The sequence below is a fragment of the Gasterosteus aculeatus genome, chromosome 11, assembly GCF_964276395.1.
Source record: "Gasterosteus aculeatus chromosome 11, fGasAcu3.hap1.1, whole genome shotgun sequence".
NCBI classification, from domain to species: Eukaryota; Metazoa; Chordata; class Actinopteri; order Perciformes; family Gasterosteidae; genus Gasterosteus; species Gasterosteus aculeatus.
The window spans coordinates 11,586,109-11,862,500 of record NC_135699.1 but is presented as its reverse complement, the minus strand read 5'-3'; the positions used below and the strand labels follow the sequence as shown (position 1 = coordinate 11,862,500).

General features: G+C 45.6%; 13 protein-coding genes, 1 long non-coding RNA gene and 1 other non-coding gene across 37 annotated transcripts in view; 6 read left to right on the top strand and 9 right to left on the bottom strand.

The window, feature by feature from the left end:
• Nucleotides 1-10,320: 10,320 nt before the first annotated feature.
• Nucleotides 10,321-20,133, bottom strand: LOC120827248 (nuclear GTPase SLIP-GC). Of its 8 annotated transcripts, none has more exons than XM_078083796.1 (24): nucleotides 19,906-20,021; nucleotides 19,459-19,577; nucleotides 18,544-18,625; nucleotides 18,073-18,137; nucleotides 17,890-18,002; nucleotides 17,696-17,740; nucleotides 17,562-17,595; nucleotides 17,320-17,394; nucleotides 16,775-16,865; nucleotides 16,235-16,451; nucleotides 15,878-16,081; nucleotides 15,108-15,314; nucleotides 14,479-14,654; nucleotides 13,410-13,503; nucleotides 13,237-13,324; nucleotides 13,015-13,136; nucleotides 12,616-12,789; nucleotides 12,328-12,500; nucleotides 12,026-12,149; nucleotides 11,761-11,869; nucleotides 11,531-11,664; nucleotides 11,280-11,361; nucleotides 11,099-11,176; nucleotides 10,321-11,023 (listed from the first exon to the last, which is right to left on the bottom strand). In XM_078083796.1, the coding sequence occupies exons 9-23, from the start codon at nucleotides 16,831-16,833 to the stop codon at nucleotides 11,103-11,105; spliced, it is 2,037 nt and encodes a 678-aa protein (XP_077939922.1). In that variant the 5' UTR covers nucleotides 16,834-16,865; nucleotides 17,320-17,394; nucleotides 17,562-17,595; nucleotides 17,696-17,740; nucleotides 17,890-18,002; nucleotides 18,073-18,137; nucleotides 18,544-18,625; nucleotides 19,459-19,577; nucleotides 19,906-20,021; the 3' UTR covers nucleotides 10,321-11,023; nucleotides 11,099-11,102. The 8 variants fall into 8 exon arrangements, with proteins under 8 accessions (XP_077939922.1, XP_077939921.1, XP_077939923.1 ...); XM_078083795.1 differs by having other exon boundaries at nucleotides 19,459-19,658; nucleotides 19,906-20,013; XM_078083797.1 differs by having other exon boundaries at nucleotides 19,459-19,557; nucleotides 19,906-20,004.
• Nucleotides 20,134-20,146: 13 nt separating this feature from the next.
• LOC120827246 (nuclear GTPase SLIP-GC) lies at nucleotides 20,147-33,280 on the bottom strand. Its single transcript, XM_078083791.1, has 22 exons — nucleotides 32,572-33,280; nucleotides 30,547-30,628; nucleotides 29,820-29,931; nucleotides 29,631-29,679; nucleotides 29,503-29,536; nucleotides 29,250-29,342; nucleotides 28,808-28,898; nucleotides 28,348-28,564; nucleotides 27,994-28,200; nucleotides 25,272-25,478; nucleotides 24,980-25,155; nucleotides 24,390-24,483; nucleotides 24,205-24,304; nucleotides 23,989-24,110; nucleotides 23,592-23,765; nucleotides 23,318-23,490; nucleotides 23,006-23,129; nucleotides 22,735-22,843; nucleotides 22,516-22,649; nucleotides 22,155-22,236; nucleotides 21,977-22,051; nucleotides 20,147-21,897 (listed from the first exon to the last, which is right to left on the bottom strand). The coding sequence occupies exons 2-21, from the start codon at nucleotides 30,611-30,613 to the stop codon at nucleotides 21,981-21,983; spliced, it is 2,436 nt and encodes an 811-aa protein (XP_077939917.1). The 5' UTR covers nucleotides 30,614-30,628; nucleotides 32,572-33,280; the 3' UTR covers nucleotides 20,147-21,897; nucleotides 21,977-21,980.
• A 296-nt stretch (nucleotides 33,281-33,576) lies between these two features.
• On the top strand, nucleotides 33,577-37,937 carry LOC120828494 (uncharacterized). The gene is made up of 5 exons (XR_005713530.2): nucleotides 33,577-33,713; nucleotides 35,830-35,964; nucleotides 36,060-36,211; nucleotides 37,155-37,337; nucleotides 37,450-37,937. It is a non-coding gene; the product is annotated as an uncharacterized LOC120828494 (long non-coding RNA).
• Nucleotides 37,938-38,943: 1,006 nt separating this feature from the next.
• Nucleotides 38,944-39,015, top strand: trnae-cuc (transfer RNA glutamic acid (anticodon CUC)). The gene has a single exon. It is a non-coding gene; the product is annotated as a tRNA-Glu (tRNA).
• A 40,901-nt stretch (nucleotides 39,016-79,916) lies between these two features.
• On the bottom strand, nucleotides 79,917-98,244 carry pdgfab (platelet-derived growth factor alpha polypeptide b). 2 transcript variants are annotated; one of them, XR_005713487.2, is made up of 7 exons: nucleotides 97,545-98,244; nucleotides 96,441-96,537; nucleotides 92,207-92,341; nucleotides 90,858-91,048; nucleotides 83,204-83,330; nucleotides 82,456-82,583; nucleotides 79,917-81,873 (listed from the first exon to the last, which is right to left on the bottom strand). XR_005713487.2 is itself a non-coding variant. In XM_040191521.2 (6 exons), exons 1-6 carry the CDS (start codon nucleotides 97,605-97,607, stop codon nucleotides 81,860-81,862), a joined length of 627 nt encoding a protein of 208 aa, XP_040047455.1. In that variant the 5' UTR covers nucleotides 97,608-98,244; the 3' UTR covers nucleotides 79,917-81,859. The 2 variants fall into 2 exon arrangements, 1 of the variants encoding a protein (XP_040047455.1); XM_040191521.2 differs by lacking the exon at nucleotides 82,456-82,583.
• A 10,652-nt stretch (nucleotides 98,245-108,896) lies between these two features.
• On the bottom strand, nucleotides 108,897-157,879 carry prkar1b (protein kinase, cAMP-dependent, regulatory, type I, beta). Of its 6 annotated transcripts, XM_040190851.2 has the most exons (11): nucleotides 157,553-157,879; nucleotides 155,951-156,138; nucleotides 145,321-145,491; nucleotides 142,449-142,540; nucleotides 126,224-126,285; nucleotides 123,353-123,399; nucleotides 121,381-121,539; nucleotides 117,731-117,791; nucleotides 115,338-115,459; nucleotides 111,220-111,301; nucleotides 108,897-110,316 (listed from the first exon to the last, which is right to left on the bottom strand). In XM_040190851.2, the coding sequence occupies exons 2-11, from the start codon at nucleotides 156,122-156,124 to the stop codon at nucleotides 110,144-110,146; spliced, it is 1,143 nt and encodes a 380-aa protein (XP_040046785.1). In that variant the 5' UTR covers nucleotides 156,125-156,138; nucleotides 157,553-157,879; the 3' UTR covers nucleotides 108,897-110,143. The 6 variants fall into 6 exon arrangements, with proteins under 6 accessions (XP_040046785.1, XP_077939911.1, XP_040046787.1 ...); XM_078083785.1 differs by lacking the exons at nucleotides 155,951-156,138; nucleotides 157,553-157,879 and adding an exon at nucleotides 149,318-149,511; XM_040190853.2 differs by lacking the exons at nucleotides 155,951-156,138; nucleotides 157,553-157,879 and adding an exon at nucleotides 148,258-148,432.
• On the top strand, nucleotides 157,766-177,794 carry dnaaf5 (dynein axonemal assembly factor 5). Of its 2 annotated transcripts, none has more exons than XM_040190850.2 (13): nucleotides 157,766-159,380; nucleotides 159,646-159,830; nucleotides 159,936-160,060; nucleotides 160,182-160,300; nucleotides 161,819-162,051; nucleotides 162,369-162,593; nucleotides 165,962-166,105; nucleotides 167,451-167,619; nucleotides 169,792-169,939; nucleotides 172,241-172,391; nucleotides 173,796-173,952; nucleotides 174,136-174,327; nucleotides 177,099-177,794. In XM_040190850.2, exons 1-13 carry the CDS (start codon nucleotides 158,843-158,845, stop codon nucleotides 177,239-177,241), a joined length of 2,529 nt encoding a protein of 842 aa, XP_040046784.2. In that variant the 5' UTR covers nucleotides 157,766-158,842; the 3' UTR covers nucleotides 177,242-177,794. The 2 variants fall into 2 exon arrangements, 1 of the variants encoding a protein (XP_040046784.2); XR_013451321.1 differs by having other exon boundaries at nucleotides 158,797-159,380; nucleotides 172,241-173,703.
• Nucleotides 177,795-178,007: 213 nt separating this feature from the next.
• LOC120827744 (glycerophosphodiester phosphodiesterase 1) lies at nucleotides 178,008-182,894 on the top strand. The gene is made up of 6 exons (XM_040190848.2): nucleotides 178,008-178,551; nucleotides 179,578-179,753; nucleotides 180,595-180,700; nucleotides 180,956-181,048; nucleotides 181,229-181,440; nucleotides 181,547-182,894. Exons 1-6 carry the CDS (start codon nucleotides 178,273-178,275, stop codon nucleotides 181,692-181,694), a joined length of 1,014 nt encoding a protein of 337 aa, XP_040046782.2. The 5' UTR covers nucleotides 178,008-178,272; the 3' UTR covers nucleotides 181,695-182,894.
• A 94-nt stretch (nucleotides 182,895-182,988) lies between these two features.
• On the top strand, nucleotides 182,989-187,232 carry LOC120827745 (MAPK regulated corepressor interacting protein 2). Its single transcript, XM_040190849.2, has 5 exons — nucleotides 182,989-183,595; nucleotides 183,705-183,774; nucleotides 184,118-184,257; nucleotides 185,375-185,485; nucleotides 186,920-187,232. Exons 1-5 carry the CDS (start codon nucleotides 183,544-183,546, stop codon nucleotides 186,988-186,990), a joined length of 444 nt encoding a protein of 147 aa, XP_040046783.2. The 5' UTR covers nucleotides 182,989-183,543; the 3' UTR covers nucleotides 186,991-187,232.
• A 43-nt stretch (nucleotides 187,233-187,275) lies between these two features.
• trap1 (TNF receptor-associated protein 1) lies at nucleotides 187,276-193,560 on the bottom strand. Its single transcript, XM_040190847.2, has 18 exons — nucleotides 193,338-193,560; nucleotides 192,817-192,996; nucleotides 192,648-192,730; nucleotides 192,416-192,556; nucleotides 191,528-191,599; nucleotides 191,264-191,424; nucleotides 190,414-190,523; nucleotides 190,247-190,320; nucleotides 189,929-190,084; nucleotides 189,717-189,837; nucleotides 189,473-189,542; nucleotides 189,195-189,342; nucleotides 188,912-189,097; nucleotides 188,653-188,791; nucleotides 188,481-188,566; nucleotides 188,248-188,393; nucleotides 188,073-188,145; nucleotides 187,276-187,816 (listed from the first exon to the last, which is right to left on the bottom strand). The coding sequence occupies exons 1-18, from the start codon at nucleotides 193,456-193,458 to the stop codon at nucleotides 187,715-187,717; spliced, it is 2,169 nt and encodes a 722-aa protein (XP_040046781.2). The 5' UTR covers nucleotides 193,459-193,560; the 3' UTR covers nucleotides 187,276-187,714.
• A 306-nt stretch (nucleotides 193,561-193,866) lies between these two features.
• On the bottom strand, nucleotides 193,867-220,695 carry crebbpb (CREB binding lysine acetyltransferase b). Of its 3 annotated transcripts, XM_078083780.1 has the most exons (32): nucleotides 220,155-220,695; nucleotides 219,736-219,821; nucleotides 214,344-214,954; nucleotides 209,954-210,121; nucleotides 208,426-208,672; nucleotides 207,412-207,525; nucleotides 206,090-206,329; nucleotides 205,875-205,974; nucleotides 205,597-205,734; nucleotides 205,357-205,474; nucleotides 205,016-205,190; nucleotides 204,797-204,859; nucleotides 204,373-204,494; nucleotides 203,761-203,943; nucleotides 203,239-203,601; nucleotides 202,912-203,094; nucleotides 202,497-202,674; nucleotides 202,188-202,306; nucleotides 201,832-202,071; nucleotides 201,586-201,674; nucleotides 201,180-201,260; nucleotides 201,007-201,063; nucleotides 200,824-200,901; nucleotides 200,602-200,669; nucleotides 200,341-200,503; nucleotides 199,753-199,899; nucleotides 199,528-199,641; nucleotides 199,262-199,427; nucleotides 198,124-198,291; nucleotides 197,735-197,896; nucleotides 197,365-197,646; nucleotides 193,867-197,254 (listed from the first exon to the last, which is right to left on the bottom strand). In XM_078083780.1, exons 2-32 carry the CDS (start codon nucleotides 219,818-219,820, stop codon nucleotides 194,843-194,845), a joined length of 7,434 nt encoding a protein of 2,477 aa, XP_077939906.1. In that variant the 5' UTR covers nucleotide 219,821; nucleotides 220,155-220,695; the 3' UTR covers nucleotides 193,867-194,842. The 3 variants fall into 3 exon arrangements, with proteins under 3 accessions (XP_077939906.1, XP_077939905.1, XP_077939907.1); XM_078083779.1 differs by having other exon boundaries at nucleotides 219,736-220,695; XM_078083781.1 differs by having other exon boundaries at nucleotides 200,341-200,491; nucleotides 219,736-220,695.
• A 747-nt stretch (nucleotides 220,696-221,442) lies between these two features.
• Nucleotides 221,443-245,632, bottom strand: adcy9b (adenylate cyclase 9b). Its single transcript, XM_040190745.2, has 10 exons — nucleotides 242,148-245,632; nucleotides 230,119-230,291; nucleotides 228,475-228,624; nucleotides 227,839-228,095; nucleotides 227,515-227,617; nucleotides 226,546-226,754; nucleotides 226,074-226,233; nucleotides 225,807-225,949; nucleotides 225,674-225,697; nucleotides 221,443-225,475 (listed from the first exon to the last, which is right to left on the bottom strand). Exons 1-10 carry the CDS (start codon nucleotides 243,958-243,960, stop codon nucleotides 224,146-224,148), a joined length of 4,362 nt encoding a protein of 1,453 aa, XP_040046679.2. The 5' UTR covers nucleotides 243,961-245,632; the 3' UTR covers nucleotides 221,443-224,145.
• Nucleotides 245,633-248,732: 3,100 nt separating this feature from the next.
• Nucleotides 248,733-259,527, bottom strand: srlb (sarcalumenin b). 2 transcript variants are annotated; one of them, XM_040190588.2, is made up of 7 exons: nucleotides 259,368-259,527; nucleotides 253,186-253,287; nucleotides 252,632-252,727; nucleotides 251,895-251,930; nucleotides 250,558-250,674; nucleotides 250,062-250,295; nucleotides 248,733-249,990 (listed from the first exon to the last, which is right to left on the bottom strand). In XM_040190588.2, exons 1-7 carry the CDS (start codon nucleotides 259,426-259,428, stop codon nucleotides 249,179-249,181), a joined length of 1,458 nt encoding a protein of 485 aa, XP_040046522.1. In that variant the 5' UTR covers nucleotides 259,429-259,527; the 3' UTR covers nucleotides 248,733-249,178. The 2 variants fall into 2 exon arrangements, with proteins under 2 accessions (XP_040046522.1, XP_040046523.1); XM_040190589.2 differs by lacking the exon at nucleotides 251,895-251,930.
• Nucleotides 259,528-260,985: 1,458 nt separating this feature from the next.
• tfap4 (transcription factor AP-4 (activating enhancer binding protein 4)) lies at nucleotides 260,986-269,487 on the bottom strand. Of its 5 annotated transcripts, none has more exons than XM_040190594.2 (7): nucleotides 268,846-269,487; nucleotides 266,386-266,551; nucleotides 266,178-266,276; nucleotides 265,913-266,083; nucleotides 265,709-265,819; nucleotides 263,875-264,042; nucleotides 260,986-263,770 (listed from the first exon to the last, which is right to left on the bottom strand). In XM_040190594.2, the coding sequence occupies exons 1-7, from the start codon at nucleotides 268,956-268,958 to the stop codon at nucleotides 263,609-263,611; spliced, it is 990 nt and encodes a 329-aa protein (XP_040046528.2). In that variant the 5' UTR covers nucleotides 268,959-269,487; the 3' UTR covers nucleotides 260,986-263,608. The 5 variants fall into 5 exon arrangements, with proteins under 5 accessions (XP_040046528.2, XP_040046527.2, XP_077939902.1 ...); XM_040190593.2 differs by having other exon boundaries at nucleotides 266,377-266,551; nucleotides 268,846-269,393; XM_078083776.1 differs by lacking the exon at nucleotides 268,846-269,487 and adding an exon at nucleotides 266,944-268,548 and having other exon boundaries at nucleotides 266,386-266,881.
• A 1,882-nt stretch (nucleotides 269,488-271,369) lies between these two features.
• The window catches only part of glis2b (GLIS family zinc finger 2b), a 21,975-nt gene continuing 16,952 nt past the window's right edge, over nucleotides 271,370-276,392 (top strand). For both annotated transcript variants that reach the window (XM_040190585.2, XM_040190584.2), the window contains exon 1: nucleotides 271,370-272,413. The gene's annotated coding sequence lies outside the window, so the exon portion shown is untranslated. The remainder of the gene's footprint in view (nucleotides 272,414-276,392) is intronic.

Genomic DNA, 276,392 nt, shown 5'->3' with positions numbered 1-276,392 from the left:
GAGAACTAAATGGGGGGGTGGAACAGGCGGAGGAGGTTGAGATGGTGGAGGAGGAAGCAGGAGAACAAAAAGCTGCAACAAAAAGAAAAAAAAGAGGCAAGATACATGCAGCGAGGCAAAAGCCAGCAAGGTGGGGGAGGAAGAGGAGGCCGGTGGGGGTCAGGGGCAATCTGACGACAGTGAGAGTGAGGGCTGTGTGTCGGACAGCAGCGACACCCACAGCGCCTGTCTGACACACAGCCAACAGGAAAAACTCTACTCCGCAGAGCAAATAAAAATGTTTTTACAGAAAAAAGGAATCTGAAAATTGAGGAGTTTTTCCCAGACCTGGTGTGTTTTTATAACTCAGCCAGACTCTGCATGAGCCAGCGAGAGGAGTCTGGCTTCACAGATCAAGAGGATTTTAGACTGAAAAAACTTGTGCTAAAAGCAAAACAAGCAATCAACAATGATCACGAAAAAGCCCTAATGTGTGTTTTAATTGATTTATTGGTTTTCATTTGTGTTTTTTATTTTTTATTTATCATGGATACTTTAAAAGTGGGAAGCCTGAACGTGAATGGAGCCAGAGATGCCAAGAAGAGGGCATCTATTTATGAATTTAAAAAAATGAAACGTCTTGATGTTCTCTTCGTGCAAGAGACGCACAGCGACAGCACCAACGAGGCCGACTGGAGGAGGGAAGGGGAAGTCCTGCTGAGCCACAACACCAACCTCAGTGGAGGACTGGGCTTCCTCTTCTCCAGGTCTTTCAAGCCAATCTCCCTGGAGGTCAAACACATCATCGAGGGGAGGTTGTTTTTAGTCAAGGCACGGTTCAACCTTTTTACAGTTGTTTTTATCAATGTGTATGCTCCAACAATCGGTACAGAGAGGAAGCTTTTTTTACAAAGAGTTAATGATCTTTTAGATGATCTGTGCCCCGGAGGATTTTTTATTCTTGGGGGGAGATTTTAACTGCACAGAAGATGCGACTACAGACAGCAACCACGCAGAGCCACATCCAGCTTCCCAGCACGCTCTGAGGCAGCTGGTCCAGTCTCATGGCCGGGTGGATGTGTGGAGAAGGATGCATGCAGACTGCCGACAGTACACGTGGTCCCACCTCAGAGAAGGTAGAATCTCCTCAGCCAGGCTTGATCGGTTTTATGTTTTTAAGCACCATTTTAATATTTTTTAAATGTGTACCATTGTACCGGCTGTTTTCTCAGATCATTCCCTTCTGGTGTGTAAGGTTTTTATTAGGAACATTTTGCCAAAAAGCGCGTACTGGCATTTTAACTCCGGTTTAACATTTGATAAGAATTTTAGAGCGGTCCTTTCATATTTTTGGAGTGTTTTTAGGCTGAGGAAGAGTGATTTTAGTAGTCTTAGGCAGTGGTGGGACCGCTGTAAGATCAAGATTAGGCTTCTTTGTCAGCAGCACACTTTCAACGTCACCAGAGACATCACCAGATCTATGAAGGACCTGGAGACTGATATAGTGGAACTAGAGCGTTTAAACGAGTCCACAGGAGAGGACATTTTGAGGACTTTTGAAGTCTTCAAGATCAAAAAAATGGCTCTGGCCGACCTGTTAGACGTTAAAGTTCAGGGTGCACTGGTCAGGTCCTGATTCCAGACCATCACGGAGATGGACACTCCCTCTAGTTTTTTCTTCGGCCTGGAGAGGAAGAGTGGGCAGGGGAGATCCACGCACTGTTGGCAGACACAGGGTTGCCGGTGGTGGAACCATGCCAGATTAGGAGGCGAGCGGTCAGCTTTTACTCTTCCCTCTACACCAGTGAGTACAGGGAGGAGGAAGCACTGACAGAGGAGTTCTGGGGAAGACTACCTCAAGTCTCTGAGGAGACAAATGAAGTGCTCGACAGGCCCATAACGGTGCAGGAGCTGAAGGCCGCCTTGCAGGGCATGCAGGGACGACGTGCTCCTGGCATCGACGGCCTCCCCGCAGAATTTTTTTAAACATTCTGGGATATTTTCGCACCTGATATCCTGGAGGTTTTTAATGAGGGTCTGGCCTCTGGTTCCATGCCGATGTCCTGCCGCAGAGCGGTGATAACACTACTGCCGAAGAAGGGGAACCTGCAGGACATCGGCAACTGGCGCCCTGTGTCTCTACTGTGCGTGGATTACAAGCTTCTGTCCAGGGTCTTTGCCTCCAGGCTGAGGGAAGCTATGGAGCAGGTCATCCATCGGGAACAGACCTACTGTGTGCCCGGCAGGTCCATGGTAGACAATGTCTACCTCATTCGTGATGTTTTAGAGGTCGCCAGCTCGTTGGGTATTAATACTGGTCTGATTTCTCTAGACCAGGAAAAGGCTTTTGACCGCGTTGAGCACAACTTCCTCTGGAAGGCTGTGCAACATTAGAGCAAGGCTCTGGCTGGAGTTTAGGTTTTATAAACACATTGGGGACTTGGACGCTTTTAAACAGCGCTGGTGTTTTAATTACATTGTTTGTTCTGTGGTCAATGGCGAGCTGGTATTTGCACAAGTTTTTAGCAGGTGATTACATAGTTTTACTTTTTTTTTTATGTTTTATTTTTTCTTGGAAGGAAAAAAAACAACAACAAAAAGTGGCACGTGTGATCATATTGTTTAAAGGATAAAAGATACAAATGTGTAAATAAAGTGTTTTAAAAAAATCAAATCTCTCTCTCTCTCTCTCTCTCTCTCTCTCTCTCTCTCTCTCAATACACGACTAACAAATCAAATGAATTCAGTATGATTCTAAAACTGCTTTGACAATACTTATTGTCACGTAACAAAGAACTTAACATATATCTATGAATGCAAATATAAATAGTGTTCTCTCAATGAACTAAATAAAAGTAGGGCTGCATTTTTTTTTTAAAAGTAAAAATTTCTGCATGTTCAAAGTAAGTGCTTCAATTAGTAAAATAACAGGAAGATAAGCTTGAATTTCCTCTTTCCTGCTTCACAATTGGACTTACACAAACACATTTTAACAGTTTAATAGAATATATATATATATATATATGTGTCTTTTAGCGGTTGGTGCGTGACAGTAGACAGTGTAACAATAGACAACAAGACAGCAGTGCACAAGTAATAAAATAAAGTAAAATGAAATACTAATGTAATGGGTTAGTAGAATAAGGCTATGGGTTAGTATAAAACAAGAGAAGATCATGCAATTATTTTAAGTACATTTTTAAGTAAACTTCGCCTTGTTTGATCAAAGCTGGGTTCATCAAGAGAGGCGTTCGTTTGTAAAAACCCAGAAAAACCTGCTGTACCCGAGGAACAAATGCAAAGCCAATGTAAAACAAGGAAGTATGTGTAACCGTTGGACACCACTTGTTTTAATTATACAGTCATTTTGCATGCTTTTACTTGTCTCTGTGGCGCGCACACACCACCTCAATGAGGAACCATCCTGTCACACCTGTATGTCAAGTTGCGTTTTTGTCCTGTCTCCAGTTGTTTTTTGACTTCCTGTTTTATTTTGGAAACTAACTCCCTCTCGTTTCAGGTCCCTTGCCCTTCCTCATGTGTCACCAGTCTGATTGTCTCCCCTGATTCCTGATTGTGTCCACCTGTTCCCACAACTCCCTCATGGGTACTTATAGTCTGCGTCGCCCCTTGTCCTGTGCCAGTGTGTCTTGTTGTTTTGCCCTGCACACCAGCCCTCACGTCACGAGTTACGTCAAGTCCGATAACGTTTGTCACGTCCTTTTGATCCCTGTTACATTTCCTCGTTTAAGAGAGATTTTGAGTTTTTGCCTTTTGAATTTTGATCTCCACCTTTTTCCTCATTAAGAGAGATTTTGAGTTTTTTCCTTTTGAACTTTGATCGCGACCTTTGTTTCCTCGTTAAGAGAGATTTTCAGTTTTTTCTTGTTAGTAATAAAAAGCAATATCAGCTGAACCCTCTGCGTCCGAGTCCTCCTCCTTCCTGCCTGACAGTACACACTGGCCAGAATGGACTCGGCAGAGAAGGACCAGCTGACGGAGGCGCTGCGCGCTCAAGCATCAAGACTGGCGCAGCATGAAGACCTTGTTGCTGACCTCGATCGAGGGGTTCGGGGACTTGCTCAAAGCCAGGAGGGGTTTAAGACTGCCATGACCACGCAGGTGGGACTCCTAAACAGTCAGGTAGAACAAATTCTCACCTTGCTCTCCAGGAACCCCGCGGCTTCTCCCGAACAACCCCCCACGCCGTCTGAGCCCCCTCCCGTAGCCACACCAGCAGATGCGTGCACGAGGCTGGCACCTCCGGAACGATACTCCGGAACCATCGGACAAAGTAGGTCCTTCATCATTGAATGTGAAATGCACTTCGAGCACTCTCCGATGCACTTTCCCACAGAACGGTCCAAGGTTGCCTTCATGATGTCCCATCTCACGGGAAGGGCCAAGGCATGGGCCACCGCTGAGTGGGCTAGGAGTTCGGCAGTTTGCTCTTCACCAAAGAAGTTTGCCGACGCTCTCAGACTTGTTTTTGACCCTGTGGCAACAGACCGAGAAAGGGCTCGTAAGCTCAGTCAGATAAAGCAAGGTGGACAGTCCGTTTGTGAATACGCCATACGTTTTCGCACCCTGGCGATGGAGAGCGGGTGGAACACCACGTCCCTCTACGATGTTTTTCTGAGAGGGCTCTCCGACCAGATCCAGGACCTCTTGGTCCCATTGGACCTGCCTCTGGACCTCGATTCCCTCATCGCCCTCGCCATCCGCACCGACAACCGCCTACAGGAACGGAGGCGGCAGCGTGGGCCCAGAGGGACACCCGCCGCACCTGGCTCTTCCCCGACGCTCTGGGGCGCCGCATCGCGTCAAACCTCCCCGGAGCGACTCTCAAGAACCCGTGCCGGAGGCGAGGAGGAGCCCATGCAGATGGGGAGGGCCCGGCTCTCTCAAGAGGAACGACAGCGACGCTACCAGGAGGGCAGATGCTTTTACTGCGGCGAGCGTGGCCACCTCATCACCGCCTGTCCAGTAAAGGCCAACCAGTCGGTGAGTCAAGTCGCCGAAGTAACTCCTACTCCACGCCGATTGACCACAGTGAGGATTAAGCACCGGGATAAGAACCTAGAGCTGGGGGTATTGATTGACTCAGGGGCAGATGAGAGCCTAATCGACTGGGGGTTAGCACAAAGACTGGGGCTTCGGGTTGACCCATTGAGTAAACCGGTTAAAGCGAGCGCACTTAATGGAAGTGCATTGTTCACTATAACCCATGTTACAGAACCGGTGGAGCTTCGCATCACCAATCACTGGGAGCGCATACAGCTGTATTTAATACACTCACCTCTGCACCATCTCATCCTCGGGTTCCCATGGTTAATTCATCACAACCCACACATAAACTGGCGCACCGGGGACATTATGGTATGGGGGGAGGGTTGTAGGACCCAATGTCGGGAATCATGCCCCCAAGGGAAGAACCCCACGCTAAACCGTGTCGTCACTCACCCTGTCACAGACTCGGAGATCACCAATCTGACCCAAGTTCCAAGCTGCTACCACCACCTCGCTGAGGTTTTTAGTAAGAGCAAGGCCACAGCTCTACCACCTCATCGCCCGTTCGACTGCGCCATTGACCTTCTGCCCGGCTCCACCATCCCGAAGGGCCGTCTTTACTCTGTTTCCGGGCCCGAGAGGCAGGCCATGAAGGACTACATCGAATCCTCCCTGAGGGCGGGGTTGATCCGACCTTCCTCGTCCCCAGCAGGGGCAGGTTTTTTCTTTGTGGGAAAGAAGGATGGAACCCTTCGCCCCTGCATTGACTACAGCCCGCTTAACGACATAACCGTTAAGAACAGATACCCTCTACCTCTCATGACCTCAGTATTCGACCAGCTTCAACAGGCGCAGATTTTTACCAAACTGGACTTACGCAACGCCTATCACCTGGTTCGCATTAGGGAAGGGGATGAGTGGAAAACGGCATTCAACACGCCGTCTGGACATTATGAATACCTGGTCATGCCCTTTGGTCTCACAAACGCCCCAGCAGTTTTTCAAGCGATGATAAACGATGTGTTAAGAGACTTTTTAGACCAGTTTGTGTATGTGTATTTAGATGACATTCTGATTTATTCCCCCGACCTAAACACCCATAGGAACCATGTTGAACTCGTCCTGCAACGTCTCTTAGACAACGGGTTATATGTGAAGGCGGAAAAGAGTGAATTTCATGCCGATACTGTCTCCTTCCTGGGCTTTATCGTAGCCCCTGGGAGGGTTCAGATGGATCCGGCTAAAGTAAGCGCGGTAGTAGAGTGGCCAACTCCTGATAGCCGCAAGAAGGTACAGCAATTTCTCGGTTTTGCTAACTTTTACAGGCGGTTTATCAGAGGCTTCAGCGCGACAGCAGCCCCGCTCCATGCTCTTACCTCCCCGCAGGTGGCGTTTCACTGGTCCGCCGAGGCAGACGCAGCCTTCCAGGAGCTTAAGCGGCGCTTCACTACAGCACCCATCCTCACGCTCCCTGATCCGGCTCGCCAGTTTGTGGTGGAGGTGGACGCTTCCAATAATGGGATCGGGGCCATTCTCTCCCAGCGAGCAGAGTCTGACAACAAGCTTCATCCTTGTGCCTTCCTGTCGCGACGACTGACTGCAGCGGAGCGGAACTACGACGTGGGAGATCGTGAGCTGCTGGCAGTGAAGGCGGCGCTGGAGGAGTGGCGGCACTGGCTCGAGGGGGCACAGCACCCTTTTTTGGTTTGGACAGACCACAAGAACCTGCAGTACATCAAGAAGGCCAAGCGTTTGAATTCCCGTCAAGCCCGCTGGTCCTTATTTTTTAACCGTTTTGATTTTTCCCTTTCCTACAGACCGGGATCAAGAAATACCAAGCCTGACGCCTTATCCCGTCTTTTCAGCCCGGAGCCCGTGGCCAGGGAACCTGAGCCCATCCTCCCACTACACTGTGTGGTTGGAGCGGTTACCTGGCCTATAGAAACCAAGGTGAAGCAGGCCAACGGTGAGACCCCCCCACCTCGTGGGTGCCCAGATAATCGTCTGTTTGTCCCTATTAATCTGCGCCCACAGGTGATCCACTGGGCTCACTCGTCTTTGCTCACCTGCCATCCGGGCGTACGTCGGACCATGTTCGCCATCACGCAGAGGTTCTGGTGGCCGTCCATGGAGCCGGAGGTCAGGGAGTACGTTGAGGCATGCTCCGTCTGCGCCAGGAACAAGAACTCCTCCAGAGCCCGCGCAGGCTTGCTACAGCCGCTGCCCATCCCGTCCCGGCCGTGGGCAGAGATCTCGATGGATTTTGTCACGGGGCTACCGACCTCCAAGGGGAACACCACGGTGTTGACCGTGGTGGATAGATTTTCAAAGATGGCACACTTCCTAGCCCTACCCAAGCTGCCCACCGCTAAAGAGACCGCTATCTGCATGATGAACAACGTGTTTAGGATCCACGGGTTCCCCAGAGACATTGTGTCCGATAGGGGGCCCCAGTTTGTCTCGCGGTTCTGGCAGGAGTTCTGTAAGCTCATCGGAGCCACAGCTAGCCTCACATCGGGGTACCATCCCGAGGCCAACGGACAGACGGAGCGCCTCAATCAACAACTGGAAACCAGCCTCCGGTGCCTGGTGGCCCAGAGCCCTGCGTCATGGAGCGAACACCTGACGTGGGTAGAGTACGCCCATAACTCCCTTCCCACCTCCGCCACTGGCATGTCTCCCTTCCATTGCGTTTTTGGTTACCAACCCCCTGTGTTTTCCGAGTCCGAACCAGAGGTGTCTGTGCCCTCCGCCCAGGCCTTGGTCCGCCGCTGCCGCCGCATCTGGGCAGCGGCACGCCAGACGCTGATCAGACAAGGGGACAGAGTGAAGAAAGCAGCGGACCGCAGGAGGAGACCGGCCCCAGTGTACCAGCCCGGCCAGCGAGTATGGCTCTCAGCCAAGGACCTACCCTTGCAGGTCGAATCACGAAAGCTGGCCCCTCGCTTTGTCGGCCCGTTCCCCATCTCGAGGATTATCAATCCAGCAGCTGTGCGCCTCCGTCTGCCCCGGTCCCTGAGGGTACACCCAACTTTTCATGTCAGCAAAATCAAACCAGCGAAGGAGAGCGCAATGGTGCCAAACCCCAAGCCACCCCCACCCCCTCGAATGGTCGAGGGGGGGCCGGTCTACACGGTGAGGAAACTGCTGGCGGTACGTAAGCGGGGACGGGGCAGGCAGTTCCTCGTGGACTGGGAGGGCTACGGGCCAGAGGAACGACAATGGGTCTCGTCTAGCTTCATAGTGGACCCGGATCTCATTCGAGATTTTTATAGAGCACACCCGGACATTCCAAGGCCGCCTGGTATTCGGCCTTGAGGGGGGGGTAATGTCACACCTGTATGTCAAGTTGCGTTTTTGTCCTGTCTCCAGTTGTTTTTTGACTTCCTGTTTTATTTTGGAAACTAACTCCCTCTCGTTTCAGGTCCCTTGCCCTTCCTCATGTGTCACCAGTCTGATTGTCTCCCCTGATTCCTGATTGTGTCCACCTGTTCCCACAACTCCCTCATGGGTACTTATAGTCTGCGTCGCCCCTTGTCCTGTGCCAGTGTGTCTTGTTGTTTTGCCCTGCACACCAGCCCTCACGTCACGAGTTACGTCAAGTCCGATAACGTTTGTCACGTCCTTTTGATCCCTGTTACATTTCCTCGTTTAAGAGAGATTTTGAGTTTTTGCCTTTTGAATTTTGATCTCCACCTTTTTCCTCATTAAGAGAGATTTTGAGTTTTTTCCTTTTGAACTTTGATCGCGACCTTTGTTTCCTCGTTAAGAGAGATTTTCAGTTTTTTCTTGTTAGTAATAAAAAGCAATATCAGCTGAACCCTCTGCGTCCGAGTCCTCCTCCTTCCTGCCTGACACATCCTTTGGTTATATATGCAAAGCAACGGCAACTTTATATTCCAAATTTTGACTTCTCAGCGTGTTGTTTCTTGTGCACAACATTTCGTTTGACCTAGTTGCTTGTCTCTCTTCAAAAATGCTGTTTTGATTTTTGTTGAAATTAAAATTGTTATAACTTCATGGTTCATTGTGCAAACAGCAGCTTATTCATCAATGTTCAATGTACGAACACAAACCACACGTCAAAGCTTTATTCTTGGCAAAGAATGTTCAGTGGTCGTACAGACTGCAGGAACTCTGCACAAGAAAGAAATTACTAGAAAATAACAGTTGTGTTGTCTTTTTAACAGATACAGAAATAGGCGGTACCCCTCCTTCACAATTCACTTTCCATGGTCGACATGTAAGAATTGAAGAGTAAAATAGCAGAGGAAGAAACAAAGACATCCATTGAAAGGAATCCAATGCAGACAGGAGGCCTTTTGGCATCTCATATAGAAGGGAAAGTAAGAGTGGAACTCCACGTTCTATTCAGCATGGGGCTAATGTGTGAACACGTCTACTAACAGGTATAAACTACTATGTGAATTCATCACACCTTTCAAATATATATATATATAGCATTTGAGAACTGTATTGAATAAGGTTTAAGTATGGAACATTTGACAACCAACAGTGTTGGAAAATCATTTGTTGATCTCATAAGTGTGGTTAGAGGGAACATACAGAATATTTAAGATCCTTATACAACATGAATAACAAAGAAGCCCATGTGACACTTTAAAAGTGAACTTTACTGAGAGTGTGGTGGAAAATTGACTAAAGGGAGACCTACAAAGAGAAATTTGTCTTTGATTATTTTAATAGACTTCCGGAATTGATAACGAGAGCATCCTAGAGTTTGTATATGCTCACAGTAAACACTCAATGCAGAGGGAGAAAATTAAATGATTAAGAGATTTGGAGAGAGGGTTTTTTCAATCTTTGGGAGTTCCCAAGGCCAGATGGATCATTTATATGAGCTGATGCACTCAGTTCAAGTTTAGCTGGAAAAGAGTTCTGTGGGACCTTCCATAATACGAGTGATTTGGCGGAACTCATCACAACCAAATAACCGACAAGCCTTTTCATCAAAGGCAAACAGTGTGATAGAAGGGAAGGCTCAACAGTTTCAGTTCCATAGCTGGGCATCGTGTGCCCCAGATGACATGGGAACAGGTCCAATAGTGGTGCAGTTCACTTTTTTATACAGAGAGTATACCGTGCAAAATACTATCAATAAATCATATAATATATCTATACTATGAATTAATCCCACCTTTAAAATATATATAGTATTTGAGAACTGTATTGAATAAGGTTCAAATATGAAATATTTTACAAGAACAGTGTTGGAAAATCCTTTGTTGATGTCATAATGAGAGTGATTTAGAGAGAACATAAGAAGCTTTAAGATCCTTTTAAAACATGAATAACAAAGAAGCCCACGTGACACTTTGAAAATTAACTTTATTTGAGAGTTTACCGTGCAAAATACTATCAATGCACGTAGAATGTATATTAAGACAAAACAATTATTCACTAAATAATAAGAAACCAGATATGCTTGTTGGTTGATTACAATCATCTAGTTCCATCCAAATTTTTGATACATCAATTAACACATTTAAACATTATTTTGCAGTAAAAAAGTTTTATCTTTGAAAATGACAGAAAGAAATCTTAAAAAAGCCTAAAATCATTGCCAAGCTGAACATACAGTACACACTGAGACCAATACTAATCAACTGCTAAACTACAATTAAAATTGTATTATTATAGATATATAGTCAAGAAGAAAAATGTGAATCACTAAACTGGTAATCATAGGTGGCTGAGAGCTGTACTCTTAAACCACAATGTGACATCCTGCTCCCCCCTTCCCGCCCCCCACACACACACACAGCTTCTGTCTGCGTCTAAACTTTAATCATTTAAAAACTAAAATGTCCCACAAAACATGTAAAATCTCAAATCGCAATGCATGTCTATGACCACAAGCTAATTCAAAGTACACATCAAAGACAATTGTAATGAGATGAGTTGATAAAAATGGTTGAGACCAAATCCAGAGGCCTCACGTCTCAAAGGGTTCGGGCTCTTCAGCTGCTCATCAGCTGCTCATCAGCTGTTCAGCAGCTTGGCGGACGATCAACTAGTGATGAAAAGCAACGTCAGAGTTATACAGCTCAATACGGAGTCATTATGTAGATATTTTAACAGCTTTTACCAAACTACTGGTCTTCTTCTGCGCTTCCCTTCAGTTCTTCATGGTGGTTCTTCACCATATCAAGCTGCTCTGCAACATCTAAAAAAACATAATGTTAACATCAAGTTCACACAATTGGAAATTTGTTTACAAATATTTTGTATTTTTAGAGATTATTATGTTTTTATTTTGTTGCCTTTACCTGGAATTGAGTAACCGTCTGTCTTGAGCGACAGCTCGATTGATTCCTGCATCGTCTCTTTCAGGTCCTTCAGGATGTCGTCCTAAATTATTATAAATATCTTCATCACTCACATATTATATGTATTTCAGACACTAATGACTGAATGATGTAAAGGGTGAAGTGTGGCGTGCACAGTTTTAGTGCAAAAGAACTATCAAAAAAGATGCATATTCTTGATTTTTTTTGACGTATTATAAAATGTTACAAACCCTTAACTCTCTCAGCTGGTTCAACATGACCTTTCTAGCATTCTTAAACATGATGTTTTTTGAATCATGAACGTGCTTCCTCATCGTTTCTCTCATGTTATTCAGCGAGTCAGGTCCTCGAATTCCTTTTGCATCTACAATAAACCAGAAAACGTTTGTGAATTCAATTAAATTCGAATTACATTAGGCACAATCATAGTAAATAATGTGCATATTGACTTTTATCGTACCGTCATAGCATTTCTGCATTGATTCCTCAACTGTTGTCATCAGACTGCTGTAGATCTTTTTCTTGCGATCGCGGATGATTTTGATGAGTTTCTTCTTCATCTTAATTTCCTGAGAGAGAGAATATGAAAAGATCCACATATTTTAAATACAATCAAGATAATATGAAAATAAGGCTCCTCTTGTGTCTCCTCTCTTCTCACCCTTCTACTTTGGCCTTTCTGACCTACACTGACAGCTACACAGTGGACTAATAACTTCCTTTACCTCTGCATTGAGAAATTCCAGTTGAAGTTCCACATCTTCGTACTCTGGATCCATTTTCATCCTCTTTGTGTCAAGTGAAAACGAATTGAGTTTTCCGTTGAATGGTCCACAATTTATTTCATTTCTGAAACATGTTAACAAGTTGAAAAGTTTCATGAACAGCAATTTCAATAAAGTATTATAAATGTATGTATCATATCAAATAACAGTTTTTACTGCATAATGTATGAACTGTTAATTCCAGGGATAGTTTGTACAACCAGCCTGCACAAGGTTTATGTCTTTATTAAGTTATTTCTTACGGGAAGGTCTCCTTGAATTTCTCATCGATGCTCTCAGTCAGGTATGAAGATAACTTCACGTTGAGGTTATTTTGTTTTCTCTTTTTTTGATTTTTGTTTGTTTTTGCTTTGTAGATGCCGTTGTGCGTTACTAAAGACCTCAGTGTCATGTGGAAACCATTTCCTGACCCTCTCTGAAACAAAACAGAAAGAAAATAATATTTTAACAATGTAGTGTACATCAACCATTATAATGATGTATTAATAATGATGTAGTAATAATGATGTAGTTATAATTTATATACTTACAGGATTTATCACTAACTCCAAGGCTTTTTCACAGTAACTTTCAGATTTCTCAACTCCGTCACTGAGACACTTTTCAAAAGCCTGGTAAGTTTCTTCCATTTGTTTATGGACTTTTTCAAGTTCATCTGTCATCTTTTCTTCAAGGATTGTGCACACATCTTTCTTTATCTCAGACTGTAATAAACAACAACACATTCAGCATTCAAAGCAATGAAACCATAAAGTTACTTGATTTTGAGCGAGACCCCCCCTTAAATTACAGAAGCAAAACAATTTAGGAAAACAACTGACTGATTGGTAAATGTATGTATTTAGGATGTCTGTCTTTTACTTTTCTCATTATATTCTGTCAATTTGATGATTAAAGTCAAAGAAAGAGATGTGATCACTTGATCTTACCCCTCCTCTGCGGCTGGCCCCTTGAATCAGAGAGAGGATCCCGAGGGCTCCGGACACGTAGTTCAACGTCTCTTTGTGACAGTCATTGAGCTCCTGCAGGAACTCCTGAAGTTTGGGTATTTCTGTGAAAAAGTGTAATTCCAATATCCAATTATTCATTTAATTTGTTGTATTACAGGAAAGTAAATACAAAATGTGGTCATATATGGAGACTTCACTTACCAGTTTCTTCTTGATTTAGATATTCCTGATTCAGAAACTCTACGGAGCTCACTGTGAAGACTTTGAAACTTTCCTCACTGAAGTGTTTCTGAAAAGAAAACGTTCTGGTTTTAAGTTGAGCTTGCAGCTGTAGACAACGTGTGATAAACTTTTTGTTATACTACAATACTCACCTTAACCTCCTTTAGTTGGTTAAATTCTTTCATCACTTCTTTTTTGGCTTGCCGGTTTCTTTTCAAGATGAAATCATGAATACCAGTTCTTGAACTAAATGAAAACGGTCCCATTAAATTCCACCTCAAACTGTTTTTGGAGAACTAAAACCTTAAATTCACTTTATTTTCAGCATACAAAATTAAAGTCTAAAAGATCTCTATTCAATCTGTAGCTGCAACTATAAGATCCATCATTCAATTTCAGGTTTTTGGGTGAGTTGTTATTAATAAATACAAAGTTACAGAATATTATTTCCGATTGTTTAGTTGCGTCACGGTGTGGGTTTCTCTCCTGTCTTATTTTGTAGCTTCCTGTCGCTTGTGTCCCTGGTTTAGCTTCACTTCCTGCCCTGTCATGTCACTGATTGTCTCTACCTGTGTCCAATCACCTGCACCGTCCCAGTGTATTTAAGCAATGTGTGTCTCAAAGTCACTAGACCGCATCCTTGTAGCCTCCAGCCTTTAGCAGCCTTCGCGGCCCTCCAACAACCGCGTAGGCTGAAATGAGACAGTCCGCCCTACAGGGGGACGTCCTGCCTGCGTCATCAGCTTTACCTCTGCTGCTCCCGTTTGCCTAGCAACCTGCTGCGCTTGACGGTAAAAGCCCCAAAAAAATGACAAAGTACAGAAAAAGAAGGTAATCTTCTTATTGCGTTTAGGAAGATATGCTTCTCCTCCGGAGCATGATATATTTCAGGCTGAGAGAAGAACTTGTTTTGGTTATTTTAAATTCAGATTAAATCAGTTAGGCCATGTGCTTTCAGCTAAAAGTAATACTGGAATCTCAAGGCAGAGGAGGTTTCATCAATACCGTCAATTTCATTGGAAGAACTGACTAAAATCGATGACCATCATTAAAAATGAGAATGTAGAAAATAATTTTCATGCTGATGGTCTTGATTTATAATATTGGTAATTTAGAGGCACCAGAATTATTATTGAGACTGTTTCATAACCACCTACAAATTCCTCCTAATAACTTTAACATATATGTATATATGTACTTTTGACATCTTAAACCACTTACGTATCTTCTGCATCTTGATGAGGATCAGACTTGGTGCAGATGAAGTGAATCTGATTACACTGGCCACCATTTCCCACGTAGCTGCAGGCATCTTTCAGGATATCCCAGGCTTCTTTGTCTGATGCAGCTCGATTAATGTCAGTCACGATCCAGATAGTGGAACAACTTCCAACCACCTGAACGGATACGACAGTTCATTATGATGGTTATCAGCACTTTACAATAATACACAGTTTGCAGTATGAATTCGTGGATTAAACCCTTGTAAGAAATCCAAAGTATCATAAACTCGTTTGTGATTAAGTGTTTATTACTAACTCTCTCAGAGAAGAAGAAGAGGAGAAGAAGCTTCTGGGGGAGAACAGGAGGTTTTATACACTTCAGGAGAGCACTCCCCCCCCTCCGCTAAAGAAATGTATGGAAAAGTACCAGACAACGTAGTGGAGACACTCAATCAATAACATTTATGGATCAGTCAAGGCACCATCGTGAACTAGGTCAGATCACGAGTTACGTAAGAAAGATCACAGAGAGTTCTTGAGAGAATCACAATGTGCAGCTCAACAATCCTCCCCCGACACAGACAACACAGTAACACACAATAAAAAGCATTGCATGTGGTAAATTACCGTTTTCCACATCGTGTCTCTGCTCTTGTTACTGTCCCCGTTTCCAGGAAGATCCACGAGTGTGACATGCTTAAGAAGATCAGCGTTTGGCACCTTGATGGTCACACACTTCACTAGCGGCCAATACCACCTCTTTGTGCCTTTATCTTCTGTGTCATCTGGTTTGGTTCTTGTGTATCTGATTAATTTTTGAAATAGCTCTTCATCCTGCAATAAATAGTAAAATTAGATCAAGGCAACGCCAGGCGATTTCACTCAAAACCAGGGACTCAATAGTAATCGGTCATGGTAAGTATGTTAATCATTGTAGCACACTTTGATGTGTTCCATGTTGACCTTTGGTAGGATTATGGTAGACGTTTGACAGTCGGCAGCTTCCAGTTTGATGATTAACTTTACATGAGAAAGAGTTAAGGAGAGCAACGATTCCGAATAGAAATGGTTCATGTACCGATCCCTGGGGTACACAAAAGGTCATGCTAGTCAGGTAGCTGTCTAGAACAAATATTGTACTATTACTATTTTAGTCTTTATGATGAAAAGTACATTTTATGTGGATTTGCAGTACTGAAGGACAGGCAGATGGAGGCCACTCTTTTTTTAAGTAGAAAAGAATCACATTCTGATTTTACTTTTACATTTGTCAAACTAATGTTAAACTTGACCTACCTGTAACAGCCAGGCAGCATTTATATTACATGAAAGACATTTCAACCCCGCAGACAAAACAGAAGGCTTTTTATGAAGTGATACAGAATGTTTAGTCTTACTTTATCGGCAGTCAAAATCTTCTTCTTGGAACGGAGAAATTCTTGGATCTCTATGAAATATTTGCCATCCATGAGGTCATCAGGAGATTTTTCTTTCCAGTCTTCTCCATACAGCGCTGACAGCTTTTCAACAATCTCCCTGTGGTCATCTTCCTCATTTTCCAGACCGAAATTTTTTGAGAACCACAACTCGTCTTTCCACTCCTAAATGAAATAGACAAAAAATAGACAAAATGTAACTTTGTTAAATCAAATGGCATGCTGTGTAATCAACACCTGTATATATGAAGCCACATTATGCCTTTTAAAATAGGTAAAATAGCTTTAAGTAAACAAACATATTAAGCTGGTTTTTACCTCTTTCGTAATAAACTCAATGATTGCCTCGCCCTTTTGGTTCTGCATGTTAGCCTCCACTTTAATCAAGACTGATGTACATGCACTGACGCTTCCAGAGGGCAAGAACTTGTTCAATCCAATGACGGCATTTATCAAAGAGCTTTTTCCAGCTCCGGTTTTACCGAAGACACCGACCACCTTCCTCTCGTCCGTCTCCAAATCATGGATTTTTCTCCTGTTGTGCATGAGTGTGGGTTATTTTTGTTGGTTTAAAAAACACAAAAACACAATGTGTCAAGATCAGAAGTAGATCCATCTAGGAACAGGCCACCACAGCATATTGTACCTTCTGTCTATTTTTGGAAAATTAAGACTTTTTTCCATAGAATTTGAAAAGATTTCCTTCGAGACATTTGTGAAAATAGACATACTTAATGGACAGCGGGTCTAACCAATGATGGCCTGCAGGTCTTAAATCTCTTAGTGAAATCGGCCCCTGGAGTGGAACCAAGCCAAGATAACATATTGATATGAAAATTGAGTAAACTTAATCATTACCTCAGGAAGTCGTTCAGGTTGTTTTTTTCAGGAGGTATTGTCTTTAGGACACGTCGCATTATGTCTTTCACCTTAGTCAGTGTCTTTTTTTCTGTCAGAGTGAATATAAAGAACTATTCAGCAGGAACCATGAAGCAGAGAATAGAGTAAGCTGTAATGCACAATGAGGCAAGAAGCTAAAGCGTGAGATGAACTTTCTCTTCCAGGTCCATTTAGGATGCTCCAGAGTGGATCATCAGGATCCTACCTTGGTTTGGATTATCAAAGGATAAACCCTGGTCTTGCTCTTAAAACATCATACATTTAAAGGCCACAGTTAGGCTCTTTACTTTGAAGCATAGCATAGCGTTGCTATGGATACCTGCATGTGTGTGTTGACTGACTGGAGTTTTCTAGTAAGATTACATTGGGCAGCATAGTTAGTCACCAAGATGCAGAAACAGGCATTTGCTGTGTAAGTAAACTAGTAAAAATGTTATTACATAGAAATATTAACCCCTTTGGTAAGTTGGAGGTTGTCATTGTTTGGAAAGTATTATAAATACCTTTGGCAAGGCGTTGTTTTTTAGTCGGTGATTGCTGTTGATTGGACTCGCCCTGGAGATCAGACTTTCTCTTTCCTTATTGGGGATTTTTGGTGGGTGGAAAAAAAGAAAGAATTAAAAGTTTGTTACATCCGCCTCTCACAATATTAAGACATGGTCTTGATATATTTGTTGAGTCAAAGCAAGATGTTAAAAAATTCAATGAACACAACATGCAATCAATAAGATAAAGTGCATCTCACCGTCATTTCTTCTGCCACTGGTGGACGGAATGACCTGAGGGTGAACATGGACATTTGGGTTTTAAAATAAATACATAAATATCCATAATAAATGCTTAATGATACCTGAGTGCTTGAAACTTTATTCAACTTACTTGAGCAGACGCATGAGATGTATCCGGATTTGCTGTGTTTTGTTCCTTGTAAATCCATGATAGTAAATAAACGTTAAAATTCAAGAACATGCTATTATTGTCAAAGATATATTATTAATTATGTGTCATGAATTATGTGCTCCTAAATTATGTATAAAATATTGTGTAAATTGTACAGTACAGAACATTACTACCTTTAACAACTTCAGTTCCGTCTTGAAAACGGACCGTGGTCCCACTAACGGAATCAATTCAACAATATCTTGATCCTCCAGAAAGTACAAACTTTTCCTGTCAACCTTTTGTTCTGCAATTAAAAAATTCAAAGTTTAATCCTAGTCAAGAAAAAACATGAAAAGATACCAACAAGCGGTTACTTGGCTTAATTAATGTGTCCCCTTGAAATGTCCACGTCTTTTTCTCTTTGCTGCTTTTGTCTTCTCTGGGCAGAGAGACAAATTGCAAATGTTAAACACATTGCAGCATGTTTCATGTAATAGTAAAATATAATTATGCCATATGTTTTAAAGGGTTAACTGTCTAAAGCTGATCATGAGTTTAACAGTGACAAATTAAGAGAACTGTCTGAACAAAAGACACATAAACACCTTCCCTCTTTTATCTGATTTATTCATGAATGATTACAGCTGTTTGGAGGAAAGAGAGACCGCGTCTCTGGTAACTAACTAATAAGTTAATCTAGTGAGTAATATATTGTGACTACATTCCCCTGATGCCAGTGTTCTTATCCGTACCATAATAAATCCAAAGCGTCTTCCCTGTGTATGTAAAGTAAGACTGTGATGCTCTGATTTGTAGAACTTGCCATTGTGATCGTAATACTTTACCTTTAAATGTTTCTATCAACTCGCGTAGACCCCATTCAGTTAATTTATCACGAACAAAATCATCCATGACCACCAACGGAAACTGCAAGTTCAGCAAATAGTCAGGTTTTAAATCAACCACTGCAACCTCAGAGAATCACATTTCACTGAATTAAAATAATGAGTAATGAAACCGCTATTAGCAATCTCAAGGAATTTTCCATACAAAAGATTAAGACTCCAACAGTTCATATAAATACAATTCAAATAATCAATTGACAGAAAAATAACGTTGATTAAGTAAATTAACTTGTTAAAGGATTTCATGGCTCCAGCATAATGCTAATGTGTGCTTGACCGTCAAGCTTTTATAACCATTTAAACTTATCTCATTAAGGTCATAGATTGCGCCCAAACATGTACGGTAATATTAATGATAACATTAATCCAGTGTCGGCGGTAACTTCAATTTGGAGTGAAAGGGTTAGATTCGGAGGGGAAATGAAGACGGAGAGTCCTCCAGCACCGGGCGGTCAGCTCATTTCCTTTCTCTTCTCATCCGGGGCAAAAGGGCCGCTTTTATCCACTTGTTCCGTAGCGGAGACCGTGCGTGTAGACATATTCAATCATTCATATTTGGAAAATGTACACCCCGTGACTCACTCTCAACCAATCAGAATGCTGGATTTCATCTACTTGGGTTATACTACTCGGTAATATTCCATGAAAATAATAAAGATCTGTCGATGTTTCTCTGTCCTCAAGAGTTCAAACTTTTTATCGAGTCGGAACAACTCTTCCTCAAATTCTAGCGTGCAACGTTGCAGCCTTTAGTTTGTTATTCACGGTGAAGATCTTCCAGCTTTCAAACAGTCAATAAGAGTCACCCGCGGCGATTAACATCCTTAAAGACACGATATACATTCTATGGTTTACCTGCAGCCAGAAGGTCAAAGATGTGGATCAATGCCGCTCCTCCAGCGGGCGTAAAACTCCAGCGGGGTGAAACTCCTTTTGCTCTGAAAAATGCTGCGACTCCACCCAAGAAACGAAACCTAAGGGATTCTTGTTTGTGAAACTCCTCCCACGATGCATTTCCCGTTTGAGTGATTAATTTATTTTCAACAACCGACTCCCTAAAAGGGAACGACGGTTAGATAAAGTGGCCTTATGTTATAAGGAATTGACATGTCATGGCAATAAATGTTTCCTGATTTCTGATTTATCGTGTTGCAACAACTTCCTTCCTCAAATTCTAGCGTGCAACGTTGCAGCCTTTAGTTTGTTATTCACGGTGAAGATCTTCCAGCTTTCAAACGGTCAATAAGAGTCACCCGCGGCGATTAACATCCTTAAAGACACGATATACATTCTATGGTTTACCTGCAGCGAGAAGGTCAAAGATGTGGATCAATGCCGCTCCTCCAGCTTTGTCAAACTCCAGCGGGGGTGAAACTCCCTTTGCTCTAAAAAATGCTCCGACTCCACCCAAGAAACGAAACCTAACGGATTGTATGTGAAACTCCTCCCACGATGCATTTCCCGTTTGAATGATTCGTTTATTATGAACAACAGACTCGCTAAAAGGGAACGACGGTTAGATAAAGTGGCACAATACAAAAAGTCTGGAAACTACAGTCTTATTATAGAAAACCACTACAACATTTAAATATGAAATCTTGCTCCGAATAGTATTTAACTGCAGCTTTCAGATAAGTGTGCTAGTGTAAGAAGTAAAGCATTCCCTCGAGAACTGTAGTGGATTTACAAAGTAACTTAAAAAGGAAAGAATGTCTCCCAAAATACTACCAAAAGTAATACCTTGAATTAAATAGTTCTATAATTTTGAGGTTAATTAAAAACTACATTTTTACAGACACTCACATATAGTTACATATGAATATTGCTTTTACGCCAGACATCATGAAAGTCTCTAATAAAACCAGATACGGTCGCTGGCCGCTTATGACAAAAAGTCGCCAGGAGGGTTTGGAAAGTCAATTTACCAAAGAAGGAGCCTGCGCATACCTTAAGTCATAGTTTAGACTTTCTTACCCTTCTTTTTTTCTGTTGGCATGGTTACATTTTTTTCAGCCATGTTTATATTTGCTCTGCTGAAAAACCGGACGTATTGAATCCATTGTAACCGTCATGGATTAAAGGCTCACAGCAAGTGCTCCCTGTGTGACTAACCACCCTAAAGGCTTTTAAAACCACATTTCAGTCACACAAGAGTTTGATCCACGATGTTGCGTGCGCATCACAATACAGACTGCAATGACATAAATATCATACACGGTATGCACTCATATCATTCTGTTTTATCGCAAAGGAAGAGGACGGCCTCATCAGCACATCATGCACAACTAGTTCAACTTGTTTGACCTGACCTTCATCAAGAGGCATATTTAGTTTGGACACTCACCAATATAAAAATACCTTGTACAAACACAAACCACATGTCAAAAGCTTATTCTTTGCAAAGAATGTTCAGTGGTCGTACAGACTGCAGGCACTCGGCGCAATTAAGAAATAACAAGACAACAGTTGTGTTGTCTATTTAACATATGCAGAAATAGGAGGTTTACACTGCTGCTTCACAATTCACTTTCCAAGGTACACGTCTACTAACAGGTATAAAGTACTATGTTAGAATTTATCACACCTTTAAAATATAGATTTAGTATTTGGGAAGTGTAGATTTGTGTTAGAAAATAATTTGTTGATCTTATAAAAGTAATGTTAAGAACAACATAAAGAAGCTTTAAGATCCTTTTGGAACATGAATAACAAAGAAGCCCATGTGACACTTTGGAAGACAAAACAATTAATCACTAAATAATAAGAAACCAAAAAGGCGAGTTGGTTGATTACTGTCATCTAGTTCCATCCCATTTTTGATACATTACATCACAGGTCATTTAGCAGACGCTTTTATCCAAAGCGACTTACATTACACTTATAACCCACGGCTTTTCACATTTTGCCCGGGGAGCAATTAGGGGTTAGGTGTCTTGCTCAGGGACACTTCGACATGGAACATGGGGCAGCCTGGAATTGAACCAACAACCTTGTCCTTCCCAGCACACCTAACCCCTGCGCCACGACGACCCACATGATACATGAATTACCACATTTAGAAAACATTATTTTGCAGCAATCAAGTTTTATCTTTGAAAATGAAAGAAAACATTTAAAAAAAAAATCATTTAAAAACTAAAAGGCCACATGAACATATAATATCTCAAATCGCTATGAATATGTATGTATTGTATGTTTGATGAAAATGGTTGAGACCAAATCCAGAGGCCTCACGTCTCAAAGGGTTCGGGCTCTTCAGCTGCCCATCAGCTGTTCAGCAGCTTGGCGGACGAACTAGTGATTAAAGGAACATCAGAGTTATTCAGAACAGCTCAATGCGGAGTCATCATGTAGATATTTTAACAGCTTTTACCAAACTACTGGTCTTCTGCGCTTCCCTTCAGTCCTTTATAGTGGTTCTTCACCATATTAAGCTCCTCTGCAACATCTAAAAAAACATAATGTTAACATGAATTTCACTGAAAGTCACACGATTCGAAATTTGTTGACAGATATTTTGTATTTTTAGAGATTATCATGTTTTTATTTACCTGGGATTGAGTAACCGTCTGTCTTGAGCGACAGCTCGATTGATTCCTGCATCGTCTCTTTCAGGTCCTTCAGGATGTCGTCCTAAATTATTAGAAATATCTTCATCACTCACATATTATATGTATTTCAGACACTAATGACTGAATAATGTAAAGGGTGAAGTGTGGCGTGCACCGTTTTAGTGTAAAAGCTTTAGCAAAAAAGATATTCCAATTATTTACTGTATACTATGTTTATATACATACACACATATATACATACACACATCATATATACACATATAATTCTTTTTTTTTTTTAATATTGACCAAAAATAAGATTAAAATGTCCTCATTGTTTGATGTATAAAATACTACAAACCATCAAGCTTCTCAGCTGGTTCAACATGACCTTTTTAGCATGTTTAAACATGATGTTTTTTGAATCTTGAACGCGCTTCTTCATCATTTCCCTCATGTTTCTCAGGGAGTTAGCTCCTCTAATTTCTTTTGCATCTACAATAAAACAGAAAACATTTGTCAAAAAATAATGTGCACATTGAAAGTGTCAGGTTTTACATTTCCTGATCTTTTATCGTACCGTCATAGCATTTCTGCATTGATTCCTCAACTGTTGTCATCAGACTGCTGTAGATCGTTTTCTTACGTTCGCGGATGATTTTGACGAGTTTCTTCTTCATCTTAATTTCCTGAGAGAGAGAGAATATGAAAAGATCCACATGTTTTGAATACAATCAAGATAATATAAAAATCAGGCTCCTCTTGTGTCTCCTCTCACCCTTCTACTTTGGCCTTTCTGACCTGCACTAACAGCTACACAGTGGACTAATGGTACACTTCTCTTCCTTTACCTCTGCATTGAGAAACTCCAGTTGAAGTTCCACATCTTTGTACTCTGGATTCATTTTCATCGTCTTGGTGTCAAGTGAAAATGAATTGAGTTTTCCGTTGAATGGTCCACAATTTACTTCATTTCTGAAACATGTTAACAAGTTGAAATGTTTCATGAACAGCATTGACAAGTTTGTACTTCAATAAAGTAATATAAATGTATGTATTATATCACATAACTGTTATTACTGCATAATGTATGAACTGTTAATTCCAGGGATAGTTTGTACAACCAGCCTGCACAAGGTTTATGTCTTTAAGTTATTTCTTACGGGAAGGTCTCCTTGAATTTCTCATCGATGCTCTCAGTCAGGTATGAAGATAACGCCATGTTGAGATTTATTTGTTTCTTCTTTTTTTGATTTTTTTTTCTTCCTGCGTTGTGGATGCCATTGTGCTCGACTAAACACCGCAATGTCTTGTGGAAACCACCTCCTGGTTTTCTCTTTGAAACCAAACCGAAAAATAAACATTTCAACAATGTGAAGTGCAACAACCGTTACAATGATGTATTAATAATGTTGAAGTCTTATTTTGTATACTTACAGGATTTATCACCGACTCCAAGACTTTTTCACAGTAACTTTCAGATTTTTCAACTCCGTCACTGAGGCAGTTTTCAAAAGCCTGGTAAGTTTCTTCCATTTGTTCATGGACTTTTTCAAGTTCATCCGTCATCTTTTCTTCAAGGATTGTGCACACATCTTTCTTTATCTCAGACTGTAATAAACAACAACACATTCAACATTCAAAGCAATGAAACCATAAAGTTACTTGATTTTGAGTGAGACCCCCTTTAAATTACTTTGTTTATGCAGCCTCTCTGAAGGAAAACAATTCAGGGATACAACTGACTTGATTGGTAAAATGTGTCTCTCATTATATTCTGTGAATATGAATGATTATTAAAATCAAAGAAAGAGATGTGATCACTTGATCTTACCCCTCCTCTGTGGCTGGCCCCTTGAATCAGAGAAAGGATCCCGCGGGCTCCGGACACGTAGTTCAACGTCTCTTTGTGACAGTCATTGAGCTCCTGCAGGAACTCCTGAAGTTTGGGTATTTCTGTAAAAAAGTGTAATTCCAATATCCAATTATTCATTTAATTTGTTGTATTACAGGAAAGTAAAATGCGCTCATATATGGAGACTTCACTCACCAGTTTGTTCTTTATTTAGATGTTTCGGGTTCAGAAACTCTACGGAGCTCACTGTGAAGACCTTGAAACTGTGTTCGAAACTTTCATTACTGAAGTGTTTCTGAAAAGAAAACATTCTGGTTTTAAGTTGAGCTTGTAGCTATAGACAACGTGTGATAAACTTTCTGGCATACAGCAATACTCACTTTAACCTCATTTAGTTGGTTAAATTCTTTCATGACTTCTTTTTTGGCTTGCCGGTTTCTTTTCAAGATGAAATCATGAATACCAGTTCTTGAACTAAACAAAAACGTTCCCATTAGTTTCCACCTCAAACAGTTTTTGGAGAACTGAAACCTTAAATTTACCACATTTTCTTCATCAAAATAAAAGTCTTAAAAATTTCTATTCAACTTGTAGCTGTAACTATATAATCCACCATTCAATCATGCATTACTATTTTAAAGTTCTGGGATCTCAATGCTATCAATAGGTGAGTTGTTAATAACAAATACAATGTTACAGAATACTATTTCAGATTGGTTAGTTGTGTTAACTGGACGAAGTTATTGATTTCTAAAAGGAATTTCCTTGGAAGAACTGACCAAAAATTATGTGCAGCATTAAGAATGAATATGTAGAAAATCAACAATCTTCACGCTGATGGTCTATTTATAATATTGGTCAGATAGACGCATCAGAAGTATTATTGAGATTGTTTCATAACTACTTACAAATTCATCCTTATAACTTTAACATATATGTATATGTACTTTTGGAATCTTAAACCACTTACGTATCTTCTGAATCTTGATGAGGATCAGATTTGGTGCAGATGAAGTGAATCTGATTACACTGGCCACCATTTCCCATGTAGCTGCAGGCATCTTTCAGGATATCCCAGGCTTCTTTGTCTGATGCTGCTCGATTAATGTCAGCCACGATCCAGATAGTGGAACAACTTCCAACGACCTGAACGGATATGACAGTTCATTATGATGGTTATCAGCACTTTGTAATAATACAAAGTCACAGTTTGTAGACAACACAGTAACACACAATAAAAAGTATTGCATGTGATAAATTACCGTTTTCCAAATCTTGTCTCTGCTCTTGTTAGTGTCCCCACTTCCAGGAAGATCCACGAGTGTGACATGCTTAAGAAGATCAGCATTTGGCACCTTGATGGTCACACACTTCACTAGCGGCCAATACCACCTCGTTGTGCCTTCATCTTCTGCGTTCTCTTGTTTGGTTCTTGTGTATCTGATTAATTTTTCAGGTAAGTCTTTGGCCTGCAATAAATAGTAATGAGTTCAATGCAACATCAGGCAATTTCACTCAAGACTCAAACTTTAAACTGCTTTACTAATTGCAAAAAAAAAAAATCTAAAACTGGCCGCCTCCAGTTTGATGATTAACTTTACATGAGAAAGAGTTCAGAGAGCAATGATTATATATCTTTCATTAAGGGTACCTAAGTTGTGTCTTGATTTAGCAAGTTACTATATCAAAACCATTGATTTTTTTCAATGCAGAGAAAAAGTGAGGGATAAGTACTTGTTTGGGTTTGTTTCCTGTTTTATTTTGTAGTTTTTTGCCTCTTGTGTCCCTGAGTTAACTTCACTTCCTGACTTGTCCTGTCATCCCATGTTATTGTCTGGCACGTCCCGTGTATCATTTGTCCATTGTTGCGTCATTGAATGTTCTACCCTGTCACGAGAGCAGGACATGATGCAGAAGATGATGACATGAGAGGGGAGGCTCTGCCGTGAGGATAATTACTCATTTTATTAGGCTTATTTAAATGGGACCGGGAAGGCTGGTTTGTTACCTGCATCATCGTATTTGAAAGGCGTTTTTTGTGTCCTTTTACCGTGCACGACCAGCGAACACAGAGCGTGCGACTACTACCCCCCCCCCCCCCCCGTCGGACCTTCTCGACCGGACCGCGAAATATTGTCTGACATGAAACCGTGAGGTAAAAAAGGTTGGGAACCACTGGGCTGATCCACAACGTGTATGTCTTTACACACCTCCTGGATCCTGATTGGTGTCGCTGCTGCAGCCGCAAGGCACTGATTGGATGGTCACAGACCACAATACAGCGCAGATGAAAATGATTCAGACTACGGCGTTTATATGTTCAACAATAGGAAACATAGTCTTAGATGTTTTAAAATTACACAAAGTTTATTTCGGATTATTCAATACAAGGCGCAGGGAACTTTGAGGTGCGTAAACGCTCTTTCCAAAATTCCAGAGGTGCGTAAACGGCGTTTACCCTCCACTACAGCCCTGTCCGCGAGCAAATCTCCATCTCGCGCGAGCTATTTGCTCCCTCGCGAAACATGAACTTCCTAGCCAGCGACGTCAGTCTCTGCTCGCGCGGTTAGTCTCTGCTCGCGCTCGAAGGTGTTTTCTACGCGCTTGCTGTTTTTCTTTTTGACAGTAAGGGGGCGGAGCCAGTCACCATGGTCTCTACATCTGAGGATTGGCTGGAGTGATGCATTTACACAGCTATAGAAGCCCATTTCCGCACTAATGTAAGGGGATAGAAAGTCAAAATTATGAGATAAAACTTTAACAACAAACGCCCCCCTTCAGTAATCGTAGTGGACCGTAGATGACAACCAGCTATAATATAATTTACCATCATTACTGGCACATTAAGAGCAATGCGTCCACCATGCAGACGGTCCGTATTTGTAAAATACCGGGGAAAAAAAAAAAGTCATAATCTGTGAATACCTTGCCGACTTTCAATACGGATCGACTTTTTGAAAAAAAAAAATTATGAGGTTGTAGTTAATGTGATATACAAGATATGCGCAGGCTCCTTCATAGTTCGGTAAAGTTGGCAAGATTTTCAGACTGACAGGAGCAATGCATTCAGCTCGCAGACCGGTCTAATGTGCCGGTAAATTATGGTTGTCATCTACGGTCCACTGCGGTTACATAAAGGTGTCGTTTGTTTTTTGACAACGTTTTATCTCATAATTTAGACTTTCTTTCCCCTTTCTCCAGTGCGGAAATGAGCTTCTATAGTTGTGTGAATGCCGGGGTTTGTAACCAATCAGATGTAGAGTCCATGGTGACTGGCTCCGCCCCCTTACTGTCAAAAAGAAAAACAGCGAGCGCGTAGAAAACACCTTCGAGCGCGAGCAGAGACCAACCTTGCGAACGAGGAAGTTCACGTTTCACGAGGGGGCAAATATCTCGCGAGCGACGAACTTTTGCTCGCGCACATAAACCTGATTTGCGCTCTCAAATTTTGACAGTGATTTGCCGCCATATCTAAGGACTCAGCAGACTCGTTCCCAGAGTACAGACCATTTGGATTACTTGGATGTGAGGAGCCCGTTTTGGCAGAGGTTTTCGGTCCCAGGAGCTATCAAGAAGCTTGCCTCGAGCTCCGGGACTTCCTCAACCCCACGCGAAGGAGCCCTGGTTAGAAGAAACAGCGCATCCCCGTTCCCACTTAACCGCAGCGACCTCCCGTTCGACGAAGCCTGTCCCCGACTTCAACACCGGCTCCACGAAGCCCGACTCGAGTCCCTGCTCTAAGACTCTTGGCGCCGTCCCCAGACTCAGTCAGTACAGGCTTCACGACTTGTGCCCCTGACGCCAATCCCGGCTCTACGACTCAGCCGCCCCCCTATTGTATCCAGTTACTGGTACACAAATGTCTTCATGATTATGAAAGGTACATCTTCACATCACATTCTGATTTTATTTTTACTTTTGTCAAACTATTGTCAGTCACAACAGAAGGCTTTTTATGAAGTGATACAGAATGTTTAGTCTTACTTTATCAGTTGTCAAAATCTTCTCCTTGGAAAGGAGAAATTCGGGGATCTCTTTGAAATATTTTGCATCCATGAGGTCATCAGATTTTTCTTTCCAGTCTTCTCCATACAGCGCTGACAGCTTTTCATCAATGTCCCTATATTCTGAGTCATCTTCCTCATCTTCCAACCGAAAGTTTATTGAGAACCACAACTCATCTCTCCACTCCTAAATGAAATAGAAAAAAAACAAAAAAAACCCCTTCAAATTAAATGGCATGCTGTGTAATCTACACCTGCATTTATAAAGCCACATCATCCCTTTTAAAATAGGTAAAATAGCTTTACGTAAACAAACATACTAAGCTCATTTTACCTCTTTTGTAATAAACTCAATGATCGCCTCGTAGTTTGAGTTCTGCATGTTAGCCTCCACTTTAATCGAGACTGATGTACATGCACTGACGCTTCCAGAGGGCAAGAACTTCTTCAATCCAACGACGGCATTTATCAAAGAGCTCTTTCCAGCTCCGGTTTGGCCAAAGACACCAACCACCTCCCTCTTGTCCGTCTTCAAATCATGGATTTTTCTCCTGTTGTGCACAAGTGTGGGTTATTTTATTTGTTTAAAAAAAACAAAGACACTCACACAATGTGTCAAGATCAGAAGTAGATCCATCTAGGCACAGGCCTCCACAGCATATTTTACCAGTATAATTACTGAATTACTTTTCTCCTGATAGATACTTGTCTGAAATTGTCATAATATGGCCCCTGGAGTGGAACCAAGGCCAGATAATATATTGATATGAAAATGTAGTAAATTTATTTCTTACCTCAGGAAGTCGTTCAGGTTGTTTCCTTGGTCAGGTATTTTCTTTAGGACACATCTCATTATGTTTTCCACATCTGCCTGTATGATTTCTTCTGTCAGAGTAAATATAAAGAACTATTCAGCAGGAACCATGAACCAGTGAGTAGAGTAAGCTGTAATGCACAATGAGGGGAGAAGCTATAGCGTAAGATGAACTTTCTCTGCCAGGTCCATTTACCCTGGTCTTGCTCTTAAAACATCATACAGTTAAAGGCCACAGTTAGGGTCTTTACTTTGAAGCATAGCATAGTTGCTATGGATACCTGCATGAATGTGTTGACTGACCAAGATCTAGAAACAGACATTTGCTCGGTAAGTAAACTAAGTAAAAATGTTATTACATAGAAATATTAACCCCTTTGGTAAGTTGGAGGTTGTCATTGTTTGGAAAGTATTATAAATACCTGAGTAGGCTCCTGGTCCTTTGGCAAGGCGTTTTTTTTTAGTCTGCGATTGCTGTTGATTGGACTCGCCCTGGAGATCAGACTTTCTCTTTCCTTATTGGAGATTTTTGGTGGGTGGAAAAAAAAAAAAAGTTTGTTGCATCTGCCTCTCACAATATTAAGACACTGTCTTGATATAGTTGCTGAGTCAAAGCAAAATGGTAAAAACTTCCATGAACACAACATGCAATCAATAAGATAAAGTGCATCTCACCTTCATTACTTGTTCCACTGGGGGACGGAATGACCTGAGGGTGAACGTGGACATTTGGGTTTTAAAATAAATTAAAAAATTTTCATAATAAAATGATACCCGAGTGCTTGAAACTTTATTCAACTTACTTGAGCAGACGCATCAGCTGTATCTGGATTTGCTGTGTTTTGCTCCTTCCAAATCCAAAATAGTAAATAAATGTTAAAATTCAAGCACACGCCATTATTGTTTATGAGCTATGAATATCAATAATGCGTAATCAATTCTAAGCTCCTAAAGTATTTATGTAAATTCTGTTCACGGTACAGAACATTACCTTTAACAACTTCAGTCTCTTCTTGAATCTTGATCGTGGTCCGACTTTTGGGATCAATTCGGCAATTTCTTGATCCTCCAGAGAGTAAAAACTTTCTTCATCAACGCCTTCTTCTGCATTTAAAAAATTCAAAGTTTAATCTCAGTAAATCAAAAATAAAACTCCAAATTCTTCATAAATCTACTATAGAAAGAGTGAAATAGGTGTTAAGTAAATTGTTTACAAGCAGTTACTTGGCTTAGTTAATGTGTCTCTAAAATGTCCATGTTTCTTTTTGGTGCTTTTGTATTCTCTGAACAGAGAAATTAATTGTTTCCCTATAGTGGGCAAAGGGGTGTCGCAACACCTGGAGCGCCCCTCTTTGCGCCTCCCCCCTCCCCAAATAAAAAGAAAAGATAATATTAAATTGTAGAAAAAGTCAATTTGTTTTTTATAAATATGGAATGTACCCAGTAATATTTGTAAAATACTCCTATCTGTGCAAAATATAGGCTTGTATTGCACGTCCCTTCCGGTCATAGCTGGGGGCAATCGCAAGATTGTTAAAGTCATATTTACAACTATTTCTTCTGTTGCAATAAATGTTGAATATTGAACTACAAATCAGTATTGCAGTTTTTGATACAGTTATGGTTTTCTTTTAAGTCATTCTGGGCCCCACCTTGAACATTTCCCACCAGCCGCCACTGACATCTGTAGTCTAAAAAAGAGGCATGGTAATACTTTACCTTCAAATGTTTCTATCCACTCGAGGAGACCCCATTCAGTTAATTTATCCCGAACAAACTCATTCATGACGACGAACGGAAACTGAAAGTTAAGCAAATAATCACGCTACAAGTCAACCACTGCAACTTTAGAGAATCACATTTCACTAAATTAAAATAGTAATCTTGTCACCACCACCACCATACGTTACTTAAGCAATAAGGTACGAGAGGCTGTACTTAGTCAAGGATTCTGACTACTGTGACGTTCTCACACATGTTAAAAATTAATACTTTACACACCGGTGTAAAATCAACAAAAAAAACAGGCATTTAATGTTTACATGTTTGACACAGATAAGTCATGCGCACAATGATCTCATTGTACAAGGCCCATCATGTTCTTTATCCTGAGACATACATCTGATCATTATGGAGACACGGAGCAGCCTTCCGGACAACGGACATACACGTCACACAGGTTTCATATCCTGAGCAGTCGTCTTCTCGGCTGACATGTCATACACCCGACTTATTGTACACATGATGGCCTAAACCCCCCTTCTTGGCAACACACACACACACACACACACGCACACGCACACGCACACGCACACACGAGGGTAGTCATTATTACCCAAATTGTTTAAATTCAAGTAAATTAGTCAGCAGACAAATATATAACAATGGGTAAGTTACACCTTCTACTGTCACGCACCAACCGCCAAGACAAATTCCTTGTACGTTTGACATAATTTGGCAATAAATGTTTCCTGATTACACTACCTATGATTCAACAGTAAAAACTACAGCATAATAATTGTTTTAAGTAAAGCTTACCTTCTCCGATTCAGTAATGGTGAATAAATAAACCCATTTTTTGGAGTCTTTTCTTCGCATTATGCTACAAAACTAGGGAACTTGTCTAATTTGTAGAACAGTAAAACTGCCTTTAAATAGCCTGTCTCTCTCTCCTCTCTTCATTAATAATTGACAAATGTCAGTAAACAGCTCGACAAGGCTTTGAAATCGGAAGGTTTGTTTATTTTTTAGGAAACGTCGGACCAGTTGCAACGTAATGTTTTCAGCGGCGCGTGTTGTGGTTCATTTATCACTAAACAACGTCATTACCTGTGAGTGCGATGCTGCAGCCGTTTGGCGCTCAGCACTAAAGCATAGTTTATGCTTCTGCGTTTTCAGAGCGACGTGCCTTGCGTGCCTTTTCACACCTCGAAAGCGACGCAAGCCTCCCGCAGCGCACAAGGCTGCGATTGGTCCGCTAACTGCATCTTTTACGGAGTCTCACATTTCCGCTTTCATAGCCCGATACCGCCATTATTAAAACGAAGAATGTTTACGAGAGAACGGATCAGATTCAAGAACTTTTGTCGGAAGAAATGCGCAAATATGACCGCTTATACAAGCAGTCATTGGCAGGTTGTATAAGCGGGTTGGATTCATGGAGGGAGATCGCCGCAAACGCAGTTTTGCCGGTCGAGAGGTGCGCAAAGGTGTGGAGGAACATACGGGACAAATGTGTCGACGCACGGGGCAATAAAGTCTACGATAAATAAACGTGACTCTCTAGGTAGTCAACAAAAATACTCCGCCTGTTCTGGCGGTGAATTGCTCTGCAACACACGCAGAACCATGAATTGAAACGAGTGCGTTGACGCAACAACGCAGACGCAAACGCCAGCCTTTACACAAGCAGTCATTGCGCGGATGACCTTTGATTCATGGAGGGAGATCTCCGCAGTCGGTTTGCCGGTCGAGAAGTGTTGAGGAAAATCCCACCAGAACACAAATAAAAATCCTAAATACTCGCAGTAAGACACACATCACTTTATTCAAGACTCTGATCTGCTAGATAGTCAAAGACTGAACAAGGATCCTACTAGCGACTACCGGAAGAACCGACCGACCACCCTGCCGCTCTGGCAAAGCAACCTCCCACCGACCACTTTTCGCACTCGGCGTCCCTCCCAATAAGTCACCCGCGGCGATCAACATCCTTAAAGACACGATATACATTCTAAGGTTTACCTGCAGCGAGAAGGTCAAAGATGTGGATCAATGCCGCTCCTCCAGCGGGCGTAAAACTCCTTTTGCTCTGCAAAATGCTGCGACTCCACCCAAGAAACGAAACCTAACGGATTGTATGTGAAACTCCTCCCACGATGCATTTCCTGTTTGAGGGATTAATTTATTTTCAACAGACCCTCTGGAAAGAAAACAAAACGGACTTTGGTCTGCGTCGCGTTGGTTAACAGACTCCCTAAAAGGGAACGACGGTTTGATAAAGTGGCAAAGACAAACAGTCTGGAAACCACAGTCTTATTATAGGAAACCACTACAACATTTAAATATGAAATCTTGCGCCGCATAGTATTGAACTGCAGCTTTCAGATAAGTGTAAGAGAAAGTTTTATGACTATCCAGCATTCCTCTTGTGTGGCTCTCAAAGTGAAGACCGAAGCTCCCAGACAAACATGTTGCATGGCCCTCCTCCCTTGTAGTCTTGTTTAAGACACTGGTTCTGGAGATGTTTAAGTTTGTTTATCCACTCAGTGGTGTTTGACACACTGCCGATTTTGCAGGTTGCCCCCCCCCCCCCCCCACTTACAAAGCATTCAAGAGTCTGCAATTTGTTTAATTGGTACTCTGACTAAAACAAAATCCAGACAGGTCTATAGCAGCGGTCGGCAAACTTTGACTCGCGGGCCACAGTGGGTTGTAAAATGTGACGGAGGAGCCGGGCCAGGAACAAGTGTTTGTGTGAGCTGATATAAATGGCATGTGAAAAAATCATTGCATGAAAGGATTTGGATTTTAACAAATAGCAAAGCATTTATGTGCAAGGCAATTTAACAAATTGGCAAAGGTTTAACAACTTCATGAGGACCGGGGATCTAAACGCAACACTTTGTTGTCTTTGTCGGTTTACTTGGAATGCTTTGACACGGCCACCTGTCACGTGTGCGGCGCCTCTATGTTGCTTAGTAACCAACGTACGGTGGCCGAGACGGTTTAACAGAGTCTTCTCACGATGTGGCGCGTGAACTATAGTTGAAATACGTGAGGCTTCAGAACCTGCAATGAATTTATTACGTTAGACGCGTTTGTGACGGAGCGTCTCATCCACCGAGGAAACGCTGCCTGCCGTCGCCAGAGAACAGAGCAGAAAGGTCCGACAGTCTTTAAACGGGTCTTCATGTTTCTGTGAAGCAGCGCGGCTTCAGCCTGCTAACAGACAGCTAAACCGAGACCGCTGAGCTAAACTAACGAAGCCACATTCAAACTCGCCGAAGCGTAAAATAGTCGTCGCGGTCCGTAGTCGGTGCACAAGAACCACCGCTGCACCGATGGCGTTCTGGGTTCGTCGATGACGTCATCATGACGCGTTAATAACCGCCGTACTTTGCCGGTCTGTTGTCTGTCAGCTGCGTGCGAATTTAGGGGGGAAAAGTATCGTGACTTCGTCAACCACCAACATGTTCGTCTCGTCAACGAAAGTTAGAATAGATTTAGTCGTAGTTTTTATTTTTTTAGATAGTTTGTCACGTCTTAGTCATGGAAAAATTTGTCATAGTTTTCGTCGACGAAATTAACACTGCGGCGTAGTATGTTACTGATGATTTTAATTGAGACTGTGGTCCCAGCTCTCTTCAGGTCAATGAGCAGGTCCTGGCGTGTAGTTCTGGGCTGATTACTCACCTTCCTCATGATCGTTGATCACAAGGTGATCATCTTGAACTTCTCCCATTTTCTAATAATTGCGCCAACAGTTGTTTCCTTCTCACCAAGCGGCTTGTCTGTCGTCCTGTAGTCCATCCCAGCCTTGTGCAGGTCTACATTGTTATTCCTGATGTCCTTACACAGCTCTCTGGTCTTGGCCATTGTGGTGAGGTTGGAGTCTGTTTGATTGATTGAATGTGTGGACAGGTGTCTTTTATACAGGTAACAAGTTCAAACAGGTGCGGTTAATACAGGTAATGAGTGGAGGACAGGAGGGCTTCCTAAAGACAAACTAACAGGTCTGTGAGAGCCCCAATTCTTACTGGTTGGTAACAAATACTTATACTGCAAAATATATATTTTTAAATCATACAATGTGATTTCATGGATTTTGGGTTCACTCACAGTTGAAGAGTACCTATGATACAAATTACAGACTACTACTGATTTGTAAGGGGGAAAACCTGCAAATTCGGCAGTGTATCAAATACTTGTTCTTCCCACTGTATATACAATGCATTTGGGTACACATATTTATACAGACATTTATGTTGTAGTATGGCTCAAACTGAACAGCACAGTTCTGCATCTGGGATGCTGGGATACGGTCTCTTTCATGCTGTGAACACCAGAGGGCAGTAGAGGTCTTGATGTCGTGATCAGAAAGCTCACCATTACTACCAGTAATGTCCTCTTGAGGTTATTTGGCTTGCATCATTTGTATTCATCCCTATAAAAGTTTCTCAACATTTTGAACAATGCTGCATCTGAAATTGGGATTTTCTGTAGCACTTAATATGACTGCTTTGAAATAAGGTGATTTGGGGCCGATGTGTAATAATGACGTGGTCGTAGGTTAGTTACGTTATCTATTATTATTATTTAGTTATGCAAATATATATTGGCGACCAAGACCGCAAAACGAGATATTGGCCATTCATCAAGTCACAAGAAACGCAAATCCAAGTGAATTTCAACTTGCTACGAAACTGGTGGCCGTACAAAATAGCACTATGTGCTAACAAGTTTAGCATGTGGACATAAAAAGTGATAATTCATTGGCGTTAACAGCTTGTTTCTGCTATGTGGCCCAGAGTAGACCCTTATTGCAGGTTGAAGTATTACAGTCACACTTTATTATATCATTCAAGTCAAAAGATAGGATCAGTGTCAAGTTAACTGCTGCACGTCATACACAAAAACATTCAGCTCAGCGTTGTCCAAAGTTCCAGATCAAAGTGTTTCTACATTTTAGTTTGTTACCCCTTTCCATAGAGGAGAGTAACATATTATATATGTCTATTAGTATGCTGTAACACAGTTCAACAATGCCACAGATTAAAGCCCCATATGACCATAGAATCAAATGAACACCTGTCCGATATGCAAACAATGAGGCTCGAACACGTATTTAGCCAAACGCTGCGTATACTGTATCATTAAGTGGGCGTAGCTAATCGTACCAAATATACTTGTGCTCCGGGTGACTCTGCAAATCAGCGGACCTGATCGGGGCCTTTCGGGGGCCAGGCCAAGCTAACCAGACCTTTCCATGACCCTGTTCAGTGGTGACAGCTGCACCTGGACTCCGTGGAACAACACACTATCCCGGGACTGCCCAAACAACGGCTCCTTCAAGCCAGACAGGCAGGCAGTCAGACCGGGTCGAGAGCAGGACCTGACTCAGCCCCAGCCACCCAGGTGTGCTCTGCCCGCCCCAGCACAACGACTCTTCTATTTACCCCCATGTTTACCACACTTTACCTCATTTCCCTGACCATGGTCTATGTTTGCAGTCATTCCGGGCCGTAGGGGGATTTTCCTCCGGACGGATATATTCTCAAACATGAGAAAAAAAACAGACTTGTGGTCACCTCGATGTTGGATGTGAGATTTGATGGAAAAAAAACCTGACATCTCCCAAACCGAGGAACAGGGAGCAACACAGGTGAGAGGGGCAAATAAACATATGCACTTGGGAAACAGAAATAGAAAATTGGTTAACCTGCAGGACGTCTGTGTGTGCTCTTTCCTTGGTGAAGTGTGTGCGTGCACTTTGTGTACACCCACTTCCTCTGACCAGAATTGGTGTTTTCCAGGGCATGGTCTTTAAGAGGGCATTTAAGAGGTACAGAATAAAACCTGGCAGGCAACCTCCTAGTTTAAACCTTCTATTATTCTCAGCTTCTACACCCCAGACTAAGAATCACCATAACAATAACGCTAATGTGATTAATATCAGCTATAAAGTACACTAGACCCACAAGGTACAAATACACCACACTTGAAAACTAGGTTACCAAAGCATGTGCATTACATTTCAACTGTCTCTTAAAAAGTTCAACTAAAAAAAAAAATTTGAATGTGAAAAAAAAATGCCGTTGATGCCAAATAACCTTTGCCCTTCAGGTAAAATTTTCCTGCATTTCTTTGAATATAGGCACAAACCTATTTCCCATTGGCCCTCGCTTTCCGTTCATTGCTAATTAGAAATTGGTTGCATGCTGACGGGCTAAAGTATGACTATATATAATATGAGCATGTAAACAGCTTCATTCATGTGCATTACGCTACTTTTTGATTCAGAAAATAAACGCTGTGCTATTATCTTTGTCCTTCTGTCTCCATATTCTTGTGCTTGTTTATCACCACTTTCTTCTCCATGTAACACTAAGCCCTTCTCTACTATTTTTGCTGTCAATTATGAATCCCTGTTTCATGTGTCTGTGTCCGTGTGTTTATACAGGGGCATGGAGTTTGTCAGTATTGTAGCTAAACACTGTCTGCAGCCAAGAAAATCTGGTGTGCTAGTGATGTTATGCATGGCAATCGGGAGGAAAGACAGCGGTCTGCCCAATGTGAAGCGGCAGGATTACCTTTGTGTGTTTTAGATCCAAACAAGCCAAGTGGACTGGCAGTGTCTCAGAAACCCCGGGATCCCTCCTAAAGGAACACTGTGGAGGATGCCAGCGTGTGAGCGAGGCATGCATGGAACGACGTAGTATCACAAAGTGAGGCCAGCGGTCTGATTTAGGAGGCTCCGAACCTAAAACTTGATTGTTAGCCTGATCGAGGTAATGGCTGTTACTTTAGTAACCAAATACAATCAGCCACATTTGAGTAAGAGGAAAAACAGAAGTAAGATGAGTCTTCATTGGCTTTCTCTCTCACACACCCTCTATTCAGACCATCTAAGGCAGAGATGGTGCTTGATGGATGGCAGCAGAGCCTGTGACTGACCAGGGACCTGTGGTGCCACTCAACAGAGTCCCTGCAGTTTCTCCACTGAGTAAAAACACCACATCCTGTCTGCAAGCCCACCCCCATCGCTCCCCGTCCATTGTCATCATATGCAGACCTAGTAACACTGCTACATCTTTATGGCGTTCGACAAACTGCTCCTTAACAACTGGACCCTTTTACATTTCTATAATCTGCCTGGGCATGACTGTATTAGCCCGAGTGTTGCTCTGTTGACAGCCGGTGTTTCACTTTCCACCACCACTGGGTGCCTTTCCATCATCATGAATAGTTTTTTTTTCTCTTTTCCATATGTTGTATGTCGTTTCATATCCTTTCGGGTATTCATGTTGCGAGAATACTCCGTTGCCATGAATGAAAAGACCTACAGTATAGTGTGCGGAAAATAAACAACGTGCTGTCGGTTTAACGTGTACCAGTGCATATTTACACAGAAGGGGAAGACGTTCTCCTGACAAGTTAAGGAGCTCTTGATGGTGCTGCTACGGCATGAATCAGTCTGCAGCTGGGTCTCACCAGCGTGAGAGCTCATCTGCCGCCAGGCGTGGTGAGACAACTTCCATAATCCCGCTGATGCCTGTGAATTCCTCTCTCAGCCCACCAGCATGATTACACATGTGGCTTCAAATGGCCACAACACATAATTATGACCATCCCATTGAATGTTTGTAATGTCCTCTCACGCCGCTGCTTTCAGATTTTTTTTTCCATCTGTTGTCACGTTTGTAATGTAAGACCTCATTGCGTGGATCAACACAATTCCGCCAATTTTGAGGAGATAAACGGAGCGGATTAGCGCTTTGGGCTTTCGATAACAGGGTTTAGACACTGCATCCTGTCTTTGGCAGGACATCAGCTATTATCTCAGGTTGCATTACGTGGTTATGACTGACAGAAGAGAATTTGGCTTTTTATGTCATCCCTGGCAGTATTACAGCTTGGCCCAACGGTGCCAGCCTGCTATCCCCCTTGCCCATTATTGTCTTACAACTCCTTTTTTTAGGAGAGGGTATATAAACTTTTGGGCTAAGGTTTTTTTTTATTTCTCCAAATTTGTCGAGGAGGAATTTGAATGTGCAGCTAGGTACAAAAGAGTAAAGTTTACCCTGCACAGTTGTACTTCTTACATCTCACATCTGATAACCTCGCAGAGATACTTTAGCCAGCCTACACAGACAACACAAGCAGAAGGATGCATGGAAGTCAACCAAGCTGTAGATAATTCTTTACTAAAACAAAACTAAGAGTCTACAGACATGCTAGAAGATCTGTGAATGGTAACCTCAGCATGCTACATGCTCACAATGCTGGCCTACTGATGTTAAGCAGGGGAATAACTCATTGCTTGATTTTGGGCCTCCCCGATCAATGCCTGCGAAGAATGCAGAAAACCGTGTCTTAAATGTGTGACATCCGCCGTCCCTGGTGGTCTAGTGGTTAGGATTCGGCGCTCTCACCGCCGCGGCCCGGGTTCGATTCCCGGTCAGGGAACGCTCTTTTTACCAAAAGCCATGTCAAATTCCTTGTATGTTACGTTATAACTGTAACATATTAGGCAATAAATGTTCCGGATTCTTCATTCCTAAGGAGCCAATAAACAAATGTAACATTCCCCTTTGCCTTCATTTTTGGTTAAGGTGAAGAAATGCATGATTAAATACTAATACATTAGAGCTAACGTTAGTTTTTCTTTAGCTAGCATGCTAATGCGCGAATCGCAATTAGCATTACACAGCTCATATACTGCATGGAATATATTGGGACATTATGAAAAACACCTACAGTTCTTCCTCTGCAGTCTTTAGTTCGAGGTGCGGTAGCCGAAGCCATTGACATGTATCGGTATTCACACAGGACGGGGATCCTGACTAGCTGGTGGCTCGTCTCGTGGTGTTACCATGGCAATTGCGCTCTGAAAGTTCGCTGGGAAACGTTTCAACTTCCTCTTCTTCTTCTATGTGTTTTATTGGCTACAAATGGGCACGTTACCGCCACCTTCTGGTATGAACTACGTTACTTACATCGTTAGGAATAATAATACATTGAAAAAACATTTTTTATAAAATGTGTTATTCTTAGAGACTAAAATTGTATTCCATAAGCCTCTTAAATTGTCTCTTAACTTTTCAAATTGTTTTATTTTTTCTTCATATTTTTGTGAACCATAAAATGTTCTGTTTCCTCTTGCCCACAGTTGCATTTACATGTCTCATGTTTTCATACTTTCATACAAATTTTGTACTGTTTATTCTGGTGAGTCTTGATATTACGTTTCATCACTCCTTTCCTTTCTGCTAATCTCATTTATCCAACTTTTTCCAATTAATCCAAATTAATTTCCTGTTAGCTGATAATAGGTAATTTATGTGTAATGCAAAGAAGAATAAAAATACATTTGTATTTATATTCCTTGCAATACATCAGTAAATTACCTGGCGAGTTAAGAATTATCCATTGTGAAATGATCTATACAATAAAATTAATGTCAGGATAGACATTGTTATATTTTTCTTTTTAAGTGCATATCACAACTCAGACAGAGACCCAAACGCAGATATGGGGAATAAGGGTTTTAATGAAGAGGAATTCGGGCAGGCAGTGTCGTTGTCGGAGGCAGGCAGGAGTTCGGTGCACAGGAGATCAGGGGTTCAGAGGTGGCAGGCAGTGTCGTTGTCGGAGGCAGGCCGGAGTTCGGTACACAGGACGTCGGAGGTACAGAGGTGGCAGGCCGTGTCGTTGTCGGAGGCAGGCAGGGGTCAGTACACGGGGGATCTCAAGAATTGACTGGAAACTACTGGAAACTACTGGGATATAACGCTGGTAAGACCTGGTGAAACACACAAGACGAACTGGCAACAAGAACAGGGAGAAGACACAGGTTATATGCCCAAGGGATAATTAACAAACAGGGAACACCTGGTGTGGGAGGAGACAGGGGAAAAACAGGTGAAAACGGGTGAACACAATTAGGGCGTGACAGTACCCCCCCTCCTAGGGGCGCCACCTGGCGTCCTACCTGGTGCCGTACCTGATTGACTGGGGTGGCGACGGCGAAAGTCGGCGATGAGGGAGGGGTCCAAGATGTCCCTGGAAGGAACCCAGCAACGCTCCTCCGGTCCGTAGCCCTCCCAGTCAACCAGGTACTGGAAACCCCTGCCACGCGGTCGGACCCTCAGGAGACGCCGCACTGTATAGACTGGGCCCCCGTCAACCATCCGGGGAGGCGGCCGAGGAGGTGGGGGGGGAAGGAGGCGACAAAGAGACACAGGTTTAATACGGGAGACATGGAAGGTGGGGTGTACTCTAAGGGTACGAGGAAGAACCAAACGGACAGCAGAAGGACTGATGACCCTGGAGATGGTAAATGGGCCGATGAACCGGGAAGACAGTTTCCGGGATTCCACACGGAGAGGCAGATCCCGAGTGGACAACCACACTCTCTGCCCCTTACGGTAGCGAGGAGCAGGGGTCCGACGGCGGTCTGCCTGTCGGCGATACCTGGATGCCGTCCGGAGAAGAGCAATCCGGGCCCTCCTCCAAGTCCGACGACAGCGGCGAACGAACATTTGGGCTGAGGGCACCCCCACTTCCGCTTCCTGGACAGGAAAAAGGGGAGGTTGGTAGCCGAGGGAGCACTCGAAGGGGGAGAGGCCCGTAGCAGATGATGGAAGGGTGTTACGGGCATATTCCGCCCAGACCAGCTGTCGACTCCAAGTGGTGGGATTGGAAGATACAAGGCACCGCAGGGTAGTCTCCAGGTCCTGGTTGGCCCGCTCCGACTGACCATTAGACTCTGGGTGGAATCCGGAGGACAGGCTGGCTGACGACCCGATGAGGGCGCAGAACGCCTTCCAGAACTGGGATGCGAACTGGGGACCCCGATCCGACACCATGTCAGTGGGAAGTCCATGGATCCGGAAGACGTGTTGTATCATGAGTTGGGCCGTCTCCTTGGCAGAGGGGAGCTTGGGTAAGGGGATAAAGTGGGCTGCCTTGGAAAACCGGTCCACGACAGTGAGGATGACAGTGTTGCCATCGGAAGGAGGAAGACCGGTCACAAAGTCCAGTGACAGGTGGGACCACGGGCGGCGTGGCGTAGGCAACGGTTGAAGGAGGCCGGCCGGAGCTTGCCGCGAGGTCTTACTTTGTGCACACACCGTGCAGGCGGAGACATAAGAGGGCACGTCCACCCCCATGGTGGGCCACCAAAACCGCCTACGGATGAAAGCAAGGGTCCGGCGAGCCCCGGGATGACACGAGAGGTTGGATGAATGGCCCCACTTCAGAACTTGAGACCGCATGGGGTCCGGAACAAACAGGCAGCCTGTAGGAACATTCCTAGGGACCTGGCTTGACCGCTGTGCCTTGCGGACCTCCGCTTCTATTTCCCAGACCAGGGATGTAGCCAGGCAGGAAGTGGGAAGGATGGGCCCGGGATCCGGAGGGGTGGTAGCAGGGCTGAAGACTCGAGACAGGGCATCCGGCTTCACGTTCTTGGAGCCAGGGCGATACGAAAGAAGAAAATTAAAACGGCTGAATAGCAGAGCCCACCTGGCCTGCCTGGAGTTGAGTCTTTTAGCGTTGCGAAGGTACTCAAGGTTCTTATGGTCGGTCCAAACCAAAAACGGCAGCTCCGAGCCTTCTAACCAGTGCCTCCATTCCTCCAACGCCATTTTGACGGCCAACAACTCCCTGTTGCCGACGTCATAGTTCCTTTCCGCTGGACTGAGTCTGTGGGAGAGAAAGGCACAGGGATGCAGTTTCTGGTCGAGGGCTGAGCGCTGGGACAGAATGGCTCCCACGCCCACTTCCGAGGCGTCCGTTTCCACCACAAACTGGCGAGAGGGGTCGGGTTGGATGAGGATGGGGGCCGTGGTGAAGCGCTGCTTGAGATCTGCAAAAGCACGAGCCGCTTCAGGAGACCAGCGAAAGCGGACCTTGGTAGAGGTGAGAGCGGTGAGGGGAGCTGCCAAGGTGCTGTAGCCCCGGATGAAGCGACGATAAAAGTTTGCGAATCCCAGGAACCTCTGGAGCTGAACCCGGGAGTGCGGTTGTGGCCACTCCTCCACCGCCTTCACCTTGCAGGGATCCATCCGGATGCTCCCAGCTGCAATGATGTATCCCAGGAACGAGATAGTGGAGCGGTGGAATTCACACTTCTCCGCCTTGACGAACAGCTGGTTCTCTAGGAGGCGCTGGAGCACCTGGCGGACGTGAGCAACATGCTCCTGGGCCGAACGGGAGAATACCAGGATGTCATCCAGGTACACAAAGACGCACCGGTTCAGCATGTCCCGGAATACGTCATTGACCAGTGCCTGGAACACTGCAGGGGCGTTGGTCAGACCGAAGGGCATCACTAGATATTCATAGTGGCCGTTAGCGGTGTTGAAAGCCGTCTTCCACTCGTCCCCTTCCCGGATCCGAACCAGATGGTAGGCATTTCGCAGGTCCAGTTTGGAGAAGACCGTCGCCCCCTGAAGGAGCTCGAAGGCTGAGGAGATGAGGGGAAGCGGATAGCGGTTTTTGATGGTGATGTCATTAAGGCCCCTGTAATCAATGCAGGGGCGTAGGGATTTATCCTTCTTGTCCACAAAGAAGAATCCCGCCCCCGCAGAGGATGACGACGGGCGGATAATTCCTGCCGCTAGAGAGCTCTCCACATAGGCCTCCATGGCCTTGGTCTCCGGACCAGACAGGGAGTAGAGACGCCCTCTAGGGGGGGAAGTGCCAGGAAATAGGTCGATGGCGCAATCATAGGGGCGGTGCGGGGGCAAAGATGTCGCCCGGGACTTGCTGAAGACTTCCCACAGGTCCTGGTATTCGGCCGGAACGGAGGACAAGTCAGGGGGGTCCCCCGATGCCGGGTTGGGGGAAGGCGAGGAGTGTTGTGCAGCCCCCAAGCAGTGGGCGTGGCAGAATGGGCTCCAGCCCTTTATGGAGCCCGTTGTCCAATCAATGAGGGGGTTATGCTTTTGAAGCCAGGAATGGCCCAGAACCACAGGCACGTGAGGAGAACTTATAAGTAAAAACCTGACGGGCTCGCTATGATTGCCAGAGATGCGTAGAACCACTGGAACGGTACAGAGCGTCACCTTGCCAAGGGGCCGGCCGTCCAAGGCTCGAGCCTCTATAGGAGTGGAGAGGCGTTGGGTCGAGATGCCCAGTTGCTGGACCAGGGCGGAGTCAATGAAGCTCTCGTCAGCCCCCGAGTCAATGAGCACTCTGATGGTGTTGGATTGGGCCCCCCACAAAAGAATTGCATGCAGCGGGGCACGGGTAGTATGAGTCCAGGGAGTCTCTGTTTGGCCCACCAGCATACCCGCCCCTACTGATGAGCCTGCTCTTTTAGTGGGCAGGTGGAGATGTAATGGCCGGAAGTGCCACAGTACAAACAGCTGCGGCTGCTAAATCGCCTCTCCCGCTCAGCAGGGCTTATTCTCGCCCTTCCGAGGTCCATGGGCTCTGGTCTATCGACTTCGTGAGGCCTCGGATAATTACGGAAAGACTCTGCTGAGCCCCTAGTGTCTCTTTGGTTGGAGAGCCGGATACTTACAGTTTGTGGGGGGTTAGGGGGGGCTGATTGTCTCTCCCGGTTTCTATCCCGCAGCCGGCTATCTATCCGCATAGAAAGGTTCACGAGGGAGTCGAGATCAGGGGGCAGCTCTCGTGCTGCTAGCTCATCCTTGATAATGTCGGACAGCCCATTAAGAAAAGCGTCGAAGAGAGAGTCGGAATTCCATGAACTATCCGCAGCCAGAGTGCGGAAGTCCACCGCGTAGTCTGACACGCTGCGAGAGCCCTGTCGGAGTCGCAGGAGTTTACGCGCTGCTTCCCTCCCCGACACCGGTGACTCAAAAACCTTCTTAATTTCGGCCATAAAGGCAGCCAGACTGGAGCAGATGGGTGTTTGCTGTTCCCACACTGCCGTAGCCCAAGTTCCTGCCCTCCCGGACATAAGCGAAACGATGTACGCTACCTTGGAACGCTCCGATTGAAACGAGGATGGTTGTAGCTCGAAGATCAGGGAACACTTGGAGAGGAATGAACGACAGGTTCTCGGGTCTCCAGAATAGCGCTCAGGAGGTGGTAAGTTGGGTTCCCGAGGGGCCGTGTTGGTTACCGGCAAGGCCGCACTTGCTGCGAGGCCACCTTGGTCTGGGGCAGGTGTCAGCCCCGCTGTAGTTGACTGTCCCATAGACATCCCACGAAACTGCTCCATCAGGGATTGATATGTCCGATCGTGGTGGTCAGAGAGGCTTTGAAGTCCCTCCATGACCCGTTGTAGGATGTCTTCGTGCCTTCCTATAGCAACTCCCTGAAGAGCGACGGCATTCCGGAGGGAGTCAGGTTCTGCTGGGTCTGTCATGGCCAGTTCGTACTATCACAGCTCAGACAGAGACCCAAACGCAGATATGGGGAATAAGGGTTTTAATGAAGAGGAATTCGGGCAGGCAGTGTCGTTGTCGGAGGCAGGCAGGAGTTCGGTGCACAGGAGATCAGGGGTTCAGAGGTGGCAGGCAGTGTCGTTGTCGGAGGCAGGCCGGAGTTCGGTACACAGGACGTCGGAGGTACAGAGGTGGCAGGCCGTGTCGTTGTCGGAGGCAGGCAGGGGTCAGTACACGGGGGATCTCAAGAATTGACTGGAAACTACTGGAAACTACTGGGATATAACGCTGGTAAGACCTGGTGAAACACACAAGACGAACTGGCAACAAGAACAGGGAGAAGACACAGGTTATATGCCCAAGGGATAATTAACAAACAGGGAACACCTGGTGTGGGAGGAGACAGGGGAAAAACAGGTGAAAACGGGTGAACACAATTAGGGCGTGACAGTGCATGGATAGAGAAAAAAATCAATTAGCACCTATTCATCATTTGGCTATGTTTTTAACAGTTTTTGTTTTAAATTCAGTAAGAATCATTTATATATATTCTATTTAACTTTTTGTCAATACTTCTATATACTCAATGTATTCATGAAGGATGGTTTCATTAAGATTCTTCTTGACACATGAATGGAGGGAAGGAATTGCAAGAAGGAAAGAGAGCACTTATGATCGCTGACTGTGACACATTAAGGGCTATTAAAAGAGGTAACTCCGTCAAAGCGGAGAGAACAAGCAGTGCAGCTGAACAAGGTATTTAAGAAGCCCATTCATTCCCTGAACTTTTCTCCTTCTTGTCTCTTGTCATTCCCTCCCTCCTGTCGTTAACACAGAAAACAAATTATTCAGAGTTGGAAAACACAAGACGAGTCATATGGAACTTTACTGCGGAGCGCACAAAAAACAAAGTGCAGCTTCTGCACTCTCAGAGAAATCCTTGTTCCATAGGCAAGGATGTGTTTGTATTCATTTGGGTTCATTTAAAACTTTCCAATCGGCCCAGTAAATGTTTTAGGAAAAATTAAATCTAGCTGTGAAGCTGCTAACTATTGGGAGTGGTGCAATGAAGACCCAGTGTGAATGCTGCCTCTCTCTTCCACTCACAATATTGAAAGGAAAATGGAGAGAAAGACACACACGGTATTAACCTACTTGTACATTTACAAGTGACATCTTCCGTGCTACTCCACACATGCTGCAGAGGTGATGGAGGAATAATTGGGTAAATTCTGGTATTATGTCTTCACAACATTTAAGTCCCTTCAGCTTTCTAATGTATCGGTTATTTTAACATAAATAGGAATTTAGAATAATAAATGGACGTTATGTCTTCATAGAGACCCAAAGAAAGTGTCAGAATTTGAGAGAATATTCATCATCAAATCCTCTGTGACCTGCAGATGGCGCAAGGTGACCAGTCACAAAAGTGACGTGTTTATCTTTGAGATTCTGCGTCAATGGGTAACTGAGACACGGACTGAATGTGAGAATCATGAGTTGGTGTTTGCGTGTGCCTGCATGCGTGTGAGGAAATGAGTTGCTTCCATCACAGCGTCTGTGAAGGAAGTCGACACACGCGCAGGGATTTCTCCTGCCACAGAATAGCCTTTAAAATACTCTCAGGCACATAGGCGCGTTGATACCAAAGCTTCTGTATATTGTGTGTTAGAAGAATTCTAACTGAGTTTTAGAGGGTCAATGGGATGATTGTTACACAGAATTCTCCATGCTCTCTACATACATCCTTCGGTGACCGCCGAATGATTTTTTTTTATCTACCCTGTGTAAACATGTGAAAGCTATATCTGACTGTGGGAGCTTCTGTGTGACTCACTATACAGCAGCAGTGTTAGTGGAGGCCTGACTGGCTTCACTAGGATCCACCTCCCGGTTCCTACACAAACAGAATTAAGGAAACTTTGAGGAAGAGCAGTTGATTGATTCAGTTTCCACTGAAGTCCCGAGTCCGGGGAAGTCAGGATGAGCACGCGGAGCTGACTGGAAAACCAAACATCACACAGGAGAGGAAGGTACGCCACAATCAGAGGATGGAGGGTCGGGGGTTCAGGTGTTGGCAAGTATTTCGGACTTCTTAACAGTTACGCCCATGTAGGAATGATATGAGTATTTGCTTCCCCATTGTAGAGCTTCCTGCAGGGTTCCTGGCCTGCTCATCCTCGGCCCCGCTGTCTGAGAGACTTGATGGATATTTGCGTGCCAACATGACAGGATTGAGGCGACAGGTGATCGGGCCACACAGGAACACTGACCCGCGCAAAATTCAATCTTCCGGGAAGGAGATGCGCCAAGAAATATATATTTCTTGAATATCAAACTACTGCACACTCATTTTGAACTTGGCCATATACCCCTATTCGCCCTGAGGGCCTTTTCTTTCTAATATTGCCCAGATTGTAAGTCCAGGAAACTGGGAGCGCTGTAGAGGGTTTAACGTTATATAAAGGTCAACAGCCGCAGTCAAAGGAAAAACATCTAAGCACGCCTCCCATCCAGGTCAGCCAAGGCCCTCTTCAGGTGTGTTTGTGAGCGGGATGCACCTGAGTCATAAAGCTTTGCTCTGTAACTACTCGCCCTTCAGCCGATGGCCCATTAGATTGGCTAGCTGACCCAAGGGCTGAGAAATAAAAGGGCTGAACGAAGCAATTGAAGACGAAAGAGAGAGAGAGGGGGAGGGGACATATCAGTACCTGCATCAAAGCATTTATTCAGCATAGCCTAACCCCCAGTGCCATCCCTTCACAACCTCGGGGCGCTGCTCATGTCACATAATATCAGCAAGTTAAGTGAATTTTTGTATTCCGACAGTGCTGCAGCTCTGGTAACATCATGGACCTGTTGGACAAATAACATCCACTGAAGGTATTGAAAAATTCACTGTCTACTCCGCTGCAGAGGGGGTTGAATAAACCCAGAGTGGCAAGGGCATCCAAGTGCAGGAGAACTATGTACACAGACGCTCATTGCAGACAGCGAGAGCAGAGGCATGAAGAAGCCTCAATATTGGACGGTTACCAGGGGGGGAAATGCGCGCAGATCTGTTTCTTCTTGTAGTTTGTTACGCAAGTGCCTGAAGTTGTCTTAAGCTGCTCTTCCCTGCTTGGTAAAAATAATTGGTTAAGGTTCAAAGAGGTTAATTTTGTGAGGAACAAAACACGTCTACAGCATGAATTGACTGTGTAAGAGTCTTTACTCTGTTTTGCTATTTGGTCTTGCTTGTTTCTCGGGTTAAAAGTAACTTTACAGATGTAGTTTTGTAGGAAGCAGCGATTAGCTGGAGCTTTGTTTCCCCGCCGCCTGTTGATGATGTCCTCCTCTGCGTCTCATCTTTCATGTCAGACTGTCACTGGCGTCCCGCAGGGTCGAATTTTGGGTCACGTCAGTGTGGTGCCAAGTGTCCTGGTGTCTCCAGCGCTGTGAAGCCACACAAACACACACATAGGCGTACGAGGAATTTACACGCAGGCAGATTCACAAATACACACACACACACACACACACACACACACGTGTGTGACATGTATACTGCACATGTATGCACAAATATATGCATGCTCGCACAGACTGTAGACCTATAATGACTCTAGTCTCTTTACCACCTGATCAATCATCCCGACTGCCATTAGATCTACTGGAGAGGAATTCCTTCCTAACAACTGGAGAAGGGGATAGCGTGGAGTGGAAAAGTGTCGGGGGGGGGATTTATATATGAGGGATAATGTATATTTTGCAAATGTGCAAACTGACTTTGCACATTTGCAAAACTCTGCAAATGTGCAAAGTCAGTGTAACTGAAATCACTGTCAACACCATGAAAACATTTATCAATACCTGTTGATTTTCCTGAACAGTGGACAAGATTTCCTTTTTCTCCGAGATTTCTCACTGCTTGTTCCCTCGCACCTCTCTTAAGACTCTGTGAAAAATAGCTGGCAGATGTAAACAGTTGAAAACCTAAAAAGAGAGAGAACAAAAAAAAGCTGCCTCTAGCTCGAGTCGTGTTGATGCATGTTTTGTATCACACTGGTGCAAAAGTGGTAGAGGAGTAGTGAGGAGTAAAGCCTCTGTGGATAAAGTACTTTATCTCCCCTGCTGTCTATATCTTTCACCCTGTCCCTCCTCCTTGCTCCTTAGCTCTTTGATATTTCTCTTTCTTCTGTCTGCTGAAAGAGCTGACTGTGCTGTTCTGAGCGAGTGCTCCGAGCGAGTTTATGTGTGTGTGTGTGTGCTGTGTATTGTTCCCTTCCTCCTCAATATGATGAGAAAAGCTTGAAATAACAACGTCTGGGGGTGGAGGGTGACCCCCGTATGTTTCATCTGTTTTCCTTCTCTGTTCTCAGGTCTCCAGATGACAGAGATGCTCTCTGCAGATCCTCTGCAGGTGTAGGCCTTTTCACCCCCTCTGGGACGCCTGTATGCACACACACACACACACACACACACACACACACACACACACACACACACACACACACACACACACACACATCCACACTAAGCTGTGAGTGTAAATGCGTGCAGAGACAAGTACGTGCTCACACACGAAGGCTGCAGCACGCGTACGAGCTGCCCCACTGTGGCGATGAGATAGGAAACCGCCCGCCGAATCAAGCATGCATTGTGTTTGGGTTTTGATCCAGACCTAGAAAACCACCCGGTACAAACCCGAGTAACCATAGCAGCAGAAAACCGAGCATGACAGAGAGCGGGCAGGCAAACATGCATACAACTTTACCCACTGTGGTTTAAGGAGAGGACAAACTCATGCATGCCATGCTGCTACGCGAACCGGCTTATCAAAGGATCTGACCTGCTGACCTTGAGGGGGGGCGGGGGGGGGTCATGCGTGAGGCACAGGCTGCAGCCGCTGGCCCCACCAACACCAGAATGTCTGATGTCTCAGGAATCTGTGCAGCAGCGCCGCACTGCCTGACCACGCAGCCCCACACGGAGCTGCACACCACAGCTCAGCCTTCTGTGTGGCAAGCAGGAGACCGGGGGAGGAGTTGGGGGGCAGAAAAAAAAGAAGATGACCCACTAAAATCGGCTCATCAGCTGAGATAACAATTTGGTTCTCTATTACTGTGCTGGGTCCGCGTGTCCTCAGTTTAATTTGAAGTTTCCTGGCTGGCAGGAAGAGCAGAAGCTGTTTTTTTTAAGAATCTCCCACAAAAACCTAATTCACTATAAGTTGTCTTTCGTTCATCATGCGTAATCCGTCTGATCAGTTGTATTGATTTATGTCCCCCACTTTCCACACTTTGCGGTACTCGGTTTCCCAATAAGGTGCTTGCGCTCTCAAAAACTATCAAAAGACCAGGAGATTGAGTCGAGGTTCACTCTGCAGGCAGTGTTTATGTCGTCAGGTGACCTCAGCTGGCTGCAGATGAAAGCCTCTGCAGTGGTTACGCGTGTGTCCCCCAGGCTCCGCCGTCTGTCCTCCGGACAACATACTGCTCGTTATCCCCCCGCCGCCCCACCGCCAACACCACAAAGGTCTCTGCCCTGTGTGTTCCTGTGCATGTATGGTTATGTAGTTGGTATGTGCGCGAGAAAGTATGTGTTTGTGTGTACATGGACATAATTGTGTGTATATATCTGTGTTTTTGCAGGAGCTCGCACCAGCCGCAATCACTTTTGATGGATATCTACTCTGGCTTTGGAGAGCTGTATGTTTTCCAGTGTGACTCATGGGGCTTCTGACGGATGTCTGTACCAATTTACTGCTACTGCCACTGCTGCTGGTCTTGTGCACCACCCCAAGTGTGTGTGTGTGTGTGTGTGTGTGTGTGCGTCAGTCTATGAATAACTGTCCTGTGCATTGGCTGGTTGTGGTTGTAGTTTCCAACTTCTGCTAGTGGACTTTCCACTCTTTTCTTGGAGAGCAGAAGAGGGGAGTTGAGGGAGACCGGGGGGCTGCTAGACTTCCTCAATCGCACCGAATACGTCAAATCAACGTAAAAACTGTAAAAATGAGTCAGGCAGGTTCTACGGGTGACTCACTTCAATCTTCTCTCTTCCGTTGTCAGACTCACTTACATTATTAATCCAAGCAAAAGAGTATGTCTGCTCTGAGCAGCCTGTCGTCATGTTACACACCCTGAGGTACAGACAAAAGTGCATGCCATTCTCTTGTAAAGGTTACATAATGTCCTTGATGAACCGAACAGACTAATGTACGGCGATAACAAGACAATTTCTGTTGAATCACCAGACGAGGCAGTGGCCCAGTTCAGGCAACACGTGCGACTTGAACTTTTGAACTTTTCAGAACGCTGGAGTGATAGATTCTTTGAAAATGTGATGTCAATGAATCCCATACGGCTAAAGTTAACACAGGATGAAACAGATTTGTCTGTGGTCCACTGGTCTTCGTCTCCTCACCAGAAGAAGCTGGGCAGGTGTTTGTGATGACATTTCACTGTATGTCCTCTGAAGTAGTGATTAGGCCAATGTGAAAAGATTGACGAGCTCTCAAAGCAAAAAGAATGCTAAGATGAGCATATGTTCGCTTTAAGTAATAAATAGCTTAAAGCTAAAATGAATCAATAATATTTGATAACTAGAGTAGACAAAATGAATGGTTGAATGGATAAAGTGAATTAAACCTAGGAAACTAAGGGGAAATCCTGTCAGTGCAGGTATTTCTTACAGAAAGGCGTTACATACCTTTGAGCTGAGGTAGTTAATTGGCTAAAGGAATTTATTTCAGCCCAAATTGCTTTGGTAGATCCAAGTCTTATCCAATCCAAACCCACTTGGGGTGAGTAAGGAGTGAGTAACCTCATCTAGTCGAGAAAAAAAAAAAGGAAAATATTTTTTCAGATCCCCGAAGGCAACAAGCATTTTCAAGAACTGCGTGACTAATTGCAGACTGCTTCAAACAATCAGAGGCTCTTTGCAGGAGGATATCCCACATGGGAATCGTTCACAGATCATGTAAATACAGTTGCGTCTTTTAAACACAGCATATTTTCTTACATACCTCCTTTAGATCTGTCTGGTGCTATTAAATAATATGAAAAGCATGAGTCAAATCTTTTGGCTTTGCAGCGTGTGAGTGGCCTGACCACCCAGTTGGCCGCCATGTTTCTAATTCATTCTCTCCCGAATAGAGATCCCGAATGCCGGCTTCTGATCCAAACATGAAGCATTTTCTGTTGAGGATGATCCATGTGTGGAAGGACTTACCTCTACTCACTCTTTTTTTGTCCACATCTGTAAGCAAAGGAGCCTATACTGTGATTCCTGTCTTCATCGAAGGCTATTCTGGGCTGAGGTTACCCAGGACACCCTGTGGCTTCACCCGAGTTTTGCTTTCCACAGTATTCCTGAGTTAAATCATCCTTGCTTCTTATGCAAATAATAAATATTCATTAATGGCTCCTCCACATTTCCTCAGATTCCTCCTCATTATTTTGTGTCAGGACTGTAATCTCTAAAAGGATTTTACCCTTCTGGACTTCCAGAAATAATCCTTAGCTAATATTGACGCGTGCTAAAGAAGTGCGCCTGCGGTAGCAGAGCCGGACCAGAGGTCTGTGAAGAGGGTCGTGGAGCCGGGCCCAAAACCGAGAGGCTACACAGAGAGGAGAGGGTAGTCAGCGGAACAACGGTGCATCAAAGACACCGCAATGAACCACCGGCCTTGTCTCCGCTCGTCTCCGCCTCTCAGACTCGGACCCCTATTTTCAGAAAGAGCAACACGAGGGCAAACAGCAAAGCCTCCATTATTGTTGTTATCATTTCAGGTAAAAAAGACATTTTCCAGGCCAAAACTAATTTAGGGACGCTAGTGTTTAATGTGTATGCATGGCCATGCACGGGCGCTCGCGTGTGTGTTTTGTCGGGGCGGCACACACCTTTTCATTGATCTCCACGTGTTTACCCAATGTGAGAGACACACATTTGTCAGTTTCGCTGCATCCAGCGGGACCAGAGCCCCTCGGCTGCTCTGCCCAGTGCCGTGGCTCGGCTGCTCACGGACGGACCTGCCGGGGGGACGGCGATTCTGGGCATTGGTCCCATCCTCGCATTGACGTGATTAAGGAGGACTCTGTCCCCCCGCTCACCCCCACCCACCCACGGCTCCAGCGGTGAGGAGGCACCCGGGGGACATGCTGGCTGGCGTCTGAAGCCACGTTCACACAGCTGACAAGAACGAGCTGGGCTGCCAAAGGGGGGGGGGCGGTGCCGGAGTGTCTTGCCCGCTGCTGCCCACGGCTGTTCGGCTCAGCTGTGAAGTGCTTCACAGGCACTAAGGTTTAAACAGGCCAGCATGTCCCAATTCCTCTGTTCATGTTAGAACCCACTGCACGTAGTTCCTTACAAAGTTTCCATTTCTTTGGGACCACATCGTGATCTCAGCCCACACGCTGGAACCCGATAATGGTTTAAGGATTTAACGCTCCTGCACCCTGTACTTACCCTCATCCCGTCGAAAGAGACGACACATTCGGCTCACTTGACTGCTCCCTTAAACGCAGCCTCTCAATCTAAAATCCAATCCCCTGAACAGGGTCAGGCATTTGTTTTGATAACACAGCAGAAGGGTTTAACGGTGCCAACCTGCCCAGGTGCCGATGAATAGAGAGCCGCGACAAAGGACCATCAACTGAATGGAGCATCAAAGCCGCCACTGACGATTTGATGATGATTGAGGGTCCCTGCATGAGGGTAGGGCCTCCTTCTTCAGAGAGCGGTTTGCGAGCGAAAAGCACCATCATACAGGTTCAACCTGCCTTTGATTTGAGTCCATGGCGGCGCCGACGTCAGCTGAGTCTCACCGATCAGTGGGCAGCAGGAACAAAGGGTCCAGTTAACCAGGTGCATTGTCCTGGTTTTAATGGCAAACACAGGCAAGGGCTGGGTGGGGATTTTGGTTGATATGTTACCGGAGAACAGAAGAGCCATAGATAAAAGCAAAACGAAAATAAAGCTGCTTTCTTTCCCTTTTTTCATGGGGTGAACTAAACTCTCCATCCAGGCTCGACCCACATAATTACTTCAGCCGGCCACCTGTTTTTTGGGGCAAAGCAATGTTCAAGTTATCAAATCCGAGGGCGGATGAAGAGAGAAAAGAAATTAAAAAAAATAATAATAGAAAAGCATTTAGTTTGAGCACGCCGGGCGCATACCAAGGCTCAGCTCGCAGATTCCAGAGACAAGCTGATGGAAGAGAGCCAGGTCGCCTCACACGGGAGGGGAGGAGATACGAAAGAGAGGACAGAAGAAGATGGAGTAAGAAGGGAAGCGAGTACGAGAGGGGGGTTGTTAGTTAGGAGGCATTAAAGAGATATTCTCTTTAATCGGTGACCTGCAGGACGCTGATGGACAAGGGGCCGTGACTGATGGAGGGGGGGGTTGTGCGAGAGGTGGCAGGGGGTGACAAAGATGAAGAGGAGTAGCTTGAGCAACACTACAGCTGGAGTACCTCAAACGCCCCCCCGCCCCTCCTTCCGTCCCCCATCCCTTACCCCAATAACCCCTACCTGCCTTCTGTTTGCCCTCATGCCCCTCCTCCAGAAAAAAAAAAAAAATGGAAACGGAAAGAAAAAAGATGAATGCAGCCGGGATGCACCGTGAATTGTTGACCTTGGCGGCTCGCTGACAGAGAGGCTCGGACGGAGGAACGCAGCCAATCGGGGCCCTGCGAGGATTAATAGCCCAGCGAGATGGAACGAGACAACCCCTCCGCCGCAAGTGGTTTGTCATGTTCTCTCTACAGTTCCTCCGACCGTATATGTATCCCACACACACACAAACACACACGCACACACACACGTCACATCACAGACCCGAGTCGAGGATCCCAGACTCCGACCAGACTCATGTGTGCTTGTTTAGAGAACAAGTGAGCCTCTTTGTTAAATGACACCACTATCCTTCACTCCAGAGGTAACTCACTGACAGCCTGTTCAGTCGCTAGAAGAGAGATGGATGAAGACACTTTGTACCTTTAAAGAGAGAGGGAGGGGAAATGAACTGATTTGACCAAGAGATAGCAGATAGTAGTAGAGGATATGTTATTGTCAGTAAGGCCGTTAAAGAAGAAGTGATAAAGGACAACACCAGAGAGGCTAGAAGAATAATATTCAACATGCATTTGGATTCGCAAAGTTCTGGCCAGAGCAACAGGAGCTGCATCCTTCTGAGACGCAGAGGCATCCGAGGCCAGATTACTGTCTCCACTGTCTCTCAGCTGCCCTGACAACCAATCCCCATCCTGGACGCTTTGTAACCCAGGCCACGGGAAGGTGGGGCAGGGTCAGGGGTTGGGAGTTATGGGGCTGACAGACAAGAGAGATTGATGCCCGTTGACAAAACTTGAGCCCTACTCGGTCTCAGCGGCAGCACTGCCTGCTCCCCAGGGGCCAAGGGGTATGAGGGGGGGTCGAGGGAGTGGGGGGGCTGGGGGATCAGAGATACAGATACAATCCCCCATCCCCTTCTCCTCCCCAGGGACACGCAGTCTGACTGCCCCCAATTCACATACACTTAAACGCTCTGCCACTGTCCTGTTGGGTCTTGTTCGATCACGCCCCGAACTTTAAGGGGAAGCGGCGAAAGGCCTCAGTAAAATGAGAGCCCTCACATATATTTTGTTTCATCCCGTCGTGAATTCCTTGCAGGGGTGCATGCGGCGTTACTGTATTTATGTGTGTCCAGTGGCTCGAGGAGGGCAGGGTGTTGCTGGGAGAAGGTAAGATGGAGCGGGTGGGTGGAGTCACTGTAGAGGTAAAGTGCTCCCGCGTTAACTGTCACAGATAGAGTTACTTGCGGGGACCAAAACAGGGCGCTGATCCAAAGGAAAATAGAGGAGGCATACTTAGTCGTTTGTCATGACGTCAGATTGTTGTAGCACTTCCTCTCGTGGAAAAGAATCTGCGAGGCGAGAAGAACGTGCAACGTGGATCCGGCTGTGTGAGCGGTGAACATCCACTCTCTCCTTCTCTCGTTACATGAAGTCATTCATGCCGATCACGGGAGCGCTCTCTGCGGACAGAATGTCAGATGTTGGATGTATTCTATTTGAAGGTGTGCATAAAGTTGTGAATATTTCGCCTGCAGGGGCTGCAGGATAAATGGGGATCTGTGTGTATGTCTGTTTGTTTGTTTGTTTTTGTACCTTGACACATGACATGAATGGACTCCAGAAAAGACCCTTCAGGTCAACGAAGAGTAGGAAAGCAGTATTATGCACCTCTTTTGATTTCATTTGCATGAACTGACCATCCGTCTATGCAGGAATACTGATTGTCAGTCAGTTTTTTGCTTCCATCACTTCCCAAATTTGGCATCAAGTACATTGTGCCTTCAGGCGGCATTGTTGATGTCTCTCTTCGCTGGAATACTCTATTTCTTTTAACAAATCATTTACTCTCCGTTCAAAAGTGAAGTTTCCACAGAAGTTTAAGTTAAGTATTAGTATATTTACTATATGACTTATGTTATATAAAGCATATGGAAGGAGAAATAAGACTTTTGCATTCAATCTGCTTGAAAGTGACCGTAACAATATGAGACAAAACATTTATTATATTATTATTATTATTATAGTATTAATATAATAATGTATTTTCATACACCAACGACATAACAGGAACAATAATATCCTGTGCAGTAAAATAAAGAAAATGGACATTGTTAACAAAAATAACTGCTAATGATAATTCTAGACTAAAATACCGGACATTTCCAGATTTGAATTTTCAGGAAGTTGATGTTATCACAACATTAATAAAATCACTTGGTAATGAACATAATTGCTATTTGCAGTCTTAAAGGATGAAATAAAAGCAGCTCACATTCAGTAAGAGACCAACATGAATCTGCTTGTGTGCTTAGATGTTTGAACGGGTTAATGGCGCTATGGCGTTCCATGTTTTTATATACAGATTTCAATATTCACTGACAACAAAATAAATAGACAAATAAAAAAATTGAAAACCAAGTTAAATAAGCATATTTCTTTCATTTTATTAACAAAGATTTTTTTGGCAGTTTTGAGAGAACACTTTAATAAGAAGGATTAAGAAGGAGAAAGATGAAGGACTTTTTGGAGCGTTGTGACATGTCAACAAGCTGTCCTCCCCCCGTCTCTGACTGCGCTCTATCAAATGACCAAGGTGAGGATTAGGTGTAAACAGAGGATCACTGGATGTTTGAAGCCAACCATGAGGTCATGTTCACGGCCCCGTCCACTTCCAAACCTGTTTCCTTCATTGATTGGGAATGTTTATCACATTAGTGGGAGGTCAAGGAGGGGGTCAAGTCAGAGAGGGGCTAGCGAGTTTCCATCCAGCCGTCTAGCTTATGATACTGTCCAGAGCCTGTCCACAGACACGAAAACCTGTTGAGAGGGATTTAGTTCCTCCAAAGAGGAACAACGTGCTCGTGATTAATTGAGGGTTGAAAGAAACGTGAGGTTCTGAGGAACAAGCTGCAAAAGAAAACAACAAGGAGCTTCTTGAAGTTCTAGAATTTCCTCTTCTTCTATCCACTGGCTCACAAACACCTTTTCGATATCCACATGTCAACATTCTCAGTCTGCCATTGACCTGCCCGTGTTCAACTCCTCATCTGTAATTTGAATCGTCAGCACCGGACTCAGATCAGCAAAACACTCACATGTAGCTTTCATCTCCAGACTGAGGACTAGTTCAGGGTCTTTTCCTCGTGACCCGCGTCTTGCCTTGGTTTAGCCCGGGGCACAAAGGCATCCCTCTCATGAATGACAGCGCTGGGACCTCCCCTGCCTCCCCATTTGACCCCCTTGTTGGCCTAATTGTGTGTAATGCCAGGGCAATACCCCACCCAATCCCAGAAGGCCCACGGGCGAGAGAGGCCAATTATTTCCTTATTGTTGACACAGACAACCTGACAGTCTCCCTCCCACATAACTTCTGTTCTTGCTTGTACTCCTGTGTCTCTCTGCCTCCCCTCTATTCCCATCTCCCTCTTTTTTTTTGTAGGACCACCTTGGTGTTTGCGGGGCCTAATGCACACAAGGGGCCCAGGATTTTTTTTTAGTGAGATATGTTGGCAGGGTCCTCTCTGCTCGGCTCACCCTCCCTGCATACCGGCGGAGAGAGCCATTAACAATGCCGCCTGAAGGCACGACTGTGACGGGAGGGTGTGGAGGGGTTAAAGGTCCCCTGCTGTAGAGCTAAAGTCATTCGTTTACTTCTTGACACAGAGGAGTTAAATCGAAAATAATATGAATAATCTGTTTTTTTTACCACCATTTCAGAATGAATATACATTTAGGGAACGAACGTTTGGCATCACCGCTGAACAAAGTTAACGTTTACAGAGAAACTCTCAAAGCAGCCACCACAACTTCTCAGTGTTTTTCAATGTGTGTTTAGGCTATTTGAGTTAAAAACAGGAACTAGTCAAAAGATTCTTGAGACGAGAGAAGCGAAGAAAAACAACACGTCCTTCTGGGACAAAACATTGTTGCATGTTATTTGAACAGTGTGGAGTCAAGGACGGAAAGCTGGAAATTGTAGCCACTTTTCATCTTGAGCCCTGCATGGATGCCAACCAACGTGTATGTGTCTGTGTGTCTGTGTGTGTGAGTTATGATCTGCACCTTTCTGCAAGTTGTTAGGCCGTTCGCCGAGCGCCTAATACCCGAAAGGAAGTGTTCATCTGTGTCTGTTTGAGTGTGTGTCTACACACAGCCGTTAATTCTTATTGCACAGCACTTTCACTACACGTATATCTGCTAAAAGCAGCAACAAGGTCCCACCGATCCCAGCTGGGATCCTTCCCGTCCTCTGCCCTTGTTGCCTTGGTCTTTCTCTCCTGCAAGATTTTGTGGCCTACCTGGATGGTATTTGTAGCAAAGTGCGTCGTAACAAAACTGCCCTTATGTGTAGCCTTGCACCGTGTTTTTAACCCGTAACTACCTCAGCTGTCAGACCAAGATAGAGTATGTGTTTGTCTGTCTGTGGTGTGGTATATCTGAATTGATCTGTCTCTCTGTTCTATGGCCTGAAATGTTCAGCTCCCCTTCTCAGTGTTCACACAATACCGCGCCGTGTGACAGTAATTGTTCTACTGGGATACGAATCCCACCAGGTGTGTGTGATGTGTCTGACACGCTTATGATTTAGCACCACAGGTCTGTGCTTTTTTAACGAGTTGGAGGAGCCTGAGCAGACGGATGGATAAGTTGGACCCACGGGAGCCATACAGGCTCCCAGAGAGAGGCCCCGACTCCGCCCCTAGAGACGGCGCTGCGACCGGGGTGACGGCCCAGGCTGGTGTGAGCCGGTGCCGGCCTGTGGTGTGACGAATGGGACACATGAGCCAAAACTGTAACACCACCAGCGTGGTGGGTCCCTCTAATCACTCTGACCGCCCAACTTCCAGCATCAGGTTTCAGATTCCGGGGGCTGCGTTGGGAGCCCTGGTCCAGTAGGCCTGAGGTGTCTGGTTTGCTTTAACAACAAACATTTACTGACACTCTCGCAGATACCACTGCCCTTGCCCTGGCGTTGCTCCTACACAAAGTCCAAAACACAAATATGAACAAATTAACACATCCTTTAATTCATGCAAACGACACATGCACCTCCCACCCAAAGCCCCGGTGCCTCTTAACTGCAACGGTGGCGGAGTTGGAGTTGCAAGGACGATCACAGTCGACCTGGGTCTCAGAATGGATCGTCTTCACAGTTTACAAGACTAAGTCTCACCCAGCAGATGGTAGACAACTGGACTTTTGGGATATATGATCACTTGTATGCTAGATGTTGCCCCTCTAATAAACTGGGATATATGGAGAAAATACACCAGCTGTCGCGCTCCATTTAAACCTTTTCCCATAAAAAGCCCATGTAACTTCTAGGAAGTTGTGTTATTAGCCCCTTACAGACTCAGCATTCTCATAATCAAATTAACCTTGGCAGAAAATGAATGGGCCAGTGAACAAGCACTTCACTAAATTTGTCATTGAGAGACTGACTCCTGACTGGCTCTTTTGCGGTTCGAACAGAGGTTTTGGATGTAGGGGGGCATAATTTGATGCTGGGTAATACAGTGCTGTGTTGACAAGGCAAACTATCAGTTTACCGTGTTAATTGAACATCTAATAGCTTGCACAGAGCAGATGGCCTGAGGTGATACTTGTCCTCTTAACCCACGTCTTTGGGTTTTATTTCAGGATCAGCTGGAGAAGTTGGGGTTAGAAAGAGGCAGGGGACGGTCTCCGTGCCCTGGACTAAAGCCTCCCTGTTTTGGGCACAGACAACCGCTCCTCCCCTCATCTTTGCCGACATCCACCACGTCCAAAATTAGGTGAGGGGAAAACTATGCAGGGAGATATTTCAGTAAACTGTGTGTCAATAGTGATCTGTGCCAAACCAAACTTCATTTGCACTTGTTTCTCTCCTTAATCGCTCATCTAAACAAGCTTGAGGGTTGGTGGGAAAGAAGGAAGAAGGGCAAGGGGGCGGGAGGTGGAAAGGTGAGGAGGCAAAAAAATGGGGGAGTGGATGGGGGTTTGCCAAAATAAATGTATGAAAGCAGTCTTTGAATGACCGGCATCTTTGAAGTGAGCTATAATTGTAGGCCTCTTGTCCAGCAGTGGAGCCTGTGGCAAGCCATGTCCTCGCCAAGCTGAGATGTCTGGCTGCAGCACTGAGGAAACATCACTGCTTAACAATAAACAAAGTCAAGAGGCCTACGATCAGCGTGATACGTGCTTTTGTGGCAACGGCGTGGAACCACATAAAAGTCCCCAAATCACTATATCATTCATTGGTCGAAATGCGGCCGCTTCGTCCACGTTCACATTGGGTTCAACCGCTGAGAAATCCCCCCCCCGTCTAAGAGATGACGGCATGCATAACGAGGTAAGTACCAAAGCACTATGAGTGGCTGAGGAGGATCCTCACAAAGCTCCTTTCACAGCAGCACACATGCAGCCAATAGGTAACACTAAGTCCTCAAGCCTCTCCGAACGACGCTCCCTGTGTGTGCTGTACTCTGCTTCTCTGCAAGAACAAGCTAAACGCGTAGGAATAAGGTCATGTGTTCATGTACGCCCGTACATGAACACATGACAACAGGCGTGATTGTGTGTGTGTGTGTGTGTGTGTGAGGGGGGGGGGTTCTCGGACATGTCAGGAACATAAGAGTCAGATGTGGTTGAGTCAAGCTCTTACTGACCACAGAGATTTTTTTTCCACCCAAGACGGTGGGGGGGGGGGGGGGGGGGTGACAGGGTCACATGAGCTGTGATTAAATCGTGGCTCCCTGAAATCTTATTTAAAAAAAGAAACCTGTGCAACCAAAAGATTATTAGACTGCACTCCCAATGCACCTCTTTTTAAGCACATTGTTTTTGTTAGGGGAGTGATCCACCACAACAGCTTGGTGTGTGCACATGTGTGTCGGACGGATCAGTCAGGTGTTGCAGGGAGCACAACTGTACTTGTTGGGGCAGGGCTTTAAAATGACTCCAAGGTGTTTCTTGTCTTATGTTTCATTTTTCTTGTGATGAGGACACTCAACAACTAAGCTAGTGTGACAAGAAGCCGGAGAGGCTGATCGTCTTGAAGCGGCCATTTGATGTTTTCCTGAATTCAGGCACCGTGCCAATCACACATTCCAGGTCCTGAAGATGCAATCTGACTTTTTATTTTGTCAGATTTTCTTTACACACACCAAATGACTCGAAATTTCTGAAGCATATCTTCCGCCACAGGTTTTTAATTCCTTAACCCTCAGCTTAACGTTACAACTATCTTTGTTGGTTTTTAAATCAACACTGTATAAGTGGTCGTCTCCACTGGTCTGTTCTGCAACATTTATCCTCCCTCTGCAGATTCTCTCTTGACTGGAAGAATCCAGGCCCAGGAGGGGGCTTGGTGAGTGAACCTGACAACAACCCAAAGGAAAACAGCCTCCACCAACACCAACACCAAGACCACCACACGTCCTACACATTGCCTGTTTCCCCTGAGTCCACATATCTGTCCTTAGGTCCGGAGTTCTGGGCCTCTCTCGGCTGCTGGTCTGAACCCCAAAGTTGTTGTTAAGCTGCTGTTTGATCCCAGAGGTCTCCTCTCATATTCTAAAACACCCACGTGTATACTGATGGTTTAACATAAATACATTTGGGTTGGGAATTCACTCACGCCAGAGCGAATCTACAATCTGCACGCTGTGGGTCTTAATGAGGAATAGTCTTTCACTTGTTTTTGGTTGTCCAACTAGAGATTAATGTTTTGTTGTGTACATCAGATATGTATCGTCCAGATAGCTTGTTATTTCTGCTACTACTCATTGTTTTTTTTTGCGTTTGGCAAGATAGCCTACTTATGTTTCTAGAACTACGCGGTTTTTCGGTTGTGCTGACACTGGCCGACACCCATTTCATGCAGAATCAGAAGAATGCTGGAAAAATGGTTTATAAATTTCTCAAAAGTAATAACAAGGAGTTCTTATTAGACATTGTCTAGATGCATACTGAAGATGCATGGGGGCTCTGCAAGCATTGACACATACAGTACATAGACTCGCACATCCTGCAGATATAAATATACCTGCACACCATTTTTGACGGCTTCTTCTGGGCAATCCCGTTTCTGTAAGTGTCGTCAGTGTTGAGTGAAATTAAGGACTACTGAGGCCATCTGTAAGTATAGAGCAAAAAGTAGCGAATGCCCCTTCTCACCCGCATCCCTCCCCTTACCACAGAACCAGGCCGAGTGTCTATTCTCCTCTCACGTCGGACAGTGGGGGAGGCAAGAATAACAGGCTTCACTGCGTTACTCTCTGCCCAACCCACAGAAAATCATTACAGCTCCAAAAGACAAAAAGAGAGGCAAGTGTAGGAGGTGGGAGGTGGAGGGCGCGTGGGGGGGGGGGGCTGAAGTCAAACAAGTTGAAATGTTTTAAAGTCAATAGAGGGAAATAAAAAAAGAAAAAGAATGAAATTTGTGGTAAAAGTGTAGTTCATTAAAAAGATAGGAAGAATGCTGAGAAGATTGATTATGACCTGAAGGAAGGATGAAGAGAGACAGCTGCAGAGAAAGACCCAATAAAAGTATGAGAGACAGCAGAGGAGATATGGAATAGAAGTACAGACCAACTAATATATCAAACACAGCGGAATGACATAAGACAGACCTGGATTGTATCCAAGTCAAATGAAAAACACACACTTAAGCTGCTTGCTGATCCCACACACCTAGTGTGCGTCTCTCTGGGTCTCTTTCATTCAGCTCTGAAGCAACAGCCACAACACGTGAAAATTGTTCAGGTAATCAAAGTGCGGCGGGGTAGTTCCCCCAAGTTATCCTCGGCCCGCAGACAGCGTGCGGACAGATATAGAGCCCTGGATGTGCTGAGCGAAGATGTCATACCTCGACGGAAAGCGAGTCTCTGCGGGGTGAAAAGAACATTGGAAAAAAAGTGAGCAAAAGGACCCATGACAGCAGAACATATTGGGTTAGGAAAGCCCAGGGTTTATTCAAGAATAATGAGCACAGCAATGCGTCCCAATATAGATGAAAAAGACAAGAATGAATCTCACTGTACAGTAAATGAGAGTCTCTAACCTAAAAAATGCAACCCATAATGAAGTGTAAATGTTTAACCATGATCCCTCTTGACAACGACCCTGTTTCAAGTGCTTTTTCCCTTTTTGCAGATGTTATACACTTCACGTCATAGATGCGAGTCCAAGATGGTTCATGAGTAGTTGACACTGTTAAACTACTAAAGAAACATCAATGTGTTAAGAGAGGACTCAAGCTATTATGATGTGTAGGGATTCAGTGAGCTGCGTAGCCGCCTTGCGGGACGTCCCGGGCCGATGAATGAATAACCGTATCATCGGCACACATCTGGCAGGTAGGATGTTGATATAGATACAGCAATGGGCCTGGAGCTGACCTCCTGTTGCTCTCCCTATGTTCACAACACGGGAGGAGGACTTTTCCCACTAGACTGTGGCCCATGGAACCCTGAGGTACGAGTCATTAGTGATGCATCATTTATAAGTATCATTTTACAGCTGTGTTTGGTTGAGGTGGAACAAGTTCTAACTACTTCCTTTAGGGGTTTAATCTTTAACAGTCCATCATATTTTGTTAACCTATTATACGTTTTGTATGTAAAATTGTACAGTAGCTATAGTAACTGTTAAAATAATGTGTAGTAGAGTTACACATATCCTCATTTTACAATACTTTGCCTCTTAATTGCAGCGAAAGCATGACATTGAAATACTCAAGTAGTACTCCAGTGCCTAAAATTTGTACTTCAGCATAGTACTTTTAGTAACGGTCCTCGACTGGAAATCCTTGATAATCTTTTCAGAATATTTTCTTCTACTAGCAGTAGGTCACAAGACCTTTTGACCGACCATCGGTGCTGTCGTCACAAAACAACATCAATCTCATTTTTGAAGTATGATGTGCTACCTGCAGGCATCGCTAACAGGCTTATGTAATGTCTACAGCAACACTTTTGTACTTGTGTGATGGTGGAGACAGAGAGAGAGAGAGAGAGAGAGAGAGAGAGAGAGAGAGAGAGAGAGAGAGAGAGAGAGACAGCAACAACGAGTAGCGTGAGTCCACAGATGTGTTTTGCTGATGTTATCTCGACAGCAGTAAACAACTCTTAGTCGCAGAAGCCCGGCTGAGACAGCGTGACACGCTGAACCAAAACATAAAAACTGGCAGACTCACACTTTTTCTGCCTTTATTACTTTAAATTACTTGATTTTCTCACCATTTTGTGTCCTTTTTAAATTTTCTTCCTTTTCTCACTCGCTTTCCTTCACACCTTTTTCCCACTTTGTTACATACTCCTGGTATCTGCTGTGGATTTTATCGCACCTATCAAATTCCTTTGTCTTTTCGTCTTTCTTCTTCTTTTAGCTTGTCTTTCTCCGTTAGTCACAGCTCACTTCCACCCAATCACGAGCCCTCACATCATGCGTTTGTCCCTGCTGACGTTTTGGTGAAAAGAAACCAGCATGGTCTTGATTTTCTAAATGTGTCATTCAAAAACGGCAACAGTAACTGCAGCTTGATACACAACATGCACTCTGCTGCGAATAACATTTTTGGTTGTTGCTGAACGCAGGTCAATATTTCACTTTTTTACTTTTAAAGACAGTGAGGACTTTAGTGAGAATTAATAATTTAGACAAGTGGGAGGAAAACAGTTATTTGGGCATGTGAAAAACATTGACTACACAGTGTGGTGGATGTATTATTTTATAGTATAAGTCGAAAGTCGAACCAATACTGGATTTTGTTACAGTGGTTCCTGACTAGGAACCTTTTCAAATATCTCAACACATAATGTGTTGTAATGTTGTACTGAGGTAGTTTAAGGCAAAGCAACAACGTGTGGGAGACAGAGAGTATCAGGTGATGTGACTGGTAAACTGATAAAAGGAGGGAGTGTGGGAGGAAGCTGAGCATGAGAAGAGAGGAGGGTTTTCTCTGCTTGCGGATGTTGTAGATGGTAATGTTATACCTCCTCTGTGTTTTGACATTTGAAGACTAATGGAATAGTTTCATACCAACAAAAAGCCAGACGATTATTAGGCCTCCTTTTCCAGACATAAACAAAGGCACCGAGCCATCGTTTTCCCACGATGATTGTGGTGCGTTTGTACCTGATAACCATAGATATTTATTAATATTACAGCCACAACATATTTTAGCATTGGTTAATTATTTTCTTACTCCATTGCATTCTCATGTGGAACGAAAGGAAGAAAAACATTTGTGCAGAGTGTACAGAGAGATGTCTTCAGTCTTTAGTACAAATAAGAAAACAGACATAAAGTTGTTCCTCAGAGGAAACGCTGTCTGCAGACTTTGGAGGAGTCAACCGAGGGGGGGGTGGTTGGAGGAAGAGGGCTGGACGTTTGTGGGGACGGGAATGAGGAAAACATCCATCCACATCATCGAAAGCGTTTGATCTTGAGATGGATCGGGTCGTGACCCAACTGAGCGTTCGCTGAGTCTCGCCACTCAAACGTAGACTGGCCAATTGTAGTTTATCACCAGTCAGGTTCTCACCAAATGCGTCTCTGCTCGAAGGACTCTCATGAAATCGTTTCAGTTTTGTAACTCCTTTTTCAAATTTCAATTTAGATAATACTCATGCAGATTGTCACAGCGTGGGGTCCACTATGGTTTTGACAGCTTTTTAGGGGGCGGAGCCTGGCAAAGTGTCCATTGAGAGAATGGTAAATTTGGCAGAAAATCCTTTATGTAAAACAGCTTCCTTGTGCCACTAATGCATTTCACATGTATGTAACAGTATTGTGAGCACTTTCTAATCTGCCACCTCTTTGGTGACAGTTTTGTTGGCGTTGAGTTGAGGAAAAGCTGGGCAACGAAACTAATTGGTGCCAAAACACAAAAAGTAGAAAAGCCTTCCAGCCGCAGTAATAGGAAGCAAAGGAGATCAGTTGACATTATTATTAAGAGACAAAAGAAGCGTAGGGATAAAATCAGGTCATAAATATTAACAATAAAGTCTTAAATCTGAAATATCTGTCATTTTAACCCAAAGTATGTTTCCCTAAAACTAACCAAAAAACAGACTTTTCTTTCTAGCTTTTATTATGCACTGCTTAAAATGGACATGACAACATGTAATTGACAAAATGGCTAATGTCATGCTCCTTCCATTAATTCCCTCAGCAGACCTTTCATTGCCAAAATACAGCATTTTAAGAATTATTTTGTAAAATGTTCATTTCCTTTTGTGCTGTACATCTTTACATACGGCTTGTGGTTATGAAGGGTTCTTTGAGGCTGACGAAATGCCTCTCGCCCTTCAAGCCGTTGTTGTTGTTGTTGTTGCTGGACACCATCATCCTCCCAGTCCCCCCTTTTTGTAGCACACAAAGACGTCTTTTGTGCTTCTCCTTAAATGGAGGACACCTTAACACTATTCACGAGCCAGGTGGCTACAATCTGTTGAGTCCGATATCGTTGATCTAGTGCTGATAATGTCGCAGAGTCCAGTGCCATCTCTCAGATACGGTTGCTGTGGTCGTTGCCTGACGACGTCTCTGTTATGGCCATGTTTAGGAGATAAACCAGGTAGTATCTTGTTTGTGTAGTCTTTGGGAGAGGTGCTAGAGTGTGACTTCATGTTCGAGCTGTCTTGTTATTTGGGTTTTTTTGTTACATCGCACGCAAACATTACATTGCTACTTTCTCAACTCTCGCTGCTCCACAAAAAGGGTAATGGTCGAGAATGATTTAGCTTCATTAGATTTAATTCAACAGGTTGTTTATTTTACTCGGGTCCCAATCCTGTCGCCCATAGTAGTGTGGACTCTTCATGGGATCATGGGATGAACATGGGATTTACCTCTCAATTAACCTCCACACTTTCCAACCCCTTTTCCCTCATTCCGTGTGACCTTCTCACCCCTTTCTCTGTTTTTGTATCCCTGCCCCCCTTTTCCAAACACAGGAAACCTGTGCTGCAAAGCCCGGCTTGTGTGTCACTCCTCTTTAAAGTGAGAGTATCAAGCAGGAAAATAAATACGGGATGGAGAAAGTAGCGGGAGAACAAAGTAGAATAAAATTGGCGTGGCTGCATAGCCGGGTTCTGGCTGATGTCCATGTTGATAGAGAGGCTTAGGCCTAGACTGGCATTTGAAAAAAGCCGCCTCTGATGCTATCACATGCTATCGCCGCGCTATTAGACTGCCGAGGGTTGTGATTGTTGCTTTGATTACGCAGCAGAGGGTGTGTGGCAGCACTCTTCTATTCCTCACAGAGAGACCGCTTTGAAAGCCCCAGAAGATCAGCCCACCGAGGGGAAAACATGCATCCAACCCCGGCGTCCGAATGTGTGCGTCGCTCGCTAATCCCTCGCCTAACTAATCCTGCCAAACTGACAAAATAATTGGCCCGTCAGAGACACACTTAACCACGGAGCTCTGTAACTCTGTATCTCCATTTCCGCCAGTGATCAAAAAGCACAGGCTTTTTCAAACCTCCTTTCACAGGTGGCGCATTGTAGGATGCCGGCGATCATCAAATGTTGGAGCAGATTACATAAAGGTCTACATCACCGCTGTAATCACACATCAAAGGCCGATCGCTGACTCGGCGACAGGCCGGCCCGTCCCATCTTGTTCACTACAAAGAGGCGGAAAAACCTGTCACTTTGTCTCTGCGCATGAGCTGAGTGGCTCGTATCGACAGCGCAAATATCCTTCACGGGTAAACTGATATCAGCACAAATGACTCAAACTGCCAAACATCGATGGTGCAGGAGTCTGACACGTCCCAGCGGCTTTGTTCTTGAAAGATAAAGTGGAGATTTATTTGGAGGAATGTGGGGGGGAAATCACACGCTGCATATTAAGCAGTCTGGCAAGGGGAGAATGCGATTCAGAGGGCAGATATGTTTAGGTGGGGGTGGGGGGGGGGGCGTTAAACATTCCTATAAAGTTGCTGTGGGGACAGGCGAGGCTGTGTTCCTCGACCGTGTCCACATTTTGACAGCTTTACGCCTGTGGTCCTGTACTTTTAAACGGCTGCCCTGGATGAACCCCAAAAGCCGTCAACGCTCTCTCTCCGCTTGCTCTGCAAACCGAGAGAAAACGGGGGCCCGGGCCGAAGCTCCAATACGGACGCTTTCGGAGAATGAGGAATTACGAAGATGAGAAAAGGAAGATTAACTTTTGTTTGAATAATGTCAACAAATGTCTAGATGTCTGCGCCCTAAACAGGTGCTCGGTCTGCAATCCAAACAACAGCCTGGGAGAGAATACTTCAGATGGTCACGCTGGTGGAGTTCGTCGACCTATGACCCTCCCTCCTAACCCCTGTTAAAAATGCTCACAGCCTGTCTTTGCTCCGTCCAGCTCCAGCTCTTAATCACAGAGGAGGAAGCGCGTTGGTTTGGAGTTCACAGCAAAATGTCTCAGGGAGTTTATATGGTCAAAGGGTCAAGTCCCCCAAATTACATTGAAACACATTTTCTCCCAAACCCCAAGTGGTTTGAAGTCATGCAGGTAGTTTTGTGTTGTCTACTCCCTCGTGATGTCTACTGGATGTTAGAAACAATCCGTTCTGTTGATACCAGGGCTGTTGCTGGAGAGTACGTTCTGTTCTCCCCCCCACCCCCTGATACCAGCTTGGATCAATGGACCACGTTGAAACATCTCAACTATTGCAGAGACTTTTTCAACGTATATCCATTTTACGACACCAAATGATTGTTGATCCCCCGGTTTTCCCTTCAGTGCCACCTTTACGTGTTGACAATTATTGGGTGGATTTCTACAAACGTTTGCAGATAGATAGGCTCCACCAGAAGATGAATCCCGATGATTGCAATAAACTGAGCGGTATTTGAATGATGTGTTTGTCGCGTGCACAGGAAGATGACCATCATAACTCATGTTCACACACAAGAGCCTTTGGCACCCCACATGTACAAAAGACAAATACACAAATACAGTGAGTCTCTGGCAAACAGCTGACAAACTAGCATTGGTGTATGTGGAGACTACTTTTAGACTGAGAAGAAGACATTCTCGAGGCCCTTCTTTGTCCTAGGGCCCAACCATATTCAGTGGGCTACTAACACTGTTGCTTTCAATGAGGCAAAAGCTCACGCTTCACGTGAGATGTGAGTCTGATGGGGCTCCTCATATGAAAGGAAATGCTCCCGTGCTTTTTTCCCAGAGCTCTTCTCCGAACACCCTCTCTTGACTTCTTGATTTCATAATAATGCTACATTCTGTTCTTACCTCCCAGAAGGAGTTCATTAAGGTAAAATAGAATCCATAACAAATTAAGCCTTTGTCATTGTAATACATTTTTTTCCAAAAGGACGACAAAGAAAATTCTGAACAAAATCGTCATGTAAGAATATCAAACATTAACATTGTGCCACAAATGTGTTGTGAACTTGTGAAACAATATGCTTCTTGTCACATGCTACCATGAGAGAAGAATGTGTTTCATTTTATTTTGAGAACAATGCTCTGGTTGCATGATGTACTGGTATCAGTGCGGGACTCAGATATTTGAGTATAAATAGCGTGAAAAGAGGAGTTGTGCCAGACAGGAATGTCCTCCTCAAGGGCATCTGTTGGACGAAGCCCAGCGTCCTACGATGGGTGTTAAAATGGTCTGGAGAGCAGCCAAAAGCAGGAGGGGAAAAAGGGGGATTGAAAGAAAGAAAAAGAGTAAGAGAAATTCCTCTACGGAAACTCTGTTTATTCTCCCTACTAGCAAATAAGCAAATAGCAATTAAAGGAAGAAATGATCGACAAATCAATGACATTGTATGTTAAAAATACTGTAGCTCAAAAGAGAGGGAATACAAATTGAAAAATGGAGATTGGGATGACCTCAGAAGTTACGTGGGAGGCAACTAGAAGTGTGCATCTGTGATTGGCTGGATGCGGAGACGCAAAAGGGAACGGAGGAGGCGAGAGAAACAGAAGATGGAGAAGTTATTTCACACGTCTCGTTAGCATGAAACTCGTCCTTCACCGTGACCCATCAGTCCTCTGTGAGATACACAGCGTGACAGTATCCAGAAAGCTGCTCTCTCCTCATCCTCACCTTCATCCTGAATGTTGGAAACTGAGCAAATGACCTTTTGAAATAACATGCCAGACAGCTACTAAAGCTACTTTCCACAGCTACTTCTCACTTTTCTAAAAGAAAAAGCCTTCCATGCATCTGTGGAGTATAAAGCGATCATGCAGGTATGTTTGGTACTATGCCTCGTATGCGTGTCAGTGAGGCAACCCTGTGTCTGTGCACAGCTGTGCATCTATATTAATGTTAGGGAGTCGCAGTCGCCCCGTTGCCTTGTTTGTAACAACAGGAGCCGCTGTCAGTCGCACGGTGACCCCGCTATGGTGCCGAGGTCAGAGGTGAGAGGTCAATGATGTGACACCGGGGATTGTTGGGAGATGTGGCGTGGACCGGCCCGGCTCCCCCCGTCACAGCCCCCGACACAAAAAACAAAAGGCTGTGACCTCGTCCACTGGGAAGCGTTTAGATGCAAGTCAAGACGGTAATTCTTAAATCAATAGCGAGAAAACACTTAAGCTATAAGTCATTAAGCTCCTGGAGGGCTGAGAGAGACGCTGAAGAAATGTGGTCATGTTGCCACTTCGGTGGAAAGCCGACCTCAAAGCGGAGTCAACGGCGCCTTCCAGTGCAACAGGATGTGAATCACAACGCTGACACCGTGCAAACACTGCAACTCCAGGCTATACGATATTAAAATAAGGAACGAAACGGATCGAAATTCTGGAAATGTCCGATTTCCGTGACACCAGAGGGGTCACCGGCTGGCTGATGGGGATGGCGCTTGAGATTCCACAGCAGCAGGCAATTCCCGGGCACTGGCTTGTCACAGTGAGATGTGTTTCATATGGCAACACAAAGGCAGCGCCTGCTTGCACACGGGCCTCAGGCTCCCAAACAGCCGGTCTCGCTGGAAGGGCCGTGCACTCGCACAATGGCACCTCTGTAACTCCAGCGAGCCTGTGGAAGTTCGCTTTTCATCTCACAAGAGAAATAAGAAAAAAAATATGCCGTGGTGGAACTGACGTCTGCCTCCTCTGTTGTTGTTTTTTGGTCTCGTTGCCAAGAGCTTTCTTCACAGTGGGGAGCTTATATTTAAAATCCACACCCGTCCAATATATGTCTCCTCATCTGACAACTTCGAAGAACACCGGCAAAGCTGGACTGCTGGTGTAAGTATAGAAAAGACTGAATAATACTCTTTGTTTTCCTCCCATGCTATTAGTGACACAACAGGTCAGAGAGGCGGTCAATGTTGCTGCGACCTGCAACACAAACAGGTGTTCGACAGCATTACTCTCTGTCCGTCTCTGCCTCCAAAACGTTTGACCTTCTCTCCTTCAAGAGCCCCGTCTGTTACCCCCCTGAATCCTCCAGGCTCATTTCACCACGACGCACACGATTCTTCTTGGGACAACAGACCAGGAAGTTGATGTACAAAAAAGCCCTCATTGCAATACATTAAGAAAAGCATTCTGATGTTTTTGAGTGTGTTTCAGTCATGCAAATGCCCGTTGCATGAAGCAATCAGTGCCGCAAGCCCGTTGTGTAGAAGCTCTGAGGTTAACCATACTACTCTTTTTCACATCAAACCACGCCATGCCACCCCGGAGCACCAACCGCAGTGCAACAAAGTCGCTTCAGCCTGGCACCCATAAACAGTCGCTTGTGTCTCCCCAGAGTCTGATGAGACCATTTGTTCTCAGTCTGGGAACAAGAGATGAAAGGAGACAGAAGAAGAGAATGTCGCCACTGCTGCCAGTAATTCAGGGATTTGATTTCTCATCTTTGTGTGTTATCACAGAGTGTGGATCGACATGAAGGGAGAGAGAGAGAGCAGTGTGGACATGTTTGCTCGTCTATCTCACTTCTCCATCGACCCGGCAGCAACTCGCCCAACAACAGGAGCACAGCCATCAAGTGAACCAAGGCGAGAACATTTCCCTACACATACGTGCGCAACAATCAGGTTACTATATTTACTTTAAATACTGCAGAAGCTGATTCCTTAATGGATAGGTTGAATGGGGCAGTTGGTGTCCGTATCTCTACTCTGAATCTCCTTGTTCTCCTCCCTCTGCCCTCGTTTCTCTCTCAACCTGTTTCCCATCCTCCTCTCCTCTTACGTATTCTTACTTAGTGACAAGATGTGTGTCTTGTAATCGGACCACGCTCGTAATATCATTAAACTACCGAACACGTCAACATTTTTCGAGTTGAAGTTCTGCTGTTTGCTGGTTTGTTCCCCCGACTCTCCTGCACCCTGAAGCCCTTCAGCAGTCGACGGCTCGGATTAACGCAGAGCTGTAATGCACACTTGCACCAGCGGCATATGAGCAACAAAGGTCCACACAGGCCCTGTTGTCCCGGGACAGTAAGTAATCTGTGCCGCAGCGGGAACATTAAGCAAGTCAACAGATGAATGCTATCTTTATATCTACTGCACCAGAGGTGATTTGAAACACGGCCACTGGACGTCACAGTGCCTCGTCTCTGAAGCGCAGCCTTTGAAGCTCTGACAGCGCCGACAGAATCGGGCCGGCTCTTTGATTCGTTTTTATGGGAAAGGAAAACTTGAGCGCTAAAGGGGAGCATTATTTGGCTCCAGCTCCGTTAAAAATAATGAATTTGCAGGACGATTGGGTATAAAAAACACGAGTTGAGCAGAAAAGGGAGCAGGAAGCAATATGTTGTTGACCCAACTGAATGTGACGTTCATTTAAAGGGGACAGAGGAAAGGGGTTAAGCTCCTTTCAGGTATGTAAACATGTGCAGTATGTAGTTATTTGGATTCTGTTTCATATACCACATTTACATGCTGGCTGATGAGGTTAAATCTTTAAATAAACATAATTACTGTATACCACACAGGCACAGTGATCACTAAACTACTCCTTGTTTGGGAACTTGTGGTGTTATTCTTTGTTCAATGAAAAGGCCTCGGCTACAATAAAGTCCCTTGTTGGACCTGTGTGGGCCTGAGGGAATTTAGTTATCTACCCCAAATCCAGTTTATTTTACTTAACTTCCTGTTTTCCTATCACACTCCATCTTAATGCTCTTTCTCACTTCCTGCCCGCGGGACTGCTGGTAAAACCAAAACATTACGTCAGTGAGGGACTCTCGTCTCACCGCTTTGGGCCCCGCAGGGCCTTTTTCTCCGGAGAATGAGAAACACAATGACTGGCAGCGGGAGAGAGAGTTAATTACTAAAGCCGATCCAGTCGGCCTAATGACTGCTTTTACGTCAGTGGTGTGTTTCTGATGGGATTCAGGAGTCAGCATTCAGCAACGGCACAATCTGCTTTTAATGGGACTTTGAACGGGTTGTGGCCGCCGTGCTCAGAGACAAAAGCCACTGCTCTTACTTGTGGTGCGCGCAGTGATCTCATTAGAGGCTTGGTAATAAAAGAATATGGGGTGGTTATCACACTTAATCACTGCTGTTGTGCTATTCCAACATAAACTCTCACTGCATCTCTGGTTCAGTTTTATGGAATAGGGCTTCTTGTTTCATCTTCCTAACAGTATCACAGCACAACATTACGACAGGGTGGTTACTTACTGAGTTAGATACAGTGGTACTCACCAGAGAGGAAAAATACGTTATTTTGTTAATTATTAAGCAGCAAGTATTTGTTTCCATGACTCATTACTTCACCTGGACATACACTGCATCTTTTAACTCCTGTCATAGTTGAAGGAGTAGCCGGCGTGTGTTTTGAGTGTAGCTTAGCCGCAATAACATCTTTACAATAAAGCAACAGAATTTACTAATTCCAGTTACTGGGATATCTGGTATCACGTTGCAGTCCCTTTAAACAACTGATCGCTTTAACATACCAATAAAATGCACCATCCAATAGCAATTCATTCAACTTTTCTCACCTGGACCTCAAGGTTTGAGGGCCAATGATGACGAAGCATCTTCATCACGGTTTGAATGCCCGCATGCGAGGATGCCCTCGGCTCCCTGCCTCACACAGCTGAGGATTACTGAGCTCTTTATGGAGACCACTTCTCTCCAGCGGCCTGCAGAACCCCCGCAGCGCCGCACTTGTTCACAGCATAACTTACATGCTCTGGGAATACACACCGAGTCACATGCACGAACCTCCTCGAGCGCACACGCTCATTTACTATCCTGTTGTTTGCAAGACCTCCACAGAGAATGAGTGTGTCTGTGTGTGTGTATTTATAGTTAGTATCTCTTCCATCTATTTTTGTCAGTTTGTCGGTTTTTGTCAGTTTTTAAAAAGTTCACATACATCAGCATTCCGCTCAAAGCACCGAGTCAGTCTGTAAACTTACAGCAGGACACACACACACACACACACACACACTCCAACGCCATCGCTAAGACGATGTGCAGCAGCGACTGAACAATCTGGCTTTGGTAGCTGTGTGTCTGCTGTTGTGCAGAGCTTAAATAAAGAAGGGGGAGCGAAAGGTGAATTCCTGGACGCTGAGCGCATGTTCTGCTTTGCCCTCCTTTCTCCGTCGGCGGGTCGGAGGGCGTCAGTCATTTTGGGTTTCAGTGCACACGCACGGCGTTGCCCCTCAATGATTTACACCTCCGGCTCTGCACGACAATGAGTATGTCATTTTAAATAGCAGGTGTTCACATGCTGCTTAGCTCATGGAAAGCAAGTTAAAGAGGGAGAGGGAAGGACAGAGGGGGGGGGGTGAGGAGGGGGGGGGACCTGAATTAAACTCATAAATGTTACAGTTAAACTGGCACGCGGGTCACTGAGTTTCCCGACCACTGCTGGGCCTGTTTCTCATCCTGCGACAATAGCATTACCAGGCGTCTTCTGTAGCACTGGTAGCAGTTATCCTGTTGCTGTTATTAGCCACAGTCACGTTGGAGATATTCAGGTCGGCTGAAAACCGCTGAATATAAAGCATCGCAGCAAGTGGAGAACCGCGCTCTCTCTCCAGTGACATCGTGTTACAAACAGAAAAAAAGTGTCTGACAAACTGTGAAGATGTGAAAGTATAACTACTCAGGAGGAAAAACAGGAGTTTGAGGACAAATGTTTGAGGAACATAAAGTCAGAATGGAGAGAAACTTTTTGCGAGGAGCCACATGAAGAAGAAACAATTATTTTCTCTCCCTCTTTTCTCCGTCGTGACCTTTCCTCAGACTCCTACATCTCAGCTTCACCTCAAGTCAAAGGCAGTTGTGTGTGTGTGTGTGTGTGTTGGGGGGGAGAGGGGGGGGGGGGGGGGGGGGTTCTTCAGTAGATTTCCTCACAGAAAGACACACACACACTGTAAGTGGATGAAAGAGGAAATCTACAGCCAGAAGCCGGTCGTTAAAGAAGGAAAGTACAGCAGCTGCGGTTTAATCCCTGAGACAGTAGCTCCGTTCTCTCCCGTACCTTTTATCACTGTTATATACAATAATATGAGGTGAATTGTACTTTTTAAAAATAGTTTTTTCCCCCACAGAGGAATAGCTCAGCAAAGATGTCTTTTCAAAAGAATGTAGATTTACTGAGTAGCTCATCGCTCCGCCATGCAAACAGATAACAAACCACAATGTACGTTAGCGGCGCTTTCTCTCCACATTTAGACATGGTTTGGATTTAACAATGAATATTGTCATTGGAAAATATTAAAACTGACTTTTCAAGTTCTCTGGAGGCTAAACATAATAGATGTTTTCATTCAAACTTGTACACTGTGTGCGTGTCTGTGTGTGTGTGTGTGTGTGTGTGTGTGTGTGTGTGTGTGTGTTTGGATTTCCAGGTGCGTCTGCCACCTGCCAGGCGGTGTGAACAGTGGGATATCTGTTCTGTGATGCTCTCATCACACCCCCATTAGACAGATAAATGTTTGGCTCTTTCTTCAGTCATTCCACACGTTGAATGTAAACTACATGAAACACACACACACACACACACACTGAGGTCCACAGTCACATGTCCCAGGAGCTCACATCTTTTCTTTCTTTCTTTTGTTCTTCTTCTTCTTTCAACTGTTTATGACCTGTCTATTGACAACAGTGCTGCTTAGAGATAAAATAATTGTGAAACACTAGTGTTTCCCAGTATTAGTGAGTTTGTAAAAAAACAGTTGGTCTTATCTCTCTGTTGAATTATGGGATACAGAACAAAGTCCTCTGTGTAGGAGGTCCCACATCTTTCAGCCACATAAACAGTGTAAGGGTCTGTGTTGGATGTACACACACACACACACACACACACACACACACACACACACACACACAGCATCAGTCAGCGTGTTAGTGAAGCCTCCCTTTGGCTGCGCGGTCCGTCTCGTGTTGAAAATAATGAGGTAAAGAACATCTTCAACATCATGCACGATAAAGATGAGACTTGCTGAGAGTTCGGCTGAGTCCATTACTCCTCTGCTTGGATCAAAGTAAACACTGATAATGGTTCAACCAGCTGATAATATTGCTGCCCAAGAATGTTGACTGGGCCGGCTACTCCCGACCTCACACGTGTAAACGCACACGCGCACACTCACAGCTTTCTTCCTCCTCTCTTCGCGCACAACATGACTCACTCCTTCTTTCCAATTGGAGACTTTTGATTTATTTGATGCGCAAAGGGAAATTGGATTCCAAAGCTGCGGAAACATGCACGCTCACACACTCTACCTCCGCCCCCCCGCACACACACACACACACATACAGTGGGGCAATAATCCATGCATCTCCCTTTGTAATTACCACACAAACAGACTTCAGCCCCCATTAGATCTTGACTTATCTTCCTCCAGAGACCTCTATGCTCTCAGTGGTTCCTCTGCCGCGCCCTCCTTCACTCCCTCCATTTAACCCAATCTCCAAACAGAATACCCTCCATGAGATCAAGTAGTAGAATATCATTCCAGATGCAGACACGGAGGGCTGGTGCTGAAGCAGGGAGAGAAACGGGTAACGTCTCAGCTCGGGAACCCGCTGAGAGGCCGAGCAGGCTGCTGTCCATCTCTGGTTTATCAGATCTGTCAGACAGCGTCAGACCCCAGGGAGATCCAGCACCAAATGATCAGGTTTCAGAGCTGTTATTTTCGGGGGCGCTGCCCATCTTTCTTTGGGGTCCAGAGACAGGACGGTGATGAGACTGGGACATGGAATATTAACAAAGAGAAAGAAGAAATGAGGAAAAATGTAGTGGGTGAAAAGAGGGATTAAAATCAGACATTAATAGGGGGAAAACTACCAGCGTGTTCTGTGATCCGTTACCTTTAAATTCGTCTTGCAGGCAAGGAGGAAGTAAAGGTCTGAACACGGCCCTAGAAAGTATCTAGTATATGTGTGTTCCATCTCTCGGTTGTTGCTTATAAACCATTACCTGAGTGAGGCTATTGTGCGTGCACACGAGTAAAACCTTTCTGAAGGGCCGCCACCCAAGGGTGAAACCAGAAACCAGAACCCAGAAGGGACACGCTCACCTACTCCTGCGGCAAACCCCACCACCACCTCCTCCTATCCTCTCCTCAATCAACCCTCACTGCCCTAATCCAGTGTTTACATAAAACGCTGGGTAGTAATGATAGCCATGAGACCATGGACCACCCCACGTCCCTGCACACCCTCGTCACTCCAACCCCCCCCCTCCACCCCCCTACCGGCTTCCACCGCTAACCCAAAGCTGTTTTCACAGGAGCCAAATACCTTAAATACATAATTAGCGGGGTCATTTGTGCAATGGGGGCCCCGGCGAGGGCATGAGCGTGTCCGTGTAAGTTTGTGTGGGGGGGCACGGGGAGGATGAGGAGTGCAGCGAGTGGGGTGTGTGGGGGGGGGGCAGGATATGAAGACGTGAGAGAGTGGCGGACAAAGACGTGCATTCATGCCTGTGGCCCCGGACAAACTTTCGGCTGTCGGCATCTTCAAACGCGCTCTCTGCCTTTCCTCAGAAAGAACCCAGAGGCCACAGGTTGGGGGGGGGGGGGCGGAGGGGAGAAACATAACAGGACGACATGGAGGGAAGGAGGAAGGGGAGGGCGATGGAGGGAAGAGAGAGGGGGCGTGAGTAATGAAGCGAAGGTTACGCGATCGGTAATCTGGGAAGGAAGTAGCCGATGCTGCTTCTGAAGGGGGGGGGAGAGGGGGGACGGGGGGGTCCGGCTGCTGTCAATTAGATGGTTAGTTTTCTATCCGACGGTGTGAAAACCAAAAGTACAATTTATCTACAGCAAACGTGGAAATGTAAGGAGGTGCCTCAACGCCTCGCAACGCATCCGCCACTTTGCACTGCCACCTACATCCCCCCCATGCGACCCCCAGACCCTGAACTCTGACCCTGTGCATTGTGGGTAGTCAAATCACAAAATTCCAGTGGTCCATGTTTCACACTGGGAGACCTCTCCTTTTATTGTTCGGCTGCACACACACACAGAGCCCATTCAGCGGCCCTCTTCACACCTTGTCTGCCCCCTCGTCCCCCCTCTGGCATTGTTTATGAAAGCATGTCCACTTAGTGCTGCCCTGTCTGCCCCCTCTCGCTGTGGTGCCGATTACCCACATCCTGAGTCCACTTTTCTCTCTTTTCTTCATTTTCGTCCCTCTCCACACATCCCCTTCAGCACTCTCACTCCTCGCTGGTGTTCTCGGAACTCTCCTCTCTGCTCCGTCCTCCTCCTCCTTCTCCTCCTCCTCCTCCTCCCTCCTTCCCCACCGTGACATATTGGACTCTGTTTCCTGAATAGGCTGCACACACCACTGACTCCCCGGTCCTGCCCTCCCTTCCTCCTTATGAATGAAGCTGTTAATGTCTATATAAAAACAATAAAGTCAATCAAGCCTCTGCTATTCCTTTTATCTTTTCTTTATTCACTTTATCCCCTGTCCCACTGGCTTGCAGGGTTGCTGTCTCTCTGATCCTTTCTGTCTTTCATGTTCGGCCTTTCTTCTGAGGAGGGAGACTTTATGTCCCCTCGCCCTGGGATTAGGGTGAGCTGCTCAGGGAGAAGTAATAAAGCCCCCGGCACCTACCGTGTGCTGCTGGTGGATCCTGGAGTAAAGCTCAGCCTTCAAGCCTGGAAAAGCTCACATTTCCTGCGTACACCACCCTCACATCCAGCACCAACACATACGGACTCCGTTCTTGTAAGATAACAAAATCTTTCTCATTTTTGGATGTTATACACTTAGTTGGATAACGTTTACGAGAAGGTCTGTCAGTAATAATGGAGACAGTCACTAATAAAAAAACTAATAAAGAGCTTTTTCAAGTGGAGGCTGGTCCCTCAGACGTTTAGGTTTATTACCCTCCTTTCGTTCTGCCATGGTTTAATGTTCCCAATTCACTTCATTGCTACTTTCCATAACCTCAGACTGTCTCTGTATATAGTGCTGCATGATCGTATTATACCTATATTTAAAAAAAGAAAATACCATCCTTGAGACACAAAGCAAACATTCAATGAACAATTTGATAAGCAGAAATATATTTATTGTTGAAAACATAAATATATAAATTATGATTATTGCTGTCTTTATCCAATGGAAGGCCAAAAGAAAAGGAATAAAGGTTTAGTGTAATGGCATTTTATTTATTTAAATATCTCTAAGCATGGTCCCTGCATTACTGAGAACACTATCTTACATGGGTGTGAATGCAAGCGGTGATGGAACAGCAGCTTTATAAATATAGCACCAGTCAACTCATTGTTGCTCAATTCACAGATGGACGGTGTGTTATCTGCCGTGTTTCAATTCAACCTTTCTCGCTTGACTTTGAATTGACTCATTTCCCAGCATAGCTCACTCTTTTCGTCTTTGAATCCCTCATTTGCACACGGAAGACCACCGTTGTTTTTGACCGGTTCCACATGCATCATGTAATGATGTAACTGTTCCGTCAGTGGGTTCAGGGCAGCACTGTGCTGACGTTGGGCCACCCCCTTAGAATGAATCTATCTATCCTGATGGAATGAGTCTGCTTACGGTGCCAGTATCTTCACAGGGTGGAGTGGCCAGTGATTTGCTCTCCTGTCGTCAGAAGGGTAAAGCGTAACCAAACAAGGAGCCCATTCATGGGCTTGTCGATTGGCTTTGCGCGCTCATTCACTCTTTAAGGTGGACTTTGCTCATTGCGGGAACAATGAGCAAAGGCAAAGGCAGGTATCTTCATCAGCAATGTTAGGAGTGTGTGTGTGGCCTCATGTAGGGGATAAATTAGGGGTCATTCTGGCATACACGTACGCTAAAGTTGCTCGAACATCTTTTTTTGTGATTGGCATGAACATACTTTAATGTGCTGTATGCATAATTTTGTGAATATAAAAAACTGGGCAGTGGCAGATTTCTCTCCCTTGTCGAATTCCACCTCCTTCCCACAGTTTTGCATCTTATCCACTGGATTAAATACGGGGATCACAAAAACGAAATAAACATAATTCCTGCTTGGATATAAGTAAGCTTAATATATTTCATAACAAAAATAAAGCATCTTCCTGTACTGACTCTCATATCTCCTCGCACACATGTATCCAAACCATATACAAGACTTGACATCATTCAGATATACTGTAATATAATAAGAAACATGGATGAAAACAATAACATTGACTAAAAATAACGACGTTGAGATCGTGATACTGATGGTTACAAACAACTGAACCACACAGAACTCTTCGCATGTCTCCAAAATCATTAAAAACATCTTTTGTTCTTTCTTTTGTTCTGGAAGAGACAGAAAGCAAACGTCCACACATATAAATAGTTTTTAAGTAGCGGCACATCTTCCTTTTCAAATTGAACTGTACATAGCAACTGGGCAAAGTCACAGACCACCAAGAGTCTCAGAGAAGATCTTCTCAACATCCAACAACTAAAAATGTTTCATCCTCCACAGAGTTTTTGGAAGAAAAAAAAAAAACACTTCCGTTTGTCTCGCTCTTTTCTTACTTTGTGAGAAAGAGTCATTCTATCGGGGCAGGGAACTTTTATGTCGCCCGGCTGGAGGTCACCCGCCGCCGTTTTTTGGAGTCTGATCACAGGAACCCAACCAAAGTTTGATCCAACTGTTTTATAGCTGTTTTTGTTGTGCATCTTGTCCAACAAAGTCTCACAATGTCCAACGCGAATCCCTTTCATCGTCTCCCTTCAGCTTCTGTCTGCCCTGGCCGAGATACCACATCTTTCTCTTTTCCTTTCCTTTTTCAATCAGTGGCAGGGATCAGTTGTGACCGGGCAGGTGACGTTCCATTTGGCATTCTTTTAGGTGTTTGTTTTCAGTCTCAAGTTTGTCCTTTTTTTCAAATGAAGGTCGCATTGGCGGTGTGGAAGAGGACTGAGCGGGCCTCCTGTTGCTAAAAACATCCTTTTTTCTTAGTTCCCTCCCACGCTGAAGTCGTTTGCTCCGATTGCTCTCACCTCACGTCCACTGTGGGAAAAGAGAGAGCGCGCCGAATTAACGTCAACATTTCACAAACGCAACCTGACAGGAAAAATATGTGTTGCATTTTGTGCACGATTGCAAAACTCATGCATTTCAAACAAGCTGACACGACACACGCAAGACCCACAGCGCTCTGAATCATATTTCTCCAGATCTCAAAGACAGTGATTAGACCACACCTCATGTCCAGTCAAAATATGTGTGCGTCATTTTATGTGAAAAAAAATATGCTGTTCCTTTTTTTTTGTCTCTCTCTCTTTTGTTTTACGGAAAGAGAACAACATAATTGACGATGTGTAAGAAACGGTGACGTACAACGTGTTGTACTGCATAACACAACAAAAAAGTGCACACACGACAAGCACGAAAGTGTGAAACAAATCAGCTGCATTTGGTGTGCATGCTCAGCAGGCCTCAAATCAGCATGCAGCATTCAGCGCATGTTACGCCTCAGCCGCCCTCCCCCCCCCTCTCACGCTGATTGGCTGTGATGTGATTGGTGATGGTCCCTAATAGGGCGCTTGAAGTGCCGAAAGGCGAGAGGGCGCCGTGTTGCTAAAGTCGTACCTGTTCAACCTTCACAGCTCTTCAGTGGACTTTGGGTACTGAGTGCAACTTTTATTATGTCGCCAATAAATCCTTGCTGGGTCTTAGCTTTTTAGGTTTTCTTTTTTTACCTTTAGCCCTACGGTGGCCTGAAAGCACAAAGTTAGGGAGGGAGGATAGGGCGGAGAGTTAAACGCGGGAAGCAGGGTTTATGATACAGAGCGGGGCACAACAGCCCTGGGACAGAAGCAGCAAAGATATAACACACTATAAATACTTCAGATGCCTTATCAGCACAAATCAGCGCTTATCTACTCGCAGGGAGAGAAAGGCTTCAGATCAAGGCACTGGCGGATTTATTTGCTGTCATGCCAAGCAGCCTTTGGACACCCTCCCTCAGCACACAGACTCACATACATATTCACACACACACACACACACACACACACACACACACATACACACACACGCACACACACACCCTGGCCTCACAAGGCACCAACAAACAAGCTTTACAGTTTTGCAATAGCAAGCCACTTCACAGGTCATCCAGTGCAAAGCCAAAGGGCCAGACAGAGAGAGAGAGAGAGACAGGGAGAGAGAGACCATCAGACAGACATGAGGAACACAATGATGCACGATGACGGAGGGATGAGGGCGGGACTCAGCCAATCAACCTCAATCTCGGTGTCATTCTTCGGCCAAAGGGTAACTTGTGATTATGAAAGAACAATATGCGTTGCACAATATGTTTGACGGCCACATTTACCTATTTCTGCATCTGAGTGCTCCACCACATGATGTTGTGACGTGCACACACACTCCAGGTGGTCTTCTAACCGCACAAAGACCTCTTTCAGCTTGGGTCTCCTCTTCACGTACTCCACCTTTGCCACCTGAAGTGAGGAAGAGAGTAGAGGTTAGCTTACGCGGCCATCGCCACCGGCAACATTGCTCGTGTCGTCAATAGATGCACACACTCTGCCAACAATCAAGAGGCGCAGCGCTGTGACTGATGACTCTTTCATACACCGATTCATAAAAATAAAAAAAACGCCGGTCCAATCCTTCGCCTCCCCGTGTTTGAAGTGTGACGGCAGCATTCCTCAGAGGCTGATGCATTGGGTTCCGCTCGCTGTGTGCTCTATGGGCTGTTGATCAGGTGTGTAAATACTGAATGGAGTGTATGACCTTGTGTAAGCAAGCTCCAACAATGGGAGAGCAGAGATGCAGGGTAGGAGGGGGGGGGGTGGTTTACGCCCTAAAGCCCAGGGAAGCTTTACCCTGGCAGGAGAAGAGAGGCTGGGAAGCCCCCCCCCCCTCCAGGCCTCTCCCCCAACACGCCCCTCCGAGGCCTGTAGCATCCACATCCAGACAGACACACACCTAAACTCCCTCACCTTGTTCTGTTCTGACACGTAGGCTGCTTGTAAACCACGGTGATGCTTTTTCACAGTTAATGGAAAGTGCTGCTTAACATGTGCATGCAAGAAATACAGCTTAAGTGGTCTAATCTAGGAAGTGAAACCCCAGAAATCCGCCTTCCGATGAAGCAAACACAAAAGTAAATGGAGGAATTCCGATCCCTCAGTCCGGCTAACACCCTCTCAGTTTAACACAACATGTCTGACCTCCACTTTCCACCCAGCTAGAGATGAAAAAGGACCAATCCTCAGAGGGTTATGAGTGGGCTATGTTGATTAAAGCTTAGATGAAAGCTGAATAGAGAAGGTTGCTTGGAGGTTAGGATAATCTTGCTGTGCAACTCTGGGAGGTGGCTAGATGCTCCTCACTCTCTGATGTGAGTGCCAAGGGCAGGTAACCTTCCCATCCACCGCTGAGGGCCCGGGGGGCCACTAGGAAACAATATCCCCTGCTTCACCCATCTTCCTGGTCGCTGCACGAGAGAGGATATTGGCCGGCAATCTCCCAGCGCTCTCTGGTGTTATGAGCAACACTGTTTTGCAGTCAGCATGAGGCTCGCACATGCACAGGACGCAGGGCCCGAAACCGTCGAGAAGCCTTCTTCCTCCATCCTGTAATGGCATACGGCCAAGGCCGGCTTTCAGTGGTGAATTAGTCGAGCAGAAAAATGAACATACCAGTCGGACCAAACAAAGTAAAATGTTGACATTCGCACAACCTGCCTCATGACAGTCCTGTGACAATGACTGGAGGTTCATCTGGGGAGGCTAAAAAAGAAATTAAGAGGCCGGCGGTTTCACCACCTGCTCCTTTGCAACTGTTTCTTTCTCCATGGAAAGAAAATAAAGAGGAAGAAGAGAGGGAGTGAAAAGCGAGTAAGCTAGAAGGGAAGGTATGCAGTGAGCAAACAGAGGACAATAGTGTCTGGGTTGCTGTTATCAGGCTCTGACAGAGCGAGAATGGTCGGGTGAAAGGGCAAAAGCAGGGAGGAACAGAGTAGGAAGGTGGACCAAAGCTCTCGTTAGGGAACGATGGTGCGTGTGTGTGTGTGTGTGTGTGTGTGTTTCTGCAAATAGAGGGTGTAATTTAAGGAAGGGAAGGAGGAAGTGACCGTGATCATGACTAGAATTAGAGGGCATTCATGTGTTACCTATTAAATGTTCAGCTCCTGGGTTGCTCACCGGACCACCTTTTATACGGTTAAGCTCACAGATGAAGAATGTATTAAAGGTTTGTTGTATCAAACGCGGGGACGGGCAACACAGATACACTGACGGAGAGATGAAACGCGCAGCTGTCTCTGCGGTTCGGGGGCCCTGAAACTGAGGGGGGCTCGAAAGCAGCAAGCCGGATCCCAAAAGACTCAGCAATGGCCTGGCTCTTCTTATATGACTAACACACACGAACCGCAGCTTTTCTAGCCAAACAAACAGCTATTCACGGACGGATAAAGCAATGAAGAGAGGCCCAACTCATACTTGTCTGTGAATGTCAATAATTGCGCTTAAATTATATCGGCCCACTTTGTTAACACACTCTTTCCGCGTCGGTTCCCGTTTGTTGGTGTTGAGTCTTCGCTCCGACAATTTTCCACTTCACATACGTGTATTACTTTCCCATTTTAAGCCACTTTCTTCACCGCACAAAGGAAACCAGCTTCCTACCCAGACAGAGTCAATGACTTCCCACATAAAACACATCAGAGAGAGCCCCCCCATGCTACGACCAGAGGCCCCCGCACCCTCTTTGTATAAATCAAACCGATCAAAACTCCCTAGAAATGCTGGGCCTGGGGAAGCGGCTGTGGAATGATATCTGATCCATAGGCTCGGGGTTAAGCAGGGGGCTCTGGGAAGGGCACCCCGCCCCCCCCCCCCCCTTTTGGTTTGTCCTCAGTGTCTCCGCGGCCCCCTTTGTGGAGCCGATTGTCCCGGTCGGACTAATTGGGAATTCCCTGAGCACAGAGCGCTGATGAGAGGATGACGGAGGGGAAAGTTTTATCCCGGCTTTCCAAGGAAAACATAACAGGGTTGTGAACGTGCACCGCGGGCCATCGTAAACTGGAACAGTGACAGAATAGAGCGAAGAAAAAAAAAATTAAGAATGCGAGCGTGTGTTTGGAGAACGGTAGGGCGGAAAGAGGCGGTGTGGGGCGGCAGTTCATTTATCAGGAGGGAGACTCGCATAGCTTGAGCCGCGCAAACAAAGAGCTCTTGTTGAGATGCTGCAACTGTGAGCCAGTGGATGAAAGGTGGGGAAATTTGTAGGAAGGGAGGGGGGGGGGCCTTAAAAAAAAAAAAAAACTTTCTGTAACTCCATCTGTCTCCCTCTTGAAATCTGAAAAAGACACCCAGAGGAAAAGGCGAGAAAGCCAACTACAGAACAGAAAAAACCTTTTCTTCAATCGTCCAATTGAAGAGAATCACTCACAGGTCTGCAAGGCCCGAAAAAGGCACGTCACGGCACCCCCACTTTCTCCCCACCTCTCCATCCACACGCACAAACTAATGTAGCACCAGAGGTAAATATCAATCTGCCCCAGAGCTCACGATGGGCCCACCCCTCCCTTAAGAGACCAAAAGAATCATCGTTCAATATCAAATATCAAAGAATAAGAGTAAGATGTAATCTTTGGATTTACGTTCCCCCCCTCGCCGCCAATGTCTTTGAAGAACAATTGCGGATGAGGAAAACAAAAACTCACTTGAAAGAGTAAATATGGCTTTAATGAAAGACCGAAACAATATATATATATATATACGGTAAATGGCAAAGACTGGCACAGGGGTGAAATTAGAGAGTGAGATGGCTCTGTTGCAGGAGCGAGACAGAAAGACCGTAGAGGGAGTGAACAACTATTTCACATTACAGACAATCAGACTCCGGGACTGAGCGGGGAACAGAGTCGGAGGGGAGGATGAAGTCAGAGGGGAAGAGCGAGAGGGAGGACAGGAGAGGAGGAGTGAAGAAATGAAGTAAAATATGATTAAAACATGACTGCTACTTTTCCTGCTCGAGCTGATGCATTCCAGCCGGTGCAGCAGTAGCCAAACTGCTTCTGGCTTCTGGCTTCGTAGGGACGCTCCCATGGTCTCTGACCCGCCCCGCAACCCCCGCCGTGCACAACACACAACACACACACACACACACACACACACACACACATTTGTATACACACAGACAAACTCCCTCACCCTTCTTCATCTAGTAGAAGCGCTGAGTGAATCAAAGGGAAAATAATTCACAGCTTCAAGGAACTTCAAACGCGGGGGCCCCTCAGTCCCATCCAACCCCCCAACCCCGTCCCTCCCATCACGTAATACACAGGACCCCTCTGACGACCATAAATCATGCACACTGTAACGCCGTTGCACTGCCTTTTATTTATGAAACACCCCGTAAGTCAGGGTCCCACACAACCGCAGGGCTACAACTACAGCTTCCCCCAACAGGCACTGACCCACGGTTGCTGAGGTAACGTGTGTGTGTGTGTGTGTGTGTGTGTGTGTAGGATAAGGTAAGGGGGACGTGTGGACCCCCACACTCAGAACTGTGGGCTATATCCGCCTGTCAGCCTCCACTTTGATCCAGCAGCCATCAACACTTCATTACCCTGCGGCCCGTCTTCCTCATGCTGCCGCTTCACACCAATGGCCTTGTCCCTGCGCTGCAGTGGGCGGGTTCACGTAGCGTAGCATAAATCTCTCTCTCTCACACACACACACACACACACACACACACACAAATAATCTCCCTCTCGCTATGTTGTCTTATCTGTCTTGTTGTCCATTGTCTTACTGTCTGATGTTATGCACCAACCGGGAAGTCAAGGGAAGTCAAATTCCCTGTATGTCTTGACATATTTTGGTAATAAATGTTCCTGATTCCTGATTCTTAGGTTTACACAGATGTGCGCTTACAACCCTCTATGACCTCTGCAAAATACTTATAGGACCATCAAAAGTTTCCGGCTACTTAACCAAACTAAACAAGCGAAACAACAGGGCTCTGTTGTTGGCAAAGGATTCCATAATGATTAGATTAAGGCACCTCATGGAGACACTAAAAAAGGGACAGTTCTTCTATTTAGCTCCTATGGTTCGCAATTGTGTTCATTTTGAAAATAAGATACTTAAAATAAACAGTGCAAATATTGTTTTTTCCCTTGCTTTGTGGTATTACAGAGTATAATTAGCAGCTCATTTATGCTTTCTCCCAATTATTTTGTTTCCACGATTCAAGCACTCACCATGCCGTCCTTTTAATATGCAGACAAACTTTCGCATTTCCCTAGTACCCCTTGTCTGCCCATGGTCTTGTGTGGATGACGAAGGACAATGCAATGAACCCAGAGACCAAATCTACTGCAGAAGCCTTAAGAGTTAATGAGTGAGCGGATGGGTGACAGCTCCTTTCTTTGCCCGTTTCATGGGCTGTTTAATCAGCCCCATAGGAAGAACAAACAGAGAGGCTCACACACGTTCACAAGCAGACTAATGTGTAAAGTAATGCCCGTTCAAGTTGAGAAAGCTGACTCTTCATCTATGTCTCATTAAAAATTCTGTTTGCCTCTCCTGCTTCGTTCTGTCCATCTTTTCATCTCTGCCTCTCTCACTCAATCGCTTTTTTAATACTTAACCTATTCATTTCTATTATCGTTACACCGTTGTCATTTAAGTTGTGTTTGCTCAGGCATGCTAACAAAACTGTGAAGCAACCTACACATTTTAGGGACAAACCACAGCAAATGATTGACCAAAATGCAAGAAAAGGTTCTAGAAAATTGCAAAATGAGGGGAAACTGCAGAGTATTTAAAAGAGAGCGAATAACTTTAATGTCTTCCCCTTCTCCTCCTTCAGGCTGGTTCTATTTAAAATTGCATTTTTTATTACCCCACTACAGAACAGGACCGGCTTGTACAGTAAAGGGCATGCCCAGACCTGTTCTATTTTTTGGGGGATTTAGCATAAAAAAAAAGAAAAAGGTGTAGAAACAGAGTGGGAATAAATAACTGAAGGTGCATTTGGACAAATGCATAGTGGCAGGAGATGGAAAAAAACACAGCAGATGTGTTCTTTTCCCATCCTTGGCCAGACGGGCAACACTTTTAGCTTTCTAATAAACGGAGGGAGAAGCAGAAACTGAACCCCTATTCAGGCTAAATGCTGAGAGGAAAGACAGAAAAGAAAAAAAAAAAAACTTGGCTTGAGACAATGTCTCCCACACACAGTGGTGAATGTCTCCCGATCGAAGCGAGCCCTGACGAATGACCTTTCCAGGGGTACGACGCCTCTCGGCTCCCCTTGACTGCGACTGGAACCACATGGAAAAAACGTCCCCCGTGTAAACCCCTTCCCCACCACGCCCGGCGGTCCGTCCCCCGTCTGGCTGCTCATTTTGTCCTCAGTATCACGAGAGGACACGGCTAAAGCCGCAGGCATCTTGGCATTCCAGGAATAGAAAAATCTACGGCCTAATAGTTTCTTGTCCATCGTCGTTAGTCTTTTTTCCATCCAACCTTGTCACTGCCCGCATTGAAGCACCTACTGTTTTGGCCTACAGACGGACGGGTTGTGGTGGACGTCCAAGCTCTTACTGCACTGTGAGTCAGCGTGTCTGATCATTAACTGAAGGCAGCTCCCTGTGTCCTTCAACGGTCGTCTTTTCAGTGCAGCTTTCTGCTCTACACCTATGAGACTAAGTGAGGTAAATTTCCTCTTGAAAACTGAAATCTTCTAGAACTGATCGTGTGCCAAGGGGGAAGGAGGTGGGCAGGCCTGCTATTTGTTTCAATGCTCTGCAAGTATATTGAGGCGGCATGTTTAAAAACCCTTCTTGATGTCCCAGTGCCCGGTGCCGGGCAGACTCACGATGATTAAAGAGACAACAGAGTCCAGAGATAGACTCAAAGAGGAACAAAAACACAGAGTGTTCCAGGCTATCCTGTTTATGCCCTGGTTGCCTCTTACTCCTGCAGAACAGAGCACATAACTCCCATACCTCCAAACAGAGCCATGCAGCGGCTAACAGTCCGTAGTGTAAATACAGCGGGGAAACAACTCAGCTCCAGCGCCGGTGTCTCCTCTGATCCTGAGCAGAAGGACATGTGTTTTCAAGCTAGCGATGCCAAAGAGCTTCTGAGAACAGTGCAACCCCCTTTTTTTTGTCGTCCCCATCCAGACTCCCTGTTTCCAGAAAATACAAAGGGCCAAACAGAGAGCAGGGGAATGGCTGCGCAGTAATCGACGATACTTTCTTAAGGTACAGGAAATTGTTTCTTCCCAACCCAGAGGTAGGACCGGAAGTACGTCACTTACCCTCCTTGTCTTCTTCGTCTTTCTTTCTCCAACAAAAACGTAACGAAAGACGGCAAAGATGTCGATTAGAAAATGTTTTTTTGTAATTGGGAATACGTTTTTGTTCTGGGGGGGGAATGTAATTTCTCTCCCTCGCTCTCTTTGTCTGTCTGTCTTATGTCTGGCAGGATCATCCCTCTCTGGTCAACCCTTCAACAGATGTCCTTGCTTGAAAGTGCCAACAACCCTCCCTCGCTGTCCTTTCTCCCCTTCCCTTCCTGGCACAGCCGCCCTGGACTCTCGCTAAACATGGGATGGTTATGAGAGGAGATGGTGGGGATCGGCTGCAGTGGGCAGAGAGAGAGGGGCAACGGGGGTAACGTGGCCACTATTTTGGGTCCCCGCCAAGGAGGCTCAGAGGAGACTGGTAGAGTAGCGTTGGAGTAAAAAGGGTGGAAAGGACCGTGAAGTTAGGCAGGTCAACCCAACCGTAGCGCTCACATGATTTACTTACCCGGTGGGAGGAAAAGTGGCGTAAATGTATCAGTGGAAACGAGTGTGTTTGTGGAAGGAATGAGGTGAGTGCGATGTTGCGCGTTTAACCCCTCCCTAATGATTTGGATTGATTGCAAAGACGTGACTTCTCAGCGAGTCGACAAGCTTGCACACTATCTTGCCTTGTCGGGGACGTGTGTTTTTACCTTAACGGTGCGATGGTGCTTGCGGGACGGGTGACAGCGCATGTTGCTCGTGTTGCAACAGCCTGTGCAGCGTTTCACCTCCACGCAGGGCGGCCATATCAGGAAGTTGACAGACGTGGGGTCCACCTGGCTCCTGGGGATCTCGTAGATCACCGTCCGCGTCTTGCACGCCGCCGGGACCGCCTCCTCTACTGCAAGAAAGAATGAGGAACTCGGTTAATGCGTCTCGTCTGCGTTAGTGTTGGGTGATACATTTTTCCGGATGTGTGCGTGTGCTGACGTATTGTTGGAATCAGTCCTTTTCACTCCCAGGTGCGTTATGGGTTCTTTCGCTGCTCATTATTTGATGACTCATTCGATGTGGGAGCTGTTTGTCTCACCCCGGATCACACCCAACCTCCTTTAAGGCACAAGCTATCCAAAAAGCTGAGCTCATATCAGCTAAGGAGCTTTGGGATCAGGTCGGTGAGACAAAAAGTGAATACTCCTTTGTTCAGAGGCCTCACTGGGGTTAATGCAGCGTCACTAGGCCTGAAAACCTTTGTGTGCGGCGGTGGGAAATCTAATTTTGCCCCTGTTGGTCATGGTGAAAAAAAGCAGTTTTAAGTTTAAGACAGGCCCTCAAACATAAAGACGTGACAGAGGGTGTACAGTAATATAGCATTAGGTCATAAAGAAGATATGTACGTGTGCAGAAATGTGAGGGCATTGGTGGACAGCTGCCAAAATAGTCTATGTATCATACACGTATGATATGGCCACATGCATGAGATACAACCAGCCGCTTTATCCTATTTTGCTTTTAATGCTGCACTGCAGCAAGAGCTTAATGCACACTACATGGTATTCTCTATTCCTTGATCAGATATCTTACCGCGTGGCGTTTCATGAAGAAATTTGACTTAGTGCCTGGACGAGCTGCAACTTGAGCCCTGAATGCCCGGAATTTCCACGCTCGAGGATATATTTCTCTCCTGACGCGCGTGTCTTAGATCTGCAAGCCCACAGCCAATTAAAAGGCTTCATGTCAGACGGACTCGTGAACCTTACACACCCGTCTAATTTCTCATGGTTTCCTAATGCCATAAATACTGGGTAGACGTCTTCATTAGAGTGGCTTTTATCCACAGAAAGGCCACATAAAAGCCACCGACCATTAGCGTTGTTTAAGATGTGTGTAAAGTGATCGTTTTCATCTCCTGGGAACTCAAATGTCGCGGGGCGATATTTAAGATAGGGGTTATTTTTAGCACACTATGACACTGTAATAAGTTGCGCTAAGTTGTGGTGTGCGGCGTGATCACGGTGCAACCTCTGAGCAGCACAGTGTGACATTCATTCGGTCTTACCGATGCTCCTCTTGCGTCGGCTGTGGAGCTGCGAGCTCTTCAGGTCGCTGTAGTAACCGTGTTGACGGGAGTAGTTCTTATGCTGGTTGTGGTGCTTGTGGTGCTTGGGTTCCTCGATGACATTGTTTCCCGTACCTCGTCAAAACAGAAGGCAGCCTCATTAATGAACGTCCACACAGAGGAGAAAAGCAAACACAAAGAAACGCTCAACCGATAAACCAGCGATGAGGCCGTTGTTCCAGGTGTTGACTGTGGTCGGTGGCTTGCTAGGCCTCCCCAGAAGTCGACTAATGATGTGCTGGTTACTCACACTCCCATAATGAGATGGTGACTTCCTACGGGCCCCTTAGCTGTCCGTAACGCACGCTTTGATTCCCTGAGAGGGAAAGGGTTTCACGTAATTTGGCGGCTGAGAGGGCGACTGCCGGTGATGTCACAAACTGAAGCAGAGCGTGCAGCGCACACACGGTAGAGGCAGCGAGCGAACGTTACACAAAACCTCGGTGTAATTGCAAGACTTGTGCGTCAGCCTCACTCACTCATTTGGCTGAACTTATCTAGACACAAGTGAGTCAGCAATACTCCTTCAAAAACAACTGGCTCTCACAGACGGGCTGCGGACTAAAGTGGTCCTTTAACAGGTGGTGCTCAGCCGCCATTATCCCTCAACCTAATTGGTGGTTTGGTGCCTCTCGTTTACCTAAAAATGTTTGCTTTTTCAATCATTCAGCAACTTGGAAAAGTAAATGTTTTGTTATGCTGCAGTGGCAGCTCCTTAAGACTCCTTAATGCCAGACTAATATAGCCAACTCAGCATATTCGCAGTCATGGTCATCTGATAAAGCGTGCTTGTTTTGGTCCCCACCCAGAATACACTTGGATTACAGAAGAGTGCCAGAGCGGCTATAAAGCGATAGAGCTTGTTCTCAGGATACAGCCTTTTCCCAAAGAGCAGCCTGGGAGTGTTTGCTAAGTGGGTGGGTCTACCTGTCTGTAGGTACAGCATCAGGCCGACACAATCCTACACCTGTACACTTAACGTAAAGACACACTCACAACTAAGCAAAGTCCTCTCATTATCCTCCGTAACGTTCTAAACCCAAAGTAAACCAGCAGAACAAAGCTCAGCCAAAGGCAAACACATTGCCCTTGTCCAGCTCCTTTGTGCTCTGACCAGAGTCATCTGAAGGGATTTCCTCTAACTATACACAATCCACCTCTGGGATTGGTTGTTTATTTGCTTTTGGATGTCTCCTTTCTTTTTTTCAGGTCTGCTCCTCTGGGAGAGAGAAGGGATTTTTCTCTTAGGCTGCCGTCAGTCAGACAGCCAATGACCCGGAGCGGAAGGTCCAGGGCAGAAGTCATGGCTGCGGCCGAGGAACAGTGTACAAACACACGTGGACGTGCCGAATAGACGTAGCACATAGTCTCCATATGTGCGCGACGTAGACACACACAGACCGTCTGCACAACAGGTGGTTTCATTTCGACGGATTTTTCCTACCCGACAACATTTTAACAGTGCGGGTCACTGACAGAACTCCCACTGTGGCTCCTCTGTCTCCATCACGACTAGCCCTCTCCTCACCCCCACCCCTCTGCCGACCCCCATCAGGAGTGAGGGAGGGCGTCACACTGTGACCACTGGAGACAGTTTGTGTCAGAGCTGACAGGAGAAAGAGAGGGAGAGCATAAAGAAGTCTTTTATAGACTGCAGAGCCCTTTTCTCAGCACAATAAAAGGAACTTTCTGAGGGTGTTTTCTTTGCGCCAAAGGGAGGAGCGTGGGGAAAGAAAGCAATCAGAGTGATCAGGCAGGAAGATGCAAGAGACAAGTAGAGAGAAGAGGGGAGTTTAGGGAGGCAGAAGTATAAAGGGTGAGGGGTTTGCTCTTCTGTTGGCTGCAGGTTAGCGCGAAAACCAACGACACGCCCGGAGCGTCGTGTAACTGAGACTAGAGAAAGGAGACGGTCTCTCGCCGTGAATCAGGCTTTCATGACTCGCAAATTACTCGCTCCGTTAGCTGAGGGCCGTCGCTCCCTCCCTTTACTCCTCCTGGGCTCTTTCTTTCTTCCTCCACTTGTACAGCATATTTGGGTTTTCATGTACAAAGTCCCTCGTTGTCTCTCTTTCCTGCTTCTTCCTTCTCTGCAGTTACATGACTGAGTTGGTAAAAAATAATGGCTTTAGGTCAGATGGGCCGAGGCGTTAAAGCAGAAAGAAGCACAACGAATGTGTTTTCCAGGCACTTCGATTTCAATCGCACACACTCGTGAACACTATGCCGGCTCGTCAGAAAGCAAACTGCGCGACAACTTGCAGCCTTTACTGAGTCGAAGTGTTGCAGGAACACAATCTCCAGAATCCTCCTACTCCCTCCTCCACCTCTGCCCCCCCCCCCTTAACCCTCCCGCCAAGAGTCAGGTTCCCCTTTCTGTCAGAGTCCTTCACTGAGAGAGATAAGAACAGGCAGGCCAGGGGCCGCCTAAGGAGGGAGACGGGGTTAGAGAGGAAGAAAAGCGAGGAGAGGAGCACCTCAGGGGCCAGACAGCCATCTGCAGACTACGGCGGGTCATCTTATCTGTCAGTCAAAGGAGGAGACACCAAGAGGATGTGTGTGCAGGGAGACTCGCGCCGAGCACCGCAGCGCTGAAGTAAGAAAAGCCCTGCGGGGCTTCCCAAGGTATTCTGACACATATACATCCTTACGCACTAAACTACAGAGTCATCCTTCCCGGGACAGCAACGTCCGATAATGACAAGATCATCTGATAAGGACTTCATCCAAATAATAAAGGCAATTCTGGGTTTGACCTTTAATCACAGCATCAGTCGGTGTAACATTTTCCAGGTACCAATGATCAAAGGTTTAACTCAACGCCTCATTTAAGCCTTTTCCTTTCTCCTTCCCTGGTTGACATGCTATGATACGTAGAGTTCAGCCCATACCGGTAGCTTTACTGTCCTGGCCATCTGCAACAAAAGCTCTGAAAATACCCCTCTGGCTGGCGTCAACGGTCTTTTAATGGGCTCGCCTGGGCCGCCAAGCTGGCCGTCAGACAGGTTTATGTCCTCGTAATAATAATCAGCCTACTACTGTTACCCTGCAAAACATTCCTGCGTTTGAAGAAAGACATGTTAATTCAATTATAAACACCTCTTCTCATGCTAGAAGCAAAACCAGGGATCTATTCTGGGCTCAACGTAAAGTGGGGCAAACGCGCCTGTTTGATTGTGTATGAATAAAGGAAACACACTCATAATGCGGTACTAATACATGTCGTCGGTGATGTATCCATCGGAAAAGGGAAGGACCGGTCCTTCAATGAAAATTTGTGTTGAGGCTACCAATGAGCTGTCTAACTTTGTGACTACCTATTTCCATCAAACAGCCTTTGGGGCCGAGCCCAGAAATGGATGTATGGTAAAAGCCTCAGTAGCCAAAGTACAGATTCAAGTGAAGCCAAACACCTTCTCCCAGCGCACCGCTGTTACCTAATCTAAGACAGCCTGACCGGTCCCCCAGAACCGCCAAGAACCTGAAACTGGAGGAACCTTCCTGACCGGAGAGTCGCTGTCTCTGTTTACAGGGCGACATGTGTTCCAGTCGGGTTGCTATAAAGACAGTTGATTGCAGCAGCTGAAGGAATATGCACAACAACCAAAAAACTACCAGTGAAAGTCCACCCTTGTCACGTGTGTACAGTAAACGCACCTATCAGGGTAAACTTGCTTTATCACGCACGCCAGGGCTGGATTTCAGGGGTCACAACTTGTAATTATGAGAATGTGCTAGAACAACAGGTGTCCTTGTTCTTTCACCAAATCCACTAAACCCCGCTGGAATGGGTCTGTACGTCGTATTTGGATCCTTTGAATTACTTTCACACAATCACAGTTTAACAACAAGGCATGCACGATTCTTTTAGATATGACCTTTGCATGCATTTAGGCAATAATAAATACATTTGGCTTGATCCTCAAACGAGCACATATAAAAATATAAATGTACCACATGCAGGTGTAACCACCGGGAAGACTATGTTTAAAAGGGTTTCCACAGTAGAGCATACTTCTACAGCTTATACGGATATACTGCTGATATACTAATAATAATGCTGCGGCTGTTTTTAGCACCACCCTTTGCTCCGTGCTGTCACATCAACAATAGCAGCGTCACATGCGAACATTCAGTCACATCTCTGTTGATGAAAGTATCAAGAGGCAGAATTTACCTACGGAGTCAATGTCCAGTAGCCGCTGGAGGTCGCTGATGCTGTGGATTTCACTGTGGGACAGTCTGTCTATCAGCTCCTGGGGAAACTCCACTTCCTTTAGGGGGGTGCAAAAAAAAATAAACAAGAGATGAAGGTTACAGATGTGTCAGGTCATTGACAAAACGTTTTTGTAATTGTTTGTCGGTGTAAGTCAACGTATTGAGTTCAAACAACCACGAGGAGGATCTCCGATTGTGACAATTTTGCAACCGCGTGTCAACTACAACCAGCAGCCCCCCATCAGTGATACTTCTAAACAGCCTGTGCGTTAAAGGCGCCACTGGAAGTTCAATAATGGTGGAAACACCTGCAGCCCACTTATGTGACATTAATCGAATTAATAAAATGTCCTCAGTGAGCCGCTACCGGGTGGAATTACACTCTTTGACCCACTGCGGCGAAATGTGAAACGCGCATTAACCCGCCGGGTTTTCTGGAGGAAGTTGGACGTGTAGCGCGGATCCGCCCGCGCGAGCCGCAGCTCGCCCGCACTTTGCACTTGTCGCAGGTCCTGCGGGCACCTCGGGAGTTAACGCGCGGCCCCGCGGGGGGAACACGGGCTATTTATAGCGCCCGGAGCGGTTCCCATGAACGATTAGCCCAAACAAAAAGTTTGCCCAGTTGGCTCATGGCTACAAACAGATTTGGCACCAAACACCAAAAATAACTGTAATGTTGACGCGATGTCGGTCCTCTGAGGAGCGCAGTCACTGCCCTCCTAGTGGCTGAAGCCGAGGTGCTGTTTATTCCTTCTCGAATTATGAATCGATGTTCACAGCCTCTTCTTATGATAGCGTCCGTCTATACTCTTAATTGCATCCTATAACAGGCAGTTTGGATTTATCATAGGTTGATTCAAATGAATGAATAAATCATCAAAATGACGTCTGCTCGTTATCTTGTTTTCTACGCCAAATACATGCTTTATTAAACTACTTCTTTCTGAGAGTGAAATGCGCGCTCCGCTGGGAACTTTGCACCCTCCGGCCCCCATCGAAGTGCCGCTGAGGCCGCCGGGGCGCAGCGCGGTTTCTGGATGTGCGCAGTCCTGCTAACTTTTACCTCAGAGGTGGCCAGCAGCAGGTACGTCGTCCACAGCAGGAAGTAACAAAGTGCGGCTCTCATCTCCCTTTGATTCAGATCGAACCCCGAACGAGAAAAAGGTGCTAATCTGTAGGAGCCGCAGAATCGCTCCTGGCCCCACAGGACCCACAACCATCCCCTCTAGGGAGGGGGTAAAACCGGGGTGTCCGAGCTGCTCAGCGGGCTCGGTCGAACTCCGTGCACTTGTTTGCAGCTGTAAGCAAAAAAAGCAAAAAAAAAAAATAAAAAAAGCTGAAGTGGCTGGACGTTGTCTCTGGGTATTCACATTGGACCGCGTCCTCTCCAAGGAGATCTGCGTGGCTGCTCGATACGCAGCTCCTCAGGCACGGACAGGTCTGAAGAGCATTGCACTTGTCCTTCACCCTTTAACAAACGAGCGGCTCCCAACTTCAGCCCAGTTCACTGGAATATCAAACAAGACGCGCGGCCGTCAGAATAACCAGAATATAGACGCACGGTTAGTTTTTTTTTTTCTTTGATAGTATTTAATAGTCCTAGAAGAATGTAATCCAATCGCGCAGATCCTTTTGGAAAATCACAAGAGAGAAGTCTTCCTTTTTTTGTGTGTGCTATCCAGAGCTCGCCTTGCACCGGTCTGCACGGGTCCTTGACAGTGCGGGACTCTGGAGTGAATGGAGCCGGAGCGCCTCTGAGCAGCGGGATATAGAGAGCCGGCAGCTCCTTTGCCCCGTTGCGCCTCCCCTCTCCTTTCGGTAATCGTGCTCTATTCAGCAAGAGGAGCTGGTTGGCTGGTTGGATGACTTAAGACTCCATCCCCCTTCAGTCCGTATATGTGTGTGGGTGTGTGTGTGTGTGTGTGTGTGTGTATTCATCTTAGCACAGAGTCCATTCAGAGATTCAAGTTGTCATTTATATTGATTAAAACTGATTTCACAGAATGAAAAACTGGCCAATGAGTACGGACGAGCTGAGGCAAAAAGGATTTGGATGCTGATGAGGACGAGACTTCTGTCCTCCCTTCATTAGTTAGAATTGGCCTTTAATTAACCAATGTTAAAAGTCCCATAGAGAGTCAGGATGATTTAAACAATGCAATCAGATTGAACAATATGGTAAAAGATGATTATTATTATTATGGTAGGAATTCTAATGTTGGTGACTCATTATAAGCTCTCTTCTTGTGCCTTTGAGTTTAAAGCAAAACAACCTTTTAAAGGAATATGAAAACATTAATGTATGTGATGAATGAGCATTTAATACCTGCAGGCGCGATCTTTGGCACACAGGAAGCGACTAGTTAGCCGCAGGTTAACAACAGACATGGTCTTAACTCGTGGTGAGGAAGCTGGAGGCTGTGCTGTGCTGTGCTGGGAGGTCTGGAGGAAGAGCCTGAGGGGCCGATGGACGAGACATACCAACAGGAGCAGAGACAGAGACAGCACGGCCTGCCGCACATTATCAGCCAGAGGTGACAATCAGCAGGGAACCACAGGTCAGCCAACCAGGTGGTCCGATCTGCACCTCGTCCATTCAACTGCACCACGTAAGCACGAGTCCAGCCTGAGGGGGCTGTGGCTGGAGACACTGCGCTGGAGAAAGAGCTCCAGCAGCTGCTGTAGTAATTAATGCAACTATTTTAATAGGCCAGTGAAGTTCATTTTAAGGAGGGTTCCAGTGCTGTAAAATGAAGGCTAGATTTTTAGAGTACAGGTCCTTCTGCTACAGCAACACATGTGACACGTTGCTCCTATTGAAAGCTCTTTTTGTTTTGTTCATTCCTCGTTCTGCATACGCGACATGATGGCAGGCAGGTTCATCGCCACCAGCATTGTTGTCATGGTTATAGCACAGGTCAGCCCCCCCTGTCTGCATTTGCTCGCCTCACTGAAATGCATGAATCAGGTGTCTCGATGGTGCGATTCTGGGAGTCGAAAGGAAGAGGTGAGAGTTTTGGCCACACAGCAGGAGAGAGTGGCGGTTTTACGTTGTAAGTGAAGTGAAGAAGAATAAACTTGCATATTTTGTGTCTTGATGATCTTTATGCCTTGCAATTGAGCCTGAGAAAAAACGAAATGATGCACGTATGAGGAGGAGAGGATGATAGCGATCGATTTTGATGCAAACGTTTACGCAAATGGGGGCATCGGAAAGAGCAACAGTGAGAAAATAATTGGTTCTATGTCATTTAACAAGGAGAAGAAGAAATTAAAACAACAAGCCCAGAAAACACTGGCAACTGAGGTCTGTGTACTTAACAACATTAACCCATTAAAACAGTTTTATAGATGCTGATGCACAGTTAATCTGACCATAAAGATGCTACGGAGAAAACAATCTCTGAGTGAGTTTATGACTCCTGTTTCCCCCTTAAGGCCACACATAGTTCCCAGTGAGTGAAGCGAAGGAAAAAGGGGGATTGTTTTTAAGGAATGTGATTGAAATGAGTTGCATTGCCTATAGGGGATTGGAGTGTGCCTCTTGTCCGTCTGTTCTTATCATCCATTCCCGAGAAGGTGGTGATCGCTTTAGGAGCCATAACCGGGTCAACCCAATTATCTTTAAACGGTCAAAGTTTTTATTTTGAGGTATGTGTGGTTGTTGCGCATAGTGTGAGAACAGTTTTCTATTTGGAATAAATATTAGAATGAAAGCATGTAAAACATGAAAATACAACATACATAACATTTAAGATAAATAATGTTTAAAATAATTATAATATAATCCCTGGTCCAACTTTAAATAATATATATTTAAGGCATTTAATCTTTTATTGAGGATGTACAGTCCAGTTAATTCGTTTCAATATATTATACACTGTATCTTGTTTTATATAAATATGCCTAAATGTGTCTTTTCCTTTTCCCATAGCATAATTAAATCAAAGTAAAAATCTGGTCATTTTTAAAAATGTGTTTTTAAACATACACGCTTTCATCTATAACCGCCTTCATCCATATCTCAACTTGATCCGAGCACGTTGAACTCTAACACTGCAATGAAAGCACGGAGTCTAACACTTCGGTGTGTTGGCCAGTCATAAAAAGATTGCAGAGTTGACAATAGAAACTCTGCAGTCTCCACATCATCACCTTTTTATACCTGCAATTGTTATATTTCCTTTCCCGCCAAACAGACTTTCCACTGGGCAACCCCGTTCTATGACACCTTATTATGTACAATAGAGAGTGGATTGCCTTGCGACGGAGACACAAACAGCGATCTTAGCCCGGTGTCTCCCTCAGCTCCGCCCAGCCGTATCGCGAGCATGCATGAGTCACGGACACAAGGAGCAGGTCCTTCGCAGATTACAGAGCGATCTCCTCCCTCCTCCTCGGGGTAGAATTAGGTCCCGTTAACTAAGGCCCTAACTAGTTCATCTGTGTCAACGATGACAAAGTTGATTCCATTAGTGGGTTGTGCATTCGTGTTTTTAGAGTGGAGCCGTGTGTCATTTGACACAAGCTTGTGTCTTGTAATTGGCCCATTACAAACAGCGGTAACATTTATGGCTGGTTACTCATGTACACACACACACACACACACACACACACACACACACACACACACACACACACACACACACATGGGTAAGTGATTGAGGGGAAATTTCGCAGGAGCAAAGGTACATTCCAGAGGCTGGTTGCGATATAGATTGGACTTGGAAATGATCCAGAGGAAAGTGCATATAAAGAGCAACCTCTGCACGCATAAACAGGCAGCCTCACATTGACACGGAGAAAGAGTCGGACACACACTTTTTACACACTTTCACTCCTTGTTCACCGGAATATCAAGCAGCAAAGGGAGGCCAAGTACAGCAGCCATACTTACAGCTTACAGCTGCATGCAGCTGCTCTTTTATAGGGACGATTACTAGCAGCCATTTACAGGCCTTCATCTCTCTAACATGCATAGCAACTTGAGGGGGGCCTCCCAGCACCCCTCAGGACCCCTTTCCTTTCAGGCACTATAGGTGTGCAGGCATTCAGGGGGCACAATGCCCAAACTGCTCTTTCATAGGCCAAGGCGACCCCTGAGATCAAAAATTAAACCACATGCACATTGCATAAATGCAAAAAGCTGGTGGTACAAGGTATGCAAGGCAAACTTCCAGCTGCAACACATTATACATTACAGCAGTACTCTTTGGTTGTTAAGGGACCGCGGCATCCTCTCTTTGTGATCTCCAGATCCGTCAAACTGCGGTCTGCTCTTGTCATAACTGCGCCGTGACTATTTTCCCTACGCACTCCTCCATGAAAGCCATCCTTAGAGAGCTAGAAATGGGTGTTCGGTGTGAAGGAGAAATTACACCAAAGAGAGAAAATCCTGCGAAGACACTGGAAGAAGTCCGAGTGTGTGTGTTTCAATGTGTGTGTTTATGCACGGTCCTTAGCATCCAGGTCCTGCAGGCTCTAAGGTCAGACCCCCTAATTTAGGTCATTGTGCACCAGTGCGCTGTGTATGCGTCTTAAAGTCTTAGCTCCAGGTGTTGAATGGATATCCCATTTAAAAAAACAAATCAGTCTGGCAGCCCAGGTATGAATAAACCCACACACCCGTTATATATGTGGTTATCTACACTGAACAGACAAACCTGTGCACTAACACTCACACACCTGCACTCTCTCATGCGCATTCTCCAATTTCCACAAATGGACAGAAAGACATGAAGCAATTCAGGCACAAGTCCTTACATGCAGTTCCCCCTGTACAAGGCTCCCTTTCCCCTAAAAACACTGCCTCTTTATTCTCTACGAACAAAAAAAAAACACTCTCTCCTTCTGCACACACACGCTCACACAGAAAATGGGGACTTCCAGCCACTGAGAACGTAATTGTCGGTGCTCTGTTGTCTATCAAGACCTGACCTTTTCAACATGTGTGTGCCGTGTTGGGAGCTAGCGGGGCGGTGGGGAGCGGTGGGGAGCGGTGGGGAGCGGTGGGAACCGGCGAGGAGGAAGACGGGGGTCTCCCTGGCTCTGTGGTGGTCTGACCCCCCCCCTCCTCCCACTCTCTCCCTTTCCTTTCTCCACTCCAACTACCCCAAAATACTGGGAACTCCTACTGCGTCCCCATGTTCTGTGGGCTCGGGGCTAGTGAGGGGAGGACATGGCCAACCCACAAATCAGACTTCTGGCAGGGGGACATCAAAGGCGGAGCAGGAGGACGGGGAAAGGACAGGGGGAGACAGAGCTGCCCTGTCTCGCGGCGGTCCCAAAGGGGATGGAGGAAAATTCAAGCTCCGTGTGTAGAGCCCAGACGTTATAGTGACACAAATGTACACTTTCTGCTGGTGCCCCTGGGATAATATTTGACTGGTATTGCCTTACATAAATCTGGCCCAGTAATAAGGGCATTAAAGAATGAAACATACACAGGGACCAACTCATAATAAACACATGTGGGTTTAGAGGATTAAGCATCAATGATAAGGGGAAAGAAACGGCTTTGGCTAGCAGAGAAAAGTCCTCCGAAAAAAATTGCAAGAAAATTAAGGGTCACAAAGTAGATGTGTGTTTAATACGAGAGCCTTTCATGAAAAGTCATTTTAAAACATTTCACAAGCAAAATCGATCACTCACAGGTTCACAGACAAGTTGCCTATATGACATGACAGACAAGCTCAACTCTCCGAGGGGGCACACACAGCTTTCCTCAGAAATGTATTAGGGGCCTATAAGCCCATAATTACAGCAATTGGCATGTCATAGGGGGCTTCACTTCGTTATTTACCCTTCCGTCTTTCACTAGCTATATAGGCCGCCCAGCTTAGGATGTAGGCACCATGAGATGGGGGAACTGATGGTGGTCGAGAGAGGATGATGGTGGTGATGTGCATGTGGGAGGGGGCAGGGTTCTGTATCAGGGGGATTAAGGGGAGATTTCTGCTTGACTTGAGTGACGTTAGTTATCCGCGACAGAGATGAAGAGGAAAGACTTGGATGGAAGGAGGGGGGGAGCAAGAGTGAGGAGACTAAGAAGGGTTGCAAGGGTTTAAAGGACAATATACCAAGGAAAGAAAACCCCTGGATTAAAGGGTGATTACGACCAGTTAGAGCCTCCATTTTGGTGCACCTGGTTACTCAACGTTTTTGTCGTGCCTATCGGCCCCGGGGCCCAACTGGCTTGAGGTGCCATGACGGAGCGAGGCCCTGAATTGAGTTTAAGATTTCCCTCAACAAAGCGCCATTCCTAGAGCAACCACACCTAACTAAGCAAAGTACTTAACCTGCAGGAGGGAAGCCCTACTTTGTTTATGGGCCATTTTGCACGCATTGTGTCAACGATGAACGGTTTTAATGTGAGCCTCTTACCCCAAAGAGCTCCCAGGTCTCTCCTCTGGAAGACACACAAAAGACGCTGTTAAAAATAAATACAGAAGGATTTTGGCTCGGTAATTATTGTTGCTTTTATTATTGGAAGCAATTAAAAGCGGTACCCAGATCATGCGTTGAGGCACGTTTGTTAGCAAATGAGAGACAGTGAAAAAGAGAGAGGGGAAAAGTGAGAATGGAGTCGGCAAGGGAAATGTCACCTTCCAATGGTTAACGTCCAAATCCGGTGGCCCTCCAGGAAGCTCCATGAGCAATGTTTGCATTCATGCATGTGTGCGTGCATATGTGGTTGAAGAGAGGTTGGTTGTTGGAACCTGACCCAAATTGGAGAAATTACTTTTTTTGGTCCCCAAGCCTTTCATGCCAGCCCATACTGTCATTATGGCACACAGACCACAACCATAATGACACCTCTCTTCCTCCTCCTCCTCCTCCTCCTCCTCTTCCTTCTCCTACCACGACTCCAGATGAAGTGTCAAAATCCCACGGCAGCAAAAGATCACAACAAACTGATTATCAACAGGAAGTGGCTCCATTATGGGCTTAAAGATGGGAGAGAGTGCTCTCTGGTTACAGCACTCACTCAAATCCACACATTCCAGTAAGGTTTAGGGAGAGCCGGGTCACCCCTGTGGCTGTGCTCCCCACTCACTGCCTCAGCCCAGGGGCATCGCTCAGGGTGCAGCTGGGATAGTGAAGGTATTTGGGGGTCCTTCAGGAGGGGCCAGGAGGGTTGTGGGTGTAGAGGTCTGGGCTGGAAAATCAGAGGACACTTGGCAGCCTTACGCTTGTGACTTTGCACACCTGCAGAGGCTGGCTGTGTTTTGGGGGAATAATAAGGTGAATCTTCTGTAACGTAAGGTTAGACTTAGCAAAGCAGTCGCATATTATACACTCCAACAACTTGGTAAATCCGGGGAATTCAGATGTTTCAAGTGTTTTAACACACAAAGCGGAGCATGTGTAGCCATTAAAGTAATTTCCTCAACAGGGAATATTTGCTATTTGCATTTCTTGATCTTCCTAATGTGATTCGAACAGCGTTAACTACTTTTCTGATCTGCATTCAAACCCCCTAACGATTCCTCCGAGAGTAGGAGGGACTGAAAAAAGGAACAATTGAGACAATCGCTGAGCCGCCTCCCCATGGATTGAAGTCAGAGTTGAAGTGAAGAGATGGATTGTGCCGGGTTGGAATCAATGTGGGCAGGAGACTGCCGAGTCATGTGCAATATGAAACATCTAACTCAGAAAAATGTTACTCACCCATTCTTTTCCCCTCGAGCATGCAGAATATTGGGAGAACATTTCAGTGTATTGTTTTTTCTACGCATAGTTTGGAGGCGGGTCACCGAGGCTAAGTTAGCCGGGAAGAGCTTTGAAACCGAAGCCAACATCTAGCAACTCAGGGAGGCCTGGGCTCAGTGTTGGTACATGTATACATGTGAATTATTTACTTGTCGTCCAGCAGGAAATGAGGAACGATAACAAGCTTGGGAAAGAAAAGATGAAAAACAAATAGATGGTATCTAATCCCCTCGTTCTTGCTGTTCAAACTGCCCTTAAAGACAGCAGCAGGAAGTGGGACAATAATTTCAGCTACTTAAGAATTGACTCGTGACTGTTGCTTGTACTATAAAGATGATTGCTTTGTTAAAGGTGCTAAATCCAAACGCACTCTTGAACGCTAATTCAAAGGATTATCCTTATTTTTTTACACTATCATACAAGGTGCCACCGACCACTAAAACATTTTTACCCGTCCATACATGGCAGGCAGAGCTTACGGTCAGGGGTTAAGTGTCTTGCCCAAGACAAATCACAAAGGGACTCCACACAGAGCAGCACAAAATCAAATGAGTCTGACCAGTAGCCGTATCAGTATCTGTAGCCCGCTTATCTCACCAAACTAACGTTGCTGAGGAATGTATGCAACCAGAGAACAAAATATTTTTGAGTTTGAGGTTTTGAGTCACAAATTTGATATATTTTGTTCGCAAGTCCAACAATGTAATTGGAGTAATTTTTTTTTTCTCTATTAAAACCACAATTGACCAAGTTGCTGTTTAACTGAGCCGGACCTTGTGATGATCTCCTGACCCAGTTTTTGACTCTCTTTCTCCCCATGACCTCGGCTCAACACCCCCTCTCGTCCCTAACCTTTCAATCCCATCAGCCTCACTATTGCTCAATCACCTGTGCCCGGGCCTGGATGGTGACCTTTGACCCGAGAAGGTCACGATTATAGCTGAAAATCAGAGCAGCAGACTTGCGGACCGGGCGGAGATGAGATGCCCCTGGGTGGAAAGCGTCAACCCGAACAGGCTGAACTCTGGATCAGTCAGGTTGCTACACCCAATAAATCAATTAAAGACAAGAAAAGAGCTGCGTATCAAAGGCTTTGGTCATTAGCAGGCGGTTGGGGGCTGGTTTGTAGGGAACGTGGAGGAGGCAGAAGGCAGGGAAATCAGTGGAGGGTGCAGTGTTGTGTTGGCAGGCATTTCAATTAGCCAGGATCTCCCCAAACAAGGGATAGAAGGCAGCAGGAATGGCAGCTATGGGAACACAGAGCAGGAGGAGAGGACAAAAGAGAGAGAACCAGGGAGAAAGAGAGGGGTGAGGGGGGCCTCGCCCGGGGGCTACGCTCACTGTGCCAGATCTAAATATGCTGCACCAAATAAAACATCCTCTCATGAGATCATGGGGGACTGTGTCTACTTATGGGATGCAACAAATACACACATACACACACACCGACAGACACACAAACATACCAAATCACTCCCAGCCATCTTATCCTGTAAATTGTTGGCAACCTTTATATAAAACTTGGAATTTGGAGGGATTCATCCTCCTATAAACGAGGAGGCAAACGTTCCCATGCTGGAAATAAATTCTTTAAAATATTTCGGTGGTTCCCAGCAGACTTCACACCACTCAAGGGTGCATTTAAAAGCCAAAGAAGAGCATGTTACCGGTCAATATAGTTGGCACGGCATTTCTTGCATGATCATTGCCTCTGCATCCTTTGTGTCTCCTCCTTCTACTCACTGAGTCTGGCCTTCTTGTTGGTTTGGAAAGGAAGCACACAATGAAAACCTTGAGGTATTCAAGTCTTTAGTGGCCTTATACTATCAAGACTAACAAACACTATAATTAAGCCTCAAACCCTTTTACTTCTGTGATTGGGGAATTTGTGATCTTCAGCGACGAAGCCTTAAAAGACATTATTAATATAATGAACCTGTATTCAGCCAGGATAATCCTATTAAGATTTTTAATCTCCTTTTCAAGCTCCTTCAAGATCCCAAAAAAATACCTAATTGCAGCTAATGAAAGTGTACTTTTTTATATAGAAAAGCAAACCAACTTTGGCATGTATCAAAAATATATGTGCCATCTTTCAGCCACGACGAACATTTTTGCAGTGCTACAATGAAAGTGAATATAACTGAGAAACTTTAAAAGGCTGTTTTTTACTTTACTTTAGTGTTGATGAGCCTCTCGTAGCCCAGTGATCATTTCTCTTTCTTTGTGAAAGTGCGATTATCTTGTGCGAAATGTATTTGGCCTCACTGTTTCAGGCGCAGTGGGACCTGCATGAGACATATGACGGATTATAGTAGTGTGAACGCATAAAGGACTCAGGCACAGAACTGAGTGACCTAAAAGTTGGTGAAAAAGAGCCTGTGTGTGTTCTTACCTGTGTTATCTTCTTCCAACACTGACAAAGTGCCGTGGGATCAAGGATTCATATTAGTGCTCTGGCCCACCCAGCATGGCACAGTAATGGCACTGTCTAATCATGTGCTCATGACACACACACACACACACACACACACACACACACACACACACAGCTCAGCTCAGGTCCACTTTTCATTCAGATCATACCAGTAACATTAAGTAGGCTTTCTTTTGGAGAGACAATCATGGTAGTGGGTTAACAAAATCCCAGCTCATGCTCCGCTCACTAGCCTTTGTCAAACCAACCGTCAATCTCAATCCACTGATGAAGCATGGTTGCCATGGAGACTGCCCCGTTGACATGGCAGCTCAGGACCTGTCAGGATGGCCTCCAAAGCCGTTTTGGACATCTTTCTTAGACTCAAGTTTTAATGTTCACTTTTGACCTTGAAAATAGTAGTTTGATTGAATAATCACAGCTCAAGGTCCACCTACAAGCATTTCCCGGACCTCAGCCATAAATAATATATATATATATACCATTTCTATGGAATATTACCTCCCTTTAGCACCTAGAACAACCTCAAATTTCTCGCCAGCAGTACTCAAATGTTATGGTAGTTGGAAATAAGTGAGATGAGAGAGAGGGAGAAGATTGAAATACTTGTGGATGTTTTTCTAAGTCAATAATGGTTAACTACCATTTCTGGACGCAGGTTTTTGTGCTGGAAATCACAGTCTACAGCCGTGAAGATGGAGGAGCAATAGTTGTTTCCCTGAGCTGGTGTGTTTGTGTGTTTATTGTCAAAGCGATGAAGTGTGTGTGTGTGCATGTGAGGGGAAGAGGGGGGGACTAAACTGAATGTTGGCGAGTTGGGGGCACATTCCTTAGTTGATTTAGTGGGCATTAAGATGAAGAGGAATGTGTCAAAGCTGTAGAGGCTTTAGTCCATCGTGGTGCTAACTGGCTGGGAGGAACTCTATCAGCTCAGGCTGACGGATGAGTGACACTTGGCTTAATGTGAGAAGGATGGAGGGCAAAGAGGAGCGGATGGAGCCAAATGGAGAGAAGGGAGGACCGGGTGGAGAGGAGGTACCTGTAGGACGAAAATGTGAAAAGTGAGATTGAAGAAGACAGTTTGTGCTTTGTAGAAGTACAAGGGAGATTACCAGAGATGAAATATTTAGGGGATTGGTGGGAAAGAGAAAGAACTAAGTCCAGTCAGGAGAAGAGGAGAAGATGCCAGAAGTTGGGATAGAAAAGAGTCAAATTCACCCAGAGACAGAGGGGCTGATGTGAAAATAATGATTTAAATCCAGAGGATTTCAGAAGCGTATCTTTATTTGCTCAAGATGGTTTGATAGTTGAAAGAAAGACATAAAGCGAGAGAGAATATATAAAGATTCTGGTCAGGTCCCATTTTATACATCAGTTGCTGGGTCAGTTGTGCAAGTTTTGACAAAATACAGTAGATCAAACAAAAGCATCACAAGTATATTATTCTACTTTACATACGTAACATTTAAGTCATGTGTTAAAAAGAGCTAAATCAAAAATCCATATCGACCCAACGTTACAAACTCTCAAGTGGTGCAAAAGCTTCTCTATATCTAGCAATATATCAGAATAAAATCCAAAGCGTCAGAAAAGACGTCTGTGTTTGAGTTAAAGAATGAAATTGTCCTGAGACAGTGCAGGTATGCAGTAAGCATGTACGGTATTGTTGAGTGTTTCCTGTCAGTGTGTTTCAGACTCTGTTTGTGTGTTTGCAAACTGCACCGATAACACTGCCGCAACTCCCAGATCAGACTGGAGCCCTTCAGGGAGAGACGGGACGGATACCCTTTCTCAACAAAACTCTTGTTAGTTAATTTGGCAGATATAAATCTTATATTAAAATCTTGACTCAACAACCCATTGTCGTTAACAAACTTATTATTATTATTAAAAGCACACTTAATTCGCACTACAAAAGGACCGGCTAAGTATTTAATATTCTTCAAAACTGCACATCTCTATTTCGGCGGTATGGGGGGTCCCTGTAGTGCGGGTCTGATTTGATCTAGAAAGTGCACCACGCACAACCAGAGGTGAAAAAAAGGCAAAATACAACTAGCGCAAAAAATAAATGTGTACTCAAGTCCTCCCACTGCACATAAACATGACTTTACATCTTTCTCATTTCCTGAATTCATCGTACCTTTCGTGAATTCATGAATGTGCAAATGCCAGTCTAGAAGCATGCATCACATACAGTTGCCACTTATGAGTCATTTACAGTATCTCATTAGTTGAATTATCACCGTCCTCACTCTGACTTTTACACTCCTGCATGTTGGTTTTGACATAAAGCTACGCGACAGCACAGGTCAAGTGCAAAAGATCGAAGAAAAAAAGAAATAGCGCAAAATGGGGGGGAAAAAAGGCAGTAAACGAGCACCCTGTAGTCTGTGGATGTAAAACCCATGTCCTTCCCCCCACATCCTCACCCGTTATCACCCACCCACCCAAACTCTGCTGATGCTGCCGACCCAGCCCCCCCGCTGGTGGGGCCCACAGGGGCCGACGTGTCACACGGTGAGGGAGATGAAGCTGTTGTATCTCTGGATGTTCCTCTTGAGGATCTCCGAGCAGGGCCCCAGCACTCGCTCGAAGCGGGGCCGGTCCAGCTTCACGCACTTGAGCGGACCGCGGGCGACGACGGTTGCCGCCCTGGGGCGGTTCAACAGGAGGGCGATCTCACCTGGAGGAGAAAGGAGAGGCGGCAATCAGTTGATTATCTGCAGAAAAATGTAGTGGTCTGTGATCGCGTCCGGATGTGAAGACGAATGTTGTCGTAGGAAGTGTGAGATGCATGCAGGCGGTAAAACATGTTGTAAACATTTGTCTGGTGCTAAAAGATCGGAGATCCCGACAGAAGCATGTGAAGCAAATTCGATTTAAGCCTTAGTATTCTCTATTTTAAATTCTAATGCAATTGATACTTTAAAACGACCTCTTGCTGTAAATCTGTTTTTGGTGGACAGACAACAAACAGAAGAAGATGTTGAGAAATCATACACGCTTGAGTAAAGAGTTAAATTATTCATGCGAAGACAGTTAATTCTAAGCATTTCCATTTTTATTCCGATTTTATTTCTTAGAGCTGAAATAAAATGCAAATTGATTAGTCAATACCCGGAAAATGAACCGGCAAGCATTTTCATAATCATTTTCCAATCATACACATAATCTGTGAAAGAATGGCTGTTTCTAGCTTCTTAAATATGGATATTTACAGGTTTTCATGTTTTTTTTAGCACTGCTAGTAAGAAAAAGCAACACATTAAAGATGAACATTTTGGGATTAATAATGGGCATTTTTCCCAATTACCATTGTGATTTTTACCAATTGATTAACTCTTGATGAATAGACAATGACGATGACAGTTATTTGCAAACAAACATAATATTGCAGCAGATTTCCTTTCTCTATTATCCAGTTGATTCAAAGTGACAAACAATTTCCTTAAATTCAATGCATTTGAATTACAAAAAATCGGAAAGCAAAATATTTCCCATAAACAAGTGATTGTTTTGAGGCCTAGCTTTCTGTGTGTGCTGCCCAGCTCGGATGGAAAGGCTTCCTCGGCCCAGAGACACTCACCAAAGTAGTCAGAAGGTCCCAGGCGTCCCACCTCCACGTACTCCTCGTTGTCAGACCTGCGCTGCAGGACAGAGGCTATTCCCTGGAAACAGAACAAGAAAAGCAGAGTTAGAGGAAAAGGAAAGAGACAAGATGCAGAACAAGTAAAAATAAGGAGGACGGCATGCTGGTGAAGTAAGATGGAGGAAAGTGGGGGATGGGGGGGGGGGGGGGGGTGAGAAAAAGAAAAAGAAAAAAGAAGGGGGGGTGATTTAACCAGGGACTGAAAATTGTCAGGGGGATTAAGCCGAGGAGAAATTCCTCTGCTTCATAAGAACACAGGTGCACAGGATTTAGCTCGCTTTCCTGTGGGACGGACACCTGTTCTGTTGGACGCGTATGAGCAGAAACACAAGACGTCAGATATTCCAACGGGCTGATTGGTTCTGCTTTATTTCCTCCAGAGTGTAGTACAGAATAGCGTCTAAACCGTTAAGAGGCTGCAGTTATTCCTCAGTGTCTCCATAACGTAATCCACGTTATCAGCATTCGCCCACAAAATGGAAACAACTGTCCTGTCCAAGAGTGATCACGCTGGCCCTTACTTACCCCCAAAGCACTAATAATCTCATGCTCCAAATGCCCGTTGCTAACCAGCATATGTTATTCTGCATTTGCAAAAACACAACGCCAGGCAACGACAACAAGCAACGCAGACACGCGGAGGTATTACGCAGTGAGACACAAACTCGCACGCAAAACGCACGTACGAAACACACGGTGAGAAAATCAGCAGCTGAGCTCTGCTGGACAAACTGACCGCGGACCTCGTCACGCATATCACCAGCTCGCCGGTTGCTGTTGTGTGAGTGAGTCATCTAGAGAGTACAACACAGGAAGTTTGATTTCCGTTGTCTATGCCCAGCAGATGATAATAGTTCATTCTATCACATCCTGCAGCTGCTGACAAAGTGTGTGTGTGTGTGTGTGTGTGAATGAGCTCATGTTTGAATATTCATCTTTGCTTATGGCCACATCAACACTGGGCAACACATTAACGTCTATTAACGTGTTGGCTCACGAAGGTAGAATATGTGTTTTGTCGTCTCGACATTTTGCATGAGCTTAAATTCAGCTGCAAGTAGGTAGCAGGTAAGAAATCAAAATCAAACTTCCCAGCTTGTCTTGGGCGGAGTCGTACAACTGCTCTAATCCCTCTCTGCTCCCTCTGCCCCTTCTGACCAGGCTAATAATGTTAAACGTGAATATAATGAGCTTTAATGAGAAACTGCCAGCTCTTTACCGCTGCAGCACAAAGGTGTATTTCGTTGAAAAGGGGATTTGTGCCTTAAATGAATTGTTCCAAGTAATTGGGGCGTAGTGTGTGCAGGACATGGCTTTGATGAGCTGTCTCGTACTGCCATGGGCACCACGCGCGTGCTGCAGCGCATCGGAGTTGATTATGGGGTTGGAAGGAGGGTGGTGACAATGGAGCATCATATGGCTGATGTTGCATCGTGAACAGTGAGGCAGAAAGTGAACACAGGATGATAAGAGCTCGCCAGACTGCCGAAAATGCAGTACACCTCCCCTCCCTCCCTTATTAAGGCCGCCACTACCCCATCGGATGGGAGGATTTGGGCTGAATTAGAATCAATCTCTATCCCGCCCATTCTGAATAATAAATCATACTTTGCACCATCTCCCATTCCTTGTGTAAACTCAGCAGCAACCAGTTTCATCAAAGTTCAGAACTGCCACCAAACAAGCAGTTTGAGCGAGAAGTGGAATTAAAACAAAGCACGCAATGTGAATGGGGACAGTATGAAGGTGGGGTGGAGGCATTGAGGCTCTTGTGTTTACAACTGGTCGATTCCTCTCCTTTCCATTCATGTCCAAACAAAGAAAGTGAGACAGTGCAGCGCCGTCAAGTACAATAGTTCTTGCACAGGACTCTCCTGGTGTGGTCCAGATAAGCATCGTGTACTGTAAAGCCCTAGGGGCTCCTCTGCTACACAGATATTTCTTTTATAAACATTGAAGATCCTCCAAACCGCGGCGCCCAAATTGGGTGCGAAGGAGTGGAAACAACACGAGATAGCAGACGAGGAGAGACGGAGGAACAGAGAGTATGAATGAATGACATCACAGAGAAACAGAGAACGGAGAAAGGAAGTGAAAGTGTGAGCCAACGCCAGGTCAGAAGTAATAAATGATCACTGCTACCTGATATTGCTGTTATTAACCTGAGGGCACGTTTACACCCACTCGTATCCACACACAAAGATACATATCATATGCAGCAGGCAGCGAGGCGGCTTGCCAACAAAAAGCAGCATCCTGCATGGAGGAAGTGAGAAGCGTTTGATCAACAACAGACACACAGAGGGAGGAGGAAGAAGAGATGGAGGAAGAAAGGTGATATCCTAAGTAGCCTGTTCACGAGGCCACCCGGCACCAGCAGTGTGTCTGCACCTTCTCACCCAAACCTCAACACACATGAAAAAGACCTCAGAGCTGCACAGCTTCTCCTCAGAGATTCAAAGAGAAGTGACTGTGCGCTGTTGAGCCACATTAGTTAAAGTGGCCTTCACACACAGAGGAATTCTCTCTTTGGATCCCCTCGGTGTGATTACTTTCGTGCAGGAGGAAACATTTTTTCATATTTGCCAAAATATGTCAAACATACAGGGTCAAATATGAGGTGTGCGCATTGAGTTCCAGGTTGGATGATGGGAGGAGATGAGAGCAGACACTGACACCAACGCCTTGTGACCTGAAGGTTGAGGTTGAGCAGGATCGGCATTCAGCTGCAGGAGAGAGAGGTGGCTCATGGGAGCATTGCCAGGTGAGATGAATGGTTAAACATGCCGTGCTGAACTGGACCCGGAAGAGAGACGTTATTTTTAACACCACGTTTGAACACTTTAAATGTCATCTCTGAAAGTTCCCTTCTCCCTGCCGGCATTGATCGTAGGAGCGGGAGGAAGAAAGAGTGCATGCCGGGTGAGCAGGGGCAGATGCCCCGATGGAAGAAAAGGGAGCAAATAAAGAGAAGATGAGGATGAGGCTTCATGGCCCTGGAGTTCTGTAGAGGCTTGTTTGTACAGGGTGAGCACAAAAATGTAAACATTTCACTTGTCATTATGGATGAGCCATTCCTCCTGGCTGGCGAGGGACCTCCCCATCGGCAGCATGTCATTAGTGATTGTGGGCTTTGTTTCGGGATGATGCTACAAAACTGCAATAACAACAAAAGAGTGAGAAAGACACGTCTCAACTCGCTTTGATCAATAGAGATAAATGCAGAAAGGGGATGGCGAGTGAGGAAAGCGGTCACAACGCTTCTCCCCCGGCCTTGTATGTGGTCCTCTCTCTCGCTACCCCGTTTGACTCTTCCTTCCTTCCTCTTTCTCTCTCCCTCTCTCCCTCTCTCTCTCTCTCTCTCTCCCCCACTCACTCCCGGGAGGCTGGGTCTCCTGACCCCGTGTGAAAGTCAGCAACACACATTCCACACACAGTCCACCCTGCTCTGGGAAAGTCAGGGCCGTGCCGCACGAGGGATGGAGGGAGACGGAGAGGAAGCAAAGAGAGAGTGGCAGCTCGGGGGGGGATAGGAAGACAGAGAGACGAGAAAGAGGACACGGGACTGCTGTTGGGTGGGGCTCAGAGTGTGGTGTGACACGTTTGCTACCGGACTGAGATGGCGGCCCCACTAAGCTCCACGTCCGTCTCTCATCCTTTCCCTCTTCCTGCTCCTTCATCCTGTAATCCCCCAGATTCCTCTGCATAGCATGTCATTCTGCTCCAAGTGTGTGTCCCAAACCCCAAACGGCTTCATTTTCTGCAGTGAAACTGCTGCTAAGGTTAAAGGGTTTCTGAGGCCGGAGGAGCCTTCATTCGCAGGCTTCGAGCTTGACCAACACTGGTTGGATGATGTCTTCTAGAGTGTGCCTCCTTGTTCGCGGCGAAAGCTTTGTACGTGTGGAGGTTAATCAAAAGTGTGTTGGGATGACAGAGGCCCGAAGCTCCACAAAGCCTGCAGGGTAACGCCACCTGGCAGGCTGTCTGCAGGACAAAAGAATGCATCACAGCAAAAAGATTCTCACACAACACACAGAGACGCCGACGTATCTCACCTCCGTTATAATGAAGAAGTCGTCCCCGGGTTCTCCTTGCACCACTATCTTCTCCCCGTCCTCAAACTGAACTGGCTCCAGAGCGTCGGCCACAGTCAGACGTTCCCACTTATCCAAAGACTCTGTGAATAACGGAACAAAGCGCAATCGACTGAGAGGAAGATCAGATGCACAAATGCTCGATGTGTTTGCGTGTCTTCCATGGTCTTAGAGGATGTCTCCTGCTCATGTCCAGTAAGCTGTTGGGGAACGATAACACCTAACTCCGGCTAATCCAGTCATTCATCAGGGTCCATTATGTCGCTGACCCCCCCCCGCTCACTCCTCTCATGGAGCCGCCTGGAGAAAAAACACCTCCACACTAACTCCTTGATCTGTAAGACCTGTACTCTCATGATTATGGGCGGTGCTGACAGAGAGTTGTCCTGTGCTTGAGCATAAAATAATAAAAAAGATCTCACATCTTTATCGATCAGCGTGAGAGCAACGTTTGTTCAGTTAGTGGAATACATCCGAAGTGTTCTGAGTTGGCTTTATTCAAACTGAATATTTCCCTTCTGTTTTTGTAACATGGGATTTAGTTGTACTTCAAGGATGGGACTAGAAATATAATGGTACCACTTTTAATAATAACGTTAAGATGACATTATTTAAAAGAATAATTAAAACATTTAGATTCAATAAATTCTAGTAAATGTACTGTTTTGTATTAGATTTACAAATCCTGCAATATAAAACCTGTATCTTTCTTAACCTTTTTGATCCAAAGAGCCGAAGGCGGCATTTGTCTTAATGATTGTTCGACCACACAAACAGTGAAGTGGTTGGACTCCAGATATTTCTAGAAGCTGTTCACATAAAACCCCAAACAATCTGAAAAAATGTTCCAACCAGAGGAGTTTGAGCCACTCTGAAGTATTGATATTCATAAAAAGAGGATCCTGTATTCACCAAATGAAGTCATCCTCATTGCACAATTCAGAAGATTCTTGTTGCCTAATCTTAAAAGTCTATACATCTGTCATGCGGAATGTGACTTCTTTGCAGTGAAAACACTCGTGATCTTTACTTTTGTCGAGATAAAAGGATGACTGAGTGTTTTGATTTGACTAAGACGCGAGTTAGAAGCGTAAAACTACAGCCAAATCTCTTTGTCTGCGACTATTGTCTCCCGATGCGCTCAGTAACTGATCCCGGTGTGTATCTGTTTGTGTGTGTGAATGTTCTTAGGATTAACTTTGGTGAAGTCCGATCGGACGGAGGTGTCCAGTGTCCCCTCCGGTGGGGGCCCCCGGTGTCTGCCGGCCCCCAGATGGATGTCCTCTGTCTGGCTGCTAGCTAAAGGCAGCAGGTCCTATAGAAGTGATCCTTAACAGCTCGGCGCGTAACGTGATACACAAATGTGCCGACCAAAGAACCTACATTTCACGCTTGGCGGAGCCTGCACCCACTTGGATCACCTTGCTGCACCACATGCAGAGTGTGCACTCGGGGAATCGACCATTGGGATGAAAGACAAAGAAAATGTTGGTGTTTCCCCCCCCCCACCCCCTTTCCTCCCTCCTTCACTCCTCGACATCAAGGGCTTGTACCCAATTTCGTGGCTATCTCGGAAATCTAAGACAAACACAAACACGGCCGCCTCCTGCCCCTCCTCCAATTCAAAGCGGTTGAACGGAGAAGCGAGGCGACAGAAAGAGGAATGGAGAGAGGAAAAAAGCACTCGGGCAGAGGGAGGCGGGCGTTTGAATGCAGGCCTCGACAAGGCGGCCTAAAAAAGGGAGACGCAGAAGAAAGGAGGTGAATGAAAAGAGAGCAGGATCTCGCGGGGAGACGTTGTCGTCAGACCTGAATTGAGTGTATGTGTTTACTCAGGCAGTTAATAACTCTGCACAGGGGGCATGGCCTCGCTCCACACACACACACACCATCAAGTGGGAAGGGAGGAGACGTCAGTTCCAATCGCGACCTCTCTTTTAAAGTCTGAATGAATCTCATTGCCCCGTTCCTGCGACAGCAGCCCGTGTGGGCTTGTGTTGTCCAAATCTCCAGTGGGGAGAACGAGAGGCTTATCTCGACTCCGCGTTCTTTAATTGTCAACGCAGCGGCGCTGCAGAGTGTGACGGGCTTTAGTGTGAGCGGCGTGAGAAGATTAGGACTGTACACACGGACTCCACACGGCTGTGGGGCCCGTGTGACAACGTGCTCCTGTGTACATGTGGGCTAATCTACAGTATATGTCGGCCTGTGCAGCTTTAACTGCCCGACTCTGTGACCCGGTGTTTAAGATGAACACAAAACGCGGCCTACACAAATACACTACACTTTCTTTTATAAAAGCAGAAACTTTTTCATGACGGGGTCCGCTTTTTGTACATATTCATATGACTTACCGAGGATGGACACCTTGCTGAGGAATTCTTCATACATCTTTCTCTTCCTCAGTGTGCTTCCCTGAAAGACAAAAAGAGGAGAGACATTCACCCTTAGAGACTCTCTCTGATTTGCATGTATTTTACCGTTATTTAAAAATTATAATGTTTTAATGCTATTAAGAAAGAGTTTGAAAAGGTCTTCATGTTTATTTTCAGACCACTCGAATTGAGCAGAATTAAATGACAATTATTTTTTTGGTTTTCAACTGAAATATTTTGTATTTTTACATGATATGTGTAGGTTTTTATTTGACTTGAACTCATTCTTATACATTTTTATTTTGTTGATGTGGGTGTTCATTCACTGGTCCGGTGCAATCGAAGCACGTGACAAAAATCTAGCCATATGATACGTAATATTATACAGGATTTACAATTCAATATATTGTGATACATTAAAGAATATATTTTACAAGTGTATCAACATTTCCTCACACCACTACTGGTCATTAAGGCTTAGTCAAAACCCTAAAAATATCAGTCTTGCCATATTACATAAAACATTTAGAATAAAATCCAGTAGTGTGTGGTGCTCTTTCACTAAAAGTGTGAACAGAGTTCAGGGGGTCACACGGAGGTGTGTATCACTTGCGTGCTAATGTACACTGGGTGTGTGTGGTCTATCCCACCCAACAGGCATGGGGGACTTTCCCCTCGGTGCCTCTGCCATGAACATCAGGTGCTTCCTGACAAGTCTGGACCCAGAGGACCCCTTCCCTCGCTGCAGTCCTCCTTTCTTTTTACTCTTTCATTGCACAGGCCCAGTCGGAGAGAGAGGGAACATGAAGAGAAACAGGGCAGAGTGAGGAGAGACGACCTTGTCTGTCTCTGCATATGGAAGTGATATATTGAGACTTGGGGTGTCTTTAGTGCTTAAGTGCCCGAGTGCCGCTGCTGCCTCTAATTTCATATAATTTCCCATTTTGTCTTAAAAGGGGAGAAAATGTTCCCAAGTGAGCCAACGTCAAGCTCACATCGTAAACAACTTGATTAAAGGAATTCTAGCCTGCATCGCCTCCCTCCTGGATAAATGATTTGAGTGTGTGTGTGTGTGTGTGTGTGTGTGTGTGTGTGTGTGTGTGTGTGTGTGTGTGTGTGTGTTTGCATGCGGTGTCAGCGTGCAGTCTGTTATAAGTTCTGCTACTTATGTTTCGTTACTGTCTCTGCAGAGACAAAACGTCATGCTAATTCAGCGAGCAAATACAAACAGTCACACATGTAAACTCTAACCTGCGGCCTCACGCACCCGCAAACACACCCACCTCCCTCAAAAATGTCTCCTTATTTCATTGCTTCCCCACAGAGTTCCTCAGACGGCCTCGCTGAGCTTAAAGGCTTAGCATGCGTACACAACATTGCATTGCACGGCAGATCTGATTCATGCGACATGTGCAGCACTGCCCTTGCCCTGTTGGCCGTAATGTGTGGGCTCCTCGCGAGGTCACGGATGAAACCAGCCTCGGTGTCTGCTCGCTGTCTTTGGGTCTAGAGTCATCAAAGAGTTGAGGTGTGGAGCCGAAGCCAGACTAAACCAACCGTACCCGACGCCCCATCACTTTCATCTCTGCCCAATGCCAAACACATACAACCCCCCCAAACCCTCCCCATTTATTGATATAATTTCTCCTGGTCTCCTTTTGTTCTGTTTGTTGACAGCGGTCTGTCAGTCTGTTAATTACCTGTTCTGTATCTCTGCGTGTTTAAAGACTAAGACGACACAACAACCCGGGTAACATGCAATGGAGAGAGTGTGTCAATCAAAGGGAATGGCATTACACTGTTTTCTAGATGCACTCTCCTAACTAATGGAAAAATATAGACTGGCTGGAATGAAGTATAGTTTTCTTTGTCGACTGATCTTGATCAAGTGATTAATGATTAGTCGATATCAAATGAAATCAGGTTTCGAGATGAGGTTCTTAAAAGTGCATAATGCAGGAAGCAGAGATCCTATGCCTGATAAAGCAGAAAAGATTAACTAATGATTAAACTTGGAGTTTTACATTACAAAGCACCGAGGTCAGGATAATTGGCATAATGGCTTGTGACCTTCTCTTTGAAATGTAGCTCAACCCTCCTGACGAAGAACGTCGAAACAAAGCTTGATGTCTCCAGCAAAACGTCATCAAATTTGAGGCATCAATTTACTTGGATAACACAATTTCACCGTAACGTGTCAACTAATCCACTTGATTTAACTGACTGACTTATCTACTTACGTAAGTAAAGGCACAAATGTAAAACTGTTCAGGCAACTTATTAATTACACAATGTGGTGATCCAACAGTCAAACAGATGTGCACACAGTGAAAGTGCGGCACACCTTCCTGAGCTCCTGACTAACTGGCTGCAGACATAAGCGCACTGCGCAATGTGACAAAAACAGACACACATACACGTACTTGGACTCACAACAAATGCTCGTTGTGTTGGCCTGAGACGTTGCCAGAATACCGCACTATATTAAAACAGCTTTACAAATCATTGACAGCAATAATTAACTGCAGGTTCACGTAATTTAATTCTAATTCTACACCCCCCCCCCCCCCCCCCCCCCCCCCCCCGTCCCGCTGCTGCTTTAAGGAAGGAAGGAATGAGAGAAAGAAAGAGAAAGAGAATCCTCTCGAAGAAAGGTTACCGGGGCAGACTGTGCCCTCGGTTAAACTATGTGCTTAAGAGGTGACATGAGTGCGGGCCGAGCCTGTGCCAACTTTACATTGAGCTGAAAGGTCCAAACACGGAGCTTCTGCATCTCTGCCGGTTCAAACTGTTTAACATCCCGGCCGAATGTTCACTTCCGATGACGGCTTAGAAGGCACACGGGTGTTTGCGAGGTTAATTGGAGGCTCATCTCATTCATTCGGTGCAAAGTGGGAGGAACGTCTGAGGAGAAGCTCCGTCGGGCACAAAGACAGAAAGTAGTCTTTCTAACGGCACCCAAAATATATGTGCGAATCAGTATAAGAGCCATGGACAGTGCACCTTGTGTTTCCAGTTTAAACATTTAGACATTCCTGATAGATAAGCTCCTGGAGCTGGAAGTGTGTGTTGAGGTATTAGGGATGACCCTCTCCCTCCTTCGCAGACCTCCCTTTTTTCTCCATTCTTCACCTACCAACAGATCCCGAGGGACATAAAAAGCACAGGAATGCATGTGGGAGTGGGAATTTTGGGAATAAAAAAAAAATGTTTTAAGTATTTGAAGAGACTTAAGTGGTTGAGTGGGAGCAAATATAACAAGGGAGAAATCCCAAATGAGTCTAGAGAGTCTAGAGAGTCTACTACTCTACTTTATTATTGCCTTTAGTGTTTCTGTATTGCGTGCAAGTACGTGTGTGTGTGTGTGTGTGTGTGTGTGTGCATGTGTGTGTGTGTGTGTGTTGGAGGTCTGCCTTCATGTGTTCTCCCGGTTACAAAGAATCAGAAGACAGAGTTTTATGACTGTCAGGAGTTTTTTTTTACAGTGGCTCCTCGTGCCGTTTATGACATTCCTGCAAATGGTTTTTGATGAGTAAAACTGAGCAAACATTTCACAATTCATCCAGGTCCGAGCATGCGTGGGTTACGTTAAGGTTAGGGTTAGGCTTGGCGTTAGGGTTCGTTTGTACCATGAGGATACGTCGGTAGCTGTCTCGGTCGATTCCCCACAGTTTAAGATCAGTCTTGGCCTTGACGGTTGCGGCTCTGGGAGTCCCGTAGATCAGGGCCAGCTCCCCGAAACTGCCTCCTTCTCCGATACTGGTCACCCACTCGCCGTTCACATACACCTGCAGAAAGGACAAGGAAAAGAGTGATGAACAGGGTGTGGTGTATGCTTAAATGCTTCGGAGGATTGTCGATCAGTAGGAGTATTTCCTTATTTTTGTCATTCCGACCTCTGTGCCCATCCTGACACATCTTCCTGTCTCCTCAGTTTCCTGGCAGTTTGATAGGCCGAATAGTCTTGTCCCTAAGTTTATGATCCCCCACTAAGCCCCCAAATTAGACCCTCTAAAAGGCTCTCTATCCCTCAAATCCCTCTTTCCATCCCTTTTATTTCATCTGTCCGGTCTCTTTAGGACCTTGCCTTTGACGTGTGAGGGATAGAGGACAGAGAGCCGTGGTAGACTTTCTTTCTCTGTGTTCACATGAACATGCAAAGCTCGATGGAGGCCAGCCACTATAGCGCTATACAGACAACACAAGCTCATTGGGACTTATTCGGACTATCCACTACCTTGTTGCATTAATAACGCCTAGTAAAGGGAGAGAAGGGGAGAGGTCTGAGTGAGGTCCAGGAGGGACTCATCCTCCACTATGGAGTGGGGTGGCTTCAAAGAGAGACAATGGCGGCTATGGTTACGTGGCATTGTTCGGCAGAAAGCCCAGGTAATATTATTTTTTCATTGCGCACTTTCCAGTTTGAGTCCTTAAGTGTTTTTTCCAACAAGAGCATCTCGCTGACTTGAAATTGACTTTTCTGTTTTCCCTCCAGTCTGCCGTCAACATGGTCAAAAAAGAGACTAATTTACAAGGTTGACAATCTGCACATCATATATGATACACAGCACCCTTTTTATATGTGTTGGAAATGGAAAGGAAATGAGGGAGCTGTTGTGCAAACTATGTAATGAAACAATTGTTAGTCTGTATTACAGTTTAAGTAAATGCAAGCCTATGTAAGATATCACAGTGTACAAAAATTAATTTTAAGATTGAAGTGAATACAAAATAAATTAATCTTTTTTCTATTGTGATTATCAAGCACTAAACATAAGCCAACTCAATAAAAGAGAAAAAAACATTCACGGAAGAAGACGACAACAACAAAAATGGACAGAAATGGATCCAGTGTAAAGATTTTCCCAGCTTTACCCGCCAGTGAATTGACTATCTTGAGCCTTAACGATTTACAGAGAATGGGTGTGCACACAGCCACCCTTTCTGTAGAAAATAACCAAAACCTGTAACTTATCCAATTACATTTGACGAGACGTCGCCTGAAACACTTGAAGTCAAAGCAGCGATGTCTTTCTATCGTGGCACCATCTCGGCATTCACACACTTCCACGTCCCTCAGGTGGGCCGAGAAGGCACGCTCGGCCGAGCTTGCCAACCTGCTTCTCTCCTCTTACCCGCCGTGTCTGTGATCACCGCTGCAAGATATAAGGTCACTTCCTGTTTAACTTTCCATCAGCTCCCCGTTTTATCTCTGCACTTATCTCTACCGCTCTGCATCTTGGCTCGCTAAGACAAAAGACGTTCGCAGTTTGGCGCCCTGCGCGGCGCGCTGGGCTCTACAGCGCCGTGTTCAGATTGCCATCAGAGTGGAACCGAACCTTGAAGGGAACCAAACATGTGGGCAATTCGATATAACCTGTCCATTGTTAGAGGGAAAACATTGTCTCAACATGAGTGACTCACGATCCTTGCTATGGCCTGAATGAATATACATATATACGTATATAAAAAGATTGGCACACTGCATGCTCGTATCCCCTTTTCTTATAAAGGTTTGCTTTAGTCAAGTTGCCTAAAAGAGAAGGAGGTTACTGAGAGAATTCTTTTTTTTCAGTGCGTGTGCTTATGTCAACCACTTACGTCCACTTCACCTTGGTCAATCACATAGAAGTTGTCTCCTTCATCGCCTGGAGGGGGGAGACAAGGAGAAACACAGCAGTTTGTGAAAGAGCAGGAAAAGTTCCAGGAGCTTACACTTTTTTATAACGTCCACTTCCGGCTTACGGTTTCAAACGAGGTCTTTTAAACATTAAAATCCAAATAGGTGCATTAAGGGATAGAAATCACTTGTCAAACCCTTAGAATACCACTTTCTGTGAGCTGTGGAACAAAAATAATCCAGAAACCTCTATATAAACACACTTATTCAAGTACACTGCTCCTTCTGTCTGTCAACTTCTATTCCTTTGTTCTAAAAAAGATCCCTGTTGGATCGCTTGTCTGGCTCTTCTTTTTCTTTTTCTTTCAAAGGTTGAAGCCCTTCTGAAAGCTTCGGGGCAAACAAAGTGTCAAATCTGATACTGCCTTTTGGAGAATGCATATTTCACTGGGTCTGACAATTTGTCTGTTAAATAGGGCTGTCCAGAGCAAACAGCAGCGCTCGTTACTGCTGCTTGTGTAGCTCAACAGCCTGAGCGTGCACGGTGACAACACCTCGGTGCATGCAAAGTAGAGGGACTTGTAGCATGCAACCACAGACGTCAGATCCATATATTCTGTTTTTTACTCAATGCAGCTACATGCTGCAGTATATCTTGACCGGGAGTAGAAACTTTCTGGAATTCCCTGCCATAGTTGCTTGGCAACAGTTTTCCAAAAATGTGAAATGAGTCCCCCCCTAAAATAAGTAGCAGACTAGTCGCTGTTGCCGAGTGTTTGCTTGATGAAAGGACAAAATGTGCAACGGTGACAACAGATCTACAGCTTGACTTGTTTGCTGTTTTTTGTTTCCTTCATCTCTGGCTGGATTCAGGACCGCTGCGACTAATCGCTGGGTAGCTATCAAATGTGCATGACTGGCAACGCAAAATGTTGTGTGCTTTGCTCAGGGGTTCCCTGTTGGGTAATTGACTGCCGCACGCTGTGCTTTCAAAGCTTACCCTTGAAGAGAGCCACGGGATCTGTTTGGTTGATGTCCGCTAAAAGCATCTAGTCTGGAGATAAGGCTGAAAAACGGTGAAGCGTTTCCTTTAATTATGGTATCCGTTACACGGGGCTGAGGGGAAATTATCAAAAGAGACTGACAGTAACATATGAGGGCACGGTGAAGCTCTCCCTGCAGGCTCACAACGGGACATAAATGCAGCTCCATTCAGAGGTACAAGTGGGTGATGATGCATGAGTTTACATGACACAAGTATGCGTGCGTGTGTGCATTTTCTGAGGGTGTGTTGTGCGGGTGCATGTGTGTTCTTGTTTGCGTGTACACCTGAAGAGTTAAAAAGGCTGAGAGCGCCGCGTGTGTAAAGTTCACAGGAGTTCACACGGCTAATTAATGCTGAGTGGAGAGTGCTCGTTAATCATACAACTCAGACGCACACACACACACACACACAAACACACACACACACACACACGTACAACCTGCTGCAACCTGGCCCTCTCCTATCTCTCTCTTTCTCCCTCTTTCATCTCATCTATCCCTCTTTCAATTCCCTCTCACTCTGTCTTTCCTTTCTTTGGCTCTTCCTGTCTTTTATCACACTGAAGCACATGCAGACACACTTTTGTTGGAGTCTTTGTTTTGCGTCCTTTACATCCCCATATGCTTTAGAGTGCTGGCAAATATTGGACCAGAACGTGCACGCGCACAAACACATTCACACACACACACACACGGGAAGGTGTACTCAGTGTGGCCTCGTTTCAACACAAGCTAATTGCCGTTAACACTGTTAAGATTCTTTGACTCAAAAAGAAAACACGGGTTGCATCCTCAGCCTCTGAGGAGATTTGTACCCAATTTGTGATGCACGTCTTTTAAAACAGTTAAGAATTGTTGTTGTTTTTTAAATTGGAATTATCCATAGAATTCTCTCTTGAACCAGAGAGCCAAAAGGTTGATAACGCGACATCGGCGCCCTACACACTGTTTACCAAACTGTAGTGTATATAACAATGGACTGGCTGGGACCAGGGGCCCTACAAAGTGAGCTAGACTTTATTATGACCAAATTAGGACTGATATACCTCTGGATGCTGTCTTTGTGTGGGAGTGACAAAGCAAGCGTGTGTCTTAACAGCCGTTTTACTTTACTTAATGTCTAAACGTGTGTGTGTTTGTATGGTAAACTCCAAAAGTACACCATGTGATTTTATACAGATGTGAACATATCATTATCAAAATGTGTGCTTTCAGGGTTTTAAATGTGTTATTAAACATGCCTATAACTATTGCTAACAAATTACACTGTGGCCCTTCTAAGCTCTGTGCTCCTTCAAATGTCCAGAGCGAAGGCCTTAAATTCTGTGGTTTTGCACGAGAGGGATCGGACATCTGGTGCATCTGATGGTGTGAGTGGGGCAAAGCCAGGGAAGAAATAGAGAGTGGTCGGACAAATTTATGTGAGTGGCACTGTCAACAGATTATATTTTTTTAGATTAAGGGGCCTATTTTTATGTCAACGCACCGCCCAATGCAGGCAAAGCTCTGACCGTGGTATTCTGGTGGCCACCGCACGGCCCACAGGGGGAGGAGAGGCGCAAACATGTAGGTAGTTAAATCAAATGAGGCAAGACAAGTGAGCTGTTGGCGTTTTGGCACAAAATCTACCTCAGTTGCCAATTTTAATTTTAAACACCAAACTAAAGACGCAAATGCAAATTAAAATTCTGAGGGCTCTGACACTAGTAAACCAGATTTTTAAGATTATAGGACAAATTGTGACTTACTCCACAGATTAATATATTAAGATTGACATAATTTCACAAAAACAAAACGGTTTCACATACCTTGCTGGATGACGGTTTCACCTGCAATGTGGGTAACTGGGAACATGGCATCGAATATGTCACTAAAGGAGAAACAGGAGAAGGAGGGAGGACAAGGGAGAAGGAAAGGAAGGGAGGAGGGAGAACATGGTTATTTCCAACATGCTATTAGGGTAATTTATCCCAGATCCCTACTGAATTGTTGACTCACACGTGCTAAGATTCGTACCGACAGAGAGCGGCATGATGGGAAAGACAGGGCAGCCATTGACTCCATCAACCAGTAGCACAGCCAGAGAGACAGGCCAGAGAACTCTGGATGACCTCAACACACACACACATGCACAAGCTTGCACTAAACACACCCACCTGAATGTGTGCACAAAGGATTTTAGCCTCATCATCCACCTCCACAATAACACTCACTGTTTTTGCTTAACACCGTCATGACAAACAAGACGTATGCCAATACGATTGAGCACAGCCTACGTATTTACAACAAAACAGCCACAGTTAAGGGTAAATTAAACAAGTGGGTTTTTTTTGACAATTGCATAATTAGCACTACTGCTGTTTTGGACAAAACTTTGTTGACTGTCCCTAAACATAAGACAATATTATCACTAGATCAAGCAACAGGCACTTTCTCCTCATTTTAACATTGTATTAATACAACACCTTGGCTTTTTTTTCCAGCGCACAATGAAAGCCTGTATCCTTGTGTGTGTCTTTGAGACGCTGGGAAAACAAACAACATGTTGGCTGCGCCTAAGCACTTCACTTTTGCTTCAGCCCTGCAGGAAAAGCTCCTGTTAGACTTTTCCTAATCGGGCCGTTTAAAGGCACGAAGCCTCAGCAGATTAATGTTCCACTGCTGAGATGTGTTGGGACAAGTGAAGACTCTGTATCCGTCCTCCCTGCTTGTCTCGCACCTTCGGGGTATATTTATCCATCTAATGAGTTACATACCAAACGTTCAATAGAGAGATATAGAAAAAACAATGAGAGGGTCAGGCATATCAAAGACATACAAGACCTGCTGAATGAATGTCGGGCAAGTCGGAAACCGTTTTTCCACAATGAATGTGTGTCACAGCATGAGTGGAGCAGTGTGTCTGTATCTGAGTGTATATGGCAAAAATAAACCTACAGATTCTGTGGGGAGATCTGAGAGTTTTATTGAGTTGTTTGAAAGTGAACCTGTAGCCGGGATTTGTGAATGTGGGCAGTGAATAAAAAGCAGACTCGAGGAGGTGGATTTGGACCCACTACACCCACAGGTAGGGCCCGAGCAATGCAGCTGGTCAGAACTCGCAAACTAACACACACGCACGTACAACAGGAGCTTTTGAAGTGCAAAAGCACGGGCTAAAAGATGCACGGACACGCTGCGGTAACAGCCTCTGTACATGCACTGTGTATGAAACCCGAACACTTAGTTGTGCATGTCAACACACACGTATGCACAAGTACAACAACATTTTTGGGGTGAGGGCATTCTCAATAAAAACTTGCATACTTGCACTCTCGCATGAGACAAACTCCCTCGCTTTGATGCTGATGAGCCAGAGCAACATCTGCAGCTCTCCTCACATCTGTGACCACCTGCTCTGGGCACGGAGCTGGTCACGTTTAACTAATAATGTGAAAACAATTACCATATCAAAAGAAGGTCAAAAGTCATTTAGACTTTTTGAGTAAAAAAATACGTTATGTTAACACCATATGTTCTATGGGACGAAATGTACTCCAGTGCCATCTAACTCAGGATAGGTTGCATTTGGGTATGAGCCCTTTCGCAGTGGAGATGATGATATATCACTTAGCTAAATAGGGGGTTCTAGCGTGAGACATATAGTCATGGCGAGAGGATCAAAGGTGAGCCAACCTGCGGTTAGGTAATTACCCTTGACCACCTCTCTCTTTCCGTGGCCTGCCTTCAGTTGAATGCATCGGTGAGCTAAACAAAGACACTTATGCAGGTAATTACTTCCCCTCGTCTCTACCTGTCCCTCTTTCCCTTTCTTCATCCCCAACTTCCTCCCTGTCACTTTTTCTCTTCCTCTCCCCTCTCAATTACCCCTTTCTTCCCTCTAATTCTCTCGCTGCTCCGCCTATTTCCCTCATCTCTGGTCTATCGCCCCCTCCCTCCCCCGCCTCCCGCTCCTACTCCCTGCCTGTCCCAGATGAAGTGATTAATCTTGCCCTTCCCGCTACCTGTGGCCCGTCTGACCTGATGTGAAGGCAGCGCCGCCACCAAACCCTAACAATGGGTGTGCTGTTCTGACAGAGACAGACAGAAAAGAGAAGACGGAGGGACCCTCCAGCCTCGGATGGGGGCTAGGAAGTTCACCCCCAGCCTGGGGACGAAGACATGGGTTGTGTCATGGTTTAGATATGTGGAGATTCTTGCAACCCATATGAACATGCATGCGAGAACAACACATACTACCAAGAAATGCAAAAAATGCATGCATGCAAATGCTAGATTTCTCACTATTTTCATAATATCCTCACTGATATCGTTTCAGTCTTTTTTGAAATTCTCCTTACATATCTCGCTGTGCACATACGCATAGTCCTTTTCCAGATGATGTCATATAGATGCAGGTGCAGTGCATTGCTTTTAAATGTGTGTCGTTGTGGCGGGTAGAGTTATTGTAACTTCTGTAATAATGGCAGAGAAGCAGCAGTTTTAAATTTAAGGGAGAAATCGACATGCAACTCAACTGCAAGTCTAATGAAATCAAGACAAAAGGTAATGTAGCCACCACGTCAGGTTGCAAGCGGTACGACACATTAAGCGCCATGCAGGAGTCTGGGCGAGAATGCACGGAAAAAATGATGCGCAAATTCACTCTCTCGGAGCAACAGCCTATTATTGTTCTCAGACGCCCATAAAAATGTGGTTAGCTTGGGGGATTTAGGTCTTTAAGGAAATAAAATCGGGCCTGCCTGTTTTAGCCGGATTGCTTGTTGTTCTTCTTCTTTGGCTTTGAACGGCCTCTCTCTCAATGACCTCTTCCCTCCTTTCTCTGTCTATTTTTTTGTATCTCATACTCACTCAACACAAAGCCACTGCCGTTGTGCCATTAGCACAAAGGGGCTCTTTAACAGTTTATTAATGGGCCGCAGAATGTCGAGTTACACAAGCCCTTAATGGGGAACCCATCCGGAATGCAACAGTCTGATTGGAAGCTGAAAAAAACCCAAACAATCAACAACTGCATCGCAACTTCTCGGCTATCCAGAGTTGTGTCTCGGCTTGGCAGAGAGGAGCCACTGGCTTGGCTTATGCCATTTGCGCCGGATGCATTCATTGGCCCTTCCACAGTTGATAGTAATTCAGATTGCTTATTCTGGCAGATGAGAACAATCGTCTTTGTTTCCAAAAAAGTCCAAAAAAAGTAATATGAGGTCCAAGGAATATGTGTATGTTTTGTAGGCTGAGAAAGCCAACAGGGTGGGAGGCAAAGTAAAAGCAACCCATACAGGGATCAACCTTCAATTAATCTTAACCTAACCTTAGTATTCAGTAAGTAACTTAGTAATTTCAATCAGTATCATTTAAACAACACAGGGACAATTTTAGGTCAAATAACATTTCTGGTTTGAATTAAAAGTTGTTAAAATTTGTGTGGGTGCAGTCGTAGATCCAAATTTTCAGTATTCACAAAACCGTAGTGCCAGTGGTGAAAAACCCACGATAATGCCTTTTGTTTGGCTGCCAGGTGAAGAGTGTGTTCACCGACGATGGAGGTTCACAGAGTTGTTTACTAGCCTGTTGTGTGACTCAGTATAGTTATATCACAGTGAGATGGAAAATATCTTTATGAGGCTGACTAAGTGGTGTACAGTTCAATGTTACTGACACGGGACAACCAGCTCGCCCCGCTGAGCTCTGGTGGTGAGGACACAATGACAATCGCTTTTTTTAAAAACACCTAAAAGCTAGTATGCATACACAAACACGTATACACACATAGACACACGCGCATACACACCACGGACAATACGCAGTAGTAAGATGGAATAAAGGGAGAGATGAAGGAGGTGTAATTATACAGCGCTGAAGCATTCAGGGAGGATATTTAAGACATGAAAGCTCTTGGCGCGTGCCTTTTCTCTGCCTGAAGGCTTTGCGGAAGCTGGAGGGCCCGGGCCGTGCCAACTGCTGCCTTCTTCACATCGGCCCTTCACACTTCGCGGGCATGATGTAATTTATATTCATATATTATTACAATTCCTTGAAAAATAATTTCAATCAGTATCATTTAAACAACACAGGGACAATTTTAGGTCAAATAACATTTCTGGTTTGAATTAAAAGTTGTTAAAATTTGTGTGGGTGCAGTCGTAGATCCAAATATTCAGTATTCACAAAACCGTAGTGCCAGTGCCGTGGGTCGTTGTGGTGCAGGGGTTAGAGAAGGTGTGCTGGGAAGCACAAGGTTGGTGGTTCGAGTCCAGGCTGCCCCATGTTCCATGTTGAAGTGTCCCTGAGCAAGACACCTAACCCTTAATTGCTCCCCGGGCAAAAAATGTGAAAATGCGATGGGTTTAAAGTGTAATGTAAGTCGCTTTGGATAAAAGTGTCTGCTAAATGACCTGTAATGTAATATATATAATATATATCAAGACGAAGTTGATGATGGTTCTCCGGTCTGTCCTAAACGGAGAGTACAGGCATTTGTGCAGCCCAGGCGGGGTCTTGGAGGTTCACAGGTGGACATAATAGTTTACGGCTGGTGGCAATGATCACTTAGAGATGGTCCACAATGTGGGGGGGAGAAAAAAGTCCCAAGCTCAACGAGGAGAAATCTAACCAGGCCGTTTCCCAATCTTCCCCTGGCTTTGTTTTTTGGGGCTTTGATTACTTTCATAAGATTTTTTTTTTCATTTTGCAATTGTCCATTGCACACTTCAAATGTATTTCATTGAATTTAAAGAGTACCTTTGACTGACATTTCTGCCTCTAAACTAAGTTCCAATGGCGGCTAACATTTATATACATTAATGTCTCCAGAGGACTAGTTTGAGTAAAGTCTAATTCAACATTGGAAGTTGCATTTAAAACCAATAGAGGGCCGGGAGCACACTGTGTTAAACCCACACACCTGGTCTGGTGTTTTTATAAAAGGTGTAAAAGTGACTGACTCACTTTTACACAAAGTGTGGACGACTGTACCAGAGCACCTGAAGGCCACTCCTGACATTTAACAGCTGCTGACACCTGTTAAAGGGCATTCATGTGTCGTGCATTGAACAGACCACCTGAGAGCTTCATCAATGTGTGATGTGACACCTCATACATAAAAACCTACAGTGGCTGTTAATTAATTGTTTCTGTAAATTAAAGTGCGGTTCTGCTTCTCCGTAGCCCGTTTCTTGCTTCAAATGGACTTTACATTTTACTTTGAAAGGCCGTAGCCTAGAACAGAGGTTCTCAAATGGGGGTTACTTAATTTAAATGAATTTAAAATTAGCATCCATTCAAAAAACAGTTTGTTAAGGGGTACTCGGGTGTAAGACACTTTTTAAGGGGTACATCAGAAAAAAAAGGTTGAGAACCACTGGCCTAGAAGATTGACATTTCCAAAACCTGCAGGCATGTTTTAAAAACATCAGGGGAGAACCTTGAGCTGAGCGGTTAGGGCGTATATCACACGAGCGCAAAAGCCCCCGAGCAGTGAGGCGAGCAGTTTGCTGCTTGCACTGCCCGTACTTTCCCCAAATTCTGTCCCTCTCAACTCTCACTATCAAATGGAGGCATGAAAGCAGAAGGAAATACGTAACAACACCCATCCAGAGCGTGAGACGTCTAGCCAAAGAGCCCCGGCAGCCCGCGTTACCGCGGCGACCGCTCCGAGGTTAACGCACTTGCTGGCGTTTTAAAGGGTGACGATGATTCAAACAAACATAAGCAGCAGCTTGCATAACTAAGAGAGCAGGGAAAGACTAAATGACAAAGTAGCTTTGCTCAAACCTTTGAGCCTAATCCAAGCGGTAGTCCTCAGATAAAATATCAGCCTGAACTACCACTGAACCGGGCCACTGGCACCTTGGACTCTGCTCCCCTGCCAATGCCAACTTTGTGAGAAAGGCAATCCCGCCTTGTCACACCCTCGCCGACCCCGGTGCCCGGAGCGCCGGCGCTTTCCCCGCACTGTACCCGCCGGCTTAGAACGTTTGTTAAACACGCATTTCTTCACCGGCATACTCACTCACACACACAGACTCAAAGTCTGTAGGTTTTTACAATGCAGTCGTTTCTAACAGGCTCTCTCGTTCTTTTACTGGGACTGTACCGCATAACACACATAGACAGATTCAGGTTGGCATCGAGGAGGTGATAGGCAGAGCTGCATGGCAGCGGAAGAAAGGACCATCCTGAGGAGGAAAAGAGTGAGAAAAGAAAGAGGGGGCAGTTGATAGGAGGATGTGAGGAGAAATGAAGATGTGTTACAGGGCGGAGAACAAACACCAAATACTTTGACAGGATCTCGACTGTAAATAAATGCCTCCTCCGGATCTTTGATGCTTGAAATCATAGGATTATTGCTACTGCAGAGAATAGCGGAATCATTTTCCACGCAAAGTACCGCTAATACCTTTTATCCTGAGGTTGAACTAAGTCATTTAGCGCGATCTCAACCCTGTACCGCTGGCAACCTGTGCCATGTTTAGAGCTTCCCCCTTTTTTCCCCCTCCAGTGTGACAGGGCTGTTTTACGGGCCTACCTGACGATCCGACGCACACCACCTGCTCATGCAGCCATGATGTCAGCCTCAAAACATCACAAACATGTCCGACCATGCAGTCTCTCCATTCTTTCCTCTCCCTTGTTTCCATTCTCGCATTCTCTCAGTAGAGATCAGAGGGTTCGTGCCGATTCCGTGGGTTAACTCCACCAAACCATCTTTACCAACTTCTCTAACCTTCCCTCAGGTTGACTTCTTAACTGGTTTTCCTCATGCCGTCGGTGAAGAACACACTTCAGTGTTGGCATTTTCGCACTTTCCTAATGCCCCCTGTCTCTGATGTTTGTTGCCCCGGGACAGGAAAAAGCGAGCTCTTCCTCCACTTAGACGGAAAAGGGGTCAGGCTGAATCAGGCGCTGACAGATCTAAGCCTCTACCGCTCTTGTGTGTCTACGGGGGGGTGGGGGGTGTGTCACTGGAAGGACAGAAAGAGAAATACACTTGAGAGAGAGAGACATTTTCTTCCTCAACTGATATGCGAAGATAAATTCAAAGTAGTTATTCAACCGAATGGATTACTGTGTATTACTGAGTTATGCCTCTCTATCTCTCTCTCACACACACACACACACACACACACACACACACACACACACACACACACACACACACACACACACACACAGACAACACACATATCCCGACACGTAGCTAAACATCACAGGACACGCTTTCTGTCCCGCGGGTCTTTTCCCCTTCTCCACCCTCCCCTCCGCTCCCTCCCCCACTCCCACCTCACAGAAGACAAGCACTAGAGCAAGATAAGCGTTTGAGAAGCATATTGGGACACAAATTGTCTTTTGAGGGGGGGTAACACCCGAGAGGTGTTTACACAACACGGCGCATGGACGCTCAAACACATACGTGTTCATGCTGCACACTGAAACAGGGAGCTAACTCTCGAAAGGCCTGAGGAAGACGGAGGTTAGATGGAGAAAATTGAAGCACCAAGTACCCACATGCTAAAGGCTACGACTGTACACTGCATTCGTGAGTAAGTACCACATCCACCCGTACTGTGAGCAATGAAGTGCATGCTGGAGAGAGAAACAGACGTCTTCATCAGACACACAACCTGCAATCGTAAGCCCCTCATGTTTAATGTGCCAATATTAGCAACTCGCCACATGGAAATGTCATTTGACTGTAACAAGAATTCATGGAAATTTTGCTGGATACAATTCTCATCATTAGTAATTAAAAAAGCACTATTGAGTTTTGAGGTCTGAAGCCTGTTCATTAAGATAAGATAAGATATTCCTTTATTAGTCCCACAATGGGGAAATCCACAGGATCGCGGACAGTGCACACAAGATACATGATAAAAAAAGGGCAGCAGTATAATGATAATGACAAAAATAAGAGAGGTGCAGAGGCCACAGTAACTAAGTATACTAAGTATTAAATAAATATATGTATGCATACACATACCACAGTGGTTATTGCACATATGTTTGAGTGTTCTTTGGTGATGTTTTCAGTGATTTAATGTCCTGTGGTTCACAGGGTGCACACTTGGTTGTGCAGCCTGACAGCAGCATGAAGGAAGGACCTGCGGTTCCTCTCCTTCACACACCGGGGGTGAATCAGCCGCTGGCTGAAGGAGATGCACAGAGCTTCCAGGGCGTCCACCATGGGAAGGGAGGTGTTGCTCATTGGGGATGATAGCTTAGTCATCATCCTTCTGTCTCCCACCACCTCCACCGTGTCCAGCGGACGCCCTAAGCACACTGCTGGCCTTCTTGATGAGCTCGTTGAGTCTCTTCCCATCGGCCGCCAATATGCTGCTGCCCCAGCAGACCACTCCATAATTAAATGGCAGATGCCACGACAGAGTCAAAGAAAGGAGTTCTGCCTGCACTCCAAAGGCCCTCAGTCTCCTCAGGAGATGGAGTCTGCTCTGACCCTTCTTGTAGAGCGCACAGATGTGATCAGTCCGGTCCAGGTACTTATAAGATCTCACGATCTCTGATAATCTCATTGATAAGAAATCTAAGGTCAGAGTTTATTACCACAGTTGAGAGAGGCTGATGTGGCCTCCTCAATAATGGAAGACTTTAAGAAGACATAAATCTCTGGAATGCCATGAAACTATTACAGCCCAGATGACGGAACCAAAAAAACAAAAACAAAGAACAAACCCCTTTTATTTCATTTTGGACCAATGTCAAAGAAGGAACCAATAAAACATCCAATGTTCATTTTTTAGTGATGGCTACTTGTTGCACTGTTTTACTTGCCAATGTCTCTTCATTTCTCTGACTACCATTAAATTCGTTTTTGTTAAAGCTTCTAGTGAGTAGATCATAAATGTTTGTTCATTCATGTTTTTTTGTTTGGAGATCATCAAATTATCCTGGTGCGCTCTTATTAATTGAAATACAATAAATCCTGCAACCATAATGCTGAAACCGCTTTGAGTCACAGTATGTACTGTAGAAAACTAGAGCAGCCTGAAAAAAACACATTTCTCTGTGATGACCTAAATTCTATAACACATCACACATTCAAACTTCTCAGGCATGGAAATGAGCTGAGCACCTCTATTCTAAATGCAACTCGACCAGAGTGACACCCACAAACCAACAAGGAGGTCATGGGAGAATTAACATGCTATAACAAGACTGTTGTCTGTGCCTGTACACTGGAACCTATCACGGTAGTGTAGACAAAGCGGACGGGATGTATACAATAGGAGGCCATGGGCCAAGCTGGGCTACTCTGTAGGGCGCCGGGCGGCTCCGTCCCCGTGCTAATGTGTGGGCTGTGCTTTGAAGGGTTACAGGAACATCACGTCCTCACGGTGGGGGGGGCAAACCTCTGGCCAGGAAGTCACTGTCTCGTTTCACGTTTACGACGCGCATCCATTCACTTGAAATGAAGCGTGCCGCCGTCCCGCCCTCAGTCACTCCTTATCAATAAACTACTGTAAACACACACACACGTCCTTCAAGTGTGAGCGCTGATTTGAAGTAGGCTCTCACATCTTTTTTACGTGTTCCTCTCTTGACTTTCCCTCCCACAGCAGCGAAAACGTGTTTGAGGGCCCACCTGGTTGGAAGAGATCACGGAGTTGATTCCCTTCTTCTCTCCGTCTAATCTGAAATCAGCCTTTTCTCCGCTTTTCCTTTAGACCGCCAGACGTACGTGGAGATGCCTTCAGCATGCACACATGTGCAGGCACCTATATTCAGACAGCTTGCGCATTAGTACCTGCGCATATGTACGCAGGAGAACATGCTTACACACACACACACTCACTCACATTAATGGAATAAGCAGTTGCGGAGGCAAGGATGAATCATACCAATCTGCACTTCTGCACAGACTGCAGGGTACATTTTGGAGGAACACAACTTTCTTAAGAAAGTAACACGAACACATGACTCACTGCTTTCTAAAAAACTTGGCCGGGGGAATGGATGGAGTGACGGATGGAGAAAAGATACAGAAGGGGGGCGGAAGAGGCAGCAGGGGACAGGTTAAAGCACAGCAAAGGCTATGAGAGAGGACAAAAGTTTCCAGACAGTTGAGTAACTGCCCGCACTTGTTAGTGTCCATGAAGGAGTGTGTGTTATCCTGCAAACATGCATTCCTTGTACGGATATGAACTTCCTGCAGAGAGTGTTTTTTTGCACGGGCGTGAAGGTGCGGCTTTTGTGAGCTGAGGGACAGATGTTTGTGCCGGGGGAGGTGACGCTGCCGGCCTGTTAGTCCGCGGTGCGCTGGATGGCGGCGGGGATGGTCGCGGTTCAGTCAGGCCTGCAGCTCTCCTGTGGAGAGTGACCTCATCGCCTGGCCCCTGGCTTTGTGGCAGCAGCACAAAGCCATGCAGGGGACGGAGAGGGATGAATGTGGGGGAGGGACTGGATGTGAGTACGGACGTAGAAGTGAAAGGGCCTGCAAGACCGAGACAGGGAGAAAGGCAGGAAGAGTAAAAAAGGACCACCGCGCTCTCAAGATAAAACGATGGACGAGAACACACAGAGAGTCAATGAGGGAATCCCACAGACAGGAAGCATAAACATACGCGCAAGCAAATGGACTAAACATTTAACAGAAACTTAACAGTGTTCATGCCTTTGTTGCACGGCCCGCCATGAGAAACACATCGCAGACGCAGTTAAACGAGTCGTCCACTTGAACACACAGAGAAGAGGGCACTCTCAGTGACAAGACAAGACTCACAAATAGCCGCACCGTCCATACAGAGACTGCAGGATATTTGCTCAGTCACTCCAGAATTGTGAGAAAAACCGATTTGGACGGGCGAAGACCAACAAACAGCAAACCATCGGGGGCCACAGCATCCCGTTTAAGCGCCACTATAAACTTCCAGCAAGGACACTTCCCCGGGGCATCACGAAAGACAAGTGTCCTTCGGTGTATGTATTTGTGTGCTGACTAGCAGCAGCTGTGATGCTAGAGATGGTTGATATCTGTATTATCAGTGTGTGGCAGAAACACCCTCTAGGGGCTGCTACGAGGTAACAGCACACCAAGTCCATCCCTCCACGTGACGATGGAGGTGTGAGCGGCGGCGTGTGGCCGTCAGTGCGCATTTTTTGCGTAGTCCACCAAAGGGAAACATTTTGCCTCTGAGGTTAATTTGAGAAGCAGCGTGTCTGTGAAGCCGCTCATGATGAGGATCATCTGATATGGCTGCAGAGCAAACTGTCTCACATATCATGCTCTTTGTGGCTTTGTCCCTTCACAAAGGCCTTAAATAAACTTCCGATCTCTCTCTCTCTCTCTCTCTCTCTCTCTCTCTCTCTCTCTCTCTCTCTCTCTCTCTCTCTCTCTCTCTCCGTCAGTTTTTGGTGTCTTTTCACTTCACTTTTGTTTTAGTTTTCCGTCTCTTCCTGATTAATGTATTATTGCTTTTACGCCTATTAAAGCGAACACACAAATACACGCTCAGACAAAGAGTGCCTGTACACTGAAGATGTTCCTTGTCTGTCGGCAGGGGTCGGTGGGGAAGGTGCAGAGGTCAGGGTTTTAGGGGTCAGAGGTCAACTAATTGGTCACTTCATCAACTCATTACTCTGCTCCTTAATAAAAGGATTAAAGCAGGCAGGATGAGGGAAGCAGCACCTCTTTTACAACCCCTTCCCCCATGGCATCCTTTGCTTATAACATTCAACTGCAGAATGTTGATTGACGGGTTGATAGTGCTAGTTATAGAATTTAACTAGCACTATACTATTATAGTATTTTTGTTTTGTTATAGTATATATAGTCTTTAACTGAATATATTTAAGACTCCTACTAGCAGATGGTAATGTTATTTTTGAATGAGATAACCAGGGCTCCCTCGTCTCTGCCAGATAATAAATGTGGCTACACAGACAGCAGGGCTTCTCATGTCGGTTTTTGTCCCCAAGAGAGTGTTTTGTGGTATGGGGGGGCATTTGTCTAATGCATTCGGACAAGATAAATTGATGAACTATTTGTTTGTGTCAAGGGAAAAATGAATGCACCTCAGGTTTCCTTTAGGCTCTTCCTCCGTAATTACTCTCTCTCTCTGAATGTGACCTCAAAGAGTTGCTCCTGTGTCTTTTTCCGCCCTGCCTCCTCTCCATCTTTCACACTTTAACAAAGTAAAGGGGATTGTCAAGGTCATCTACGCAGGTGTGGGGAAAAAAAGAAGATAAAAAAGAAATAAACAGCCAAACATTTACACATACAACGCACAATCCACCACTATCAGAAAATCATCTTATCACTTTAGTAGGAAGTTAGATAAGAAACACAGTAGAAAAATGTGTGTTCAAACCGCCGATAGAGCACATTAAAGCACTGATTCTCAATAGGCATTAAAACATGGGGAAGTGGTTGATTAGATAGCACACCTGGACAAAGGATATGTGCATGGACACACACACACACACACACACACACAAGTCTGTAAACTTGACATCCACCCATATCCAAAGTGAGTGCAATACATTGGTGTTATTTATTTGCGTTATCAACCCAGGCCTTTTCTTATCGGGACCCTTGATCTGAAACTCTCATCTGAGTGCTGTTAGTTAGCTGAAACCAAAGGGGAGTAATCATACAACCAAATGGTGAGATAATAGTTTCAGTCAATGTGATAACGCCGTGGTTACAGTATTGAGACAGCTGGTTGCAGGCAGATTTGAGTGTTAGCAAAGCAGGTTGAGCACAATGTGAAATCAAACACCTGCTCCCAGCATATGTGTTTGTGTGGCCGTATCATAATGAGGTCATTATGGCAGCTAATAGAGAAAAGATTCAAAAAACTGGTTTGGAGATAAGTGAAGGTCAAAGAGACATACCCTTAGAGAGACGTTCCCTTTATGGTGGAATATGATCTTTCCTTTACATTAAACAATCTATGAGGGTTTTTTTTACAGCAAAACCAAACATTCTTAAATTGCTTGAATGTATTTACACTGACTTAATGCATGAGTACTATGGTAGAATGTGTGTTTTTCAGGATAAATCTGAATAATATATACTTAAAATACTTGAAAAAAAAAGAAAACTATGTGCTTTGATCTTTTCATCTCTATATCCTTCTCAGCTCGCCCACAAAACTGCCTTATAATTACAAAAACAGTGTTTAGCTGGAATCTGGAAGGCAGAAATGTGTTGAGGTTTTCACTCCCATGAAGGTGAGAAAAGATGGAATATACACACACACATACACACAGACACACACATACGGCTGGTGGAGCTCAGAAACTTTGAGGCCATGAAGTTTGACGCGTGGAATGGTGTGTTAATCAAAGACTCCACACTTCCAGCTGGAGCAGCCTCAGTGGGAACGCAGTCTGACATGCACACTCCACAATGTGCTTTTGTGTGTGTGTGTTTCTCATGATAATGTATTCCCTGTCAGCCTCTGTGCTGGTGGTATTTGTGGGCCTGGTTTTCCGTGTGTGTGTGTGTGTATATAGAGCATGTTTGATAGACCTTTTTAATATTCAATTAAAAGGGTGAATTCAATCAAATAAAATGAATGAAATATGTGGATGATTGTCCAGATGATTGTCTAATGTATATTCATTTTGACAGTTGTGTGTCAATGAAACCAAAAGTATGCATGTGATGGGTCTATTCTGCAGATCTGTTTGCAAACCAATAATTGTTTGAACTTCATTCTGTACACATGTACATCTTCATGGACTCGTAGATGGGCAGATCAGTAAAAGGACAAAAGAGAGGATTAGACTAAAAGGAAAAGGAGAGCTACAGAGAAAAACCCAAACAAAAGGGCTCCATTGTTTTATTCTCGCTCATTACTGAAGGGGACAACGATAGCATAATATGCTAATAGGGGGACAATCGTGTGGAATTCAGCTTACATAACTGCTCACTGACCAATTACACAACATGCTTCCTGACACACGGACAGCTACCGGCCCTGCATTTGTCTTTCTATTGCTTTATCAAATACACTCAGCCCTCAAACAAAAACAAAAAAATATATTGCCAATGCCAACCAGAAGTCAGAAGTTCTGTCATCCAGTGATGCATCCACCGACCGATCGTCCCGATGTCACAGCACAGATCCACGGAGCAATCGTTCATTATCACTACACTGAGACCACATGTGCACTGAGACCACATGTGCACTGAGACCACATGTGCAAGAACATCTGAAAACCAAATAGACAGCTGTTTGTAGACCGAGGGAGGAGTGAGAAGCTGAGAAGGAGGGAGAGAGAGAGAGAGAGAGACGGCCATGCAGTCAGACTCCATCTGCTAATGTGCGTCAGTCCCTGACAGTTCTGGCACATCAAAAGAAGCCGATGTACTTCATACCGTGACTTAAAATGCCGCGACAGAAGGCGTCAAAATGCAAAGACCGGTACCCTGGAGCGCAGAGAGTTCTTTCATTTACCATTTCGTTGCCTGTAGTAACAGATATATACACTTCTACGGTCAATTTTCGGATATAGTGCATCATATAGAATGAGCTGAAGTCACAGATGCACCGTAACAAGTCCAAGTGGTGAGCCGAAATATACCAATGAGAGCGTGTAGTATATATATGCAATATTTATTTTGCAAAAATGACCGGACTCTCTCCCAATTACACACACTCGTCCCTCTTAACACAATTCCCAAGCGTCACCCAAGTGCTTTTTTTATTGTGCACAGCCATTACTACGCCCCCCCCCCCCCCCCCCTCCTTCAAGACCGGTCCACGAAATGTTGTCTAACATGGTGCCAAAGCCCTGCTGGTTGCTGGTGTGCCGGAGGATCACATTCATCACTACCCTTCTGTCTGTAGGGGCTCCGGGCGCGACAAAACCGCAGCGTGACCACAATGTGACGGAGCCACCGGCCAGGAGTACCCGAGCAAACTCCCAGTGAGGGCGAGTGAGACGACTGGAGAGTCATAGACGAAAGAATAGCCAAGTATCTGCCATGTCAAAGTCCAATCCAGCAAAATCAGACAAGGTGTCCACCAGCCGAGAGCGCTCGGCACTGCTTAACTGCACGTTTCGCCCACAAATGACAGAGCGGGAATTCCTGTGTGCGTAGCGTTAATGGGTGATGCGGGCAACGTGTAGCGAGGCAGCAAACATGACAGCCAGTCGGATGAATTCTACATCATGCATGGATTCATGGGCCTGCCCGCCGATGCCGTTACATGGCTTGGCACGCCAAGAGGCCTTGAGTGCATTAAAACCTGATGGTTTATGGTCCACTGCCACATATTTTTGTGGCGTAAGCCTAATCCGCCCCATCAGCCACCCAAGTACGTGGTTTTTCAAACTGTCCGGACCTGTCACACTCCGCTCGGGGGGCTGACGTGCAATCAGAGGTCCGCGTGTCCTGCGCCAAGGAAGCGCGGCAAATTGTCCGCTGACGAAAGACTGGAAAGAGTGTGTTTTGGGTTTGGTCCGTGAAGGCTTCAGCCGTCAGGAAGGCTCCAGTGTTTTCCTCTCCGTGGAGCGTAATGGATTCTCCCCGCCAATGAAACACCATTCCGGTTGGTGGCTGCCACCTGAGAGCCTTTCCCACAGTACCCGCCTCCTCTGTCAGAGCCAGACCTCTGCCCTCACTGAAGACACGGGACAGATGGGAGGATGGAGAGACGATGGTTGAGGAGAGGAATGCGAAATAACAATGAATGGAGCAGATGGTAAGAAAAAGGGAGGGATAGTGGGGAATCGGACACTCTTTTTTTTCTATGATGACTGTTGAGAATCGTTGATTTCTCAGCAATGTCTAAACCGCCCTGACATACAGACAGGTTACCGTGACGACCCAACAACACAACACATACAGACACACCCAGTTGCCCAGTTAGCCACCCTTTGCTGCACAACCTCCCTCTTCTGCTGCATCCGTCCATGTTCACCACTTCTGCAGACTGCAGATGAGCAATCAACACAATGACCGAAAAGGAAGTCCACTCCGGAACAATCGCCCATTTATGATTTCATCCACTCATGTTGTGCAAACCCATCAAAAAGGCCAGCGGGATCACAAATGTGTTTTACCTTCTTTCATTGTCGTCCAGGTGAGCAAACAGCACATTCTTGGAAATAGCTTTGGCCAAGGCGGTCATGGTCTTGTAGTCCTTGGGGATCACCTGTGTGGACAAAGCAGTGATATCTGTTATAATCCACTGCATTACACTGCGCAGGTGGACACATGAAACAGACCACCGCAAACACATAATAGGCCTGACTTCAAAGGCAGACTAAATTGAGTAATTAAAGAGCAGCATGTTGGCACACTCTGAAAGGAATATCCGGCACGTGTGTCTGCGTATTTTTGGGAAAAGCCCATCTGTTCAGGGATTACACTCCAAATGTCACACAGCCTTGGAAAATTCACAAGGGGCCTGAACTCATTCATAAAACATGCATTTTCCTGTCCCAGACTCTGTGGTCTGTGTGTGTGTGTGTGTGTGTGTGTGTGTGTGTGTGTGTGTGTGTGTGTGTGTGTGTGTGTGTGTGTGTGTGTGTGTGTGTGTGTGTGTGTATAATGGCAATGTGTGTAGGCACACGAAGGCCTAGGAAGTGTGTATTCATGACGTGGAATCCTAGAAAACACATTTTAGCTTTAGTTTGAAAAAGACAAAAGAAAGACAAAAGGGAAGAGTGACCGGACGAAACTGGACGATTCTTGCTGGAGAATCGCTTGACAAGCTCTGGGAGTGTGTCCCCTTGTGCGTGTGTTTTGTCTCGGGCGGTGGGGGGAGAGGAGGGGGCTAGCTTATAATTACGTTACAGCAACAGATGTGTCCACATGAAGACGACCACGCCGCAGTGTGCACGACGCGCACATAGACACACTAAACCACATCACATGGCTTGGAAAAGCACTGGAAGGAGGAGGTTGGGCTGGACAGGAGTTAGACGAGGACACAGATGCCCAGAGATAAAATAACTCATTTTGAGATTCCTATTTGACGTCAGACACTTAGTTGTCCACTTTATCATTGTCCACAAGATCCAGCCAGACATGGCTACTGTCACCCAGGGTATCAGTAAATGTCTGGGCACTCAGCTTTGTTTCCAGCTTTTGAATCACTGTCGTTATTACTGCTACTTGCCAGGGTGAGGTCTACAAATTCTTTTCTAGCCAATAAGTCGTAGGAAAGCGTAGGAAAGTGATTTTTAATCATTTACCAGCTGTGCCTGCAAGCAGCCAACCAAACGCTTTGTTACATGTGGGCTCAATGAGGAAGTTAGTCGGGTAGAAACTGAAGTAAGGCTTCAGAATTGCGCTTGGATCTGCATTTTTTTGCTTCAACGGCATTTACATACATTCGGAATTGAGCTGTGATACAAAGGCCTTTTTTTATGCCACAAGAACCCTTTACAGTTGGAGGCCCATTTTTGTCTCCACCCGTTCAAGAGGCTTTTAACAGTAGTTCCCATCAATCTGTGGTCAGCACTGCAAATCACCCTGTCAACGTCATCTCCGGGCCGACGGGCCTCACGATCTGTTAAGACTAGTGGCGCTTTACAGCAAATCTCCTTTTAATCAGATGAGCAGGGTGAGCTAATTGATTGTGCTCCGTTTAACAGCTGCTGATTTTCACGCTGGATTCTTTGATGAAAATGATGATGTAGAGGGTGTTGGCACATTTATTGCAGGCGTGTGTGTGTGTCTGTTACCTCGGTGTAAATTGATGGTCGAATAAACTGCTCTTTCATGCTGAAGCAATAATACGCTTTCATCTTATAATTCGGTTTTAATGAAATTTTCTCTGATGGCCTGTTGTGTTGACTAAGCACATGAATTCATTTGTTTTTTGCATGCGGCTGTCTGTTGTGTCCATCTGTAAGCGTGTTTGTTGTGTGTGCATGTGTGTGTGTGTGTCTGTCTGTGAGATAGTGAGCAACACAGTGAAGAGAATGAGGCTGGAGATCCTCAACACATCAACACATTACTGCAGTGTTTGACTTTAGAGCCACGAACACAAATGCACGAGGGTGAGTTGTACAAACCTGACACACACACACACACACACACACACACACACACACAGACACACATTCACTGAATGCTTCAGTGGCCATGCGATTACAGCGTGGTGATGGGAGTTGGAGCAGTTTTGTCATTACCCAGCAATCAATGGCCCGTCAAGCTAATTAAAAATGAACAAACACGGCCATGATACAATGTACAAAGTATGTAAAGGTATTAGCGTGCGTCTATAAAGGTGAGTAATAGTTTCTGGCAAAATGGCATCCTTTCCAGTAACTCCTTTAAATTGTGGATTCTGTTCCAAAATGATTATTTTTAACCATATTTTCATACCGTCAGACAACCCAGAAATGCAAAGAGCCATTAAATGTGTTATCAGATTGTATGTAATGTTATTATGTTTTCTTTATTTGTCAAACAGCATTTCCAAGAGGGGCCCAGTTTCCCCGTTTCTGTGGCTCAGCTCAGTCAGCAAACACGTAAAATCATCTTTAGATCCCATGAGTGGGAGTGTACCATGATCCATCTCACATCACAATTTTCAATCTCAGCATTAGTGCCGAACATCAGTTCAACAGCTGGTTCAACAAACAAAATGAATGAACCGCAGTCGTTTTGTGTGCGTTCACTAATAGCTGCACAGCTCATCTCCCTCTTCACTGTCACGACGATTCGACGAATGTGTTCTCGAGTGGGTGTCAACGGACCAACAGCGCAAACAAATAAACAATCAACCTACTTGTTGATGTTTTGGCTCGAATGAGACTGTCACTTATGCTTATCCTCCTTTTTTTCTCCATTGTGTGGTTTTCTATTTTTAAAGGCTTTCAGTTCACCTGCGTATGCACAGCTGCTACGTGTTTCTACCAGTTGGTGAAACACGTCAACACAAATAAAAGATTTGTTGAACAGACGTCGTCGGCCACTGACCTTGCGTACGTAGCTGACGGCGTCCTCTTCGGTGTACACCTCCGCGCTGACCCCTCCCCTGCGGCGCCGAGCCTTGACAACGGGGTTGGGCGGTGGGGGAGAAACCTCATCGTCGTGTGAGTCCGACTGGCTGTTAGATTTCTGCCGTGCCATGATCTGCTTGCATTCTTCCTGTAAAGACAAAAGGCGAGACCAGTTTATTTTATGACGGGCAAGCAAAGAGGGAGAGAAGAAATGGGGTTAAAGTATTAGTAATTAGTAATTAAATAGCAAACGGTCCATCAAACCAGTGACCATGTTGACAGGCTCATTAAATGCGAAAAAAGGGTGCATACGTGGAAAAAAACAAATCAACTACCACTGCAGCTTCAGTCGAGACAAACAAGGTCATCTGAGAACATCTGGTATTCTTCCTGAGCACAAAAGATCACACAAAGACGGCTTGACAAATCTCTCCGGACACCTTTTCCTACGTCAGGCGCCTCGTAGATTCTTAACCGGGTCAGACTGTGTCCTGAGGACACGCTGTCTGGACATCGTGCTGCCCCGAAAAGCATCAAATATTAATATCTGCAAGCTTGAAATTGCAGAGATAAGAAGGCCCTGCAAGGTAGTGTCCTGCTTCTCAGGTAATAAACAACAAGGAATAAAGACCAGAAACCGACGTTCAAAAGGAGCGACTCGGGAGGCTTCTGACTCCCTGTGTTTTCAACTGCCGCATACGAGGAATCACTGATTGCGCACTTGATTAACACATAAGCATAAGCACACAAAGAAACCACTGTAGGCTTGTTAATGTGTGATTGCCATGAGACAAGGGCAGGGATAACAGCCCTTCATAGTCGACTGCCTTTTGTGTTGCCAGTAACAATGAATGAATGAATCGAAGGAATAAACACAGACGCGCCCCGTGTCTGTGTTTATTCCTTTATTTGAGCGCATTGGGTTGTCTAATAGCACAGTGGGGAACGAGTTGGCCGCATAATTATTCACCACCACATGTTTTGGTACAGTAACAATAGAAGCTGTTGGCTGGTTTATTGCATTGCTGCCGGGTAGCCAGAAACAAAAAAAATTAGTGAGAGGAGGCACCGTTAAACTGCAGGACAGAATCACCAGAAAGAACCAGAACCAGGAGAGAGAGATGAACAGTCCATCACAAGGATTTAATTCCTTAACTGATCGACAAAAATCAGCACGTCCAAACGTCGCAATTTCAATATTCATAACTTATTATTGATCATCAACAAGGACAGTAATCAATATGGGAATTTTGTTGCGACCCCACAAAGGGTAAATGCAGACTAATTAAGTTCCCACCACCTCTAAGTGTGTTGTATAATTCAAGTGCCTCCATTTTCCATGAAGCGCAGTGAGGCAACTTCTTTCTCTGCAAACCGGGAGAGGGGAGAAGAAAAGAAGAAGACGACCTGGAGCAGCTGGGAGCAGAGTGATTACTGAGTGCCTTGAGCAGGCAGCAAAAAAATGGCTGCTGCCTCACTCTGCGGACGGGGACGTGAAGACGGGGGAGGAAGCGTAGGACAACCGGTGACCGAGAACTCAACGCAAAGACGACGGAAAGGAAAGGAGGTGACCTCCAAAACTGAGATAAACAGACAAACGGGCAAGTCCAGACCTCAGCACTTCTCGGCGGAGTCTTCGTATCGGTGACGAATGCTGTGATGATGCAAAACAGAAGCCGTGCAGTTACACACCTCAGTTCTTCTTCTGTGTGGTTATCCTTTCATCTCAATCTCTCTCTCTCTCTCTCTCTCTCTCTCTCTCTCGCTCTCTCTCTCTCTCTCTCACTGAAGACCTCTCTCTCTCCCTCCCGCTAATTACATCACTGAAAACAGTGTGATGATCACGCACGCACATACCCAGACATACGCACGCATCCTGCTTACGCAGAGTCACTGCCTGGGGAAACGAGGCCAGCAGTGGGAGAAGAGGTCGAGCGAGATAACGGCATCAAAACACGCATACGCGATGGCACTAACGCGTGCGCACAGGAGGACCGCAGGGCGAGAGGAGAGCTCTCACAGCTTAAACCAGGTCTGCGATGAGGTAAACACACTACTGCTGCTTAAGGGAAAAGCTACAACAAACACATCCCTTTATTCCGAGCAGCGCCGATAAACACATCAGGAAAACCTCAGTATCGCTGTCAACACAGCCAGCTGGCGCCAAGCATCTTCACCGTGCGCTGAAACTTCGACACGCATCGACCGACAGTCCAAGTGTTGCATCTGACTTGCCTCCCGCCTCCATCAGATTACAGCGGTTCGAGTTCGAGGAGGTCGGCAGAGGTATTTACCATGGCACGGAGGAGGGCCCTGGGCCGGGCGTGCTGCGTGTCCCCTCGGCCCGTCGAACGCACCGGGCATCAAGTCAACGTGCGGGTGTGTCAAAGTGTGCGTGGGAATCAACACACACACGGATCCCCAGCTCACGCACACCTGACACACGGGCCAAACAGCTGCAGCAGCATCAGCAGCAGCATCTTCCCAAACCAGCTAGAGTTAGAGAGTGTGTGTGCGCGTGTGTGTGTGTGTGCAAGTAGTCATTGATCAATCCAAGCTTGCCTGTAAGAGAGAGCGGCAAGATGTCTGTAATCCCCACGACAGAGCAGCCGAAGAACAACACTAGCGATGAAAACACTCATCACAGCTAAACGCTTGTTCCTCCATCGCTCCTGCGCAACTGTGTGTCCCTGCTTCCTCAGCCCTCTCACTCCTTTTCTCTCCCTCTCTCTCTTTCTCTCACACACACACTCACAATCATCTGGCGCAACGAGCGGCTTCTCCCCCCCCCTCCCTCCCTCCCTCCCCACCCCCGTCACTATGACGACAGGGTGCTGCGAGCATCCTGGATAAGGTGGCGGTGAGTCCGAGCCGGAAGCCGCGGCGGCTCTCACACCTACATTCCCACACGCACCCGTTGTGACGCCTGTTGACAGGTTGTCTCATCCGTCTCCAGGGAGGAAAATTACAGAAAATCGTCCCCTTAGTACCGACTTCTGTTCTGACCAAATGCCGCGCGCCGAGGGCTCCAAACATTCCTGTACGGATGCATCATCGCCCCATACATGCTGTGCCAGACACTGGTCTGTGCCATGCAGTGTCTCCCCTCCCTCCTTGTTGTTCTTCAGCCCCACCCGCAAGCTTTGCGCTTGGGTCACAGGGTCAGGCTGCACAAAGTGAGCGCTTTTGTGGCTCCAACAAATCCTCACACTGTTTTGGTCCCGGGGGTCTAAAAAAAACATAAACAGAAAACAGCAGCACGACAGTGTGGCTTCTGATCTCATATGTCCTCAGCGGAAGCGGAGGAAAACTTTTTCTTGCAACGCAATTCACCATCTGCAGGCGCAGCAGCAAAGGGGAAAAAAACGCCGCAGTTTTTTAGTTTTGTTTTACCTTTTTTTGCTCTACTATTTTTGTGTAATTACTATGTCAGCCTCTCTCCTCTGCTCTCCTCTGCTCTCCTTTGCGTCATCATCAGCGGCTGGATGCCAGGCAGAGGGAGAGAGCGAGGACGGGAGACAGAGGACACAGGCGGGACGAGGACACAAAAGCACTGTAAAAAGTGGGCTTTCCGCACATCGGCGTCTGCGTGAGAGTTTATAGCGAAGAATGGAGACAGACAAAAGATGGCACACATGCAATTACAGCCAAACTCGCTCACGTCAAAGGTCACTGTTATTTCACCATTATTCCAATTTCTACAAATGAATGGTCGTACTAAAAACGGGCCTGTTCTGTTTTGTTAATTCCCTGAGCTAATTTGCGCAAAGCAGATATGAACAAAAGTTAAAACTACCTCTTATTCTAATAGCTATGACTAACCAATATTAATCATCACTCCATCCATCATGCTTAGCGCATGAACCTGGCCGATAAGCTCAGCGTCCCCAGCAGCACAAATACATAAAAATATCTGTTCTTTCACAAAGTGCATTTCTGATGTTATTACGAAAAAAGCCTCCATAAGCTGTTACCTTCGGTAGCCCTAATCCAGCGACGGAGACGATTTCACTCTGCCCTGCCAGAGCTGAAAGCGAGCAAGTGGACCAAAAACAACAAGGTGCCACACACACACACACACACACACACACAGTTAATGAAGCATGGAGAGCTGATCCACCGGTGGAGCTAACAGTCTACTCATCACTCTGTTCCACACCATTACTGCACCACAATAGGCAGAAGGTCTGCTGCTGTATTTGGGCTGTGTGTCAGTGAGCAGTGCGCGCCTACAAAATCATTTTGGCATTTTTCTATGTTGTCGCAAGAAACACAGAATCGTCTCGCTATCCTAAAATCAACTCTCGCCTTTTGGGGATTTTTTGAATGTCGACCCTCAAACGTAACCGCTGAAACCATTAAAACTTTGACAAATTCTAAATTCTAAAATAAACTTGTGTGGGCCCCAACTAATTATTATTAAACTGCTGCTACAGAGAGATGAGCAGCAGGAGCAACATCTGTATATATTAAAGGATGCTAGAGGGAGTTTTTTCGGTATTGATGGTTTGCTGTTGTTCAGTTGTTGAGTATATAGTATATAAAGACTGCAACATGGAGCTAAAGTCTGAATTTAAAGGAAATTCTTCGCGGCTGAAACTTTATTGGTGTTGATACTCAACCATGAGTAAATTAATCTAAAACAATTTTGTCATTTAAGTCATTTATTTTGCTCGCTTTTCAAATGTGAGTATTTGTTTGAATTTGTCTGAAATATTTCCCATAATATCTTTGTGTTTTGGATTGATGGGAAGCCAAAGCAAAACATTTGAATATTTCAGTTTGGGTTTAGAGAAATTATAATTAAAATATTTCACTATATTTTAACATTTTATTGAAAATACAAAGAACAATTATTAATAATGAAATGAATCCTCAGATTTATTGATAATGGAAATAATTTGTTACAGTCCTACAATTTATTTTGCAATGTACAAAATAAATGATGCTGCCTGCTTTTCCTGTGTCTTGATGTAACATTGCCTGACTTTCTGTGCACATCTGTCCTTTCCCCCTTTGCTGATTCTGACGTCCTTTACATCTTACTGTTGTTCCCCTACTCTGCTCCTCTACCACCAACCACAGATGCAACGGGCAGATGAGAGAGGACAAAGAAGGACCACCAGGGAAACAGGTACTGGGGGTCCAATTTACCTGTAGGGGCCCCCAGGGTGGGCCAGGGAGGAGGTTTAGGCCTGGGTCACTGCGTGCACCCCAGGATGATTTGACAAAACACGCCGCTCCCACAGTGGCAGCGATGAGTGAAACAGAAGCCGGAGGCACTAATTACACCAAAACGTGCGCACGGGACGTGGAAGAGTACTGCTGCTCTAACTAATGGCACAGCATAAAATAAACTAAAGGAAATAGATGAATATAGGGGAGGTATTTCCGCACCTAATTCAGCTCTAAAACGGATTCAACAAAGATCCAAACCCTTGTGACGGACTGTCAGTCAGAGGCTTCTGAAGAGGGTGGGATTTGTTATGATAGGTCCCGGTGACAGCTGAATGGGCGGCGGCACGGAAATGCTTCTCGTCTTACACAGGGACGGAGATTCAGCGGCTGATTGACCGATGGACTGACAGACGGAGTGAGGAGCTCCCAGAATGCAATGCGATGGGATCTTTCACAGGCAGGCGTTCGCATTTGTCGGCTATGCTTCATGGTGCTGTGGGAAGATTATGTGGAATCAACGCAACGCTTGCCAGTCGAATGTAGGGACAGAAAGAGATATTTTTTTTAAACCCCTATGGTTGGTAACAAAGTGCTTAACAGTCACGCGTTTTAGCACAATTTTTAAAAAACATAGGAAGTAAAAATAATAATTAAGAACAATTGAAAATAAGTTGGCACTAAAAAAAAAGTACAATCATTTTTTACATCAACCAACAGAGAAAAAATTGTTACGTTATGTTGCTAAGTATTGAAAAGATAAAGAACAAGACGGATGAGAGAGAAAGTGTAAAAACCCTGAAGTAAATCATGAGACCCAAACATATGACAGTCCTGTGAGCATAACAAATAAAAGGGGCATTGATAACACATTCAAACACAACAAAAAACAACGTCAACGTCTTTGTAAAAAAAGAGATAAGATAAATGTGCTTTTAGATGCTAGACCTACTTGCAAACAAACAAACACCCAAAAAAGACAACAGAGCCACTTTCGCAAAATAGTTCCTAATTTTTTGATTTGCGATCACAGAACAGCGGCAGGGCACCGTTATCCAGATGTGCTGCTCGGTCTCACATCCAAGTAGCGCACACACACGCAGTACAGATGGAGTTGCCAGCGCAGAGTCAACAGAGTCGACAGAGACGCATCTTAAGTCCGCAGACATCTTCTCACTGAAGCTAATAGAAAGAAAAGGAGCAGACGGGAGAGTAGAGAAAATCCTCGATTTCATAAAGTGAAAAGTGGATTTGCATGACTGACCCGGCAGAACCAGCGTCCTCATACTCTACACGTTCAGTCCTTGTACTTTTAGCTGACCGATGAGAAAATGTTACCATCCATCATTAGCAGTGTGGGGCAAGTTACTGAAAATGAGTATTTAGTTACAGTCACTAGTTACTTATTTTAAAGGTAATTGAATTACTTACAAGTTACTGTGTATCAAAAGTAGATAGTTACTCTGGAAAGTAACTTTTAAGTTACTTTTATGTCTGTTATTTAAATGTAATGAATATAAATAGTACTGAACAGTCAAACACAATAAACATATTTTTTAGACCTATTTATTGTAATCAACAGGGCAACAGGCCTTCAAATCAAGCAATAGTACAAAAGTCCTTTTTAATACTTAACTTAATACAAAATAACAGTTTCAGGCATTTGCCTGAAGGCAACTGACTCGACAGTTGATGCATCTCATCTTCAACATAGCGAGCAATCAATCTATTCAGCTGCAGCTGCACTGCAGTCCGTGTAAAGTGGAGCCGTGGTTGTTTGCGTGGAGCGGCGCCTGCAGCATCCGCGGGGCTGCGCTCTTTCGTCATGAGCGACGCGATGCTGTTTACGTGCACGTACGGCGACTATTCTGTGACACACAACGTTTGGTGGCCACAACTATTTTGTGCTGACAGGCAGCTATTTACTTACTATTTGCCGGCCCTCCGCTTTGCGTCACAAAAGAGAGTAACGCGAGTAACAAACTCATTTCAATTTCAGTAATTGTAACTGCGTTAATTTATTTAAACATGTTACATGCTCGTTACCGCTAAAAGTAGTGGAATTACAGTAATGCGTTACTTTGTAACGCGTTACTCCCAACACTGATCATTAGGCACATGAGTGTCAGCAAGAGGACTGTAACAATGAACCCTGTGTGGTAGAAACGCAGTGTCTGTTCGTCACTGTTTTTACATCTTGCAAACTTTTGTATTAAAAAGTCATCAAACTTAAGTGCCTAGTTAAAGATATTATAAACTGAACAGCCTTGCCGTAAACATTCAGTAGCAGAGACAAACCCGAGGTTAGAGAATGTCTTTAAAATGTCCTGGTAGAAGTCTCAGCAATTGTTTGTTTGCTTTACAACGTAGTGGGTCACAAATCAAGTTAAACTCCTCATAAAATATACACACTAAACTGAGCTCGTAGAGCTCAAGTGATGAGAACACTAATCCGAAGATGCTCTTTGAGCGATCACAGGAATCCTCACTGTGCACAAATAGGCAAGCAGGCAAGATAATTCTTACTTTCCCATTCACTATTTCAGCACAGAACCAAAGACATGTTATTATACCGGAAACAAAAGTTAACAAATAACTCCAGCCGGACTAATAATTAACTGTGTCATCAAGTCGATGTATTTGTGAGTCAAGTAGGAGAGAGACACCAAGTAGAGGAGGGAAAAAGCAAACGGGGGGGTCGGGGGGACATCAAAGGGCAAAAGCAAGGGAGGGGATGATGGAGAAACTGAAACAGAAAAAACACATTTCCCAGATAAGATTGTGAACGTTCTATGAAATGGATCCTGTGCAGATAAGAAATGAGGTTAAATTAGGTCTGGAAAATGGGGAGAAAGACTACGCCGGTGATCTAATTGGCACAAAGAAATACTTAAGGGAAAAATATAAGTGGGAAGAGGGAATACACCTTGTGAATAAAGGGGCTCATTCAACACAAGATAGACTATCTATCCTCTACTGTTGCCTAGGTTACCGCCTGCACTGGGTGACGAGTGAAAAAGGAAAGAGAAACGCAGACAACACAGAGGGTGAAGCACAGCAGAAAATGTGATGACAAAAGAGTACTTTGCGTTATCTCCTTGTGTTGACAACAACAGATTCAGAGTCTGAAGGACTGCGGGGGACAGACCCGACACCTCGACTCAACAAAACTTTAACTGTTGTTTGGTCCTGAACCAAATGTTGCCTTAAAAGTCAACCTGCGCCAGAGGAAGGAAGCATAAAAAGCTTCTGAAATAACTGCGACACCAAAAAACTTGACTTGTTTAGATTCCAATAATGACTGAGCTCAAAACACAAGGGTGGGTTGACTGGAATAGTGTTGGGCAACCGTGGGCCTTAGAGGGTTGTTTATTCTAACTACTTCTTCACAGCAGGTGATTTCTCTGACCGCATTTCAACAACACAACTCAGGCAATACGGTCAATCCTCACTAACTTAAAATATGCAGTTTTCTACCCTGACTTTCGTCCTTGACACAAAAACACAAGCATCAATTGCAACATATCGTCGAATCGCATACGCCGGCTTTGTCCATGACATCCGAAATTCTAAATTACCGTCTGCGAAAAGATTAGGGGTGCTCACGACATCTCGGGTGATTGGCTTTGACCAACAACAACAACAAAAAGACTGGTTTCTTCTTCACATAACTCCTGGCAGACTATCGGCACGCAAAGTGCACTGCTGCCGACCTCCGGTTCAAAACAACAACACGTTTGGATTTTGCAAACAGAGGTTAAGTACGTGTTTATGTGCATACCGACAGAGACGTGAGATCCATCTGGCATTCTTATGTCAGGTGCGAGCCGGCGTACCGGAGACCCACGGCAGCGCGTGCGCACATTGTGTAAATGTGCACGCACGCACACACACACACACACACACACACAGCTCACAAAGAGGAACAAGTAATAGGATGGGTCCCTTCACATGACGCAAAACCACAGACCCCCTTTTCTCTGGATGAACAAAACACTATTTCCTCTCATGCAAACAGAAGCATTATGTGCTGATGTTAGTTTTGCAATCAAGGAAGCAGCCCAGACTATTGTTTTTTCAAACGACAGGGTTTGACGTTTGCTGCGTCAGACGAGATCGAGGAGTGAAAACCAAAACATTCCGAGTAGGATTTTGCTCTTAAGAGGTCAGCTTAAATACATTCACCTCCTGCCTGTATACGTCTGCTGAGCTTTGCCACATCCATCTGTATTCGCTCTGCCTCGCTGACTATGCAGCCTGACAACAGCTAACAGCAGCAGAAGCTCCACTGTCACTGCTGTGCTCAACAAACTGTTGACAAAAATGATGTTTGGTCTGTAAGGATGAATGAATTCCAGGGTAACAAATACATTGATTTCACCACAGAGGCAAAGCTGAATAAACTTGAATAAACATGATGATCGAATCAGATGACTCTCACATGCTAACGTGCGCATGACTCCAGCAAGGATGGAGACCTCTCCTCCAGGCATCGGGATGCTACATTCAGCCCCGGCTACATCTGATGTTGCTTCACAATCGCCTCTGTTGTTTGAGACTTCTTTCCACAGCCGAGAGGTCCGACATGGACGGCCTACGGCTACATCTCGTACACCTCTTTGAAGTCCGTGAAACAGCAGCGCAAAGAGTAGAGCCCACTGTTTAAACAAAGACATCATATGATCCATTCATTAGCAAACTACCCACATGCTTCGTGTCTCTGCTCGATCAAAGAAAAAGTGTCGGAGAAGATGATTTATTGGGTCTAAATTGTAGAAAACAATTGACCTGTATATCCTTCAATACTTCATAACAGCATTACAAAACCTCCAAGATATTCAGGACAAAACCACATGATCAATACAGCGGGAGTCTGTGAAATGTAATGTAAATGTAACTGTAGAGGTGTCGGAGCCGAAAGAGACGAATGCGAAACGTCATCTGAGCAGTCGCACTGTTTGTGAGCCACAGGAAATGTGCTTCAGAGGTGTAATAACCTTATTTCTGATCTGGGTATTTTTTCCCATCATCTCACAAAAGCCTTTTCTCCTCCCCAGCTATTATCCTTAAACAAATGTGCGAATGTGTCATCTCTTTTTTCTCTCTGCTCACGGACCGACGGGCCGGCGGTCCTGCAAACAGGACATCTTCCCTTTATAGATGCTCCTCTCAGTCTCCCTGATGGGTTCTGATGTATGGTGGTGTTACAAATTCCAGTTGAACCAATGCAATGTAATAAGCAACTAAAACAACGTTTGCACATAGCATCTCACTGCAAATGAACATTCATGTCATTGATCATATTCAGGGTAAAAGTGCATTATAAATTAAGAACTTCAATCTCACCAAACAACAACACAGAGCCCCACATTAGAAATAGAAAGATACCCAGGCTTAGAAACCTAAATCCCACTAAACAGACCATCACCAACCTTCTCCAGCTTTTCAAAATGCTCCCGCAGGAACTTCATAGGACGCTCAGGCTTAGCGATGCAGAGGTTCACAATGCACTCTTTGAGGATCTGCTGGATGTTGTGCTTCTGCACAAAGATTTCACAGCCCTTCAAGCTCTCGTCTTCTTCCAGAGTGGAGGAGGAGGTGGCCATCTTATCTTTTATCTCTGTGGCAGTGGGAGAAAACAGGGTGGACCATGAGAGGAGGGGAGGGAAAGTTCCATACAGAAAGTGGTAGATCAGGGGCAAAGGAGGGGCATACAGAATGAAAAGAGGAAAGTCGAACAGACGATGTAGGCGCAATAGTTGTGGAACGGAGGTGAGTGGACATTTCAAATCTTGTTGCTTCTTGTCAAGGACCTCCAGACCAACTCGCCTAAGCAGGACATGAGAATGACGGCAACAGTGTATAATAAAAATAGATCATTTTACTTACAGTCATAATAAAAGTCAGCCTGATCTCCAAAACCTGTTCGTGAAAATGTATACGAAAATACGGACTGCAACTGATGACATCACCCTATTCAACGGGTGAACGGGGACTTTGTGAAGTCTAACGATGTAAAATAAACGTGTTATGATTGCATTTTTAACGAGAAATTAATGTTAAATTGTAAGAATAGAATACTAACCCTAACCCCCCCAAAAAATCCAACATGGCGGAGAGACGTTCACTCAAGAATCCAACATGGTCCGCCATGTTGTTCACTCAAGGGGCTTGGTTAACCCCCGCAGTTCGTATGTATTGTTACAAATTTGTATGTTCAAGATTTTCGTATACATTTTTTAACAAACAGGTTTTGGGGATCACATTGTAAAAGTTGGTGTTGCAGTTATACGCAGCCCCCTTAAACTAAGAATTAGTTGTTGTGTTTAAACCATGGCAGCTATTCATTTACTCCTTTGTTTGGGTAGCGTACGGTATCCCTATTGAATGCACTTATTGTAAGTCGCTTTGGATAAAAGCGTCAGCTAAATGACATGTAATGTAATGTATTGTCATTGAAGGGTAAACCCTGGATGCATAACTAAAGCATGACCATTCATTCCCTCGGTATGATTCTTTGTTATTTGTGAAAGTAAACACTTCAGCGGGTGAAGGCAAAGTAAATTATATGACAGTCTACGACAACAACAGCTATGATTATGTCAAACCACGTCAGATAACCCATAGCGTGTCTGTCACGGCCAAGTCAGGAAGCTGAGCAGGTGACTGTTATCTAGCCTCAGATCACTTCCTCATATAGAATGGTGTGACAGGATGTGTTGCTCAATGCATAATGAATCTAAATCAGTTATGCATTGAGGTCATGGCACGACGTTTGTCCTCGCAGCAAACGGTGCCCGTCGCATAACAATTTCTAGATGCACACTGTGACGCGAGTGATGCAACTGAGCACCTGTTCAGTTGCATTCAATAGACAACAGCTAGCTTTTTGCCGAGAGTAGAAAGGACAAACCCAAACCAAGGGGAATTCACTGCGACGTAAACGAGGGGGGCCCGATTTTTTTTCCCCCTCCTCCCGCAATTTGGTGCTTATAAAGACGCGATCTGATCGGCGCTCTCCCTGGTGTCCCTACCGTTATTCCTGGAGGGATGCTCGGGAGAGGAAAAGACCTCGCCGGTGGTGGGAGATCGGCGGAGGAGGGATACGGTTGCTTAGCCGGGATGCTGCTGCTGCTGCTGCTGCTGCTGCTGCTGCTGCTCTGATACCTCGGCTCGCGCTGCGTCAATGCCGATGACGTGAGTTGGTCACGCTCTCCGCCGCAGCGGTGCCGGGTCCATTTGCAGGTGAAGCATGTTTAAAGTAAGACTGCACTCCTGCAAGATGGGAAACGCGTTTATCTGTAAATACGAGCAGAGCGTGTGGGATCAGGCGCGCTGTTTAGAGAGGAGCCGTGAACGTCTTGGATGCAGGTTCAGAGCCGGACCCTTTTTCTTACCGAATAGGTGACATCAAAGGGAATTTGAATTTGACAATGTGTGTTTTTTAGATTACATCGTTCATCCCAACATTTGCCCTGTGTACCTGTAACAACAATATCAGTTTGCATCTTCATATATTAAAATGAAGGCACACAACAACCTAAAAATGGAGTCAAACTACTTGAATGAATAGACTCCATAGCCATTAAAGCTGATTATGATTTTGATATTTCATTCATTCAACTGTTACATTATATTTTTCCATGATTCATGTCACAGAATGGTATTGGGTTGTTGTTGTTGTTGTTGTTGTTGTTGTTGTTGTTGTTTTTGGAGGGGGGGGTTGTTATTTTTAGGCACTGAATTGCTTTGTTGTTGATATGCTCTATTGAAATAAACTTCCCTTGGTCTCAGGCTTTTCTAATTAATCCTAATAGAAATGCAACGCTATTTTAATGCTATTGCACATGAGAATAGTCAACATTTTGATAATTTGGTCAGTGTTTGAATGTGAATCTACCACCAAATGTCTTTGATTAACTACATACATTCAAGTTTTAAAGTTCCTACAGTAAGTTGACTGTGGCATTTAGAGGGTAATAATTGCAATTATTTAGGCCCACCGTTTTTTTCCAAGCCTATCAAAGGCTTAGTGTTCTTCATCAGAATTTTATCATAATAATTAATACGTGTTGCACACACAAGTTCATCTGATTGTTAAACGAGAATTATTGCCGTTGCTATTCTAACAACGTGATTTGTCGTTATGAATCGTCTGTGTTTAGATTCATTCCCGTAAATAGAAACAGGAACGGAGGACATAGATTGACGCGAGAGAGGAAGATTGTCAGTACTAATAAAGTTTGTGCTTTTGAACCGGAAGCTGCCGTAAAGTAGCCGTTTGTTTGTCGTGCAGCTTGCAGGTTGTCATAGCGACAGTCAAGATGGCAACCATGGCGGCCGGAGACGAACATGCTGCTCCCGAAGTATTGCGGGGACTCGCGAGACATTTGAACTGTCTGAACGAAGACAACAAGGCGACAAGAAAAAGGGCCCTTGAGCTCATTAAGAGAGACACTGTAGACCGAGGACTTTCCAGCAGCGTCTTACAGGAAGTGTTCTCCGCCCTCCTTAAACCTCTCCTCAAATGTCTCTCAGACCCGATGGAAAGATGCCGAGAAACCGCGATAACGATGATAACGGAGTTCATTCGTTGCGTCCCGAAGCCGGAGGAGTCGCTGCCGTATCTCATGCCCTGTCTGGCCCATCGGCTCGGGGAAAAAGAGCTCCTGGAGCCGGCGGAGGAGCTCCGGCTGGCGGCCGTGGAGATGTTGACGCTGGCCGTGGAGGTGTGCGGCAAGCATTTAGCGCCATATCTCACCGAAATGATGCACATACTGCAGAGAACCGTCGTCGATCCTTTTCCAGATGTCCGGAGGGAAAGCTGCAAGTGCACGATCGACTTCGCAAAGTGTGTGCCGGGTCAGTGAAACGCTTTTTTGTTGTTGTTGTTTTTTTCATCGTCTGTTGCCATGGTGATGAGGCACACAGACTCAAGCAAGCACCAAGGTGTTGTGTTAGAAATACAAAAACACTCGCTTCTCTTCAGCTGAATCATTTTTAGATCTCGGAAAAGATCATTTTAAGTAAGTCTTAAGAAAGAAGCACCTTAGATGGACTCGCATCACAGCACTGATCTGGAATCAGCCAGCTCCATACTAACTGAACCGAATCTCTTTCCCTTCAGAGCACTTCCACATGCAGGCGGAGAGTCTTGTGAAGCCTCTGATGCAGACCATTTCCCATCAACACCACCGGGTACGAGTGTCTGCCATTCAAGCCACGGGGGCTGTCATTCAGCACGGCACCGGGAAGAACGTGGATGACGTGCTGTCTCACCTGGCGCAGAGACTGTTCGACGACTCGCCGCAGGTTTAGAGTTTGAATCACCTAATGGGTGTTGGGCCGTTAAATGCACGGGATAAAGAAGTCGTTAGTCAATTCTGCCGTCTCCACATTTCTCCCGTCTCGCTCCAGGTTAGAAAAGCCGTGGCAGCGGTCGTCGGCGATTGGCTGCTTCACATGAGGGACCGGTACTCTTATTTCCACAAACTCATCCCACTCCTCCTGAGCGGTATCAATGATGAGATCCCAGAAATAAGGTAAAAGCACGCATTGTTCTACTTTTGTTCTTTGCTTTGTAATACAATATTATATGATAGATATTCTGGTCTGTGTACTTATTTTTTCGGCACAATGTGTTCCTACATCCCCCTCCAACAGACTCCTATCAGCTGATTTGTGGAAGCAGGTAGGAGCCCAGTGGGAGAAAGAGAATGAGGAAGAAATCAAGGATAAGATGGACTTTCTTCTTACCCCACCTCCCTTCTACCCACCCGGAGGTCAGTCTCTCTCTGAATTCTACTATGGTTCTCACACTCGGCATCGGCTGAGTACAAAGAAACCTATAAATATATTGTTGGAGTTGCTGGTGTCCGTCATCTTTATTTCCCCATTTAGTTTACATATAGCTAGCTGATTGTAAGATGCATAGGTTTACAGAAAATAACTTTATGGCTTCATAGTAGGTTGTGTGTAGAGGATGCGCAGGATTGCGATTTGCAGAATTGAGATATACTATTATTACTGACCTACTTGGCTTTTTGTCTACATGTCTGATGTTTTCCAGGTGAAATAAACAGGGAAGGCAGGGAAATCTATATGATCCAGTTTTAAATTCAGACTATAAACTCAAAATAAATATATAAATATGAAGACTAAAAAAGGTAATCTGTCTAGTTTATTTTATTAAAGGATTGACTTCAGTAGACTAAGGAATGGTTTCTAAAATCCAGTGTTGCAGTTGCAACACGCTGGCTTCACTGGTCTCTGTGCTGAAATGCTTAAACACCAGTTATATACAAGAGAACATTTGGAGTTGACAAGAAATGTCTCCACATTTTACGGCATTAAATCATTTCTTTTTATTACTGCTGTCAAATTCAAATTTATGAAATGCAATAAAAAAAAAAATAATGTTGCCAAAGACATTTTACTGGCTTGGAAGAATAAGTAGAAGTAATGGTACCTTCGAGCCTGGAATGAGTGTGAAGCTGAAAACGTGGTGGTTTGTGTATTTGTGTGGCGTTTTGTTCATGTGTGTCAAAGGTAACGTTCCTTGGCTTTGCATATTGGTTAAATATCCTTTATGTGACAATGTGGATGAGTACAGGCTCTGCAGGGGGACAGAAAAGGAAAAGAAGAGGCTCTCCCGCTTCCTCTTTTGTCTTTCTCTGTCTTGCCATCACATCATAAATCTGCCGGGCCTCCCAGTGTGCAGAGGTCACTTTCAGAGAGTGAGAGGCAACCTTAAAGGAGCTTGTTTTGTCTTGTCCGGGTGTGTTTATCTGATTTATCACCGTCTTCCTTTATTCCGCTCTCTTCCTCTCATTAGTGGGCCTGTAGGAGAAGAAGAATTAGATCAGGGAGAAAAAGAGGGAGAGGAGGAGAGAGCGAGGGTTGTGGTATTTCAAATGTAGGACCATTTGAGAATGTCTTTCACTCGCTCTGCCAAGTCCCTTGTGAGGGAAATCTTGATCGTAAAAAGTTAAAACTGAGGTATGTTAGATGCCAGCAGACATTTGTAACCCTGTGAATCAGTAATATGTATTGTTCCCCAAATGCTGTTTCGTGGATCTTGTTGGATTTTGTTAATTAGTCCACACACGGACGATGTCATAAAGAGAGAAAAGATGTTGCAGTGAACCGTCATGAACATTGTGTTCTTGCTGGTTATATTTATTCACCAACTGAAGGAGATGTAGCCAGGCTAAGAAAAAGAAAACCCTCCTCACATACTGATATCTAACATTAGAAGAGCGAGGATGAAAAGGTGAACGCGCCTCATTTCTCTCCTCCAGTCGAGCGTCCCGGGCTGGGCTGCAGAGAGCTCGTGCTGAGGAACCTGGGTCGGCTGGTGCCGGCCGTCGCCCACGACATGACTGACTGGCTGGTGCCCACGCGGGTCAGGACCTCTCAGCTGCTGTCCGTGCTGCTGCTCCACGCCGAGGACCACAGCACCCAGCATCTGCAGCCTCTCCTGGCCACCCTCTACTCGGCCTGCACGGACACGGAGAGGGATGTGGTCAGCAATGTGAGTGCCCGGAGAGATCAGCGCGATACTTCACAGTGAATTTCATTTTTTCTTGGGATCAGACGCCGCATTCCGCAGTGCTCCGTTTTGTACGGACTGCGGAATCCTTTTTGTAATCAGTTAATGCCAGACGGAATGATTCCAGGACACATCTGTTGGGCCGAGCAGGGCTCAAGGACTCGGGATGCACCTGCGCACGTCGGAGGATTGTGTAGCGCTTTGATGTGTCGCAGATTTAAAAAAAAAAGAAATTGACATCCTCCTTAACACTCCCTCGTACTCATTGTGTGTGTGTGTGTGTGTGTGTGTGCATCCAGTGCCTGGCAGCTGCTCAACTGTTGGGGACCTTTGTCCCTCCCGTTGTCCTCCTCAAGCTGCTCCTGGACCACGTGACAGCCCCCTACTCTTCCTCCCACCCCTGGACCCCCCTCATGGTGCTGGCCGCGGTGCTGGGGGGCTGCTCCCGAGCCCTCCTCCAACCACATCTCGAAAACATCGGCAACACACTGTCCCTGCCCGAAGTCTGCCAGGAATATCAACAGGTGGGGCTTGTTTGTGGATCACCGTTTTTTTTCACCCGACTCCTCTTTGCGGGTTGTTGACTTAAGTTGCATGTACACGAGCATCACCTGATTTTATTTTCCAGTCTTGGGAGGTTGTTGGGTGGTGTCATCGAATTTTTGTGCAGTTCTCTGCCCCATTTGTCCCTCGAGGAAAGTGGTTTCATTATAAGATGCCACATCTCTTGAAAGGGCTTTTAGATGAATCGCCTCAGCGAGTTTTCAATAGCACTACTGTACTGTGAGTTCAGCGGGTCCAGTGTTGCGTAATTTACTAAAATGCTGACCATGCTGAAGTGACAGTCAGGCCGCGTGGTGTTTTTCTAATCTAATATTACACGGTTCTGATCAGATCGACTCTGCCCACGTGGATCTGTGTGCTCCCACATGTTGTTGCACAATTCTTTGTTGTTGCTATTGCAGCAGTGCTTAAATTTTTCAGTTACATTGTATTTTTGTCTCCACTGTGGAAAAATCCGGTCAAGAGCAGACTCCCCCACACCTCCCCCCGCTTCCTTTTCGCGTTCTCTAAATATGTTTCCCTTTCAGAATCAAAATAACAGTTGTCTGGCAGAAGCTATTTTCTGATCCTGCCGCTCTACTCACTCACCTTTACACGGTGACCCCGGCCCCCTCTCAGTGAGGCTGGCAAGAATTTCCTCCCCGGGATAATGATGACACAAATTTACTAATTTCTTGTGACCCCTGCAAAGCCGTTCTGACCCCTGTGAGCGGACAAGGCTTTTGTTTTCTTTTGTAGCCGTGTGGAAGGTCTCCACGCAGACTCTGGTTCACCCGGAGCATTGAGAGAATCCCTGACATTTCAAAGCCCGTCTGGTCAAGGCTGGTGATAAATGGTGGGGGAAGTTCACCCCCCTCCTCCCTTGTGTCCTCCCTCATTGCTATCTGGCAGGGTCAACCAGAGAGAACGCTAACAGGATGTGACCCGTTACCCGTTTTTACACAGATGGAGGCAGACCTCTGCTGCCCCTGTCCCTTAATCGCCATCCATCTCCCCCTCTGTCCCGCTGTCCGTCTCTGCTTCTGCCGGAAAAACACAAAGTGTCGGAATTCAGAAAGCGCAAACAGACAGAGCACCTGCAGCATTCTTTGACAACAGGCAGGGTTCCCAGCAGGGAGCCGTGCCAGATCCCCGTGTAGCTGTAAATGACTGGAGACAGGAGCACCTGCAACACCCCCTCCTCCCCCCTCTCTCCCTCTTCCTCTCTGTGCTGAAAGCTCACCCAGAATATTGGGTGTTGTTCAATCCAACCCTTGGATCATTCACGATCTACGATCTGCATTTGACTGTGGTTGAATTACCTGTTTACACACAAACTCTGAAGACCGGAAGTCAAATCCTTTTGGAGGCAAGTGGAACTGCACGGCTCTATGGGGAGTTTAGGGATGAATATTTGAAACTGATAAATGACACTTCTGTGCAACGGATTCTCTGCAAGTAGAAAAGGACTCCTTCCACAAACATGTTAGAGATGTCAAGGGTTTGAGGGTTAGATATGTGATGGTGTTTGCTTATGCAACGTATACAGGTGTCTTTTCTTTAAGGTGGAGGGAGGAGGGGTTAACAAGTCCCCACCGTCACACACACACACACTCAAACAACTGACACAGCTGAGTGACGATGTGTTGTGGTTCGCCATGGTGACAGGGGCATGACATTATCTGCAGGGAGGGAATAAAGACAGTGCCAGGAGATAAAGAATAAAGGCCTGAAGAAGGAGCCTGGCGGTGGATTAGAAGGCGTGTTTACAGCCAAGCTTGTTATCAGTAAATACGCTGTTTTGGTGCAGCCTGTTTTAAAGTGTCTGGCCTGCAGTGGCCTACAGAAACCGCTTTTTCGTCTCGTCTGTGCACAAAGAAACTTTTTCACTGGTGTCACAGCGAACGGTATTCTGCCTAACGAACACGTACGTACGTACACGCATGCATACCGGCGTACATCTTGCATGCCCGTCCTTTGTCATCAATGACAGCTGCATGCTGCTCCCATCTCCACTGTACGACGGATAAGATAAGGAGAAAGGCGGCAGAGCAAACCATACCTGACAACAAGGGGGGCAACGTCCCATCCACCGCAAGTGTTTGTTTTCCTGTTTCCGTAGCAACATCTGTAACTGGTGGAGGTGGGGGGGGGGGGGGGGGGGGGTCTCCCCACTGGATAGGAATCCATCTTCTGGCATGGCTCCTTTTTTAAGTTGTGTTGTGTGCAACATTAATGCATACAGTGGTGGACAGATGCGCGCACGCTGCGTAATGAGGCCCTGGAGCGTGCGCACACACACACACACACACACACACACCAATGAAACCAGGTGTAGCTCGCCGCGCTCCAGGTGTCGACATTATCATTACACCGCGCCCCTTTTTCCGCTCTCCCTCGTTCTGTGCCTCGGACACTCAGCCCTAATGGTTGTTTTCTGCACGTGTATAATATTGGTGTCCATGTTCTCTGTGCACGCTAATGCGAGTCCCCCGCCACCGTTTGCACATTATTCCCGCTACTTCCTCCCTGGAACTCCTTGTGTGTGTATGTGTCATTGGATTGCTTGGCCATAGAAAGGGATTTCCCATCATCAACGACACACTCAATCAGGAGAGCACAAGTTGCCGCTGCATGGAGTTGGGTTTAGCCTCAGGAAAATGTGTTTCCACACATAGATGACACCCGGGGCTTAAGATAGACAAACTTTTTCCAGTGTGTGTGTGTTTTTGTGTGTGTGTGTGCGCTCAACACTCTATTGCAAAATGAGAACATTTGCCTTGCAGACTGGAAGTCCCTCAGCGCTCTTTCCTTCTCAAAAGGCCGGCCTTTTTGCACTGACCGTCTTCACTTGGCTCCACACTTGTTTTCCTCCCACATTAATGCCAAGCTGTGCCGTGCAACAGCTACTCAAAGCTAGGAAAAGATAGTGTGCCCCCTGGTGATGCAGCGCTGGTATTTTTCAAGGTGTGTTTTTTTAGAGCGATCTGAACATATGAGGAGGGTGCATGGGGTATTTCTTCCTCACACACACACCACACCTCATCACCAGACCAAAGTAACCAACTCTCAACTCACTTGCACACATTTACCTTCCAAATGCCTTTCAAAACTCCACCGTCCCCTCTCATCCAGGCCTAATGACAGGCTGTGAGGAAACGGGAAAAGAGGCCATGATCCCAATGATGGCATAGAAGTTCGCCTGAGCCGCAGGTCTTTGTCTAAACATGAGCTCAGCACAACACAGTTCGAAGAGTGACGTGATTGTGACGATCGGAGCGCGTTGTGGCTCATCGATGGATGAGGCAAATACTTCTCGCATCACTCGCATACCTTTTCTCTTTCGCAGGTTGTGTACCTGGAGCAGTTGTTGTGCTGCGTGGATGTGCTGCTGCGTCAGTGTGAGTCAGACACGGGCTCCGTCAGCCTGCAGCTGCTGCAGGTGTTGGTCGCTGTCCAGAGTCTCTCCACTGAGCCTCGTCTCAGCGCGAAGGTGAGACAACCCATTTGGGAGATGTCATCCCAGCTGCTGCTTCTTCTCTGCAGCTCTGCCATCACGTCGTTCCACAACCAGCATGCAACCTCACCCCGAGTCATTCTTTGATTCTACTTTTGAAATGTTTGTCTTGCAGCCTTTTTTATTAGAAAGGTAAGTGGCTTTTATGAAGCGGGACAGCTATTTGAGGAATGTCAGCATTTGTATGAGGTTCAAAGTGCGACTGGCCAACTGTATTATTACCCACTTAGTCAGCGGAGCTGAAATTGCACCTTTTGGTGTGGAACTTTAAATCCAGTCCTGGGTGAAAGGTGGAGAAAAAGACAGCCAGAAATAGACAACAAAAAACAAACGGATGGAGAGCGGTGCGGAGGGAGAGGTGAGGCGCGCGCGTCATCGCCGCCCTCCCATTTGCTGCTCCACTGCTCCTCCTCAGGCCGCAGCCACCGAGCGGTACGCGAGCCACGAGCTCGCATGTTGCGGTCGGCCTCCAAATGCAAAGGGGACAAGCGGGAACAGTGACGAACGGCTTCTGAGGCCAGTGCAGAGGACGACAGGGAGAGGCGAGCGGGAAGGGATCGGCAGCGATTTCCAGACACCACATGGGCCACAAGTGTGAATGTGTGTTCATGGCCGTCTGCTGCAGAGTGTATGTGCAGACAGGGTGCAGCGTTAGATAAGATGAGAAGGAATGGCTTCAGAAAATCAGAGGGAGGAGGTGGGGGGGGGGTGGTTGGCCTTGGGCATTCCCAGACCCAGAGAAAAGGCGCAGCTTGTTTTCCTAGTTTTCCCGTCAGTGGACAGCTCAGCGGTGTCTAGCACTCTTCTGAAGGAGCCGATCTGTGACTCAGGCTCCGTCTCCGTCCCTGTCAATCCCTGAGGGACTGTGAACAGAACTATGAAGTCCCCCAAAGGTCAGTTCCCCTGACCTGAAGAGTTAGCTCATTATTTACTCTCCAATCTTTCATTCCTTCCTTCCTATCCTCCCAGCTCATTGGTGTGTGTGTGTGAGTGTGTGTGTGTGTGTGTGATATCCTGTGTGTCATTCTAGTCTTTACTTTTTAAGTGGTTTTATGTGTAAGACCCAGTAAACTCTTGGTGTTTTTCTTCCCATGGCTCCACATGATAGTTTTGTGCCTTCGAGCGCGACCCAAAGGATTCCTGAATTTAGAGGAAAACAGCTGTAATTGCTGACCACAATACCCACTGCTCTGTTCACTTTCTCTCAAGAGCTCTCCAACCCAATCTTCTCTGTGTCTTTTTGCCACAATATGTTCTGTGTATATACAGCGAGTTAAAAAAAGGTGGTTGATTTTGTTGCACCTACCTCTCCCCCCTGCAGGCCTTGGACAGTGTGCAGCTCCTGAGTACGGTGCAGGGCCTGGACTCGCCGATGGAGCTTTACAGACAACACATGGGCCAGCTGCTGGATTGGCTATCGGGCTCAGTGAACACCTGGTCCAGTTTCTCCCCACAGAGACTTCAACTGCACGTCATAGTCACACAATCAGGTGAGAAGCGAAGCCCGAACGTGCACAAGACATTGTCAAATCATGCAGCAGGTGCTGATGTTTGCACATATTGGGTCCACTATGACGGTCAAAGATACGCGGTGGGATTTTGAGAATCTGGTCCGTCATATGGCCTGTTAATGATGGGGAAACGTTCTGAACATGCTCGCCGGGTCTATTTCACCTCAACACATCGCAATATCCTGTGGGTCATGTCTTATTAAACATTACTGCATCGTGAAGTTAGTAAAGCCATTCTTTACTTAACCTGTTCACACACGTATTGCATCATATTTTAAACGCCACGCCGTTTTCCTGTTCATACATGATCCGTCATTGAGCCAGTACATCAAAACCAGAAGCGATTAAAGCAGAAGCATTGTTTCTCCGCTGTACAAGGGATCCGGGTAGTTTCTTGAAACTCTCTTGGAGCAAACAATGACTTCCTTACAATACACCACTGCTCCTGTTAGAGAGTTAAGTCAGCCACGTATTTGTCAATGGTGGTCGGCGCAATCGTCATCACCCCGTTGATGTAAGTGCTGATCCATCCGTCCACTGGGGACGAACTCCTGCAATAAATCATACACATTATAGTCCCACTGGCTGCTCGCCGTTCCATTGTTGTTTTACAAGATGCTACATTTTCCCTTTTGTTAGTCGGTGTGTCTCAGACTTGTCCAGAGGGGTTTAGTCTGTCTCTGTCTGTGTTTGTGTTGGAGTGTGCTTGCTGGGTTAGTGGGTTAAAAAGCTGTGACCCTGCCGTTTGGTGCTGAGACTTCACATTACCTCCCTTTTTACCATATAATCCCGTCATCATCAGCACCTCCCGTGTACCACGCTTTCATCTCCATCTCTTTCTCCCTCCTTCCGCTCGCGTTCTAATTGACTGGGCAACTGGGTGCCCCTCTAATCCCTCCGGCACACACACAGCTTCACACACAGTCCCACGGCTAACTGACCAGTCCATTCTTAGTCCACTCAGTGATCCCCTCGCAGGTCACCACATCAAACGCCACCACAGCCGCCTGCTCTTGACCTTAGCCTGGATCAAGGCTACTTTGAAGCTCTTGTGTGTGTGTGTGTGTGTGTGTGTGTGTGTGTGTGTGTGTGTGTGTGTGTGTGTGTGTGTGTGTGTGTGTGTGTGTGTGTGTGTGTGTGTGTGTGTGTGTGTGTGTGTGTGTTTTATCTGAGCATGTTGAATGCTGCTCAAAGCTTCCCCCTGGTTCATGGCTACTGATCTTTGGTCTATTAACATGACCGAAGGACTTCATCCGCCCAAAAGACGTGGCCGCTCTTGTTGGACGTGCTCGTGATTCAGGGAAATCTGCCCTCCGCTGATCAATTTGAAGTGATTAATTTGTCAACAGAGAATTGGTCATTTCTTCCTCTCCTCACACACTGCGTCTGCGTACATGGACACAGGAATAGGGAATTAGTTATTGCCCCCTCGCAGTGCTTCGTCCTTCAAGCGCTGTGAGAATGTCTGATCCATTGTTTGGAAACTTGAGCGCCTTGCTCAAGGGCAGGACAGGCACTTCACAGGTGTGTTTGTATCTCTCTTTTTTGTTGTCCGATTGCTGCTTCGTCAAACCCGTAGAGAGAGAGTGTGTGTGTGTGTGTGTGTGTGTGTGTGTGTGTGTGTGTAGGGCAACCTCTCGTTAAAGGACTCACACTTTGATTCGCACATTTTCCCGTATCTCTTTGTTTGCCACCCTCAGACCGTCTCAGGATTTCCTGTCTCCTCTCACGTCTGAACAATCCAGTCCAAACAGGGCATGGTCATCGTTATCACTCATTACACGCAGATTACTATATATAGCTCTGTAAACATGCAGGCAGACGGCTGGTGGGTGGCTGGATTGGTTTGGGCATGAGTATGACTGGGAATAGAGCTCCTTACTTTTCCTGTAATAGAGCGTTTGTGTAAAAGTGTGTCACACAAAGACCTTTTTATGTCTCGGTGTCACTGTCTCGCCGGTCCATTCTCAATAACAAGCCCTCTGGGCTTAACTAAACACAAAGAGTCTCTCTTTCCCTGTTTTTCCTGTTGAATTGATTTAAGTTACTTTTTCCTGTAAGGAGGCGAAGGAAGATTTCAAACGTAGAATGCAACGGCAAACTCTTGTATTAACAGCAATGTGAATATTTCTGTGTGTGTGTTTCATACAGGTCCAGTTATTGGAGAGTTCGTTTGCCAGCTGATGCCGCTGCTGTCCAGCTGCCTTCAACCGGACAGAGACCCAGAGATGAGGATGAACATCTTCACAATGCTTGCCAAGCTGCTGCTGGATGCAACCAACACACTGGATTCCAAGGGGTGAGAGGGGCCCTCATATATGCAGTATAACACGTTATAACAGTAATGTGTTGATACGCACACACACACACACACACGGAGTGAAACAAAGACATTTATTCTGCCCTTTTTCTGCCAGCTCATATTTTTAGAATAAACCTCGTATTAACCTACAAATTAGAAATTTCCTAATCAAGCGGATTTCCTAATCAAGCGGAGCAGTGTAACCCCATCCGCTTATTAAGCACTTAAATTAATAAATTCAGAGGGATGATGATGATGATTGGGGTGTTCACTTCACCGTACATAAAAATGATGAACCTCATTAATAACACCCAAAAGACTTTCTTTGGGAGCCGCTGTTAGAATCTCTCAAATGAGTTAATCACTCCCCTAATAAACACAAAAGGCAAACGGTATCCGAATCGCTCCTCTGGGATTTAGCAGCAGCTTGTGGTGGTTGAGTGATGAATAAAGAACCAGCCTTCAGGCCGGGCTCACAGCTCTAATCTGAGGGAATGCATTAAACTTGAGGCCCTGATCGGGTCCCAGTGAGCAGAGCAGCTGCTGCTGTCGATCAGGAGGACAAATCTTTTCTGTTGGAGTTGTTGCCATGGAGACATTTGTGCACGGTGTAAATAACCCTAACCCCGGAGTCAAACAGCCAGCGGCTTCTACGTGTTTCTATTGGGTAATAAGAGAGATGGCTTTTGGCGTGAGCCCGTCACCAGAGTAAAGACAAATTTATATCTTCGTCAGTGAAAAATGTGTTTAAACCTGAAGGTTTTTTTTTTTTTAAGCAGGCTTTCATCATTATTTTATCCAAGTTTACCCGTGACAAAAGGACCCTCTGTCTCTCCCAGAGGGGCCACCTGTGCTGCTAACTGCCTCAGACGCATCTCTGGTGATCACAGGACCCTCAGAAGACTCAAATCTTTTGAAGGCGTAACATGGTTTCGAACAAATGCTTAACTTAATGGGGACGTTGCTGCTCAGTCTGCCGTGATATTTCCATTCATACTCATCTTCTCCCGCCATTCAAGATTTATGGCCAGGGCTTGCTCAGCAGATTGTGGCCCACCCACAAACACGCGCCGTATGTCATCAAGAGGGCAATGATGGCGCTACAGAAAACGCTTTGTTCCTCAACAAAAAAAATGACATAATGACAGCTCCACTATGGAGCAAGCAGAAAGGGAAAGTAAGTATGTGTTCACATAAACGCTCCTTTCATCCACACGCACACGCGCTTATAATGATTTGTTTCATGTGGATTTGTGCGCCGTGATTACAAAGCGCAAATTTAAGTAGAAGGTGATGTGTGACAAATTAAAGTTCACTCTTTCCCTCACATGTGTCAGACAATAATCTTCGGCCACTTACAAGGCAGATGAGAGTGCTTTCATGTAGAGGTGAACAGCAGAAGACTGAATTTCAGCTTTGAAGACAAAAAAAAATGAAACCTCTGGTTTTCCCTTCAAATTTCTGTAAGATAACATAGAACAAGACAACGCAAGGGTGATCCAAAAATGACACAGTATTCCTGAAACATGATAGATATTGGCAGAAAATTGAATCAGTTTCCCCAAAAGTCCTATTTCAAGACTTCCAGAAGAAATGGAGAATGTAGTTTTTAAAACATCAGATTACTATGAAGGATGTTTTCCACAATCTGCCAAGAAACGGCAAATGTATGCACAATCCTTCCGGTTCCGATGTTATGTAACATATGAACTAAATTCTTTACACTTGTCGAATAAGAAGGAATTTGGTTTGATTTGCACTGAGAGCCGTTTTTGGCAAAAGTACATGTTCCAATCAAAGTTCTGCTGTGAGAGAGCTCTGCTCTGCAGATGCTTTGTGACCGACGCAGAAGTGCAGATATCTCTAATGGGCAGAGACGCGTGAGGTGACCGAATTCCCTGGAAATGTGTGTGAATATCTCCAAACAGACACACAAGATCAAAGTAAAGTCCCACTCACTTTTTTCTCCCTTTGGACATCATCCCCGCTACGTTGAGAAATGTCTCCTCATCTCCTGGCGTCACTCATGATGGCCTTTCAACACCTGTCAAGAAGAAAAGACCGAACGAGAGCGGCAGTGATCTGTCCTGTCTATATTAGTGCCACACAGTCGCCCCCTACTGGCACAGGAACATTACAGCACGTTTTAGCCCAACGAATGCCGTGACAAGTTTGTCGTTTCACCAGCCGAACAGTGCGAGGCTGGAGGTGCCTACTGCAGCTGCAGGACACCTCACCTTCTGCTTCTCCTGTGCCTCCTGTTCTGTATCAATACTTGCGCTCTCTGCCTCCTTCCAGGCATTTCCGCGATGAGTCCGAGAAGTTCCTGTCTGACGTCTTGCTGCCCAACCTGGTGTGGCGTGCGGGTCGTACCGCTGCTGCCATCCGCACCTCGGCCCTCAGCTGTCTGCTGGCCCTGCTGCACGGAGGGGCCGTCACGCCGGGACAGGTCCGTGCACGCACATAAATGCACACCAGGGTTACATCTATTTTCACCTCCTGAGAAATAACCGATATTGTAAGTGAGCTCCAGATATAAAAGGTCTGCAGTAGTAGATACTCCTGATCCGATCTGCAGGAGCACTTTTTATTGACTCTGCTGTAAAGGAAAATATGTGTCCGTGGCCTTTTAATCCAACAGGAGTTGGAAATAGACGGTCCCACTTGGTCTTTTTTGGAAAAAAATATCCGCCGTCTTTCGCCGCTTGGCTGAAAGAGTTGGCCGCGGCAGGTAGCAGGTGTACGTGGGGGCCACCGGGTTCACATACCTTTTTTGTCCCTCAGGAACAGTGCTCCCCCTGTTCTGGGCCTTCGTTGTACGTAGGATCCATCAGCGGGACCTTCCCGTGCACCTGCCTGTCCCAGCATGTGCCCAGTTACACCAATTGTGCTCACACGGTCATGCACACGTGGCCGTGTTTGCACTCGCGTGTGCAGAGTGACCGGCTTTAACCGTCCCGCACACTTATTCCATTCACGCGTCTTTTTACTACATGCACAGCGAGCGGCTGTGGGACAAGCGTGGGTGTTTGACCCAACTTTTGATATCTAATGGCACCCAGACGTCCCCTCGCTGAAGAAACAATGGGAAGGTGGTGGTTAAACATGGCCGTGTTACGTTTACGGTACAGCTGAAATGAACGTGTCCCGATGGCTACAACAACAGAGGGTCATGTGTTGTTTCCACGGACACATTGAAGGCAGCGCTTCATTTCCAAGGACACTGTTACCGCACGACTCCCTGTGAAAACAATTAGCAGCTCCAGTTACGCTGAGCAGCCTCAGATTGTCACTGATGTCATGGCGGATCCCTCCTCTGCCAAGTTCTACTGCTCCCTTTTTCTTTTATTTATTGTTTCCAGCACGGTTTTGATAGCACACAGGCGTGGAGGAGGGGACAGAGGTTTTAGCCATTACCTCTTGGCTTGTAGGTCTGTGTGCTCAGCCTCACCTTGTTTGTCCGTTTCATCTGGTTCTCATCTGTTGGTGTGATGGTGGAGTTGTCACGCTTCAGGGGATGTTTCACTTAGATACAAAAAAAATAGACAAATCATCAATGACAAATGTGATTTTTTTGTGTGTTGCCACCTTCACTAACGCACCTTTTCTTTTGTGGAAGCCCACTTTTTAGGGAGGCTTTTGAAAATGAAAGTGGTCCTGACTAAGAGCCCTTAAACATGTCACTGGAAATCTACATGAAAAAGATCTTCACATTAAAACACAAAAGCACTGTTATGTAAACCGCTTTTGTCTCCTTTTGGGTGTGTGAATCGGATTAAACATGGGCAGAAATTTGAACATTAATGCATTTAATAGATCTGAATGCTCGTCTCTGCCTTTGTCCTTGGTGCAGTTGCTCTGTCTGGAAGACAAAGTGACTCCCTGTGTGCTGTCGGCCCTGGAGGAAGACTCTGAGATGAGCAGACTGTTCGCTTGTCGCTCCCTGTCTGCATTACTCCGACTCATAGGAACCAATCTGCACCCAGAGGCCCTCAACAAGATTTATCCCAGTAGGTGTAGAATAAACACACACAAATGAATGCTTCACATTTGTGTCACAGTGCATCCTAAAATGTTGACTTTGCTTTATGTCTGAGAAATCAAAACGTCTTACTTAATATGAATTGCAACAGTGGAATTGTTTACATTGTGCATTGATCTGCTTTCTGTGTGCGGGCGTCCGTCCTCCGCAGTGCTGCTGAAGCGCCTGGACGACAGCAGCGAGGAGGTGCGCGGCGTTGCGCTGCGAGCCGTAGGCCTGTGGCTGTCCTGCCTGACCGAAGACTACAACCCTGAGGTCTGGGCTTCCCATCTGCAGGTCCTCTTCCAGCAGCTCCTGCTGCACCTGGACGACCCCGACGGCTCCGTCCAGGACCAAGTGCTCGGTGAGATTGGTGTTGCCAACTTCAGGCTTATGTAGTTGATGATGAGGGCTTCACATGTACATAAAAGTGCTGTGTGTAAAAATGAATAAGTAGTTTGGTTCTTAGAAAAGATTTACTACTCCCTGTAGCTTTTCCATGAGTATTAATCAGCAACTTTTTTTAGTAGTTTTCCTTTAATGTGTTGTTAACAGTCCTGGATGAGAACGAGGAGGGACTGTGACGATCACATTGTGGGATGTTTAAAAAAGCAGAAACATCCTCATATATCAGGTGTATTATACTGCGATACAGACCACATGACTGGAAAGATCCGATAAATATATTTGGCTGACGCCCGATGTGGTGAAATTGAGGTGGCGATGAAAGGCGAGTTTTCCCGGGACGATCCGCGGACCGGCCAGTTATGCTCAAGGCCCTTGCGTCAGCAGGATTAGAGGAACTAGGTGGATCCCCCGTAAAACACTATTTCTTCTGCCAGAAGATTCCAAGTAGGTGTTTTTTCTTTTCTTTTCTACATGCTCTATCACCAAAAGCAGCTCTTAACAATTCCTCCTGCCAAAGCACACCCTCGGGGGCTGAAGAGGAGGTGATCCTTGAGTAAAAGACAAGATCCAGATACGGATAAGGACCCACATGAGAGAGGCACTTCACAGGTCAATATGTGAGCCCCGGTATCTGATCAACTCGCTGCACCTGGGGCTGCACTTTGTTTTCTACTCACTGCTCCTCCACCTACCAACAGCTAATGTCCACCACGTGGGGTCTTCACCTTTTCAAACCTGTGGCCGCACCCATCCCGCTTCAACCGCTCTTTTGTCCGTCCATCAGGCTTCCTCGCCTCACACTGCGTGCTTTCATACGAACCCGTCACTTGGCGGCCGTGTTTAATGATGAGTCGGTGGAAAGTCTTGAGTGGCTTATTTTTTTCCTGGGGTGAAGCTCGTGTTAGCTGTGGTTTCTTCTGAAAGGGAAGGTGAGGGCTGAAGCCTCGGCCAGCACAGGGAGGCCTTTCTGCAGGAGCTATCTTCATGCTGTCACGCATAAAAAGAGGAGCGGAAAACGGATGGGACGTTCACCAGATGTGGCGACAGCTTTCATACAATAAATGATAGCGCTGCAAGAGAGCTTTAGAAAGCCTTCAAAGGCTTTTTGTGCTGATGCAATTTGTTATCAAAGTGTTGCAGAATTACTCATAGAGCAGCTCTGTCCACATTGTTGCACAAAGGCTTTTTGTGCAACAATTTGTTATCAAAGTGTTGCAGAATTACTCATAGAGCAGCTCTGTCCACATGCCGAACATCTGCGCTTATGGTAGTTGAGTGATTTTGCATGTTGTGCCTGAAGAATTTTCAAAGATTAGCTTTGAAAAATGATACTGTAATTCTGTATTTTCCAGTTGTAACATGAAAGGGATTTTTTTTATTTGGTCCGTGGTGAACATGATTCATGTCCAGCATGAGTTGTTTGCTAAAAGCGAACGGGTGCCTTTATAAAGTCACTAATGAAAGAAGTACATAATGACCTTTAATTACCCTCCGAGTGTTTCAGGATCTGACCAGAACAGTGTAAAGATACACACACGAGCCGTTGTGCGTCTCCATGAAGGACAGTAGATTCGTAGCCGTAACCTGGAGTCTCTTGGTGAAATGAGATGCCTTCACATCCCGCTGAGTGGTCGCCTGTATCTGACGGCCTGACATGAAGGCGTTCCTCCTTCTCAACGGCCGTTTGAAGCTTTCTGTTTTTTTCTTTCTCTTTCTCTCTTGCGCTCTTCCTCTTTGTTGCTTTAATCCTTAATCCCATTCTTGTGCTTCTTGGATTTCAAACGCATATCTGTGAAGGGGTTTGATTTGTGCAGCGTGTCATGACAGCGTCTCTCCGTCTCCGTCTCCATCCCGTCCCTCCATCCCTCACCCTTCTACCCCTCTCACCCACCCCAATAATCCCGACGTCCTGGCAGCGCGGCCGCTATACCTGCTCGATCACGCAGACTGGTTGGCACGGGCGTAGCTCGCTCCTCACAAGTCGTCATTGTTCTCTTTTGAATTCAAACGCCCCCACCTCCGTCCCGTCCCGAGCGCCGTGTACACAAAAGGCTGCAAAAATCCCCTCCATCTCCTTGAAGAACAAAGGCCGGTGTCGGGTGATGAGTTTACATGAGCTAACGTATCCAGAGATACGGCGCGTCGCCGCTGGAAACGGCACTTTTGCATTGTGGTTATTCATTGAAAGCAATTAGAGTAACTGGATATGCTTCTGCAAGACAGCAGAAGGTGTGGGAACAGTAAGAGGAAAACATTTGAAGGAAGGAAGAGGACGCTCTCAGTTCATGTGCTGTACGTAGTCCATCACTGCCATCTGCTGGCGTTTTTACATTACATTACATGTCATTTAGCTTTTATCCAAAGCGACTTACAATAAGTGCATTCAACCATAGGGGTACAAACTCCGAAGAACAAGAAACAAGAAAGTGCAATTTCCTCAAATTCTGACTTTGTTGCAATAAACTGTGCCTGAATGTGAACACAGCATTAGAGCATTTGAATTTTACAAAACTCATGAGGTGTTGAGATCAAATGAACGGTTTGGGCGATGAGATTATGAGCTTTCCAGCAGCGAGCGAGATGAGAAGATCAATACTTTGTTTGTGTGTGAAGCTTCGTTCACTGCAGACGAGAATGCTTCTGTTTCCTCTTCCGCCTCTCATCCCGAGTGCCATTCCTCTCCTGAGTCTTTGGTCGCTGTTTGTCCATCTGTCCGTGTGCGTCCAGAGATCCTGAAGAGCGGCAGCTCGGTCCACCCGGCTCTTCTGAGAAAGGAGACGGAGGCCGTGAGAGACCAGCAGCGGAGTCCTCTGTACTGCGACCAGCTGCTGCAGCACCTCAGCCTCGTGCCGGCAGAGCGTCCGCAGTGAGCTGGAGATCGTGGCTCAAGTCAAAGGACGCTCTCACGTTCAAAATGTACAACATTGAGGAACAACCTCCAACAACATGATGGTGATCTTACAAAGGAGCATTTGGACTTGTCATATTTACAACAAAAGAACTTGCCTTAATTGAATTAACTCTCCTGCGGGTGAGTAGGTGACTTATTTTTTTATTTATAGTCAAACTTTTCAATATTCCTGTTCAGGCAGAATATCAGGACAGATTTTCGGCATTCATTCCTGTTAATGTCATCCTTTGGTTCTGATGTTTGGTTTTAATGAAGAAGAAAACATGTTTGATGCACCGGGGGTTGTTTTTAAATGTCTTTGTAAATTCCTCCACCCGACGTTCACCATCCACGCCTGCAGATGGTGCTGAGCTGAAGCAGCCGAAGCTGCTCAAGTGTTTGTTCTCTTTAACAAGCTATTTTTTCTCCTTTTAAATTCTTATATATTTAGACGTGTAATAGAAATTACAATCAAATAAATCTGAGTTCTTTTAAATATTGTGAAACCTTTATTAAATGATAGATGACAGTAACACTCGTGGATTGTTTCTATGCAAAGTGTGAAAATCCAAATACTTCTTCACACATGAATCCTAAAGTCACAAGATGTATGTAAAAACCTGATAAGGGACTAAACCATAATAAGTGAATTGTGCCCCCACCTACTTTGTTCATCTATCATATATATATATATATATATATATATATATATATATATATATATATATATAAATTTATTTATCCTTTATTTATCCTTGAACTGACACACTACACCTCTCCATCCTCCCATCTTTCCTTTTGCACGTTCACGAAACGAAGCTGCTGATCGTTAGTCATCTTCCATGTGTGTTTGAATCTGCTCCCCGGCCCCCCCACCACGTAGCCCCCTGAGGGGGGGGAGGAGGGCTGACAGCAACGCTCCATCCACGGCGGCTCTCTCACCCACGACTCTTTCCGGTTCGATCGCGAGGAGACAAACCCCCGTCCGGACCGGATCGGATCGGATCGAGGATGCTGCAGCTCGGGGACGAGGCGGTGTATTTCTCGGCGGTGTTCGTGCTGGTGGCGTCGGGGACGCGCAGCCCCACCGGAGCCTCTCTGCTCACCGCGTTCCTCTACGTCTTCATGCTGATGTTCCGCTTCCCTCCGGTGCCCGCGGACCAGGCCGGTCGCGTCCTGCGGCCCGGTGGTTGGGGGGCGGCGGCGGCTGGGTCGGGCGGCGTCCCGGCGGTGGCGCTCGGCGGAGGCGGCCGCGACGCTCCGGAGAACACGCTGGCGGCGATCCGAGAGGTGACGCGCGGCCACCGCTCGAGCTGTGACCGTGTGGTCCACTGTGCGGATCAAATGCAGCCCAATAGGATTCACTTTCTCTCTTTAGTTTCATAACTGCGTTATTACGCGTGATTTTGTGCAATGATCAGTGTATTGCTGACTTGAGCTGTTTTGGGGTTTTGCTTGTCGTGACTTTCCATCCTGCAGTGTAAACTGAGCCAAGGACACGAGAGCTGCTGGCGGGTTTTTTCCCAGCTGTCCTTGTGGTGTAACTGTCCCTCGTAGCATCCTACTTCATCTCTTCTAATAGCCTCGAGGTTCCTCACCTCCGCATGAGATTCTTTTCACACATTTTGATCCACGGGTCTATTCAACCTTCCCTATTGGGATTGAAGGATGAGATGAAATAATGAAGTGTGCTCTGAATATTGCACAGTACTGAACCAGCTGTTTCAGATAGTATCTGGTTTGCTGCTTTTGATCCTTTGGTATTCCTGTATGGACCAAAGATCTCGGTCATTCTAATAGCACGTATGTGCATCATGTCGAGTACGCAGGAGGTCTGTTCTTGAGGTTATTCGTTACTTGTATTGACTTTAAATTTAGACCGCATGATTTGGATGAGTTGATCACATTTTAAATGAAAGAACTCACTCAGTCTTTGTCTAATCTAATAAACCATCATTCACACACTTTGTTTAGAGGATTTGGGAATATACATTGATCCGTGTTTCATCTGATCTAAGCTGGCATCTTCCAATAATGCAAAAGAAAGAATGCGCTGGCGAGTTCAGTGTTTAGTCTACGAGACTCAAATCAAAAGGCCACCGTTTAAATGTGTTCTAGAGACAAACTGAGATCAACATGCGCCGTTTGAATGCGTTTTACCTTCTTGACACTCTTCATCTTTCATGTTCCAAATGGCATTCGGTTGATCTTCTGCAGAGAACATGCAAACTGCCTACAGACATAAAAGATTAACTTTACTAACTGCACTGAATGGGATCTATATCATCTGATCCCCCTTGGGACGTCCCGTTTTAGGCGAGTAGAAACGGCGCAACCGGCGTGGAGCTGGACCTGAGTCTGACGGCGGACGGAGTGGCCGTGCTGATGCACGATGAGACTGTGGACCGCACCACCAACGGCTCTGGACCCGTCAGCGGTCTGCGGCTGGTCCAAGTTAAGAAGCTCGATGCTGCCGCTCGTCACAGGTTGAAGTAAGATGCTTATCAAACACTCATTTCTACTTGTGTTTAGATGAGGAAACGACAAAACAAAAGAACAGTGGTTCAACAACATGTAGTTTGGACATATATTCATATCAGATATCTTGGTCTTGCCCTTCACAGATACAGTTGTGGTCAAAAGTTTACATACACTTGTAAAGAACATAATGTCATGGCTCTCTTGAGTTTCCCGTTATTTCTAAGTCTGATTTTTCAGAGAAAAAGTGATCAAATCTGCTGGGTCAAAAGTATACAGTACATACATCAGTGCTAATATTTGGTTACATGTCATTTTCCCTTCGATTAGGCGCTTTTGGTAGCATCCACAAGCTCCTGGCAAGCTCCTCGTTGAATCTTTGACCACTCCTCTGGACAGAATTGGTGCGGTTCAGTTAAATTTGATGGCTTTCTGACATGGACTTGTTTCTTCAGCATTGTCCACATGTTCTCAATGGGACTAAAGTGCTAAAGACCTGGGAGTCAGGACATTAGCACTGCTGTTATGTATATTTTTGACTCTGCAGATTTTGATCACTTTTTCTGTTGATCCATAATAAAGTCATAAAAGATACAAACTTCATGAATGTTTTTTGTGACAAAGAAGTATCTGTTCCAATCACTCTCAGAGAAGAATCTGATTTGTAGAAATACCTGGAAACTCAAGAGAGCCATGACATTATGTTTCTTTAAGTGTATGTAAACTTTTGACCACAACTGTATGTCACCATTTAACGTGTGACCTCTCAGTTCCTTTGTCACAACAAGAGAAGCGTACAACATTAAAGTGTGATCCAGCAGGAACTTTGCTTGAAGAACGTGCTTTGACCTCCAGGGACAAGTTCAGCGGAGAGAAGGTCCCGACTCTGCAGGAGGCGGTGGAGGAATGCCTCAGACACCAGCTGACCATCTTCTTTGATGTGAAAAGTCAACCTGATAAGGTTCTACAAGCATATACACGGATTCTAGCATGTGTGGAACGGTGATGTCAGCTGACTTGGGCCTCCAGGCATCATGTAGATAAGTTATGTCAAGAGGCTCACTAAGATTGCCTTCTGTTTTTACTTCCATTTCAACCCTTCTGAGACATTAATTCCGTTGATCTCTAAGCGTTTTATGATCGGACATTCTTCTCAAATGTTCTGTTGGCCGTCTCCTGTTTTCATGGACTGTCAACAACGCGTCCTCTTTTCTAGGCTGCGGCCGCGCTCCACCAGATGTACAAGAAGTATCCTGCCCTTTACAACTCCAGCATCGTTTGCTCCTTTGAACCCAAAGTCATCTACAAGGTAATAGAAAATATAACTGATCAACACAAATAAAGGTCGTGGCTTTAGGAAACGTCAATGTTTTTTTTGTTGCTAATCCCTGAAATGAGACGGATCTCTGGTTTGTTTAACTTGAACCGTCACACATGTTGTCATACAAGTAAACTAGTTCTGACCGTATTCTGTTGACATCTTGCACAGATGCGTCAGACGGACTCCAACGTGGTCACGGCTCTCATCCACCGGCCCTGGAGGCTGAGCCGCTTTGACGACGGCACCTCTCGGTCCCTGTCGACGTCGGGCCGGCTGTGGTTGGGGATTCTGGACGTGTTGTTGGACTGGGCCCACCACCACATACTGTGGAAGCTCTGCGGCGTCTCTGCCATCCTCGTGCACAAGGACTTCATCTCGGTGTAGGTCTTTTTTTTTTACGCCGCATTGATGCAAAATGACAATAACTGTGAATAAAACGTGAGCTATAAATGTGTCTACTTCCTCCTCCATACTTTGTCCATACAGGGACTACGTTCAGTACTGGGCGGAGCGAGGTGTGGAGGTGGTGGGCTGGACTGTTACTACTGCCGTGGAGAAGGACTACTACCAAAAGATGCTGAAGATCGGCTACATGACGGACAGTCTGCTGGAGGACAGTGACGCGCGTTACTGAAGGGTCACACGCCTCAAACATCAAGTGTTTTCAACTCGAACAACGTTACGTTTTACAGCTTCTAAATGAACAAAATTGGTCAAAGCCTCCTTAGTTTGAGAGAGAGAGAGAGAGACCACGTAATTACTGTAATAAAGACGTTTCCCAGTTCATTGTCCTTTCAAAGAAGGTAAAATACTGACACATATGAACAAAAGTAAGATGTTAATAATAAAGTGGGGCGGAATGCTAGATATCTGCTTTCTAATACAAATGATTCACAGGGTTAGAAAAATTCATACTGCAGCAGGCATACTAGTATTTTACCTTAAATCTGCAGATATGGAACCAGGAAGGCCCGACTGCATACATCCATGTCTTTATTCTACTAACCGCACCTGCTAGGATTGTGTTACTTTAAGGTATTTTCTACCTACTGTGCCAATCTTTGAGAGGCTTTAAATAAATATCAGTGTAAATAGTGGTTTTGTTAGACATTTTTGTAACATGTCTATGCCTTCTATTTATTATGAGACGTAGTAACTACTCGACTGGAGCAAATCTCTTGTTAATATTCCGTTGTGATATTTATTAATTGTTCAGTGTCCTGCTTTCTATCATTGCTCTTTAAGTGCCAGAACTGCACAAACACACAGCTATTTTAATTTAAATAATATCTTTGTTGTTATGTGTTTATTTATCATGAATGTGTTTTTATGCTCCAAAGGAGGGAAAGTAGATGCACCGTTGATTACTAACACACGCGTGAGTGTTTGTCTCAAGAGTCCACATAAAGTAAACGAAAATCAAATAGAAATGTATGTAGACGTCCGTGCACATAAGACAATGTTGATACCATTACGCCTGTCGTTGTTCCGTCCAACTTTAGTCTAACGCTGCATTATAATAACACTACTATTTTAATCTAACTTAATAGTTTAGCCTGATGTAAGATATTGATGATTTGTTCCTCAGATAAATATACACGTTTATTTCTCTTTCCTCAAAGGGTTGAGATCCATCTTCTCCCACATCCCCAGTGTGTTATCAGCGAACGGTTTGCGTTGTATACGTCGTGTGTGCTGTGCTCCTCGTGCCCGCGCACCTGATCTGCGTGTACAGTAAACACGGAGCCGCGGGGCACACGCGGGACACGTGGACGAGCACACGCGCGCACACCAAAGGATCCACAGCGAATAAAGTCTCATTCTGCGAGTTTAACTTCTCTGACTGTTTGATTTTATTTACGTAACATCCGGCAATATGTGGCCGCGAGGGAGGTCACAATGACCTTTGACCTCGGTGTGAAACCGTCGGTCCACAGCTGGGGGTGGAGAGACACTGTCCCTTTAAAGCGCGCAGGGAGGCGTGGATCTACGTCGCCGAGTGCTGCAGCGCGACGGTGCGCGTCCACTTATGAACCACGCACGCAGTTTCAGGTTATGTGACATTGTGCAGGACGCTCGTGCACCAACGTGAGTTACGTTAAAGGTCTCGACTGGCGGAGGTCAGGGGGCGTCGGGGGGGGTTGTGAGAAGGGAAGAGGGTCGCTGCAGGAAACGCGCCCCGGCCGCTGGTTTTTACGCGGTTACCAAATGGCTTTTTTCACTCTTCTGTCTTCGAACTTCTGTCCCTGTGACTGAAAGTCCGTCCGGTCAGCCGAGGACAGGACCGACGCCGCGCGCACCGACGATCACGGTTGTTTGTTTGTTTGTTTGTTTGAAATTCACCCACGGATCCCGGAGGAGGAACGCGTTCTCGTGCCCGTGATTGGATTCCGCGTGCTTCCACCTGCGTCCGCGTCGCCTGGACTTAATTAACCCCAAAAGGCGCCGAGCTGACGGTTCACAGGTGACTGTCCCCACGCGCCATGTACACGATCACAAGAGGTCCCAGCAAACTGGCCACCCAGCGCCGGACAGGTGAGACACACACACACACACACACACACACACACACACACAGCTGATCGTCCCATGGTGGCTGCTTTGTTTTTAAAAGTAAAAACGTGAACTTTGTTGTTATGTTTAGGGCCTACTCAGCAACTCGACAACAAAATAAACGACTTCAAGCACAAACAATCGTCCTGGAGTTTACCTGAGTGAGTACTGAACACACACACCCGTCGCTGAAGGCTGTGTGTGATGCTTTGTTCATGTGTGTGTCCAGATGACATTGCGTTGGACAGTGTTTATTCATTAGCCTGAATGATAAACAGCCTCACGAAGACTCAAGGTCTGTGTGTGTGTGTGTGTGTGTGTGTGTGTGTGACCTTGTAGAAAGTCAAGGCGGCACATGGTCCTTCAACTCCCACGCCGCCGACATGCTTGAATTCCGGCCCAAATGCGAAATACTTTGAGGAAATGTCTGATAAATAATTAGACTTTTCAGAAACCAGATTCATTTGTAATGTTGTTGTTGTTTTTTCTGCTTCTCCACATCAGCCTCCCGGCACCCAAGATAGTTTTCAGCCGGCCGAATGGTAAGAAGTACCATCACCCTGCTCCGGCGCTCGCTGCAGGCGAGCAGCAGCAGGAGAGCTTCACACCCGTGCACGAGGAAAACGTCAGATTCGTGTACGACGGTAAGAGAACAAATGCACCGTCGGACTGGAAATACGAGAAGGAGACAAAGGAGAAACCTGTCTGTCCCTCGTTGGCGGTTTTCTGAATGACGTTGGATTACTATCAAGGGTTTAAAACGAAGAACTAACCTCCCCCGCCCAGGCGACACACACACACACACACACACACACACACACACACACAGCTGCTCTGACACTGATATCCACGATGGGCACAAAGGAGAAACATGTCTACACACCCACGTGTCACACTTCTCATGACCCCCGCTGGCACATGTGCTGAAGTATTTTGCATTGTTGGCTTAAACTAGCAACGACCAGGCACTGTGATTGGGGGACAACAACAAAGACTTGTGACTGTGTGGAGTGTTTTATTGGGTCTGGCTGAAACTCTACACAGTGACCCAGTTTTAGGAGCGAGCTCCTTCAGTCTGCGGGAGACTTGGGCTGCTTTCGCTTTTCTCTTTCTGTGTCCTGTTGAGTTTCTGGTGTTGAAGCTCAGCCGCAGCAAGTCATAAACGACTGCAATGACCTTGTTGTTTGGTGGACAAGGACACCAAGATGGCACCCCCAGTCCCCCCACACTTCCCATCCCCGGATAGAAGGAGAGCTGTCCGGGGCTGATTCATTCTCTTTCACTAAAAAATAAATAAATAAATAAAGCCTCAATACTCTGCAAACAAGCATAACGTACGTGTTCTGAAAGTCGTGATCTGAAAATCAGACACACACACACGCTACACACACTACACAAGACCAGTCCAAAAAAAAAACTTTACGAATTTACATTACAAACTTTACTCTGAGGTCCAGATTATCATGATCTATTAAATTGTTTTAATTGTGTAGACTTTGATGATAAACCCTCCCTGACTGTTGTTTTTATCTTTTTTTTTTTTTTTTTTTAAGTAAGTTAGACTTAATGCTTATTTTAGCTCATCATCTTGAATAATTAATTTAATCTGCTTATTTATGATCAATTTCTTAACCAAAGAAGATTATATACATTTCTGAGCGCCAAAGAGGAAAGTCTCCAAATGCTTAATGTATGTTACCTCGAAAAATCCTGTAACGACTGGTGGGAGTAGACGTACTGAACGAGTCCTCGTGTTTCCAGCTTGGCAGGAGGTGGTGCAGCAGGAGCAGGGGCCCGAGGAGGCCCCGGGAGCAGAGGAGACCCCGGGAGCCGTCCACTACGAAGAATCCACTCCAAACCCGCACATGGACGGTGAGTACAGCTTCTCCTCCCGGAGGTTTCACCTGCAGATTTGGTAGTTACGGCTTAACCGAGCAACGTTTTCAAGAGCAAGTATGTTGATGTAAAGAATCTAAGTTTAATTAGAAGTTAATGTTGAATCCTTTTTTTTGTTTTTATTTCGTTTTATTAATTACAACCGGCTAAAGACCCATCGTTAGGTTGTTGGTTTATGACAAGCAGCCAAGGGAGGATCAGCAGATGTGCTTGTGATCCTTCCAGCAGGAAGGAGGCCAGCAGAGGTCACAGGCCTCGCTCCTCGCTAAATGAGTTTACGGAGTCTACTGTGACGACACACTATGTGGACTGTACTGGTCCGTTTTGTATTCTTAACAGACTACAATAATAATGCAAATGTTTGTTCCTATTACATTTTTTTTTTTCCTTCGTTTTACTACGTAACTCTCCTTCAAAATCCTCATACGGGTAATACAATCAAAACGAGTCACATAGCATGTAGAAAAGTCAGAATATAATCAATCAAAATCATTTATATTAAATCATTTCAAGGTAATGCGCCTGTCATAGTATATAGCAAGTCAAAAGCAGTGTAGTACATTTCATTAGGTCATATTTTTGTAGTCTTGGTGCAGAAATCAACAGTCTTATCGTAATAACGTGATTTAATGGAAGTAGAAATCAAAATCTGAGTGTCAAATGTCTTTTTCCTTGAGCCTCCACATCACTCTGTAACCGTGTGGTAAATATTTGACTTTCCAACCGTAGACAATATGTAAATAAAACAAAGTCCTGCTATAGTATGTCCATAAGACATTTAAAAAAAGCTATTGTATAAAATCTCATAGAATATGTTGAGCCGACCACAGAATGTAAAATATGGCATTTTGAAATGAATAGTGCTGTCGAAAAAATAGTATGTTCTAAAGTTGAAACATGTCAGTTATACGAAAAAATATCCCCTTATTTTGAAGCTACTTACCGGTATAATACTTTGGCTCGATATTCCAGTTCATCACTGTAACCACTAGAGGGCACCACGTGACTTGGGTCATTATTTAATGATTAAGTCAGTTCTAAATATAAATGTTAACACCAGGAAACGAGATGGATTTTCCTACATTAGGCAATATGGAAGTTGCTAACATTTAAGCCATATTAATTGATATTGTTTGAAGGCGGTCTCCCCAATCAATAAGAGCTGTTTATTGCCTGGACATGTTGCAGTTCCTCACTGACCACTAGAGGGCGACACACTCAATGTAAATACTGGATAATTCCATTTGCGTCAAAACGTTTAGGAACTTAAGACTTTAATTACAAAGTTGTTAAAACTAGTCACACATGTAGTGGCAATGACAATTTTTCAGTGTTTACAAAATCAATTGTGAACCTTTCTCTGCATATTTCTTGTTTTGGGCTGCAATAACCTTTTTTCTTTTTCCCCAGGCTTTGTTCCCATAGATCTGGATGAATGGTGGGCCAAACGTTTCCTAGCAAACATAGACAAGCTGTCCTGACACTCTTCTGGGAGTTGTGAATCTGGACAGACGGGACTGGGCAGGAGGCCGAGGCGGTTTAAAAAGGACGGACAGCGCTGGGACGCTCGCATAAAAAAAACTCGAACTTTTGTCTTTGAACTGCATCGCTATCAATGTTCTTCCTGCGTCAGAGTGCACACAACGAAATTTCTTCTATCTTTCCAACAAAGATGGTATGTTCCTTTTTTGAAATGCAGTAAAATTGTATTTTCAAGTTGTCAGTCTTGGTTTACTCTCCTTTTATTGATGACTCCATACACGGTATTTTAAACACAATTTATTTAAGACACCTCATGCCTTCAACAAATATATTATATTGGAGGGATTGGGAAAACCAGAAGAAATGTTTAACGTTATACTCAGCAGAGAGCGGCTTATTTCAAAGCTCCAATCCACACATCACAATAAAACCTACAGAGAACATATCAAGACATCCAATTTAATTCCACTATGGATTAGTGGGACCCCGATTCTCTCTCCCTTCATTGTTTCTGGTTTGCATCTGTTGACGAAATGGTGTTGAGCGTAAACACAGACGCTTCCAGCTGGTCTTTGTGCCTTTCCGTGCTCTCCATAATGAAGCGGTCCGCGGGGGCAGATGGTAATTTATGGCTGCAGTTGAACAAAAGCCAGCCGCTTTGTCCGACTGCAAATGCTTCTCAAGCCGCCGTCCTTTAACCCATTCAGGCTTTTTGAGCAGCGCTCAGTGCTTCTCCAGAGCTTTGGTCAGCAGGTCATTAAGGCGGGAAATCATCGGTCGGGGGTCGTCGTTCAGGCCTGCCGTGATCATGGCATTATCATATATCTGCCAAAGTACAGAAAGATACATCAACATGTAAAACTGCACTGATGGAAAGTATTATCAGCTGCTAGAACAGAGATGAGGAAATTAACATTTCATTGTGTTTTTTCTCAAAGTCACCATTGACAATAACTTTAGCACATTCCAAATATAAAGCTTTATGCAACGAGCAGCTGAAATACTGGATGTCCATAGTGTGAAATTATTGTACAGGTTCCTGAGCTTATTTTCCACATGGAGCCCCAATGAGCCACCGTACCTGTTCCAGTAACAGACCAGCCAGCTCAGAGTTTGTGTCCTTCAGTGCCTGCAGCTTCTTGATCAGATCATGTCTGTGAGAAACAAGGACAAGGAAGTGAGAGCTGCACACACACAAATGCACACTGCTTTTACTTTATTCAATCTTGTAAAGCTCACACCACACTCTCTCTCACCCTGCATTGATCTCCAGTGTGGGCTGCAGAATCTGAGCTCTCTCCTCGGGGGTGCGAGCCAGCTGCTGGGTGCGGAGGAAGTGGCGCGCAGCACCCATTTCCAACACTGTGATCATAGCCGGGTGGGTGTCCAGCCGAGGAGTCAACTACGGGTGCAAAGATGCATTTTTTAAGGCCACATAAGACAAAAACGCCACTCGAGGCTACGACAGGCACGTTGGTCTCATCGCCACCTTTATGTTAGTGACTCGGGGGCCCAAAGCGTTCTTCATCCAGGACAACAGGTCGTCGGCCTGATCCTGCGTCAGACGCTCGGAGGCTGCGGGGAAAGAGAAAAGGCGACAGTGAACACTGAGAGCCGCGACGACGGTCCTGCTGCGCCGGAGAGCCGAGAGCGGAGCGCACCGGGCTTGGTGTCTTCAAACTTCTCCTCTTTGTAGTGATCCACCACGATGTCCGTCTCCGCCGAGATCATCTTTTTGCCGTCAAACTCGCGGAGGTGGAGCAGGGTGAGCTCGTCGAACTGCTCGTAGCAGAAAAGCACCTGTACGGACACGAGAGCATCAGCTGCAGACCAATAACTATAAATAAATATCAAGCAAACTGACTCAGTACGTGAAAGTTCAGGTTTTAAAGTGACGGACGTGATTTTTCTTCCCCTTACCTCCATGTCCTTCTGTTTCATGGCCTCATAGTAGGGAGAGTGCTCTGCAAGATGGCGGTTGGGCGCACACAGGTAGTAGATGTTGCGCGTTCCCGCCTTCATACGGGACGAGTACTCCATGAGATTGGTGCGCTCACCCGCCGGCAGAGCTGAAGACTCAAACCTCAACAGCTTAGCAATATCCTCCTGTGCAGAGAGAGAGAGAGGGGTCCAACAGTAATGCAACTGTATCCCAGATAGCATATGGCATTTGTAATAAGTTCTCTGGAACTCTGGAAGTCACCTTGACGTCCTGCTCCTGGGTGGTGACGATGCCCTCCCTCATGAACAGACCGTAGTCCTCAAAGAAGGTGTTGTACTTCTCCGGCTCCTTCTTGCTTTGGTCCAGCAGGAAGCGGATCACCCTCTGCTGCAGAACGTCACGCAGCTTCCTGAAGACAGACGCAACGGTACACAAATGATATTGGAGTTCAGTTAGAGACCTGAGAAGTGCTCCTGGAGAAAAAGCTAAACAAAAAGGTCTGAAGAAGGGACGTGGTTAAACACAGACACGTGTTGTACCTGATGAGGGCGCTTTCCTGCAGCAGCTCTCTGCTCAGATTCAACGGGATGTCCTCGCTGTCCACCACACCTACACACACACACACACACACACACACACACACACACGTACAGTTAGCTGCTCAGCACTGAAACAGTAAAAGCACTTTTTAAAAATCATTCATTTCAAAACAGTAGAGCTAAAACAAGCAACTCCACCACCGGAGTGTGTGTGAGAGGTGGGGGGGGAGGTGGGGTGTCAGACCTCGGAGGAAGCGAAGCCACTTGGGTAAGATGTCAGTGGCTTTGGTCTGGATCAGAACCTTCCTGCTGAACAGAGACACACTGGAGCCCATCTCCCTGCTCACGTCAAACATGCTCGGCTTCTGTTGACGGATAATTCATTCGCAGTGAGGAGAAGAACCAGATTAGCCGAGCGGGGAAACGTAGCGTTTGCCGCCGCGCTGGGCCGCTCACCGAGTCGGGGACGTAGAAGATGCTGCGGATGTTGAGCGGGGCGTCGGCGCGGTAGTGCAGCGTGTAGCGCGGCTTGTCGTAGGCCTGAGCGACGTAGCGGTAGAACTCCTCGTGCTGCCAGTCACTGATCTCCTTGGGCTCCATCATCCACAAGGCCTGACGGAAAAAAAAGAGACCACCCGACGATTCGTGCGTTAACAAATGATGACACTTTCCAGATTACGTTTTTATGTAGAACTTCCCCCACTGTCCGATTCACACCGGCCACTTTGCACTTATCCTACGAGTCGCTGGATGAAGAACCACTGAGCGGCTCACCTGCAGAGTGTTGAGCCTCCGTCCGTTCAGGAAGATGGCGAAGCTGACAAAGTTGCTGTACTTCGTCACGACCTCTGAAAGACACACAGATGACGTGTTTGTAAGCGCACGCAGGGGGGGGGGGGGATGCGGATGTACCGCGTTTTAAATTGCTGCAGCAGTTGTACCTTTAACTCTGTCCTCAAGGGAAAACTCCTTGCAATCGTCTTTGAGGTGAAGCACGATCTTTGTTCCCTGCTGAACGCCGCTGGCTTCAGCGATCTCAAAAACTCCAGAGCTGAAGAAGAACAGGAATGTGTGACGGTCATGGTTACAGCCATGACACAGATGTTTATGTACACATTTTGTTCTGCTGCACATTGAGGAAACGTTACTCTTGGCGTTGGGCTGCAACAACGAATCGATGAAATCGCCAAAAAAAACAATTATTAAAAGTGTTTTCATTATCATTATCGATTTGCGATTATTGCGTCACACTCGACTGGCGGAGATGCGCGCGGAGCACAAAAGAAAGAGCCGAGCTGACGTAGAGGAAAGAGCAGCCAGCAGCTGACTGAAGACCTGTTTTTAATTTTCTTTGGACCATTCATTTTTCAATCTGTTGTTACGTATATATTTTGTGCTTCGTCCCATATCGGTTAATGTTGACAAGCATTTGTGTGTGTTGTACTTTTTAATGCCATTTTAAACTCATCTCATAGCACTAGCAGCTATTTTTTAGCTGTATTTAGATTTACTTAACTTGGTAATAATTAAATGAATATGCTTCAAGTGAACATGAGTGTGCGCGCTAAAACAAATCCTGTTAAGTTTTCTGATTTGCATTTTTTACTTTTTATAAATTATTATTATGTTCAAGGAGAAACCATTTTGTGGACTTTCTGAAGTATTTGTGTGTGTGTTTTTTTTATAAGATTCATCGAAAAAATAATCGACCGGTTCATCGATTATCAAAATAATGGTTAGCTGCAGTTCCCTACTCTTGCCGTTGACCACCATCCCTTCCCCCTCTCTCACCCGTCTGAGGACCACTTGTATCCAGGCGCGTCAGGCTCAGCGGACCGAGAGTAGACGTCCACGCGGTCGGCCACCATGAAGGCCGAATAGAATCCCACCCCGAACTGACCGATGATGCTGCCGCTGGCCTCCGCCTGGTTCTGCAGGGCATCCAGAAAGTCCTGCAGTGCGGCAAAGAGAGGATGCGTTATAGATACAGAGTCGTGTGTGACATTCATAGGAATAAAATCACGATGGCCACACAAGCCGGTGAGAGAGCATCACCTTGGATCCGGAGCGGGCGATGGTCCCCAGGTTGGCTACCAGCTCCTCTTTGTTCATTCCCACTCCCGTGTCCTGTTAGAAGTGCACAGAATTTATTCATTCAAGTCACCACAGCTTGTTGTACAATATTCATCCACCAGGTGGCATCTATCTCAAAGTCAGACCTGAGTTCACCAGAAGCACATTTTCAATGAAGTAACCTGGAGCCCAGTATTAAAGTTGCATTTACACCAAAGCGGGCGTGAAAGAGGCGCAGGCCACTTCACATTATTGCCCTTCATTGACTCACAGCTCAGCACACTGAGGACAAACTACCATAACTATGACCTTTAAATTACATTAACAATCAACCTCGTTTTCAGGATTCAACTTAAAGAACCACCGATCAGCCGGCTCATTTTTACGGATAAAACTTTCATGGGGTGCTTTGCATTGATCGCTTATGGTGAAATGAGAGTGAAAAGGCGGGTTTATTCACTTATGAATATATAATATGATATATTTATCCACCGGATTTGGGTTTTATAAGACCGTGTCTCTCCAAAGGTTTAAGAGTAACAATGAGGAAACTGCGTTGTGTCCCAATTTCTCTTACTCCTACCAATTTATGCTGTGGCCACATTTTCCTTTTAAACTTATGAAAATATTGGTGGACATATTTCTCAGCCTACATTCTTTCTTTTTTAAAATGAGGGGGAGTTTGTCAGTAGGAAAAAGTGAAATCATAATTTTGGTGCCAGCTCTAAGATCTCATCCCACAAGCCGGCAGAGAACAAGACAGCAGAATCCGTTTAAACATCTGTCGGTGTTGCGGTTTGTAAATGTTAAGAAAATTATTAATGACCATGACCATATTGTATGTGGACTTTTACACAGTCATGGGTGTACCTGAATTGTGAATGTGCCCTTGGCACCATCAGTCTGCAGGTGGATCTCCATCTGAGCAGTTTCTCCACCTGCGGTCATCAGTTTGTGGCGCAGTTTTTCCAGAGCGTCGCTGCCGTTGGAGATCAACTCCCTGATGAACACCTGGCGGGACGAAGAGAGGTGGTAGTTCATTAAAAAAGTCAGTGTGCCAAGTAATAAATAAACAATCTGTGACTCACACTCACATACGAACCTCTTTCTCCGAGTACAAGGACCTGGCGACAATGTCCAAAAGTTTTTTGGTCTCAGCCTGAAATTCATGTTTGGACAAGCTCCCTGCAGGGAAAGAGTAAGATGCAGTCATCATTTAAATCAGAAAGCGCGAAAAGAAAGCAGAAGTGCGTCTGCAGTCGCTGCAGCACCTTGAACAGACTCCGTGTCACTGATGATGGTGTGCAGAGGCTCCTCTTCGGGCTCCTTCTCAGCCTCCTGGGTGCTGTAGGAGGACTGCTGGCTGAAGCCAGGGACCGAGGACTGCTGGCAGCTCCACGCTGCGGGCCGACTGCTGCTCCACCACCGCCGCTGCTGCCCGACCTGCAGGTCTGATGACAAGAGTCAGCTGCTTGGGCTGCAGTGCGCATGTCAGCAACGCATCTCTTCGCTGAAAGCAGGTGTGTGATCACAGCATCCACCTCAGCAGACATAACTATATGGTCATGACACATTTTAATCAAATTAACTCAAAACATTCATCTTAGTATCATTTAATGAGGCAATAGTTGAGCAAACCCTTGATTTAAATTAACGTGGGAAATTCCAAATGGGCTACCATTTTATTAGACAGCAGGCTGGTAAACAAAGCGTTGAGCAACCGTTCAGGTAACATTGGCTATGCTCTTAAAGTCAGCTAGCCGCTTTAGCTTAGCTCAGAAACGCAGCTTACCTCCCGTTAAGGAGCGCGAGGTAACTCGGCTACTCAGCCCTCGCGCACACAACTTTATTGGGGAATCGACCCTGTGAGAGGAACCCAAGGCGAACCGAGCCAGCGCGAGGCAGCGGGACATGATGACAGGCGAGCAGGGGATAGGAGACAGCTCGATTGACCGTGGGACACACGCCGGACGAGCACCGCACAGTCAAGACCCGCGACCGCGCTTTGAAATGACGTCACCGGGGCGTCCATCACACTGCCCGATCAAAAGCAAATGATCTAATGCAGTGGTCCCCAACCACTGAAAAATGTTTTATTTTGAAAATTGACCGGAATTTCTCCTAATTATGTGCGCTCGTCCCTCTGACATATTCCCCACGCTTCACCAGGCGTTTTTCTTGTCCTTTTACCGTGCACGGCAGTTTCGCCGACCAGCGAACACAGAGCGCGCGACTACAACCCCCGTCGGTCTCTCCGCCCGCAACGACTGACTAGATTCTACCAGAACAGCACTTTCCAAAGAGAAACAAGAGAAACAAAGTCTGTGGCACACAGGTTTATTTAACAATATGGTATATAAGTACGAAATGAGCCATTTGAACCAGTTTGTACAGTGATTTCATTCTTATTTTCTGCATATTTACAGTCTAGCTGCATGATTTACATTAGAGATAGTTCATCATCAATTCAAGTTTAATGCAAGTGAGAAAATGATGCACAAAACCCTCTCTAAACACAAATCAGAAGTCAGACAAGTTAATTTCTCAACACAGTCAAAAGAGGTTCAAGACTTGATGAAAATTTCTTTTGCCTGCAGGAAAGACAAAGCAAGACAAATACTGGGCCCAGGCCTAAAAAGAACATTCCGGCACCTGTGAACATTAACAAGCTTCAAGACAGGTTTCTCTTAGACCTGCCTTTTGTGTTTGGGTGTGTGCAATAGTTCCTAGATCTATACAAATACATTTATCTCCCATAGACTCTGCAAACAGGAAAGAAATTAAGGCTTTCCCAAAGGCAGTCCTTTTGAAAAATGGCATATTAGAATAAATTATCCAGGAACAGAGAAACTGAGCAAGAGGTGAAATCTGGCAAAACAAATTCCCAGACAAATAATTTTACAGTCTTCTCAACACAAATATCATATTAATTTGAAAAGGTACAAAATAAAAAAAAAACATTTTTTGTTTTGAGAAGTTTTGTTAAAAAAGTCAATACCAGAGCATAACAAATGAAAAACAAAATTAAAACAACACCAAGACCAGGGCAAATTCTTGCATGGCTGGTCTGAACCAAAAAATATATTCTTTGTGTCTTTGTTGTCTTCTTTTCAACAGCAAGTATTAAATCACTCGCACTGTGTTGGAAGAAAAAGCAGTTCCTTGGTTTAAGGAAAGTTCACAGTCTGTAGGCCTCGTATGACTCATTTGTTTGTATTTATTTTAGCTTTTTACACCGGCAAGTACAAAACATTCTCAGTTGAAAACAGAACAAGGCCTTTCTTCTGTCCCAAAATGCTACAATCCTTCAACAAATTTCTCCAGCGTGTCTCCCGTCGCGTCACCCCCCATAACCATGTCATTGCTCAACCCTCCTCTGTTTGGTGTGTTGAGTTGCGGGAGCATGGCGCTCTGCTCTGGCGTTCCCATGTGTCTCTGCTCCATGGAGCCCGACATTGGGCCTCCAAGGCCCGGGTGTGGAGAGCTGGAGTGGTGGGCGCCGTGTTGGGGTGAGGGTTGGGGCTGTATCCTCGGGGAGGGACTGGAATGCGGGGGCTGCTGCGAGTGCGGACGGGGAGATTGCACTGGGGCTGGGGAGCGCACTTGGTTTCCCAGGGTGTTTGCCATTGTCTTGCCAGGTAAGTGAGCTCCTCCCTGGCCTTGGCTTTGGAGCATGTGAGGCTGTGGACTCATCGAGTTGGCCTGTGCCGGAGAGCCCATCTGCTGCTTTAACATCTGCTGTTGCTGCTGCTGCTGAAGGATGCGCTGCTGGATGTGGTTCTGGGGCCCGTCCATGCCCATGCCAGGTTGACCCATTTGAGATGCGGGAGGTATCGGCCCCATGGGTCCCCCACCACCTTGCATAACCATTTGCTGCTGCATGCGGAGCTGAGAGTAGTTTGCGGGCCCCGTCTGTTGCTGTTGGGGGAACTGACCGTGGCCCTGAGGCATCCCTCCCTGTTGCTGCTGCTGCATCGGCCCCCTGAGCGCCTGCTGCCTGCGGTACAGTGGGGAATTGCCGTTTTGAGCAGCATTCATCATCTGGCCTTGGGGGACCATGGTTGCCATGCCCTGGGACCCTGGCTGTTGAGGCTGCTGAGGTGCCATCACTGGCCTCTGCACCTGGTTAGCCATGGCTGCCATGGTCTGCATTCCCGTCTGTGACATGGCTTGTGCGCTCTGCTGCTGCGCCTGCTGCTGTTGGGTGGCCTGATACTTGGCTGTCCTTTGATTAATGAAAGCGGCCATGAGGCGGGGGTTGGACTTGAGGATGTTGAGGACCTGCTGTTGCTGCAGCGGGGAGCTGGGAGATTTGAGGGTGCGCAGTAGGTCCTGCAGGGCACTCGGAGCAATGTTACCAGGAATCCCCCGTTGCTGCTGTGGTGGCATTCCTTGCTGTGAAGGCCCCTGTGGAGGAATGACTCCAGGCATTTGGAGAACTTGTTGCTGAGGCATCATGGGCCTCTGCATAAGCTGGTTCTGCTGGGGCATGGGAGTCCCCTGAGCCTGCTGAGGGGCCAAAGGGCCATGTTGAGAAGGTACCTGTGGCTGATGACCCTGGGAATTCTGCATGGGGTTCTGCATCCCTGGACCCCATTGGCTCTGCTGCATAGCCTGCATCACCTGGGGGCCCCGTGGTCCCTGCATCATCTGCATCTGACCCGGCATAGGCCCCATCATTCGAGTGTGGTTCATGGGCATCCCATTCATAGCATAATTCTGTTGTTGTTGCTGTTGCTGCTGCTGCTGTTGCTGCTGCTGCTGTTGCTGATGCTTCGCCTTGGCTACCATCTGAATCTGTTTGGCCACCTTCAGTGCTGCCAGCAGTGGTTGCTGCTGTTGTTGTTGCTGCTGCTGCTGCTGCTGCTGTTGTTGATGTTGCTGTTGCTGTTGATGTTGCTGCTGTAGTTGCTGCTGTAGTTGCTGTTGCTGCTGCTGCAATTGTTGTTGTAGTTGTTGTTGATGATGTTGCTGTTGCTGCTGAGGCATGTTAGGCAGTGGCGACGCCTGCTGATGAAGAGGGGATGACTGAGGCCCTGGTTTGCCCTGCGGCACTGGTGTTGGGGGCTGGCTGCTGCGGCCATTGTTGGGGAAACCTTGGGACATATTGGCAGGGTTTGGTGGCTGCTGTTGCTGCTGCTGTTGTTGTTGTTGGGGCTGGTTGGGCATGGGCTGGGGGGTCTGTGGTGTATTAGGCTGCTGCACAGAGTTGGGGGTGTCGGGGCCAGCTGAAGTAGGTGGAGACGGCATGGGCATACCCCTTCCAGCCATGGTGGCCATCCTCCGGCGCATCATTTGAGCCTGCTGGAGCCTGTGCTGCAGCTGCTGCTGACGGAGTTTGTGCTTGATGTTGAGGCAAAAGGGAACAGGACACTTGTTCTCCTGACAATGCTTTGCGTGATAACAACACAAAGCAATGAGTTGCTTGCACACGGGGCAGCCACCGTTGGTCTTGCGCTTGCAGCCTTTGGTGTGTTGAACCACCCGCTTCATCTTCTGGCATGAAGGAAGAGAGCAGTTGGCATTGCGGCACTGGCAGGCATGGACCAGGGACTGGATGCAGCGCTGGATGCTGAGGCGGCGGCTCTCCTGCGGGCTCTTGGAGGCCTCTCCACCCTGCCCGTTGTCGTCGTCCAGACCGAGGCCCCACTTAACCATCTGGTGCTCGTGGCCCTTAGCGTTGTAGCAGTTAATGCATAGGTCATAATCCTGATGAAAGACAAGGAAGACCACATTAAGATGATGTTAGGATTCACATTTAATTTAGAACTAATACAGACCACTTAAACTAATTGTATGGGTAGTGGCATGATTCCTACCTCACAGACGGTGCAGTGCCAGCGAGTCTCTACGTGGTGCTTGCACTCATTGCAGGTGTACACAAAGCGGTCCTGGCCTTGGTTGTGCAGCTCAACCAACATGCACATCGTGCTCCATTTGCATCTTCTCAGTGAGCTGAACTCCCAGTGCTTGTCCCTGGCCAAAGTCAGAAAGGCATCCCGCCCATCCATCAGGTCACAGGTCAACAGAGGGTCCGGGTCCATGATGGGTGGCAGGGTATTAACGACTGGCCCGGCATGCAGGTGGATCACAAAAAACACCTGGTTGCAGGAAGGAGGAAACATGTTTAAACCTACCAGCTTGGCTTAATAGTCTCAAGAGTTCGAAATGACCAGTTTAGTCTCACACCTCCTTATGTTTCTCCATGGTGGCGTAGAGCTTCTGGGACAAGTCATTGGCTACGTTCGGCATTCCGGGCTTTTTCTTATTGGCTCGGCTGACGCTGCTCTTGTTTTTGTTGGTTTTCTTGTTATTCTTCTTTTTGGCATTTTTGCTGTCAGCTTGGGCCCCCTTGAAATAAGATTAACATGAAGGTTCACAAAAGCTGCACAACAGACAAGACGGTGTAATGCAGTAAATCGAGTGGTTGTAAAATGCAAGCTTTTATATAATAAGCACTTTAGGATGATACAATCTGGATTGAAACTGAGGTCCTAGCACAAGGCTGTTGGTTTTGGCATAACAAGAGCGTTCCTTTAAAAAGAAAAAAAGCTTTCAACGTGCTCAATCCAACTCACCTCTGGTGTCTCAGTGGAGGCCGTGTTTTCCTCCTTCTTCCTCTCCTCCTCCTCCTGCTCCAGCTCCTTGATGCTCTCCTCCAGTACATTAGGCCAAAAGTCACCCTCAAAGTAGGGCAGCTCATTGGCACTGGTTATCCGGTCTTCGGTTGCCTGTTTGAAAATGTCCTGAACCCCAACACAAGACGTCCATCAGGCAGGAGAGTAACAACTCTTATAGAACACGTCTGCGAGTTTCATTAAGTACAATTCAGAACAGCTTTTGAAGACCAATTCCAATGCGAAATGACCATTACAAGTGGAGAAGAAAAATAAATGTGGGCCCCATACAGTATAAACATAGTGATCCACAACCACAGAAAGATTTTTTTTTCTTTCTGAAAAATGTTGAAAATTGACAGGATTCTCTTGTAATTATGTCTAAAGGAAAAAAAAAAGTCTAAAATATAGATTACGGTTGTAGTTTTTCGATGTGTCAAACACCAGGGGGAGCCCTGCTTTACTACACGCTTTAGGACGGGAGACAGAGCATCAATAATACGATAAAGAACAGGGCCTTACTGACAACACTAATACTTTAAATACTATTAAAGATAATAAGTATTGCTAACTTCAATCAATTCCCATTGTATTATGCTTTTTTGTGTTATCTAATACAAACAATTAATAATTAAGACTACTTCATTAGACAATTCATCACCAGGGTTGACAGGGTTTACTTTTCAAAATGTATAACTGATATTTGGTTATCGGATTACTTCATTTTTGATGTGACTGTTACAGAATAAAGTTAATGATAATACATTTGTTCCATGTATATATTTCATTACATCTTCAAGCATTGGCCACTGTAAACCATCTTTTTATGAATCTTGTTAATACGGTTAAAGCGACAATAGCAAACAGAATAATTTCATAGCCAACAGTAAATAATTAATTAATAGAAATGATCAAGATAAAAAAATACTCATAAACCTAAACAGTTTGATAATCAGGCTGGTACTTTACACCAACTGTGGAGTTTACTCATGAGTTAATTAGTGTTATTTAAAGTAAAATCTATAGAATAATACTGTAAGGCATAACTGAGGAATCCCCCGGCAGTCACAAAGGCGTGATGATGTAACCCTTTACTGACCTTGTAATCGTGCAAGATCCTCTCAGCGAAAGCCTTGTCCAGCATCTTTCTGTACCACTCTTGGAGCCTCTTGGGCTTTGGGATCTTCTGGTCAACAGGGTGGCAGTGAAAAATGTAGTCATCTCCTTCACTGGGTGGGCAGGCCCAGATGTGACCCATCACATACCTGAGGGCAACAAGAGCTTTCATCCACTTGCAAGAATTATAATCGCAGCACTAGCTGAAACTTGTGGAGGCTACACAGTGTAAAGTTACTCTCAACCTACCCCAGTTTCTTCACATACTCCAGGTAGCCTATTAAGATCTCATGGTAAACTGCAGTCCTTAGCACACGTGGCCTGAAGAAGTGAATACTGTCGAGGTAGGATATGTAAACCCGCCTGCAAAGAAAATGAGAATATCATCAAAGGGCAACACGCACAGAACACCAAAATAAACTGAGGAAAGCAGCATGCTGAATCATGTTGGGGTTTTTTTTTCTGTCGTTCTACCTGGTATTTGGAAAGGGGCACTCTGAGCCGTACTCCTGAACGTGCATCCCAAAGAAACAAACGTCGACCCCGTCTATTTCCTCAAATGCAAAAAGTGCTTTGGTTCTGTAAGGGAAAGTCTCCACCATCTCGCCTGAGTCCACAAACCTAAGGGAACAGAGGCAAAGGTCAACTTGGAGGTTTTTTTTTTTTTTTTTCTAGAACAATTTGCATATTTTACAGAGGGATCATATCCATGCTCAGGTCTTTCATGTTTGTTTGCTTATTCGGCGATATATATTCATACGTTCAGCAGGAGAAGGTCACCACAATTAAGAGTTTATTTACACAATGAAGCGACATTGTGTGGATGTGTCCTGGTGACGTTGCATGTCATCCCCTTTGTCTCCTCTCATTTTCTGTCACATCTACGCTGTGTCAAATTTAGACTAAAATGCCAAACGTCTCCAACTGAGCTTGAATTTAAAAAAAAAAATCAGCCATACAATAAAAACCTAGATTATAAGTATATTATTCCACGTTTAACTAATGTTTTGCGAATCATGAAAGCCCTTCTCAGGTGAGACCGTCTGCAGGTGAGAACCTTACCTAGACTTCATGCCAGGCTTAATCTCCACATTTTTGTCGGAGCTGGCTACCACCCGGACAAACACCTCGCCAGCCTCAGGATGGTTTTGCCTTTTCAAGTACTTGTTCACTCTGTCCTCGATGTACGTTCCCAACCTGGTTGATTGCAGCCCTTTACAAAGGCCAGCGCAGACACAAGAACAAAATGCACTTAATATCATTCAAAGGTTATAATGACATTTGATGTTACTGTTCTGTTACCATGCCATGCATTCAACTTACTTCTGGCTGAAAACCTGTTCTCCTTTCTTGTTTTGCCAGACTTCTTCAGACAGTTGTCACAGATAAAGCTAGAAGAATGTAAGGTTTAACAGCAGTTTAGCATCCACGTGCACAAACAATTAAGAGTTCTGTAGTCTGGAAGATAAAATTATGTTGAGGTAGAACATGGACAGCATGTGTAACTGGCTGGATAGTTGTCAAACAAGCTGCAGAGAGACTTACCCTGTTGGCCAAATAACATCGTAGTGCAGCACGCAGATCTGATGCATCTTTCGTCCACAGTCTTTACATTCAACAAACCTGGCAAGGACAAAGGTTTCATTTTATTTGGGTCTTTCCATGCCAAAAGTAGGAAAGTCACTGCCACAACATCAACCAGAGTCAAATTCAACTACTACTACTCACGGTTCAGGGTCCAACATGTCATTTTTCTTCTTTTCAAACTGCTCTTTTGATATCATGCTGCACAACAACAAAAAGAAAAGACAACCAGGTTCAAGTTTGGTCCTGTGATGAAACCACACAAAAACGTTTGTTGCGAGATGATCCTTAGGTGGTGTTCGGGCCTGGTAACTTACGTCTGCGTCTGTGCCGGGTCATCTCCAAGGGTCACGCTGTTGCCCTGGATCTCGTTGAAGCACTTCTCACAGAAGTGATACCTGTGGGCAACAAGGCCATATTTAAGTCAAAGGTATTTCTGTATTAATTCTTTGGGAACTTACGGCGATACAATTCTCCTCCTAAAACAGCATAATTCTTATAAAGTTTCTGTCATAGCGAGTAGCTGCAATAATTGAATGGTGTTGCATTAGATTGATTTGAGGTGCAGTAGCATTTCTGCACAGCAGGGGGAGCTTTGGGTCCGGTTCATACGAGCAGACATACGAGGACAACACGGAACCAGATGATGCACATTCTGCTCGGCCAGAAGGTCCTCTTAGCGTTGTTGACTTGAATGGCTTCATAAAAGCATCACACTTTTACCTGTTCTGGTAGCTGTAGTAGGTGCCGTCCCTGGAAATGGTACACAACTGTTTGCCATAGCAACACAGCGTCTGGGGTGAGAACTCATACTGTGGACACATAGGAGAGAACGTTGACCTTCATGTCATTGTTGCAAACAGGTTGCGCTCACGTCTGCATCCACATTCAGGTAGAGGTAATGTGAAAGGACTAGATGGACATAGTAGGCAGAGTTTGGTGTTAAATTCCCATCTCGTTGGGTCTCACCTTCCTGCCGCAGCAGTAGCCCAAGCCCTGCATGACGGGATCGATCTCTGCTTCAAACACTTCTGCCAACTTGGTGCAGTACTTGTAGACGCGGGATGTTTTGCGGTTGTACAACCAGGCATTGTTGAACATGAGCCACACATCGTCCACATACTGCCACGGCTCCTGGTATTGACCCGTATCCAGCTTGCGCTTGATGGTAGACAAGTCAATGGGATTCTTCACAATATCAAAATAGTCCTGTAAAGCAGGAGAAGCACATTTGAGAATGAGGAAATCAAGCTGAATAGGGGTTTTTTTGTGGGCCTTGCAGGTTAAGAACTATTGTACGCGTTAGTGCTATCGTGGACACTCACAGGGATGCCGAGTAGCATGGGGTCTACAGGTTGTCTGAAGGGTAGTGACTCTGGGTCTTGCCTGTAGAGAGCCTCCAGTGTTGGCATTAAGGCTTGTCTCAACTCCTCTGGCTTGAAAACTGGACAGACAGTAACAATGTTATGCGACGCAAACGACATACAGGAGTGGTTACAAGTATCTGTACACGCACTTGGTTTGTAAGAAAAACAAACCTTGATATTAAAACGCGTTATTTTAGTGCCGTGACACAAGATCTTGTTACATACTGGTAACACATTGCTGTCTACAATCGATTTAGGTGCTCTTACTCTTTTTTCGGTTCTGAGGGCTGGAGCTGCTGGATGTGCCGTTGGCCCCACTTTCCTCCTCGTCTTTGGGTTCTGTCTTTATTTCCAGCTTCTTTATCTCAGTTTCCATCGGTTCCTGCTTTGGCTCTTTTGCATCTGGCTCCTCCTTCTTAGCCAGCAGGGGTTTGGTTTCATCATCCTGCCATATCAACATACGTTGACCAAGAGTTAATACGCTCTCCTACAGTAGCGAGTCCGGAAACAATCAAGTATAAAATACCTTTAACTTGTTTATTCTTTTTTTAAACTTTTTTGGACATGATATTGTGCAGTATTGGGTGTGGTGGACTGAGTTTGCAAAGCAGATCAAACAGCTAATGTCTTCTAGTCTGATTGACAGGAGACACGAGTGTGCTTCTTATAAATCACAACACACCTCCATTTTCACATCTGGCTGCTTCTTTCCAGACTTGTTGTCGTCGTCGTCGTCTTCTTCGTCTTTTACTTCAAGTTTGGCTTCAGCGCTGCCCGTGTCCGGCAGCGCCTGCTGGGAGCTCAGCTCAGCCACAGAGGCTGGGGTGGGCACTCGGTTATCGATGCTCGCTGCTGCCTGAGACAACTTCAAGGAGAGGAGGAAGAGAAAATGTCATCACAGTTCTGATAATAGTCACATTGGTTCACGAGCACGTCGAGGATCACCATTCAGTGATCCCCGACCCTTAAGGCTCTATGGTTTGTTTGACATGACAACCAGTGCGCTCACCGGTGTGCTGGGGTGCTGTGCCTGCACTGAGGTGGGCTGCTGCATTTGGCTGGGGGGTTCTGTCTGCAGCTGCAGGGGTGTGTTCGGCTGGGAGGGGTTAGGTGTGCCCTTAGCTGAGGGGGGGCCATGGAGGCTACTGGGGATGTGGGTCGGGGTGGAAGAGGGCCCACCGGTGGAGGCGGGGGTAGTGGGCCGGGGTGGCACTTGGGCCTGTGCAGAAGCGAGGTGCTGCTGCAGCTGCTGCAGGCTGGCAGAGGCACTGGGTGGAGGGGTAGCGCCAAGGGGAGGCTGGGCCGCGGGGCCACAGGGCAGCTGGGGGCCGTGAGCTCCCAGCGCATTCAGAGGGATGTTAGAGTTCTGTGGCTGCAGGGGTCAGAGAGGGATGCGCGCATTAGCACACCAGTACACACCACTCACAAAGCAGGCAACGTGCAGACACTCATAGGGCCACGTTCAGACAAGACAAATGCTGGGGGGCCCCGACAACGCTAGGAGCCCAAAGCGCAGCATAAATGTCCTCACCTGTGTGACAGCAGCCTGCGTTATGGGCGGACCCAAGCCTACATTCATCGCTCCGCCTGCAGCAGCAGGGAACTGGCCCTGTTGAAGGAACTGGCCCTGATTGGCCTGATGCGCCACCATGTTGTTAGCGTGACTACCCATCATTCCTTGAGTCTGAGGCATCCTTGACGGGGACATGCCCATCTGAGAAAGACCACAGAGATGAAACTGATGTAATCATGATCAAATGAAAAATGTGGTGCATCAGAAGACAGCGTGGCGACAAGAGGTTGGCCGGTTGATCAGGACATACAGAGAACTCCATACCGATTCTGTTGTGTCAAAACAGTAACAGACTATAAAATGAACAGTGAAATAGCGTAGGGCATTTGATAGTCAAGAGGAGCAAAGGGTGGAGCATTTCATTTTACTTTATTTTATTACTTGTGCACTGCTGTCTTGTCTATTGTCACACTGTCTACTGTCGCGCACCAACCGCCAAGACAAATTCCTTGTATGTTTGGCATATTTTGGTAATAAATGTTTCCTGATTCCTGAATGACTCCACAAACAAACAAGATAAGAAAAACGAGGGAAGAAACATGGAAAGGAAACATAGGAGAAAGATCTAACCGTTGGGACGGAGCTCATGTTCATTTGCTGTGGATGGTTCATGGGGGAGGGAGCACGTGCTCCAATAGGTGCCTGAGACATCTGCGCATTCTGCATTGCCATTGGGTTAAACTGATTGATTCCTGTGGGAACAGATACGCAGCATTATGCACTGGTTTATCGTACTTAGGAGTTGTAATTTAATAATCCTCCTCCTAGTGAGTTGGCAACGGCCCTGAACCAGCTCGTTTTAACGTATTATGCTTTAACTGGTTAAACGGGCTCAAAATCAGCTCGTTTTAACGTATTATGCTTTAAATGGTTAAACGGGCTCAACATCTTAACATCAGCTCGTTTTAACGTATTAAGCTTTAACTGGTTAAACGGGCTCAACGTCTTAACATTAGCGTAGCTTTTCCCTCAGAATGACTTAATAAACACCAACCTTGGGCAGCCTGCATACGATTCAATATCTGACTGGGCATGTTGGGCATAGGCACGGGTCCATCTGAGAGAAGAAAGGATAAAAAAACGTTCATTCATTTAACCTGCTTTCGGTAACAGAGTTGCTTTGTACTTTTATAAACTGCAGACCAGTTCGCTAGTAATCCCCTTGCCCCTTTTACATTTTGTCAGCCATAGTTTAGAGAGTTTGGGTACTTACTGGGAGACCGGACCCCCTGTCCAGGGCCCATGGCGTTGGACTGAGCCATTCCAGGTTGTTGAGGCCCAGCTGTGCCCACCATGCCAGGTTGTTTCTGCAGGCGTGAGCGCCTCTTTTCCTCCAACTCCTTCTGGATTTTGTAGATTTTCTCTGCCAGGAAGTGGTAATACTCATCCTAGTAAGTGGAAAGAAAAAGAAAACAGAAAAGAAACAGTTAAGCCTTAAATGATGTTATAGTACTCTCATCTCATAGCGAATAGACAAATATTGCTCTTGTCCCTCTGGTCATAATGGTGCGATCACTTATATTAGTATACAAGTATTATTAGTATATTAGTTACCCTGCTGTTAGCCGACTCGTACATGTCGCCCTCAACCTTGCGTGCGTACGCCACCAGGTTCTCCATTCGCCGGTCCTTCAGCGCTGCAGGGTCTGGGGTGGGGAATATGGCTTGTACACTGAAGAAGAAAGACAGCAGACACAACGCAGCATCAGTAAGGAGGACACCAACTTCTGTTTCTGTTTTCATATGACAGAATCAGAGTGTTTAGAACAAGACCGTTTCAATTTGTGGACTTACAGTTTGTGCACCAGATGGGTGCGCAGGTCCTGAGTGACGTGTTCATGCCAGGCCTTCCTTACCCCCGAAGAAGAGAGAGGGGTGGCGGCGGGCAGGTTTCCCATGCCTCCCACGACTGACCCATCCGGCATCAACTGACTAGAAAGACAGAAAGAAACGGTCATCTACAAAATAATGCTCATTAATAAATGAAATAACCGGCTGCTCCATCACACACACAAGGATCAAGCCAGCAGGGGCCGTGTTCCGCGTGACATATTAAGGATGAAAGGGCTCACTTGTTGAGTGTGGATGATAGCGAGGAGTCGGAGTGCATGCCGGCCTGGTCTGCAGAGGGGACACCCATGCCTCCTGCCAGCTGGTTCATCTGATTAGTGCCTGATGAACACATATAGTCTTTACAGAGGGTTTACAAGAAAAGGGTGTGACAACAAACATAGCCGATTCTCATTTCTACTTCTAAAATGGCAGCGGGGTCCGTGCGAGGTTATACCTAGTGAGTTCAGACTTCGCAGCTGCTGGTGCTGGGGACCCTGGGGGTTATGTTGAGGGGGTCCATGTCCCTGGCCAGGGGACTGGTTCCCGTACGGCAGGCCGAGGGCAGCGTAGGCCCTCTGCATGGAGCTGGGGTCGATGTGTGTGGCAGCGCTGTTGATGGCTGTGGCACTGGGCTGGCCAGGCCCCACAGTACTGATGGCGCTCTGCAGGCTTGCGCCAGGAGAACTTAGCATTGCTGGATGGAGAAGACAAGGTAAAGGAAGTTAAAATTTTTGGCAAAAATAAAAAAAAGAGCATTTAACCAATACAGTGCCAGAATTGAGAAGCAACAGCTACTTCCAGAGTTTCATCATTTGTAAACATCAAAACACTAATATATATATATATATATTTGCTACGAAACACAAATAATTAAGAAATCTGAAAAAACAAATTAGAATAACTGGCAATTCTGTATATTTATATATCAATGTGTGTACAAAGTAGATCAACAACAAAGCATAAATAAATAAATAAACATAAATGTTGAACTCTAAAAATACAAACACACATTTGTTTTTCTCCATAAACATTACATTTCACAAACAAATGTTCTGTGTGAGAGAAGAATGCATTCCTGAGCTTCCTCCCTCAATTTCCAATCCCTGCCATGCTCCCTGCTGTGTTGATTGCTGACAGGGAGCATGCTGCCTCTGTGGGGATTTAAATCTGTCATAGGCCCTTTCAGCCAATCAGGAAGCACGCTGTCCAAAGACCCTGCCCCTACTGATAGCAGGCCATGGAGCCCCTCCCCGCAGCGTCAGGTTACAGGTCCAGCCCTTCTAGAGGAATTCTCTCCCTGTTGGCGCTCTGGTCGGCACAGAGCTTTGGCAGAGACGCAGCCTGCAGGTGGCAGCACTTTATACACCAACTTGAGGCTCTCTGCCGAGTGACAACTGTCTTGTATAAACAGTTTGCAAGATGGAAGCGTTTATATTTCTTAATTTTATGAAAACAAATATCAAGCTACAATATAATTTAACTTTCAGCCTATTTACATTACATTACAGGTCATTTAGCAGACGCTTTTATCCAAAGCGACTTACATTACACTTTAAACCCATGGCTTTTTTTCACATTTTTGCCCGGGGAGCAATTAGGGGTTAGGTGTCTTGCTCAGGGACACTTTCGACATGGAACATGGGGCAGCCTGGAATCGAACCACCAACCTTGTGCTTCCCAGCACACCTTCTCTAACCCCTGCACCACGACGACACCATTTGTAATACTGGATGTGTAAATTAATAACAGCAAAGGGGATCGGCTGGAGTCACTCACGTTGCTGGTTCCTCTTGTCACTTGCATTCTTTAAAGGCAGGCAGACCGGACAGTCGTGCCGCGTGCAGTTCTTCCAGTGGGAGATGATCTGCCTGGATGATGCACAGTGAGCCACTGGGGAGGAAGGAAAGTGAAACAGAGACCCGGAGTGAGGTGTGGGAATTCAGTAATAAATTTCCAGGGGACATCGTAAAAGTTAAGGATTTAAATACATACTAAAATGTACTGAATTCATATTACGCCACATTATACACAACGGATGCTGACTCGGTAAAGAACAACATACTAAGCAGTCATTCAGTCAACCTGAAATACAGTGCAATGACAAACGTAATTTTGAACTGCTTTAGTACAATGTGCAAATAGCTATGTAAATGTGATTATACTCGTAAAACCATAAATTAATTTAGTTTAAGCATATTACATATAAATATCATAGTTCAAAGTGTATCGACTCTGGATGACGACGTCACTAACCCCGCAGCTGCCAGAGGGAAGCTGGTCGCCGCCAGCGTAGACAAGGAATATGAACCCAATGACACCCGTTTAAAAGAAGATTAAATTCAGGTTGGCTGATGTTGTCAATCATTTGGAGCATATCGCGTCAGGAGGGTTCACCGGTCGTCAGCCACATATACAGTAACAGTATTTCTGTATATCGTTAAATAATTCCACTAGGGACAGGATTGGTGCTCTATGAAGAGCTGGGGGCCACGGGCGCTTTTAGTACAACGAGCCATCACCGGCGTTTGCCGAGCTGTTCCTGTGGTGTGTAAAACCACTGGCATGGTTCCTCAGACCGCGAACTCATCTGTACATTAATCATAACTGGGTCCCCATCTTGGTCAGATTCTCACAGCGATTTATAGACTAAAGATAACTACATGCAAAAGAGTTGGCTCGGTGAGCGAGCGCAGTTGGCCCGTTGCGTGTCCCACATTCAAAAAGACGCCGCAGAGACACGGAACGCGTGGATTCAAAGCTAGATTGGTCATCGCATCCCTTTGCACTCACCCTGGCAGGACTTGCCGGCCTGGCAGTGGGTCATGTGGTTGAGGACGTTCTTCATGGTGCGGCAGTGGGGCAGAGTACAGGCCCTCACCTCCCCGTTGGCCTGCTCCCGCCGCTGGCACTTGTGTGCGTGGAGCAACAGGACCAGCTGCTGCTGAATGAGTTTGCGCTTCTCGGGGTCGGCCGTCGGGCCCGTCGACACGCCACCGGCCCCGGGGACCATACCCACCACCGCTACCTGCTGCTGCATCTGCGGGCCATCGCCATAGAAACACAGGTTAGGGACAGAATATCGGATTTTCCTCCACCAGGTAGGAAAAACCTAAAAACCTAATGTCCCGGAGGGGTTTGGAGATGTTGGAAAAAGAAATAACGGAGTGAAAATGAAGACGTAGAACCAAGTGGAGACAAGATGGCTTTGTTAAAATGCTAAAGATGTAAAATACATTTGGAGGGAGACTAATAAGAAGAAGAGCAAATTGGTTGAGGAGCAACAGCTATAAAGATCCAATTAGGCCCATTTCCTCTCCTACTGATTTGCATAGCTTAGGGCTGCGCCTTAAAAGACTCTCACTCTGTTCTTGACAGTTCAAATTCTAAAATGTTCAACAATAATAGAATGTACAGACTTTATACATTGCTCCTCCACAAATCAAATATTCATTTTTGGTTTCATTTTGAAAGCAGTGTCAATCATTTGTTGTAGCCATATGTACCACACGGGCTCATGCAGATAACGTTTATCGGCTGGCTTGACGCCTGATAGAGGGCGTAGATAAGCAGGGTTAGTATTGGAGACGCACTGAAACCACTTCACTCCAGTGGGTGCAAAGGGTTTGGACAGAGCCCGTAGTTCCCCTTACTGACATGAGGATGACATACGGATAATACCCAAATAATACTGTAGAATACTACTGTATATAGTCTTTGCGGAGACTGGAAAGCAGACGGTTTAAATTGTGCGTGCAACGGGTTTTCTGCCTTTCCAAATTTGAGACGAACCTCAAAATGGAAATCCATCTTTGTATCTCTTGTATTAAAAAAAAGGGGAAAGAAAAAAAAGAAAAAAAGCAACCACGTGCTAACATTGCCCATGCTTTGTCGCAAACCACAGCTTGAACACTTGAATGCAACCCAAGTTTTGTTGGGGGGTAAAAATACTTTGCAGAAGACACGTTTCACCGTTTACGATTGTGGCCGTTATAGCTTTGGCCGCGGCTCGTCAGCGCGGCACAGCGCGTTAGAAGTGCGCAAGATCCAATTGCTGACGCTTCCCCCGGGGGGTTGCAGTCATTGGGGCCCCTCAAACTTGAGATCCAGTCAGTAACGTCCAAATGACGTCTGCAAACCCCTCATTGGTCATCCACAAACCCCTCATTGGTCATCCACTCCGCTGTCAATGGAGATTAATACACAAGCCTATTTTTCGGCTCCAAATCTCGGTCTTCCCCCTCCCCCCACCCCGACATTGATATTGTGAATAGAGACGCATATTCCCAGGGACAGGAATAAGATCCAAGAAGACACTCACCAGGTTTGGCACACTCCCAGCTCCCTTCAGCTCAGTAGGGAATTGGGGCAGGTTGTTGGAAAGGGTCGCCTTGTTTTGGAGCTGTTGGGCGTTGACCCCCGCGGCCCCCATCTGCTGCACCCCGGACTGACCGTACTGCTGGCCAAACGGACCTCCAGACATCCCCATCTTTAGGAGACGAGCAGGTAAGAGGTCAGACAATTTGCCCGACAGGCAGCACATCGTCACAGCTCGTATATGTGAACTGAACTGAACCCTTTGTGTGAATGCGTGCACAAAGTACACGACCATCAATATGAATGAAGTGAAATGAGGTGTCCAAATATGATCAAGTGTTACGGTCCTGTGAGGGACATGAAACTGCAGAAGCATTGCAGAAGGGGAATTGGGTGTTTCATTTGATGAATGGGCTCAAGTTTGCAGTGGGAGCAACTGAACCACAAGTAAGGTTGTGTTTTTAAAGTCTTAATCTGTACGCAAGGTCAATGTATTTTTTTGGTATTTTATTTATTTTTCTACAAAAACAAATTCTATGTAGCCACATCATTGATTCTGTGGACTGCTGGTAATCTGGTCTGGTGAAGGGAATAATATAGGATACATTTATACACAGATATAAAAATAAAAAAAAGTCATACAAAGCATTAAACGTGAAGCTACCGAACTTCCTTTGAAGACATCGTTACATCAACAAAAACCTAGAAAATGAATAATTATATATAATAAGATATAATGCATCATTTGAATCAGAGGCAATAGTTGGGATTTCATAGGAAATCTATTCCGAAGCCTTTAGCGTGCGTCTGTCGGCTGCCTGCCCGTCTTCCTGCGTGCCGCCGAGGTTCCCGAGGCAGGCAGAGCAGCAGAAGGGAGGACACACACACACACACACACACACACACACACACACATCGGCTCGCTCAACTGCTGAGCAGAGCGCTGCACTGCCGCCAGCCTCCCCTCCTCCTCCCCTCCTCCCCCCCTCCGCTGCACAGAAACACAGATGCTTGCCTGCTGCCTCCCTCCCATTCACAAATAAGCACAGCCTCATCCTCCTCTAACAAACGGATTCTCCCACTTGATGTATTAACTAGGAGTGTGACAAGGGAAGGGAGGCTCTGTCACAAAGGACGGCCTGTAATGGAACCCCTCTCTTTTTTAATGTGTTTCTGTTCCTTCCTCTTACCTGCCTCCCTGAACCCATTTAAAAGAGAGAAACACTCTTCTAAAGATGATTTACGCCACTATTATCAAAGGCGGATGAAAAAAAGGTGTTGAATACGCATCCACCTCCTGACTAGGATTGTGATCGAGTGATGGATTACTCCATGTCACTATCAGAGAGGTGAAACAAAGTCTCAACAAATACATGATTTAAATCAGACACCGAGTTGCAATAGAATGTAATTCTATAATAAAAATTAGGGGGATTTATTTTATGCTAGCTAAGTTAATAAACTAAGGGCCTGGAAATACCTTCAGTGACAAGCTACAATTGTTTGCAATACATTTGCATGCGTTTATAGCATAAACTGTTGGAGAATAGTTTCATAATATAGGATCAACAAATTAAAAAATGCTCTTAAACATGAAAAGCAACCATTACTTCCTGAGGCTATTGACAAGAATTTACAATGTTCTTCTGCACAATCATACTTGTATTGTCCAGAAAGCAGAAACAAGACATGAACCAGATAAATTAATGAAACAAACAATAAGAATCTGTGACCTGCAAGACTACATCGCACTTTCAATGCAACCACCATAACTGCAAACTTCTCCTTTTATTGTTCTAATTTTAAAAGTCTAATTCTCTTTTTTTAATCATAACTTTTGGATGCCAAGAATAAACATAGACGGACCCAGCAGACGTAACTTGGTAAACTGAGTTTCCGGTTTTAACACATAATCTCAAAAGGTAAATTATGGATTTAACCTGCCTGTGCATTGTGGAAAGTGAAATAATTACCCTTTAAAAAAGGCATTGCACTTGCAGAAGTCAAACTGAAGTGAGAAACATGCCCTGCTGTTAAGTAGAACACTGGTAAACAAAGCAACCACATGTTAAACATCATCAATTGGAATCAAATTCATATTTACTTATTTTACCATTCATTTCTGCATTAATGTATATTAATGTCCTATGTTTTTAAGTGACAGCAAAGCCAAACAAATAAACACGTCACCCCCCCCTAGACACACACACAAATATTATGTTTCTCTGAAGGCAGCCATGCAACGTAAACATGATCCCTCCTTGCTAGACAAGTAGCTCCGACCGCTGCGCTGTGAAGCGACAACAGTTGTTACGGCCATGGTACGACGGTATATGAAAAATTCATGCCAGATTAAAACCAGTACACCACCAAGCCCTGAATCCAGATATCGAAATGTAATCGAAGGGTAATTTGTTTCCCTGTGCACTGACTGTCAAATAACTCCCCAATACACAGACCCACATTAAGCTATTGGTTGTTTTTGTACCACAACATAGGAGTTATAGGTCGAGCCTAAGCTTAGTCTGCATGGGAAAGGAGGGGCTTGTTTCATGTGGCAATGTCTGTTGAAATAATCTTTGTGACAACTGGTGCTGGTTTAACCTCGGTTTCCTGTCAAACCACAAAGACCAGACTATCTTAGTCACAGCAAAACAATTTCTCAAATTGAGCACGCCACGGTAAGTCTTCACGCTAAAGATATTCATGTATAAAAATACATCAGCCCATCAAGTGCCGTACGGTCCCAAATGATAACAAAGCTTAACTGTGCAGTACTACTATCGCTTAACTACAGTTTCTGCTGCAGCTGCATCGTTTGATTTACGAGGAATAGGAATCAGTGTTTCTGCTACCATTGAACAAGCTCCCCCCCCCTCCCCTCTCCCTAGAAAATCTAGAATTAATTATTTTTCTTCATACGATTGTCCGCTCCTCGTTTCGCCCGGCGGTTACGCCCAGACGAGGACGCGTGCGCCTGCTTGCAGCGGCGAACAGTAAGCGCGCGATTACCAGCCCCCTCCCCCATCAGACTCAACCCCCTTCAGTGGGGGACTGCTTCAAATGGAGGATCCAGGTAGAAGAGCAAATAAATAGAGAGTGAGGCGGAGATCACCGACGACAAGCCAGAGACGGGGGTGGGGGGGGGGGGGGTTTAGGCGGAGCCAGTAAGTCATTCTGGTCTTTCCCTCCACTTCTTCTGTTCCAATTTTAAATTAGGTTGCATTCAATGGAGTTTTAAAAAGGCATTTTTGCCTCAGAGCTAAATTAAAATTACTACTGGGAAATGGTGCATTTTAACCATATTATGATTTGTTCACAAATAATCTGTACGGAGATGTCTTCACAGAAATATCAAGTATCCAGCGGGCATTATGACCTGTTAACTTTACACTACCAGTGGCTGTAATAGTGGTGTAACAGAACCATTGTCGATCTGTGATACGGCACCAATCCCCCTCACTATTCGGCACGCGCGTGAACAGCGTATTAATAGTGTTGAAGTTTTAGTAATTCACAAATATTCAGTGAAAATGTGATCAGATTTTTTTATGGTACATCAGAAACAACAGGTATGTCTTTAAATTAACGAATGGACAACCAGTAACAGTTTCCTGTATACAGTTTATCGTAACCATGGTAGCACCACTAACGGCCAATGAACGCTTAGTTAAATCACAATTCCTTCGGGCAAGCAGATGAGAACTGGTCAAATGGTAACATGTGTTCATGTAGTGTGGGTGTACGAGATAAACTGATCGGTGCAAACAAGCTCTAAAAAAAAAGGATAAATTTTACTTAAATTTTGTCTTAATTCCCAAATTGTATTTTTCCTTTACTTATCAATAGGACACCGCCTCGTTTCATTACAAGAACCTAAATAAAAGGGGCAGATAGCTTGAGAAAGACTGCCTTAAAATGTAGTTTCAAGTAAATATCAATACTTTTCTCTTTGAAAAGCAAAAACCATTGGAAGATGAAAATTATTTGAATACATATTAGAATGTAGAATATTTGTTGATAGCCCTACTAACCACCATAGATTACAATAAAAAAAAGGAGAACTATTGCTTTTTGAAAAAGGAGAACTATTGCTTTTGAGTGCTTCCTAGCGAGGAAGCACTCACATAAAAATGACATCTACGTTTCCATATTTGTGAAAATGATAATGAGCACGAGGTAATCATAGCTCGTTAGCATCTGCTGCAAGGGTCCATTAAGTACTTTAAAGTTTAAAATCCAATTTGGATACATCTGACCAATAAGCAAATATAACATGACTGTTTTTTTATGTGCTGCACAGATTTTGATGATCTTTCATGCTCTGTTCTCATCTTTTTTCTTTACTGAGCGAACAACTCGTGGGACCAATTAAGCTGAAATGTTAACCTCACCTTATTCATGTTTCCAGCTTGCTGAGCAGTCAACGTGTTGTGTGCCCCCAACTGTGGCCCCCCTTGGGTGAGTGTCTCTGCCAGCACACTGCCTCCAGCACCAGGTCCGGCACCCACTTGTGGCCCCTGCATGCCTTGGCCTTGGTACTGCATGCCGGGTCTGCCCCGGCCCGCTGGTCCCAGAGCCCCATTCATCACTTGACCCGTCTGGCCCATGACCCCATGACCCTGCCCGCTGTTCAACATGGCCTGGTTGAAGCTCATGCCCCCATTTCCTTGTCCAGTGGGAGTCCCTCCTTTCTGGGCCTGGGGAGACTGGTGATTAGGAGAACCCTGCCGATGTGAACTTTTCCCAAGCACAGCGCCAAGCTGGCTTTCCACCATGCCTCCCTGCTGGGGGCTGAGAGAGTTGAGAACACCTCCCAAGATGGAGGAGCTTCCTGGTCGCAGAAGCTCAGACAGCTGCTTGTGTTTGGCTGCCGCATCAGGGGCGTTGGAGTTGAGACCAGGACCCCCACCGCCTGGACCGCCATTGGAGGACATTCCCAAGTCTCCATTAGGGATGAGCTCATCTGGGAGGTCGTCTTCCAGGTCAAAGAGAGATACAAGATCTAAAAAAAAAAAAAAAAAAAAAAAAAGACAGGGAAATGAAAATTAACCTTCATCATTGACTTTTAACTGATAATAACAGAACAAGTTACAAACCATCAAGTGCAGAGGAACCAATGGATTTGTTTCAAGAAAATAAATAAGTTTTCAAATCAGTGTAATCAATCATCAAAATAACCCCCTCGTAGGACCCTTGGTTTTAAGCCCAACTGTAACATGACATTGCTTTGTTTTCTACACATGTAGGTTAGGGAAAAAGAACCAAGAATCAGATATAAGAGGAAAAGTATATTGAGTCATCAACCCCTAAACCCAACATTGTGACTTTAAAGTAATTCAATTTGGATCAAAAACTACAATTATAGTGGCTAATTTGTGTAGTGACAATATGATGCACTACACAGTGTTTGTGTGGCCCCAGTGTCTAGATAGCCAAGAGATGCAACCATTAGACACCCAAAAAGATCCTGCCTAAAGCCCTACAAGGTAAACATGGCAGCAGTGTTCTTTCCTGGGCATCTGCCTAACAACTAAAAAACTGATCCGTCAGCAGACATGGTCGGTTGATGCATCTGTGCCTTTGCATAGTTCTTGTTACATTGCACTGTCAATAAAAAGGTGTATTTATTATTTTATTTGTTCACATTCTGATTCTAATGTCTTAATATTCTGAAGAATAAAACGTTCTTTGAAAGAGTGCACTATTATTATGCTTTTATATTGTCACTGTGTCAGTGGCATTAAATCGTCTGAGAATTACAAAATTACAAAAGGTTATCACAATTTTAGTGCAATATATCGCCCAGCCAAAAGTAGTTATGGTGACAGCCGTAGGTATCCGTACGAGTTACGGATCATCAGTATTTCGTTACTCCACTACTCCGGTCCGCACCTTTAACTCAACAGATACTCACTGCGTTATACCATGATACTAATATACCGTGACGGCATAGAACTACAAAATTTAACGCACTAACTTTTTAAAAAAAAAATTACTTGCAGACCTTTTTACTTATTTGATTGAAGCTTTTATCAGCCGCCTATGTATCATAACCATAATTGTTAAGTAAAGTTTACTATGTCCTTTTTTGAGAACCTCTATGTCCTCAAAACATTGACAACACCAAAGACCAGGTTGCCTTGTCCACTTTGGAAATCCAGACCTGGGTTTCTTCTCCATTGCTCACGAGAGAGCGAGCAGGTGTGGAAGGAGAAGTGTGGAATGAGCAGCACAGTTATGCTGCGTTCACACTGAAAGCAAAGCGAAGCCTTCACACGGTTGGTTGATTCTATGCAAAGTCAATGCACAGTTTAACTTAAATAGTCGCCCAGCGTTCGTCTCTGCTCCTCCCCGGAGACCGGTAGACAGGCGCTGGCACAGCTGAGATTAAACGCCTGTAGTTGGTGTCCGAACGAGAGATCAAGGGGACGACTCTTCAAGACCTGAGCTAATCTCCCTGGTCTTTGGGAGGGTAAAAACAAAACATTAAAAAAAGGAAGAACTCGTCTCAAGAAGTTGAGACATTCTTCTATCATGAGAAAGCTGTGGTCTCACTAAACCTGCAGACAGTTGAAATAACACCAACATTTAGAAAATCCCATTTAAAAGCTGAGGGAGCATGGTGCTTTCCACATATTTGATTGGCAGAACATTAGTAAAACGTTTAATGTGGTGCTTTAGAAGAGGTTTGATGACTTCAAGATGTGCAAAATTAGTGGCACTTGTAAAGCTGCCGCTGCAGTGATTTGCTGCACCGTGTTTAAGACGGCCGCAGCTATTCAGAGAAAATGACAGCGATTTCTGAGAGGGCAGAAACTGTCTTATCAGGCTCTCGCAGCCAGACAATGAAATTTACGGTCTACACCCGCAGGGTACGAGCATCTCGCTGCTGTGTGACAAAGGTGGAGAGCAGTGGGAGGGAACGGGGTGGATTTGAGCAGGCTCGTAATACAGCGCTGTTTGGATGGCGTCCGCTGCCACCCGCCGCTCTCATCGTCTCAACCTCTTCCACCTCAGATGACACCCATGATCCAGAGCATCGTCTGCCACCGCTTCGCCTTCGCAACGTTGGAATACTTGACGCCAGCTAAAGTGGCTGAATGACACTCAGCCGAGGGTTGGTGATCTTACACACATGCCAGAAAGAAGAGGAGCAGGAAACCCCCGACGGGTGAAGAGTAGGGTGGGTGGTGGCTGCCCGTTCCTTGCTGATGCTCCTCCCCAGCCAAAGATGAAAACAAGTCGGGCACTGGCCTGTGGCCACGAGCGCATACGGACACGAGACCTGAGCTCCATAAAAACTGTCAAACATTAACATCAAAAATAGTCTGCTAATCTGTGGCCGTGAGCGGAGACGTCTTTGCCAGCCAACAGATAGTGGAAAAGCTTTACCGATGACAGACATGGTTAAGTAAGCAAAGCCATCTAAGGGAAATTGTCACGATACCCCTTTGACAACACACAAAAAATAAATTGACATTACGCATTGGATCTTAAAAACAACCCAATACTTCATATTATAGAGTATCTATTATCGATCTATTGTTTTGAGGGCGGACTGACGGCTAGAGAATGAGGCTGCATGAAGAAGACGCAACAGGCTCAAAACTTCGCCATCACTACCGCGTAAAATTACCTTTAGATATTGATGGTAGAAATTAGGACTATTCAAGTGTTCCTACTGGGAAGTTGATTTACCCTTAAAAGAAAAGTACCCGCTGAGTTACAGATGAATATAACGAAAAGTATTTTTGCGCCCTGTGGCATCCTGTAAGGCCCGATCAGTCAGTCGGTCAATCAATCAATCAATCGCCATGGCGGTCGACCGCGGGAGCTTACAGAAAACTTGGTAGTGCTAATTAGAGGCCGTCGCTTACTAGCAGAAAACATTCAATTTTATTGAAAAAGCTCCAATCAGTGAAAGTCATCGGAGTAAGGTGACCAAGAATGCCAGGAATGGTTGTGAAGGTTCCATCTCTTCTGACAGATGTTTTGTTAATATCGATTTGGTTTTGCACTCGCGGTACGTGGCGGCATTGCTCCGACTCGTTCGCCCGACTACTACCCCCCCCCGTCACGTCGTTGATTGAAAAGTAGCTCTCGAGCCAAAAGGTGTGGCCACTCCTGCCTTGAGGGGCTCTGGAAAATAAAATTCCATTGTTTGGCCACTATGTAAAATTTTGCTCAAAGCCCGGCACCCTTTTTCGACATGGTCACGATAATTGGCTCTCCTCTCTTATTCCGCTTAAAGCCAAAATGTCCATTTGGGCTCATGCCACAAAATAAGAGCACTTTGTAACACGGCGGTCTCCCGCCTTCTCGTCACCCGACGGCGTCCACGCTGTGTGACGGAGCCCCGCCTCCGCTTCTGTCAAAAAGAACCGGACGGGACGGTAGAGGCGGCGCGATCGACTCAAATGTTGATGACGGTCATGTTTCTGTAAAAGGTGGATACGATATATCGCAGCACTAAAAATGGTCACGCTCATATCCAGATGTTGTGCGATAAGTCAATATATTGATTAACACAACAGGCCTAGACACAGAAAATAGAAAATGTAACAGTATATAAGTAGATTATAGCCAAATATAAATATGTAAGCTGCTTAATTTGTCTCGTCAGTTCAACTTACACATCAGCAGCTAGTGAAGCCATTAAATGCTCCCTCATGCCAAACTGTCAAATAGTTTCTCATTGAACTGAATGAGAAAATGTGTCCAAACTTTGGACTGGCACTGGACATTCAAATCTCTATGTGATGTAGAACCTGTGATTTCAGAGTCTACTTCTAAGGGAGCATCAGCAGCTATTCCTTCACTCGTATTACCAATAACAAAAGGAAGTCAAATAGTTTTGCAGTCCTGGTGGGACAAATGAAGGCCAAAAAGTAGAGCATCTCTCCCGGCGTCAAAAGTTTTAGATTCTCCACTAAAATGTCCAGTAAAAAACGATTGACCCGTCCTTCATTGACAGATTTACAAAACAATTGTCAGACTTGCCAGCAAACGCCTGTGGGGGAGAAGGGTGTCTATTATATTATACACGGAGTTTCTTCAGAAATGCACCTGTTGCGTAATAGTTGACAACTTAAAAAAAAAGACAAAAACGGCCACAGAAAAAAAATGTCCGCGGTGCACAAAAGGCTGACGAGGTGTACGATCCGTGAGGGACAAGTCCATAATGGACACAAACTCTTGTGCCGCTTCTGCACTGCTGGGTAGGAAATGAGGAGGACACAGAGTCCAATCCAGAAGGACACATGTTCCCCTGGGCCGAATAGCTTTTTTGAGCTTCTTTTCTTTCCAAAAGTGATTGAGAGACGATGTTTAGCTTTTATCTGTTGTTTTAAGAACCCGCGAGACGACTCGGGACACCGCCGAAGACTCCTGCATGTCCAATGTCAACGACTCAAGACCTCACATGTTATGTCGGCTTTCGTTTGCAAAAAGCACGAATACCCGAAGACCGACAAACGAGAATATGCGCTCCCCGTTTAAATGAGTAATTAATTAGTAAATTAATTTAAGTTGCATTATTGCAATTTAAGGACTTTTAAAAAAACAGGGTTTTAGGTTTAGTGAGACAGTTAACCTGTGATATTTGCAGCCAACTTACTTCCCCGTTGCTCTTTTCCTTAAAAAAAAAAAAAGTGCATGCACGCAGAATGAGAAAAGCTGCTGTGTGTGTTTAACGGCGTCCAGGCGTGATGCACGTAACGCGCACTGTGCGTTAGCACGTCCTCCTGGTCACGCTGTCACATTTGCAAAGCCATGTTTCCTTACCTGGGCCATCTGACACCGAGAGGGGGGAATTGAGCTTGGGTCGCTTTGCAATGGGGGGTCCGACCTCCAGCAGATTGTCAGCCATCCTGGTCGGAAAACGTTGTGAATGGATGATGATGATGGATCAGTCCACTTTGTCGGCTTCTGGCGCGTAATAACGGGTAACTTTTTCTTTACGTTGCGTGTAAAAAAAATATTAGCAATGTATCTGTAGTTTTTTTTCTTGACTGGCAGACTAGCGAAATGCTGCTGGGAGAAAAAATGGTTTCAAAAGAAAGGCAACAGCGCCACGCTCCGCCGCCGAAGATCAACCCATGATAATCCAACACCCAACACCCACATAATTATCCTCAATAATTACGTCCAGAAATTATTTAGCTTCAAGAAAAATAAATAAAAAATCAATCATAAAATATTACACAAGGCGTAAGTAGATCCCCTTCGCCGCCGATCGCCGGATTCACGTCCGTGCAGAATCATTTTTTTCGCAGTCGAAACGGGCAGCCATAAAATATTTCTCCGGCTTCAATAAAAAGAGCAAAATTCAAAAAATATTTTCTATGAGGTGGATTATTTTTGTCGTCGCTGTCTCCCGGTAAATCCAGCGTCTCGGGACGGAGATACGGCGAGAATCGGCGCTCGCTAAAAGGGAAATCAAATATACAGTGGGCTTTCGAGACGATAAATACCCGTGTAATCCTCACATGTTTGCATTAATTCTCTTCAGAAGAAGTAACACTTCGGATTTCTGCAAGAAAAAAGCCGTTTGAGCCCAATTTGAGGAGCTCCGGTCGGTTTTTAAAATTAATGCTCCCCCCGAAATCCCGATTCTGAGCCGCGTCAAGATGGCGGCTGTTGATTCCTCCGATACAAAAAAAAAAACTTTTTTTTTCTTCCCAGCTCGACCGCGGGGGGAGGAGGGGGAGGCGTCGCGCTATGACGTCCTGACGCAAACCTGTGCCACACCGTGCGTCATGGGGACGTACGCGAAGTTGCCTTTAGGGGCGGAATAACTCCCCTCCTCCGAAATATGAATAAGATTCATTTTTAACTGCTTTAAAACTTTTACAATATACAAGATACCACAAATAGAACATAGTAACTTTAGAGAGAACACTAATCACCGGAAATAATATCGCATTACATATGTGTATATATATATTTAAAACCTGTGATCCTTTAAAAGAATAAGAAATGCAAACAATGTAGAAAAATACTTGTGTAAACATTATATATATATATATATATATATATATATATATATATATATATATATATATATATATATATATATATATATATATATATATATATATAATTACTCGTATAGTATATAAATTCTGCATTTGAAAGTTTAGTTAATTTAATGTTGTAGCTGATTTGAGGTAAACGCCAATTTAATGTACTTGTGTTGTTACATTTTGTAATTGATTCTAGAACAATATTTTGTTTTTCACGATTGTATCTCATGTTTTGTATGTCAAACGTTAATCCTCCCCCCCCCCGAAAAACAATGTAAAACAATATAGCAGCATAATGTTAAATGCATAGTCTAAAACAGCAAAAAACAGCAAATTAAATACCCAAGTAAAAGTACCCCAAAATTCTCACTATACTCCACAATGTGAGATTTTGATGATACAATCAAAACACGGGTAAATACAGAAACAGATGTACTGTACAGGCCACAAATTCAGCCAGACAACATTTGACAGAAACTGGCTTTATTCAGTTTGAACCTTCATTTACATACCTACTAAGAGTACTATGTACAAAAGAAATGCCAAAAACCCAACAACTAATTAAAACATAGCTGTAGCAGGCTACTGAAACACTGCCTACCTACAGAATACTAGTAGTATCTCGCCCATTTTATTTGGCCAGTTTGAAATAGACGTCTGCATTGATTGAAGCAATACTTTAAACGGTAATATTACAGCATCTTTTCCAACACACACACAACCACAGTTTTACAAACACTCATACGTTTCCTTTACACACGTGCAGGCAAGAACACAGAAGTTTCATTCCAACATTGTTCAAATAACCCAGTTTTTTTTTGTTGGACAATTTAATACTAGTACATGCGCTTATATAAATAATATAAAATGCTCAGATGCTATACAATATAAAGGCATACTGTACAAAAAAAGTGAGCGCCTTGTGAAAATGTGTTTTAACATTTAATATATAAACGGCCTTCTTGAACGTTCACAAAACAACTTGACCATGGATAATGACAACAATTATCATAAGCGCCTTTTTTTTGGTATAATAAACAAAAATGTTGGGCCAGCACAAGGGTTGTGCTCATAAGTGTAGAAACATTACTATTGCATCCAAATTAACCCAACTCCATCCGAGCAATGGATACAGAACACAATGGTGGCCGAGCATCAAGGAATTCATAACGTGGGCAGTTAATAGTGGATATGATTAGCGTGTTTATATTTAATCGTTTGTATAAAGAAAAGGCACTGCTTAAACATCATGGCCGTATAGAAAATCTAAACCATTCAAATTAAGCATCTGTGAAAATTCTCTGCTTATAGTAAGCCTTTGGAAATATTCATTGTTTTAAAAAATGTAAGAAACTCAGAGCGAACAGAGAACAAAAAGATGAGTTTGCGAAATTAAAAAGGCACAGGCAACCTTATCTTCTAACATAGAAAAATATTTAACCATTAAGGTAACCTTAAAAGTTGTAGTTGGAATACATTATTTGATTGTTTTGTACGATTCATAATTAAGTGTGAATTATTTAAAGTTAATTTAACAGCAGGAGGTTAAAGAGTAGTTGCGGATATTTAAACATCAAAAATAGGACACGGACTGGATTTAATGTTTAAACTTTTTTACCTCTGAGCACACAATCCTTTAAGCTAAGAAACACTGAGAGGGAAACAGTGAAAAAGAGATGTACAGTTTAATACGTTTGATTTCCTTAGTAATATGACATAAGAGCATAAAATCAAAGTTTCAAAGAAAGATGCATCTCTATTATAAAATTGCACACTTTTGCATTTGCAGTGCTAATACATTAAGTTTCATGCCACTAAAATAGCAAAGCAGCGAATGCATCCAGCTGTTTCCATCTAGTAATGTACTTAAAATCCCCGACATCAGAGAGGGAAGGAACAATTTAAGTTTTGTGTAACAACAGAACACAATAAAACACATTTACTTCGGCTTTGTGACATTCCACTTAGATCATCCATTTCCGAAAAAGCCCCATCGGCTAAAACACAGTGTGATCCAAAGCGTTTGTTTCGTCTAATCGGTCTACAGTCAAGACACTCCACAGGTGCGGCACCGTCTTGCAGCGTCCACTGAAATACTCATCAACACCTCACGCAACACAAGTCACAGCTAACCTCGTCTACCACGCTGTATTTGCAAGCATGCTGATTAAATGTAGCCGAGACCGTCATGCCTCGGCACTGAGGCACTGCAAGAATTGCCACACAGGCGGCCGATTTTTTTTTTTTTAGGGGGATTTGCGTTCCTAAACTGTTTGTCGTCGGTTTCATCAAATAAGTCAAGTAGCTCACAAGGGGGCCTCTCCTCGTTAAACACGGCGTGGTTTTGTTACCACACGAGACACATACAAGCACACGCACGCACACACACACACACACACACACACTTAGCATGCAAATAAACTCATACAACTCGCAGCTCGGGCCCCAGCTGCCCTTTGGTTGCCGATTGGTCTTTGCTGCGCCTTTTAATGAAGGTTCTTCTGGTTTCCATGAAGAATATGGAAACAGGCACCAGTGCAGATTTGCCTAATGCATATCTTGGAGTGACATCTAATTTCCCTTCACTTAACACATATGTTCTCGTCACGCAGTAGCACTTTTCATGTTCACGGTGAGCTCCCTCTTTGATAGAAGCCAAAACATCACAGCACGAGTATATTTTACTAAATAAACTTGATGAAAGCATAGCGTTGGACGTGTGACTTTTTTGACAGTTTTCCCTTTTTGTTGTGCTTCCCTTACTGAAAAAGGCGCAGTCTATACATTATTCTACTCTAAAGGCACTTAAAAGACATATGAAAGAATTAAAGGTACACGGATAATTGAGTTATCGGGACACATTGTGATCTTGAGCAGGAAAGGAGAAGGTTCAGAATGACCCGTCACTTCTTCCCATTTCCTCCCACTGTTCCTACCTGACAATCACTCAGTGTTCCAGCTAGATCTTTCCCCTGATAACACCAATCAGACGGGCAGCAAAAATAAGCCGCTGCCCGGGTGGGGCAGGAAAGAGGCCCGTGAGTCTCTCTCTAGTTTTCTAACACTCGGCTAGGACCAAATGTACAGCGATTCCTACAAACGCCCGCCGGGACGAACGAAAGCTTAAAGGGTAGAAGGTTTATGATAAAAGCTCCATTGTAGCAAATTCCTAAAGTCTGGTTAGCTCTCCAACGTTGCCGTCGCAGTCACCATCCCATTTGTTCCTCTGGATGTCTCCTGGGGACGCCGTTGAATTTGACGTCGAGTTTTGCGGTGTGCTACGCTGGGCCGAGGGCGACGCCATCTCTTTGTTATGCGCAGAAGAAGGAGGTCCGTCCGGCTGAGACGTGGAGCGCCGGGCGTGAGAGCTGTCCGCAGAGGGACGTCTCTCGCGGCTGTCCGCTGGCTTCTCGTAGTTAGGGCCTGTGGTCGTCGAGGAAACGGCGCCGGCACTGGGTAAGATAATAGGGCTGCTGCCGGCAGTCACGCCGGCCGCCGGCACCATGCTGGCAATTTCATCAGTGGGCGAGCGCCCGATGCTGCCGTCCACCTGGGCCCGGATCTCCGGTGAGACGGAGAGTTGGTACTGAGGCACGGGGCCACTGTCGCCGCTCTTCGGGAAGAGGAAGGTCTTCATCTGGCCCTTGCCCTTGACGTTAACAGTGCCGCGGTAATCGAACTCGTAGTCCATGGCGCTGAGCACGCAGTAGCTCTCCTCGCTGACCTGGACGCGACACTCCACACCCGTGGTGTCCATGCGGCTTGCGATGTTGACCGTGTCGCCCCAGATGTCGTAGAGAAGCTTCGTGGTGCCAATCACCCCGGCTGTGAGAGGCCCGTGGTTGAATCCGATGCGGAGCTTGAAGCCGAAGCCCAGCATGTTCTTGTTGAAGTCATCCACCACGCGCATCATCTCAAGGGTGAACTCGAAGAGAGCGCGCAGGTGTGCGTGAGGATGCGCCGCATCCGCACACTGCTGCGCGTTGAGCCCCGCCGCCGCCATGTAGGTGGCACCGATGGTCTTGATCTTCTCCATATTCGAGAAGGCAGGCTTCCGCAACAGCTCGTCAAAGTCGCCGATTAGCTCGTTGAGGACACGGTAACACTCCTTGCCTCCCTCGTAACTTTCCTCGTAAAACTCGCTGAAGTTAACGATGCTGGCAAATATCACGCCCACATTGTCGTGGTTCTTGGAGTAGCTCTGCGTGACCTTCAGCTGCTCGGCCACATGGATTGGGATGATGTTGCGGAGCAGCCAGTCGGCCTGGTCCCTCATGTTCTGGATCTTGATGCGATGCTGGTCAGCTTCTACGTTGCCATGGTAATGCAGGCGGTGACTGACCTCAAATTCGCGGTTAAGGAACCAGATGAGGAGGAGGACCAGGAAAAAGGCGACGCAGGCCTCGGGGCCCAGCAGGTCCCGCGGGTCGGATGGGCGGTCAGACATGCCCATGGAGCTGTTGCTGCTGCTGTTGCTGATACTGCTCTGGCCATCTGACCTGGTGGAGAGAGGTTAGAGAGAGACACATGTACATAAATAGTAAAAATGAAAGAGGAAATAATTATATAGCTTCTTAAAATAAATTAGCATTATTAAACCACAACTCAAGAAGCTTTTGAGAAAAGCAGACGACAAACAAGAGTGAATACAAGCAAAACTATATGAAAACACCAAATAGAATAACGACTGCACTTACCAGAAGAACGGACTTTTAGCACCACTGGAAGAGATAAAGCACAATAGCCCTAATTTAAGCAAAGTCCCTGACATAAACTTTTGTTATCACATTGTTTCGATGGCACTTTTATTATCCCTTGAGTGTGTCATACCTGCATGGGGAGTTGAAGAGTATGGCGAGCAGCGCTAGTCCCACCAAAGTTGCTAAAACTGAGCGCATCCAGTAGCTGAGTTGGCAGAAGTTACAGTACTGAATGATAGCTACGATGACAGCACAGCAGATGAACATGGTGAACTGGGGAAGATGTGGAGGGTCATTTGTCAGAAGATTTTCACATAAGTTCCGTCGACTTTTAGCACTTAACATGTTCTACCAACAACTAAGGGACAAAGGCAAAAATATGAAACTTCAAATCCACCTGCAGGGACTGATGCATGTCACAGGCCACGTGAGAGAAGACGGCCACAGTGGGCAGGGACACCAGGACGGCTCCTATGAAGTGACGCGCTATCCAGCCGGAAACGGCTCTCATCAGCACCCGGGTGCAGTTGAGCACACTGTCCAGGTAGAAAGCCATACTGGAGAGGGTAAACAATGTTACCGTGAAACATTAGAGGTTCATAAAGTTTTTATCTGACAGTAGAGTGTCACGTTTAACCCCCATCGGATCCTGACCTGATTTCAGACACAGAAATGTGAAATGTGCTTCTGTTGCATCACACGTGGGATTACAAGACACCAACCACTACTTCACAAAACAAACGTCTTCCAGTCGTTTACATTTTGGTGTCAGGTGTAACTCCCGTCCCCAAGTGTTCATTTTGTGCAATTATGAGCCGTTTGTAAAATGCTGAACCATTGGTTCGAAAGGTTAAGACACATCATCTCACCGTACAGCAAACAGCAAAGCCAGCGCCTCCAGCAGGCCGGCTACGGTGGTCAGAATGAGAGCTGGTGTGGACAAACTGTGCTGGGAAACCAGCGGGCGAAGGAACGAGGCCAGCGACAGAGCCAGAAACACTGAGCAGCACAGCAGCATGTCGAGGAAAGAACTGAATGTCGGACTGGCGAAGGTCTCCACCGCTGCCTGGATTTCCACCTGCGAGGGAAAGAAAGGAAGCAAAGGAAAGTTATTACAGGTATTAGAATCAATACATTATGCAAAAAAAAGAAGTAATAAAGAATAAGGGAGGTTTATGTTCCGCAATGAGAGCAAGGCACTCACAAAGAGGTGTCAGTGAAATCTAATCAAACATGAGCTGCACCATGGTATTATGCTAAAAGTCTCACCATTCAGGATGACTTGGAAATGAATAATCCAACAATCAATGATAACTGAATAACTTAACGTGAGTCACTACTGAAATCTATCTCTATTCCCAAGTCAGCGACACACATTCTCGATTACATGTCGTAGCCCAAAGAATGAAGATGCACTTCTGAGGTTACACCAGCAGAGGGCGTTACAAACTAACGCAAAACTACTGTTGCGGTCCTGCAGTGATCGCTCTTTGTCGCAGTCTTCACCAGTCTGGTTATAACGCAGGGTTAACAGGCTGCCCAGACAAGACACGGACACGTAGAAACACAAAGGCATGCACAATCACAGGCACACGCACAGTTAGCATGATTGCATGCTAACTGCTAACTGATTTTCTCTCTTGAGCATCTCTCCGTGCCAGTTGGCACAAGGTCTCAAGACTTGAGACGAAAACCTCGAGCTCATTGATGAATCATTTCAAAAATAAAAAGAGAAACCCAAATACATGTACACAAGTTAAACTCACATGCACCTTCATGTCACGCACAAAAACAGCTCTCCCAACCGCACGCACACACACACACACGCGCACACGCACCTCCTCCTGGTAGCTTATCCGGTAAGCAGACTCGAGGCTCCTCTCCAGGAAGGTGAGGCTCAGTTTGTTTATGGGAGGTCTGTAGAAATAGTCCTTCATGAGGCTGCAACAGGCAGAGAGGAAATTCAGTACAAATGATGTTCACTCTGTATTTTATATATTCAAATCAACTTTAAATGTTATGGAAAATTGACATTAACGATCAAGACTGACTACCTCTTACAGCCTCATTAGGGCTGCCCCGTTAATACAAACATATTTAATTTCAATTGAATGTGAATCAAATTCTGGTTCTGATCGCATCAGCAAGCAGCGGCACCAGACCTGTCCTCTTTGATGACGTCCACAAAGTGAGCATCGCTCCTCTCCCTGAAGTTCTTGGAGCGTAGAGGGATGAGCGCCGAATGATCCATGCCCACAGCTCCTCCGCTCCAAGTCTTCTTCTCCTTCTCCTGCAGCATCTCACACAGGGAGGTCTGGCTGTTGTTCAAGGCTTCCAGTTGAGGACTGAGCAGGCCGTTTAGGGCCTTGGGGCTGCGCCCGGCGGAGACCGCTGGGGAACACTTCAGATTTAAAGTGTCCTATAGGTGAAAAGGAAAAAGCGTGGGTACAAGATTTCTGCTATAGAAACAGCAATGATAAGAAGTGCTTTAAAAGGATGTAAGAGCTAAAAATGAAAAGTGTGCTACAGTCATACCAATGTTAATGCATGTGTGTGACACACTTTATCTGGGACTAATTGAGCTCTATTTCATTGAACTATTTTCAAGACCCTTTTTTTGCTGCTGGGCCAGAGTAAATGTGATCACGGTGAAATTGAAGGATCAGTGACGGCAAATAATTAGATAGAAAATATAATATTAGAAATATTCTATCCTGCATGGCAAGTCAAACAGCCTCCTAGATAAAACATTTAGCCTATTATCTGTTTAGTGAAAGTAACAAGAACAACAGACTGACCTTGTTGCTGTTGGTTTTCCGGTCGTCAGAGCAGCCGTCGTGCACAGCTGCTTCCTCCAGAACCCGATCCTCCCCTTGGATCAGTACCACACTGCAGGACAGACACGGAGACTGTGGGGCAGAAGAGGTTGGGGCGTGCAGCATATGGGGCTGGAACAAAGAAAGACCATTAATACATTAATTAAGGTGTAGATCAAAAAAAGCATGTAGATGGAGAATGATCGTGGCGTCGAAGAATCTGACAAAATCTGACAAAAGAGAGATGACAAAAACATACATCATGAAATCATTTAAACGCACACCATTATTTTACAAATCTGTATTACCTTAAACTCATTTATCCTAGTGGTGTTTTTCCACTGAAACACATGCAGTAAACACGAGGCAACGAAGAAGTGTACACAGACTCAAGGTCCTTATTTTCATCCAAGTCATCTTCTTCAAAACAGACTGGAAAGTGTGTGTTTATGAGAAAGAGATTTATGACACAGACATGTGCAATGCACTGTGAAATATTGAGCCAAAACACACACACACGCACCAGTGTTTCAGTAACAGAGGGCGCTCACAAGACCACTTATTTTGAAGGTCTCAGCCTCGGAACAGGCCGTATTTTTACTGAGTCTTGTTTCGTCCTATGACAATTTCACAAAATGTCACATTGTGATCGTTCAGTGTCGGTGATATCTGTGTATTAGTGAGAGTCACACTTGAAGATGAAAAGCTGTAAATGGAGGAGACACCAGATGGAGGAAGAAGAAGAAGACCCCATCTTCCTGTTTGAGCTTATTACCAAACTGAGAACTCCAAATGTTCCCCTAAGGATCCCTCTTCCATCCACTTGGCTTGCCAGAAATGAGTAATGAGCAAGCGAAAAGAGGACTAATTGGGGTGAATCTAAGGCCCAGTGATGCAGAGTTCTGATGGTACTTGTATTGGAATAATGTGTAGCACAGTTTAGGGGGTTACATGACTTAGTGGTACGATTTTGGTAGAAAATGAGACAATTCCCACAAAGGCTGTATGGATATTTTCCTAGATTGATGAGAAGAGCACGATAATGGATCGGTTAATATATGGCGAGAACAGCACTTTTCATTACTCAATTAATCAGTAAGCGACCACTGTTTAGTTTTTTTTCTCAGATGGAGCTGATGGAGCTATGGATCCTGCGATTAGAGCTCGGACAGACTACTCACATTCAGGCACTCGAGCGGGCAGCTTGCCCAATCATCACATTCTAGCCAAATCAAATGATTGAATGGGATTATTATATTATAGTCCTGCAAACACCACAGTTATCCCATTGTTGTTGCTGAGATTTTTAACAAATTCACGTCCCATTTTAACAAAATGAAGAAAAAAAGCTATTCACATAATAGCAGGGGCGAAAGCCATTTTTTTTACACATCCTTGACTCTGGCGGAAGCCACTCGCATGCAAAAAGAAGGGAAATATTAACGCTTCTGGTACACCCACATAAACAAAAGTTCATAGAAAGCAAAAAGATGAACTTAAAAGAGGCTGTAGCGGAACACGTGGGTCAGTTTTCGGTCTCCGGCAGCGTTGACGTGCAAAGAAAACCGATCCCACTTCCTCGACAACACAGCTGATGTTTCTCGTGGTGAGTTAATTTGCATTTACCTTAGCGCTTTCAGGAAGCAGGGTGCAGGCTGCAGGGTCTCCATCAGGTGTGTGCACCATGGAAGAGGGACTCGGACGATCTGCATGCTCGGCCCCTTCCAAAGCCAGCTGAGAGCAGCTGCAGAGAGAGTGAGGCTCCACCTTCCTGCCAGAGATCAGGTAGGTCTTCATGCCTGGAGGAACAGAAAGAGCGAGAGAGAAATAAGTCCCTGGTGGAGCCGTTGTTACTATCTGATGAAATTGGAACCGGTCTGATTTGGGTTTTTCCCCGTTTGGTGGTTGGGGAGTTGTTTTAGAAACCAACAGAAACTCGGCACAATGAATTCCCCCGTTGAGTAATGTTAACAAGTTCTTGCATGAAACAGAAGAATACAGAGAGGGAGAAGCAAATAATATCAGTAACATGCTCGTTGAAAAAGCCCAGGTCACGCATGAGTTTACATAAATGTACACATGTGCAGGGTATTGCATGTGTTTTCTTTCTCTATAAGCCAGAAAGAAAGGGGGAGAGCTGAACAGACAATGTGTCAACAAGTCTTTCAAACTCCATGGATCATTCATTTTGCCCTCTCCCTCTCCACCGAATTCTCTCCAGCCAGCCTATAATTTCAGCCTGAGGAAGACTTTCAGTATATACAAACCTTCCATGTATCATTCTTAAACCATTTTCCTCTGTAATGAGATAATTCATCTTTCATAAATGTGTCCAAAAGATGCACGTGCGACAGTACGTGTTTCAGACTTGGGACAACTATTTGAACACCTGCGTCCTCCAACAGCTATCTTGATGCTATCATTTCCATTAGTCATACAAAGTATGTGTGTGTGTGTGTGTGTGTGTGTGTGTGGGTGTGTTTGCGCAACTGTTAGTCAAGAATCAGACTCCCAGCCTACAAAACTGACCACTTGGCCCTTTCAAATGATCCAACTGCTTATAGAAATATGTTTTGCCTTGCAACATTCAAATGGAACTACACAAGTCTGCATATTTCCCACTCGAAGTAACTAACTCAGACTAAATAAACTTAACATGTTTCCCATTTTATCTGTAACACAGCAGCGGCAAGCCACACTAACCGTTATCGGTACACCGGTAGCCGGAACCGTGTGTTTAGCCACATAATTTAACTGCAGCTTCTGTCTCTGAGCATCGTCTGCCCCGAGTACCTCATACAGGCCGGCCCCTCCTATCACCGGGTCCATAACCAGGTGGAACAGGACTCGGGGATGGGAGGTGAAGGCAGTGAACAGCAGAAACAAAGAAGTAATTCCTCGCACCAGTGATCCAGAATGAAACGGCCGCAAGGGGACGGCCTCCAAGGGTGAAAATGTGTGAGTGTTACTGTGTCAACGGGACATAAACACACACACACACACACACACACACACACAATGCATTGGCTGATTCCATTAGTTTGCTAATCAAATCCTTCTCCCACCAGGACATACAGCGCCTTCTGCGTCTGCTCACGGGTCAGCAGGGTCGCTTTTGCCCCTTTGACGTCTTTCCCTCAACGCAGTGTTTTCTAAAAGCCACACAAGTAGAGATATTTTGAATTGATGTATTTAAGGCGGCAGGCAAAGAAAATGTCAAACAATGTCTCGTCATTCCCATGCAAAAGCCAGATTGTCAAAGAGACGGTCATCTAACAAAAAAAAAATGTTGTTAGTATATGAGTCATTGGGTATTATTTATTAATATATTGAGAGTTGTAATTCATGTAAATCCCATATCCGCTTTAGAAGCAATGCTGCCTGCTGAGTAATAATTAAACTCTAGATGACGAGGACAGAGAGCCAAAGCTCAACAGAAATCCCTGCACCGCTCTGCCTCTATGCCCCAATACCGTAACAGCTTATTATACATTATGAAGCGTTTTTCAAGCGAGATAATACACACAGTATTAGAGACACTACTAGAGCAGAACATTTTAGAATGGCTCAAACAATAATGGCACAATATTGTTACAAAACTCACTTGCTATTGCACAACATTGTAGTGCTCCGGCCTTTTGCCGGACAAAGCAGAGAACCGACGGGCAGGAATCCGTGCCGCTCTGTTCCAGAGGTTAACGCAGATGTATGTTGAAAGGATCACATCTCGTGGACCGCTTGTTTCATGGGAAGTGCTGACAGCCAGAAGATGAAGTTGAAGTCATGAGTTGACCGAAGGGCCTTGCAAACGTGCGCAGCATGTTTGTTAGTACAGAGGGGGGGGGTTATACGAGTTCAAGGATCTGCAGATGTTTGTCCGCTCGTTTCTGGCAAATCTCTCATCGTGAAACAATCCTTCGTTGTGGTAGATTCAATTACACACTTATCAGGCAGTGAATCGTGGTCCTGATTAACTGGCCTGACCAGCAGCTGGGCCTAACCTTCCCTACGGCCCAACGTCATCAGCTGTGCCTCAATAAAGGCCCGGTGGCAGGAACGGAAACAGGGGACTACGCATCGGTCAGCCTGTGCACGTCTTCCTGATGATCTGTAATACAAGTTCATGTATAAAGCATGTTTGCTGCTCTCCGTGTCTGATGACCCTGGGCTAATTGGAGTGCATTCATGAGTGGGAAGCTTCTAGGCAACATGGGACTTGAAGTGCCCTGTCCAGTGCTATCGGCTGAGGGGTAACAGTAGATAACATGACTGCGCTCTCATGGGGAAAGGTTATCTCCCTCTGCAGGCTTTTTTGTTCAGGACAAGAAGAGAGCGACATGAGGGGAGCACTCCTCCCTCTCTCGCCTCCTCACGGCACGTCCACACTCTTCAGGGGGACCGCAGCCGTCCCTGAAGCTCTCTTTGCATGATGCCTGGAGGAGCTCGGTGCAGAGGTTGGGTGTTCCAAACAAAGGTGGATAAAAAAAAAAAAGGTAGAGACAACCCGCTAAGTTGTGAATGCAGTAGTCATTTCCGAAATACGACCTTACGAGCGGGCCCCCCGAGAAAGAGGATTAACTGCAATGCACAAGGCCAGCTACTAACACGCATGGCTCCTATATGTCAAAGACAAATTCATGTCACTTTGTGACAGGCAGTTAGTCCATCCATGCATCTCTTCGTTTATCCAAAATTCTATCTTTACATCGACACACAAAGCAGGGAATAAAAAATGGGAGGCTAAATTGTCAATAATGAAAGAAGATGACCATTCTTAACCGCAGGATACGCTACTTAGAAAAAGAAGAACTGTGTATAAAAAGAAGCCCATTGGTGCTGCAGGTACGTTAGCTATAAATACTTTTCTTTCCTGCCGTTTATCTTACAGCAACACTTTTGCTTTCCTATTCCACTCGCAACCCAAGTGATATTGAACAGCCAATGCTGCTGTCCAAGGGAGGTTTACTAAAAGCAGCAGAACACAAGGGACAATGACGACGAAGGGAGAGCTGGCAGATATGCTTGGATCAGCACACACACACACACACACACACACAGGCATGCACGTACGCACACGTCTCATAGACTGATAATGACAGGTTTGCCTTCCATGGCCAGGTACCGGAGCAGGGGGGCAGAGGAGCAGGTGGCACAGATTGCCAGAGCCGAGCATCTCTCCGTGCCAGTTGGCGCTGCCAGAGAGTGCGCCCCCCCGGCCCCACCCTCCACCGCGCCCACCGGGGACACATCGTACATTCTGTCCCCTAACAGAAGGAAACCTGCGACAGGCTGTTCAGGCGGACTTCGTTACTCTGGTTTGCAGAGGAGAGGAGGCAGAGATAAGATAGCAGAGATGAAACAAGTGGAGGCTAGAGAGAGAGAGAGTCTGTGGGTTGAGCAGCAGTGGAATGAAAAACACATGTGGGCCGTCAATGAGGGAGCTCGCTCAGTCAGGAAGCTGGAAAGATAAATACATGTTTCCTAAAGAGTCATCGAGGGACTCATTTATTCATTTTTACAGCTGAAACACTTGTCAAAACCATCAAAGGGTCATTTGGATTTCAAATGACTTTTTTATCCCTAGGCGACCTTACTTAGCAATAGTTGTTACTGGCTTACTAAAATGTAATTGTTTTTTCTTTTCCATTATTTAATCTTGGCTTTGAGTAAATTCGTAGAAACAAAAGAATACCTATTATGCTTAATGTAATGTAACAAAATGAAATGACTCTCTTGAGAAGGCAATCTTAGTCTGTGGTTTCAAAAAGGATTGTATGAGCCTTGCTTTAGCGTGGACTCAAACAAGTGTACTTTAAAAAAATGCAAGAAACACTTCCACTCTGCAATGATGTATTCGCTTAGAACCATCGTTCTAGAGTCCGTCAAATCTTTGGTGCTGCAGTTCACTTGTTTTCAACTCAGTTTCGTTTTCTTCAGTGTTGAACTGCTTTGCATTTTCTTGTCTTGAAATAGATATGAAATCCCTCATTGTTTAATCTTCCATTTGTTTTGGTAAAATATACAAATAGACCAAGATTGAAAAAGTATCTGCAGTTTACGTACTATGGCAGGTGAAGAAAACATGTCTTTTTATGAGCTCTACATATGTAAAAGACAAGAAGGGTGGCAGTAGATCAAAGGTTAGCTACAGAGGATGAGGCCAGAAAAAGATTAAAGAAGAGCAAATAGGAGAAGAGAAAAGGTACCAGAAGGGTCAGAAGTGAACGACAAAAAAAACAGGAAGCGGGTGTGAGGTACGAGTACTTTAAAATAGATGTTTCCTCATTCCTAAAGTGGGCCTCAAACACTCTAAAATGTATTTCACAGTCCGCACTGCTATTAATAAAATATGTAGGCATAAAGCTGCACAATATACTGGAGCAATTCATCACATACAACGCACTTTAGTTGTACAATTCACACACGAGTGCAGTGGCAGGGTTCAGTATGGACTGGCCCCCTAGTCAACTTCTCTCATTCATAATTCACACAGCTATTTATCACACACACACTCTCCCGCTGTGACGAGTCATTAAGGCCCACAAACACAGGCAGGCTGCAGTAGCATGTGCTGGTGTTTGCACTCAGTTTAATAGACTGCAAAATGCCGGAAAAGGTCTCTTTATGTGTGTGTGTGTGTGTGTGTGTGTGTGTGTGTGTGTGTGTGTGTGTGTGCGTGCGTGCGCACCCCTGAAGGCTTTAAATGCTTTATTGTTGCATGTTTGAAAAAAATACATACATTCCTCACTCGGCATCAATCATATTTAAACACCGAATCCAAAACTTTTCCCCTGTCGTTTGAATAGTTCCTATTTTTTTTTTTATCCAAAAAGGTGGTTTGTTTGACCACTCCAAGCCTCGGTCTATATGGGCAACCAGAAAAACACAGACAGGATGCTGCTGAATGCATGGATGTTTTTATTGAATATATTAAAAATGCAAAGGGTAGAAAGTTCGTCTGAGCCAGTGTAGGTGTGTGAAGGAGGGGGGGTTGTTGTGTGAGTCGCCCAAAAGAAACCGCTCCATCTGTCAATGTCAGTAGAAGCTATTGTGTGTCTGTTAGCGGGACTGCTGGCATTTTCTGTACCCTTGATGATAAAGGAGAAAAGCTTAGGATGCATCAATGGCTCATGATAGCAATTCATCACTCCCGCATCTGCAGGACCACGTGGGCGACGAACGCTTAACCCCATGCGCAGCTCCACTCACACAGCACAAGATCTATTTGTCGGAATACCTCACAATAGCAACACTGAGAGAAGGACACAAAGAGACGCCCCGTCATACATTTCTTTAACTTTTTTAGGTTTATATCTCTCTGAGAGTCACTGTGAGCAGTTTGAACCTGTGTAGGTGTTCTTTAGAGAACTGCTTATTACTGCTGGGCTCACACAGAAATAGGCCTTTTAACTCGATATATAAAAAGCCAAAGCTTCAGCTGAATACGGTCAATTTGGCCCTTCTTTGCCAGTCAGAGCAGCGGCCCTTCCCTCAAAAAAAAAAAAAGAGCCTCCAGTTACCAGATGAGTCACACCCCATTCAATGGCTTGTTGCCATGGCAATTAGCCTTGGTGGGCCCAGGGTGCCTGAGCTGGGATAGTGTGTGTGCGTGGCTGGTGTTGTGACTGTGAGCCAGGTGGAGCCACACAAAAGGCCTAAATAGGATGAACCCTGCTGAACAACTCCTCAACAAACACTTTGTCCGTTACATTTACTTTATACCAAAGTATATCAAAACAGCATGATATCAGAATTCTTTTCACCTCGTGTAATTAAAAGACTACAATTATAGTGGTGACAATATGCATACCTTTTCTATTCAGCAGCTTAATAATAATGACAATAAAAAAACGGCAAAACAGCAAGCTTAATATACACTTTTGTTTGTATACACTGTATTTTGAAGATGAGAAAACAAACATACAAAACCAGTATATGATTCTATCATGCAGATTAATCCTCCCTCCAACTTCCACTTCTCTTAATCTCTGATTTATGAGCTAATTGGTAAATATCTGCCTCCACACAACGGAATGCATGGCTTCCTATGCACGATCCAACAAACAGTTTAATGGTAGCTAATGCAACCGCTGAAATGTAGTTGACAAACATTTACCTTTTTAACATGTTAGAAACAACATCGGGAAGAACTACTCTTTATTAAATGTAGGAAGTGGAACAAAAAACAATAACAATAGAGAATATTAGAGGGCTGAAAAAATGTTACACTATAATGAATTATTGTTTAATTGTACTGTATAAATAATCTTTAGTTTCCTCTACAAATGCACCTAAAAATAACCAGGAGAAATGCGGTATTATAAGCCACTTAAGTAAACGCTGTCTGTAGCGAACTTTCTCAGCACTGTTGGGAAACAGGATGACATCACTGGAAGAAAACTACAAATTCATTACATTATCATCCTTTCTTGTGCACTTAACAGGCAAGGACTTCTTCTTGGCAAAGTGAAAAATCATTTGCGATGGACATCGCATAGAAAAGCACGTTGCACTCCTCCACGTGTTGTTGTCTGTTCTGTTCAGGCTCAGCTGTGTCAGCTGCTCGCATGTGTGGCTCCTCGTCGGGCGGAGAGAGTATTGCAGCGCCGATATCAGTCTCTCTCCCGCTCTCTCTCTCATCCACCTCACCCCGGGCCACCGATGTCAGAGTAGATAGAGGTGGGACACTTCACCATTGACAGCTACCCAAATGTGGAGGAGGGGGGGGGGGGGGGGCGGCGGGGTCTGCTGACCCGTGTCAGTATTAAGTGAGGTACAACAGGATGCAGAGGATTTCGCCCACCGACTCAGTTCAACAGAAAACCACACTGCGCCACACAAAAATGCCCTCTGGTGTTCTGCTCTTGATCCAGAAAGTCCTTACACAGTAAAAAAAAAAAAAAAGAAATACTGAGTCAAAACGATTGACGCTCGGTGCTCCTGAATAAGCGCAGGTGGTTTCATTCTGCTCAGAAACAACTTGACAAAGCAAAAAAACTAAATATCTGCAGCTACAACCTAAATGACTGCAGCTACAAACAAAATTTAAAAACCACATATATTCACCGCCGTAGACCTTGGATAACCTCGCCACCATAATGGCCCCATGTTTGTCAGAGGATGACAAGGGATGCTAGATCTCTGCAGACTTGTTCATTACGATAAGGCCATGGATGATAAATAACGAGCTGCAATGCTGAGCTGTGATACGCAGCACAGGGCGATGTCGTACTAAAGTGATGCATTATGTCGTAACGCTTTCAGCTGTAATGTGGCCGTGGTGTTCCAGGAAGGGCTCGGTCGTGACATAGTGGTTTAGATCCCTGAGCAGACTGGGAGGGGAGGGTGTCTCTACAGGGCAGCTACTCAACGCCGCATGTTGTGTAACGGGTTTCCGGGGGTTCTATTTACCATTGGTTTTCTAAACCGTATCAACAGCTTGCATAATAGTCCAACTATACCCCAACATAGTTCCCGGTCTACCCCTCCTTACAGTAAGCCACTCTACTGCTCCGTTTCTCTGATTAAGGCTCACACTAGAGCTCAATGCCGAGGTCCCGTTACACAGAGGTTTACTGTAATAGCGGTTCGACATCCAAAAACAGAAAAGGATATAAACGGAGTCTCAGACGGCAGAACTCAACCACAGTTAACGGCCGTTCACATTATATCGCTGCCTGGTTCCCTTTGGCTTTCTTCCATCCCGGAGTCTTTAAGTGTAAAATTCAAAAACAACCTAATTCCTTTTCCAAGGTCAGAGGCAGCAGCCTTCATAAAAAAGTCTCCACTGAGCTTCAGGCAAATACTGAACCCTTAGCTGGATAACGGTACCAGTACATCCCAAAGGAATATCATTCATTGTTGAGCGCCAGTGTGTGTGTGTGTACTGTATGCATGGGAGTCACCCAAAAGAAATAAATGGCTCTCCCGACACCCGTACCTGCTGCAGAGAACGAAGTAGTAGGTGCAGAGTGACGGGTCACAGAACATTCCTCACGAGGGCCGCTTACTTCTGCACTTTGCTCAAATCAATCCTAATGTAGTTTACTGTTCTGAAGGTTTTAAAAAAGGCGGACAAGTAATCGGGAGAGATTTATATCGTGGACAAGAATAAAAATGATTTTCCGTTATAACGTCAGCACAACCCCTGGTCATTGTTGTTTCCATTTGAAACCCTTTCTTGTTCCTTCATCACGAATAAACACAGCGATGAAAACCTCAATGTAATTTACTGTTATATAAACGGGCTGGTGTGTCTGTGGAGCCGGTCAGACACATTTATCACTCGAGCCAGGGAGATTACACAGTCTTGCTTGGTTAGAAATCTTTAATATCTGCCACCACAAGCAGTCTGGGCAATGTATTCAAAGATAATTGAAGAAGAATTGGATCTGTAATTCTCCTCCGCTGTTACACATTCAAGCAAGAACCGGTAACGCAGGCATGAAAACGGGTCAAGGTGACAAGGATATTACCCCTCTAGGGCAGCGGTTTTCAACTGGTTTTGTCCCAGGGATCATTTTTTGTGTACCGACGAGGGGGGGATGGGAATGGGAATTAAATACTCGTCATGCATTATATTGCATTGCATATAATGTGTGATGGTCAACTAGTCGAAAATTCATTTTAGACAAATTTTTGCGTAGTTTAGAGTGACAACTTGTACCAGCGTACTTTGCAGTCAGAATGCGTATCAGGTTGGCAGGTCTGCTTATTGAGAGAACGGTGGAGCACTTTACCTTCTGCCTCGTCGGTCCCCTCACCTCAAAATCTACCTCCTCAAAAACTCTAGCGTTAGCTAATCATTTCCCACCGGAGCTTTAGCTGTGTTAAATGACTCAATTTATCAAGCTGTAGCTAACGTTAGCTAACTCTGTGTCAACAAAGCTCCTGGGTAACTTCGATATACCAGAAAATATTACAATTATTGAAACCATCACTCACCCTGTTCGCAATTCACTGAATCTCGCGCTCCCTTCTGACACGCGCACCTGTTCGCAGTTCACTGAATATGAATACCCCCAAAAAACTCATCGAATCTACAAGATTCACGTAAGTCACCTAAAGGTGAGGGATTTTCATGCCTGGTAATGACAACATTTAACTACATATTCAGTTGAAAGGAAAATGTAACAATTTCAGTTTCCTTATAACATGCAAAACCCTTAGACAACATCAGCACGCACTCAACTACATTTCCCCTGTAAACAGTAGCTTGAAAAAGAGAAGAACCACCTCCGGCTCTCTGTGGTGATTCTGTCATCAGCGGAAGGACAATATGACCACACTGACAGTCTCCTCCGAAGGGATAATCATCTGAATTTGCCATCATTCCACCACATTAAGCCCATAAGGAAGGACAGAGGTACTTTCCCATTCCAGTAAAGAAAAATGCACCAAAACGTCTGAACTCACGTGCAGCACATTAAAGAGACAAACACGCAAAGTGTGTTCAGATCGTCTCAGTGTTTCCTTCAAACAGTCTGTGCAAATAACCCCGTGCACTGTACACAACTTTCAAAACGGCACATTTGATATTGATTACATCTCATGTCAAGCAAATACCAAACAGGTCCCACTTCTTCTCAACAGTGCTTTATTTAGCACTATAGCCACTTTGGCTATTGAAACTGTAGCAGGCACGGCTTCCTGACATTCTGCAGACTACACGATTAATAAATAATTAATTTGGATGAAGAATCAATGATTACAACCTCCAAAACAGTCTTATTTAACCTCAAAACACCAGTTATCATCAGATGCACGATCTCTCTCATTGCTTTGGAGTCAACAGGATGCAGCTGCAACTCTCAACTGACCAGACGTGGTTGCACCCCATGTGAATCTCCGTTACAATGAGCGACATATGTAATAATTACAGTCACAGGCCAAAAAAAAACCCCCATCACATTCACCCAGAAAGGACACAAACGTAAATAGAAGACAGCAGCACAGCAATCAGAGCCTTGTTAAGAGACAGTTACTTCAGAGTCAGGAAACCAGCCCCATGGCCAGGATCCATGCCTGGCTGCAATACCAACTGATTAACGCAGACTCAACCAGACCGTGGAGGGAATTTTACAGCGCTGTAGATCACAAGTCTCTCCTGACAGCCGGGGCTCTAGAAGGAGAAGATAAATCTGAAGAGGGGAACTCAATACATGATGGAGGGAAGAAAGAAGTCAAGGAGAAAGAGGGTGATGTGAGGTGTGGTGATTACATTATGCGTAACACATTTATCCTCACAGTATAAAAAAGGAAAGACAAGAGCAAGAGTGGTAGTGGCTCATTAATCTAAGACGAGGGGAAAATGCAGGCCCATTAATCACTCACTGGTAAACAAGACGCACTTCTGCATCTTGTTCCTTGACGAGTCACAGTATTTACGTCTAGACACAAAATAATGGAAATCTGTAATGCAAGGATAACATGATTTGGTATTTATATGCGCATAAGTTGATTAATAAGCACACGGATTGCTAAACTGCATGAATAAGCGGTTCATATTAATCCATGCCTTCTCTGTACAAGATCTGACATGCAGCCTCCAACGAAGCACATTTCAGCATCCATGGAAACCAAAAGAATTCTTGAAATGATAATTCAAAAAGGGGTAAACACCATCTGCACCGCCTTAGTCAGAGGCGTCACTTCACTTACACCGGCTGATAATGGATCAGCCAGGATGGAAAGATGAAAGGAGCCAATAAGCCAACATTTAGTTACACTGGGGCAATTTGCATTAATGCATCAAATATAAGCTGCAGTCAAGACGTTTAGAGTTAAGTCCAATAAAGGATAATACAGGGGGTTGAATATAAAGCTGCAGGCACATCTCTACTAGAGAAGGCAGCAGTTGCATTACGCTTTAAAGCCATCCCTGGGGTTTGGATGGAGGTTAAAATAGGAAACATTGAGGACGTCTAGAAGGCAATGTAATTGGACAAGAGAACAAAGAGTCGGAATAAACAGGATGACGGGGAGGATGGGAAGGAAGATGCCGTCTGTGATACAGTCACTCAAGGCCGACGCCACAGAGGGCACGTAGCAGACTCCAACCCTTGCTCACCTATCTATAAAGGTTACAGGATGTTAAAACCCAGCTCAATCAATTCAAATGCTCCCCTCCACTGGTCTGACCCACCTAGGAGGTGAACTGCAAATATGCTGACATCGGCTGGCGCATTTCTCCCAGGGCTGGCAGAGATGAGGTACAGGACATTCAATTAAGCACCTCAGAATGCCTAGAACACTGGCCTGAACGTGGCCTTAAGGGGGAACATTTGCAGAAATAAGTCACAATGTTGTAGGCCAGTAGTCCCCAACCACCGGGGCCACTTGAAAAATAATTTATTTTTGAAAAATGAGCATATTCTCCCCCAATTACATGAGCCGGTCCCCCGTGACCCATTTCACAAGTGCTTTTTTGCCGTGCGCAGTGACTACTTATCCCACCCTTCCCTTTTAGCCAGTTATTAGGGAAAAAAAAGATCAGGCACCACTATTGTAGGCAATTTTTAGCAACCTGTCTTTGGAGTTCGACTATTAGTCATTCAACAAACAAAGTCTGGAAAAGGAAGCAAAATTGACTCGACTCACTCACCACACATCTACTTGGCATAACCAGTCAAGCCATGCAATCGCGGAGCACCTACCTTTGAGCTGGTCGGCCACCACACTATGTCCGATTCTCTCAATGACTTGTCCATCTTCATGCTGATAGCGATCGTCCAGGAAGTTGGCGGTGGCTTGCGATAGGTGGACCTTCCCAGCCACTCCCAGCTGCTCCATTAGGTTGGCCAGGTTGACGTCGTTTGACCAAACGTCAAACTTGAAGCGTTTCATGCCGAGGATACCACACAGAACAGTGCCAGTGTGAACACCCACCCTCATGTTGACCATCTCCCTCTTCTCCTGGCAGAACTGTTCAATAGCCTGGATCATGCCGAGGCCCATCTCCACGCAGCAATAGGCGTGGTCTGGTCTCGGTTCAGGGCAACCAGCCACACAGTAGTAACAGTCCCCTAGAGTGCTGATCTTTTCACAGCCAGTGAGCTCACAAAGTTGATCAAAACGTCCAAATAAGTCATTCAGAAGCCCAACGAGGGCGTGAGCGGATTTGTTGGCGGACATTTTTGTGAAACCCACAATGTCTGCAAAGAGGATGCTGACAGGCTCCATCCGTTTCATGTTAAAGGGTCTGAAGATGATCTGGCCACGAGGGATGGAGGTTTTCTTGCGCTTATTGTTTTTAGGGCTGGAGATTACAGCGGCTGCGCCGCTGGTGGAGTATCGTTTAACAGAATTATCACCGATCTCCTCGTCACCTTGCTTCATCAGTTCATCAGCCACAAGTCTGGGCATGACAGAGTGAATCATTCGCTCCTTCAAGGCTTTCTCCACCTCCAGATCTTTGCCATGCATGATTGCTTGTCCCACCTTAAGGAAGGTGCTGCGCGACCGCACTTCAGACATGATGAATAGGTGGATGCCGATGGCGTGGGCACAGAGATGAAGCAGAGCTTTGGCTGGGCCGAGCCAACATAACGTGTCCCAGTCTGACTGAGAGGCCAAGTTCCGGCTTTTGTCTGCCTGGGTGAGATGCATCCAACCCATAATCTCAAAAGATAAAGAGTAGAGAAACCCAAGCAGAACAGAAGCATAGAGGCGAACATGGAGAACGCTGTATAGCAGCAGAAGAACCTCGATACAGAGGGAGAAGGTGCCAACAGGAGAGAGACAAGGGGACCAGCTGTTATCGCCTGGGAGCTTGTCATAGGACAGGTTGTTTGTTGGTCCCATGCCACTGAACTCTTCCACATCGGGTGAAGGTTTGGGAGTCTCCGGGTCCCTGAAGCTTGAGGTCTGAATCTGAGGGGCCAGCGTTAGGGTGAAGGTTACAATGATGAGCAGCAGAGACGCTTGGTTGTAGCAGTGAGAGTAGAGCTTAGTAAAAGTAAAGAGAAAGAGGAGGAGGCAGAAAAGGAGGAAAGACGCAGTGGGAAGGAGAAAGGCAGTCCTGTCACAGCGGGAAGGGTTGGCAGCAAAGTAGAATCCCCAGAGGAGGGCGGCGGTAACCAGGAAAAAGAGCACATAGCGGAAGCGCCGCTGGGTCTGAGGGAAACACCGTTCCCTACAGGCCTCCTCCAGGATGGCAGAGTCAAACTTTGGGTCCCAGAAGTGACCAGCAGATCTCTCAAAAAGCTGTGGCATCTTCTTCTGAGCGCGATTGCTCTTGGCCCCGGGCCTCCTGGCTCCGGACTCTCCGGAGCTACAGCTGGAGGAAATGCTGTACTTGCAGTGCTTGGATCCCCCAATGAAGCCTCCCCCAATTGAACCCAGCGGCCCGCCTCCATGCTTGTGTTTGGCACTGCTGCCAATCCTCACGGAGACGCCTCCATCTCCACTTGAGTCACAGCTCACTTCTGTGTTGCGAGGCAGCAGTTGTTGGTGTTGGGGGGAAGCCATGTTGCTTTTTAAATTTCTCAAATAAAAATGTAAGATAATGCAGTGATGAAGTTGATAATGCAGTAAGGCAAACGTCTGGGGAGGCTTTAGAACAGGGCAATGACTGTTTTTTCTTAAAAGTAAAAAGGAGAGCACAAAGAGAAACCTTTTGAGAAATTCCTCTCCGTTTAGTGGCTGTAGAAACGCAGACAGACCTTTCAAAGATTTTCAATAGTTGATTATTGCCCCTCTTGACGTCAAACCATGAATTCCTCTACATTACGGTCTGTTTTGGCGCACTCGAGACTGCAAGGTTCACGCGCTGCTTTCTTGGTTCCTTTCCAAAGCCACTCAGCTGCCCACACACACGCGTGTACCTCTCTTCGGGCAGTTATATGGGTCACTCAGAATTACAAAAAAATGCGTAACGGTATTTTTTTTTTTCTTCTTCAAGAAGTACCAAAGAAGTGAGGAAATGTGTTAAGGGTTCTTGAGATGTTGTTTCTCATTGCAGGAACTCAAATGAGGTTGATTGTGTTGTTGTGCATGTCAGGTCACGTTTTTTCTCTCTCTCAGTTTAACAAGTGATCTGCTACTTCCTGACTTCACAATGTTTTGTTTACAACTCCACCAACCTTCATCCCTCACAGTGTTTGCTTTGACTCAACGAGCCGTTTCCCGTCTCCATGTAGAAAGCCAGCTTTGGGTTTTTAAGACGCATCAACCACTCAGGATGACCGGAACCTCGGCGCTTTAACCTGAACCCACGTGCTCACGCTGCAGGGCCTCGTCCTTTCCCGACTTTCACGTTGGACGGATCCGCCACCAAGAGTATCGCGTGCACAGAGCGCCGCAGGAGACAAATGCACGAGACAGGGTGCATTTGATTACCTTTTTTTGTTGCTATTTGCAATAGGTGTGTGTGTGTGTGTGTGTGTGTGTGTGTGTGTGTGTGTGTGTAGGCGCGCTGCTCCAGGATCTCCGCACCACCCAGTGAAGGATCGGGGTTGATCGGGTGTGGATTTGGTTTCCAGTCCCAGCAAATGTCACTCACTCATCTTCTCAGTGCAAACCCCAAGGAAATAGTCCTGATATTCTGACGGTTCCGGTTCCTGGCTGTTATCTCCTCCCCCAGACGGCTGAGCATAAGAAACTGCAGCCTTGATCAGACTACACGAAGTATTCTCCTTCCATCTGAAGTGAACTTTGGCCGCTTAGACCACCACGGTCTAAATCGCAGGCGATCTAAGAGAGCCGGGCTCATTAAAAAGGTCGGCACCTCCTCTGCACGCGCCCCCAACGCCGACAGTCCCACAGGTCACGCAGCGCTGCCTCGATCCAACCACCCGAATTGAACCGCCCGGTTTACACTTGAGAACGCGTCCATACCTCTAAAGAATCCCACTCATGCCGTGGACAGATAACGGCTCTGGGGTGGGGGGGCGCTCCGTGGTCCCGTCTCGGCGTTCCCTGCATCGTCCACGGTGAGACGAGACTGTCTCGCGTTCGTTGTTCTGACCGTTATGAGGCGACGTCGACACCTGCGCGAGATCCGCAGGGCGCGCGCGCGCGCGCGCTATCCGGGCTCCAGCGGCGCAGCGGCAACAGACGCCACCGTCTCCTGTGCGTAGACGCCCGTCCGTCCAGCCGCAAGTTTCTGCTGTGCGTGCGTGCGTGCGCGCGTGTATATACGCGTGTGAAAAAAAAGGGTGAAGCGCGCCCAAACAAAAGATCGTTTTCTCCTTCAGCCTTTCAAAATAAAACCACACGTGCGTTCGATGGCGACGCGCGTCGCGGTGCGCGCACCGGCACTGCGATTGTTCCTCTTCACGAAGTATTCAAATGTCAGCCACACGTTGGCAGACGAAGAGAAAAGGCTCTGACGTATTGTGAGCCTCGACCAAACGACAGACCGAGGTACTTTGTTTTGAAATGAATAAGGACGTGCTTCCGTTTTTTGGCATTTTCTTTTGGCTTGAGGAAAGTAGGGGCAGACTATTCGCAGGAGGGAAAGGGGGTACAGTCGTTGTGCGTGCACGCGCTTGGCAGAATGGGTTAAAGGCGACGAGCGCGCGCTTCTGAGAAGGGTGGGGACGTCTTGTTTCGACCGCAATGAGCCGGTGCCCCTTTACCTTCTCGTGTTTCCTTTCACTGCCCTTTACGGTTAGAATAAACTGTGCTTCATATGGATAGAAATGTCTGCCTGACAGCAGAGGAAACATTTAAGAGGTCTATTTTGAGATTAAGTTATATGATTGAATTTTATTGAAGCCACAGCACACAATGTATTCATATTACAAAGTCACTAAATTACTCTACGCTCAAATATAAAGGATAATGGATAATACAAAAATGTGATTGCACACTCACAGTATATCATCATCAGCAACATCAAGATGATAACACAAATTAGTTTTCAGGGATGAGGCAATAGAAACCTACAGAATGTGTGTGCAGAAGAATTCTGTGAGCTCAAAGAAGTATTAAACACCATCCCTGTGGCTTCACGGTCGAGCAGTGTTTTGGGACAGTGGCTGCCTTACTGCAATCCACCTGCTTGTAGGGGAACAAAAAAGCACGTCCTTCATAAAAAAGAAGAGTCACTGCACATTTGGATCTGATTAGAGGAAACTCTGAAGTGGTGATTTTCAAGGCATTTGATTTCCAAATGTGTATGCTATGTTTTTAATGTGTGTGATCTGTCCATTGGCTATGGCATTCATTCATAAAAGAAATTCATAACGCAGTATGTTGTTGACATGAGGTCATTGTGTAAAATATATTGTGTACGCACTCACAAAATAGCCCCAGTGTGTGTGCATGAATGGGAATTGGCTTCGGTCTGTGTGCATATGAGTGTTTGAGCACTTCTGAACTTAATTTTACCTTTGCAGTCTTCTTCTTTGCAGTGTTTTTATATAAAATGATGTTTGAAGAAAAGTGGAAATAGACTCACAGAGAAACACATGCAGGTTTTAGTCAGTGTTTCTCAGAATCTCTCACACACACACACACACATACACACACACTCTCCCCTCCTCACCTCCAGGCACGACAAACTGTTGGTGCATTGCAGCTGCAGAATAACCCCCCCCCCCCAATAATTCGAAATCCAAAAGTGAGCTATTGAACCTTCAGAGAAAAGTATCAAGGAACTAAATGTTTGCTGTGATGTGATGCCGAGCGAGAATGGGAGGAACACCGATAAAGAAAATTTGCTCGTAACAACTTTTAATTTGCCTGTTTTCTTGTATGAGTCTCCCTAATTAAGGATTGCTAGTTTTATTACAGTAACAACAAAGTTTCACTACCTGGTCAATCAGAAAGCTTTATTCTTTGTGGTTGCGCTTCCAAAGTTGCACCAAGATTAGTTTTAAATATTATACCAATGAATCCACAACTACTTGACACAATTCCATTCCAGATATAATTCACAGATTCATTAAGATTTAATGCTGAATTAATGCTGAAATATATCAAAATCATAATCACACAACATATTTAGCAAACGGCATCACCCAATCACTTTAAATGGTTGCAATGATGGCGAACAGTGTTGTGTGTAACTTTTTACACTTTTACACAGCACTCTCTAGTGGTCATCTTCAGGATCTGCAGTGTAAACATACTAAAATCCAGTGGAGCACTCACACTCAAATAAACAGAGCAAATTAAGCTTTGTGTCAATTTGTTAGTCGACTTTCCTTCTCAATCCACTGCATTTCAAATTTTGGTTGGATTAACGCTTTTCACGATGGTATTGGTGAGGGAGGACGCAGAAGGGAACCGGAAGTTGATCAGTTAACCTTTCGGAAACCTACGACCACCGCTTCTCCGTCCATTGGGGATTGTTTGACATTCTGGCAGACTGGCACAACTTTCACACACGGTTACTCCCCAAGAAATAGCCCAGCGTCGGAATAGTGACGCCTCTCCAAAATGTCAAACTATTTTAAGCAACTCAACCCTCCCTCTGGGGAGTTCATTGAGGTAGGCTTACATATGACTTGGCAGCTACGAAATGTATCACTGTGTAAAAGTCTGTATCCAGTTATTCCTTTATTCCGCAGGGGTTAGAGGTCAACACGTGAGTCCTCCACTTTACCTTGCAGGGGAAGCTTAACTTAGCGGTCGATGTTCAGTACAAACACACAGCCTGCATCGATGCCCATATTGATAGTTTTCACATACAAATCACTAAATAGCAGGAGAAATGGCTAAAGATAGTTATAATCTAACACATTCTTCATGTGGTATTTTTTATGGTCGTTCAACTAAAAAAAAAAAGCTGGGAAGCTTATTGTTTGAACATGATAACATAGTATTACATTTCTGCCAAAAACAGCCATATAGACCAGGACAGAAGCAGTAAGAACAGTTAAGAAGAATGAATGTACCCACCCCGCTCTGAAGAGTCTGACCCTTCAACCTGACCTCTGCTTCCATCACAGTGCTCATTTCATCGATTGTCAACAACCAGGACAGGTGAGCAAAAAAAAACAAAAGGGAAAACAGGCCTTATTTTTTGCACTGCGGGTTGGTTCATGTTTCAGTTGCACAAGGAAATATTACTTAAACTTTATATTAGCAGGGCATGCAAGTATCTGTTAAATCAATCTGACATGCAATGTTAAAGTCAATCTATGTCAAAAGCAAACGTTTGGATGACAAACACAAAGGCTTTGTACAGCACCCACAAAAAGGCTACTTCAAAATCTGCTTCTGTGGGGCATGGAATTTACTCTCTGCGATGCAATTCTCAAGATTTCATAGCACAAATGAACAAGTCCTGATTCTACTTTTTCCCGTTTTATTCACATACAAGGGAGCTGGTATTTTTACTGTTTTCAATCTCATCTCAATTTTTTATTTGATCTTACTTTTTTAATTTCAGCATTTGTTCACATAGTTACTTCCCCAAGCACCAAATCCCAGACAGTCCAACGTGATTGTGCAAGGGAGACAGGAGCACATCAAAATTCAGTGATCAGTGGTATGTTCTCATTTCTTCAGCACTTGTGTCCTTAAGCTGCCTCATCAAACAATGACCCTCCCCTCCCTCTACCTGCCTCCTTCCCATAGTCCCTAAATGCACCTCCCCATATTCTCCTGAGGAAAAAAAACAAACACACGCTATTCTCCGTCTCCTCAACAATACAGGCGCCCTGACAGAAGCAGGGTTGGCTTCCACCAGGCCCCTTCTCTTCTTTCTTTCCCCACTCAAGTTATTTTGGTTTCCTCAGTTCTTCCGGTAGCGATTCTTTGGCTTTTCACCGCAGCCAGTTGCCTCGCAGGAGGACAGGCCCGGCTGCTTCCCAGAGTTAATGCTGCTAAGGAGGGCAGGCAGCTCATTGGTGATTGCCCTCTCAATCTTCTCCAGCAGACAGCCCCCCATGTAGGAGCATTGAGCCGTCAAGGGCTTGAAGTTGGTGATCGGGTTGACGCCAAAGAAGTCACGGTAGGCGTCGCGGTTGGGCAGGTCAAACTTGCTGACGTTGGTCTTGGCGAGGATGGATTTGAAAATGTAGAACTTGTCTGGGTCGTCCACAATCTCCTTGAAGACTAGCTCAGGGTCACTGAAGTAGCTCATCTTCTCTTTAAAGGTCTGGACGTAGCGGTCGACCAGCAGGCCGTGGATGCGAACGCGGATGCCATGCTGGCGGATGAAGGCAATTTTGTTCTCCATGCGGTTTTCAATCACCTGGTTCAGGTCTTCCAGGAGGGAGATCTCTTCTCGCTTGAAGAGCTCTCGGCTGGTATCAGGTGCATAGTCATATGGCCAGAAGGAGCTGACGTAGACGCGAGGGGGTTCGGTCACATTGATGAGGGGAGCTAAGCTCCAAAAGAGCGCTCCGTAGACTCTCATTAAGTCCTGGGTAGCCAAGTTGTCGGCCTTGTTGAGGATGATGCGGATCTGTGATTCACGACCCTTTAACTGCCGGAAGAGCATCTCCAGCTCCAGGCCAACGTCCAGCTTGGTGGGGTCAAACACCACGAAGATCAGGTCAGCGCGGTCAATGAACCACTGGCAAACGTCGTTGAAGGGATAGCCTGGACAGAAGAAGAGAATGAATGCTGAGTTCAGCCAGCTGCTGTGATGTTTACTAAACCTGCTAACTTACCTCTCTCCTGCTGTTTCCTGTTCTCGATGATTCCTGGTGTGTCCACAAAAGTCACACGTTCCAGGAGCTTGTGGGGCATTTCAATCCCGATCAGTTTTTCCAGGAAGGTTTGGCCAAACTTCTCCAAGGGAGAGAAGGACCGGGAGCTGTCTGCTGCCATGACGATACCCTCAACGGAGCGTATCTTCTCTCCGTGCATAATTACAGTGAACTCAGAGGTAGTGGGCTCCGCTCCTGAGGACAAAGTCGTGGAAACCAAGAGGAATGAATGGTATTGTATCAAGAAGAGAAACACATTCTGAGACATAACATCATATCCAGATGATTAGAGGGACGGGAACATAGAAATGAATATAGATCAAAGCTGCTTTAAATGAATTGAGCCGAAGATCACTTTGCGCCTTCTTAAGAAGTCATGAGTAATATTGTACTGTACCCCTGTGATGCTATTGGCCTGCGTGAAAGAAAGAATAAGAGGGAAATCTGTGTAACATGCCTGTGTAGAGCTGGTAGGGGCTGTCGTTCATGCCCAGGAGGTAGTTGATCATAGAGGACTTTCCTACACTCCAGGGCCCCAGGAAAAGCACCATGGGCTTGGAGGTAATCTCTCCATCTGTCAGGAAAGCAGTGGAAACAGTTGTTAAATATATCTGCGTGATTGTTGAATAATGACAAAGAACCACTCAAATCCATCTCAAATGTTGTATGACAAATTACAAGATAACTACTTTGCTGGGATTTTATTGTGGCTGAGAAGAAAAGGCCCGAGAACTTCCAGCTGTTCCATGTTAACGACGGAAGCCAACGTTTGCAACATTCTCCATTATTTTGTGCCATTTAAGGATAGTTTAACCAAAACACACGACATACAAAATGTTCACGGTTTTGGTGATGTACTATACAGTAGAGGCACATCCGGATATCATTTTCAGTCTCAATGAGCAGCGCAGAGAAATATTAAAATTAATATGAAGAAAAATGGACTAAAAAAGGTGGGTTGAAGCTGTTATGCATGTTTAATAGCATAAGATACATCCCAGCGAAGTGCTGCAGCCATAACAGTGAACAATGTCAAAGCAGTGCCATTGACTCATCCGTGCAAGCTTTCCGAGCAAGCTGTGTGTCTCATAACAACCTGCTATGTGTGTTGTGAGTGGACATGGTTTCGGGTGGGAGGCGGACAAGATCTGTTTTAACCCACTTGTCCAAAGCTGACTGAATTCAAAAGACAATGAGGATAAAATGAGCCAATGAAAAAATATTAGAAATCGACAATATCATAATCAAAGCACAACTATTATTCTAGAGGCTTTGAAAAGGATAAAGAAGACCAAACGTCAGCAAGTTACCCACAAGTCCAACACTGACAATCCTCTCCCACTAGTGTCCCAGTGTCTCACACCTCGATATCCTTTGAGAAAGCCAGAACTGCACATGCAACTCCCTCCATATTTCAAGTGTTATGCTTTGCACAACTTAATGCTTGGTTTCTCTGTAAAAACACTATGAATCTGAACATTTCTAAAACGTGTTACATTTTAAATTTCTTCCCTTTTAATTCTTTTATATGGAATTTAAATTATGGAGCTCCATTTTCCAAATCCATTTTGATCTACACATGGAACTGCTGCTGCACTGCTCTGCTTGGGTCGAACCCTTCACCTGTGGATCACTTTGAACACACCCCAATATGCGATGCTACACCTGAGTGCCACCCAAAATAAGCAGTGTTCAATCGGCTCACACATATGTATGTGGACAAATGAAGGGGGAAAGTAAGGGGATGAGCGCTTCGGGGCGTGCCATGCACAGGTAAGCCCCGCCCACACCCACCTGTGGATGAGTCCCCCAGGGTTCGTCCGGGGTAGGCTGTTAGATGAGGGGAGCGCAGGGGTTGGGTACAGGAGGAGGTGGGGTATACAGAGGCGAAGGGAACAGGAGGTGGAGGAGAGTGAGGAGTGAGGGCGTGAGATGTCTGGCAGCACCAGGGAGGGGTGGAGTAACAATTTGCATAAATGGGTGAGTATGTCGCATATTTGACCTGATGTGTCAAACATGTCCATGCACAAATGGATGGTCCGCATTTTTGGTCGGTGAAGTGAACATTTTTTCTACTTCAGACTCTAATTTATTTTTTATTTGGAGCCAGTGTGATATTTGTCAAGTGCATGCATGCCAACCCTAAAAGGCCCCAAGTGGGCAAGCTTTATTTCCTTCAGTGTGCAGTTGTGCAGTATCTTACAGCGAAGAAACAGTTCACACTCATTTACCAAAAGTATGTCAATGAATAGAAGAAAAGGGGAAGAAATATCTTTTTAAGCAGCATGAATCGAGATCATTTCTGTATCTAAATGCTTTCAAATGATCTCTAAAGGTACTCGTACAATTAATAAAATAGTGCCCTCACATAAGTTGGTAACATATGATAAAATAAAAAATATATTCCTGTTATGTATACTGGTTGATGGTGTGAGGATGATTTGTTTGTCAAATCAGTCACAAAAGCAACCCAAACAGAGAAACCAACACATGAGAACGAAGTAGAGATTCAGCCAAAGCTTCTGTGATACCTGAGATCTCGTGCTGCCTCAGCTCGTTGTACTTGTAGGCTTGCTCCATCGGCCGGATGGACGTGTGGTAGATCTTCCGCAATCGCTCTAGAGCCGCTGGAGTACAATGTGAGAGAGGAGAAAGGATGAAAAGAGGGATGGTAACCATTGGATTCGCAAAGATGAAAATTTAGATTTTGTAAAAAATTTGAGTACAAATGTTTCTTTGCCAGCACTTTGGGAATATGTCTCACTTTTGAATTATTACAGTGGTTTCCAGCCATTCACCCTATTGATTCCTAAAACGGCCTTGGAAAAATGGAAAACTGGGGATTTTTACATTAGTTTGTAGTTTTTTAGAAGGCTGAAACCCGTAAAACTCCCAGTACCACTTAGCAGGGAATCAATAATTATGCGGCAAAAATCTTTATTTAAAAAAATTGAAGGAAAATTAGGGAGTGAGAAGGATGACACGTATCCAACCACTTGAAATGCTTCACTGAGCTAACTTATATTGGTGTTGATACAGTACAGGCAAGCATAAACCTTTACACAAACACATCACTGACCCTCACCTGCATAGTCTCCTGCCTTTTCCTCCGTTGCAAGCCTCAGCGTCTCGTCGATGTGAGATCTGTCCCTGAGGACGGAGATGAAATCATCTCCTCCTTCTTCCTCTGTAAAAACGAAAGAAAAAAAAATGAAAGTCCTCACTGCATGTCGTAATGATCTGACAATATGAATAACCAAAGTGGACCCAGGTGGCTGAAAATGTCCTTCCTTACTGAATGATAGCAAGCGTTAAACATTATTGTCTAAAAAAAAAACCTGTCCATGTATGTGTGTGTGACAACGAATGCGCGAGAAAATAACCTTGAACATGTCTTGTCCACTTTGGCTCACTCTCAGCTGTTAGTACAATCAGCTCTTAATTTAGAAAGCAAGTGCTGAAAGCCAACTTAGCCGCTTGTTTTGTCATCACCAGGGGCTTTATAGCTACAGCAAAGATAAGAGGGGCCTAGAGAGGAGAGAGAAAGTGAAAGACAACGAGAGAGAGAAAGAGAAAGGGAAAGAGAAAGAGAGAGCAAGAGAAAGAGAAAGAGAAAGAGAAAGGGAACGAGAGAAAGCAAGAGGCACTTTCCTAGTCCATCATGGAATACACTATGAGAGAATACTGTGCAATCCAGGGGCTTTCTCTTTTACTCAACTATCACAGGCCTATTGCACAGTTAGTTACGGTGATCCAAGCCTCCGTGCATCGCCCGCCACTCAGTCCGGCTTCAGGCAAAGCTGCCAGGGCTACGAGCTTCATATAGCAGGAGAGGGGAAGTCTTCCTGGCTCATACTTCTAGGTCCCTGATGGGTCTGAAATTCAGACACGGCCGTAATAGAGTTGTTAGTGAATTTAAAGCTTCTCACTGGAATTTAAATCCAATGGTAGTCGATGAAGGGGGGATTAATTGTAGTCATTCGTACCTCCGGTCAGCACAGGCTGGTTTAATTTAGTTTACTGGCACAGGAAACACATTGTTCACAATCAAACAATGACTTAATGTCAAAATGTAGTTCTGTGCTTTATTGCTCAACTGAAAAGTTTGATCCAACATCCTCAGCTGCACACTCAAATATTGCAGAAACCCCTGAACAGACTGAAAACGAATGCAGTAATAATCAGTAAGATGGACTGGTGTGAAGCACAATCATTTTTGTTTAAATATTATTTCATGGACATCTCAGACTTGAAGGTGGACACTGCAGTCAAATACAGTCTGGCTTTAGCCACTTCTCACCTTTTTATCCTTTCAACTGCTACCTCATTTGGCTCTAACCATGTTTTGATCAGAGATAAGTCAAGAGGACTCATAATCAAACATATCATATGAACAAGGTATAATGCAAACACGTTTTTCTCCACTTTGATTAATCTTGCATTAATGCATCTTCTTGCCCATTTCATCACAGTATGTGCAAAGGTAAACAATGATGTAACGAGTAGGAAATACCCCCTACAATAATAAAGCACGGCTCAGCCTTTATATGAGACCCCCGGCTGTTGCTCTTTTAGAGAGCAACAGTTTGCTCATTTGCCAGCAATGACACACGCTGCTGGTTAAGGAACAATGCAGCACCAGTGATTCTCCACCTGCTAAAAATAAGCCTGTTTAATGTTGCTCTGAGCACTGTGCAAGAACCAGAAAAACCTAAAGGTTAGCTGCCAGACTAAAGGAGGGCATGAGTAATACTGCAGTGGCTAAAAAGATTCAGTGACTGTTCTGTATTTTCAAGTGTAAGAATAGGATGTGGTGATAGAATAAAATGATGTATATCAGCTATTGCCAGAAGAAAGCAAGAGGAAATGCGTCTGAGCTCATATTGGTAAGAGTGCCAGACAGGCAAAAACGTTATGGCAAAATAAGTTACTTCGATATTTACAATTGAAGGAATTTCAAATCCTGCATCATAGGTCAGATGATCACTACAATCCCAAACAAAAATGTTTTGTTTCTGCATGAGCCAACACTTTGCAACCCTCCAACAACGGTGCACATGCCGGCTTTATGTCATATCGAGTCATGATGAATTACACAATGAAGTGTGTTTCAAAGAAGCCGTCTTTCAGAGGACACTGAGGATAATTTGAGTTGGGGGCGGAAGTGGCTTGTGAGGAACACGTCCAATCTCTTCACCGTACCAGGCCTTTCCCTGCAGCACACCAAGCTCACCCAAGCGTCTGTAACATGACTCGTCACTCAGAAGGGTTTGTGTCTTTTCACACAAGCCCCTTGAGCGGGCCTTAACTGCTTCGAGTATGTTAACGCCTCCCAATCCAGTCAATCCCCGATGGAAGCACTGGGACAAAGGTCTGCAAAGATCACAGCGGTAGTGTTGCCCGCAGAAGGCGGGCCTTGCATCAGTGCTCAAAATTAACCCTGAAGGCGCCAGTAGAGTTGAACCCCCGGACATCTGCGCCCGGGACCACGTGTCCGCAGTGAGCCCGTTGCCACACAACCCTGCCTTAGTTTGGAGAAACATTCTGTTGGCATCAGCACATCCAGTGGGAATGTTGGAGATTTAAGCCTCAGTGGCTGAGTAAGTCACACCTCAACTATAGATCCTTGTGTGGAGGCTATTCAATCGTCAGAATGAAGGTCAATCACCTCCTGTAAGTGTGAACTGTCTATATTTGCTCAATTTTAAACAGCCTTCACTATTAAGATTGATGGACGTATGAACATATTTACGCTGCTGAGAGAAGAAAGCTCTGCACTTTGTTTTTCTTGTTGTATTGTTTGTGATATTATAAATTAAGGAGCCAATCCCTGTCCAATGCATTTAATACACTAAACAAAAACCCATCTTGAGCTCGGTCAACTAATTAACACTCTCATAAGAACAAAAGCAAACAGTGTAATGTAGTCAGAAAATACAACCAGGGAAGACCCTCTTTGCATTATGTTGTCGTGTGTCCTAGTATGTATCTGCAGCCATGCGCATTTACTCTGTATCAATTTGGCATAGCGGCATATCTACAAAATCACCGGATCATGTTCTGCTTGGAGCGTGGTGCCATTAAATTGAATTATAAACATGATCAGGGCAACAGGCCCGGAATCCCCAGCGAAAGAATTTATCCTGAGCACAGGGGGATTCAGGTGACCTTAACCAGAGGCCGGGGGGTTCCACCGGAAAGATCCATGGAGAGAGGCATTGGTCTCATTCAAATTGACACCCGCCGAAGCCCACTGAATACCAAATTAACTTGTAGGCACAGAAATGCACAGCATTTTGTTCTTCAGCAAGGGGCTGTGAGAGCAGTCAGCAGAGCTCGTGCAGGGCGTGGCGAGAGGAGGCCACGGTTTGCAACAGGTGGCCCAGCTTGTGGAGCCAGAACTCCCCCATAGTCAAAAATAGACCCACAATGGGCCAGACGATGGACAGAGGATGGGGCAGTGATAGTTGGCTCCTAATTTAGTCAGTTTGGAGACCCAGAAACATCAACATCTCTGAGAGTGGACTGTGCAATGCATCCCATTGGACTGCATTTCATACAAGAAATGGAATTAGATCACTAGTAACATTCCTTTATTCTACACAGAATGTATTTAATTTAAATTCCATTAATGCAGAAGCTAGACTATTTTATTGATGCAAAAGTTTGTTTTAGGGTGGAAAAACAACAGCCAAACAGAAAATACCAAAGGTTGCCACTGGCCCTTACAGACCACGTGATCTGAGCCGAACCCTGTAATTTATTAGATTAGTCCTCTGAGAGACCATTATCAAGTGGATATATAATAGTGACCAGCTCAAAGGATGTCAAAGGAACCCTGAGATGTTGGTATGATGCCTCTACCTCTGCTTTAAAACCCAGGAGAGGAAGTCATGTGCCCTTGGGACGGGGTGGCTTGTCTTAAGAAGGGTTGTGTTATAAGGCAGTTGTGTGTGACTGGTGCGTCCCTCCTAATACCACCAGCGTAGGGATGTCCCAGACATCCACATACCATCAGAGGGGATCACGTGGAGAGTGCGTCCCCCTTCTGCAATATGAGGAGGTCAAAGATGTTTTTGCTGTATGGAGGGTGGATAGTGTTACCACTGAAGTATAAACATATTGGTGTGAAGAACTAATCAAGGTCCCAAAGAGGCTGTGATGTATTTGCATGCAAGTCAGCTCTCAGGAGCGGCATTTTACCATCATGTTATAAATGTTTTTGCACTAGCGCCATTTTATATCGGTTGAGCAGCTTTCTTAAAACTCAGTTCACACTCAAACACCAGATATGAGAGCGAACTCTGAACGTGGATTCAATTCTCGTCGGTCACTCAACGCCATTCACACGAGACCTGATCAGTGTTGGGTTTCTGGCAACCTTTAAATAACCCAGTCATTACTATAGCAACCAATGTTTACACCTACATGACAAGTGAGCAGCATCATGGGGCCAGTTTGGCCTACTGACATATTCATACCACCTAAAAACATAGACTTTCTCTGCTCCTTGCTTTGGTATGAAAGATGGGAGACATTGAACACATGCAGGGAGATGACTAAATGTAAATGATTCAGGCAGCGATAGGTGAGCTCAGCATGTCTGGGAGATATTTTTGGCCTTAATACACCTGCAGGTGTTTAATGATGCCAAAGCCTAATGATGTCTCTCCATACATTTTTACAAACCGATGATTTCAAAAGTCACAATTACATCCAAATGTTGTTTTGTTTGAGACAGAAATTACAATACATTAAATACATCAACAACATCCAGATTACCATGTCAATGGGTCAGCAGTATTTCTCACAAACTGTACACAAAATCTGATGAATCTCAGAATGCATCCCATTATTGTTCATGCCCTGCAGGTATTGGACTCAAAACTCCTGTCTTCTTTGCACCTTTTAAAAATGAACACCAAAGGCAACCAAAAGATGCATGGGCCCGCAGAAGGGTTCCACGGAGGCACGAGTTGCAGCCAAAGCGAGGCCCCTCCTGCCCGGAGAATGCATGTCCCTATAAGGTCAACTGCTGGGAATAAATTGCGATTGTGACAGTGCAGAGTGACAGCAGCTGTGCTGTGTATCTAAAGGGAGGCCCGGGGCTGGGAGGGGTCCGGAGTCAGAAGGAAAGGGGAGTGCCGAGGGAGGGAGGGAAGAACTGTAATGAACAGTGTTGGGTTTCAGGAGGTCTTCCAATCTTAGACACTTGACAGCAGCGTAGAATATGGAGCCCTGGGCGCCCGGCGCTGTGGAGCTGAACGCCACCCCAAGGACGGACAAGGGTGACGGACAAGGGTAAAGCCAGTCGCTCCCGTCCAGACCATGTGACCATTCCGCAGTTTTAGAATAGGTAATCCGGGTGAAGCTGTTTCCATTATGCCATTCAACTTCATTAGTGCCATCCAATTGTCTGTATCGTGAGGTTGTCTCAATCCCTGTGGTTTACGATGCTATGGATTGTTATCGCAGGAAATGTTGTGCCTTAGTGGTATTTATGGTCTGGATTAACAATTCTAAACCAAGCTGTTGAAAATAAAGTTGACGCAAAGAGACGCACTTCTTTAAATGTTCATTCAAGTTCCCGCCTGGCTTCTCTCTCCTTGGTTATTCTAAGACTTTCCATCAGCTGGTGTCATACATTAGGACAGCTGACATGCTGTCAGTCCACGGGAGAGCCTGAACCCTCGTTTGAATTATTCTCAACTGCTCTCCTTTTTAGACTCAACTCTATTTCTCACATTTCTTTATTCATCCAAAGTTTTGGGTGTTTTTTTTTTGAGTTTGATAATTAAAAACATTAAAAACAGCAGAGGCCCACTCGAAGCTTTCATTTTGTGCCGGGTGCCAACAGTTTAATTATAAACCGAGAGAGATTTGAAATAGTCCTCCTTGGTAGCGAAGGGCTTACATTTCTGTCTCTGTCGCTGTCTATCCTCGGCTGGTGTCCTCATGACTGTGACCGTCCCCAACGCACTCTGTCTCTAGAAAACCGTGCCATTCCTGACCAAAGTGCCTCCAGGATGAAGAGTCTGAGTCGCAGCCTCTGAATCTCTGGAGGTTCACAGCATGAACGAGCAACACAGCGATCATCATTTAATTAAACGTTCATTTAACCAGCCTCGAAAATGACAACGCATCGCTATTTCATCCATCAGAAGCATTCGGACCCAAGCGTATTTCCTTCCCACGATGTACCACCCAATAAAATTAATGACCAGGAACCCAGCAGGTGTTTGACCAAATACCATCTAAACGTCTTACCTGCTGTGGCCTGCAATTGCAGCAGGGAGAAGAAACAGCAGATCAAGACCGTACCCTTCATGATGGCTGCCAGGAGAACTGTGATAGTCACACAGACTATATATACCAAGGCAGGAAGGTTAAAGGGCACGCAAAGAGAGGAGGCGGCGCATAGGGAGGGCCGTCGGTGGAGGGGCTGAGATCTGTGTGTTGGAGGTGTTGCGGGAGTCAAGCAGCTGACTCTCCTTTTTAGTGAGGTCGCAGCTCTGGCCTTGAAATAAATGCACCAAGACCGGGCTCCATGTGTCAGTGCAGGATCACACAACTTCTCAGTGACAGGGACTTAAAGACTTTCTGTTTCAGAGACTGGATGCCGGTAAATGTTTTAGACATAAAGGTTTGCTGCTTCAAATCTTTGTGCCGAATTAGGCTGAATTGATCCAGCTTCGTACGTTTTATGTTCTCATCCAACCCAAGAAAGGGAAAGTGAATGTTGAACTTTTCTTTAAATAATAGTCTCCTAACCGTTATACTCCTTACACGTATTGTATTGGGTATTATGCTTCTCTGAAACACAAATGATGTAAAATGATCCTTGATAAAATCGCTTAAGAGGGGGTGATTGTGTATGACTGGAACATATAGGCCTTCAAGTCTACCTAGAGTCCCTAACGCATCATAACACTGGGCGGATTACTGCTTTATCGCACCCAAGCAGAAAGTCTGGGGTGAAAATAATCTCACAATTCCTTGGGAATCAACATTTTAGCAAATATGGCAGGCGTTTCTTCTCAAGTCTGTTCAATGTCCAAACAATACACTGCGGTCATTTTGTTGCATAACATAACTTCCCTGGTGGTGGGATGATTTTTAGAGGAGAAAAGGTGTGCTTTGCATATCAAATATAAACTTGATAAACTCTTCAGATATTTAATTAACATTTTATCTATTAAAGAGACAAAGATAACCTTGGCCTTGGCTCAACAAGACAAATTACAGTTGAGCTTTGGATATTTGTCTAAATGTCCTAATAAAAATTTTTGCTCCTTGAAAAGATGCCACCTAAATAGCTCACATAGATTTTCTATTTGCTCCATGTCCCACCACGGCAAGTACATATTAATAATACAGTCAAATATTATGTTTTTGTACACTTTGTCTATGCTAATTAACAGTCATTGCACATTGCTACAATATCCTAAAAAAAATGCTAATAATAAAAGATTGAGCCTCTTTGAACACAGAAAACAAAGTCATTTCTCGATAAACGTGTGAGGGTGTGAACAAGAGGCCTGGAATGAATGAACTCATGTCAGGGGATGATGGCAAGAGATGCCACCTACTGTCACCACAGTACATTAGCTGTCACACGTAAGGTGGACGATCTTAATTTAGCAATGAGCTGTTAAGCAAGAGAGGGGGGAGGGGTTTCACAACCCCGACCACCAATCAGGAATCGACACTTGTACGTCAACTGTACTGTTTGAGTGACGGCCAACTGTCACTAGAAATGAGACAAATTCAGCTGGTTGTGTCGCTACGGTGCAATAAAAACAGTCAGCGCCAACGTCAGTATTAAGCATAAAATACTCATGTTAAAGACAAACTAACAGAGAACAAACATACACAGTTGGCCGAATTCATAAAAAACAAAGTACAAACTTTATTCTCTTTACAAAGGCACAAGCCTCTTTATCCCCAAACCATTTCTCTTAAAAACAAAACAGACACAAAATAGCTTCTTGACAACCATATGCACTGACAGGTCTAACAAAACAAAAAAAGTTACAGTTAAGACGAAAGGAGAGCGAGAGGAGGGAGCGGTGAAATGTGAAGGGACACAAGAGATATTGACAATTGATGAACAAAGGAAGCATAAACAGAAGAGAGGAGCAAACGGGACAAGATGTTGGAGGAAAAGGGGGATACACAGCTTTTACTCATAACCCTAAAAGAGCTTCAGCTGAGGAGACGCCCCTTTATATAAATGAAAGAGGCGGACTCCAGTATATTACAGTAAGTGCTTTGTAATCATGACCCCGTTTAATGATCCCCAGGCCCACCCCGCCCATCTGACAAGTCGATATGTGTCACACAGATGGAACTAAACAGCTCTGGGATTCAGCAGAAAATGATCAAGCGCAGATACTCGGGAGGAAAAAAAAGAAAAGAATCGCAGGGCTCCACAAGAAGCATTGTTTGCAAGTCACATTTTCCATAGTCAGGAATCCGCTGCCTCTGGTGATAAGATGCCCCATGACACGACATCAATATTTCTGACATAAATCTTGATAGATGAGTTTGCGTTCAAATGAACACGTTATCTGTCCAGCAGTCAAAGCTCCATCTATGTACTGATGCAGAGGACTCTAATGGCGAAAGCGCTAAATGCAACTGATATCTAAAATCGATCAGGTTTCGCTTGAACCGAACATGGAAACATTTTGGAAATTATACGGAATGTCAACATTTGATTGTGGATTTTTTTCCCCCACCACACATCTGGCTTTAATAGTGCACACAAAGGGGTCGCAAGGTCTAAATGTAAATCCAAGCAGGACTCAGTACAGCATGTATCTTGGAATAGTCCCGGAAAAAAAAACTACATAAGGAGAGCGTGAATGTATTAGTACTACAGATCACCTATTGAAGCTTATGGCAAACAAAATGAAACGTAAAAAAACAACCAAAAAGACAAAATACCTGGGAATATATGTTCCAACTAACCAGGTTGTTTACCAGCCTGTTTGGAGCGCGCGAGGGGGGGAAACTGGAGGGAAACCGGTGGCCACCAAGCAGCCACGGTCCAGTGTTCAGGTCCGTCTCACAGGCCCCAGAGGCTGCACCCACGGGATACTAGTAAGGCAAGCGACCTCGCTCCACAAGTCCTACCGTCGCTCTGTCGAGCCACGGTTCCAGGCAGAAACGTTCACAGAATGATCCGAGCAGAAACGCGTAGATGGCATGACGAAAGACGAAAAGCACGCAGGACGAGAACAAATGCATAGAGCGCGTGTGGTTCAGACCCAGTCACCCCCATCGCACATTCAAACCATTCCACCGGCATCTTTCCTTGTATTTGAATTCTAGTCTGCTTTGACAGACGTCCCAACTTTCGGACAAGAAACTACACCGCAGTTGGAAGAATGAACAAAGCCTTTACGATAGTACAGGAGTCACGTTTGTGTGAGTGTGTGCACCTCTGCACAGGTCGCAGACTGCCAGAGTCCGGGACACTGCTCTGCACAAACGCACACCAGTGGAAATCACTCAAAATGTACCCACAGATCAACCTACTTAACACGCTTGGTGCTTTTAAAATTTTAAAAGGGATGTTTTTTTCATGACAGGGCACTGATATTTTTGATATATTTTGTCAGGACATGGGTATAAAAGAAGAACATGCCTATTACATTTGTGGGATTACTGGGAACCCAGCCCAGTAAGGAAATGGCAAAAAAACAAAACTGTAAGCGCACTTTCTCCTCCCAATCTTTGCTGCCCTTTTCTTGTGAGCACCAGTAAACAGCTCTTTAATTCCCGTTGACTTTGTGCGTTTTTTTTCTCTTCAGTACAATCACTTTAAGTTGCTGGATAAGGGAGCTTTAAAAGAAACAAAACATGAAAAAGTAGACTTCATAGGAGTAAAACAACATTTTCTTTCATCCAGAAGTTTAAACGGTGGAACTTTGAAACAGTCTCGTTGATTCACAGTGTCTGTCCAAACAGCTCGGAGAACGTTTAAAGGATCCGAAACAGAAATGCTCCGGTGTTTGGTGGGGATGACGCCACACTGCTGGGCTCTTTTTCTCCCTTTTTTTTTTGTGAATTAGTCACATGGCTTCGGGGCTTTAATAAATGTTAATCGTGATGTTTAGCAGAGACTCTACTAACCAGAATGGCGGGTCATTGTGGGTCAGCCAGCGAGGTGGTCGCTCTGAGAACTTCTCTATAGATTAATGAAGAGAAATATGAAACAGCGGGGCCTTTAAGAAGAGCAGAAACGGACTATAAAGAGAATGCATGTATGAGTGTAAACCTATTAGGGCTGCCTATCACAACCAAAACATGTCAGGAGCGCGGACCGCTTCAATCCGTCTACCAGCCCTATTAATGTCCACTAGAGTGCTGCCGGTTTTGAAGCCTCCTGCAGCCACGGTCCGCCTGGGCCTTGTGTGTGTGTGTGTGTGTGTGTGTGTGAGAGTGTGTGTGTGTATGCGAGTATACGGCGTGCGAGACGTCGAATGGGGGGGGGCTGGGGTTCAGGGCAGTGAGCAGTTGTCGGGCCCGTCGCTGTTGGAGGCTGTGTCCGATCCCGCTGCGTCGGAGAGGACACAGCTTGGAGTGACGATGACCGCCGGGCGCTGCTCTTCCTCGCCGACGCTGCCCTTCCCCTGGGTGGTGCCCTCGATGTGCTGGATTGCCTGGAGGGAAAAGTGATGTCAGACGACGACGGCACCCTCTGGTGGTCAGATTTCAGGGAACCAATTCCGCCGGAAATGGTCCCACGAGTCGGCTCTCGTCTTACTTGAACGATGGTGTCCAGGTTGTGTCGAGACGTGGACGCGGTGTTGATAACCGACGTCGGGCCCATGGTAACCACGGTGACGTGATGAGGCGGGGCCGGTGGACCAGGTGCAGGGACGATTACTGTGGCGTGGTGTGTGGGTGCAGGCGGGGTGGCCGGAGCCAGCATCTGGTGGAAGGGAAGAGTCACGCAATATTCTAAAGTCTGTGCGAACATATTGTAATGGTCAAGTAGAAAGTAAGGTAAGTGTAAGGAATAGTTAAAATGGAGAGAACACCTAACCAGTGCAAACTAATATAATTATATCATGCATATAAATGCATATCTGTGCACATACAGCATATAATGCTGGCAGTATATTACACAATACATCGTGAATACAGCTGATGTTAACTAGGCCTGATGTTATGAATCTCTCACCAACCTAAATGTTCTCCTGCACTTATGTTTGGGATGTTTCACGCGAGTGTTTTGAGCTCGATTTTTCCTAGAAAGTCAAGGGTGCTCAGTGCTCAGATTTTTCCCGAGCGCTTTGCTTACGCACTGTGAATATACTCGAGCCATAGCCAAGAGGAGCATACGGGCCCACACTGGTGCTAATTAACGGATGCGTCATACAGTGAAACTTAAATGTTCAGTAAAAGCTGCTTGTAATTATTACTTTACAGAATTTAATGATCAACTCGAACACAAACGTAAATCCGAATGTCATCAAAAAAAAGTAGAAACGTGCTTTTATTTTCAAATTCCCTTCATTGATTAAAGATTTCATGTATTACGAGTTTGTTTTCCATCAATACGGCGAAGTTCAAATGTGATGTCAGAACATAATCTATAACCACAAAAGAAATGTTATCTGTTTATAACAAAAAAGGATATATTTGAGTAATTATATTATCCCCCTCCTTGTAACTGAGGCTAATTTTGTCAGATCACAGTGATGCTGATTTGAGCAGATCTCAGCCATATGACATATGACTATGGCTGAGATCTGCTTGGCCGGTCACAAAGTCTCCTATAGACAGCATACGTGTCGGTCTCCAGGAAACAGGAAACCGTGGCTAAAAAAGACCCGAGATCGGCTTGTTTAAAACAAATTACAAATGTGAGTGAGTCTACCTACACGGTAGCATCTGGTACACTGACATGAGTGCAGGTATGTGTGTGGAAAGTTTTTAAGCTTCGATTGACCCAAAGAAGTTCAGACAATTTTACAGCTACACGCAGGCGGAGGGAGGGCAATTTTGGTGGCAGCTTAAAACTAACTTAAAATTAAACACTGAATTTGAAAGTATTTTAAATGGGTTGTTTGCAACGATTGTTGTTTAAATAAACAACTCTAAAGGTTGCGGACAGAATCTTTAAAGAAAAACTTTATTTTTCTCTTTTTAACCGAGGAAATTTTATGTTTCAGATTTGTTTTTGAACCACTTCGCTGTCCTTGTTACGAATTGAGATTACGTTTGCTTAATACAACAAGACATAAGCCTTTCAGAACCCAAATGATTCTTTGCTCTGCTATTCCTGGACAGGTTTAGCGGGAGTCTTTGGAGATTGAAACGGAAACTGTGTGAGGACTAAAAATTGGGAATGGCCGTCTCTTGAGGCAGCGGTTAGGAACTTGGCGGGGCAATGTACGGTGGGAATACACCCATCCAAGAAAACATACCTTATAATATAATATCCTGTTCCATTTGTGCCCACTAATGCAACATGAAAGCATGAAAAGCACACTATGCAATCACAATCATTCAAATGTATCCGACTGATCCTCAAAAAGGATTCGACCGTTTTATGTCCAGTCAGCGATATACAGTATGCACACGTGTCCAACCTGTGGGCTGTGGGCCGGAGTAAGGACCAGGCTCTGGGTCCGGGGCTCCTGGACCTGATGGGCGATCGCCTTCGGTTTCTCCGGGTACAACTGCTCATCCAGGGAACGCATCTGACGCGCACAGCGGGAGATGTTGGGGGTTAGCCTCTGCACTCGCGTGTGACACGGACCTTCAGGGTGGTCTGAAGCGTCTGCTCCTTTTACCTGATCCTCCAGCATCATCCGGACGGAACGCTCCTTCTCCAGCTGCTGCCTCAACTCGATCATATCCCTCCTCAAGTCCTCGGCCTTCTCCTCCTCCAGGATGTCTGGTGAGCCAATCCCTTCGTCCTTCTCCTCCACACGCCTCCTCTTAGGGGAGGAACCACTTAACTCCTGGGGAGAGAGCACAAACGGAAATTTGATATCCGCGATGCCCCTGACCGACAGAAAGTCCCGGCAGAGCCTGTTCACTTTTTGCTCGCCTTACTTGTGAGATTCGTTTGAGCTGGCTGTTCTGCTGCAACAGACGCGTCTTCTCCTGCTCCAACGTGAAAATGTACTCTGCCGTTTGTTGGAGGATGGCAGCCTGGGGTAGAGAGGAGGAGGACAAGAAGAAGCCTGTGACGGGTCTGTTGTGTAAAGTGCGCGTAGCCCCCCAGCTCGATCGGACCTCTCCCGTGACCCACCTTACTCACCTTGCTGAGCTTCTCTCCGTCGCTGTGTGGGATGAGTGTTTTGAGTGACTGGAATCCGGAATTGATGCTCTGCATACGCCGGCGCTCGTTGCTGTTGGCGATCTCTCTGCGAATTCGCCTCTCCTGGTCCCGGGCTGTTTCGGGGGTCAGAGGAATGTTGGCCAGACTAGAGAGGGGAGGAAAGCAGTTAGTTAGTAAAAATGTTTTTAAAAAAAGCATCACCCTTACATACTGAATCCTAATCCAAAGACAGCCAGGGCCAGAACCATAGGACATGTTATAAAATACTTCATTTGTTGTATCTTCTTTTTATCTGTGTGGACATAAAGGGAATATTGAAGAAATAATCTCAATCGACCAGCAACCAGGTGTCAAATGTAGGGAGGCATCGCAGGGATTAACAAAACTATTATTTCACCCTAAAACACTCAACGCTGCTTAGTTTGAGTGTTAATGTTTCGTGCCATTGAAGCAGTAGTAATGTTTCATAAGACACCTCACAAGCACCACATGCGGAATGAAAGTGTCTTTACTTAGTAGTAATGTTTCATAAGACACCTCACAAGCACCACATGCGGAATGAAAGTGTCTTTACTGGACTTTACCCATTGTCTAAAACTCCAGTTACGATGTAATTAGAGCATAATTGAGCCCGCTAATATTTCACCCCATTTAAGCTGTGGGGAAAAGACATTTGAGACAGTTGGGTGGAAATGTTAAACCAACTTCCTCTGACATACTCTATCCAGCTCAGTATCTCTGGGATCCTCTGTAGCCAAGCTCTTATCTGTACTGACTCAGCTGCCTCAGTGCAAACACCGAAAACAATTGACTAGAAAAAGACTGTGTAGACACACCGTCATATACACACACACACACACACACACACATACATACATGCACACACGGGCTTACAAACACTGCAGCGGCATATCCAGCAAACACATCCACTGCCAGAACATGACCAGCTGGGCCTTCACTTCACCAAATCACAGAAACCACTACAGGGGAACCGCCTGCGACCCGGTTAGAGTGGATAAAAGCTTCAAACAGGAGTTCAGGTCCCAGATCACTATGGTACTAAAAGGACCAAAACAAATCTGATTTCTGCATAAGTATATTGACAAAGCGATACACATTTTTTAAAGCAAATTAGCGAAACGTTATGGTTACAGCGTCTCAAATACAAGAATGTTCTCGAATAGTAAATAATATTGTATTGTAATATTGTTGTCTATTAGAAGACCTCACCTTAGGCTCTACAGGAGATAGTCGTGGACATGTTCCCACTCTTTATGTTATAAATGTTTTATGTTATAAAACATGGAATATAGTAATTAAGGCTCATTTTATGGCAGTCAAGTTAGGTTTTCATTATTGTATAGCAATTCTCGACATATTAAATATGACAAATTAAGCCAATTGTAATTTTTTTTTTTTAAAGGACTACATCTCCCACAATGCTCGCTTCTTTCCCAACAGCCACCAGCAACAGTGGCAGATCCCTCCGCCTCCCTCTTCAAAGAGAGCTGCGGACATATTGAAAATCCTTCCGCGACATACACACCCCCTTATTATTAACTCTCTTTTAATCCCCGCGCCTCCGCGCGACCGGACCTCCTTAAAGAAATACAAAAAATACACGTAAAAGGGGTGAAATGAACCCCTTCACCACCGTCACCACGGTGCCCGACGCCACCTCCGCGCACACCCTCCGTGTCCTCCGCCATTGTAACAATGCGGCAGGCAGCATGGCAGAGCAGCGCGACGAAAAGACGCAGTGGAGGCGCCTCGAACGCGCGAACGTGACGCACCGAAACGCCGCCGAAAACCGTCCACTGTTTTTTTTCTACACGGCGGTTGTACGTTTTCACATTACAAATACATTTGGGGAAAACGGCGCCATTAAGAGCGAAGAAACACCACCACCGCCCCCCCTCCCCGCCCCCCACAGCCACAAGCATGGCCGCGCCACCCACAATAACTTCAGTTCGCGTCAATAAAAGACCCCCCATCGCCGAATAACACTCGCCCGTGAATTCATTCCGCCTCGCGCGCCATTCACAGCGCCTTTAGGGGGGTAATTTGAGGGTAAATAGAGCCGCGCCGCGCTCTGTAGCGGAGTAGTAACGTGGTGCGCACGGGACCACGTGGTTTGTGTTTGTTAGGCGCATACTACACCGATTTCGCAACAAAATGTTGCGGACCAACAACACGGAGTGGATGCGTGGTGAGGGGGGTGTGTGTGCGTGTGAGACGGATCCCACACCCGCGATACAATTTCGGGGTTTGAGGATAACGAATGCCCGCAGCTCCCCCCCCACCCCCCAGTTGAGTGGGTCGCGTACACAATAACAGATCGGATCGAGCATGTTGCCTCAACGCGCAGCGCGTCTTCTTCCAAAAGCAGACGCGGAATACAAGCAGCGCGCCGGGAGCGAAGCGCCGATATATACACACCTACAAAGACCTCCGATCACTTCTTTCTCCGTTTTCCTGAAATGTTGCAAGGAGGGCACCTTCTGAGCTGGTACCATGAAATACTCCATGCTCTCCTCTCGCCAGTCTGCCATCCGCCCCCCCACCTCCTTATTAAAAAAGAAAAAAAAGCAAACAGTCTCCTCCGTTGGATAAAAGAAAAAACAAAATCCGACGTTAGAGAGGCAGAACCCCCGCGATCCCACCGGGGGGGTAAATCCTCAGGCAGTGCGTAATGTAACCTCAGTAGTTCCACGCTGCTGAGAGTTGTAATGTTACTTGACTTCCAGCTGATGGGGTTCCCTCGTTGTGTGTTGCGCTCTCTCTCTCTCTCTCTATGTCTCTCTCCCTCCCCTCTGCTTCCCCCTCTGCATAAGTGTGCGTGCGTGCATGTGTGTGTGTGTGTGTGTGTGTGTGTGTGCGTGCGTGCGCGTGTATGCAGCTGATCGGGTGGCTTTCAAGGCGGGAAACAGCTGGTAAGAGTCACACTCGCATCCAAGAGCCTCCTTCCGCAAAGACTGGGGACTGCATGTAAACAAAGGACTATTTAGCGCATAAATACACCGTCGACAAAAGGGCACGCGTTAAGGGGGGAATGGGGGGAATATATGTCCTGTAATACGAATTACATTGAAAACGTAGGATAAGAGGCGCACCACGGCGTGAAATCAAATCTAAGCGACCCACGAGTCCTGCAGTCGGGGATTGATAATAAAAACGCGGTCCCCCTTTTATATAGTTTAAGTGAGATTAATACCGCGAGGGCCTCCACACATTAGAGCATTCCTAAAATAAATAAGTTGACAGGTATAACTGGGACACAAAAAAATCTTAATGAAATGTGACATCGGTACTAGTGTAAATACAGACAACGTAACGGGGGCGGAAACTCAAACAGCTGCGATAAGAGAACAAGAGGGATCAGCTGACGCGTCGGCGCAAAGCTGCACAGCAACAGCCACGAGGGGCGGAGGGGCTGGGGAGGGCCGGGATGGGGGGGGGGGTCTTTTAGGGACAGAATGCTGACTGACACGCAGCACGATCGGTCGTGCGTGCTGTGCACCATTTTGGGGTGTGTGACAGTGGCAGTGCGTGGCGGGGTAAACCGCGTTATTATACAGTAGAACAGAAGCCGCGACTCGCTTATGGATAGAATAAAAGTGGCGGAAGCGAATTTTTGTTTTTGTTTTTGTCGCACCCGGAAATGAGAGAATGTGGCGTCCTTGCGGTGGCACATGGTGGCGTTTTATCAATGAGTCCACCTTACCGGGGCGGATATTGTCCGTCTTTGGAGCTGCGCCAGATTTGCGTACATCTGGATCAGACTCGTTTCTTGCAAGAAACGAGTGACTCCTATATGTGGTTCCAAGCAATTTAAAATTAACAGGCTATAAACGGTATTATTCATCTTGCAAACTGGTGGGATATTAATTCCATGCTAATAACACGTTGAGACAGGCATAATAGGGTAATACAAGTTTGCCTTTTTGTCGCTGTGGGTCAATTGAATTGGCTGCTGTTCAGTTTATAATACAATGGAATGTGTTTCAACCAACCCAAACAAAGCATCACACGTCAATAGTCTGAACATTTTTGGTTTAGCTCACCGTTTACTTACATATTTAGTGAGGTGTAGTCACATATGGTACAAATTGCGACGACCAGCAACCTATAAAAACTACTTAAAGTAAAATCTACACCTCTATAGGTGAATATAAAAAATGCATGCAACATATTACAAATTAACTGCAATAGTTAAAAACACTTGAAACTCAATGAACATGAAACGTATTGGCGTAATATTTTGAACGATGCTATTGGGGGGGGGGGGGGGGGGAGGCACTGAATTAGTCAACTTGGCAAGTTGGTCAACTTGACTGTCCAAAATATTGCGTCTTTACAGAATATACATTTATCTTGATCATGATACTACTGAATACATATCTCGGAGGACTCCTGGCTGGATTATTCTCCAAACAAGCCGCTTTAGGCCCTCTAGTGGTGGCACAGATTTGCACTCCAGCCTCATTGAAAGACTGGATACCATAGAATGGGGGGGGGGGGACCAAAACACCAACACCGCTTTAGTTTGCACGGTGGCTGTATTTCCCCTTTGCCTTGAACAAAAATAAATATACTGTTGCGGATTTGATGGTTGCTTCTGCTGCTCATTGTTTTGAACAACTGTAAAATCAAAGATCCAAATAAAGCCCCGCTCATCTGAACTTCTCCGTATTATTGCCTTTCCAATCAACATTCCGGTGTGATTTAGAATCTAAATCGATTCAGACATATAGTCTTGCGTCTTATTCATCTCTCCTGCAGGGTTAATTACTTATGATAAAATACGCAGTAATAATTAAGTGGTAACACAGTGGAAATACAGGGGCGGTACCGGTCATCAAGGCCTGTTGATGGAGGGAGGGAGGGAGGGAGGGAGGGAGAGGGAGGGAGAGCTTGGAGAGGAGCCGGGGACTGCCCATGGAGGAGGGGGCGGAGCAGTAAGCATGCGCTGAGCTGGCAGACTTTGGGCTGGTCCTGACGGGCTGGCTGGGCTCCGGGCGGCTGTCTTTGCGCGTCAGATGGTCTTTGGGGGGGGGAGAGAGAGAGAGAGAGAGAGACTGCCACCAACACAGCGTCTCCACAAGAGTGAGGAACAAACAACAACAACAACAACAACGAAATAGCAGCAGCAGAAGGGACACGAGGATAACTGCGCGGGAGGAAAGCCACCGGCCCCACCTCGGCATCTGGAAAAAAGGCACCCGGAGAACGAAGGAGACGATCCTCCCCCTTCCACCCCACACCCCGCCGACCAACCCGCCCCATCCACCCTGCCCACCTCTTCATGCCATCCCTCTGATTCGAACTGCCCTCCCACCCCCGGCAGGAGAACCGCGACCACCCATAGGAAACCCCCCACTTGACCAGCGTTGCCATTAAGCGATGCGCTTTGAATTTAGCGAGAGATATTACCTGCGTTTTTGATTCACATCACATGAAGTGCTCTTCGTTCTTTCTTTTTGCTCCCATTTTTTTTTTTTGCTCAGCGGGATCAGTTCAGATTACGGATTTGGGTGTTTACACTTTTTGACGGGTTTCCAGCGGCGTGGTGACATGCAGAATATCTCCTCCCACCCGGCTGTCATTCCCTAGATTCGTCTTTATCCAAAACGAGCAGCAGTCAAATACGCTGCGTTTGAGCTTATGTTAGAACCCCCCCCCCCCCCCCCCCCCCCCTATCCATGCTTAGAAAGAATCCCGACAATGGTCTGGGAACGGACCGCCTCTCCAGACACCTAGACATCTCTCCACAAGACGCATCGGCTCCCGCGTCGCGCGTCTATTGAAGAAGACGCGACAAACTGACGAGGAGTCATTCGACACCGACGCCGCTGGAGCCACAGGACTTTGTGTCCGAAGTTTGCACCGCCAAGAGCCGGAGGAGGAGGAGGAGGAGGGGGATACGGAGGGGTGTGTGGTGGTGGTGGGGGGGGGACGCGAGTCGGAGATATCTCGACCATACCCTCGGCATTTTCTCCCCTGTAAGGTAAGCACAGGAGCGCCTTTGTGTTTGGAATGTGTCACTCGTCTTTGCGCCCGTTGTCACGCGTGTCCGCGTCGGTTGCGCGTCGGCTGCGCCGCCAAGACGATATGAAATATTGCACGAGTTCAAACAGGGTAGTGACCTATTTTCTTCCAGGAGGCTCTCTCCAGCGGTGCGCCCACATACTGCAGCCTGGACTCCCGGCACTTGTCGTATACTCATGGCCAGAACAACAACCCCCCCCCCCAAAAAGACAAATGAAACCAGCAGCCCGCCTCTGCAACCCTGCAACGTGTTTAGAGCAGTGTCACGAATGCCGCCCTATATAGGGCCGTTTTATCACAGCTCAGCCAGCTGTTGTGCAAGATGAGGGCTTGCACTGAGCTCTGTGTCGTTGTGTCACAACATCTGATAAAGGAGTTCAATGTCTACGGACTGATGGCATTCGCTGAAAACATGATGGGATGTTGGTAAATAAAACCGTGACCACCTGCACGAGGTACCCGCCCATCAAACCCGTAATGGCGATTCTCAGATTTCCCACACAAATGTCTGAATGTTCTTTTTTTTTTTATTGCCACTAAGTTGTTCCTGGTCGGAGCAGCAAATAGATGTCATGCATCTGCTGTGAGTTATTTATGCTTCAAGACCTCTGCCTCGCAAAGTGCGACTGGTGCTGGAGAAATCAAGTTAGTTGAGGCCAAGCATGTAGCTCAGGGGGGGCGTGGATGAGCACTGGCACACAAGTCTGGATAAAGAGCTATTTTCCTCCAATTAAGCAATTCCACTGTCCCTAAGCCTAATTGTGTGCACTCTGGGACTGGGTTTGGGATGGACCTTCTCCCCATTGGCTGCCTCCCATGGGACCATTGTTCCAGAAGATGCCAGGGGAAAGAGTTAAGCTCTGCCAAGGCAGATCTAACAAGCCCTGTGCCGGAGTGGAATAAGGCCTGATCATTAAAAAGCATTAGGCCACAATGCCGATGGAGGCGCACTCGGGGGGGCTTCGGTTGTATTTTGGATCAGAGCAGAATGGCTGTTTATTTCCAAGGTGACTGTGATGGGCTGCGTGAACAATGACATGTGTCGGTGCATGAGAGAAACTATCACAGAAATATCATGAGACCGGAGGAGGCCCGGCTGGGGGCCCACTGGACTTCTCTCAAAGAATGTGGAGAAGAGGAGCAGCAAAAGAGGCCACACTGGCTTTGTGCTGAGGGAGGACATTGACCACCCCCACCCTTTCCAGGCCCCCTGCTATTTAATCCATAATTTCTTTCCAAACTGTGAGCTAAGGTGCTCCACACATCCTCAGCCCGCTCACCGCGTTGTTCATCCAATCAGCCTCCGATCAAACTGAGAATCCATCTGACGGACAGAGAGGCATCGCGACCCCTCGAGACACAGCAAAGGAAAAGCTCTCAGCGGCCTCACATAGCCAGATGTCGGCTGGGGTCCAGCTGCGCACCCCTCTGGTGGTATTCCACATTCTCAAGACGTGTGTGTTTGTGTAGGAAGCCCTTTTTTTAGCGCTTTTTCTCATCCTGACTGCGTGCTCGGCCAGATGTCTGGCGCTATAAGCATGCAAGGGGATATACCATAGAGGCCTTCCATCATGCTGGTGTCTGAAATCAAATCATGGGCGTGGTCGTCACCTCCCCAATTTTCCTGTGCTTTCAGATTTTGTGTCTGACATCATACCCCTGAGGTCCCGAGTTGTGTAAGGGTAAGGCCACTGCTTCGCGGTGGAATAGGTGGACCCCAATGGCATATTCCCGCGTCAGGGAACGACCACGAGGCTTGCGGTAGGGGAATGGTGGGAGCCCACAGTGCGTTTGCACTTAAAGGCTATTAAAAGCGCACCGCGTCGGATGCGAAGAGCAACACATCCAGTTAATTCTCACATTGCGAGTACGCTAACGCAGAAACTCTCGTCTTGCATCCACAACGGTTGGCGGCCAAAACTGACCGCTACCCGTAATTGCGTGGAGCGTAACTGGTAAAAACTGCCGTCAGTGTGAGCGTTTGAATTGATATCGCAGTGGGGTTTCATAGCTGCATGGGGATTACGGTCAAGCTGAAAGGCAACTCAGCAGCAGGGGAGAGAGGATTATAGTGGTCAGTGAAAAAGGCAGCATGGAGTGAATAATACACACTTGTATTTATCTTCACAGCGACCCCCCGATGACAGAGATGTCCTTTTACGCTTGTGTCGCTATAGCACTCGGATTTCCCAATCAGACAATTCGTGATTCCTCCGCTAGAGTGCTTAGCGGGTGGAATATCACGAACGCGAGGTTATGTCGTGTTGAATGGATTTGCACTGCAGCTCTTGACCTTTTTGATTGAGCGAAAAATGTTGCCTGATGATGAGACGTCCCTTCAGTGAAATGAGCTGGGGAGAGGACAGCGTATATCCATGGTCAGGTTTGGATATCGGCCCCTTGACGGGAAGTTTATTGGCGAATCCTTGGTTATTTTGTAGCTGGTAAAGACCGCAGGAACCAGCGAAAAGTCATACGAGCCACAAGACTGAAGTCATCAATATAATTTAATGGAAATCCAAGTAGAAAACAGAACTCATTCATCGGCTGAAATAGAGTTAAACTTGAAAATGACTGAAAGAATGACTCCTTCAGCTGTCATCTTCTTCTACAGTTCAGCCCTGTGCATTATTTCCCACAAAATCTCTTGTCACTAATCATTGCCATGTGTGCAACGGTGGAGGTGACACACGCATGCCTTGGAGAGCTGCAGTGTGATGTGTCTCCTTCATACAATGAGAAAAAGAGAGCGCCGACACAGAGCCTGACTCACTAACTAGCAAACTGAAGGAGGCCAGTGCATTCCGCCTTGCTCCCTCGCTGGCCCGGGCTCACCAAGCGTGCATTTTTCTCCAGTTAAACTGTAACCACTAATCGCTCACGGCCTCACTGTTTCCTCCCGGAGCAGCCCATTCCTGGGTCCCCAGGGTGGGTTAAAACGCGCCCTGTGGGAATATATACGGTCTGCCCCCCCTTTTTAAAAAAAAAATCACCTCTGTGGGACATCCCGAACGAGCACAGGACTCTTTCTCTCCCTGTGACGATCTGCCACGGGGGAAGTTTAAGGGTCAGTTCCTCTGTTGCAAGTCTGCAGGCCTGCATTTCCAAAATAAACACAGACAACTCAGTGCCTCGCTCCAGCTACCCCACCCTACCTCTTTTCATTCTTTTTAATGCTCCTTCTGCGCTCCCTGCTCAGTGTTTCTATCGTGAGAGAATTTCTGCTTGGAGAGCCCTTCAGACAATACGCAGACCATGTCTGGGCCGGGGCTCCCTTGGTGAGGAAAAGTTAAAGAGAGAATACAGGACAAATGCCAGAATATAAAAGAATAGCAGCAATGTAAAGGAGCTGTCAGGGGAAAAAAAAGACTGGTGGGATTAGAGGAAAGTCCATTTTTACTTTTAGAAGATAGTAAACGTAGATCTCAGAGAGATGAGTTGTGCAGAAATATGCCAACAGCCGTCCAGTTTAACGTATTATTATTTACTTGCTTGACCAACACCCTGGATTCTCCAGTTTACCCTCAATAGCACCAGAGCAGTTCAGAAGTATGTGTGTGTGTGTGTGTGTGTGCTTGTTTGAAGAGCAAAAAAAGGGGAGGAGTCGGACGAGAGGGCCTGAGCCTGTAAGAACGGGTGAGGAATAACTGAGAAGGGAGAGACGGGCAGGGGGGTGGCGTGGAGGGGGGGGGTTGATGGTGTTTTTTAAAGAAGGGGGTGAGGGAGAGACGGGTGAGGCATTTCTCAAGACTCAAATAAGACTCAAGTCTGGGCCTGGGCCCGGCTCCCTGTCTGGGCATATCCAGTCCTGTCAGTTAGCTTCCAGACTTTGCCCCCTTCCACCCCCCCCCCCCCCCCCCCCCCCCTCCCTCCTTCTCCTCCATCGCCGACTCCCTGCGACTCCATCTCCACTTTACTTTTCACTCCGCTCCTCCTCC

Bases quoted from the DNA above. Each gene is read 5' to 3' on its own strand.
- pdgfab (XM_040191521.2), bottom strand. From the start codon at position 97,607: ATGAGAGCCGCACTTTGTTACTTCCTGCTGTGGACGACGTACCTGCTG. The intron at 96,538-97,544 runs GTAAAAGTTAGC...ACCCCCCTAAAG, and splicing joins TGCTGCTGGCCACCTCTGAG to GAAGTGGAGTTTCCCCAGGA. The intron at 91,049-92,206 runs GTAAGACCGAAT...TCTTTCTTGCAG, and splicing joins CCGACGCAAGAGGAGCATCG to TAGAGGAGGCGGTCCCGGCG.
- adcy9b (XM_040190745.2), bottom strand. From the start codon at position 243,960: ATGGCTTCCCCCCAACACCAACAACTGCTGCCTCGCAACACAGAAGTG. The intron at 228,625-230,118 runs GTAAATGCAAAT...TCTTTGTTCCAG, and splicing joins TGCTTCCTGAAAGCGCTAAG to CCCCATATGCTGCACGCCCC. The intron at 226,755-227,514 runs GTGCGTGTGCGC...TTTCCCTCGCAG, and splicing joins GGATAAGCTACCAGGAGGAG to GTGGAAATCCAGGCAGCGGT.
- LOC120827248 (XM_040189998.2), bottom strand. From the start codon at position 18,610: ATGGATGATTTTGTTCGTGATAAATTAACTGAATGGGGTCTACGCGAG. The intron at 11,870-12,025 runs GTAAAGGAAGTT...TCTCTCTCTCAG, and splicing joins TGGAATTTCTCAATGCAGAG to GAAATTAAGATGAAGAAGAA. The intron at 11,177-11,279 runs GTAAAGGCAACA...ATGTTTTTTTAG, and splicing joins AGACGGTTACTCAATTCCAG to ATGTTGCAGAGCAGCTTGAT.
- srlb (XM_040190588.2), bottom strand. From the start codon at position 259,428: ATGAAGGGTACGGTCTTGATCTGCTGTTTCTTCTCCCTGCTGCAATTG. The intron at 253,288-259,367 runs GTAAGACGTTTA...TCGTTTTTACAG, and splicing joins GCAATTGCAGGCCACAGCAG to AGGAAGAAGGAGGAGATGAT. The intron at 252,728-253,185 runs GTGAGGGTCAGT...ATTGTACTCCAG, and splicing joins AAAGGCAGGAGACTATGCAG to CGGCTCTAGAGCGATTGCGG.
- LOC120827246 (XM_078083791.1), bottom strand. From the start codon at position 30,613: ATGAATGAGTTTGTTCGGGATAAATTAACTGAATGGGGTCTCCTCGAG. The intron at 24,111-24,204 runs GTGAGTGAAGTC...ACTTTTTTACAG, and splicing joins TCTAAATAAAGAACAAACTG to AAATACCCAAACTTCAGGAG. The intron at 22,650-22,734 runs GTACGATAAAAG...GTTTTATTGTAG, and splicing joins AATGCAGAAATGCTATGACG to ATGCAAAAGAAATTAGAGGA.
- trap1 (XM_040190847.2), bottom strand. From the start codon at position 193,458: ATGTCCCGCTGCCTCGCGCTGGCTCGGTTCGCCTTGGGTTCCTCTCAC. The intron at 189,838-189,928 runs GTGAGCGGCCCA...ATCCGTCAACAG, and splicing joins TCTTCTACGTCCCCGACTCG to AAGCCGAGCATGTTTGACGT. The intron at 189,343-189,472 runs GTACAACACGTG...GTCTGTCTTCAG, and splicing joins CAGGAAAGCGCCCTCATCAG to GAAGCTGCGTGACGTTCTGC.
- tfap4 (XM_040190593.2), bottom strand. From the start codon at position 268,958: ATGGCAGACTGGCGAGAGGAGAGCATGGAGTATTTCATGGTACCAGCT. The intron at 266,552-268,845 runs GTGTGTATATAT...TCCCCTCTCTAG, and splicing joins GTGATCGGAGGTCTTTGTAG to TCTGGCCAACATTCCTCTGA. The intron at 263,771-263,874 runs GTAAGACGAGAG...TTTTCCCTCCAG, and splicing joins ACCTGGACACCATCGTTCAA to GCAATCCAGCACATCGAGGG.
- dnaaf5 (XM_040190850.2), top strand. From the start codon at position 158,843: ATGGCAACCATGGCGGCCGGAGACGAACATGCTGCTCCCGAAGTATTG. The intron at 167,620-169,791 runs GTGAGAAGCGAA...TGTTTCATACAG, and splicing joins CGTCATAGTCACACAATCAG to GTCCAGTTATTGGAGAGTTC. The intron at 172,392-173,795 runs GTCCGTGCACGC...TCCTTGGTGCAG, and splicing joins GGGCCGTCACGCCGGGACAG to TTGCTCTGTCTGGAAGACAA.
- prkar1b (XM_040190851.2), bottom strand. From the start codon at position 156,124: ATGGCCACCTCCTCCTCCACTCTGGAAGAAGACGAGAGCTTGAAGGGC. The intron at 123,400-126,223 runs GTATGTGAAACC...TCCCCCCTCCAG, and splicing joins TGAAACCGTCATCCAGCAAG to GCGATGAAGGAGACAACTTC. The intron at 110,317-111,219 runs GTGAGTGTCTCT...TTTCTCCTCCAG, and splicing joins GGGACCTTCTGACTACTTTG to GTGAGATCGCCCTCCTGTTG.
- crebbpb (XM_078083779.1), bottom strand. From the start codon at position 219,820: ATGGCTGACAATCTGCTGGAGGTCGGACCCCCCATTGCAAAGCGACCC. The intron at 203,095-203,238 runs GTGAGCGCACTG...CTCTCCTTGAAG, and splicing joins CACAGCACCCCAGCACACCG to TTGTCTCAGGCAGCAGCGAG. The intron at 201,261-201,585 runs GTAAAAGTGTGA...TGTTGCCCACAG, and splicing joins TACTACAGCTACCAGAACAG to GTATCACTTCTGTGAGAAGT.
- LOC120827745 (XM_040190849.2), top strand. From the start codon at position 183,544: ATGTACACGATCACAAGAGGTCCCAGCAAACTGGCCACCCAGCGCCGG. The intron at 183,596-183,704 runs GTGAGACACACA...TGTTATGTTTAG, and splicing joins GGCCACCCAGCGCCGGACAG to GGCCTACTCAGCAACTCGAC. The intron at 185,486-186,919 runs GTGAGTACAGCT...CTTTTTCCCCAG, and splicing joins TCCAAACCCGCACATGGACG to GCTTTGTTCCCATAGATCTG.
- LOC120827744 (XM_040190848.2), top strand. From the start codon at position 178,273: ATGCTGCAGCTCGGGGACGAGGCGGTGTATTTCTCGGCGGTGTTCGTG. The intron at 178,552-179,577 runs GTGACGCGCGGC...GTCCCGTTTTAG, and splicing joins CGCTGGCGGCGATCCGAGAG to GCGAGTAGAAACGGCGCAAC. The intron at 181,049-181,228 runs GTAATAGAAAAT...CATCTTGCACAG, and splicing joins AACCCAAAGTCATCTACAAG to ATGCGTCAGACGGACTCCAA.